Source organism: Cetorhinus maximus, chromosome 17, assembly GCF_964194155.1.
Source record: "Cetorhinus maximus chromosome 17, sCetMax3.hap1.1, whole genome shotgun sequence".
NCBI classification, from domain to species: Eukaryota; Metazoa; Chordata; class Chondrichthyes; order Lamniformes; family Cetorhinidae; genus Cetorhinus; species Cetorhinus maximus.
This window is the reverse complement of record NC_135895.1, coordinates 92,791,534-93,048,513: the sequence shown is the minus strand read 5'-3', so window position 1 is coordinate 93,048,513 and position 256,980 is coordinate 92,791,534. Positions and strand designations below refer to the sequence as shown.

At 41.5% G+C, this 256,980-nt stretch overlaps 3 protein-coding genes and 1 pseudogene across 4 annotated transcripts; 1 reads left to right on the top strand and 3 right to left on the bottom strand.

Annotated features, from left to right (window-relative positions):
- Positions 1-20,610: 20,610 nt before the first annotated feature.
- On the top strand, positions 20,611-108,853 carry prrc2c (proline-rich coiled-coil 2C). Its single transcript, XM_078561586.1, has 35 exons — positions 20,611-20,935; positions 41,482-41,655; positions 42,369-42,543; positions 43,197-43,330; positions 47,412-47,528; positions 55,101-55,345; positions 56,299-56,360; positions 56,982-57,115; positions 57,198-57,288; positions 62,674-62,866; positions 63,580-63,666; positions 63,851-64,553; positions 66,495-66,667; positions 67,330-67,627; positions 68,409-68,619; positions 69,173-71,398; positions 73,697-73,902; positions 74,580-74,734; positions 76,399-76,816; positions 78,330-78,415; positions 85,236-85,475; positions 86,572-86,823; positions 90,168-90,260; positions 95,819-96,005; positions 96,948-97,151; positions 98,042-98,163; positions 99,788-99,924; positions 100,498-100,732; positions 100,846-100,947; positions 101,610-101,720; positions 102,186-102,398; positions 102,607-102,710; positions 104,544-104,667; positions 106,226-106,459; positions 107,457-108,853. Exons 2-35 carry the CDS (start codon positions 41,541-41,543, stop codon positions 107,718-107,720), a joined length of 8,451 nt encoding a protein of 2,816 aa, XP_078417712.1. The 5' UTR covers positions 20,611-20,935; positions 41,482-41,540; the 3' UTR covers positions 107,721-108,853.
- Positions 108,854-109,813: 960 nt separating this feature from the next.
- Positions 109,814-117,447, bottom strand: myoc (myocilin). Its single transcript, XM_078561585.1, has 4 exons — positions 116,992-117,447; positions 115,999-116,055; positions 115,680-115,805; positions 109,814-111,565 (listed from the first exon to the last, which is right to left on the bottom strand). The coding sequence occupies exons 1-4, from the start codon at positions 117,428-117,430 to the stop codon at positions 110,781-110,783; spliced, it is 1,407 nt and encodes a 468-aa protein (XP_078417711.1). The 5' UTR covers positions 117,431-117,447; the 3' UTR covers positions 109,814-110,780.
- Positions 117,448-159,421: 41,974 nt separating this feature from the next.
- On the bottom strand, positions 159,422-237,468 carry vamp4 (vesicle-associated membrane protein 4). 2 transcript variants are annotated; one of them, XM_078561584.1, is made up of 9 exons: positions 237,281-237,437; positions 222,178-222,299; positions 207,760-207,806; positions 206,102-206,152; positions 181,957-182,057; positions 172,141-172,220; positions 164,102-164,153; positions 163,389-163,442; positions 159,422-159,563 (listed from the first exon to the last, which is right to left on the bottom strand). In XM_078561584.1, the coding sequence occupies exons 2-8, from the start codon at positions 222,241-222,243 to the stop codon at positions 163,414-163,416; spliced, it is 426 nt and encodes a 141-aa protein (XP_078417710.1). In that variant the 5' UTR covers positions 222,244-222,299; positions 237,281-237,437; the 3' UTR covers positions 159,422-159,563; positions 163,389-163,413. The 2 variants fall into 2 exon arrangements, with proteins under 2 accessions (XP_078417710.1, XP_078417709.1); XM_078561583.1 differs by lacking the exon at positions 159,422-159,563 and having other exon boundaries at positions 162,452-163,442; positions 237,281-237,468.
- A 19,199-nt stretch (positions 237,469-256,667) lies between these two features.
- The window catches only part of LOC144692702 (large ribosomal subunit protein eL22 pseudogene), a 6,576-nt pseudogene continuing 6,263 nt past the window's right edge, over positions 256,668-256,980 (bottom strand).

The following is a 256,980-nucleotide window of genomic DNA, read 5'->3' as shown; positions in this document are numbered from 1 at the left end:
TTTATTAAAGAGGGATTTATTTATTTAGCCCCTCAAAATTCCGAAAGCACTATACCTTGAGTTTAATTATTTTTGAAGCACTATCATTGTGGTAGCCAATTTGTGCACAGCAAGCTCCCACAAACAGCAATGAAAGAAATGACTAAATTGTATGTAAAGGTATAGATTTTGGTCAGGATACCCAAGCAGAGAACTCTCCTACGAATAGTGCCATGGGATCATAACATGCATGGCTTTCATGTATTTTAAGGCAGATAGGGTTTCAGGTTCATATCCCACCCAAAAATTGACACCTCTGGCAGTGCAGCATTCCCTTAATTCAGAACTGAAGTAACAACCTAGATTATGGGCTTAAGTTTCTGGATGGGGCTTTAAACAAAAAAATAGCCAGAGAGCTATTTCAAGCCACATACAGGTACGGTCTCAAGGATAGCTAATTAGCATTTTACTTATAAACATTGAAACAAGAAGCAGGAGTAGGCCATTCGGCCCTTCGAGCCTGATCTGCCATTCAATATGATCATGGCTGATCCTCTATCTCAACGGCATAGTCAACTTTCTCTCCATACCCCTTGATGCCCCTAGTATCCAAAAATTTATCAATTTCTTTCTTGAATGTACTCAGTGACCCGGCCTCTGTAGCCTTCTGTGGTAGAGAATTCCACAGGTTGACCACCCTCTGAGTGAAGAAATTTTTCCTCATCTCAATCCTAAATGGCCTGCCCCGAATTCTGAGACTGTGGCCCCTGGTTCTAGACTTCCCAACCAAGGGAACATCCTCCCTGCATCCAGTCTGTCTATCCCTGTTAGAATTTTATGTTTCAATCAGATCCCCTCTCATTCTTCTAAACTCCAGTGGATACAGGCCCAGTCAAACCAATCTCTCCTCGTACGACAGTCCTGCCATCCCTGGTATCGGCCTACTTTGCTGCACTACCTCTATAGTAAGTGTATCCTTTCTTAGGTGTGGGGACCAAAACTGCATGCAATACTCCAGGTGTGGTCTCACCAAGGCCCTGTATAACTGCAGTAAGACGTCCCAACTTCAGAACTGAAATCCTCTTGCAATGAAGGCCATCTGGATACAAGGCCCATGTGATTCCCGTTGCCATGGAAATGGATTTTGAGAGGGGAAGAGACCATAGTAACTCATTGTAGTATCAGCTTACAGGGTTTTCTCAGGTATCATTGAACCCAACCAGATGCAGGTCAGTCTGCAAGAATCTGAGAGACAGAGAGAGAGAAGGGAGATAGGCAGCCAGTAGAGAAAATGTTGTTTTTATTATTCACCATGCAGAATGGGGGTGGGAGCTCGCATTCAGATTGAACAGAACAAGTTCTTGAGGATTTAAATGAAGCTTGAATATTCACCTAACTTTGTCTAGAGAGATGAATCTCCAGGTTAACATTCACCATGAAATGCAGTTCAGGGATTAGAAGTTACTCAGCTCAGAAAGGAAACAGGCCAGCTGGAGTGCAGAATAGCATTGGCTGGTTCCAGGAGAATAGAGTGTCCAATTAAGGGACAGAATAAAGTATATAATGATTTTCGGTCATTTTAAAAGTTGCATGGGAGAAACTTTTCTGTAGCTTAGAGTAGTGTCGCTTTTAGTTTTTGTTACAATAAAAGTCTTAAAACTTAAATCTTGCTGTGTGATCTTTCCAGTCAGTCACTGGAAATTCAAATATCATTTTACAAGTCATCGGTCTCCACTCGGAGCGTAACAAAACCCACATCTGCATTTCCTTCATCAACCTTCACTGTTACTTAATCAAAAAATTCAATTGTGTTAATCAAACATGATCTGCCTTTTGCAAATAGGCGCCAGCTCTCTTTAATTCAAAACTCTCCCAAGTGCCTATTAATTCTTTCCCTAATTGTTGTTTCTCAAACATTACCCACTATAAATGTAAAACCGACTGGCCAGTAGTTACTGGGAATGTCCTGTCATGACTGAACAGCATTCCTTTCTGGAATTCACGCCTGCCAGTCGAAGCTTGTCCGAAAACACAAAGCCAATGGACTCTTTTTTTTTAAAAATTCATTTATGGGATGTGGGCATCACTGGCTAGGCCAACATTTATTGTCCATCCCTAATTGCCCTTGAGAAGGCGGTGGTGAACTGCCATCTTGAACTGCTGCCATCCCTGTGGTGTAGGTACACCCACAGTGCTGTTAGGGAAGGAGCTCCAGGATTTTGGCCCAGTGACAGTGAAGGAATGGCAATATATTTCCAAGTCAGGATGGTGAGTGGCTTAGAGGGGAACTTCCGGGTGGTGGTGTTCCTATGTATCTGCTGTCCTTGCCCTTCTAGATGGTGATGGTCATGATTTTGGAAGATGCTGCCTAAGGATCCTTGGCGAGTTTCTGCAGTGCATCTTGCAGATGGTATACACTGCTGCCACTGTTCATCGGTGGTGGAGGGAGCGAATATTTGTGGAAGGGGTGCCAATTAAGCAGATTGCTTTGTCCTGGATGGTGTCAAGCTTGTGTTGTTGGAGCTGCGCTCATCCAGGCAAATGGGGAGTATTCCGTTACACTCCTGACTTGTGCATTGTAGATAGTGGACAGGCTTTGAGGAGTCAGGAGGTGAGGATTCATCACAGGATCCCTTCTGACCTGCTTTTGTAGCCACAGTATTTATGTAGCTAGTCCAGTTCAGTTTCTGGTCAATGGTAACCCCCAGGATGTTGATGGTGGGGGATTCAGCAATGGTGATGACATCAAATGCCAAGGGGAGATGGTTGGATTCTCTCTTGTTGGAGATGGTCATTGCCTGGTACTTGTATGGTGTGAATGTTACCTGCCACTTGTCAGCGCAAGGCTGGATATTGTCCAGGTCTTGCTGCATTTGGACATGGACTGCTTCAGTATCTGAGGAGTTGCAAATAGTGCTGAACATTGTGCAATCATCAGCAAACATCCCCACTTCTGACCTTGTGTTGGAAGGAAGGTCATTGATGAAGCAGCTGAAGATGGTTGGGCCTAGGACACTATCCTGAGGAACTCCTGAATTGATGTCCTGGAACTGAGATGATTGACTTCCAACAACCACAGTCATCTTCTTTTGTGCTTGCTATGATTCCAACCAGTGGAGACTTTTCCCCCTGATTCGCATTGATTCTAGTTTTACTAAGGTTCCCTAATGCTACAGTTGCTGCCTTGATGTTAAGAGCAGTTACTCTCACCTCACCTCATCTCACCTCTGGAGTTCAGCTCTTTTGTCCATGTTTGAACCTAGAATCTATGAGTGGGATTTTCCAGTCTCGCCTGCAGCAGGACCAGAAATTCCAGCTCAAAGTGAACGGACATTCGGCTGATCTCCAAATTTTCTTGTCCTCTCTGCACAACCCCCGCAACTGAAGGGACCAGAAAATCCTGGCCTATGTCTCCAGGTTTGCAATGTAACAAAGGAAATCTGACGAGACCAGTTATCCACAAGTTCAATGTGAAAGACCACCATTTACCTTCTATTGAATATTAATGGCCATTCACCATGTGACTGAAACTGGTTCTCTAAACCAGAAATCCTTTATCCCAAAACTCAGAAGAAACCTGGGGTCAGTCTGCAGAATAACATCAGCAAGACAACTGCTGCAGAGAAGGGCTGTGCCACCTTTGTCTTTTAAGAACCGAGAGCCTTGATAGTCTTTTTAAAAAGCCTCTCGCCCTGTTTCCAAAGCTCCGAGTTCAACTATCAAGAAATTGGACCTCCTGATACAATGGCCACGAGTGCCTCTCCATGTGACCTGCTGAACATCTTCTTCTCTTTGAAGGAACCCTGCATTTAATCCAGATATATGATCCCAGCTATCTTTATTTGTCTGAAATACAAGTCAAATGGGGAAAAAGCTTCCTCCTTCACTGGGCTCTCGAAGGCACATGAACTGTTAACTATTCCTTTGGTTTAATACTTGGTGCACTACCCTCTTTAATTCTATCTTTCTTGAGTGTGTGGCATGTGACTGACGTAGCGTTTAGATCCTACGGGATGAGTGTGTGAATAAATAATCCTATGTTTAAACCCACAAAATTCTGCTACTGGTACCTTTCTAAACTGACCACACACTAATGGGGGTTTCGAAACACACACATCTTGTCCTCTCTGCACAACCCCTGCAACTGGAGGGACCAGAAAATCCTGGCCTATGTCTCCAGGTTTGCAATGTAACAAAAGAAATCTGAAGGAAAAAGGAAACACCAAAATAAACTGCATTGATTATTGTTAGAAGGGAAGGGAATTGGTGGGGTCAGTTTATTTCTCATCACCTGTCGGTAAGAGCCTTTACACCCATTTTTGTTCAGATGAAAAAGGCAGTTTTTGTGATGTTCTGGATATGTAGTTAAAATTGTCACATTTGCTACTTTCCAATCCTCTGTCAAGTAACTCGTATCTAAGGAAGAATGGATGAATTATGATAAGCCCTTCTGCTATCTCCACCCCACCACCTTTGGTAATCTTGGATGCAAGTCATCCGGACAAGGTGACCAACCCACTGTAGGCATATCCAGCCTTTTTAGTATACCCTGCCCATCAATTTTCACCTCTAAATCTATACTTTGCTCTTCCTCAATATAGGGAGGCACTCTGCCATCTACTTAAGTGGTTGCTGCTTGATCAGAAGTTTGCCTTGGCTCCTTGCATCACAGAAACCAATAAATGGCAAGTCTGCCTCATTTGGGCCATGCAAGAGTCAATAGCTTGAGGCCTTGCAAGACCCGACACAATAACAGTTCTAACTTAAGTGCAGCAGATTTGTTTAAAAACTGGAGTAATTTATTCACCCAAATGAAACTGGAGTGTTTGGTTACCAACTCTAGTTGGATGCAGTTCTGGAGGTTTCATCACCCAACCGCCCCACCCAGTCAAACAGCTCTTTTTGCTTTTCTCTACTACTTTTGATTATCATTTAATTATTGGCTAATGAAAGTGTTTGAAGAAAATGCAAAATATACCTTTTTTTAAATGCCTTTTATTTTTCTCCCGAGGTTACTTATGGCAGGGTGCGAGAAATTAATTTTTAATTCCTGGGGATGCCAGGAAAATCTTGGAGGGTTGGCAACCCTGCTAGGATGCTGTTTTTGGTAAATATTCATGATGAAGCAATGTCTGATGAAGAAGAAACTCCCCCAAAACATCATGCCCTGGTCAATCCATTGATGATTTGGCCGACTGGACTTGGAATTTATTAGGGAGCAGGTTAGTACCACTGTTCTGTCTGTGACGGTGTTCAGGAAAGAAATTTCAGGGCTCATGTTTTATCAGAGGTATGTTTTTACTGTAGTCTTTTTGGAATCAGATTTGAAGCATCCTCTTAGTATTTAGACATTCGAGTGGGAATTTTCAGTGTTTAGAAATGTGTATTTTGATGTGTTAATATTATAAAAAAAGCATTGTATGAAAATAACACAGGCTTTGGGTATAATTGTGTCTCAGCTGCATTGTGCTGTGACATGTACGATACTATAATTTTTTCAGGCAGATTAGGCTTTATGATAAGTAGTTTTTCCTAACTGGTGTTATTTTCAGTGAAGATTTGTCAATGGCATACAAATATTCCAATTTTTCATTTGTAACCAGACTTCCTTATTCAACTCCATTTTTAAAAAAGGACATTCACGGGCAACCAGTCCACTTCAGCTCAATGGATGAGATACTGTAGGCCTACTTCTCAAGATTTAATATTTTTGTTTTCAAATGCTACAATAATGATGCTTGACCAAGTTACACATGCAGTACATACATACCTGCCTTCCAACTGGATGACTCCAGGCTTAAGCATGAAGGTTGACCATGGGCCAATGCTACTTGTTTCTTGCTGCTTGTCCAGGATACCAGGAACAGCAGACCTTGACATGGTTCTACATTCAACAACAACCTGTAGTGAAATAGCACTGTTAATACAGTGAAACATTCCAAAGCCCTTCACAGGAACCTAATCAAACAAATTTGACATTGACCCACATAAGGAAATTGGTGTTAAAGCAATGGTTAGCAATGTAGATTTTAAGGAAGGTCTTAAAGGAGGTAAGAGAGGTAGAGGCAGAAGTTTAGGGAGGGAATTTCAGAACACAGTTGCCAAGGGTGGAGTGATTAAAATCAGGGTTGCTCAAGAGGCTAGAATTAGAGTGCAGATATCTGAGGGTTGTAGGGCTGGAGGAGATTAGAGGTAGGGAGGACCTGGCCATGGCGGAATATAACAATCAAGGTGTTGTTTAACCAGGAGCCAATGTAGGTCAGCAAGGGGTGAGTTAAGATACTGGCAGGAGAGTTTTCAATGGGTTCAGAGGGCAGAATGTGGGAAGCCAGTCAGGAATGTGCTGGAATAGTCACGTGTAGAGTTAGGAATGGCTTGAATGAGTGTTTCAGCAGAAGATGAACAGAGGCAGGGAGTCGAGTTAAGCAGTGTTAGAGATGAAAATGGCAGTCTTAGTGATGGTGCAGATATGTGGTCAGAAGCTCATCTTGAGGTCAAATATCACACCAAGGTTCCAAACAGTCTGGTTCAGCTTCAGACAATTACAAGGGAGAGGGATGGAGCTGATAGCTAGGGAACATAGTTTGTAGCTGGGGCTAAAGACAATAGGTGAGATTTTTACCCGTTAAAAACCTATCCACTTGCATAGAGTTAAAATCTGATCCAATCTTCAATCCTCCCAATATCTAAATGGAGAAAATTTGTGCTCAACTAGTACTTGATGTCAAACAAACAGTCTGATCATTTTGGAGACAGTGGAGGGGTCAAGAAAGGTAGCAGTGAGTGTCTTCAGCTTACATGTGGAACCTGACGCCATGATTTTGGATGATGTTGTTGAGGGGCAGCATGCACAGCTATCCCTCATTTACCATTACTAATGTGTTCCTAAAAAAACATTTGCTGAACAAAAATCATTCTCCCATAAGAAAACATGTAATAAGGGTGGGTTATATTCCAACCTATAATTTTTACATTAAAACCTATTGGCTGCCTTGAACCGAACTGATCGAAAAATTATTTTACTAATTTACTAACTCTTTCTAGTTGCCCCTGCCTGCTGTTTCCCTCCTTCCTTCCCCTAACCCCTCCTTACTTCCCATTTGCCACTTCCCTCCCGCCCTCCTCTGACCCTTCTGCTCGCTGCTATGTGACCCCTCCCTCTGCTGCACACTCCCTCTCACTCGTAGTCACTCCCCTGAGCCCCTGCTCACAGCTAGGGCTCGGGAAAGGGTCAGCGAGTAGGAAGCAAAAAGGTTTCCAGAGAGGGAAGCGGAGAGGGGGGAGGAGCAGGAGGATCATGGGAGGTGCCATGAAGGTGAGTCGGAGAGGGATGTTGTGAGCAGGCGGGTCAGTGAGGGAAGTGGCCAGCAAAAGAGTCAGTGAGGGAAGTGGCGAGCAGGAGGATCGTAGAGGGAAGAATTGTGACCACAGCAGATGTTAATTGCTGTGCAAACCAAATCCCTGAGGGGAAACTTGGCTTATGGGCCATACCATTTTTTTTGTGTGTATTCTGAAAATGAAAAGAAAATGTACTGATCTCAGCAGCAAGAAGTCCAGGAACATTTTTGGGATTTTAAAAATTAACAGTAAAAGTTTTATTTTTTTATTAAAAAATAAAGGAAAACTTAAGCACAGAAGATTACAGTTACACAGTTAAAATTAGTCTTACAAAACATTCCCCCAAAAAGATTCTCTACTTGGTCAAACCCACAAGTAAACACCTCCCAGCCAACACTCCCTTATAGATGTTTAACTATAAAAATCCAGTATTATTACCCAAGACAAACTGCTGTAGCTTTAACAGAGGCATTCCACTCTACTGTCGAAATCCAAAACTTCAGAACAAAACTGTTTTTTTGCAGCCCAAGGCTTTTCTGGCTCGACTGTTTGGCTGATTCAAACTGCATGTTCTCCCAGCTGTTTCCAGGAGATATTCCTCACAGCCAATAGCCCACAACTACAGCTAACAGCTCACAGCCAACAGCTCCCTTAAACTTTCCATAGTAACTCTAAAATATCTTTTACCCCCTTTCATCACATGTTCCATTGTTCTCACACCTCTGAAACTCAAATATTTCCAACTATAAAGTCTTTCATGTTTCTATTTTGTCTCTGCTTTCGGGTCAGTAAAATGTAATATACCCTCTTCTATTTACCTATGGAACTCTTGCAAGGTGCAAACATGTTTCTTGCTACCTCTGACTTCCTTTTGATATTCAAATGAACTCTCAACTTATCTAAAAATGCAAATGTTAGATCCAATCTATTCAAACGTAATGCCTCTATCCTTTCATGTTTTAACCCCCGCACCCCCCACATGTCTAATTTTTAACTTGAATGGTTGCAATAATAAACTCCACCAAAACAGTCTGGCATTTGTTTCGAAGCTTCTTCAGAAACTTCAAAGGGTTGTGGTTAATATATATAACTGTTTGCAACATACATTTCAAAATGCTGCAAAGCTAACACCAAACTTAGTCTCTTTCTCTATAGTTGAATATTTCTTCTGATATACATTCAACTTCCGTGAGAAATATCCTATCATCTTCCCAATTCCAAGTTCATCATCTTGTGGGTGTTGGTGCTGTGTTGTTACATCACTGGTGTCAATAGCCAACTTAAACTGCTTTGTATAATCAGGTGTAGTAGTTAGTACAGTTTTCAAACTGTTGAATACATTCTGACACTCCTGTGTCCATTGGAATTTTCTTTTTTTTTAATAATCCACTTAGTGGAGCGACTACGCTGCTGAAATTTGGCACGAATTTCCAATAAAATCCACTCATGCCTAGAAATCTCAAAACTTTACATTCCGTTGTAGGCACTGGGAATTCCACAATAGCTTTTACTTTTGCAAATCGTGGGGCCACTTGCCCATGTCCAACAGTGTGGCCTAAATATGTAACTTGCGCTATAGCAAATTCACTTTTAGCCAAGTATACAACTAAATTGGCTTCCCGTAGTTGACCAAACAGTTCCTTTAAATGTTGACATTTTGTTCCTCCCACGTTTAACTGAATACTACTCAGTCATCAATATAAACAGCACAAATGCTCAGTCCCTCAGTCACTTTGTTAGTCTTTGAAATGTTGCTGGTGAATTTTTCATACCAAAGGGCATTACTTTGCATTGATATAGACTATCGGGGGTCACAAAAGCTGATAGCTCTTTTGCCCTTTCTGATAAGGATACTTGCCAATCTCCTCACAGCCAGTCAATTTTTGTGCTAAATGATGACTGTCCCACTTTCTTGATACAATCCTCCAATCAAGGAGTAGGATATGAATCTGCCTTTGTTACTACATTCACTTTTCGGTAAGCAATACATGGGGCAGAATTTTGCCATCGGCGAGCAGGAGGCGGGGCCCGCTCACCAACACGTAAAATGACGCGGGATGACATCGGGCGGAACCCCCAACGTCATCCCGCCCCATTTAAATTTTCAGGAAGGCAGGGGCGCAGCAAAATCAGCTGCGGGCCCGCCAACCTGTCAATGGCCAATTGAGGCCATTGACAGGATCATTTAAACAATTAAAGGACCTGCCCGTCCAACCTTAAAGTTGGCGGGCAGGCCAGGAGCCCCAGCAGCAAATAGAGAAAACATGAAACCTCATCCAGCGGCGGGATGAGGTTTCATGCAGGGTTTTAAAAATGTTAATAAAGTTATTCTGTAAATTATGAACATGTCCCATCTCATGTGACATTGTCACATGAGGGGGACACGTTAGGGAATTTTTAATTTTTAATAGTTTTAAAAGTCGAAGCAATCTCCCTGAGGCAGCACTTAGCCTCAGGGAGATGTACATTCTTTCGTGCGCATGCGCCTCTCGCTTTTAGAGAATTCCCCCCACCCCGTACAGGATGCGCATAGCACTTCCCGCCGGACATCACGCTGGGCAGGCCTTAATTGGCCCACACACGTAAAATGGTGGCGCGGCCCACTTCACTGGCAGGGATTGGCTCCCCGCCCGTCGGAGATTGGGTTGGGCCCGACAGGCAGAAAATTCTGATAGTCTTTGTGATCCACTGGGCTTCAGCACCATTACAATGGGTGAACTCCAATTACTGCGACTGGGCTCTATGGTGTAATTTTGAAGCATAAATTCAATTTCTTTCCACACGTGAGCTAATTTTACTGGATTTAATCTATGTGGATGTTGCCTTATTGAATTTTGAATTCCCCACATCAACATCATGTATAGCTAAATCTGTTTTCCCCAATTTATTTCCACAAATTGCTTTGTGTGACTGCAATAGCTCTTTTAAATCACTCCTACACTTTCCTGGAAGGTAACCTAACACCACATTTAGATTCTTAGTACTTCCTCTTTGTCCAATTTAATCAGAGGAAGGTCAATTTCAGAATCCTGACTTTCTATCCCTGTTTCCTTACTTACAGCTACCAGTACCACCACCTGTTTATCCTCTGTCAAAGTATTTATTGAGCATATTTGCATGGCACACTCGCTGACTGTTCCTTCTATCCAGGGTATTCACTACACAGTTTACCTCACTTGGTCTCTTTTCGATCTGGTAAGGCCCACTAAACCTTGCCTTCAATGGTTTTCCTGACACTGGCAACAATACTAACACTTTTCCCCAGCCTTTGCCCTTTTATCTGCCTTTGCCTTCATCACTTGTTGAGATATCTTTAAATGTTTCCTAGATAGCTCACATTCCTTACTTAATCTTTCTCTGAATTTTGTCACATAATCTAGGAGAGTAGTTTCAGAATTTTGACTCAGTAATTTCCCCTCCTGAATCAGTTTGAGTGGTCCATTTACTTCATGATCATAATTAACTCGAAAGGACTGAATCCTGTTGACTCATTAGAGACATCACTAATAGCAAACAACAAGAATGGAATCCCGCGATCACAATCATGTGGATAGTCTTGACTGTATGCTCTAATCATAGTCTTTAAAGTCTGATGCCACCTTTCTAAGGCAGCTTGTGATTCAGGATGATAGGCTGACGACCTAAATTGCTTTTTTCCTAGGCTGTTCATTACGACTTTAAACAGCTGTGACATGAAATTCGAACCCTGATCCAACTCTATAACTTTTGGTAATCTATATCTTGTAAAGAATTTGGATAACTCCTCCACAATCATCTTTGCTATAATTTTCCTGAAAGGTATTGCTCCTGCAAATCTCATGGACACATCCATGATTGTCAGTAAACACTGATTCTCACTTTTAGTCTTAGGGAGGGGTCTTACACAATCAATCAGGACCCTGTTAAAAGGTTCAACAAATGCTGGAATTCGAATTAAGGGTGCAGGTTTAATTACTCCTCAAGGTTTTCTCATCACCTGACATGTATAACATGTTTGACAGAAATCGACTACATCTATATGTAGTCCAGGCCAATAGAAATGTTTTTGTATCTTGGGTTGAGGTTTCCTAATTCCCAAATGTGTAGCCATTGGAATTTCATGAGCCACTCTCAAAATTTCATTCCAGTACCCAAATAGTGCGCCAAGTCGTGATACCACCCCCCAACTTTTCATCTGCCAGAACATGAGGCGGTCTCCATTTCCTCATTAACACATTGTTCTCAATGAAATAACACTCTGAAATGTATTCTGCTTCTCTTTCAGAATAAGCTGTCTGGTATAATTGCTTCAAGTCTGGATCCTGCTGCTGTAACTCCACTAACTTCAATGAACTAAACACCTCAGCCTCATCCTTGCTAATCTTCTCCTCCCAAGTAATGTTTTCAAAAATTGATCAAGCCAATTGAATTTCAGTATCCTCCCTTGTCACTCAGATTCTTCCTCTTCCTGTTTGAACTTGTGTATCTGGGACCTTGTCACCACACCAATCTGGAAAAAATCCAGGATGCTCTTTCTGTAAAACCTCTGTGCCTCAACAGGCTGCTCTACTACAGTAGGCATAGTCAATATCTGTGATCCAGCTATATCATTCCCAAGAATAAACTGAATCCCTGCAATGGACAATTTCTCTACTACCCCAACAATCACCTCTCCTGTTTTCAAATCACATTTTAAATTTACCTTATACAATAAAATGGATTTGACTCCTCCATGAATTTGCCCGATTAATACCCTCTCCAGCAATAACCCTCTGGACAACAGATGGCAATGTGCCACAACATTAAGGATTGGTTAGCCCCCCCACCATGCCCCTTAACATTTTGACATCCTTTCCTGCTCTTCTCTGTGAACATGGATATACTTTTCCTTCACATATAAAATCTTTAAACATCTCTGTAACGTGCCCTTGAGAACTCCTTTGAGTAGTTAGTGAACACTTTCCCACTTCTTTAGCTACCACTGATTCTTCCTGCTCCACCTATACAAAAGCCACTGGTTTATCTTGTACCCAAATCTCAGAGCCCACTGTATTCTTACTTGCAAAATTCTTCTGACTTCCCATCACTCCAATTGGTCTCCCGTTTGACCTCCAACAATTTGATCTTGTATATCCAGCCTTTTTACAATGGTAACATATCAGTTTCCTTCCTTCAACTCTACTTTCCACCTTTCCATCTTTAATAGACTGGCATCCTTCAACTTGATCCTTATTACTAACACTTTTGCCGTCACTAAGTTTTCAAAATCTCCAATTTCTTTGCTGATTTCCGTATGACCCTTTCCCTACACTCAACTGTTTGTTAACAACTTCAGATCATGAACTCTCTCCTCCATCCTCACCCCCTTTTTGATCCCCTTTTTTCTAATAATTATTATATATTTTTTAATATTGTTTTCTTTTCCCACCTATTTCCATTATTATTTTTAAAATTTATTTCCATCCATTGTTTTATCTCCACCTTTTAGCCTATTTTGATCCCTTCCCCCCCACCCCACCCCAACTAGGTCCATCTGTCACTTGCTCATCCTGCTTTCTACCCTTAATGTCCCCATTAGCACATTCCTTAGCTAATATCACCACCATCATCACCCCTTTGTCCTTTTGTCTTTGACATGTTTGGCAATCTCTCCTTTGCCTCCACCTATCACTGGCCCTCTATCTAGCTCCACCTGTCCCACACCCCCTTAAACAGCTTATTTCACCACATTTCTATTTCTCTTTAGTTCTGATGAAGAGTCATACGGACTCGAAACGTTAACTCTGTATTCCTCTCCGCAGATGCTGTCAGACCTGCTGAATTTTTCTAGCGATTTTTGTTTTTGTTTCAGATTTCCAGCATCCACAGTATTTTGCTTTTAACTCCCTTATAGATGTTTGATATTAAACATCCAGTAATATTACCCAAGGCAAAACTGCTGTAGCTTTAATAGAGACATACCACATGACCTCTTAAACTCTCTCCCACTCTACTGTGGAAATCCAAAACTTCAGAACAAAACTGTTTTTGAAGACCAAGACTTTTGCGGCTTGACTGCATGGCTGATTAAAACTATATCTTCTCCCAGCTGTTTCCAGGAGATATTCCTCATGCAGCCAATAGCCCACAACTACAGCTAACAGCTCATAGCCAACAACTCCCTTAAGCTTTCCATAGTAACTCTAAAACACCTTTCTCCCTGCTTTCATTTCATGTTCCATTGTTCTCACAACCATTTGAAACTCAAATCCTTCTGAATATAAAATCTTTCATGCTTCGGTTTTCTGTGCTTTTGGGCCAATAAAATGTAATATCCCCTCTTCTATTTACCTATGGAACTCCTGCAAGTCGCAAACATGTTTCTTGGCACTTCTGATTTCCCTTTGATATTTGAAAATACTCTTAGCTTATCTAAAAATGCAGATGTTAGATCCAACCCATTCACTAGTACCTCAAACCTAATGCCTCTATCATCCAGCATCCGCAGTAGTTTTTTGTTTTTGCCTCTATCCTTTCATGTTTTAAACCCCCCAAGACAACCTGTCTTCTTGTAACCTTCCCCAGCTTAATTAAGTCATTTACACACACAGACAATGGCATTCTTCACGGAGAAACACAATATTCCCCCCAAATATTAAAAAATAACATCCATTCTCACAGAAACGGCGGGCAGGGGGCTTAGGAGAGGGAAGTGATGGGCAGGAGATAATTAGTGGGTGGGGAGAGATGGTGAGCTGAGTGGCCGTTCTTTTTTTAAGAAAAGAATGTGTATGTGCAGTAACTGTGCTAAAACAAAAATGGAGGCAGCACTATTTGAGAAACTTTTCTTAATTTACAAACCATGCTGAAACGAAAACATGCCATTAAAATACAGTTTAAATGGGCATACCTGTACATGAGAATTAGGAGATGGCCAACAATAGATCCTTGGGGAGCATCAAGGGCAACCCGACGGATAAGAATGGAACCAGGTGAGTACACTACCACCCAGCTGGACAACAGTGGAGAGGTGTTGGAAGAGGATGGTGTGATCAGACAGATCAAGAAGGATGAGGAGAGGTAAATTATTTTTGTTTCAGTCATATGGGATGTCATTTGCGGCCTTGGTGAGAACCGTTTTGATACTGTGGCGGGAGTGTAACCTGATTGGAGAGATTCAAACATAAGAATTACAAGAAAATTGTGCACAGATTTGGGAACAACTGCACATTTAAGGCCTTTGTAGAAGAAAGGAAGGTTGGAGATGGGGCTGTAATTTGCAAGGACGGAGAGGTCTATGGTTAGTTTTTTGAGGAGAGAGGGCGATAACAGCAGATTTAAAGAGGGGCCAGACAGAACCTGAGGTGAGAAAACCATTAACAATATCAGCTAATATGGAAGACAAAGGAAACTTGATAAAGAACAAATCGTACTTTTAGGGATGGCGAGTGAGTATCAGTGACTTCTATGTTTTCTCAGTCAAATGATATTAATGTAGAATCACAACTATAGCACTGTAAATAGCACATACACAATTTGACTACTTTTTATTCTTTACAAATACAAAAAATAATTAAATAAATTAGTTTAAAAGTTTGTACTTGTTTACACTGCTGAAAAGCTTGACACTATTTCAGTTATATTCCGCCTTCCAGTATGTTCTCCCAGTTATACACTATCTTAACAATTCCATTTCCAATGCAGAGACCTCTGTAATAGTACAGCAGAGACCAGCTGGCTCAGCAGGGAGCAGGGAATTGAACCTGGAGCATTTGGCTTAGTGCTACATCTATCCACTGAATCGTTATTGGGAAAAGGCTGCGTTGGTGCATGGCTCCGCATGCAGTCTAGAACTTCCGTAGGGGACAAACAGGCCACACACAAGCGGCCCCTTGAAGACATGCGCATGTGTGGCCACACAGCAGATTAAAGGGACCACAAAGCACAACAAATGAAGCACATTGGAGGAAACATTGCCGTCAATATACTTTTTTAAAATTGTCAATAGACACTGGACAAATTAGGGGACATAGATGTCCTGGAAAGGTTTACATGCAGTCCATTAGATTGCCCAGTTTAAGAGCCCTTAGTTACCAGGACAGGTTTAGAGAGTTGTGGTTTTTTACTTCAGAAAAGCATGAGCTTAGATTAGGCCTTCAGAATAACAAAACCCGTGGTAATTAAAACAGGAAATGCTGGAAAAGCTCAGCAGGTCTGACAGCATCTATGGAAAGAGAAACGGAGTTAACGTTTCGAGTCCATATGACCCTTCTGACACTTCAGTTCCGAAGAAGAGTCATATAGACTTGAAACGTTAACCCTGTTTTTCTCTCTCACAGATGCTGCCAAACCTGCTGAGCTTTTCCAGCATTTTCAGCTTTTATTTCGAATTTCCAGCATCCACAGTATTTTGCTTTTAGTTTAATAAAGCCTGTGGAGTCAGTTAATAGGATATTTGAGCGAAATGGGTTAGACAGTACTGGGGATACATGCACATAAGTGACAAATACACAGAACTGGGTTAGCCACTAAAAAGGACTTTTTGCAGAGAGGCACCAACCTCCGGGAGAAGTTGCTGGCAGTAGCAATGTTTAAGTAATCAGAAAGGATCTAAATGAGTTCTAGATGAGAGTAGTAGGTGGATTATTGGGGACCCAGTCACCAGAGTCTTCTGGAGCTTGGATTTGGAGGTCCTACAGGAAGTTCCAATATTTTTTATTCTTGAATTGGCATTTTGTTTTCAATTTTTTTTAGGTCTCTCCTAGAGGTGTGGCTTCTTTTTTTTTGAGGGGAAGGTGAGGAAAGGTGGCGGTGGAAGTGTGCAGAAGTTGCACCGTGCTGGGGATGGAACAGGTTCAATGGACTGGCTGATCATTTCCTGTCCTCTTCCATATGCATGTTTGCAATGAATACTTGGTAAACAAAAGATGCTCAATATCGCCTTCTTAAATTAAAAGTGGCTGAATGCATAACTCATAAATTACGGTTAATAAATCATACCCAATTTCAGAAACTGATAGAAAAATGTGTTTCATTGTCAGTCTTTAAGCATTCTGTAATTGAACTGCTGCGTTAGGTGATTTTAAAAAAAGACACATTTCTATTTATTTTGGCAGAGATTTTCCATTCTGCACAAGTGTGAGGGGTGTCAATATAGTTAGAGGTCCAAGATTTTAAAAAGGTGATTGTTGCATTAGTGGAGTTGGACTACAAAATCATTTACGTGGGAGGGAACTGGAAGAGGAAATCTATCAACAGATCAGGAATACAAATATGATTAACGACATTATTGCTATGGGAGATTGTAATTACTCATTCATTGAAGCAGGAGAAAGTAATAGGAAAGAAAAGGAATGGGATTCCTAAAATGTGTGCAGGACTTCACATAGGCCTACAAAGGGAGGAAAAATGCTAGATCTAGCTATGTGATGGAACAGATCAGGTAGATCAGTTAAGTGTGGATGAGTGGCATGGGGCAGAATTTTCCATTTGGCCCGGCAGGCAGAGCAGGCACGGGCCCGATTGCCGCCCTCGTTCGGGTCCGCACCGCCATTTTACGCGGGCGGGCCAATTAAGGCCCGCCCAGTGTATTTCCCAACTCCCATGGAGAGAGGGAGTGTGCAGGCAGTGGCGGGCGTGTACAGACCACCGGGTCCAATGGCGACCCGGCAGTCTGTTTAAAAGAAGAAACAAAAACAAAAACAGAAATACCTGGAAAAACTCAGCAGGTCTGGCAGCATCGGCGGAGAAGAGCAAAGTTGACGTTTCGAGTCCTCATGACCCTTCAACAGAACTAAGTAGAAATAGGAAAGGGGTGAAATATAAGCTGGTTTAAGGGGGGGGGGGGGGGGGGAAGAAGGGGGGGTGGGAGGGTTGTTGGGACAAGCAAGCAGTGATAGGAGGAGATAACCAAAAGATGTCAGACAAAAGAACAAAGAGGTGTTAAAGGTGGTGATATTATCTAAAAGAATGTGCTAATTAAGAATGGATAGCAGGACAAGCAAGGTAGCTCTAGTGGGGTGGGGTGAAATAAGCGATGGGTGGAATACATTTAAAAATAATGGAAATAGGTGGGAAAAGAAAAATCTATATAAATTAATGGAAAAAACAAAAGGGAGGGGGAAGAAACGGAAAGGGGGTGGGGATGGAGGAGGGAGTTCAAGATCTAAAGTTGTTGAACTCAAAATTCAGTCCGGAAGGCTGTAAAATGCCTAGTCGGAAGATGAGGTGCTGTTCCTCCAGTTTGCATTGAGCTTCACTGGAACAATGCAGCAAGCCAAGGACAGACATGTGGGCAAGAGAGCAGGGTGGAGTGTTAAAATGGCAAGCGACAGGGAGGTCTGGGTAATGCTTGCAGACAGACCGGGAAGCTCAACTGCACATTCATGGAGTGGAAGCCCCTCCTGTTGACGAAGGCACCGGCCTCACTTGCTGGTGCCTTGATGGCCACATGTGTACAGTCTATTGCACCCTGGATGCGGGGGAAGCCAGCAATGGCCGCGAAGTCTCTGGCTCGCTGTGTCTGCCTTGCCTGGTCCCAATGGAAGCGGATGAAGGTCAATGCCCGTCTGAACAGAGCGTCTGTGACCTGCTTGACACAAGTGTGGACAGCTGATTGGGAGACACTGCAAAGATCACCCACTGACCCCTGGAAGGAGCCAGAGGCATAGAAGTTGAGGGCAACTGTGACCTTCAGAGCCACTGGCATGGCGATCTCAGGCCCAATCATCTGACTATGGTTGACTATCTCCCTTGAGAGATGGAGCCTCCTTCGGCATTGCACCTCAGACATACTGAGGTAACTGCTTTGCCACCTGTATACCCTGGCTGCAAGATAGTGGTGTCTTCTGCGGCCCTTCTGTTTTCGACTGCCTCTTGGCCCTGCGCCCCTTTTGCCTGCTCCTGTATTCCCAAAAGTGGCTACCCTGGAGGCTGAATGTGTACTCCTGGCCACCTCCCCATTCTCGCCCTCCCTCCCTCCTCACAGGAGCTGCCTCCAGTGGACAGATCTGCTCCCATACCCAGGCTAAGGGAAGGCTTCTTGAAACCTGCAGGCCCGGAAAAGATTCCTAACTGCAGAGTGCTGACCTGAAGGTTAAGAGTCCAGAAAAAGCAGCTGGGATGCGTTCTGAAGTACTGCAGATCACACAGGCAAGTTTGAAAAACTTTCAACAATAAATACTTCACAGAGCAGATTCACGACCCCACTGAGCCCTCTCATCCCACCCGTGGATGAGGTTAATACAAATGTCTCCTGCCTGTCTGCCTGGTGCGCCCATGCATTGACCCGAAGATCGCACGGGTGCCGAAAAATCGGTGTCAATTGAACACTAAAGGGCCTTAAGCAGCCCATTAATTAATGGCGGGCGCACGTCGGAATTCATTGCACGCCCGCCCAGCGAAATATCACGATGGCGTGTGATGATGTTGGGACGCTCGCCCGACGTCACCGCGCGCCATTTTACGTGCGGACTTGGTGAACCCACCCACCCCCCCCCCCGCACTTCAAACAGAAAATTCTGCCCATGGTGTCTATATTATGGTGATATTTATGTTCCAAATGTAAAGATAAAAAGGTAATCCAAAGGACACCAGGCTGGCAATGTGGTTGACTTTAGAAAGATGAGTAAGCTGGCTGAGATGAGGTAGAGAGAGCAATTGGCACGCAGGACTGTGGTAGGATATTTGAGCAAAAAGATAGTTTACAAGGTTGAAGAGTAAATACCTGTGTTGTGGTACAACACTAGGGGAAGCATTTCTTGCACATGTCCAGCTACAGTCGCAGTGAGTCAAGTCTGTGACTTCATTATTTGCAACTAGACAGACATCTTAAATTAAGTTTTGAGATGAAAACTGAAACCTGGTATTCGGACGAAACTTAAAACTTAAAACTTAAAAATGTTAGGATTGACTGTTCCCCAAAATGTTTTGTTCATTTATCAGTCAATATTAATAAAATTCTCATCAGAAATACATCAGGGTATTGCTTGTGTAATAGGACTTTTTGCAGATGCTATTATAAAAGCCAGAAATAGAATTGACATTTCAGGTCGAATACCTTTCATTAGAAAGGTTCTTTTATTTAACGCTAACTCCTGCCGCCAACTAGAAAGGCACAGAAATATTATAAAAATTTTATTTTTAAAAAATTGATAGATTCTTTGGTAAATAAATAATGATCAGTATTAAGTAAAAAAAGAATCACCCTATGTGGGGTTCAAGACCATTTCTCTGGGCTTAAGAGCCCCGTTAACTACCAACTGACCTATTCAGGAACTGTTATCATAACGCCTTTCCAACAGTCAGAAGACTGTTACCTAAACCTGCAATAACTATTTCCGCTTTGTATATCTGTAATCAATTGCAAATTCAAGAAGTTTATCCCCAATAATATAGCAGAAATCTGAATTGAGATTAGATACTCTGCAGCCACACACGTGCCTCTAAATGCCACCAAATGGAAGGGTGTCAGCATCAGTTGCGCATGCACTGGTCGACATAGTGCGGGCTGAATGTGCATGTATTTCTGGTGCCTTCCTAGTTGGCGGCAGGAGTTAGTGTTAAATAAAAGAACCTTTCTAATGAAAGGTATTCGACCTGAAATGTCAATTCCATTTCTGGCTCCACAGACGTTCCCCGAGTATTTGCAGCATTTTCTGTTTTCATTTCAGATTTCTGGCAACTGCGGTATTTATTTTTGATTACAAAGCGTCTCCTTTTTAAAGGGGCACAAACAATAAAGTTCAAATTGTAAATTACAAAAGGAAACTACAAAATTAATCATACTATAATATTATTTCATTGCAGCATACAAAATTCCGACGGTAGAATGCAGGAAAGATGTTTCCCCCATGGCAGGGGCATCTACAACTAGGGGACACAGCCTCCAAATAAGGGGTAGGCCATGGAGGACTGAGATGAGGAGGAATTTCTTCACTTGGAAGGTGGTGAGTTTTTGGAATTCTCTACTCCAGAGGACTGGGGAGGTTCAGTCATTATGTATGTGCAAGACAGAGTTCGACAGATTTCTAGACATTAAGGTTATCAAGGGAGATGGGGATAGTGCAGTAAAATGGCGTTGAAGGAGATCAGCCATGATCCAATTGAATGACAGAGGAGACTCGAAGGTCCGAATGGCCTCCTCCTGCTCCTATTGTTCTCAGTGGAACCAAACCACCAGAGAGAAAGCCCTCCACGATCACACTTCAATTTAACAACATTTACCCTCACTTCTCCAAAGCACAACAGGATGCAATGACGTCCATCGTGAGCCGTCGGACGTGGTTAAGCAGAACAGCGGCTACGTCAGTGCGCAGGCCGCCGGGGGGGGGGGGGGGAGGCAGCGCGCTGACGTCAGCGCGCCGACGTCAGCGCGCCGGCGTGCGTACGCAGGCCAGCAGCGCGCTGACGATAGTGCGCCGGCCGCTGGCGGGCGGCCATCTTTGCGAGTCGAAGCAGCGACTGATGCGAGGGAAGTAAGGGGGGGGGAGAAATTGAAGAAGCGAGAGAAACTGACTGACAGCTTCTTCATCGTCGGACCGGCTCTCCAAAGCACCGGCCCCGAACCACATCCGCCGCCTTTACCGACACATTTCCCACCGCGTCTTATCTTCTGAGGGAATTGGGAGAAACAGAAAGCGGAGAAACAGCGGACGCCGAGGTAAGGCGGCGAATGCGGCCCGGGCCCTGGGCCACCGCCTGACAACCCCGGGGGGGGGGTGGGGGGGGGTGCGCTGGCGGCTTTCCCCGCGCCCCCGCTCTGAGACTGCGGGCATTCCCTCCCCCCCCCACCGGGTGGGTTGCCGGGATGCCCCCCCCCCCCTCCCCTCCCCTCCTTTCCATTGTGTCTGCCCGGGTTGACCATCCGCGGCCGTGGTTTCTGGTGGCAAAGGCCGGCGGTTGCCGCACTGCAGCTTTGTCTCCCAGGCTTCCTCAGCCCGCAGCAGCAGCCGGCCCCCTCAAACTCGACGCCGAGGCCTACTCCGCTTGGCGTGGGATGTGCCGCCTTGGTTTGACAATGCGTGTGTTTTCTATCGTGCGCTCAATTTCCAGCAGCAACAAAAGCGTCGGGGTGTTAAATCCAAAAGGGCATTTCAGGTTACATAATCTTTGTGTGAGAGAGAGAGAGAGAAAGGAGGAAAGATCGGGGGGTTTTTTTTGTGTGTCTCTCCACCCCCCCCCATTGCAGCAATGCAGCAGAGTTTTGGATTGATTTTTAGAAATGAGCTTTATAATACATATTTGGATGGAAGATCTTAGTTGTAGTTTGGTAAGCCGCTTAGTTTTAACGCTCCCGTCTTTTTGAGGATGCCTTTGTCCCCGAGGAAAGGCAGAGTTACGGAAGAGGAAGCGTGATTATGTTGGGGCCTTCTCAGCAGGATGCAGCATGCATATGGATATTTTACTGTTCGTTGGGTGACCGAGATATGCTGCATACATAGCTGGACGAACCAGAGCCTACGACTTCGTTTTTTTTTAAGGGCTCTTTCTTAGTTGACATTAATGTGCAATTTTACACCGATCGTTGCTGTAAATTGTTTTAGAGCCGAGCTTTTTAAAGTATTCTTTCCAGTAATTATCCTCTGAATCAGAAAAGTATTAAAAAAAACCTGCTTGTGCGAATGGATATACTAAACATTTTAAATCATGAATTTTGAAGGAAAGCTCTGAACTTTTGATGCTTTGACGCGGCCATTAAAAAATCTCCAATGTTGTTCACAATATGTTGGCTTCAGAACTTTTATTTTGTAAAGCTTTGCACATTTCTACTACTTCAATGGATAAGGTAATGAGCTATGCCGATCTCCAGTATCTGTGCTTAAAAAGATTGTTATTTAAATTCTCCCGGGCTAAGCAAGGGGAAAATAGTCCAGAAGGATCATCTTATTGTCCAGTTACTGTTCCTCAGAAGAGTGGGTAAATGGACATTGGCTGAGTGCAGAATCGGAATCCATTGTGATGTTTTCTTTTAGTTGAAGGGCCTTGCTGTCTGCGCACACAATTGAAGGAGGAAGCTATTCACCACATCGCCTTTGGTGGCTCCTTGGGGCCATCAACTCTTCCACTTTTCTGCTTCTTGCCTATAGTATTTAATATCTTTCAAGGGTCTAATTTTTCCTTTCATACCACGGTTTCATTTTTGTTATATTCTTTCATGGGATGTAGGCATCACTGGCAAAGCCAGTATTTGTTGCCCACCTTTAATTACCTTTCAACTGAGTGGCTTGTTGGGCCATTTCAGAGGGCAGTTAAGAGTCAGCCACATTGCTGTGGGTCTGGAGTCACATATAGACCAGACCAGAAGTAGGGCAGATTTCCTTCCCTAGAGGACATTAGTGAACCAGATAGGTTTTTATGACAATCACTGATAGTTGTAATGCTCACCATTACTGAGACTAGCTTTATATTCCAGATTTGTTAATTCCACCAGTTGCCATGTTGGGATTTGAATCGCCGTCCCCAGAGCATTAGCCTGGGCTTCTGGATTTCTAATCCAGTCACATTACCACGATGCCACCATCTCCCCATTTGTGATGCAAACATAAGAAATAGGAGCAGAAGTAGGCCATTCAGTCCCTCGAGCTTCCTCCACCATTCAATAAGATCATGGCTGACCTGTTTGTGTTTTGAGTTCTACAATCCCATCTACCCCCGATACCCTTTGGTTCCCTTGCCTAACAGGAATCTATCTACATCTGCCTTAAAAATATGCAGAGACCCCATCTCCACCGCCTTCTGAGGCAGGGAGCTCCAAAGTCTCACAACCCTCTTGAGAGAAAACATTTCTAAAACTAATTCTAAAACAATGAAAAAGCATTCTATATCATAATATACCTGGAGAAATCCATAACATCTGACTTTTTCTTTTAGAACAAATCTTGTACATGTGCTGACTGCAGAAATATTATAATTTTACACACTTAAAATCATAGAATGATACCGAAGGGTCCCTTTTAAGAGAGCTAACCCCTGCTCTTTCCTTCTAGCCTTGCAAAATTTTTCCCTTCAGACATTTATTTAATTCCCTTTTGAAAGCTATGTTGGTTCTATTCGATTTTTTGCCCTTGTCTCCAGTAAACACAATTTTAGTTTTGAAAATGTATCACATTCTAGTATTGTTCTAGTGATTCTTATGTTGCATCCTTAGAATCATTCCCAGCTTCCTTTCTATAGTGAGTTGCCCAAAACTACAGCCTAGGCAATGTGTTCGTTGTCACTTTCTTGCTCTTCTGCTTGCTATTGAATATATTGATCCCAAGTCTCTTTTGCATGTTTTATTGCCATCTGAACTTGTTTTAAAGATTATATCTATGTCCCGAGCTCTCTTTTGCTCCATGTATTTTGGTTCTGTTCCTTTTCCATTAATTTGCATTTTCCTGACATCTGTCCATGTTTCTAAGTAACAGCTCAATTATTTTTGCATTGTTCTTTTAGTCACGCCTTTGGTATCACTAGCAAATTTGATATTCTCGATGTCCAAGCCCTTATGGAGGGCAGCCTCAGCACCAGCACCGCCATGGAGGACGCCACTGGCTTCACCTACTCAATTAGAGAAATATCAATTTACTTCAACATTGACTATAACCATCCCTCTGTCAATACTGGCACTTTGCGTTTAATACTGTGGGAATTATTCTTAGCAGTAACACTCTTCAGTCGCACTTTAGTAGATGCTTTTTGGATGATCATGTGCCATATTCATTTTGACCACAGGAACAGGCATTAACTATTCAGCCCATTAAGCTTGTTCAACCATTCAATGTGAGCATAGATGATCTGTTGTCCCACATCTCTGATACTTTTGCCTTTCAAAACCATATTGATCACAGTCTCCAAAATTTCAATTCACCCAGAGTCAATATCTTTGAGAGATTCGTTCCAGAATTCCACACCTTTGCCATACAATGATACATCACAGAAAGAGGCCATATCTATTGTATTGTTCTAGTGATTCCTATGTTGCATTCTTACAATCATTCCCAGTTTCCTTTCTATAATGAGTTGCCCAAAACTACAGCCTAGGCAATGTGTTCATCATCACTTTCTTGCTCTTCTGCTTGCTATTGAATATATTAATCTCAAATTTCTTTTGCACTTTTTATTGCCATTCGAACTTGTTTTAAAGATTACATCTATGTCCCGAGAACTCTTTTACTCCATATATTTCATCATTTCTATTTGAAAGAGCTATCTGTTCCCTGCTCTTTTCCCATAGCCTTGCACATTTTTCCCACATCAAGTATTTAACATATTCAATTCTCCCGTGAAAGTAATTATCCAATCTGTTTCCACCACTCTTTCAGACTGTGCATTAAGATTATCTTTAACTCGCTACATTTATTTAAAAGAAAATTATCTCCCCTCTGCTTCTTTGCCAATTATGTCAAATCTGTGCTCTCTAGTCACCAACCTTCTACTATTGGTAGCAATTTCTCGTTATTTGTTCTATCAAAGCCCTTCATGATTGTGAACACTGAGGTTAAATCTCACTTTAAGCTTCCCTGCTCTAGGGAGAGCAATTCCAGCTTCTCTAGTCTTTCCACACAACTGAAGTACCTCATCCCTTGTACCGTTCTAGTAAGTCTCCCCGAACTTGCTCCAAGGCCTTGGCATCTGAAAGTATGCATTACCCCAGCTGAGACCTGACCAGTGACTTTACAAAGATTTAACATAACTCCATGCTGTTGTGTACTCTATGCTTCTGTTTATATAACCGCAGGTACCATATGCTTTTTTTAAACACTATTATGTGCATAAGTGCTTCCTGATTCCGTGTCTAAATTACCTAACTCCAAATTGAAGATTCGGCCCCCTTGTTCTGGATTCCCCTGCCAAACATTTTATCATTTGATGCTTTTAAGCAGCTCAATTAGATCAACCTCTGTTTTCTAAACTGAAAAAAAAATGCATATTTGCGGAACCTGTCCTTATTTTAACCCTGGAATTTGCACGGTATCCCCTCCAAAGGATATTTCCTGTGATTCACTGCCCAAAGCAGGGCACCACTCCAGATGGAGCCCTAAGGTCCTGTGCAGTTGAAGCATCCGTCCTTTGGAATTTTCACTCTCCCTCATTCTTCTTTCATGGACACGCACCCCTGGATAAACCCATGAGGGAGTAAGGAATAGAAGGTTATATGGATAGGGTTAGGTAAGCTGGAAGGAGACTCAAGAAGCATGAACTCAACTGTAAGTCCAACAACATTCCATTAGCCTTTTTGAGTTTTTTAATACCTGTGTGCATGCAATTTTAATGATTTACGTACATAGACACATTAATCCTTAGCTGCTCAACAGCTCATAGTCTCTCACCCTCCAATTTGTCTTTTCATAATTTCTAAGTCTCTTAATGTGGATTTATCATTGTCCCCTTTTGTTGTGCAATTCTAGTTTCCAGAGAATATCAGAAAGTTATGGTTAGTAACTCAACAACAATTTGTATTTATATAGCACGTTTAACGTAGCAAAATGTCCCAAGGTGCTAGTGCTATTATCAAGGCACAGAAGAGCTATCAGGACAGATTACTGAAGCCCTTCTCAAAGGCTTTGTTGAAGCAGCATCATAAAGGAAGAAAGGGAGGTGGAGAGGTTTAGGGAGAGAATTCCAGAGCTTGAGACCTAAGGAGCAGAAAGCAGAACTACCACTGGAGAAATGATCAAAATTGGGGACCCACAAGATGCCAGATTTGGAGTAGCGTAGAGATCTTGAAAGCTCGTAGGGCTGGAGTAGGTTACAGAGATAAAGAGGGATGAGGCCATGGAGGAATTTGAAAACAAGGATGCGAAGTTTTAAACTGAGAGGCTTTATGTACATTAACAAGCACAGGGGTGATGGGTGAATGGAACTTGATTCAAGTTAAGATAAAGGAAGTGATTTTTGGATGAGTTTAAGTTTCTGAAGGCTGGGAGGTGAAAGGCCAGCCAGGACAACATTGGAGTACTGTGGACAAATCTAGAGGTAACAGAAAGGTGGGGATGAGGGTTTCCATGGCAGTTGAGCTGTGGCAGAAGCAGAGATGGGTACTGTTATTGAAGTGAAAGGAGGCACTTTTGGTGATGGCGTGCATGTGCGGCCGCAAGCTCTTGGGGGTCAAATATAGCAACAAAGTTGCAATCAGTTTGGCCCAGCCTCGGACAATTGCTGGGGAGGGATGGAGTCAGTAGCTAGTGAACAAAGTTTGTGGTAGGACCAAATACAATGGTCTCAGGCCCCTAATATTTTGGAGGACATTCCTACTCTACCAATATTGGATAAAGTATGATAAATAACAGGCAGTGTAAGAAAGGTAGCGGTGGACATCACATTTCACATGTATGTTTTTGAGTAATGTCAAGACTGAGCAAGAAGATAAGTAAGAGGGGCCATGAACAGATTCTTGGGGATCTTCAATGGTATATGTGCAGGAGTGGGAAGAGAAGCCATTGCAGGAGACTCTCTGGCTACGATTGGATTGGTAAGAATGGAAGCAGGTGAGTACAGTTCCACCAAGCTGGAGGATGGTGTGCTCATCCATGTTAACATTGGAGACAGGTTGAGAAGAATGAGAAAGGGTAGTTTGCTACAGTCATAATCATGTAGAATGTCTTTTCTGACTTTGATAGGAGCCATTTCAGTACTTGGCAGAGACGGAAACCTGATTGTAGAATGATTGAATGAAATTGTGGGAAAGATGGACATATGTTTGGAAGGCAACAATATGTTCTAGGACTTTGGTAAGGGAAGAGAGGCTTTTTGCAAGGACAGAGGGATCGAGGGTGTTTATTTTTTGAAACGAGGTGATGACAGCAGATTTGCAGGGGTGGGAGACAGTATTTGAGGAGAGAGAAAACCATTAACATCTGATGGGCCTGGAAGGAAAGCTGGGTGGTCAGCAGTTCAATGAGATTATGGTCAAGGGAGCCAAGAGGTAGGTCTTGGACAATATGAGTTCAGAGAGCAGCATGGGAGATGAGAGAGAATCTAGAGAAAGGTGCAAAATCACGGCTCAGGCAAGCCATTGGTTATCTTTGCATTTCAGAATGATCCTGGGAATATTGAGCAGTTTTGGCAAACAGTGGCATGACCCAATAGCACTTTGTGGTTTAACCAGACCTGGCATAGAATGGGTAAGCCATGTCTCCTCCATAGATTTTCAAGTCTGCATCCTTTGGACTTGAGGGAGTGGAAATGAGGGCCTTACCCAGGGAATGACAAGGTGAGAGTGTGTAATGGCCTAAATGAAGACAGGGGTGTCAATGGTGAGGATGTGATTGAGCAAATCGGTAGCTGCAGCAGTGTTGTGATGAATGGAGTGGTGCAGGTCAGGAGGTGGGTGGTGGCAAAACCTACACAGTTGGGAAATTAAAACTTCAGTTGTAAGTGTCTTGGGGGAAGCTTTTACCAGGGAGGCTCCAAAAGAAATTAGGATTGAAGGGGGATAAAAGGAAGTGGTCAAAGATATCCTTGTATGTAATTGACACGATGTGTGTCATGAGGCCTTGTGAGATGAAAATGAGTAACTGAGTTTAAATGGAGGGAGCAATTTAAAGAGGATAAGGGGGATGTGAATTTAGGAGAGAAGAGAGCATAATGAGTTGTGGCGGAGGTTGAAACCACCAGAGGATGAAAAGTTGCTTAGTGCAGAGGCTGAGGGATTAATGAAGGTATCTCTGTGAGAAATATGGCGTGATACTTGGGTGGGCAGCAGACAAGCAAGGATTCAAAATGAGAGGTGGTGCAACAAGGTGAGATGTTCAAAGGAAGGGAAGTTGCTGGTTCATTAGGAGGCCAGGGAGCTACTTTACCAAACCCCCACTCTGGCTGCCATTGTTCCCACCGTCAAACTGAGAATAAAGTTTGATACCAAGTTTGAGAATTGTCTTTTTGATTTTAAAAGCCTTTTAAGTTGTGGGAATGTAGATTGATTTTCCCAGCAATCACTGCTGGTTAATCAAAAGCTGCAGCTGCTCTGGCTGCCATTACTCCACCACTGATAAGATGAGGCCCTTGGTGATTTGCCAATGAGACATCCTGGGCCTGTGGAACCATCCCTTCGACTGTCTCTACTGCCTAGCCTTTTACATGAAGACTGGCATTATTAATACACCAGGCAGCCACCAGCGCCACCACCAGAAGCATCCCTCGGAAATCACTGCCAGTAAATCTAAAAGTTGGAGCTCCAGCCAGCAATGCTCCGAATGTCAAACTCTCCTAATTTATCACTCTCCTTCATTGGTGCTTTTGTGCAAAGCATCTAAGCCTCATCAACTTTTAAGTACGCCAAGCCTTTTAAATGTTTTCTATTGTACTTTGTGCAGTCCTCTGGCATACTGTTGGAGCTTCTTTCACTTATCTTGTGAATACAGTGAACCTTTTGAGCCTTTTTACCATTGTTTTCTTTGTTGTGTAGCAGCTCTAGCTCTTGTTAACCCTTAAGTCAGCCATTGTGTCAATTTATATTTCTGTAGTTCTATCTTTGCTTTTCTTTGGCTATTTCTCCTGGAATTCTTCTGTATTACCCATATAACCTTATTATGCGCCCTAGTGCTTGGATTTATTCTCCGTCTAATGCAGTACGCTAGCTCTTAATGGACCAACTTCAATCCTAGTTGAGATGTTTTTAGTGTGTACTCTATCCATTTCTCAGTATTTCTCATTGCTCACCTGTATTATCTGTTGCTTCGCTTTCACTTCTGTTAACTTTGCTTTCTTCCACTTCAGCAGTTTTGTTTTTAATTTTTATTATAAACATATACTAATTGTTATGCCTACTGACCTCTGAAGTGTTTTACTTTCCGGTTGCTTATTTGCCCTGGTTTGTTCATAAAATCTAAAAAGAGCAGTTTTTTGCAGTTGCTCATTCACCCCTGAGCTATCTAGATCTTTTGTCTAAAAACTTTCTATTTCCTGTCTTGTTTACTAGTCATGTGATCTACTGGTTTGATTTTGTTCTGTATTCCAGTTTCACTATTTCACTTGCTTCACTGGATTGTTGCTTATTAATTTTGGCAACAAATAGGCCATATAAATTCCAAGTCCCAGTTTATCTCCTTCTCATTGGCTGGCACAGTGATGTCAGTAGCCGCTCTGAATTTTTAGTGTGCAGGAGTACAGCTAGAGTTTAAACAGATAAAAACTTCAGTTTATTATAGCTTGCATTTATATAATGCCTTTAAAGCAGAAAATATTGCATGGTACTTTACCCAGAGAGTTAAAACAGGTAATATTGGGATAGTTAGGAGAGGTGACCAACAGTGGTTAAGAAGGCTTTTTAAAGGTGGTGAGTGAAGTGGTGAGGCGGTGACTTAGAGAGGGAACTCCAAAATCTAATACAGGGGTGACTGAAAGATCTGACTGGGGTGAAGGGAGTGTAGGATGTACAAAAGACCAGAGTTGGAGGTCTGAAGAGTGCAAGAGTTTGTACCAATAGTGTGATGGGGACCATGAAGGGATTTGGAGAAGGCAATTACAATGTTAAATTTTAATGTGTTGGGCCAGTTGGGAACCAGTGTAAAGATGGGGTTAAAAACAAAAAACTACTGCGGATGCTGGAAATCCAAAACAAAAACAGAATTACCTGGAAAAACTCAGCAGGTCTGGCAGCATCGGCGGAGAAGAAAAGAGTTGACGTTTCAACTCGAAACGTCAACTCTTTTCTTCTCCGCCGATGCTGCCAGACCTGCTGAGTTTTTCCAGGTAATTCTGTTTTTGTGTAAAGATGGGATGTTGGGTGACCTGGACTTAGTCCAGAACAAGAGACAAATCATAGTTTTGGGCAAGTTGGAGCTTGTGGGAAATCTGAGGCCAGTAAGGAGAATATTGGAGAAATTAAGCTTTGAGGTGTCAAAACATAGTTGGAGCTTTTAGTGCTCTTGGAGTAGAGGGACATTGTGTTGTGGAGATGGAAGTGCCAAACTTAACTTTGGATCAAACAGGACACCCAAGATCTTGTACAGTCTGCTGCAGCTTAAGGAAGTACTTGGGGAGTGAGATCGAGTCAGTCACAAAGGAATGAAGCTTATGGAAAAAGAAAGCTATGGCAGAATACTGCTATGGGCAGTTTCTACTTGTCCAGCAAAGAATACCCTGTTAGGGCATCAGCTTATAGTGGTAAAACAAAAACAGAATTACCTGGAAAAGCTCAGCAGGTCTGGCAGCATCAGCGGAGAAGAAAAGAGTTGACGTTTCGAGTCCTCATGACACTTCAGCAGAACTGAGTAAAGTTAGGAGAGGGGTGAAATATAAGCTGGTTTAAGGTTTTTGGTTGGGGGGGGGGGTGCGAAGAGAAGTTTGGGGTGGGCGGGGGGTGGGGGTTGGTTGTAGGGACAAGCAAGCAGTTATAGAGCAGATAATCAAAAGATGTCACAGACAAAAGGACAAAGAGGTGTTGAAGGTGGTGATATTAGCTAAGAAAATGTGCTAAGAATGGATGGCAGGACACTCAAGGTACAGCTCTAGTGGGGGTGGGGTGGAAAGACTGACAGGGTATTACAGTTATAGATTTTAAAATAATGGAAATAGGTGGGAAAAGAAAAATCTATATAAATTATTGGAAAAAACAAAAGGGAGGGGGAAGAAACGGAAAGTGGGTGGGGATGGGGGAGGGAGTTTAAGATCTAAAGTTGTTGAATTCAATATTCAGTCCGGAAGACTGTAAAGTGCCTAGTCGGAAGATGAGGTGCTGTTCCTCCAGTTTGCGTTGGGCTTCACTGGAACAATGCAGCAAGCCAAGGACAGACATGTGGGCAAGAGAGCAGGGTGGAGTGTTAAAATGGCAAGCGACAGGGAGGTTTGGGTCTTTCTTGCGGACAGACCGCAGGTGTTCTGCAAAGCGGTCGCCCAGTTTGCGTTTGGTCTCTCCAATGTAGAGGAGACCGCATTGGGAGCAACGAATGCAGTAGACTAAGGGGAAATGCAAGTGAAATGCTGCTTCACTTGAAAGGAGTGTTTGGGCCCTTGGACAGTGAGGAGAGAGGAAGTGAAGGGGCAGGTGTTTCACCTTCTGCGGTTGCATGGGAAGGTGCCGTGGGAGTTGGTTGAGGTGTAGGGGGTGATGGAGGAGTGGACCAGGGTGTCCCGGAGGGAATGTTCCCTGCGGAAAGCTGTTGGGGAGGGTGAAGGGAAGATGTGTTTGGTGGTGGCATCATGCTGGAGTTGGCGGAAATGGCGGAGGATGATCCTTTGGATGCGGAGGCTGGTGGGGTGATAAGTGAGGACAAGGGGGACCCTATCATGTTTCTGGGAAGGAGGAGAAGTCGTGAGGGCGGATGCGCGAGAGATGGGCCGGACATGGTTGAGGGCCCTGTCAACGACCGTGGGCGGAAAACCTGGGTTAAGGAAGAAGGAGGACATGTCAGAGGAACTGTTTTTGAAGGTAGCATCATCAGAACAGATGCGACAGAGGCGAAGGAACTGAGAGAATGGGATGGAGTCCTTACAGAAAGTGGGGTGTGAGGAGCTGTAGTCGAGGTAGCTGTGGGAGTCGGTAGGCTTGTAATGGATATTGGTGGACAGTCTATCACCAGAAATTGAGACAGAGAGGTCAAAGAAGGGAAGGGAAGTGTCAGAGATGGACCATGTGAAAATGATGGAGGGGTGGAGATTGGAAGCAAAATTAATAAATTTTTCCAGGTCCCGACGAGAGCATGAAGCAGCACCGAAGTAATCATCGATGTACCGGAGAAAGAGTTGTGGGAGGGGGCCGGAGTAGGAGTGGAACAAGGAATGTTCCACATACCCCATAAAGAGACAGGCATAGCTGGGGCCCATGCGGGTACCCATAGCCACACCTTTTATTTGGAGGAAGTGAGAGGAGTTAAAGGAGAAATTGTTCAGTGTGAGAACAAGTTCAGCCAGACGGATGAGAGTAGTGGTGGATGGGGATTGTTCAGGCCTCTGTTCAAGGAAGAAGCTAAGGGCCCTCAGACCATCCTGGTGGGGGATGGAGGTGTAGAGGGATTGGACGTCCATGGTGAAGAAGCGGTTGGGGCCAGGGAACTGGAAATTGTTGATGTGACGTAAGGTGTCAGAGGAATCACGGATGTAGGTGGGAAGGGACTGGACAAGGGGAGAGAGAAGGGAGTCAAGATAACGAGAAATGAGTTCCGTGGGGCAGGAACAGGCTGACACGATCGGTCTGCCGGGACAGTTCTGTTTGTGGATTTTGGGTAGGAGGTAGAAGCGGGCCGTCCGAGGTTGGGCGACTATCAGGTTGGAAGCTGTGGGAGGAAGATCTCCAGAGGAGATGAGGTCAGTGACAGTCCTGGAAACAATGGCTTGATGTTCAGTGGTGGGGTCATGGTCCAGGAAGAGGTAGGAAGAAGTGTCTGCGAGTTGACGCTCAGCCTCCGCGAGGTAGAGGTCAGTGCGCCAGACAACAACAGCACCACCCTTGTCAGCGGGTTTGATGACAGTGTTGGGGTTGGACCTGAGAGAACGGAGTGCAATAAGTTCAGAGAGAGACAGATTAGAATGGGTGAGAGGAGCAGAGAAATTGAGAAATTGAATTCAACAACTTAAACTCCCTCTCCCATCCCCACCCCCTTTCCGTTTCTTCCCCCTCCCTTTTGTTTTTCCCAATAATTTATATAGATTTTTCTTTTCCCACCTATTTCCATTATTTTTAAATCTATAACTGTAATACCCTGTCAGTCTTTCCACCCCACCCCCACTAGAGCTGTACCTTGAGTGTCCTGCCATCCATTCTTAATTAGCACATTTTCTTAGATAATATCACCACCTTCAACACCTCTTTGTCCTTTTGTCTGTGACATCTTTTGATTATCTGCTCCTATCACTGCTTGCTTGTCCCTACAACCACCCCCCCACCCCCATCTTAAACCAGCTTATATTTCACCCCTCTCCTAACTTTACTCAGTTCTGCTGAAGTGTCATGAGGACTCGAAACGTCAACTCTTTTCTTCTCCGCCGATGCTGCCAGACCTGCTGAGCTTTTCCAAGTAATTCTGTTTTTGTTTTGGATTTCCAGCATCCGCAGTAGTTTTTTGTTTTTAGCTTATAGTGGTAGCTGGAGTTAATTAGGAAGAATACCTACTAACATTGACTCATACATCCTTCTAGGTTCCAGTAATGAAATTGGCTGTTCTTCAGATCTGCCTGCTTCCTGCATTTGATTGCCTATTGCCATGCATAACAAGTGGCTACATTTCAAAAGTAATTAATTTGCTGTGAAGCAGTGTTCCTTTTAAAACTTTGCTGTTCTGTGCATTCGTTTTTTTTTCAGTGTGCAGTCCCTTTAATTTTTTTTGCACAGCTGTGCACATTCAGTGTTTACATGGAACAAGGCTGGCTCAGTACCTTTCAGGCTGCTGCAGGTTGTATGCACTTCGGTACATCCTGAGGGCATGAAAGTAACTATGAAAATTCATGCCTGCTCTTTTCTGCCTTAGGGATTTGACTCTGTTCCAATTAATTATTCCATGTCAGTGGAGTCAACTTAGAGTCTTGACACTTCTTATTTCCTTCCCTCGCTCTCCCAGCACCCTCCAAACTCCCTAATTTGAGCCAGAACTAGCCAGGAAGCAAGTACCAAAAATTTCCCACAAGTGCTAAGGTGTGTGATAAGAATGTGCCATTAAATTAGTGCATTGTTTGCATCTTTGTGACTACATCATGAACACAGTTCACTGCATGATCTGATGATTTCAGCAGTTTGGGATCTAGAGCTTTGACAATAGCTAGATTTTCCCTCTGTAATCTGTCCATGGTGTATGATGTGACCCTGAATGTGTGAATGTGTTGTTATCTACACCTTACAGGTAATGTCTGTTATGCTCCAGAAAGCCAGGTGGTGAAGAATAAATTTGAGCCAGTCTTATACACTTTTATAAGCATTTATTTACAGGGAAACACATGACAAACATTTGCCTCATTTCTTCCTATTTATAGGAGCACAAGTGAATCTCCAATTAATAACTGCAACCTGGAAATAATTTAATACAATTATCAATCCTTCCAGTAGCAGTCATCCCAATACTTGAATTTCCACATCAGCTCTATGATGCACATCGGCCTTAGCTTAATTGAAGGCCCTAAGCAGGACGCGCCAGCCTCCTTGTTGACCTGTAGTTTCTAGGAAATGATTTACGTTAATTATAAAAAGAGCTTTTTAAAATTATATACAGCAGCACAAAACTCCCTGTTTCTATAAATCATAAATTATCAATTCTGCCCCACGCACTTCTATATAGAATTATGCCAGTCCCATGCAGGTAGTATTAATGTGCACACCTTATTCTGCAGATTAGAGAGAAAGTTCATGCACGTAATAATTTACCTGATAGGAATTTTAATTAAATAAAACTTTTTCTCATAGGGTTTTTAATGTTTTAAAACCCAAAGAAAATCAGTGGTCAGTGAAAAACCATTGTTAAAATCTTTTTGTTCTTAATTTTGTTATAGCTTCAAAATTTTTCATTAAATCTGAGCAATTTGGAATATTATTGAAGCAAAAAGCTCAAAAACATTCTAGATTAGATCATTTTGCAGTTGCTGGTGATGTCAAGCAATAAAATTGCACACCAATGTTTTCCAAAACCTTTTAGATCAATACCCTGGCATGTAATGATACAGAACTCTAGTTTCTTCAAGTAAATTTTTGCATTAAAATGCGGATGGGCAGAAAGCCAAAATAAGTGCTACTTACCTCTACTATCAATAGTGTGAGGATGTATCAAGACCTCAAGTATTTTGTTCTAAATCCTAGTCCAGAGGTCAGTGACCTTTTTTTTACCTGAAGAGCCTTTTTAAAAAAAACGTAGAAAAGAAAACTATTGGGAGCTGTAAGATAAAAATTTGGCATTTCTAAACCATATACCTGGCAAATTATCAAGTCCCTGCTAAATGCATATTTTACATATCATATAAAATACATGTATTGAATTTATGCATAATAGAAAACAAACAAAATTATCTCTGAATTAATGTTTTCTGACTTTTTAAACTATAATTTTGTCGGTAAAGTTATCTTTAAAACAAACATTAACTTACATAGAATTAAGACAAAATTTTCAGCTATTTATTCTTGTGATTAATAGTGCATTCAGAACAATTTATCATCACAGCTATATTAAAAACAGTAAGACCTGTTCCTCAAATCAAAGGCGTTATCAGTTATCATGGTGTAGCTATACTGCTCAAACAGGTTTATTTAAATGTTTTTTGTTAAAATTATTTGAAATCTTGAACTGCAGCATGATTAGCATTTACCCCCAAAATAAAAACACAGCTATTACTTTTATTGACTTGAATTTTTTAGGCTTTTTCCATGTTAATGCGGTCCAACTGGAAAAGCTTTGGAACCACAAATAAGATATTAAAGAGTCACAGTTTACAGACCTATGTCCCAGTCATTTAAATGTTCCTCGTGCAAGGTCTTTTTCTGGACTGCCCCCTCTTCCGTGTAGAATGGGGAAGACAGTCTAAAATTGAATTATGTTTCTCCCCCATTAACATAAACCTTTTGTTGTTTACAGCTGCTCTGACCCATGGTGTTGCACTTCAAATGCTGCAAAGGTTTTTGCAAGAAACACTTTAATATTTTTCTAATATCATGTCTAATATTGGAGTCTGTTGTTTTTCTCAACTCTGATTGATTTCACGGATATTCTAGTTTCTAATTGAACTAGGGTTGTATTCCCTGAACTTCAGAAACTTAAGTATTTGATGTTTTCAAGATATTAAGGGGAACTGATGGAGTAGACAATTATTTCCAGTGGTTTCCCCCTAGTTCTAAACTCCATTTAGTCTAAAAAATTAAAGCCAGACCTTTTAGGAGTGGAGTTAAAACACTTCTATGTGCAAAGGGTGCTAAAAGTTTGGAATTCTCTTCTAAAACCGAGATTAATAGATTTTTGTTGACCTAGGGTATTAAGGGATATGGTTCAAAGATTAGGTTATAAAGTTGGGATTGGGATACAGATCAGCCATAATCTCGTTGAAAGCGTTATAATCACATGAGTGAAATGACCCCCTTCTCTCTGCCCCACCCCCTCCCCCATTCTCCCTCTCCAGATCTGACTATAACCGGGTTTTTCTCTTGTGAATTTAGCGAGGATGTGCTTTCCCAATGCTGCAGGAGTCCCACTATTCATGCTTTCAGATTGTAAAGAATTAGTCAGACGGGCTTTCTTAGGTTAAACAAAGATCAAGATAGGTTTATTGAATCTATATACCGAATTTAAAAAACTAGATAAATCGCAATCACACACATTCACCTGGGCCCACACACACACTAGTACAGCTGCAGAATAAGAGGATAGCTTAAGGGTTTTTACGGATCATGAAGAAGATAAAACAAAGGAATACACGACTAGCTGGCCTCGCTGTGGTGATTCCACCTTGTGGTCGTTTTGTTCTGTTACCTTCCTGGGTGTAGATTTCCCTTCTCAGGATGATGACTTTGCAAATCCAGGCACGTTACTTCTGAGAGAGAGAGAGGGCAAACAGCTTCAGGAACCTGTTTCAGTACTGCATTGTCTTGATCTTTCTCCTGCTTGATCCAATCCTCCCTTAAAATTCCCTGATGACTGTATATTCCAGAGAAATTCTATTAGTCCATGTCTGCTGCAGTTATTGTTTTAGAGCAGGTAATTGCATTTCAATGTCTCATCTCAGAAATGTCTGAAATGTTTAGGATACTGTTAAAGCCAGTAGCAGTTGGGGCCTTTCAAGCTCCTCATGGGGTCTAGTGTCTTTTTATTCCCCCATCCCACTTGGTGGAATGCAGAATGTATATTGTAGCTTCTTGGGCAGTTCCCATTGCCTTCAGAGGTGTCAGTTTTTTTAAAATCCAGCCAGAGAAAAGAAAAATTAGAAACTGTCTTAAAAAAGAAGCACACCCTCATAACAAAATCCAGCACAGCCTTGTAACAAAATCCAGAACAAATTAAAAGGGCTAAATGGCCAAATCCTTTTCCTCACTGAATAGATACACCGAGGAAAGAAAAGTGTTGCTAAATATAAATTGAATCAGCATGACATTAAAATGGAAGTACTGACAGTTGTCAAAAGTTGGCAGTTGGCCAAGAAACTCAAAACTAATGTATACGTATCATTGAAGTCCACTGAGATGCATGAAAGTATTGTTTCAGGATGCAGTTGCTATGTGAGGTTTTTTTGAGCATGAATGATTAAATAGATGTAACAGTGTGTGGTAAGTGACATCAGGATATGGAAGTTTTCTTCAAACTACATAATATCTTTGTACTTGGTATCTAAAAGATATTCTGAAGCAGAGTAACAGATAAAGATGGAGGATTTATTTTGTCATAGGCAAAGCAGTAGCCAGCAGCTGGGTGTACTTCTAAAGAATTATCCTTTAAAGCAAAACAAGCCTGTATGGTTTTCTGTCATTCTGAAGGATAGTACTTTGTTGACTTATAAACTTACTCAGTAAAAATTAATATTTTGATAGTCTCTTCTAGTAGATTAAAGGTAATTTATATGTCAGAAATTGTGTTCCCAAATATCTCATCAGCTAATTACTGCTTAAGTTGTATTTTAAGATATTTTCTCAAAACTTCAATTTAACAGATGCAGATATACAAAATGTGTAGGTACGCAAAATGTCACAGTTTAAAACTGATAACTGCCTACCTTTGATATTAACAAGATGTCTGATTTTTGGAGAAGCACTATTGGCTTAGTATATAGCAATCCATAGTCAATATATCTGCTGGATAGGAAGCTTCTACTGTAAGCAGTGAGTTCCTTCATAATGCACGGACTGAGGGGACCTAAATTGTCAGATTTCTGCTTGCCTGAAAATATTTTTGTGTGTGGGGTAATAAAAAGGTAGAAGACTGTAGTGATTTTTAGGAAGAGCAAAAAAGGGGCATGCTTCATACAGAGCTCCATACCAAGCTAGCCACATTGCATCCATTGTCAAAATACCATAGATATATTGGTCAGGGTTTTGCAGTCAGCTATGGAGCTTGTCACTGACCTCAAAGAAAGCTGTCCACAAAAACCTAACAATCTCTGGTGTGAATTTCACCTTTCCTGAAACTAAGTTGCATCTGGTGCCAAGTCAAGAGGATTTTCAGGCAAGAAGAATAGTGATGTTATCAAGCGTGGTCGGTGGCAATTTACATTGATGTGTTCTCTCACAGCAAACCAGGAAGTAAAATACACATTATCCTTCACTGTTTATAACTGTCACAAAGAGAAAAATAAATGATTGTGACATGCACATTAGAAACTGAGATAGCATAAACTCTTTTTAAAATATTGAACTTGGAATTTTTATCAGCTTGGAAAAGTTTGGCATTCCAAAAATAAGCCTTCCAGTGCCAGAGAGGTTATTCAACTGTAATTATGACTTAGCGTGTCATTAAAAGCCTAGTTACACCTCACTAACGTGATTGATTGCAGCCTGCAAAGATTTCAGCAGCGCACCCTATGAAGAAGCATTGAATTGCTGATAGCAACTTCAGGTTTTCAGCATTTAGCCATGCATGTGTGGACGCCAGAATCTGCTGTCAGTTTCCGTGGAGTAATGATGGTGAACAATGACAGTTTCACCACAAGTACGACTACAATGCCTGAACCCTTTTGATACACATTCTATTTCACTTGTTATGTAAACCGTTTCTAGCAATTTCTGAAGCTGTTAGGTTTTAATACTCATTGAGGTTCTTCATAATATCGTTGTGCTAACTTGCCATGCTGCCAACATTAATCTGGATACAGCGAAAACCTCAGCATTTCATGGCTGCTTTGTGAAACATGCTCTTGAGTAATAATTTGAATAGTAGCACCAACTGCATTACATTCCATCCATTTAGGTCCAATGAAATACTTTATGGAGTAATCTAGGTAATGGCATTTATGATTGCTGTAGCCACTACTGTGAAATGTTAGGGCACAGCATGGAGAACAAATAGTGTGTGTAACACATTGGGAAGCAGCAACATCCTACCACAATTTTTTTTGACAAATGTTGAGGAGGATTGCTACGTAAAATAGAATTTTGGTAGTTTCAATGGAATCCCTTGTAAAGACAAGTTCGTAACGTAACAATAGCACCAACTTATATTTATATAGCACTTTTAATGGAATGAAACCTCTCAAGGTGGTGCTTAGTATCGTTCTAAATCAAAATGTGACAGCCAGATAAGAGATATTAGGTCAGGTGACCAAAAGCTTGGTCAAAGATGTAAGTTTTTAAGAAGTGTTTTAAAGGAAAAAAGCAAGGTAGAGAAGTGTAGGGAGGGAATTCCAGAGCTTGGGGTCTAGACAACTGAAGGCATGGCCACCAACTGTGGAGCAGTTATGATTGGAAATGCACAAGGGGCCAGATTTAGAGGCACACAGATATCTTGGAGGGTTGTGGGCTTGGAAATGCTTTCATATATTAACATTAAAACAGTGTACTTTATTATTTCAGTAACACATTCAAGAACACCCCAGCTGTACTGTGGTATCATTGAAGTTGTATTTGAATATATGAAGTAATCTACCATTCAGTTTTGTCAAGCAGATTTGCCAAATACAGTTGTGCCAGGCAGCCAAATTGTATAAGGCGATTGTACCTGAAGCCAGAACATATGGCCAAGATCTGCAGTTTGAGAATTAGCCTGTTGAGTCACATGAAGACCCGTGATAGAAACTCACATCTGAGTAGACGTTATCCTCAAATGGAGGGACAGTGCCGCTGCCGACCTGAAGCCATCTTTTTTTATAGACTAGATTGGCCGCAGCATATTTGATATACATGAAGGCTTTTTTATTTCTGTCGGTTTGCTTCAGTCACTTATATTCCTGTACTTATTTCATATCAGGTACATCTCCATAGTTTGAAGCCACTGTTCAATATCTCCTCTTTAAGACTTTTCCTGTCAGTCTAGTCTGAGTTGGCCAACTCTTCTTCCATCACAGCTGACTCCAATTAAACATCTGCCTGTGATTTATAGCTGGTACCAATGAATAATGATTTAAAAAAAACTTTGGTCTCTCTTTCTTAACTGACAATGCCTGCTAACAGAGATGATTGTGTGGAAGAGGAAAGATTTTACTGTTTCAAAAATATGAAACTGCTTGAATTTCCAAATAGCTATTAGAGAAGGGACTGTTTCTTAAATGATCTGGCTGGTTCCACATGCGTTAATTTATTCTGCTGGCATTCCAAGGTTTTTTACTGCAATTTTTGAATTTGTTAATCAGTTCTCCACTCCCCCGCTCCACCCCTTTTATTCTTAATCCCAACCCAAATCACAGCCCCCACCACCAAGTCTCTTTCTAAAGGCAGTGAATCATGCAGCTGTCGTTGTCTAGGAGCCAGCAGCTCTCTGTGGTGTTCACCCAAGTCGCCATGTGTGAGCATAATTGTGTGTGTGTCATTCTCAGTGGTGCAGATGCTTCCGCTGAGTATATGTTTCCACTTCGAATCTTTATTTGGAACCTCCTAGTGAAATACACATGTAGCAGTTTGGTGAAGACAGGATTGAACTTGGCTATGATACATCCTGAGCGGCTGTTTGGTGAGGATAGGATTGAACTTGGCTATGATACATCCTGAGTGGAATAACCTGACATGTGGTGCCAAGGTGCACACATGCAGAATAGCTTTTTGGGTTTGGGAGTCTGGAACTGTATCACAGCAAGAAGTAGACTCTTGCAAGATAAGTGGGATTTAGAAAAAGTTGACAGAAAACCTTACTAATGAACCAATACTTCTGTATCCATCCAAATTATTGCAAAATTTGCTGTTTGTTCTTGATATAGTCAAACAAAAGGCAACTAACGCCTTAAGTGCTGCAAAACTCTTTTTATTCAAATGTATCAATACCTGGCCAAATCTGAGTTGTCAGCCTTTTTCCAAGTATGCTATATGTGGAACTATGTGTCCATTCTTTTATTTTCTGTGCTGAGATAAAAATCGCTTCCTCAGAAATGAAGACAACCCTCAATTCTTGTACCTCTATTCCACTCCCACAGGCTAACACAAAAGCCTGTTCTAGTATACGCTTTGTAGAGAATTTCTTGCAACATGTTTATTGCCCTTGCAGAGTCACTCTAAATAGCAGCTCCTTAATAAATGGCCTCCCTAGATGAATAATTAAAGCAGTTCATTTGGTTTAACTGCTGATGCTGGAACTGAGGCAACCTATGTGTTGACTGGAGTAATCTTTCTGATTTGTAGCTAGGCTTGTGTCAAATGTAATTTCCTGTTAAATCTGAAAAGAAACTGACTTGTGTGCCTTGCAGGAGGTAGCTGGTTCTGAGGGTGATCCAGGCCGTGCCAGACTCAATGAATTTCCATTGAAATGTCCGAGAGGTCAGGCCAGAGCACAAAGGCAAAGGATGGGAAAACTAAGTATGCAACACTCAACCTGTTTAACACGTACAAGGGGAAGTCGATAGAGACTCAGAAAAATTCAGGTGAGCCTATTCTAGTTTGTGTATGCAGTTTTATTTGTATCAACATTTTTGCCCCCTTTCCCTATGCTTTTCCTTGAGCTGTTGAAAAGACAAATTGACGAGCTGCTCCCCTGCTGCTTAGTGCTGCTCTTCAACAGGACCTCGGGACTATATTGATTCACCCTTTCATTTTTCCTGTGGAGGATTTTTCTTCCTGGTTCTTCTGGTGCTACAGTGGAAATCGAGAAAATACGCACCAAGATCTGAAATCTTATCTTCCTGTTGCTGGAATTAGCACATTGCAGCAGCAGTGGCTTGTGCTGCCCAAACCAATTTTTATAATTGGTAACTTAAGGCTGTTCATATAATTTTTTGAAAATTGAAAAGTAACAAAGCACTGGACTACTATTCAACTTTTAGGAATTTTAAAATTTTTATGCTTGACATAAAAGAATTATAAATTTTTGCAGGGCCTGACTTATGTTCAGGTGGTACTAAAAAGAAGCATCAATTAACATTCTTGCAGTCAAATAGTACCGAGTAGAAACCTGCACCCAGATTAATAGTAATTTAGTTACGATGCTAAGAGAAATTCTGAGGAGGAAGTTGTGTTATATTAGATACCTGGTTGCAAATGTGAAGGAAGTCAGTAGTGCAAAATAAAGTGCTACATGCTTTGAATCTTTGAACAGTTGTGCTGTTGTCCCAAGCTATTATTCGGTCATTATCCACAGTTGCGGCACGCCATGGATTGCAGAGCCTGGGAAAAGTGGCCAGCTCACGACGCATACCACCGCCAGCCAATCTTCCGAGCCTCAAAGCAGAGAACAAGGGAAATGATCCCAATGTGAATATCATACCAAAGGATGGATCAGGATGGGTCACCAAATCTGAACAGCAAGAGGAGAGGTACAGACTTCAGTGAAGCTGTCTTCATAGAATCCTATTGCGCACAGTACACAAACTAGAAATTAATGAGCATATGTTTTTCATTCTAGCTTGCAAAGTATGTTAGGCTATTTATTATCAACAAAACGTTAACTTTATTGTGCTACATATTATAAATGCAGGTGTGTACGCAGCCAAGGATACTGATAATTGGTGTAGCATTCTTTAGGATGGGCCATTGTCACCTGCAGAGGGTATATCACTGACATCCACTATTTTCTTCCCCTTGGGATAAGTTGGCGGGAATGATAAGACATTTTTGAGAAAAACTTTGAATAATATTTTATTGGGTACAGTAATCAAGCATTCAGATGATGCCATTATTTCAGGATTTTTGCAATCTAGAAATATGAACCTAGATATTTTAAGAATAAAACAGTTGAGCATTTTCATTTATTTACAACTGATACCATAGACATTTTAAATTTGCCGTTCTTAGCTTTAGATGTGACTTAAGGAAAATGGCATATTTGGCCAAAGCTATTATAGTAATTGTCAAAATTAGTGTAATTTCTGTTAAATATTTGTCAAGAGCTTGGTGGAATAGACTTGAGACTTCCCTCCTATTATCTCTTTTACATAAGAGAACTAATAATAAAAAATTGTGATTTCAGTAACAGTACCACTGAAGCCCAAGTACAAGAACCACAGCAGCCCAGTTCAGAACCCCCAGCTCCAAGCATACCGGAGGTACCTGTTGTGAAATCCTGGGCCCAGACCAATAACAAGCACACTGGACAAGGAGATGGTAAGCATCTGCAACCTGAAATGAGCCAATTGCTGACTTTGGTTCATGTATATTACGCTTATTGATTAATGTGTACGGTACTTGTTGAGTAATATTAAGAGCTTGATGAATGAGCATTTGTGTTGAACTTTCAAAGTATTTGCAATGCTACAATATTGTTATTTGTGATGTAGGGGTTGGCAGGAGGCAACATCTTTCTCTCCTGCCCCCACCTAACTGATCGATCCATTCTTGGGTACAGGCCTCTACCTGTAATATTCTTCAGTCAGCCACTGAGAAATGTACAGCAACAGCTGGTGTCAGCTCTTCAAGTTTTCCTTTTTTGCCCCTCTTACACCCCTGTGAAAGGCCTCTGATCTCCACTGCTGAGTGGGACATCCTACATGGATCACCCCATTAACCCTTCATCGGCCTATGCCACTTATGTCTTTTCACCCTTGTAATAATTGGCCTCCCGTTGCTCGCAGATAAAGTGCAATTTTTTTCCCCTGACTGACGCTCTTCATGTTTCATACTAATCTTTCAACCAGCTTTATGTTTTACCATTCCACATTAGTCTCTTGCTTCTGAAAAGGATGACGTAGTGTCTTTTGCAGAACTTGTCTACTAATTAAAGTTACTTGCTTTTAATTAGGTTTAGAAACTGATCAATTGTGGGAGCTTGCTGTATGCAAATTGGCTGCTGAGTTTCCTACATTATAACAATGACTGCATTTCAAAAGCACTTGATTCACTGTAAAGCACTTTTCGGCACCCTGAGGTCATGAAATGAACTTTATAAATGCAAATATAAATGTAATGTTGCACAGCTCTCTTGAAGTTTTTCCAACCTTGAATCCAGCTTCAACCCTATCAACAGCATGAGGACCACCTTTAAAGTTGCTTTTAGCATCCTCGTTGACTACCACTACAACTAAAGAAGACTTCTCTTGCTTAGTTCCATTCTTACCTTTGCTCAGTGAGGTATCCTCCAGCAATAGCTTCTCATCCCGCCTTAATTCGTGTGTTAATCTCTGGAAAGATAGGATCCATCGTGCCTCGCGATTATCTGCAGCTACACTGGGTTCCAGAGGACCAGCTTCTGCAAGTGTAAGCAGGCGGTCCAGTAGTACTCCAGCAAGGATCTTTCTTGCAGTGGAAAGTGGAGCTATGCTGTGGTTTCAGAGCACCCCAAGGCATGACAGATTCCATCTTTACCATTCAGCAGATCCAAGAGAAATGCCGCAAGTAAAACCAAGCCCTCTATATAGCCTTAAACAATCTGACAATGGCCTTCAACTCAGTCAACCGGGAAGCTCTCTGGAAGATCCCGGGCTGCATTGACTATCCACAGAAATACGTTGAGGTTACGGCTTCTCCATGACAAAATTACTGCCACCATTCTCTGCAGTGGACTGGAGTCTGATGCCTTTTCCATCAAAACTGGTGTCAAAAAAGAATATGTGCTTGCTGCCACCCTTTTTTCCATCTCCCCAGTGTCCATTCCCGACATAGTTAAGGGCGCCATCCCCACTGGGATCCAAATTGACTACAGGTTCAACGGGAAGCTTTCAACCTCCAAAGTCTGAAAACGAAGACCGAATTCTTGCACACAACTACAACAGAACTCCAGTATGCGGGTGGCTGTGTTATTCTGGCGCATACAGGTGGTGACCTACAGGCCACCCTTGACCTGTTCGAGGAAACTTAACGAATCCAGGTCTGCATCTGAATGCCAATATACAAAGGTTGTCCTCTAACCAAAACGGGGACTTGCACTAAATTCCCCCAGTATCACTGCTGCAGGTCACCACCTGAAGGCAGTCAACCTCTTCTGCTCTGTCGGTAGCCATGTGCCCCGGTCAGCAACCATAAACTTGGAGATAATGCCAAGGATCCAGCGCACGAGCTCATCCTTTGCTCAGACAAGTTTTCACTAACCATCACCCGCGAATGGACAGAAAACTCGCAACCTACAAGACAGTTGTCCTTCCGACATTCCTCTATGGCTGTGAAACCTGGGTGACATATTGCCAACACCTGAGAAAGCTCGGGATATACCATCAGCGGAAGATCCTGTGTGTTACCTGGATGGGTCACTGTACGAACACAAGCAACCTCCAGGAAGCAGAAGTCCTGATCATAGACACAGTCATTTTCATGGGGCAATTGCACTGGACTGGCAACTGCATCAAAATGCCAAACATTTGCCTTCTGAAGTGCACGCTCAAAGATCACAGGGCAGCCAGCAGAAATGTTTCAAAGATACCCTGAAAGCCTACTTGAAGAAGATTGGCTTTGACCTCAACGGCTGGGAAGTGTATGTACTGGACAGCCCACAATGGAGAGCACTGCTTCACCAAGGTGTTGTAGCTGGTTTTGAAGCTGGGTGGATCATGAAGGCCAGAGATGCAAGACTAAGAAGGTAGCTCGAGAAGGCTTGTGAAGCCTCATCGACCATGGACTGACCAACTGATTGACAGATAACTGACTGTCCATGTGGATTTTGGATTCTTTTACCTTCTTAATGTTGTTTCTCTCTTAGCCTTTTACTTTCCCTTTTCCACCTCCTTCGTCTTGCACTGACTTCACCCCTCATCATGCAACCTGTCTCTCTTTCCCTCGCTCTCTCTACTCTAGCACTCCATGGCAAGTGTTTTCTTTGCTCCAAGGGGCCACATTATTATTCATCTCTGGAAAACTCATATTCATTCTTTAGCAGCTCTCCAGTTATTTCACATGCTGCAATTGACGGTTACCAGCTAGCATGGGATCAGTTTCCATGTATGTGTTGACCAGACCTAATTTTTATCTGACCAGCATCACCCCCAATTCCATGACTCTCTTATCTAGTAGACTCCTGATCTGATATTGGAAGAAATAGAATCACATTTTTTCAGGTCCTGGCATAGACTGATATATCCTTACTCTTGGTTCCACCATCTCCCTGACTGTTCACTTTAGCTAGGCCAAACAGTCTGTAATTTCAATATCCTGTTCAGTCCAGAGCAGAGTATCAAACTCTATACCCTTGCTCCACAATTAGCCTGCCTTTGCCCACCTGGCCCATGTTGCAGCTGAAATCCGTATTCGTGCAATTGTTACCAAGACTTTCTTTCCAATGCCCTCCTCACTGGCCTCCAAAGCTCCACTGACAAACTTCAGATAATACAGAATTTCCCTGCCTTTATCCTTTCCCTCTCCAGTCACTATATCCTTGCTAATCTCTGCTGCTCCCTGTCTTCCAAAGCGCCATATTTAAATTTCTTATATACTGTAACCGCTTCATTCTGGAAATCTATTGTTCAGAAACACAAGTTCCCTGGAAATCTTTTCAGCAGACTGAAACAGTTCAGGACATTATTTTGCTACAATACTTTGGGAGCAGAAACATGGAAGATAGAGCATTTGAATAAGTAAAATATTTTTTATTACTGCTTTATAATGTTTTATCATTGTTTTATGTTTCAGGTAAATATTCTTATCTGTGGTGTTTTCTGGTTCACACACTTCTGGTTAGGCATTCTTCTATGATCCAGGAAACTCCCAAATCTAGAAATGACTTGGTCTCAAGTATTCTGAACTCGAGAGGTTACAGTTTACACTTGTTTGCAAATCCTTTATGGCCTCATACCACATGACTTTGTAAATCAGCTTCTACCCTTGATTCTACCCAGTTACCATTAATCCTCCTAACACCGGGTTTCTTTGCATCCCCTCCCCAGCCTAACTTCTCACTAACTCAGAGCATTCAGCCACCTGAGCCCTGTTGTCAAGAAGTGCCTCCCAACTATCTTTCCTATGTTACTCCTCACCACATACTTAAAAGCTTCCTCTAAACTTATCATTTTTTGACTCCTCTCTCAACCTGCCTGTCTCTTCAGTAGCCATGCCTTCCTATACCAAGTGCCTTGGGACATTTTGCTATATTAAAGGCAGTATGAAAATATAGAATGTTGTGAATAAGGGTTCACTGAAAGAAATTTTGCTGTACTTGTTTTTTGAGCTTACCTATTGGATCATGGAAATTGGAGAAAGCGTATGCAGAAAAATGTGTCCACAGTTCCTTATTCTGTGATTTTTTTTTTATATATTAATTCAGGAACCCAATGCTTAAACACTCACTTTCAACATGAGTTCCCCAGCCTGCAGGCAGCTGGAGATCAAAAGGAGTTGCCAGATGAGGCTTATGGACCTGGACCTAGCTTGCGTCCACAAAGTAGGTTTTTCATTTGCATCTTTTTAAACTACATTGCCATTTCTTAAGTCTCTCATTTGCAGCTTCCCATCATTACACAGCTGCTTTCAGACAGTTGGAGCAGCATAATCTTATGTGCCATAATACCCTGTGCCAGTTATCAATTTTTACTGCTCTAAAATAGGTGGGGTCCCTAAATTTAGGCAGGGTTTGTCTTACTGGGATTTTTCCTGCGCTAGAGTTCCTACAGCTGTTGGCCGACTACACAGTAATCTTTGTTATTTGGCACTGTACCAACCATAATACTTTATTGACTGGAATTTCTGATATCCCCAAATACAAATCGTCACTTTACCAACTGGAAACCATTCAGAAGTTAACCGGAACCCAAAGATTTTGCAGCGCTGTTGGGTCAACTCAGTACGGCTAGCCAAGCTTTCCGGCAGAGGTACTGGAAATCCGTTTTGTTAGTAACTACCATTATAATTTGTGCGTTTGGTATTGTGTTGTGCATTATCATGAATTATACACCCCATCCTGCCATTATGGCATCCAATAAATCCATTGGTATATGTAACTCCCCATTAACTGACATTTTTGATGAACTGGCACCACCCATTCCTATGGATAACAAAAATTTTACTGTATGTCAAACTATTAAAACTTGGGTAAATTTTTAAACTGAGGTTAGACCAAAATGAAAGTGCAATGTAGTAGTGAGAACAAAAGAACAAGAGTATGTCATTCAACCTCTCAAATCTATTCTGCCATTCAACTGGGTCATCAGAACTGTGCTATAACTACATTTACCTGCCTTTGATCCATATTATTTGATACCCTTGCCTAAATGGTTTATTGCCAGGAGACTGGAGTACAAGAACAAGGAAGTCTTGCTACAATTGTATAGGGGTTTGGTGAGACCTCACCTGAAATACTGTGTGCAGTTGTGGTCCCTATATTGAAGGAAGAAGGCCTTGGAGGCAGTAAGGTGAAGGTTCACTAGCTTGGTTCCTGGGATAAGAAAGTTGTCCTATAATGAGAGGCTGAGTAAATTGGGCCTTAATCCTGTGGAGTTCAGAAGAATGAGAGATGATCATATTGAAATATACATGATTCTGAAGGTTCTCGGTAGGGTAGATACTGAGAGATTGTTTCTCCTGGCTGGGAAATCTAGAGCACGTGGGCACAATCTCAGGATGAGAGGTTGATCGTTTAGGACTGAGGTGAGAAATCTTCACTCAAGAGGGTTATGAATCCTTGGAATTCCCTACCCAAGAGGGTTGCGGATGTTCCATCATTAAGCATTTTCAAGGCTAAGTTAGATTTTTGATCTTTCAAGGAATCAAGATTTGAGGAGTGGACAGGAAAGTGGAGTGAAGCAGAAGATCAGCCATAATAGTATTGAATGGTGGAGCAAGCTCAAGGGATCATATGGTGCACTCCTACTTTTTATGTTATGTTCCAATAAAATTTGTTAATTTCAGTCTTGGAAATTTCAATTGACCCAGCATCCATAGCCTAATGGCAGAGAGAGTTCCAGATTTCTACAATCCCTTGTGTAGAAAAAATGCTTCCTTGTTTTACTCCTGAATGCCTAGTTCTACTTATAAGATTGTGTTCCCTTGTTCTTATTTCCCCCACCAGAGGAAATTGATTATTTATGTAATCTTGGCGTTCTTGCACTCATTTCTCCCTATCTAATCATTTTTTATTTTAAACACCAACTTCTAAATTGAAAGATGTGTAAGCAAGTAGAGGAGCTCTGCACCAGACTGTTAGGCCTTAGACTTAAGCCAGGAAGGACTGAGGAAATGCTGATTTGCAGTAAGTTTGGTTAGATTTGGGAATGAATAGGTATACTTTGCAAAGTGACTTCCAGTGCCAGGTCTGTACCAAATAAAGATTTTTGAGTTGAAGAATTGTTGATTAACAGAATAATGCCACCTGGTGGCCCAAAGTCTAAACTGTGTTAACAAAGCAATTTTCCATTTTGAATGTTATGTTAGAAATACATAGTAACTACAGCACAGAAACAGGCCATTCTGCCAAACTTGTCTATGCTGGTGTTTAAGCTCCACACGAGCCTCCTCCCACACTACTTTATCTCACCTTAACACCGTATCCTTTGATTCCATTCTACCTCATGAAGATTGTAGTAGCTCTGAGATTCAGAGGGATCTGGGTGTCCTAATGCATGAATCACAAAAGGTTAGTATGCAGGTACAGCAGGTAATTAGGAAAGCTAATGGGAATGTTATCATTTATTGCGAGGAGAATTGAATACAAAAGGAAGTTTATGCTCCAGTTGTACAGGGCATTGGTGAGACCACACCTGGAGTATTGTGTACAGTACTGACCTCCTTATTTAAAGAAAGATGTAAATGCATTAGAAGCAGTTCAGAGAAGGTTTCTAATACTGTGAATGGGCAGGTTGTCTTATGAGGAAAGGCTGGACGGAGTAGGCTTGTATCCGCTGGAATTTAGATGGGTAGGAGGCGACTTAATTAAAGCCTTTAAGATCCTGAGGGGTCTTGACAGGGTGGATGTGGAGAGGATGTTTCCTCTTGTGGGAGAATCTAGAACTAGGAGCCACTGTTTAAAAATAAGGGGTTGCTCGTTTAAGACAGAGATGAGGAGCAATTTTTTCTCTGAGGGTTGAGAGTCTTTGGAACTTCCTGAAAAGGCGATGGAAGCAGAGTTTTTGAATACTTTTAAGGCAGAGCTGGATCGATCTTGATTAGCAAAGGGGTGAAAGGTTATTGGGTAGGCAGGAATGTGGGTTTGAGGTTACATTCAGATCAGCCATGATCTTATGAATGGCGGGGCAGGCTTGAGGGGCTGAGTGGCCTACTCCTGCTCCTAATTCATATGCTCGTATGTAGGTTCTCCTCATGATCAGTATTAGGACCATTGTTTTTCTTATTTTATATAAACTACATGGACTTCGGTCCAGGGCACATAATTTTTACATTTGCAAATGATACAAAACTTAGCAACTTGAATAGAATGGGCCTGTATTCTCTGGAGGTTGGAATACTGAGGTGTGATCTTATTGAAACATAGAAAATTCAGAAAGGGGACCCGACAGTATAGATGATGAGAAGCTGTTTCCCCTTATTGGAGAGAATAGAACTAGGGGTTGTGGCCTCAGGAAAAGGGGTTGGCAATGTGGACCTGAGATGAGATATTTCTGCACTCAGTGTTGCGAATCTTTGAAATTCTCTACCTCAGAGGTTTGAGGATGAGCAGTCAGTGAGTATATTCAAGACTGAGATTGATAGATTTTTGAGCACCAAAGGAATTGAGGGATATGGGGTTAGGGTGGAAAAATGGAGTTGAGAGTCAGCTATGATATTAAATGATAGAGTAGGTTTGGGGGCCATATACTACTCCTGTTTCTTATTTTGTTCTGTCTTGTGTAGTAATAGGATAGTGACAGGCTTCAGTTGGATAGAGACAGACTGGTGATATGGACAGACCCTTGACATACAGTTAATATGAATAAATGGAAATTGATGCACTTTTGAAAAGGCAGTAAAATCTAAATGGTATTATTTTACAGGAGGGTGAAGGCAGTGGAAGAGAAGAGGGACCTGGGTACATATTCAAAGTGACAGGGCAAGTTAATAAAGTGATTAAGAAAGTATATGGGATACTTAGCTTTGTAAATAGGAACATTAAATGCAAAAACAAAGTCATGCTAAACCTTAAATTTCTGGTGAGGTCTCAGCTGGAGTAATGTAAAGAAGTCTGGGCAGCATACTTCAGGAAAGACGGCAAGATCTTGGAAAGGGTAGAGAGGAGGTTTACCAGCATTATACCAGAGAAAAGGGGCTTCAGTTATGTGGAGAAATTAGAGAAGATAGATTGATCTCAACACACAGGTTCATAGGAGGGGTTTTGATGAGAAGTTGGGAGAAACTGCTTCTTCTGGAAAGTAGGCTGGTAATCAGATGGTAGATTTAAGATAGCTGGCAAAAGATCTGAAGTGAGTTTTTTTGAGGGTTGAGATCTGGAAAACACGACCTGAAAGGGTGGTGTTATTCCATAGGAACTTTCAAAAGGCAGTTGGACATGTACTTGAACAATTATAATTTGCTGGGCTATGGGACTAAATTGGACAACTTTTTCAAAGACGCAAGCACAACAGGCTGATCAACTGATACTTAGCTACCCTTAAATGTATCTTTGCTATACGCCTCAACTGCTCCCTGTGGCAGCAAGTTTCACATTCTACTTACTATCCTACTAAAGATGTTTTCTCTGAATTTCCTAATGGATTTATTAGTGACTGTCTTATATCTATAAGCCTTAGCTTTGAGCTGCCCTCACATCCCCATTTTCTACAATTGGAAACATCTCCACATCTACCCTATCAAATTTCTTCATAATTTTAAAGAACCATTAGGTCACTCCTCAACCTTCTCTTTAGAGAAAAGAGCCCTGGCCTATTTAGTTCTTGCCTTGATAAGTGCCACAGAACACATTGCCTATAGCTACATAATACTGACCCTTGAAAGTGGTTCATTAGCTATAAAGTGCATTGGGAGATACCTCATGATTGAATTAAGATGCCATGTAAATTTAAGTATGTTTCTTAATGCATTATACCTTAAATGTGTAGGGTAGCACATTAGAACTGCAGAAAATGTGGCATCCTTTTCAGGAAAAGTTAACTGTAATGATTTGCAGAAATATTGATTGCTAAAGGTTGTGCAGAAAAACTACACAACTACAGTACCTAAAAAGACAACGTGTAAACCTGCTTCAAACTGAGCCAGGGCTTTAGAGATCTTGATGCATTCTGAAGGGAATTAATGTTTGCACTAGGACCATAAGTGATTGTTTGAGGTGCCTTGATGCAAAGCCCACACATTGTGGCCAGATATAGCCAAACACCCCTGGACCATAGTGAATAGCCACCTGATCAAAGACCTGGTCATTGGAAACTTGATGATTAAAACTTCCCTGGTGCAGTTCTTCACTGAAAGCATTACCAGGAATTACAAATCTACTGAGTGGCAAGAGAACAAAAAAAACTTCTCACTTAAATTATGGGCGCATTCTCACTGGAGAAGAGATGGCTGAGAAGTGAGATGATCACAGTCTTTAGAAGTTTAACAGGACTCGCTAATGTAGGCCATAATGAGCTATTTGTCCGGAAGAGTAGAACCAAAGATCATAGCCTGTGCAAATGTGTAAATTTAAAACAAATCTGCAGCAACATTATTTTTAAAAACGAGTTATCAATCTGGCTCCATAGTGAAGTGGTGATACAAGATAGTATTGATTAATTCAAATCAGATACATTATGACGGTCTTTGACCCGGACAAAGTTAACCAGATTAAACAAATTGTAAAACCTTTGGGCCTATCACAGATGTTATTCCAGGGTCCGGGATTGCACAATCCAATACAGATTTTATAAAGCATAATGGAGTGCAAAACCAAGGTACAACCTTTTAACCAAGGTCATGAAAAAGGTGTACAAATTACACAAAATGAAAAAAGGGTTTTGCAGAGATTGAAAGAAAGTGAATTAACCAGTAGTAAAATTCTCTCTCGGTTACAGGAAAGATGGGACTGTAAGAGCTCACGCTAGCTCACTTTAAATCTTAAATTTCGCATGCAGTTGGTTTTGTTACAGGTTAAACCTTATGGCTTTGCCAAGGCGGTATTTAATGGTGAAATGTAACGGGTGGGGGAGGGGGGGCTGGGGGTGTGGGGTGGGAATGAAGGTTACCTGTACTGTGTAACCGGTTAAAATGTTTACAGTGTTAAAATTTGTTGTAAGTGACAAATAAACAGGGGAGATACTAGTTTATACAGACCACGACCCACAGGTGTGCCAAGTTCAAAACCAAGAACCAAAGCCTGTTTGGGTAGATTTTGATGCTACAGCCATTTACACTAAAAAAAAATGTTCTTGTTTCTAACCGAAACAATGTGATTGCGGATGCCCAGCGAGAGTTTGAAGAACAAGATACAGTTTCATTGTTACCTGTATAACATGTAATATGCTATCTGTTAATGTGTATATAAGAACTTGCTGTATCTTGCACATTGTTGTAAAGACAACTTGACTATGGTAAAACTTTCTTTATCTCTAGTAGGGAAGTATGATGACCTTTGACACGAAAGCAGTAACAGGAAAAGTAATTACTTTAAAATGTTTGGGGATTCTAAGTATTCATATCACTTGTAAAGGGATCATTTATAATTTATGGATAATAAATACTAGCCCATGTGATCTGGCTACCCTTGACCTGGAAGCTGTACCAACCAGAAGGAAGTTAAAAGACAGAGGCCATGTGGCAGACAGAAACAGAAGATTGGGAAGAACTGAAGAGAGGAGATGATCAGCAAGTAAAGTTGGAGAGCTGGATTCCTGAGCAGTCAGACAGCACATTTAGGACAGCTGCCGTAGTTTCTTTCATTTCTGAGTGATTGAATGTCCAGAATTAGCCATACTGTGTTACAGTAAAAGCGGTTCTGGTAGATTCAAGCTATCACGACCGACAGGAACTGAGAGTTGATGAAGTTCTGGAAAGAAATGCGCTAGTGTGTAGAAGGTTGCATGGATGGAGTCCCATTTATGTCAAAGCTTATTTCCTGCAGAGAATCGGCAAAGTCCTTGAAGGATAAGGACTAGAGTACTACCTTAGGAAGATCCGAGCTTGAAAAAACATTGTGGCTGGGATTGGTGCCATACGGGTGGAGTGGACTGCCTAGAAAACCCTTGAGAATAGTCTTTGTTGTATCTGCTATTCCATGTGTAATTTGTAGTTCATATCGACCATGATTTGCCTATCAATTTATTTTTAATTTACATTGATTCTGATTCGTGATAAAATAAAAGTTACGAAAAGTGAAATCTTGTTTGGTAATTTCTTCATTTGGGTGTCATTTGGTACATTTGGTTCTTCTGGTTTACAGATCTCCACGGGGATCGTAACAAAATTTCTTTCTGAAAATAACATTTTGGGATGTTGCATATGAGTAACTTTGCGACTTGACATGGTAAATGCAGCATACTGGAAAAATGGATGACCTTGCCAAACCTTTCTATCATTGGGATTTTCCTCATCTCATGTCTGGATCTTTCATATATTAATTGATAAGAGATTGATCGCCACAGTTAATTGCCAATTCCATTATTGCATCATGCAACTACCAAGATGGTAGAAGATGAACTGTATGGACCTTGGTCATTTTCTTCCCTTATTGAGCAACTCTTGCATTCTTAAATGAGAAATGGTTTTGAAGGGGGTTGAATAACAAGTATTTGCATTTAATCTTTTAGATTGAGGCATAAAAATATTGAAAATAACTAAATATTAGTCAGACAAAAAAGCAATTTACTTGCATCAAGTTTCCAAAAGAGTGCAGGTCAATACAGAAGTAAATTTTGTAGCTAAGGCCTGCAGTGTCAGCAAAGTGTAACATTACTACCTTGTTATGTTTCAGTAAATTCACGGCTACAGCAATTACATTTAGAATTGCATATTCAGTAAGGATCAGGTACTGGTTCTGAGTGACCCAACAGGAAAGCATTTAATATATAAATATGTTCATTTTTGTTGAACACTACAGATGTTGCTTGTTGGCGAGATGGTGGCGGGAAAACTCTTCCCATTATGCCTGGTGGATCCCTGGATCAAGATGGGAAGCCTTGTACTTTAGAAGATGGAGGGACTGTCACACCAGAACTGAGTGACAGCCACAAAAGTCTTGATAAGCGGGATGGACGGGAAAAACCATCATTGCCACTCACTAAGATAAATGGACAGCTGATTATTCCACCTGCACCACAATTTAGAGGAATAATGCCACCTTATGTAAGTATTAATCTTTTGCTTCTGGAAAGATGGTGTACAAGAATAAAAGAAAATAGAGTAAACTTGCATTTATATAACACCTTTCACATCCTTAAAATGTTTTAAAGCTCTTTTGATGTGCTTGCAATTCCTGTGCCATGTGGGAACTTCAGGATGTTTCATGTGACCTGGAAAACCACATGCACGGGAAGCACCTCCAGCTGCTCAAACTTGAGCGAAAAGTAATACCAGGAATGAGGGACTTCAATTATGAGTAGGAAGTGCAGAAGCTGGGATTGCTTTGCTTAGAGCAGAGAGGGTCAAGAGGAGATTTGATGGAGGTGTTCAATTTCGTGAAAGGTTTTGAGAGAGTTAATAAGGAGAAACTGGCTCCGGTGACAGAAGAAGCAGTAGCGAGGTGCTGATTTTTTTAAAAACAGCAGATCAGCTGTCTTTTCTGAGACTATTCGAAGCTGATGCAGACCGTGAACATCTTCATAATTTTGCCTTCACTGTTACTTGAAACGAACCCATATCAAGTGTGTATTTAGACGTCTAGGCCAGAAGCTCTGGAATTCCCTCTCTCAACCTCTCCGCCCCTCTCTCTCCTCTTTTAAGATGCTGCTTAAAACCAACTTCTTTGCCAAGCTCTTGGTCCCCACACTAATGTAGTTTCCAGTTCAGTTTTTGTCTGATTGCAATCCTCTGAAGTATCTTGAGACATTTTACCAAGTTCAAGACACTACATAAATGCAACTCGTTCTTGAAATCCATACTTAAAGCTGTGCGCTACTCAGCAAGTACACTTAAAGCAATAAGGTCCCAATTTATAAAGGTAAGCGCAAGTGAATGCCATAGGAATTTAAAATTCAAATGAAACAATTTGAAGAGAAAAGTAATTTTCCTATCTAACCTATTAATTTATATATCAAACCAGTGGATCAGTTATGTGCCTTTTCTCTGACAATTTTCAGATGTCTCACTCATCTAAAGTGCAGTTTCCACATCGGCTACCATATCCAGCACCACCTACCAAGTAAGTATACTATGAGTTCTGAACATTAACACTCAAGTGACGTATACCACAGATTATTTGGATGCCTGCCATAGCTTGCAACGCAAGTTGTTTCATGCTTCCACGGATTGATGCATGTTTTCGTTTGTCTTCAAAAATCGCTTTTAAGTCAATTAATTTAGTGCAGACAACTTTATTGTCTCTCTGTACATATCTGAAATAAAACACTATTGGAATTGAAGTTCTGATGTGTGTTTTTAATTTGTAAAAAGTGCCCTCACAAAAATGGCATCCAGTTGAAATTAAGTTTGAATAAGTGTCTACTTTTAGTGGATGCCACCTTATCTCCAGGTTGTACACAACTGAATACCATATAAGCCTTTATGTTGGGCCCTTGACAAATGCTTAACTTTTTCTTTCTTGCTTATTTTGTATTTGAAACATTTCTACACCTTTTGTTCTCTCTTCCCCCGCCCCCCTCACTTTATGCTTTTGAGTTTTCATTTCTGTGTTCTGTCTTTATGGCTGAGATTGCGATGATACTCCTAAATGCTTTGCCTCCCTAATCAATTTTTTTTTCCCAACTAGTCTGTATTTTCTACTAATGTTTTCTTTCTCCTAATCCTTTCCAATACTGGTTAGGAACCAAAGTGGTTCCTTGAGGCAACAGCATTCTCAATGGTGTCAAGACCTTCAAGACCGACCTTCCATTATTAGCGCAAATGAATTGAAGGAGCTCGATAACCTGGACACAGAAACTGATGACGGCTGGGCAGGTAAAATAGAAAAATGTTAAGAGTCCAATTTTCAACAAAAACTCAAATGGAGGCATTCAATTGAATGTTTCTTGCATTTCAGGAGCACAGTCTGAGGTGGATTATACAGAGAAACTAAATTTTAGTGATGAGGATGAGGGAGCATCCATGCAAAAAGATGATGATGAAAGCTGGTATGGTTTAATTTTTAAGTGATGTGTTGTCTAATCTTCAAAGCTATAAAATCTGTTGGCTCGACATTGACTTGTATTATATTAAGAGTTAGAGCATTTTTTAATAAGTTGTCCCCTGTTCCTGGTATGTCTAATTGTGCAGTCATTGACTTCCAAAGTTCTGGTCCTTGACTAATGTTTAAATTTGAATACTTTTGCAGACATTTTCCTGGTTTTGAAAGTACTAGGTTGGTCACCACTAGCAAAAATTCAGCCCCACTGTAGACGCGTGCAGGCCTACCTGTCAGTTAATTACATTTCAGGCTTTCTTTCAACATTTTACTTGTGTAAATATCTAGATGACTGTTTCAAAACCAGTGTATTTTTTTTGTTGCCTTTGCCTTAACATAGTTCAGTTCCAACAGTTAACACCAATCGAGGTGTATCACTTACTTGAAATTTCACCTCTACTAATAGAACATTGATGGAGGGTGGTAGGTGGTAGTCAGGGTTCCTTGTCCATGTTTGACCTGATTCCACAAGATTTCATGGGATCTAGAGTCAATACTGAGGACTCCCAGGGCCTGACCCTCCTTACTGTATATCGCTCTGTCACTTTGCGCAGGTCTCCTACCCATGGGACAGGGCATACGCTTATAAGACAACACCCGTTTTCAGCCCCAAAAATCATGTTTTTGCATATACTTGGCATATAAGCCGACCCTCCCTTTTCAGCCATGACATGCTATACTCGCATTAGTAGTCGGCCTCAATTTTTTCCCCCCACAATTGGATGTTTTGACATAACTAGGTGGGAGGGATCAAACAGGTGATACAGGCAATATTGCGTAGATGTGTGGGAGTTTCAGACACACCCAACAGTGATCAGACCCCGCATGGTGAGCAACAAAGGCAGTGACCACCCACACCACGGTTGGCAGTTCACTTTTATACTCGACGTATAAGTCGACCCCTGTTTTTGGAGGTTTTTTTTTTGAGGCTTCAAAAGTCAACTTATATGCTAACATCCATGGGTTCCCAGGAATGGTGATAGAGGAGTCTCAAACGCTGTCTGCAAGCTAAGACTTGGGGGTTATTAATATATCAGGCTACTATGTGACTAGTTTGTGGGGCAGCTCTTTCAGTTTTGGAACAGGTCCCCAGATGTTTCTGAGAAGGATGTTCGTAGAAGTTTTTTGTGCTGAGGAAGGTTTGGAGCAGAGCTCCCCGGGGGTCAGTGTTTGGGACCCTTGATTTTCCTGATATATGTTAATGACCTAGACCTTGGTAGGCAAGGCACAATTTCAAAGTTTGCGGAAGACATGAAGCTCGGAAGCATTGTGAACTGTGAGAAGGATAGTGTAGAACTTCAAAGGGACATGGACAACTTGGTGTAATGGGTGGACAGGTGGCAGATGAAGTTCAATGTAAAGAAATGTGAAGCGATTCATTTTGGTAGGAAGAACATGGAGAGACATTGTAAAGTAAAGAGTGCAACTCTTAAGGTGCAGGAGCAGAGGGACCTGGGTGTACATGTGCATAAGTCATTGAAGGTGGCAGGACAGGCTATTAGACCAGGTTCCGGAAAGTGGGATTAAAAATGAGCGGCTAGCTTTTTTCTCTTTTTATGGCCAGTGCGGACACGATGGCTGAATCGCCTTTCTGTGCCGTAACTTTTCTATGGCTCTATGGAGAGAGCAGTTAATAAAACATACAGTACACTGGGCTTTATTAATAGGGGCATGGAGTTCAAGAACAAGGAGGTTATGTTGAATTTGTATAAGTCACAAGTTTGGCCTCAGCTAGAGGGCACTGTACTTTAGAAAGGATGTGAAGACATTAGGGTGGGCTCCAGGGATGAGGAACTTCAGCTATGAAGATAGATTGGCGTCTTCAGGACTGTTTTCCTTAGCGAAAAGAAAGCTGAGAGGAGATTTGATAGAGGTATTCAAAATCATGAGGTGTCTGGACAGGGTAGATAGGAAGAAATTGTTCCCATTCGTGAAAGGATTGAGAGGGTACAGATTTAAAGTAATTAGTAAAAGGAGCAAAAGTTATAGGAGAAACTTTTCTATGCAGCTAATGGTTAGGGTTTGGAATGCTCTGCCTGAGGCAGTTCCAATTGAAGCTTTCAAAAGAGAGTTAAACTGTTAACCCTGCACATTCTCCCTTTTCAGCTGCGGGTAGTAGGCAGGGGAATGGTACTAGGTGAGTTGCTCATTCAGAGAGCTGGTCCAGACATAACAGGACAAATGGCCTCCTTCTGCACTGTAACAATTCTGTGATTCTGTGGGATATTTGCAGGGTCAACTGAACCAAGCGTACCCTTGTTTAGGTCAATGCCAGGTCATCTATCCAGTTTTTTGATTTTTCAGTTGCGTTTGATACAGCTGACTGGCGTGCAAGGCCATTTCAGAGGGCCATGAAGCAGTTAACATTATTGTCGGCTGGAGTCACATGTAGCCAGATCAGTTTAAATAAAGCAAGTTCTTTTCTCTGAAGGACATTAGTGAACCAGGTGGATTTTTACGACAATCCAGTAGTTTCATGATCGTTAATGGGTCTAGCTTTTTATTCCAGATTTATTCATTGATTGAATTTAAATTCCCCCAGCTACCATGATGGGATTTGAACTTGTGTCTCCAGAGCATTATATCACGATCCTCATGGAGGCCAGTAACTTTTTTTTAAAAGATGAATTTTCCAATGACTTACAGAAATTACTAAAGGACAAGATTTCACACTTAAGACTTCTATTGTAACAAACAAACTAAAATCAACCTGTTCCAGGTGTGAAATTTTTCACTTCGATTTCAATAGGTTTCTATTTGAGTTTCTTTCCCCTTGGCAACCAGATCACATGGGCCTCTCTTGAAGCAGAGGTGTTAAGTATGACCTCACCATCCCCCTTTCCAGAACCTTCTGTTTCACCTTAAAGGAGACATTTTAAAACATAACGTCTTGTGAAATCCAGCATTCATAACAGTTGGGGCCTCTGGATTACTATTCCAGTAACATTACCGCCAAGCTATCATTCCTCATTCCCTATTCAGCCCATCAATTTCCTTCTTAACCTGTTTAAACTTTTCCTCAATCTCCTGGGATTTTTGTTCTGTTCTGGTTCTACTTTGAAGTTGTGAGGGTATCTTATCTTTAATATTTAAACCCATAAATTATTGTTGGCAGTATTAGCAGATAACTTAGGGCATTCTTCTATCTTCAATTTTAACAAGGATGTTAACAGATATATTGAGCATTTATTGCTGATACTGCCAACAATAATTTCAGGGTTTTAATACTTTATGCATTTAAACACCACCTTTTCTAAACTGTAAAGCTTAACCTTCTCCATTCAATTTTCCCTTTTTGCTTGAAGTCCATCTTCCTGCTTTTTTGTGTATCCTTTCTAAAGTGAGAATGCATTTTGTGATGTGATTCTATCTTGTATTTTTGTGGTGTGTAATTTATTTAGTGAGCTCATGTGAAACCTTGTCTAAAGGTTTCTGAAAGTCTAAATCTGAAAGGCTACATCATAAAGAATAGCACTTTTTTTCTGTAACATCCTCTATAGTTGAGATTTGTTGGTCAGGATTATCTCCTAAACCCGTGCAAACTGTTTCTTAATCCATTTGCTGTATAAGTACATTCAATTTTAACTGTTATTGATCTTCAAGAGGATTTGGGCAGGCTAAGTGATTGGGCTAAAAGATGGCAGATGGAATATAATGTGAGTGTGAAGTTATTCACTTTGGTAGAAAAAACAAAGGTCGAATATTTCTTAAATGGTGAGAGGTTGGGAAGTGCGGGTGTTCAGGGGACCTTGGTGTCCTTGTTCATGAGTCACTAAAAGTTAGTATGGCAGGTGCAGCAAACAATTAGGAAGGCAAATGGTACGTTGATCTTCATCTCAAGGGGATTTGAGTACAGAAATAAAGATGTCTTGCTGCAGTTGTATAGGGCTTTAGGGAGATCTCACCTGGAGTACTGTGTACAGTTTTGGTCCCCTTAGCTAAGAAGCGGTATACTTGCCACAGAGGAAGTGCAACGGAGGTTCACCAGATTAATCCCTGGGACGGTGGGATTGTTTTATGAAGAGAGATTGGGGCTAGTGAATCTGTATTCCCTAGAATTTCGAAGAATGAGGGGTGACCTCATTGAATCTTACAGAATTCTTACAGGGCATGACAGGGTGGATTTAGATAAACTGATGAGCCTAAAACCAGGGGATATAATCTCAGGATAAGAGGTGGGCCGTTTAAGACTGAGATGAGGAACTTCTTCACTGATGGTGGCAAATCTTTGGAACTCTCTACCCCAGAAGGCTGTGGAAGCTCAATCATTGAACACGTTCAAAACAGAAATCGATAGATTTCTGGAGACCAATGACATCAAGGAATATGGAGATAGCGTGGGAAAATGGTGTTAAGGTAGATGAATAGCCATGGTCTGATTAAACAGGCTTGACAGGCTGAATGGCTTACTCCTGTTCCTATGCTTCTATGTCTGTGAGCTCATAGTTGCCTAGGCTGGTTTTGCTGCCTTTAAAAAACACAACTGCTACTTTTGTCTTTTCTAGCCCTGTGGAACCAATGCTGATTGCCTGATAATCAGTAATCTCATCCCAGCACACCAGACAGTATCTTGTATTACCATGAAGATTTGTTTGTCTCACATCCTATGCGCTCTCAAGTTATGCTGCCATTGACTTCAAAACCATTCATAATACTGGTTACACAACAGAAATTGGATAACGGGTTAATACTCTGAAGAAAAATTTGCTATAAAATAATTTCATATACCTCGACTATTTTATCTTTAATTTCTTAGCTTAAATGCTTATAAAAACATGCTACCCTTCATAGTTCTCTACCGTCTTACTTCCCATATATATGTATGTATTACTTGCTTTTTAAACCTCACTTTTACATTGGCATCACTACTTATCCTTAGCATCATTGTCTTGCATGTTACCCATCATCCCTAGTTCAAGTGAAATGTTAATTTGTCTCATATCAATCTTGTATTTTATTATCTCCAACTGTTGATCTGTAGTTTGACATCATCTCCGCACCCCCCCCCCCCACACCTATTATTTTTTCCAACCAGTTAATCTGCGTTGGACCTCATTTATCCCACTGGAATTGGCTAATTTTCAGTTCAGCATTTTATTTTGGAATTATTTTTCCTTTATTTTCAATGAGGAATGATAGAGCTTCATAGGGGTGCACTCCTTTACATTCAAAATTTGTCTTGGTTTAAAATCAATATGCTGTTACCAATATTTGGAATTGAACAGAAGTACAATTGGAGGGGAATGTATGGATATGAAATAGCCACATGACTTTAGTTTGTTGGGATGTCTTGTTTTGGAGAGTGCTGAAATTCACTGTTTCAATTTCTTTTGAGTGGTGACAGGGGTGAGCAAATCGGTAAAGCTGAACGCCTTGGATCAAAAACTTCAGAGAGTTCTGATGGCCAAAAAGAAATCAATGAGTGTCCCAGCAATAAAGGTTCATCAGATGAGAGTGCAGCATTGCAGGCAGCTCCGCAGTCACCAAACAAGAGCTCTTCCGCCAGAGGCCTACAGACTGATCGTCAGGTAGGCTCTCAGTTTTGATCTCATTGACAGTGACACTTTTTTGGTATGTTAACAATAGAACCCTCTTTAGAAAGTAAAACTTGATTTATATAGTGCCTTTCACAACTTCATGAAATCCCTTACAGCTAAGTACACTTCATTGGACATGACATTGCTGAAGTAGCCAAGCGCTGATGGTCAATGATAGAACGTGCCCCCACTTATAAAATTAGTCCAACAATTTTGACTTTGTTGCTTTAGTTATTTTGTCAATCTCCATTATCACTTCATATCACTCTTCAGCGTGATGAATGGAACTTCTACTGTAAAATCTAAGGAGAGTGCTATTATGAATCTAAAGGAAATTTATTTTCCTCTTTGAATGTGGCCTCCCCAAAGGTCCTCTGAATTTGGACTGTAACTTATACTCTAACCACAAGGCAGGGCTAAGGACATTTTAGTGAATGAGAATATATCCCGAATTTTCCCTTTAAATAAATTGGAGGGTTTATGGAAAAAATGTAACTGGCATGCATAATCCCACGTGTAATTGTTTAATATCTAATGCAAATACCCCAATCTTAGTCCTAAAAATCATTGCAATTCTGGTAAAACATCTGATCTAGTGCTTCCTTTCAGCTATGTATAAATACTTGGGAGTTGACCAGGTTTAATTGCAATTGTTTTGGTGTGTAAAATTTAGAATAAAAGGCTGATATCTGTTTACACTTTAGGATTTGGGACGGACATCAGTGCAACCTGTGGCACGTGAATTGCGTGGACTAGGAAGTGTTTCTGTTAATCAGAAACCAGCTTCCCAGGTAATTTAAACATCAAAAAAATCAGTTCAGGAAAGAGTAATGAGGTGTTTATTAAAATCAAGTTAATGCTATGTCATGCCTTTATTTAGTATAGCAAGATCTTTTGGTAATTAGGTCAATTTTAGATACTTGGTTAATAACTTAATTGACCAATTCTTCATTTTCCTTTTCAATAAAATCACAGCACCCACCTCCAAATCGTCAGATTGCACCTGGAAAATATGCTACTACCAAACCTTTATTACCAAGTGAAGGTGATGAAGCTTGGAGACAAAGAAGGAAACCATCAATGTCTGATGTTTCAGCAGCTGTTGAAAGAGCTAGAAAACGGCGTGAGGAAGAAGAGCGACGCATGGAGGAGCAACGTTTGGCAGCCTGCGCAGAAAAGCTGAAGAAACTTGATGAAAAGTATGGAACTCAGTCAAAAGAGAGAAAGGAAAAAGCAAAAGAGAAGGAAAAGGCAAAGGGAAACGAGAGAGAAAACATCAAGGAAATAGAGAAGGAAAATGCAAAGGGAAATGAGAATGAAAAAGCAAAGGAGAAAGAAAATGAGAATGAAAAAGAAAAGAAAGAAACTGAGAAAGAACAGGAGAAGGAACAAGAACAGGAAAATGTGAAGGAACAGCCAGAGGAAATGGAAAAAGAACAGGAGAAGGAGAAAGAAGAGGAGAAACAACAAGAACAAGAAGAGGAGAAGGAGAAAGAACAAGAAAAGGAAACTGGGGAAGAGCTAGAACAGGAGCAAAAACAAGAACTGGAAAAGGAGAAGGAAAATGAAAACGAAAATGAGCAGGAGGTGGAAAAGAGCGAGGAAGAACCACCGAGCGAGTCTGATGATTTCAAAGACCAAAAAGCAGAAGATAAGAACAGTATTAAATCTGATGCAGGTATTTCATTTATAAAAAAAAAAATCATTTTGTGGATTATTCTCTGCAGAGGGTTTGGATTCTAACTTCAGGTTTTATTTCAGCCATGTTTCAACTTTAGTAGTTCACTGCCAGCTATGATCAGGAATATGATATATAGGAGTAGTACAAAGCTTAGCTGTACTCCAAATTTAAAAGTAGGGAATAAGTTTTAAAACAATTTCAATTTAACAACAAAGCATAAATCACTCTTGTAGTTTGAGAACTATTTTACTTTTATATGTAATGCATACAGATTTTTTTCCCCAGAACTCATTTAAATGTTTTCAGAATTCTGTGTAGATTATGTATTTGATCCAGTAAGATAATTATGTATTTGATCCAGTAAGAAATTTTATTTCCTGTATTTACAGACACAAACGTTGGTATATTTAGTATCCCGATAGTTAGACATATGCTGCTGGGGTTGTGCATTGAAGAGATCAAGACAATTTATTGACTTTCTGAGGAAAGTAAGCAGTTCATTATCAGGGGAATTTGAGGTTCTTTTGAGATGTGTTGGGTTTAATCGTTATCCATTTCCAAAAATGTAGCTGGAATTGTTATTTTTCTTATATCCCTTTCCCTTCCATCTCTTTTACTTGGAGGTTTGCGGAGTTCTTTGTTTAGGTATGGACAGGATGAAAGTGTGTTGTGTAGTGGGGCCATATATTTAATTTAATTGGGATATATCTTGCATGTGAGACCTAATGTTTCTGCAATTGAAAGGAAACTTTGTGGTCTGCTGCTAGACCAACACCAGTGCCCCTGGCACCTGGCTACCAAGAGTAGCATCTCCAGTTTGCTTTTTGTCCTGCAGGGAGGTCCTACATCCTTTCTCTTCATTGTAAATCTGGTCAGAGATGCCCTTGTCCACTTTGTAATGGTGAATGCTAATGAGCTGATGTTTAGTATCACTGCACCTCTTGGTTATGATGGGCTGAATGCTTTGGCAGCTTTCCTTAGCTGCTTCTTGAGAACCTGTCAAGCATGGATCTGTAGAGGTTTTACAGCATAGCCCGGTATTTGAGTCAGAATGCTCGTTACCACTGTGATTTTCTGACCTGGCATGTTTGCTGTATATTTTTTGTGCTGATCCTGCTACATGTTGAAGCTGTGATGCTTTATTTTATTTTCCTGTTCGTTTCCTGTGTTTTTGTTCCCAGTTGACTTCTGGACTTGTGTTCTCCATTTGCGTAGCAGTGAACGGCCAAGATTGTTGCATTCCTCCAATTCAGGCCTCTTGCACATCCCAGATTTTAATCACTTCAGCATTGGTGCTCCACCATGCTTTCAGCTGCCTAGGCCCTAAGCTCTGGAATTCCCTTCCTAAACACCCCTGCCTCCCTACCTCTCTTCCTTTAAGACACTTGTTAAAATGTACCTATTTAATCAAACTTTGAGACACCTGTTCTAATATCCTTCTATGTGACTTAGTGTCAAGTTTTGTTCCATGATATTCCTGTGAAGCACCTTGGACATTTCATAATATTAAAGTCATTACATATGTTACACTATACAACAGTTCTATACTTAGCTGCAGTATTTTAACAATTACTTTACAGGCTGTCCATAGTTGTTTACCTGAGCAGGTGTATTCTATAGAGGAGTTTCATGCTTTGCATTTTGTATAAAGTGTGTCTCCTTTTGTCTATACAAGAATAGTATGCACTTAAAATGAAGACAGCAAAACGAGTGCTTGTTCTTAAAAAAGGATTGGTTTTGGCCTCTTGAGTAGAACAGAGTACGGTGTTCTAATCACCATCTGCTAGTTGGAATTTACTTCATTCTATTTGCAGTTTCAAAGTTAATCCGTACTTAGTATCTATTCATCATATAAAGATAGTTAGCTTTGTTATATCCAGGCATGGTATTATTACTATGCAGAAAATGAGCAACAACCTTGAATTTCTATATTGACAGATGATGCTTCTCAGCCTGTCATTCAACTGGACAGTACTTTCAACGAGAAGGAGGTTACTCAAACACCAAATGACATTGATGGTGATTTGGGGTCCCAAACACGGCCTGCTGTTCCCACAGGTTACTCAAAGCAGTTTCAGAAGTCATTGCCACCTCGATTCCAGCGACAACAGGTAGGAAATAGGCCAGCACCTTGGGCTAAGAGGTTGCTGAATTGGTTCAAAGGTGGACCCATGCAGCAGACAACATTGATGTAATTTTTTTAAAAAGTCTTAACACAGTTAATCAGCACCTGTTAAATCAAGGGACTTGCGAGTGCCATGTATTAGCATAATGGCCTTTTGATTTAGAACCAGAGTTTGAATCTAGCACAAACCAAAACTGTTGGTTGTAAGGCTCTTGAAGCTTCCTTGCAAGTAAGTCTCAATTTGTCTTTGAATTCTGGGGTCTGAACTCAATTCCAAGTTATTGATTATTGATTTAGTAACTATTTTATGCTAGAGTCTATGACATAAAGTTATGCTGGTTCATCATGAAATAGACAATTTGATTTGCCCAATAAGGGTGCCTAATCTGTGAAGCGGAAAACTCGCACTAATGCTGTAGGAGATCCATTTTTGAGTTTGGGCTGGGTAAATGATGCATTACTCTGGCTGTGCTGCACCTGAACTTGGAGGTTTTTGATTCAAACACCAAAAAAAAATGGAGAATATTGTACACCTCTTAATTTTAATATATTTATAAATAGTGCTGTCTGCTGCAACTAAAACACTTCTAATGCATTGTAACCATCTATACATTGAAATCTTTTGTTAATTAAGTTTGTTCTTTTTAGGAACAGATGATGAAGCAACACCAATGGCAGCAGCAGCCCCCAGGCGTTCATCAGCAACAAACGCAACCCCAAACTCCAGCCCAGCCTCAAACCCAAGCCCAGGCCCAGCCTCAGCCTTCTGGAACACCGGTGCCTCCACCACAGCACAGGCCCTTATACCAGACTCCCCTAGCCCCACCTCATCACCAGCACTTGGCTTCCATGGGATTCGATCCACGTTGGATTATGATGCAGTCCTACATGGATCCACGTATGATGTCTGGAAGACCACCAATGGACATGACACAGATGCACCCTGGTTGGTAAATTAGAAGTAGCTTTTTTTGATGAGATACTTTTATCTTGAACTTTACTGTGGCCATAGTTTACTCTTTTAGTGCACCTGCTGCTGCAGCGAACCATGCTGGAAAAATGAGCGTGTGGACTTGAAGCAAACAAGATTAAGCTTCGCTTAATGCACAACGTCCGTGATTTAAGTGTTGAGCCGGTAATTTAACACTAACTGTATAGAACCAGTAAGTGGTTACAGCACAGAAGGAAATCATTCAGCCCATCGTGTCTGTGCCGGCTCAGCAAGAGTAACTCAACTAGTCCCGCTCCCGTATCTTTTTGTTGTGGCCCTGCATTTTTTTTTCAGATAATTAAAGTCATTAGCAGAAAAATGTTATATAAGAGTTAACCAATCAGTCACAAACTCACCATTTTCAAGAGAACTGAGTTTTCTAGTGCTGAAGATGCCCATTAAGGTATGTTGTGCATCAGTACTTCAGTATCAAAGTTTTACGGTTTTGAAGACGAATGCAGGTATCTCACATTCAACGTGAAGCATCTGCAGGCTACAGAATGTTAATTTAAGACTTTCAGAATAAGGCTTGATTGATGTTTAATAAGATTAAATTAATGTTTTTCATGTCATAAGTATTGTTTTTTAAAATCTGTTTTTACTTCCATTTTGCTCAAAAAATCTTTATTCTAACCTTTAGGGGGATCCTAAAGGTTTATCAGTACCCTTTTCACACATCAAGCTACTGCTGCGGAAATCTGTTTGAAAATCATTTCTTCTGTCTTGTGCCTAATAGGTATGATGCCAACAAAACTAATGAGAAGAGATCAGATGGATAATTCTGGTTCAGGGTCTGAATCATTTGACCATCTGTCACGACCAGCCAGGGATCATACTATTCAGTCCACAGAGCCTCGAATGGTGTGGAACTCAGAACCTTATCCTCATACAGAACCACAGCAAGCTACTACCCCTCCAGTAATAGTGGAAGAATCCAAAGATTCAAGGTGGGTTTTGTGGCATGACTCCTGTAAAGATCAGATTTGAAGAGTTATTTTGTTTCAAAAACTCCTGATCCTTACAAGTCTGGGTTCATTCTCTGGCCTGTGCTAAATTTTATTCATCTTAGCCAGACTCACAATAAAGTTGTTATTATTTGATCTAGTGCTTTCTCAGGATAGGAAATGTGGAGAGAGGAAGATAAAAATCTGTCTGGCTATTGGCTCCTAATTGTTGTTCTGCTGGATATTTTGTGTCGATACCGGATGAATACAAGATGGGGTTCAGTTGTGATTCGCTGTCATATTCAGATAGCTTGCCAGTGCTCTGTAGGCTCACTTGCTGAGCAAGGGCCATGCAGACCAGTCAGGGTGTAGCAGGAAGCCTGCATTATTGAAATCATGAGTTGGTTATGTGCTGAGAAATTGAGGCAATGCTTCAGTGACAGATGTAATTGCTGACCTTGTGGTGAAGGGTTACGGTGAACATATGTGTTCCACTGTTCTGACATATGTTGGCACTCCTAAACACTGATGTTTAATTGTTTTGTTATATCTATAGGTCTGAGGTGACTATTGAACAAGAGAGAAAGACATCTGGTTACTCAACAGAAAAGAGACAATTATCACCACATTTGAATCTATTGAACCAGGAACTTTTCAGGGACAAGACAGATGAAGAAAAGGGAAAGTTTACAAGCAAATCACTGGAAGATATTCAGCCTGTTCACACAGACAAAGTGGCTGACACTGCGAACTTGGAATCTGTGGATTCGACTATGACACGCAGCTCACAGGAGGAACCTGTATTACAGGCAGAAACTCGAACAGTCTTAAAGAGAAGTCTATCCCATGGGTCAAACCATTCGCTGAAGTTGGAGGATCAGAAGGGTGATTCTCTCCCAGTTGTGATTAAAATGCAAAATCGGTCTATTGAAACAAAAGATCAGCAAGACAAACCAGAAGAAAAATCAAAAAAAGAAAATAAACCATTTGAGGGAATGAAGAATGAAAAGCAATTTAGAAGAGAGTCCAGGTATGATACACGTTGGGGTCCTAGACCAGGATCTAGTAGGAGAGATGAAGGCTACATGAGGCCAGTGCGACGTTCTGGCCCAATCAAAAAGCCTGTGCTAAGAGATATGAAAGAAGAACGTGAACAAAGAAAGGAAAAAGAGGAACGTCATTCCATTCCAATCAAAGGTAATAAAGTTGCAAAAACTGAAAAGAAAGAACCATCTCAGTCAATTAAAATCATCCACAAACCCGAATCTGAAAAGTCTCTTCCTGACAGTTCTGCGCCAATAGTTAAAAAGGCAGGCCAGGATGTAAAGCCATTAATAGATAAAAGTGAGACACACCCACCAGTCACGGGAGTTAGCAAAACTATGAGCAATCAAGCTACTTCAGTCCCAGCACCAAAAGATGAGAAGCAAGAGAAACCGCATGTTAAGAATCAGATCTCAGATAGGCAGCGTATTGATAACAGGTTTCCTGTCAGGCGGGATCCTGGTTTAACCCCACGTAACTATCGGAAAGAAGTTAGGGAGCAACGTGACTGGTTTCCTGACCAGGGATATAGGGGAAGAGGCCGTGGAGAATTTTATTCTCGAGGGCGCAGCTTTAGAGGCTCCTATAATGGCCGCGGACGTGGAGGACGAGGCCGCAGCAGAGAGTACCCTCGTTACCGGGAGCCAAGGCAGAGGCCAGAGCATGTGACAAGTGTACCTTCATTTAGGCAAAGGGAAGAAAGCGAAACTCGAAGTGAAAGCTCTGATTTTGAAGAGATTCCTAAACGCCGCAGACAACATGGCTCTGAAACAGATTCTGACACTGAAGCTCATGAAAGTGCAAGTGATACAATTTCTGACAAAGAAAATCCAGCTAAAGGGAAACGCCTGAAGAAAGAAGGTCGCCCAGAGACTAAACCCATTCAAAAGTCCTTTAGATCTGAAAGTAACTTTAAAGTTGATAACAGGTCATCTGAAAAGCCACCCTTAAAAGAGGATGACAAGCCGAAACCTGGATTTCTTCCCAGAGGTGAACCCTCAAGACGTGGAAGGGGAGGAATGTTTAGAGGAGGTGGTAGGGGTGCTGGAGGCCGTGGTGGTTCAAGATCTGCACCACTGAGGAAGCCAGGGCCTTCTAATTCAGTGTGGCCTCCAAGGTTAGAGACTTCCAGAAGAGATGATGGGGACACGAAAAAGCTGGACCATTTTGAAACGCTTCCTTTTGATAGGAGACATGTTAAATCAGAGCGTAAATTTGACCATAGCAGGGAACAACTTCGTAAGCAAAGACCCACACGGCCACCAAGACAAGACAAACCACCAAGATTCAGGCGTTTGAGAGAAAGAGAAGCTGCAGCTAAAGTGAATGAAACTGTTGCAACTGTAGTGACAAATGCAACCCCCAGTAGTAGTGTGCAGGAGCACTCACATTCCCTAGATGTGGCTGGGAGCAAGTCTCCAGATTTATCCAATCAGAACTCTTCAGATCAGGCCAACGAAGAATGGGAGACTGCTTCTGAAAGCAGTGACTTCAACGAGAGGCGTGAAAGAGATGAAAAGAAAATGGTGGATGTCAACTTGCAGGCTTCAACAAAGTCTGGAGAAAGTGGTCTCCTTCCGAAGAGGGATGCTGCAAAGAGAAGTTTCTCTAGCCAGCGTCCGGGTGCAGATCGACAGAATCGTAGAAGCAACAGTGGAACAAGCAAGCTGAACAGAAATTATTCTGGGAGTAAGAACGAAAGACGCAGTGGACTGTCATCAAAGCCTGGTAGAAGGGGGTAGGTGAAAAGGCATTTTTCCCTATTGGTAGTTCTAAGGGTATTTCTTTAACTGGATAGACTGTGCCATACTTGGCATTTCCATTTCAATTTTTGAACAATCTGTTCAAACCATTTGATTAGCAAGGCAGAGTTTTGGGTGGTTTCTGACAGCTTGAAGTACTTAAACCACAATTCATATTTAATTTGAAATCTGACTAGCGATGTTTTTCAAAGTACTTAACGAGCAAACAATCATAATCTGCCTAAATTAACTACTTGTTTACCAAAAATATGGACTATGCTTTAACCAGTGAAAATTGGTAACGAGCTGTTTCTTTTCCTTTTAAGATTGCCAAAGTTAGCAACAATTATTTTGTAGCAATATCGATGCAGAGAGACTGTCCATCTTTCTCCCTCATACTCACTGAGCTGCTCATTTTTTCCTTGCACTTTACGTTTTCATCACTGTCAGGAATTGCAGCATGTTCCTCAAGCAAAATTAAATATGCAGATTATTTGGGGTGGGGGGGGGAAATTGGATGATGTGGTTTTAAATGCACAAAAGTGATTTCTTTAAGCAGTATTGGCTCTATATGAGACAAATATGCATGTTCACCATCCAATTCCAAGTGTGTGGGCAGCAACAGCTGCTTACATTTATGTAGAGCCTTAAGCATAGAACATTTCAGAGTTTGAGGCATTATCAAAACGGCGGATACTAGGCCAAGGAAGGATATATATATTAGGAGAGGGTGATAAAAGAGGTGCATTTTGAGGAGGAGAATGCAGTGGGGTTTAGCAGGGAAATCTGTGTGAAGCCTTAGGTAGCTGAAGGCATGGCATGAATGGTGGGTTGAAGGGAGGATGTCTAAGAGGCCAAAGAGGAATAGAGAGTTTAGGCATGGAACTTGCAGTTGGAGGCAGTTATAGAGATGTGGAGGAGCCAGGCCATGAATAAGAGGGTTAAAATTTTTCAATCTGAGGTGTTGGGGATGAGGAGCCAATGCACATCAATGAGGGCAGAATTTGATGAATAGTCAGGACTGGGTATTAGGATGCAGGCAGTGGAGTTTTTGAGCTTAAAGCTATGGGAAGTGTGGGATGGAAGCTTGGCCTGGAGAGCATTGGAGTAATGAGAGTCTGGAAGTGAAGACTCTTTCAATGGAAAGATTGGCTGAGAGTGATGTTCATTAAATAGGAATAGTATGCTTGTGAGTTTGGAGTGGAGTAGGAGGAGCTTTTCTCTGCTTTCTTTGGTGCATCAGTTGAAGGTGATTATTATTGGTACCTAGTGACTAAATTGAGAAGTGCTCCATTCTTCCGCACAGATATCCCCTTGAGCTCAAAATCCTGCTTTTATTAAAAAGTGCACATTAAGGTAGCATTCAGTATGTTTGTCCAGTAAATACTGCTCCAGATGTTACAGCAACACTGTCACAGGTGTGCTTCTCCAATATTTATAATATCCTCTGTGACCTTAGTGGTTCCTTCATATAGCTTCTGGTTTTTTTTGTGAGAAGAACTTTACTCAAGTTCTTAGAATTTAATGGGTTGGCTTATAATCAAGTTTTGGAGATCAGGTCCTATGAATACTGGATGAAGTGGCAACTGGTAGTATTTACCCAGAAAGAAAGAAGCTCGAATAGGTTTCAGTTATTCCCTCTGGGTCACTCTTGCCCACCTTTTACTTAGCATTTTGCCACTGACAGCATCACTGAAGTCTGCACTTTTATAACTTGGGTGGGGTCTGAAATGAACACTGGATATTTAAGCACTGAAGCACATGGTTTTAGTAGAATCCACTAAGCTTTGCCTTGCATCTAACTTGAACTGGGAGTAGTTAATGCTGACATTTGAGTGCCTAACCTAGGCAAACATTTGATCTCTATCACTAACATCACACTTTTTGTTCAGCGCAAAGTTCATAGAAAGGATTGAGGTTGTTTGGTGGGGAAGAAGGAACATAAGAGCCACCTTTATTTTAGAAAATGGAATTTTTGTGTTTTTAACAGATGTAGCTTTCACAAATCAAAAATGGTAATTTAAGAAGTAATCTAGTAATGGTTTGGCAATCAGGGGCCTTTCTTGAACAGTGGAACTTGCAATACAGGGGGCAGATGTAAAGGATTTGTAGAATTAATTGGTGCATCCTCAGCTTAAGATAATCATGATGTAGAATTGTTTTTGTCCCCGGTGTATTTTTCAGCATGATATATTTTTCCACTCTGTTTTACAGGGTGGGGAGGCATGTATTGCACTGTCTTATCTTTAGGGGATGGCGGTTAGTTTCTTGTTTGTATGGTTTGTGTGATGTAGGCCTTTTGAAGAGAGAACAGCAATGATTGGTATTGATCCCACCAGCAGTAACATGGCTCATCACCCAGGGGAAAGTAGCAACACAGGCACAGCTCCAAAGCCTACTAAAGATGCAACTGGAAAGAAAAGAGAAGAATCCAAATCAGCGAAGAAACCAAAAGAGAAGCCTGATGCTCTGTCACAGTTTGATTTGAATAACTATGCTAGTGAGTACTAATTTGTTGTCAGCATTTAACTCTAGATTATGTTTCAATAGCCTGAATAGAATTCAATTCTGACTTAATTGCTCCTTATTTATGAACAATCTCCTAAATATCTTTTTATAAGTTTAACTCACTGTCTTCATTATAATGGGTTTATTGATCAAGTGAAAGACACATATCTAAGATAATGAGAGTACCCTTTTATCTTCCTTTAAAGGTGACTGCTATCAAATACCCAAATTGGGGAGCCAAATTAAAGATCAGTTGGTGCCATAGTGGGGGTGTGTGGGTTTATAATCTCTCAGATTGCAGAATTTTTAATCTTGGCTGTACCACCATGGAGGAGCATCAGTTTATGGCCAGTGATTTCTCCATAAGGAGGAAACATCGGGGAGTTACCCCTCAGTGACTGGTTTAGAATGAAAAAGTGGTCTGACACGCTACTCACATTTTCCCTGCCTCTGGCTTCGTTACATAATAATATGGTTTGGAGCCTCTCTATTTTTCAGTGCAAATAGATCTCCCTGCTTTTCCTATGTAAAATGTTTTTGTCCTTGTGTGTAACAAATTCTTGCTCCTCAGTTTTGGTGAGCTATCGTTGTTTTATTCTCGCATTCTGGAGAGTAATGTCTGCTGTTGCCAATGTAAGGTTATGTTGCCAATTCCTTTTGTCATTGTAGGTGTGGTGATCATTGATGATCACCCAGAGGTGACGACTGTTGAAGACTCACAGTGCAACACAACTGATGATGGATTTACTGAAGTTGTGTCGAAGAAACAACAGAAACGTCTACAAGATGAAGAGCGCAGAAAAAAGGAGGAGCAAGTTGTACAGGTGACAGACTAAATTAATATTCAGATTTGATGTGAAGAGTATTTACATTTTTGAATACAGAGGGACAAACATTCATGCCATGCAAGTGTCAGGCAATGCGCATTTGCAACAAGAGAAAGTTTAACCATTACTGACATAAAATGGCATTACTACCACTATCAAATCTACCACCATCAACATCCTGGGGTTCATCGATGAGTAGAAACTTAGCTGCATTAGCATGATTGCTATAAGAGCAGGTCAGAAGATGTGTATTCTGTGACAAGTGACTCATATCCTGATTTCCCAAGGTCTGTCCACCATCTACAAAGGCATAAGTCAGGAGCATGATGGAATACTCTACACTTGTCTGGATAAGTGTAGCCACAACAACACTCAAGAAGCTCAACACCATCTAGAATAAAGCAACCTGGTTGATTGGCACCCCACCCACCACTTTAATCATTCACTGCCACCAACACCGGAGCTGCACTCTGTACTATCTACAAGATGCATCTCTGTAGCTTGCCAGGGCTGCTTCAGTATCACCTCCCAAACCCACCTTCTCTACTACTAAGGAGGATGCAGCACCTGACTTGAAATATATTGCCGTTCCTTCATCATTGCTGGGTCACAATCCTGGAACTCCCTACCTAATAGCACTGTGGGTGTACCTACACTACACGCACTGCAGCAGTTCAAGCGGCAGCTTATCACTACCTGGAGCACAATTAGGGATGTGCACTAAATGCTGCCCTCGCCAGCGATACTATCTCCTGAATGAGTTGAGCAATAAGCTATAGTCTTATCTATATGTGGGAATTATGAAATTCACTAGAAATGCTAATTCCCAACTATTTTCTGGTTTGCATTTCTTCCACTCAAAATGCTTTGAAATTTTACATGGCAAGTATCCTGTGTAGATTACAATTTTCACATCTAAGCCATGTAATGAAAATTTTATATTTCCAAGTTACTGTTTAGTGAATTAACAAATGCAGGTGCTTTCTTAAATTAATCCCAGGCCAACTTTGTGGAAGTGTGCCACAGCTTCTTCAAAAATCTTAGCTTTTTGAACAAAACAGTTCATTCCATACATGTCAGTACAGTAATTGGAATATTTACCATTTATAAAAAAAAACTACATCAGATACATAATATTGCTTTGAAGTCTTACTAAATTGCACTCCAAAGTAATACCCTGCAGAATCCATTGGTATCAACAGTGCTGTGAACTATTTTGCAGGATTCAGTAGTGATTTTTCTAAATCATAGTGAAATATAAAATGGAAACTACAACTGCTGAAACCATTTTCATGAAGTATTATATTTTAAAACCAAACTTAGTATCAGTAAAATAAGTAAAATTCCATAATTCTATGCATGAACATTGGATAGCTAGTTATTCAGCGTGCAATGTAGAAACTTATAATCTAGTATCATGTATTGAATGTTAAATCAAAAATTCTGCATGCTCAAATATAGCACTGAAAGATTGATCTGAAATTGGCTCTGTCCATTATATAACATTTTGCTTAAAGATTTATAATTCTGTGCACTGATAGAATGGTTTTCTCAGCTACATGCTGATGTTTTAATAGTTCGTACGCAGTTCCATTGATGGAATTTTTACATGTATGCAAGTTGATAATTGTTATTTATAATACATTTGGTTGTTCTTGCAGAACTGGAACAAAAAGAATGTGAATGAGAAGGGGAGAGGCCAGAATTCGAAGCTGCCTCCACGATTTGCAAAAAAGCAGCAACAGGCAGCCCAGCAAACTCAAGTGCAGACACCAACTTCAGTCCAGTCGCAAGTTCAACCCCAGCAACAGGCTGGGACTCTGACTACTGCTACAGTTCCAACTCAAGATCCAGCACAAATTCCAGTCGCTGCCCCAACAGCACCTCCAGCTGAGACTCCCATTACAGCTCAAGAGCAATCCAAGGTGCAAGGAGGAAACTGTGCATCAGGAAATAACACAGAGTGTTCAGTTTCAGGCAAGGCAGTGGCTCCTTCACCGACACAAAGCACACCAGAAGCAGAGCTGTGGGACAACAAAATGAGCTCATCTGCTGTCCTTTCTGATATCACCACAAAATGTTAGTATGAACGACGTTTTCTTTATGCTATTCATTATTTTGTTTCTTGCCTTTTTTTTGTGTGTATTTTTGCATGTGCCACTTAGAGTTGCAGGAGGCTCTTTGTTTTGTTGGCTTTCTCAAAAAGATGTTGTTATGACCTCATTTTCTTGCCCTTTCTCCATATCCCTTAATTTATATTGTTCAAATATTTATCCCGGGGAGATGGCGGCATAGTGGTAATGTCGTTGGACTACTAATCCCGAGGCCCAGGCTAATGCTCTGGGGACGGGTTCAAATCCCACCATGGCAGCTGGTGGAATTTAAATTTAATTAATAAATCTAGAAAGCTAGCCTAGATGAAAGCTATCATCAATTGTATTAAAAACTCATCTGATTCACTAATGCCCTTTAGGGAAAGAAATCTGCCATCCTTACCTGGTCTGGCCTACACGTGACTCCAGACCCACAGCAATGTGGTTGACTCTTAACTGCCCTCTGAAATGACCTAGCAAGGTTAGTTCAAGGGAAATTAGCGGTGGGCAACAAATGCTGGCCTTACCAGCAATGCTCACATCCCATGAAAGAATAAAGGAAAAAAATCCGCTTTCTTTCAGTAAGCCTTTATAGGTTGTGCTTCCAATATTTGTTTCTTTGCGCAAGAAAATCTCTCCTAACCCTGCCCCTTTTGCTTCTTTTAGTCTTAAATTTATGCCTTCTAGTTACTGGCTCAGTTACCATTGGAATTAGTTCTTCCTATTAAAAGTTCTCAGTGGACTAGGTTATGTCCATTGAGGTAAAGGCTGGTCTAGATTCCTTTCTGTATCCTGACTGGCTTCCTAAGGTGAAAACCTGCCTCCCAGTTAGTTATGGTAGGGTTAGACTGACAAGCCTCTGAGTCACAATTGGCTCATGCTTCATCTGTGTCTGACATTCGTTTGCTTTTGTATTCAACAATTATTGTTGTGCTTTTTGCAAATATATATATATGCAATGTCATTAATTATCCTATGTGATTACAGGCTGTAAAAGTTCATCTGCAACCACTTGCAAAAACTTATTCTGCACTCAACTCGCATTGAATCTCCCACGTGCTTTTTTTGAACAAAGATTCCTTTCATAAAAATATTAGACAGAAGTCTCTGCCATTACTTAATGATGGCTAATGCTAGAAATTGATTCAACAGTTAGAATTTCAGTTTATTTTTGTAAATATGATTAAAGTCACTGGAATCCCAATAGCTCTAGAGGTGCACATCTTCCCCTCATCACAATATTTGGGTTTGCATCCCAAGGATTTATTTATCATTTAAGCTTGACTGCATACATTGGAGCAAATTCAAACAACAGTTAGCGAGGCTGCGGAACTGCTTACCTGGAAAGGGTGCTGCAACTTGAAGAAAAAAACAATTTCAAGTCTGTTAATGCATTTACAACTGAAGAAAAGAAAATTGTGAAAAAACTTTTCTTTAGGAAAATGAAAAAAGATATAGAGTACAATGGAAAATCACTAATTCCGCTTTTCTTTTTGTAGTGGGACCCATTAGTCCTCCACAGCCTCCACCTGTCAGTGCTTGGAATAAGCCCTTGACTTCTTTTGGATCTTCCCCAACACCTGAGGCAAGTGTAATTATTTGCAGAGTGATAAGTTGGATTTTTTTTTAAATGCCACTCTTGGTGCTTCAGCGATCCGAGTTGAATTGCATCACTTCTGAACAAGCAGCACCTCATTTTTACTAAAGCAAAATACTTCCAATTCTGGAAATCTGAAATAAAACAGCAAATGCTGGAAATATTCGTCAGGCAACATCCATAGAGAAACAGTTAAAGGGGGTGGTGAGGGAGTACAGGGGGACGAGAAGTACAATAGGAAAGGTCTGTGAAGAGATTAAGTGGGATAATGGTGCAAGGCAAAAGGAAAGGGTACAGTGATACAATGGACCTGGAAGAGGTGTAAGTAGGAATGGCAGAATTATCCCAAACAGCAGCTGATCAAAAAGTGGGTCAAATGGGGTTAACTCACTGTTGAACTCAGTGTCTGGAAGGCCTTAAGGTGCATAAGGTTCTGTTCAGTGCAAGGCAAAAGGAGATGGTAATGTGACAAGATAGGTCTAGAGGAGGTGTAAATAGTAATAGCAGAACCATCACAAACACCTGCCCTTTCACCACCTCCTTTCTCACCATCCAGATCCCAAACATTCCTTCCAAGAGAAACAGTGACTCACTTGTACTTTTTTCAATTTATACACTGTGTTCGCTGCTTATGATAGGTTTCCTCTACATTGCGAAGGCCAAATGCAGATTGGGTGACAGCTTTGCAGAATGTCTCTATTCAGTCCGCCAGCGTGATTCCCATTTGGTGGTCACCTGTCATTTTAATTTTCTGATTCACTCCCACCTCTCTGTTCTTGGCCTTCTACACTGTTCCAGTGAAGCTCAACATAAGCTTGAGGAACAGAATCTTATGCACCTTACAGCCTTCCAGACACACAGATTTCAACAGTTACAGTTAACCCCATTTGACCCATTTTTTGATAGCTGCTGTTTGGGATAATTCTGTCATTCCTATTTACACCTCTTCCAGATCATCTTTTCACTGTACCATTTCCTTTTGCCTTGCACCATTGTCCCATTCAATCTCTTTGGCAGACCTTTCCTTTTGTTCTTCTCGTCCCTCCATGCTTAAATCATGTTATGTCGTGAACTTTTTCCAGTTCTGACTGAAGGCCATTGACCTCCAACATTAACTGCTTTACACTCCGGATGCTGGCTAACCTACTGAGTATTTCCAGCATTTTCTGTTTTTATTCCTCACTTTAACTGCCTGGTTTAAACTGCAGTTCACCTGGTTAGAAGCGAGCACCATTTCTCTGGTTGCACTCGTGAACAGAGCTCTTCTCTCTGCACTTAAAATTTAAACGTTTAACAAACATAAGTGAAAGTAACTGCATCAACATTTTAATCAACTCCGCATGTCCCAAACTTATTCGAGCATTTAACGCGATATTGGATTTATATTCCATGCTACACTGAATCAATGGAAAGCTGCTTGCACAGGGATCTTATACCACTTGTCAACAAAGTCAGATGAAATCCTCTGAAATTACAGTCTAAGCACCTCCACTAATTTAGATTTGGTGGAGTTTATTCTCTTGTAAGAATTGAAGTGAAGTAAAAATGAGGTTTCTGTCAATTGTCTCCCTGTGGTTGAGATGAGATCTTCAAAACGCCCGAATTCTTTGACGTATGTTGATTCTGAGACTCTGCAGTTTTTAAAAAAACTATCTTTCCACAAAAAGGATTTGGGGAATTAAGTTATTTTAAATCTGTTGAAAAGCATAGTGTATGACTGCAAGTTAAAATTCTGGCCCATAACTTGCATGCAGTGGCAGTCAGAGGCTGGTCGCTACTCCACTTCTAGTTTTTTTACCTTGAAACCCAGCCTCTCCTTTCTCGCCTGACCTTCTGACTCAGAATCACAGTGCAGAAGAGGCCCTTCAGCCCCTCGAGTCTGCACCAACACGTGAGAAACACCTGACCTACCTACGTGCCTACCTAATCCCATTTACCAGCACTTGGCCCATAACCTTGAATATTATGACGTGCCAAGTGCTTATCCAGGTACTTTTTAAAGGATGTGAGGCAACCCGCCTCCACCACCCTCCCAGGCAGCACATTCCAGACCATCACCACCCTCTGGGTAAAAAAATTTTTCCTCATATCCCCCTAAACCTCTTGCCCCTCACCTTGAACTTATGCCCCCTTGTGACTGACCCTTCAACTAAGGGGAACAGCTGCTCCCTATCCACCCTGTCCATGCCCCTCATAATCTTGTACACCTCGATCAGGTCGCCTCTCAGTGCTGAAATCCATATAAACTACATCAACTGCACTACCCTCATCTACACACCTGGTCACCTCCTCAAAAAATTCAATCAAATTTGTTAGGCAAGACCTCCCTCTGACAAAGCCATGCTGACTATACCTGATCAAACATTGTCTCTCCAAGTGGAGATAGATACTCTCCTTCAGAAATTTCTCCAGTAGTTCCCCTACCACTGACGTGAGACTCACTGGCCTGTTGTTCCCTTGCTTATCTCTACAACCCTTCTTAAATAGCGGAACCACATCAGCTGTTTTCTCCAGTCCTCTGGCACCTCCCCTGTGGCCAGAGAGGAATTAAAAACTTGGGGGTCAGAGCCCCTGCGATCTCCTCCCTCAGCAGTCTGGGAGGACCTGGAGATTTGTCCACTTTTAAGCCTGCCAACACCTCCAATACCTTGTCACTCCCGATATCAATTTGCTTAAGAACCTTATAGTCCCTCTTCCAGAGCTCAATACCTTCATCCTCATTCTCTTGGGTGAAGACGGATGTGAAGTATTCATTCAACACTCTAGCGATGTCCTCTGGCTCCACCCATAGATTGCCCCCTTGGTCCCTTATGGGCCCTACTCTTTCCCTGGTTATCCTCTTCCCATTGATATACATAGAATATCTTGGGATTTTCCCTACTTTTACCAGCCAGAGCTTTCTCATATCCCCTCTTTGCTCTCCTAATTGCTTTCTTAAGCTCCACCCTGCACTGTCTGTACTCCACTAATGCCTATGCTGATTTGCTTCCGGGTGAGAACTGTGTAATTGCAGTTTGTAAGATAAGTGAGTAGAATTGATGAGGGTGGGGGTGGTGGGTCGCTTGGTCAGGGGGACATTCGGGTTGTCAGTGGGGGTTGGGGATTGAGTGGTCAGTGGTGTGGTCTGGGGGGGATGGGGTGTGAGGGATAGGTAGGGGGTGAGGAGTGCTGCACAGTGTGGGGGTGGGTGGGTTTGGGAGATCATTACCAATGTTACCCAGAAGTTAGAATTGGTTTTAATTCTTGTCATTTTTTCTGGGTAACTATTGCTGTAAGACAGTCAGAACCATCCAAAGTTTACAATTTAAATCGTACTTTTGGATGGTTCCCATTACAGGGCAATTGCACAATGGAATTTTGAACTTCTAGGGCAATTGACGTGCAATCCTTACCTTGGGACTTCTGGTGGGGGGCGGAACAACTCCCCAGTTAAATACATACATCTTTAACGGGTCAGTGGAGTAGCTAACATGCAGTTAAGGTGTTAGCTTTAATGCTTTCTCATCAACTGTAAATAAGCAATTCAGTAACGTCATTAAGGGGAGGCGGTGGCATAATGGTATTGTCACTGGACTAGTACTCCAGATACCCAGGGTAATGCTCTGGGAACCTAGGTTTGAATTCCACCACAGCAGATGGTGAAATTTGAATTCAATAAAAAAATCATGAAACCATTATCGATTGTCAAAAAAACCCATCTGGTTCACTAATGTCCTTTAGGGAAGGAAATCTGCCGTCCTTACCTGGTTTGGACTACATGTGACCCCAGACCCACAGCAATGTGGTTGACTCTTGAATGCTCTCTGAAATGGCCTAGCAAGCCACTCAGTTCTCAAGGACAATTAGGGATGGGCAATGAATGCTGGCCCAGCCAGCAACATCCACATCCCATGAACAAGTTTAAAAAATCGCTATAATTGATAACCAGCTCGCACTAATTTTCTTGGAAGATTTTTGGTTTCTTTCTGATTGAACAGGCAGGAATTAAGCAGAATGGGAGACATTTGTGATGTAGTCAAATGTTTGCAACAGTGAAGGTGCTGGGACAGAAAGGTCCAAAAAAGGGAGGCTAAATAAATCCAAATTTGGAAAAGTTGGTCTGTTTAGGTCAAGCACATAGCCCACTAAAGTAGCATAACATGTTCATTATTTTTGTCATGAGCATTGAAATGATTGAACTACACGAATCTTATTGTGTACATTTGGCATTGTGATTTGAACCAAATGTCACTTCCTAGTTAAAAGCAAAATACTGCGGATGCTGGAAATCTGAAACAAAAACAAAAATAGCTGGAAAAACTCAGCAGGTCTGACAGCATCTGCGGAGAGGAACACAGTTAACGTTTCGAGTCCATATGACTCTTCATCAGAACTAAGGAAAAATAGAAATGAGATGAAATATAAGCTGGTTGAGGGGGGTGGGACAGGTAGAGCTGGATAGAGGGCCAGTGATAGGTGGAGGCAAAGAAGAGATTGCCAAAGATGTCATAGACAAAAGGACAAGGGGGTGTTGATGGTGGTGATATTAGCTAAGGAATGTGCTAATGGTGACATTAAGGGTAGAAAGCAGGATGAGAAAGTGACAGATGGCCCTAGTGGGGATGGGGTGGGGGGGAAGGGATCGAAATAGGCTAAAAGGTGGAGATAAAACAATGGATGGAAATAAATTTAATAATAGAAATAGGTGGGAAAAGAAAAAAATATTTTAAAAATATATTTTAAAAATTATAAATTGGGAGCAGCGAATGCAGTAGACTAAATTGAGGGAAGTGCAAGTGAAGCGCTGCTTCACTTGAAAGGAGTGTTTGGGCCCTTGGACGGTGAGGAGGGGGGAAGTAATGGGGCAGGTGTTGCACCTTCTACAGGTGCATGGGAAGGTGCCGTGGGAGGGGGTTGAGGTGTAGGGGGTGATGGAGGAGTGGACCAGGGTGTCCCGGAGGGAACAGTCCCTACAGAATGCCGATGGAGGGGTGAAGGCTGCTCCCAATGCGGTCTCCTCTACATTGGAGAGACCAAACGCAGACTGGGTGACCGCTTTGCGGAATACCTTCGGTCTGTCCACAAGCATGACCCAAACCCCCCTGTCGCTTGCCATTTCAACACACCACCCTGCTCTCATGCCCACATGTCCGTCCTTGGCCTGCTGCAATGCTCCAGTGAAGCTCAACGCAAACTGGAGAAACAGCACCTCATCTTCCATGTAGGCACTTTACAGCCATCCGGACTTAACATTGAGTTCAGCAACTTCAGATCATGAACTCTCTCCTCCATCCCTACCCCCTTTCCGATCCCCCCTTTTCCAATAATTTATCATTTTTAAAATATTTTTTTTCTTTTCCCACCTATTTCTATTATTTTTAAATGTATTTCCATCCATTGTTTTATCTCCACCTTTTAGCCTATTTCAATCCCTCCCCCCACCCCATCCCCACTAGGGCTATCTGTCACTTTCTCATCCTGCTTTTCACCCTTAATGTCACCATTAGTACATTCCTTAGCTAATATCACCACCATCATCACCCCTTTGTCCTTTTGTCTATGACATCTTTGGCAATCTCTTTGCCTCCACCTATCACTGGCCCTCTATCCAGCTCTACCTGTCCCACCCCCCTCAACCAGCTTATATTTCATCTCATTTCTATTTTTCCTTAGTTCTGATGAAGAGTCATATGGACTCGAAACATTAACTGTGTTCCTCTCCACAGATTTTGTCAAACCTGCTGAGTTTTTCCAGCTATTTTTGTTTCCATCACTTCATAGTGTCTGCTTAATCCACTATCAGAAAGATTGGAGAGAAGCACATGCAAAAGTCACATATCTGGTTCAATTCACATAGGGACCACCAGGTTCTAGCTTCATATAGTTAGTGCAGACAACTGTTGGATTCAGGAGTATGTTCCAAACAAGCCTGGCTTTCCACCCCATATATACATGCACTCTTTTCAGAAGGGATCACAGGTAGTGATGAAAAGTAGGATCCCCAGTGGGTACTCTCTTCTAATCTCATCTTCCCTTGCTACAAGCCCATAGGACAATTACACCACCTGGCTGAAAGCAAGGGTCAATTGCTGGTCTGTAAAGCTCAGTACCACACACAAAGGTGCACTCTTAACTGCACTAAGACATTGAGACTGTTTTATGGCATGTTACACATGCTTGCTCTGCCATTTACCAACCTTGGAACATTGTGTTAAAGTGGGAGATCATGCCATTCTCTAGCATTGAGTCCTAACCCTTTAAAAGGACAGCAAAAAGTTTCTGAATTGAGCCATTTCTTACTAATTCACATGAATACCCATTCTAAATCTGGTTTGAGGCATTTCATTTTCACACTCTGGTAAATATTGTATCTCTGAAGATGACGATCCTTTCTTGTTTGTGCTAGAGCACATTCAAATATCCGAGAAACATTACCAAAACTTACTTTTTGAAGGGTGAAAAAGTTGTTTCAAAATATTGATTTTTGTTTCTTGTGTTGTATTTGTTTGCACTCAGCCAAAGTTAGCAAAGCCAAGGATTTTCTCAATCTATTTTTACTCTAACATTTTTTCCTCCTGGGTTTTACTTGGTGAGCTTCAAGTTAGAGAAAATAAATCAGTTACTTGCTTTGTTCTGGTCTTTAACTGGAATAAGAAATTAAATACTTGCTCTTTAAGAACTTGTGCCATATACCTAAATTTGGATCAGTGAAAGGGTTGCAGGTTTTAATATTCATCACTGTGATTTAGCATGTTGATCAGGAATTGCTGGTGAATGCAGTTCTTCAATATAATTGCATTAATAATGCTTTCCATTCTCTTTCTTGTAGGGAACAGCTTCTAGTCAGGAGGGTGGAATTGAGCTTGCCATTGATTCAGGTCAGTTGGCTGCACCAAAAAGTAGCACCACCGCCAGCACCACCACAACAGCCACAACCACCACCACTACTGCTGCAGCTGCCGCAGAGTGTGAAGTGACCCTAACGGAAAAAGCAGCTGAGAATAAGTTACTAGAGCCAAAAGAACAGAGACAGAAGCAGCCTCGTGCAGGTCCAATCAAAGCACAAAAGGTAAACCACTTTCCTTATAATTTGCTGGGGAAATTATGGTGAGTTAAAGCACATGCTTTTATTGGTCTCTAAATTGGCCCCAATTTATGGTGAGGACGACTTGCCCCATGATTTGGTGAATTGCTGAACGATTTGTGTCACTCCGTTGTTAGCTTCATGAAAACAGGAACTCAACATCAACCTCCCTGTGAGTTTCAAGAAATTGCTACATTTGCACCTTAATTACCAATTTAACGCACCACAGGAAGTTAGAGCCGCTACTTAGCAGTCCAAGTACATTTTTAATGCAAAGGTTTATGTTCCTGCAATGTTACTCAGCCTCTCTAGCCCAGAAAGAGAACAATTGAAACTGGAGTCTCATTCCTGCAGTAGTATTAAATTCATTTTTAAAATTACTTTTTTCTTGTAATTAAATTTTTTTCTCTCCCTCCCTTTCTTTCTCTGTGTCTAATTAACTCTAATTCACACTGCCTCCATAATTCCTATGTTTCTTTCTCAGTCCTTGAGTCTCATTGATTAAGGAGATAGGATTGTTGGTTCCGCTGTTCACCAAGGTCCCAGACACCCATTATCAGCTCTCATCCAATATTGCACAGCAGAAATTTCTTTTGAGCTGAAGGGTGAGAAAAAAATGTCTAACTAGAGTGGCATACTGCGAGGTGCCCCAGTTCAGCAAATTCTGGGCCAACAAGTATATATTATACAGTCGGTAGTTTGGCTTGTAGCCAAAATATTGTACTACCCTGAGATTGTGCCGCAGAAAAATAATTTACAGGTTCCTTCCATCCTACCAAACAGTGTGCACAAACTCAATGGAATCATGTTATCCAATAGGTGGTATAGACTAACAAAATAGTGCATACCCAGGTTTAAGTATAACTGCCTGATTGTATAAGAGGCCACTCGGGATTTGTCATGTTCATTTGCAAGTCCTTACTGCTGGTTGTTGAATTTGCTGGAACTTGATGGGAAGAAAAATAACTTGAGTTTACACACCTTATTCCAAACTTTTATTTATGACTTGATGACTTGTAACAGACCAGTCATATTTACAGCTGTTTAAGTGACCGCTCCTGATTCTGCATCCTATTCCTAGCTCCCAGATTTGAGCCCGGTGGATAACAAAGAACATAAACCCGGTCCCATTGGTAAGGAGCGCTCAATGAAAAACAGGAAAGCCAAAGACGTACAGCAAACAGAAACAGAAGGAAAAGACGAACCTCCAGCTGCTACCGTCGGGAGCCCAGAGCCTGCAGTAACACAGGAGCCTAAGGTGGTAACTGAATTGAGCACGGAAGCAAAGACTATGATCTCTGTGCCAACACCAGAATTTGAGGAAAATTCAAAGGTAATTTAAAAAATAATTTATGATTTGATCATTAATAACATGCATTACCTGGGTATCTAACTCAGCACAACCATTATCCATATGTGCCAAAATACTCTTAATTTTATTATGCAATAAAACCTGTTTATTAATGGAGCTGGCTTTTTAGACCAAAGGCAGGATTTCAGTTATTTAACATTTTTAAATTACCAATTCCTCCCATTTCATTTCTGCAGATATTTAACTAGTTATGCAGAATCAAAACTTTTCTAGCTATCTTGTGCATTCACTTATGTGTATGTGTGAGATGAATGGTTGCCATTTGGAAAATGGCAGGTTTGATTTCAGCACTCTGAGTTAACTGACCTCCACCCAAGATGCTTGTAGGGGTACTATAGATAGTTTGCCTTAAGAATCTTTGGATTAAGGAAGGAAATATCCCCTTATCACTATCCAGTGAAAGCTATTAAAACTAATAGTTATTAGCTATTAGAACTAGGGGACACAGTTTAAATATAAGTGATCTCCCATTTAAGACAGATAAGAACATTTTTTCTGAGGGTCATGATTCTTTGGGACTCTATTGCCCAGAGAGCAGTGGAGGCAGGGTCAGTGAAATTTTTGAGGTAGATAGATGCTTGACTAGCAAGGGCGCAAAGGTTATCAGGAGTAGGTGGAATGTGTTGAGGCCATAATCAGATCAGCCATGATCTTATTGAATGGTGGAGCAGGCTCGCGAGGCCAAATCACCTACTCTTGCTCCTAATTCGTATGCTTGTATTAGAAATGCATGTTTATAGATGTTACTTCAGGGCGTGATGTTTTCGTAGTCATAGAGGCCTACAGCACAGAAAAAGGCCCTTCGATCCATCGAGTCTGCGCCAGCCAAACAAGTACTTAACTATTCTGATCCCTTTTTCCAGCACTAGGCCCATAGCCTTATGTGCCATGGCATCGCAAGTGCACATCCAAATACTTCTTAAATGTTAGGAGGGTTTCTGCCTCTACCACCCTTTCAGACAGTGAGTTCCAGATTCCCACCACCCTCTGGGTGAAAATGTTTTCCTCACATCCCCTCTATACCTCCTGCCCCTTAGCTTAAATCTATGCCCCCTGGTTATTGATCCCTCCACCAAGGGGAAAAGTTCCTTCCTGTCTACCCTATCTATGCCCCTCATAATTTTATACACCTCAATCATGTTCCCCCTCAATCTCTTCTGCTCCAGGGAAAATAACCCCAGTCTATCCAATCTCTCCTCATAACTAAAACTCTCCAGCCCAGGCAACATCCTGGTAAATCTCCTCTGCACTCTCTCTAGTGCAATCTCATCCTTCCTAAAATGCGGATTCCATTGTGATTTTTCCAACATGATCTTGTAGCCTGGTAACATTCACTGTCAACAGCCACTGTCACAAATAAATATAGCAACACATCAGCAATGATTTAACACCTTGGCATGGGAAGAAGAGAATATTGGTAAGAAGGAATGTTGGGGATGCAACTTATTTATTGTGCATTTTTTTAAACATTAAGTCAGTTACATCTGTGGTTGATGACTGACTTATTGTCAAGTGCCACTGCGATTGCCTGATCAGAATGTTGACTTGCCCACTGAAGTTTCTGAGATGGGAACTAGACAACAACAACTCTAGATGAAAAAAATATGCAAATAACAGGCAGTAACACTGACATCAGAAGTCTTGTTTTATTGTAAAAGTTCCTTCTCCAGTCAGAATAAATCACCAGCTTTTCTGCATTATGGAGAATTTTAATTTGCCAGCCCTATTGAAGTAAAAATGGAGATTGATTTTCAAGCAAATTTAAATTCTAAAGTTACAAATTACTAACTTAGGTGTTTTTGTAAAACACAACTACAGGTATCCAAAAGGAAATGCACATGTGAATGAAAGTAGAGATAAATCAAGAAATTATGTAAAGGAGTAGCCGATATATCATTGAGCAATTAAATTACATCTTAGCCCCTAGCTTGCAGTTGATTTTTGATTGTTTTATTCCAATGCAAGCTGTAATCTGCACTTGAGATGGTTAATACAATGGAACAGAGTCTGTACTTTAACAGTAAAATTAGAAAGTCTGCTTGTAGGCTTTAGTCATGTGACTGATTTTTTTAATAAGCAAAATTCTGTAAGTATACATAATCTTGGTCTGTTTGTCACATGAGTTGCCATTTGTACAGCTGCAGTTCCCCCAAATGATTGGCCCCTTGAATGGGCTTCTAAAATACTGTAAATAATGAAACCCTTAATTAAGTCTCACTATTGCAACCTGATTTTAGTTTTAGATGGAAACTAATTTCTGCCGTAGTTCAGGGATGTCTGGACTTCCAGTTGTAAACCAAGTGTTCCTTAGAACTCAGGAGCTTTCTTTTTCGTGCCTGTAATTCTTATTTATTTTTTCTGTTTATTATATGCCCAGAGGTTTGGAAAGTGCTATAACCTAATTTATGGATAAATCTGTACGCTCGGCATCAGACGCTATCAGCAACATGAAATGCATTGGTTGTCCAACCCTAATTGCCCTCAAGAAGGTGGTGCTGAGCTATTTTCTAGAACCACTGCAGCCCACGCGGTGTAGGTACATCCATAGCGCTGTTAAGAAGGGAGCTCCTGTTTTTTGACCCAGCAACAGTGAAGGAACAATGATATATTTCCAAGTCAGGATGGTATGTGGCTTGAAGGGGAATTTGCAGGTAGCGGTGTTCCTGTGCATCTTCCACCCTTGTCCTCGAGGTGGTAGAGGTTGCAGGTTTGGAAGGTGCTCTGGAAGGAGATTTGGTGAGTTGCTGCAGTGCATCTCGTGGATGGTACACACTGCTGTCAGTGTGTATCACTGACGGAGGGAGTGAATGTTTAAGTTGGTTGATGGTGTGCCGATCAAGTGGGCTCTTTTGTCCTGGATGGTGTTTAGATTCTTGAGTGCTGTTGGAGCTGCACTCATCCAGGCAAGTGGAGCATTCCATCACACTCTTGACGTTGTGCCTTGTAGATGGTGGACAGGCTTTGGGGAGTCAGGAGGTGAGTTAGTTGCCACAGAATTTCAACCTGCTCTTCTAACCACAGTTTTTATGTGGCTGGCCTGGTTAAGTTTCTGGGCAATGGTGCCCCCACTACCCCCCACCCAGACTGATGCAGGAGCTCCATGGTATGTAGCCCAAAAAGATGAGATTAGATATCCTGGCTCTAACGAAAGTAAAATAAAGTGGATTTCTAAAATGGAAGTAATTTGATTTTAACAAAAATGTTGAACAGTCCAAATGATGTTAGTACATTTGGTGTAGTCATTCTTTGTGATATCAAATGTACCACATGTTAAAATTCTGAATATGTGCGAATTTCAATTTTAGGAATCCTTGACTGATTACACAGCGCCTTCCTCATCACTGTCAGATTCTGTGTCATCTGGCAGTAGCAAAATAGAGGATTCCCTGGTCAGCAATGTAAGTAAGCCAATAGAGAGTACATTTTTATTTTCTTGGGCATCTTGATGTGCAGTTTCACTTCACAAATGTTTATGATCTACTGAACATTGCCTGAGTAATGGGCTTTAAGCTGAAACCTGAAAGTGTCATTTGGGTAATCTCGTCACCAGGTTAAATATATCATGGCTGTATACGTTTTAAAATGGGAGTGACAGAAATGTTTATACACACTAGTAATGGCTACTTGTATTTGCCATAATCTTAAATTTGAAATGTTGACTTAAGTTTTACTTATTTGAACTAAAGCACCCTAAATGCATTTTAAATATTCCCACTCCCTAAGCACTTTTCAGAAACTTGCTATATATAAAGCTCTCCAGAATTTTGAGTCATTAGAAATTAATCCTGAAGCCTGCATTGTTTAGTAACACCACAATCCTCTCGTGTAAATGGGGAAAAGGATAATAATTGTAGTAATATGTTAAATGTAATTGTTAGTTTGGGTTTTTCTGAACATTTTTGGATACTGCAGTTTTTCTAGTTCTAGTGAGAGTGTGATGTGTGTTGCCTGCATTTCAGGTGCCCCTGCCCCACACCCTTCCCATCCCCAGGAGGGAGACTCTACAACAGAGCTCCAGCCTGACACCAGTCTCTCCCGCCACTGTCGACTTCACCCTCAAGGTATGTACTTGATCCCTCTAGGGGTATTTTGATGTGCAGGGAGAGCTGGGTGTGATGCATTTTATACATCGTTTTACCCTACATTTTACCTTCCATCACCCTGCTACCTGAATATCCCTTGTCCATTAAACTTGTCATGGTCTGTAATAGTGGCTACTCCTTAATATTTCTACTTATCTGATGTATGCTTTATGGCTGAAGAATAGAAATATACATGGCAATTGCACTTTATCCAAAGTAAAGATACTTTGTGTACCTACAGTGCCAGGAGTACTCCAAGCTGCTATTGCAATTTAAACAATTTAAACTGCTATTGCAAGTGTTGTACAGTCATCTACGAAGTCCTTTGTAAGTTGCTTCTGTGTTGTCAACAATTTCCTCGTAAGGTGCACTGCTTGTTGAACGCCTCTGTTGGGCAGCTATATTTGTTGTCTTTTAATTATTTTTCTCAAGAATACCAGGTGACATTAAGTGTCTTGGCTATCAGTGCCCCAGCAGTTGGTGAGAATTAATCCCCTTGATTTCAATCCAGGTAATGACTTTGGATCCTACAAAGTTCCAAGATGATTGGAACTGGGATCTGAGAATGAGGTGAAATGTAAAAGGAACATAATATATACATAAATTCAAATTATTATTGTCCTTTTTCACTAATTGAAGTATGAGAAATTAATGATGGAAAATATTGAAGTGTACGTGCTCTCAGTACATTCTCCCAGGCTTTTGTAGCTTTCCTAAAGCCTGGTGTCCACAACTGTGTACACTACTCCAACTGGGACCTACTTGCCAGTGATTTGCAAAGATTTATCATGACTTCTTTGTTTTTGTATTCAGTGTCCCTGTTTAGAAAGCAAAGTACCCTATGTTTTCTTAACTGCCATATCAACTTGCATTGTTACATCAAAGATTTGCGAATATGTACCCCCAGTTCCATCAGAATTACTGCCTTTTAGATTATGCTGCCTCTGCCATTTTCCCCCCAAAGTGCAACACTTCCTACTTAGCTACCTTAAATCGCATTGCCCATTTCACCAGTCTGTCCTTCTGAAGTCTGTTGCTATCCTGCTCACTATTTGCTATGTTCAAAATTGTGTTCCCTATTCCCAAGTCCATAACAAGCAAAACAATGGTCCTAATACTAACATAGTAGTACTTTAATATTGCAGGATTGTTGGTGCTATGGGATCTTTCACATTTACATTTTTCACACATTCCATACTAAGGTGATGGTTAGAAGAATGGAGAATTCAGGCAGGGTTTAAGGCTGCAGGAGGGTACAGAAATGGGGAAGGATAATGCCATTGCTGGATTTAAGCTTAAAACTGAGAATTTTAATTTTGAAGTTTTGGGGGACTGGGAGCCAGTGAGACAACAGGTGATGGGTGAATGAAACTTGGTGCGGAATAAGATGCAGGCAACTAGCTGCGAGTGAGTTGAAGTTTAGGAAGGTGGCAGATGTGAGGCAAGCCAGGAGAGCATTCATATAATCAAGTTAGAAGGTGACAGAGATGAATGTTTCAGCCGTATTCGGGCTGAGGTGAGGGTGAGTATCGATACAGAAGTGCAAGTAGGCAATCTTTGATGAAGAGGATATGGCGTCAGAAACTCAGCTTTGTATCAAATAGAACGGCATGATTACAAACAGTCTGATTTGACCTGATATAGTTTTACGGATGCAGATTTTGGCTTCAGTCGTTTTGTTTAGCTAGAGGAAATTGTAGCTCATCCAAGACAATACTTTGGACAAGTAAGCTAGTGACATAGAGGCAGTGGAGCAGTTGAGAAAAATGGTAGGGGTTTAGACCTGGGTGTCATTAGCATACATGTGGAAGCTGAAGAATGTTTTCTGTTGAGTAATATGGAGGAGGCAATAATGGATTTTTGGAGAACTCCAGAAGTACTGTTGTGCAGGTGATGGAGAAATTGCAGAATATGTTCTAGGTTAGCGTGGACCCTTGCAAGGACAGTCTCACTGACCTGGACAATGGAGAGGCATTCAACAAGCACGATGGGTGATTATGTCAAGTACTAGAAAGGATGAGGGGGATTAATTCACTGGTAGAGTGACAATGGATGTCATTTGTGATCTAAGGTTGTTTTGGTGCTGATTGGAGAAAGAGAAGCTGAGTTGTTTTAATTATAGGCATGCACTTGGGAAATTATGGTACTTCTAATTATTTTGGAGAGTAAAAGGAGACTGGTGATAGGGCAATAGTTTTCAAGGACAAAGGGGCCATTGGAGGCCAGAAGGGGTAATGACTGTTTTGGAAAGGGAGGGGGACAACAATTGAGTGAGAGTCATTTAAAATGCCAGCCAGCAATTAGGTAGGAAGGGAAGTTCAGTTCAGTGGGAATAGAGTTAAGGAGTCAGGAGATGAAAATTGTGGACAATGAGCCTGGATAGGGAAGAGAACTATACTAATGTCGTAGTTATACAGAAAAATGTGAAGTGTTTTGTTCTGAACCTGTTCTCAATCTAACTTATTCTACAGCCTTACATATCCATTAATTCTCCTACTTTTAAAAGGGCTGCCTTTTTAGAGGGCAATAGGACTAAGGGAAGAATTGCTGATGGTCCTGATATAATCCTGTGTTTTTCTAATTTGACTGAAAAGCCTTTCACTTATTTGTTCTTGGGGTGTGAGTGATAAGTTGTATTGCCCTACACTAGATGGCTCAAGGATTGGTGTGGAGTCATATGTAGGCCAAACAGGATAGAGATGGTAGTGTCATTTCCCTGAAAGCAATTAGTAAACCAGTTGAGTTTTTATAACAATTTAACCAATATGGTTGTTTCATGCACCAGCTTACACATTACCAAATTTATTGAGTTCAGTTTCACAATTTGTCATGCTGAGCTCTCAGACTTTAGATTGCTAACCAGTTCCATAAATATTGTTATCCTGCACTTTGACACTGAGTATTGCAAAATGGCATGACAAATGGAGGTAAGACAGCAATAATAGACCAGAGTGTAGGATAAAGTTAACAATATAGTACATCATAAAACTTCAGCAATGATTCAAGTTTGTTGCAAGTCTCAAATTTGTGTGCCTTCACTCACTGTAGAGATATCTGCAGTCTGAAGAATGAAATGTTAATCATTTCTGTACATTCCTCCTCATTTGCTTAAAACCCACATAGAAATGAATAAGCCTTCACCCAAATGAGAAGCATGATCTTTTACATTTCATAGCTGCACATAATCTTACCCAGCAGGCATTTCAATTAATATGTTCACAATTTGAATATTTCATTTCCGTTTGTTATACTTCCAGTTTTATACCAGGAACCAGTTTTGCCCACTCCGAGTTCAATATTGTTCTTAAATCATGCAGTTAATGATTCGGTATTTGCAGCTTGTTTTTGTTTTTGTAATCCTCTGATCTCAGCCAAGGAAGTAAAATGGCACTACATTTGGCTGAAATTCCTCAGGTTTCAGGAAGGATAAAGTCAACCAAAGTCATTTTACTACATAGTGACTCATACTATAAGAACAAGTGGATAATGGGTGTGGACAAAATCAGGAGATGCTGTGGTGTGCTCCACTGCCAGTCAGCCTGCCAGCACTCGCTGCAGCATATGTGTTTAATAACCATGTATGCGAGGTACTAAGATGGCAACTGTTAGCCCTACATAAGAAGCCACAGCCTTTATGAAGAGAAAAAGTAGAGCATAAACAAGCCTATGCATTTTGTGGATCCTCACTCTTTCGTTTGCAGTTGTTGGCACCCAGTACTTATTGCAATTTTTTTAATATTAAATCCTCTCATCAAGTTGTGACACCCATCAGTACCAGCAACTAAACTTAATGACTGCAAAAAGCTGCCACCGTGCCTTTCCAGTCTTGGTGCACGTGAACAGTTATTGTGTTGACATCTTGCATGGCATAGCTTTTTTTTTTGCTCAGCTAATTCTAGGCTTTCAGAGTACTAACCAAGAATGACTGGAATGTTGGATAATCCTGAAAGAAGGTGAAATGTCATTGGACTTCTGTGCCCTGTTTGCAAATTCTGTCTCCATAATGAAAGCAAAGACTGAGCTACCACAGGAATGTACCAACTAAGATGTGCTTTGCATTGACTCAGGCCAGATAGAAAAGTGGTTGTATTTCTTGTGTACAAAGCCAACTCCAATTAAGTAAGTGTCCCATGATGTTGGGTGGGGTGTGTGAATGAAGGTGATCTGTTCAATTTTGTAGAGATTGAATTACATTAGGAGAATGGAAAGACCTTACTGAAAAGGTAGGTGATAACATTTTATCTGATTTGACTTCCTAGATCACACTTTAGAAAGTGCAACAAGTTCTATTTTGGGAATTTTGAGACAAAATGTTTGGATATTTAAGCCTTTTGCTTACCAAAATGTTTTTTAAAACTACGGTGATTTAACTTGCAAAGTTGTATGATTTAATGGAATGCAAGAATCTATGGATTGATGGAATGCAAGCACTTATGATGCTACACATTTTAACTTATTTTGAAAATTGCAGTGTTTTTTATGTAGGTTATAGCACTGTAGATTAACATTGTTCCCCAGCGTTTACTCAGTTAACTGCTGTTTCATGTTGCTCTGCGATACTTAGAAAATTAGATTAAAAGTCAGGAAGAAATTATGATCAAGCTTTTGAATGTTGAGAAAATTCGTTTTTGTTGCAAGTTGGTATACAAGATATGCTATTTTGTTGTATTGCATCTCAATACCTGTATATCATTCCCCTATTTACTTCAAACGTAAATCATTTTGTCTAGTCTTTTGTATTTATGAATTGTGGTTATGATTTGGGATGCTAAATGTTAAAGTGAGATTGTGGAAGTTAAATTAAAACTTCCTAAGTAAGAGGAAAGCTCAGTTTGAACACATGGCAAAAAAAAAAAACACTTTTTCTCTTTAAGATGGAATGTGCACGAAAGGCTTGGGAGAATTCGCCAACAGTAGGAGAAAAAAGCTCTCCAGTGACCTCTACAGCATCACCAATCAACAGTGGTAATGGAGGAGGCAGTAACACTTACAATTCCTTCTCCAGTGCTTCCATGCCTCCTATTCCAGTAGCCTCAGTCACACCCACTACATCCTTGACAGGTAACTACACTTTGTAGTTGCTGCTTTGTATAGCATTTCATGGCTGTTTTTTATTACATTTAGTGATATGCTAATTGTTCCCATTTCATAAGTTGATTTAGTTTTATTTGAATGAAGATTTATGTCAAACTGCAAATGGATTAGATTGAGATTGAATTTAAGTATTCAGCCTTAGTAAATCCAATAAATTTACTATTGGAATAATTTGTTGGGAGTTGGCAACGTTATCGATCCACTAAACCCAACACAAAAACAGCTCTACTCTATGCTGATGGTTCCCCAGCAGTTACATTTTCAAATCATTTACATCTCCTGAAAGAAAAAGAAAAATACAATAACTGCTTAGATTGAAATTAAGGATTTTTCATTTTTTATAATACATTTTCAATTAGTAAACCCAGAAATAATTTCACACTAATTATTAGTTTATGTTTTGAAAATGCCTAGAATCTAGTTATTGCAGGTATAACTGGACAAAACAGATTTGTATATTACATAACAAAAACAAAAATACCTGGAAAAACTCAGCAGGTCTGGCAGCATCTGCGGAGAGGAACACAGTTAACGTTTCGAGTCCGTATGACCCTTCAACAGAACTAAGTAAAAATAGAAAAGATTCACCTCTTTTCTATTTTTACTTAGTTCTGTTGAAGGGTCATTCGGACTCGAAACGTTAACTGTGTTCCTCTCCGCAGATGCTGCCAGACCTGCTGAGTTTTTCCAGGCATTTTTGTTTTTGTTGTGGATTTCCCACATCCGCAGTTTTTTTGCTTTTATCTTTGTATATTACATGATATCTTTGTATATTACATGATTACATGATGCTTCCTTTCTTGGCATATGCTTGCATAAATGTAGTTAATTGCTAAAATGTGCATCCAAATGGATTAGATTGAGATCGTATGAGCTAAGCGATGTAATTTTTTTTTTTGTTCTCACCAGGAACAGGGACATATACTACCTCCTCGCTGAGTACAAAAGCAACCACCACCTCCGATCCACCCAATATTTGTAAAGTAAAACCTCAGCAACTGCAAAACAGTAACATGGCCCCTGCAAGCCATTTCTCGCAGCTAGGCTGTGTAACATCACTCATCCCCCCGCAACAACAAAGTCCACAGGTGTATGTCTCCCAATCTGCAGCAGGTATGCTATGGAAAATCTGGTCAGCAGAATCTGAAGCTACTAAAGACTGCTTGGCACCGATTAAGTTTTTTAAACAGCAGATGAATTTCAGTTGAAGAGCAGTTGTCTCCTACCTGCACTATTGATCTGTGGTGTTCACTGGAAAATGCAGTATATTTCAACATAAATACGGTGATGGGGTAAATCTAACCGATCCAAAATCATAACCAAAAACTCAGGGGCCTTTGTAGCTTGCTGAGAATCCATGTTCTTTGTGTTTATTTAAATTCCTTTGATAGGAATACCAATTTAAGGCCATTGACATGGTCTCCTGGTTTATGAAATGCACTGTATAGTTCCTTCAGCTGTGCATGCTTGTTTTATATGAATTTGGGCCTGAGAAATTTAATCTGAATGCATAAAGCTTTGTGGTTTATTTCACTTAAAACAATTATTTACCTTGGCATGTTACAACATTGAAGGTTAATAAAGTACAGACAAGTATGTGCAGAGCTGAGGAGAATAATTTTAATGCTAATATATTATATATCGCTTAAAATTTCTTCCATTGAAATTTGTTTAACTTTTACTTTACATATAGATGAAACAAAAGGTAATTTAGTTATTTGCTTATTAAATTGGACACTGCAGTTTATATTATGTTACAGTCTAACATGAAAGGTGCTACTGGGAAAGTTGAAGCCTTTAAGTCTTCTCCAAATTCACAGCCTAGAGCAATATGCTTGTTTTCATTAAGCATTAATATCTTGTCTTGACAGCTCCAGACATTGTTTTTTTAGCATGAGTTTAGTTTGTCATATTTTGAAAATGCAGTCAATGATTGTATTTAACTATATAAAAAAAAAAATTCAGTACGTGTGAAGAATAAAACATTTTGATCTGGTTCATAGGGCCTGCAGGACAGATCCCAACCTTCTATATGGATACCAGCCATTTGTTCAGTGCACAGCATCCCCGCTTGGCTCCCCCATCTCTGGCACAGCAACAAGGCTTCCAGACAGGCCCTTCACAAGTAGGACATCCTTCTTCCTTTCAGAACCTGAGTGTTTGTAAGATTTTTTGGGGATAATACATTTGGGTAGGATATTAAATTTCTTTTCTGCCAAAGAAAACCTACACGAGGGTACTTTGTAAACTGGGAATAGCCAGTTTTTTATTCCTTCAATCCGGTTGAAAGGTTTGTGCTTCAAGGCCATTCTAATTGCAACTTTACCTAGTCTCGAAGTGATTAGATAGCAAAGTTGTAGAGATGCTGCTTTATGATTCTCAAATTGCTGGTGGGCCACCACCTTCCTGGGTAAATCACTGAAGTAGTGTTTATGATATCTTCGAGTTAATTTGCACAGCAATTGGCTCACTCCTGTGTGACTTCCCAGGGAAAATATCCAGGCTCGGGCTGACAAGTGGCAAGTAACATTCGCACCACACAGGTGCCAGGCAATGACCATCTCCAACACGAGAGAATCTAACCATTGCCCCTTGACATTCAATAGCATTACCATCATTGAATCCCCCACTATCAACGTCCTGGGGGTTACCATTGACCAGAAACTGAACTGAACTAGCCATATAAATACTGTGGCTGCAAAAACAGGTCAGAGGCTAGGAACCCTGCGACAAGTAACTCACCTGACTCCCCAGAGCCTGTCCACTATCTACAAGGCACAAGTCAGGAGTGTGATAGAAATACTCCCCATTTGCCTAGATGAGTGCAGCTCCCATAACACTCAAGAAGCTTGACACCGTCCAGGACAAACCAGCCCGCTTGATTGGCACCACATCCACAAAAATTCATTGCCTCTGCCACCGACGCACAGTAGCAGCAGTGTGTACCATCTACAAGATGCATTGCAGGAACAAGACTCCTTAGAAAGCACTTTCCAAACCCACAACCACTGCCATCTAGAGGGACAAGGGCAGCAGATAGATGGGAACACCACCACCTTGAAGTTCTCTCGAAGTCACTCACCATCCTGACCTGGAACTATATCGCCGTTCCTTTACTGTCACTGGGTCAAAATCCTGGAACTCCCTAACAGCACTGTGGGTGCACCTACACCGCATGGACTGCAGTGGTTCAAGAAGGCAGCTCACCACCATCTTTTCGAGGGCAACTAGGAATGGGCAATTAAATGTTGGTCCAGCCAGCGAAGCCCACATCCCGTGAATGAATAAAAAAAAAGTAATATCGTGTTCATAAATTTCTACTGACATTTGAATTTTTCATATGCCTACAGAATCCTATATTCTAGTGCATTTCTGTGAACTCCATTTGACAATCTGAAAGTGACATTGAAAAGTTCTCTGCACGATCAATTTAAGTTTCCCCAAGAACCATTTTGAACATGTATGCAATAAAATCGCAACATTTAAGTACATACTTGAGTGATGACTATATTAAAGCCCCATCACTAGGCATATCATGTTGGAGCCAGGGAACCTGCTCACCACTTCCCTCTTCCAGAAGGATAGTCACTGTTGAGTACACAATACTGTTGTTGGGGGAGACTGCTGTAACAGTGGGCAACACAAGTTGTGGATTATTTATTGCAATTGTGTACTACATGCAGAAAATTTTGTGTTGAGAGAATGTGATGTTTGTTGAACTAATTGCTTTCCTATGTTTTTTTCACTAGCCAACTGCAGTTCAACAGATCTCAATTCCTATATATGCACCAATTCCGGGTCAGCCACAGGCTCAGCTGAGCTTAGGAGGGGGCCCTTCTGTCTCACAGGCCCAAGAAATGTTCAACACATCCTTGCAACCTTTTAGGTAAAGCTGCTCCCTACATTTTTTAATCTGTTAATGTATTAAGGTAGGCACACTTTCAACTTTCTGTTTCTCTTTGTTATTAAGAGCAGTAGTTCCTCTTGATGGGTACAAATCCTGACAGAGAGGCCTAATACAAGCCCAGTTGGATATCTAAGTTTTCAGAGCAGTAATGGGCCCCACTGATCAACAGAGAGAGTACCAATTCCAACACTTGAATCAACCTCTTTGTTGATTTGCATAGTTAATGCTACTATTTAAACTTGCATAATAACTCATTACTATTTCTGTTGAAGTTTTCTGTTCTAGATACTTTAATATCTGCTATGGTCTGTGCTGTGCTTAGTTTTTTTTATTTTTTTCCCCCACAAGGTTTACTTTGTAAATCATCAGAAATATTGTGATTTAATTCCTGTTTTACAGACCTTGGACTCCTTTCCAAAAATTTCTAATGTTTTTAATACATTGAATTTGAAGATTATTTAGGAAATAACTTGAAAATGTCATTAAAGGTATCCTCTTGCATTTCTCTGTAGCAACATTGTTAACTTTCTGCTACATTGCTTCATCCTACAGGACCCAACAGGCTTTCATGCAAAACAACCTCTCTCAGCCATCCCCTGTAGTTCTATCGGGTACAGCTTTACACAACTTTTCTGCAGTTCAAGCCCAAGACCTAGCTAAGGCTCAATCTGGCCTAGCATTTCAACAGACTTCCAATGCACAACCCATTCCTATTCTTTATGAGCATTCATTAAATCAGGCGTCAGGTCTTGCTGGTTCTCAACTTATTGATACCCATCTGATACAGGTATGTACAAATAATTTATCGTAATTAAGGTTAATAAGGGCATTATTGTTTGCATTGAAACTTTTTCAGTCTGCATTTATGATCAAAAGTGTTGCATGGGTCTGCTTTTAAAGGGGAACTCTAATCAGTGGCATGTGCAGGGTCTGAGAACAGGAGAAGCCGAGGCAGGCAACTACAATATATGCTACCATACCTTTCAACATTATCATAGGAAAGTAAGTACCCCCTCTAAAGAAATATTTTAAAAAGAAAACAACATGTACATTTTCTGCATTGCTAGTAATTAGTTTAATCAGAGAACTTTTTAAAATCATGTAATTTGATTTTCATGTCTTTTGTTTTAATCCTATATGAAAATATAGAATAATAAAGTAAATTAGGCTAAATATAATCTCTGGGGGCAGGGTTGCCACCATTTTTGCACGCTTATGACTCTACTCTACTCAAAAATTATGCATTCCAATACGTTATTCACCAATACAGGCACTTATCCTGCTTCTCCTAGTACATGCTTCTTTACATTTGAGTTATTCAGCTTGTAACAATACTGCTTTTTGCTACAAGGATTATTATATTTGTTTGGTTCTTATAGCTCAACGTGGCCAGATTTCCCAGAAAAAACGCATTTTGACCTTCATTTACTGGTCAATCTGGCTACTGTTGAGTCACAAATGTTACCTAATTTGCATAGTAATACAAGCTGAATTTCTCTGGGACACAGGATTGTGGTGGTGAGTAGCCTATCAGAAGTTTTCCAGTTTTTAAATAGAGTAGAGTTCCCTCTAAACTACTTATTCTTAAAATATGTGCCATTTAAAGTAGTTATTCCTTCTACCAATGTACTTAACATTAACTTGAATGACATGTTTCTGTGTAGGCGAGGCCGGGTCTTACTCAGCCATCCAACCTCTACACAGGTCAGGTTCAACAACCTGGCCAAAGTAACTACTACAGTACAGCACAGTCACCCAATGCGGCTCTTCAACAGGTAAAAAGCTTCAGGTGTCTTTGTGTTTGAAATATCAGAATATTTTAAAAGGAGGCTATGTTTAAAGTGCTAACTTTGAGTTGCATCCTCTTCAACATCCTATGTACTCCCCATATGTTCTGGTAATCTGTTTGACTAGCCCTTCCCTCATTTTTCTAGTAATGTATTTTCTCCTCATCACGGGTCCTGTCCACCTCCCTCAGCTGAGAGGATTGGTTGGAGACTAGCTGCCATGTTCATGATGTTACCCATCATGTTCTATAGTTGACTGATGCGATACTCTAGTGGAACCACAGAACTGCTCTTCTGAATTTCCACCCTTCATTTGGAAAGTGTCTGAGCTAAAGATATGTTGCTAGCTTTTCTATTGTAGCCATTTATGTAAAACATTAGATTGGTGTAATGATGTTTGGGACTGTCAAAGCATTTGAAGAACCAGTGCTAACTATGTTCAATCTTTCGCAGGTGACTTTACCCCTTCCAGGTTCACAGCTTTCCTTACCTAACTTTGGATCTGCAGGACAACCCTTGATTGCTTTACCCCAATCCCTACAACCTCTACACAATCCAGCACAGGCACAGCCTCACAACCTGAGTAGGCCAGCACAGATCAACCAACCCTTTAGGGGTCTAATTGCAACAGGAGCACAGGCTGGCATGATTCCTACAGCAGGCAAGGTAAGGATATGAGAGGGTTGATCAGCAAATAAATTGAAATTGCTCTTTTTTGTCAAATTTGATTGATCTAATAAAATGTGCTTCATTTGTAAATGTTCAGGAGTTTAGTTAACATTAATTTTATAAAGCACTTTTGTAAATATTAAGATTGCTTGCAATAGCTGTAGTTAGGATATGTGAATAAAAGTGAAATATTTGCTTATTTCAGATGCCTGAGATGGATCTAAAACCTTATGGATGTAGTGTAGATGTAAAACCAGGTACACCGCCAATCAGTGTACGAAGTATCACACCAACCTCCAGTCCATTCAGGTAAATTCTGGACAATTGAGAGACAATTATTGACACCACAAGGTTCAGCGTGTACATTGAGAACATCCAACTCTACCTCGCCACCACCTCTGTTGACCCTTCCATTACCTCTTTTGTCAGACTGCTATCCCACAAACCAAACACCATGCGGTCCACGTCACAAACTCCGTTCTCTTACTCCTGATTCCATTCCACACCTTAAGACACTTCTCAGGCTGAACCAGACTGCTCATATCCTTGTCCTCCTACTTGATCCTGAGCTGAGCTTCCAACTCCATATCCTCTCTATTGCAAATACTGCCTACATCCACCTCCTCAATACTATGTATCACTGCTCCTGCCTCAGCCGAACTGCTCCTGAAACCCTCATCCATACTTTTATTTCCTCCAACTCAATTATTCCCGGCTGACCGCTCATCTTCCACCCTCTACAGACTTGAGCTCATCCAAAGTACTGTAGCCTGTATTCTAGCCTGCACCATGTCCAATCTAAAATTCTGGTCCTTATTCAAGTCCCTCCATGGCTTTGCCCCTCACTTCCTCATAACCGCCTCACCTCTACAGCCCTTTAAGCACATTGTGTTTCTTCAGCTCTGACTATTGCTCAACCCCCACTTCCTTCATCTCACTATTGCTGGCTGTGCCTTCAGCCAGTTAAGAACATAATAAATAGGAACAGGAGTAGACCATTCGGCCCCTCGAGCCTGCTCCAGCATTCAATAAGATCATGGCTGATGATCTTGTATTTTGATTTCCACTTTGCCAACTAGCCCCAATAAACTTAGATTCCCTTGCCTAGCAAGAATCTATCTACCTCTGCCTTAAAAATATTCAGTGACCCCGCTTCCACCACCTTCTGAGGCAGAGAGTTCCAAAGTTGCACAGCTCTCAGAAAAAATTTCTTCTCGTCTCTGTCCTAAAATGGCGGCCCTTAATTTTAAAACAATGCCCCCTAGTTCTGGATTCACCCACAAGAGGAAACATCCTTTCAATGTCCACCTTGTCGAGGCTGTTCAGGATCTTGTACACTCCAATCGAATCACCCCTCACTCTTCTAAACTCCAGTGAAACAAGCCCAGTCTGTCCAACCTTTCCTCATAAGACAGCCCACTCATTCCAGGTACAATCTAGTAAACCTCCTTTGAACCACCTCCAATGCATTTACATCCTTCCTTAAATAAGGAGACCAAAACTGCACACTGTATTTGAGGTGCGGTCTCACCTGTGTAACTGAAGCATTACATCCTTAGCTAGGCCCTAATTTCTGGAATTCCCAGCTTAAGTTACTCTGTGTCTCCACCTCTCCACTTTTAAGGTTTTCATTGTCTCTTTAATTAAGCTGTTAGCCACTTGACCTGACCCTCTTACTTAGCTTGGTGTCAATTTTGTCACCTTACGCTCCTGTGAAACGCTTTGAGATGTTTCCCCTCATTAGAGGTGCTATATTAATACAAATTGTGTTGCTGGCACTTGATGAGAATTGCGATAGGCCTGCATGTGATATTCCTGATGATCTGTTTGCTTGTTGAGGCTAGTTGTTTAGCCTACCAGGGAGTCACCATCATCCATGCAACTTTACCACACGCACGATAATTCGCTGGGATGTATTAGATACATGGTACTTTTTAAAATGTCAGAGATATGGCAGACATATGGCATTAACCTGCATTTTATTCGATTTTGAAAAAAAGCAATACTGTGTAAGGGATTGTATCCTTTAATCATCTGTTAAATGATATACGTTGTACCTCACTTTATCATATAACTGCAGACAAGGACAAACTTATTTTTGTGAATTTGCATTGCATTTTGTGATTGCTTTTTCATTTTTAGAGCCAGTTCTACAAGTCCAAACAGCCAATCCAGCAAGATAAACAATATGGTCTATCAGAAACAATTTTCCTCTGCAGCAGGGGTTCGGATTGCACAGCCATTCCCAGCACAATTCCCACCACAGGTGTGTATTTAAAGCTCAAACCAAAGGCCCTTTGGTGCTAATACCTTAGTAACGTTTTCCTTTTGGGTTACATGTTTTCAGATAACAGCAATATCTCAGCATTTCTGAAGCGCATGCGAAAGCTTTTAATCTTAAATTACTGTTGATTCTCAAAATGTTTCATAAAGAATGCCTTTTTCTCCTTTTTCCACTCCTCCTCCACAAGAAAAAAGATTCTTGGAGTTAACTTTCTAATTACTGAAAGTAACAAGGTTAAAAGCTTCCAGAGGGCCCACAAAGCGACTGCCTGCCCAGGGTAGAGTTTTAAACCGTTTTAGTTTGCACCCTATGCTACTAAACGTTCGACTTCCTTACTCTTCTTATTCCCTCTTTCTATGACTTATTTTATCTGTAATTTTGTAGCTTTCTAACAATTTTATAATTTTCTATTGATGTTTTGTAACATTTTATCCTTTAAAAGCCAAAAGCTGCAGCTTTATTTACTTGGAGCAAACTGTGCTTTTGATGATTGAAAACTGGCTTCAAAGAAAAAACACTGGATATTGTCATTGTAGCACTGTAAACACATCCTATAATGTCTATTGTACAAATATACATTAAACAAGGAGGACAAGGATATGAGTAGACAATCTTCAATAGCATACCCAGATGAATAAACTTGTTTGAAGCATGGTAGGAGTTAACGCTGTTCCTTCCATTTCTGTTTTCTGAACTGTCTCGAAACGTTAAAGCCAACCTAATACAATGTGACCTTTCATTTTTTTCATGTTTGTGAAGTTGCATTTAATGCTTATGCTGATTTAGTTTCAGGAACAAAGTGAGAGCACTGTAATCAAACAGCTGTGATTGGTTGAAAACATTTGTATCTTTAAATTCTAAAGAGTCTTCAGTGTTGACAGGAATGTGTCTTCATTATCATTCTAACTCACTTACCATAACACCAATTTTTTTTAATGCTTAATTTACCTAAAACTTTCCACTCAAGGTTTTACTACTATAATGAGATTGGATTGTTAATATGACATTTATACTCAGACTCTCAAGTCATCAGGTTAGTTATTTGGTTAACTATAATTGGAAGTGTAATTTGTGTCTCTTTTCCTGACTGAAGCTGAAAGATGTGCATATAAACAGCTCTTGTGTATCTTACCTATGTGCCGATTCTTGGTGTGTTTATCTGAATGGTAAATGTTACTAGGCTGTTTGATTGAGGGGAGCATCTCAATTTGGAACCCAGTTCAATGATCATTTAACATCCACAGACAGAAACTTTACAATAAGAGTCACTGGGCGATGTTCAGGAACAAAGAACCAGGCTGACTGCCGTCTCTTCTCCTGACCTTTACCAATTGGAACATTGACCATTACTGCATTAGTGCTAACATATCCATTCTCAAACCTAAATTAAATGCATCTGATAGAATCCTGTTTTGCCTTCAACCTTTGTATTTTATGTAGCTTCCACTTGTTTTGAAATGACACTGCTGATTATAATGCAGGCACCACACATTGCGGACGTAAGAAGGGAATTACATTCCATTCTAATTGTTTTCACCAGATGCTTTCCCAACCTAACCTGGTCCCTCCATTGGTAAGACCTCATGGAAATACTTTTTCAGCTCCTGTTCAGAGGCCTCCAATGCCCCTGGCAAATCAGATGCAACCTCAAATGACCACAGGTATCATCTGCCATACTCGTCCTCAGCATGCACCAAGGGTTCCTTCAGGACCTACACAGGGGATCCGTGGAAACCAGGCCCAAGCTGCAATGATGGCTGAACAGGATTTGAAGGTTAGCAGTTACGTAGTAAAAATAATTGAATAAATTAGCTCTGAAGAGGAGTCATGTGGACTTGAAATTGTAACTCTGTTTCTGTCTCCACAGATGCTGTCATACCTGCTGAGTTTTACCAGCACTTTCTGTTTTTATTAAATAAATTATGTCTGTTTAAAAACCTGGATACCAAATGAAACTGTGGTCTTAACCAGAACATGAAATGTGGACAGTTGAGATTCTGCATAGAAATTTATGTGCATTGCTTTTATCGTGGCCTATTTCTTGTTAATTAATTGATCTGGAGCATTAAAGAATGCCGCTCAATGGTAGCAGCTATATTGTAATCAACTTTTTCCTGCCACAGTTCTTAAAGTTCTGACTTTCAACTCATACTGGAAGTGTGAATTACCATTGGCACTGGGGAATAACGAAAGAGAGTTATATTTTTCTGCCAATAATATTTCATTCATAATAGTCCATCTGTTAATTTTCCAATACAAAAAGAATAAATGTATTGCAACCTCCAAAATGAAAATAGGATGTGATATAAATTAATTACAGATTTAGCCTGCCCTCTAGTTCACTTGCAAGTACAGAACTGATACCCATCGATCCCCCAGTTGTTAGAACTTGAAAACTTAAAAGCATATCAAATCTGTAGCAACTTTACAATATAAACATGTTGGAAGCCCACTATGAATTTCACAGGTATTTGAATTTTCACAGCAATGTTGTTTTGTTGGGAATTTATATTCATGCATACATTAAGGTCAGAGGTTTAAGCATTCCAAAGTTTACACGTTTGTTTATGTATACTATAGAGGGTAGTGTCAAAACCTGCTCCAAAGAAGCTATTTTAGATTGGTTTCCAGCGCACCTTGAAAGAGAGACAATTTTTGTGAATGTTTTTCAGCTCTTTGCCACATTACTGGATTTGCTTTTAGTTTGTGTCTCCAGTTCTTGTCCAAAAGATTCATCAAAATACTCATTTGATTCCCCCTTTATGTTTAAGGCTAAGCAGCGTGCTGAGGTACTTCAGTCCACACACAAGTTCTTCTCTGACCAGCAGCAACAGCAAATCAAACAGCCAATGAGCAAAGCTCACAAAAATGACAGCAATGGTAGTAAACCGACTGAGAGCGGAACAGGCGTTACAAGCACTAGAGATGAAAAGGTGGAAGAAAAACCCAATTCAAGTCAGGCTCCCATGTCAAAACCCGTTCGAACTGGACCAATCAAACCTCAGGCAGTTAAAACAGAAGAAACGAAATCCTAAATTGCTGATAGAACAGAGTAGATGTTCTAAACATCCTTGGGGTGTAATGAGAGCTCTTCTCTGTGAGATAAGAGCAGAAAAATAGAGCTCAAAACATGAAATTTCTTTTATAACAAAGAAGTGAGATGTGAAGTAGTTAAGTGAAAGCTGAACTATCTTGAAATATGCAGAATCAGATAGATCATTATTTTGAGCAACAGTAAAGCCCAGATGTGTAAACTAATCCTATGATGAACATTAGTGTTGACTTTTGAATCTTGAAAATTTGAAAAGGCAATGTCTGACTTGTGTGGCATTTCTTTTCCTTGAGATAATCACTGAAATTAGGTAAGATTGGCCAGGCCGGTGAATGGAGGCTGACCAGTTTTACACTTTTTAAGACAATTTAATAATCCTCTTGTTAAAATGTATCATTTAAATTTTTTTGTAAACTTAATTACAGTAAAGACTACAGTGATTCACCTGTGACTGAGTTAAGCTCCCTTTTTGAGCCTATTAAATTCCAATTGTGTTTATGCATATACCATTTTAATCACAAGTCTAATATTGCCTTTTTTGATTGTATGCTAGTATTGTAGTTGTAGGATGTACTGTATTATACTATGTGAATGTAAGATATCTTGTCTATCTGCTTATGATCAATCATTAATTAGTGACTGTGCTAGCAACACAGCTGTTTTTATTACAGAAAACTTACCCAGGTTTGATACAAATAAGACACTGATGAAGGTACAAAACAATAGAAGATTGCTGTTATTGGTATTCTGAAACCTTGGCACAAAGCGTGAGCTAAAAGATTGATTTATTGATGTGTATATTTTTGTCACATGGCTGGGGTGGCACTGGGAAAGCTACACTGCTGAAAAGGCTGCTTATCAGTAAAGTGTTTGGCAGTCAATTTTATTTGCTTACTTTGAAAATTCAGCTGTGATGTCTGACTTTTGAGATTTGTATTCCACCTGTACTGTGTATTCGTTTGGCATTGTACAGAAGTTAACAGCCATATTGGTATAGAAATATTATACTTTAATTTTTTCATTTGTACAGGGTTAACGCACTATTAAATATGTACGATCTTATTTACGATTAATTTGGTTTGGTTACCTAACTAATAAAAATATGCTCTGAAATTTTTTCAGATTCTTTTACGTTGTTTTAATAGTAGCAATTTCCTTTCCTCCATTTTGAATTAGTGTACATTTCATAATGTTTCCAGGTGCAGTATGTTTTGTATTATCAAAACCTTCATGTTGGATAGAGAAACACTGACTTGGATTAGGACCATGAATTTGCACTTCTCTCCTTTGCTTCCTTTTCCCTGACTCATTTCAGATGTTACTTTTTCTAGAAGCAAATGAACAGTGTTTGAAACTTCACGACCAAGGTGACAGGTAATTGCCTGGCTGTGTATTGTGAGGTTACATAGGATAGGATATACCACACAAACAGGCCATTTGGCCCAACCAACCAGTGCTAGTGTTCGTGCTCCACTCGAGCCTCCTCCCATCTTTTCTCATCTAAATCTACAATCATCATCACCTGTACTCTTCTCCCACAAATACTTGTCTAGATTCCCATTAAATGCATCTATACTATTTGCCTCAGCTACTCCTTGTGGCAGCCAATTTCCCCCTCTCCCACCACTCCCTGGGTGAAGAAGTTTCTTCTGAATTCCCTATTGGATTTCTTGGTGACTATCTTCCCCACAAAAGGCAATATTCTCTCTCTGTCCATTCTTATAAATATATTTTTATCATTTTAAAGATCTTGGAGGTCACCCTTTTTTTCCAAGGCTGTCAATTCTTTCCTGAAATATACATATACTCTCGCATTTCTGATATTATCCTTGTAAATCTTCTCATCACCCTCTCCAGTGCCTCTAATACCGTTCTATAATATGACAACCCCAAGACTCTTAAGTGTAGTCTAATTAAGGTTCAACACAGGTTTAGCCATAACTTTCCTACTTTTCAATTCTGATGGCCCCTGTTGAAGACTCTAATTTTAACACTCCATATGCCCACAGCCTAAGTGGCTTCTATAAACAATGCTGATATTAGTTATAATTTTATGGGAAAGGAACAGATGTAAAGGTCTATACCAACTTCAACTTTTATTTTACAACAGTAAAAGAAAATCCAGTACTGGTACTTTTGAAAGCTGCGCATGCATTAGATACTGGGTGCAGAGATCCAGCCCAGTTAAATTGTGGCTGCATGCTTTCCTTTTGGTAAATAAATGCATTCAATTCTTAACTCAGTCCAACCATACCCAGTCCAGCTTGAAACACTGATAAGTGATTCGAGTGCACATTCTTTTTGTGTCTCAATGTATGTATTAAGGATCTTGCTTTTTCGCATGTCTAATCAAAACAGTATGATTTCTTTTTTGAGTAATTCTCTTCACGTAAGTTTTTTTAAATTTACCAACGAGATGTAGCACTTTCTAAATGTATATTTACATGCCTTGCTTTTTAAATCCAGAGGTGACTGAAGTAGTAAGGAGTATGAAAAGATTTTAACTTTCAAAAGTACAGTCTGATTCTTGGAGATCATTTTTGTATATGCTCACTTACAGGAAAAATCAGACCATTTGAGCTGGACCCAAGTTTTTTTTAAGCAAGTATTGATTTCCAATCGGCTGAGCCAATTATGGATTCCTTCCACATTTTTCCCCACTAACTTCTAATTTTTGACAGTAAAGAAAGTAACCTGGTTGGGATTGAACTGCATCTGTGGCCTAACTAAAATCCTACTCTCAGCTGTACCGAATGCTGTCAGATTGGTTTATAGTGAGACTGCAGTCAAGATTTTTTTGTTTTTTGCATGCACAATCTGACCAGTTATAGATTTCCAAGAATTATTTTTAATCAATCTGTATCATGGTTGTTCAAATATTTAATAATGTTTAATTATTTTAACATTTGTTTCACTCCTAAATGATGAAGGTGGTCTTTTCTGCTCTGGAATTAGTGCTCAAATTACTGCTGTGCTATAACTAGCCACTAACTACATACATTTTTTTAAGAGAAAATAACAATCAAAGATATTCTTGAGGCCTTCATATTTTGGAAAGCCTAATGTCATACATGACCAAGTTATAATTGTCCCAAGCCAGGATTTTCTTTTCTGCTGGGTTGTAATCAGTCATGCTGTTGTATTGGTAGCGGTTCTCAAATGGGATGTTCAGCACCTTGCTGCTGTTTGTGTTGGTGTTGTAAGCAAAATTGATGATGGCGTTGCGATTGGAATAACTGTTCAGCGTATAGAGAATCCCGCAGATCATGAAAGTATTAGCAACTGATCTTCTGCGTATAGTCGTCGTCCAGGTTTGCTGTATTTCCAGGCTGTTTGGATCCAATTTGGAGATCACAATGGCTCCGTGAGCTTGATTGGTGCTGTAGGTTACCCAAAGCCCCAGCTCATCTACAGCAAAATCTATGTCTGTATAGCCACCCCAGGAGTATGGGTAGACTCCTCGGAAGCCTGCACTGGGCAAGTCCTTTCGAACTAAAATGGCCCCTGTTTTAATTTCATATCGCAACAAGGTCCTTGACCTGCGTTTCTGGTAATATAAGGATCCTCTGTAAATGACACTCCCTGTGCTTTCTACTGGTTCTTGTAACAAATAAACTTTATTGGGATAGCCCCTCATGAACTGATCTAGGTCACTGTACTCGTATAGCTCTCGAATGTCAGTGCCAACTGCGTTGATTCTCCAGATTGTCTCCCTGGTGTGAGGCGTCACAGGCTCGGGATCTTTCATCCAAACTCCGTACTTGCCTGCAATGTTGTCTGCTTTTTGGAATGTAGCTGGATCTCCTACCCACTCCAGCATTCCACAACCTGCCAGGGCAAGATTAAGAAACAAATCCATTCAGGTGCTGCATTTAACTGTTAGTCATACTACACAAGCAGGGACTTATTTCCCATGTCAGTTAACTGATTCTGAGCATTACCTGCCCCCTCTCTTCTCTCCCCCCCCACCCCCGGTGCAATACATGTAACTAGAGGGTGGCTTGGCCTTTTCCCTCTGTGCAGTAATCCAGAACAAGGAGACATAATCTAGAACTAGGCCATTCATGGGTGAAAAAGCTGTGGATGTTGGGTCAATTGAAGATTACAAGTCAGATCAACAGATTTTCATTGAGTTGGGTTATCAAAGAATATGGATCAAAGGTGGATAAGTGGGAGTTGAGGTACGGATCAGAAATTATCTAATGGAAACAGCAGAACAGGCTCAGGGTTGAATGATCTATGCCTGTTCCTTAGAACATAAAATAAGAAATAGCAGGAGTAGGCCATTCGGCCCCTCAAGGCTGCCCCGCCATTCAATAAGATCATAGCTGATCTGCTCTAGGCCTCAACTTCTCTTTCGTGCCAGCTCCTCATAGCCCTCAACTCCCCGATATTTCATAAATCTATCTATCTCCTCTTTAAATACTTTTGGTGATCTAGCCTCCACAACTCTCTGGGGTAGAGAATTCCAGATATTCATTACCCTCAAAGGAGTTCTTTTGCATCTCAGTTTTAAATGAGTGTCCTCTTATTCTGTAACTATGCCCCCTAGTTTGAGATTCCCCCACTAATAATCTCAACATCTACCCTGTCAAGCTCCCTCAGAATCAGTTTTAATAAGATCACTCCTCTAAACTCTAATGAATAAAGTCCTAACCTGTTTAGCCATTCTTGATAAGTCAACCCCTTCATCCCAGGAATCAGCCCAGTGAATCTCTTTTGAACTGCCTCCAATACCAGTATATCCTTTCTTAAATACGGGGACCAAAACTGTTCACAGTACTCCAGGTACAGCCTCGCCAACACCCTGTAACAAGACTTCCCTATTTTTAAACTCCAACCCCCTAGCAATACAGGCCAAAATTCCATTTGCCTTAATTACTTGCTGCACCTGCATGCTAACTTTTTGTGTTTCATGCACAAGAACACTCAGATCCCTCTGTGCTGCACTTTTTAGAGTCAGTCTCTCCATTCAAATCATGTTTGTCTTTTTATTCTTCCGACCAAAATGCATGACCTCACACTTTCCTATATTAAACTCCATCTGCTTAGTTTTTGCCATTCACTCAACTTATGTATATTTCTTTGCAGATTCCTTATGTCCTTGTCACAACATGCCCTCCTATTTTTGTATCGTCAGCAAATTTGGACATATTACACTCGGACCCCTCCTCCAAGTCATTAACATTAACAAGTCATTAAATAATTGAGGCCCTAGGACTGATCCTTGTGGCACTCCACTATTTACATATTTCCAATCTGTAGTAGACCAATTAATCCTGACTCCCTGCCTTGTGTGTGTTAACTAATTCTCAATCCATGCTAACACATTTCCCCCAATACCATGAGTTCTTATCTTGTACAATAACCTTTTATGTGGCACCTTATCGAATGCCTTTTGGAAATCCAAATACACTATATCTACCAGTTCCCCTTTATCAACCCTGCTTGTTATATCCTCAAAGAACTCTAGCAAATTTGTCAAACATGATTTCCCTTTCACAAAACCATGTTGACTCTGATTGCATTAAACTTTTCTAAGCATTTCTTCCTTAATAATGGACTCTAGCATTTTCCCCAACTACAGATGTTAGGCTGACTGGCCTATAGTTTCCTGATTTTTATCTCCCTCCCTTCTTGAACAGGGGCATCATTTTAGTGGTTTTCCAATCCTCAGGGACCCTCCCAGAATCCAGTGAGTTCTGGAATATTTTGACCAATGCCTTCACTATCTCTGCAGCCACTTCCTTTAAAACCCTTAGGTGCAGGCCACCAGGTCCTGGTGACTTGTCTGCCTTTAGTTGCATTAGCTTGTCAAATACTTCCTCCCATTAGCTCCTTGTTTATCTGATATCTTTGGGATGTTTATAGTGTCTTCCACCATGAAGACTGATGCAAAATATTGGTTTAAATTATCTGCTATTTCCCTGTTCCCCATTATCAGTCCTCCAGTCGCATCCTCTAAGGGTCCCGCACTCACTTTAGCCACTCTTTTTATATACCCGTAGAAGCTCTTGCTATTTGCTTTTATATTTCTTGCCAATTTACTTTCATAATCAATTTTCTCCCTCTTTATTAGCTTTTTAGTCATCCACTGCTGGTTCCTAAAAAATTCCCAATCCTCTGGCCTACCACTAGTTTTCACCACTTTGTATGACTTAGCTTTTGATTGGATACTCTCCTTGCATGGGTGGTTCAACCTTCTCATCAAGTCCTTTTTGACCGGGACAAATTTTTGCTGAACATTATGAAATATCTGCTTAAATGGCTGCCATTGCTCATCCCCGACCTTCCCCTTAGCCTATTTTCCCAACCCGTTTTAGACAACACTTTCTTCATACCTCTGTAATTGCCCTTATTTAAGTTGAGGACACTGGTTTGAGACCTGAGTTGCTTGCCCTCAAACTGAATTTGAAATTCTACCATGTTGTGACTGCTGCCCCCTAGAGGATCTTTAACTATGATATCTCTTATTAATCCCACTTCTTTACACATTACTAGATCTAAAATAGCTTGTTCTTGGGTAGGTTCTGCAACATATTGTTCTAAGAAACAATCTCTGATGCACTCTACAAATTCGTCTTCCATGTTACCCCTGTCAATCTGATTTGTCCAGTCAATATGCAGATTAAAATCACCCATGACAATTGTAGCATCCTCCTTATATGCCTCCATTATTTGCCTATAGTGAGGCAACTCTTCGGGGGCCTATAGATGACTTCCACCCGTGACTTCTTCCCCTTGCTATTCCTTATTTCCACCCAAACTGATTCCACGTCACGATCTATTGTACCTATATCATTACTCACCACCGCACTGATATCTTCCTTTATTAACAAAGCTACCCCACCTCTTCCTTTTTGCCTATTTTTTCTGGAATGTTGAGTATCCTTGAATATTGAGTTCCCAGTCTTGGTCACCCTGCAACCACATCACCATAATAGCTATCAAGTCAGATTTATTTCTATTGGTTTGTAATTTGACAAAGAGGGTATTGTCCAAAATTTACAGCAGCCTTACGGAGACTTTTTTTTAATGGAGAACTTTGCAAAGTGGAATTCTTGGACTTGTTCTTTAAATTTAGAAAGTGCTGTTATTTTGGAATAACGAATCATAACTCGTTCCTGGGAATTTTTGTGAATTGTCCCAAGGGTAACAGTAATATGATATGAATCAATCTCAATATAAGTCAGGATCTATATGATTTGGACAAGTTTTAATCAGCACTGAGGGATTGGTAAATTGAGATTTTGTCTCCGATTTGACTGGGATTTTAAGCTGGTTTTTCACATCTACCAGGAGTTTACATATCTTTAGCTGGGTGAGGAGTGTCTGTGTTATGATGCACGAGGCATCAGCCATGTTGGACAGCCCTGAATGGGCAAGAGAGTTTTTGTTCCTGTCAATCATTTTTGGATGTTTCTAATCCCTTTGATTTGGTTGCAAGGTACCAAAATACATCAAGTCTAATTTTATGTTCCCTAAATTTGATCTGAGTATGTAAAGCTGTATGACGAAGCTGCCTGAAAACTAAGAACTATTGGTACCTTTCCATTCAATAATAACTTCACTAAGGCTGAATGGGCTGCTGCTTTTTTTTAAGCCCTGGATTTCCTGCCTCTACCTCTCACTCCTTTATTTAAGTCGCCCCTTTAAAACCAAGCTTTTGATCACCTCGACTATTTTTTTTGTGGTTCCGTCTCCTGTGAAGCACTTGGGAACATTTATTGAATTAAATATATAAAATACAAGTTGAAGCTAAAAGTCAATGGTGCCCTTTCCCCACCTGCTGGTCGCTTGACTACATTGCGCCTTTTGACATCAGACAACATTGAGTCCTAAGGAAATAAATCACCTCGCCCACCTGCCTGTATCCTGGGGTTTCTGTTGCAAACGGTCGAGCAGAAGAACTTTTAAACGCATACATTTCATTTGCAGATACCTGAAATCTGCGGTGTTGTGGTCGAGAGGCCAGAATCGTTCCGCTGTTTCAGTCTGGGAGCTGGGATCTCTGTGATCTCCGATTTCAGCTCTTGGTACCCAGGATTTTCGAAGCTCCAGTTAGACGCTGGGGATCGAAAACATTATTCTGGACTTTATAAATAATAAATCGCCCCCAAAAAAGGCGTCGAAATTTAATATCGCGTGCGACCTTTAAAATTCTTTTCTCCAAAACAATTTTACTCGTAAATAAAAGGTTCCATCTTCCAGGAGAAATAATGGGGAAACTTTTTTTTAAAAATCCTTGGAACGGGACTCACCTCCTCGGTCAGGCTGCGTTTTCTGTCGAGATGGTGTACTGGAGAAACCCTGTTTCCCTGAAAGACAAAATCTAAACAGCTTGTTTCAGAGAATAAATGTCCCTCTCTCGGTTCCTATTGATTCTGTCATATTTAAAAACAAATCAAAATTATGAGAATCAAATGGACGGCTGGACAAACTCTGCACTGTTTACAAATACTGCTTTTAGAATTGACACTTGTGCAATTTTTGAAGGGCTGGAAACCTGCTTTTCCCGGTAACTTTCCTCCCCAGCTAGCAGGTCGATTCCATGTGCATTTACAGCGAGGCTTCAACTTCAGACTCTGGTAGTTTTTAAAAAAATTATTCATCACTCCCATGTAGTTGCAAAACAGTTAGTGTTAAATATAAATAAACGAACCGTGTTCTTAATTACATTATTGATGTGTTTGTTGAAAATCCAAGGAATCTCTGGGATAAACTTATTTAGTTTAAACCTCTGCTCATTGCAGATAGGTCGAGAGCGCGGATTTAAAACTACAGACTGGTCCTGGAGCAGAGAGGATGAGAACATTCCTGGAGTCTGATCCTGGAGCAGAGAGGATGAGAACATTCCTGGAGTCTGATCCCGGATCAGAGAGGGTGCGAGACCTGCTGGGATCGGCTGTCCCAATGCCTGGGGTTGGCCCATGGCTGGTTTAGGAAGTGCTGACTGATGCCCACACACACACACCCCCCAGCCCCCGGGCACGTTTTAAACCTCCCCAGTCCCGATGCTCCGGCTCAGTTTAAAGCTTTATCTCCCAGGAGGGGAATTCTCCCTAAAAATCCGAGCTGTGGATCCACAGGGGAGCTGGGAGCCAGACCCTGTGTGGCAGCAACGGGCAGAAGGGCCTGTTGGAAGCAGCTGGAGCAGAATGGACAAGCCCTCACTCCATTGATAACAACAACCCCCCCCTCTCTCACCCCCACCCTAAACCCCCGGGGGGGCTGGGGTCGCTTTCTCCCCCCACCTTGATGGGAGTCCTGCGGAGTGTCTGGGACGGTGGGACACTGTTTGGCCCGGAGGTGAATGTTCTCCTGCTTCACGCTCTCCAGCCACCTCAGTAACTGCAGCTTCTCCAGCTGCAGCCTCCTGACCTCCTCCCGGTGCTTGGCCGACGGGCTGAGGGGGCTTTGGGCTCCCGCCTCCCGCTGGGACTTGGTCTCCAGGAGGCGCAGCCTGTCGCCCAGGGACTCCAGCTCTCTCTGCTGGGCGGCCCTCTCCCTCTGCAGCTCCCGGACAGCGGCCAGAACCTCCCCGGGCTCCGAGCAACTGGCCTGGTCCGGGCTGGGCACGGTGAAGGAGTAGATGCATCGGCCGTCCCGGCTCGGACTGCGGGAGAAAGTCGGCGGCGACTGGCCAGAGGCTCCCAGGAGGAAGGCGAGGGTGAGCAGGGAGCTGGAGATCATTGCGGCTGCTGGTCCCGGGCAGCTCAGTGTGTTTGAAGCTGAGTTAGTGGGAGTCGGGCTATTTATAAAGCGTTTCCGGAGAGGCGGGTACTGTCCCATCAACCTGACACAGGCCGGCCGGCCGGCTCCACACCTCCCACATCTGGGGCTTTCATTCATCACCCCGGGGATTAAAGGGGCCAAACTGGTGGGGGCGGGGGGGGGGAGGGGAGGTGGAAAGACCAGGAAAGTTGGGAGTAAGTGCAGTGGGAGCTAGCACAATGGGCCGAATGGCCTTTAAAAGTGCTCTCTCATTCTACATTCTGGGATCAGTTCTCAGGGGGGTGGGTGTGGGGATGTGTGGGAGAGGGGGGTTGTGTGGAGGAGGGTGTGTTTGGGGATGTGTGGGTGTGTAGGGAGGTGGGGGTGTATAAGGGGGGTGTGTAGGTGGGTATGGGGGTTTGTGTGGAGGAGGGTGTGGGTGGTTGTGTGGGTGGGGGGGGCGGTGGGGGTGTGTAGGGGGGCTGTAGGTGGGTGTGGGGGGTTGTGTGGAGGAGGGTGTGGGTGTGTTTGTGAGGCTGTGTGGGTGGGGGGGTTGTGGGGGTGTGTGTGTTTGGGGATGTGTGGGTGTGTAGGGGGGTGGGGGTGTATGGGGGTGGGGTTGGGGTGTGTGTAGGGGGGTAGGGGTGTTTGTGGGGTGGGGTGTGTGTGTGGGGGTGTGTGGGGTGGGGGTGGGTGTGGGGAGGGGGTTGTGTTGAGTGAGGGAGCCGGCACCTTCTAGCAGGTTTCGATATGGAAAGGTCAACTTGGTCACCCTTTAAATCCAATAAATAACCCCTTCAGCTGAAGAAATTCCCGAAGTGCGTCAGCCTGGCACTTTCCCTCTGTTTCTCTCTCTCTCGGTAGATGCTGCCCAACCTACTGAGTGTTTCCAGCATTTCCTCTTCTAATGACAAATGATTGTTAATTGTCCAGATAGAAGGCACAATATTAAATCGAGGATCACATTACAGTCACACGCTTTAAGATCAGTTCCCTGTCTCTAGATGGGACCCATCGCTTCAACTGTTCATCCTGGCCACCAATATGCGATTATTTGATGATTTGTAAGTGTTTCTCTTACAGGAGCTGACGCATCTCACGGTTGAGCAGCTGGACAGGAGTTGGGGCGGGGGTGGGTGGGGTGGTAGTAGGGCTGCTCCACGAGAGCCGCTTTAAGTCAAACCCCAGCGTGTGCAGTGAGCAGGGGACCGGAGACTTAATTCCTGTTGCAAAAACTGTCCAAAGTGCCTTGGTCCTTGTGGGCGCGTGTAATGGGGATGAGCCAGTTAAAGGGCTCGTTTGGGATGCTCCAAAATCCCAGCATTTTGGAGTCAGTGCAATCCTGCAGACTAGGGGGGGAATCCGAACACCCAGATCCCGCCAGGGTCTCCAATGAAGCAGACAGACCCGGGCTTGTTACTCAGTGTGGGTGGGTGGTCAAACCCCCTCAAGCCCCAGCAGAAGTTAAATAACCGCCTTGAGATAAGCTGATCCCTGCAGCGCTGTGTGCGGAATGCCTACACCATTAGCTTGCTATGACCGGGTGAACGTATGGAGCTGAAACTTTAGCTGGGTCTCTGCTTTTTTTAAAAAAAAAAGTTCAGCGCTGCCGCCTGACAAGCAAATGAACCGAGAGATCCACATTCAGTAAAAGCAAAATACTGCCAGACCTGCTGAGCTTTTCCAGCATTTTCTGTCTTTAATCCGCATTATGTCCCTTTGGCCTGATCTGAAGTGTACATCCCGCCCCCACCACCAGGGTGGGGACACATCCGACCCACCGCCTTTTACCAGGAAATATAGACACAGGTTGGTAAGAGCCAAGGCTTAGTGCACAGTTGAGGCGTCGGCCGGGTCTCAGTGGTCCCTCACTTGCTCTGAGTCTGAAGGTTGTGGACTCAAGTCCCTCTTCAGAGACTTGAGAACATTATGGACGCTGACCCTCCAGTACCACACTGGGAGGATGCTGCACCACCCGAGTTACCCATTCAGAGGAACCATTAAACTGAGGCCTCAACTACTCACTCAGGTGGATGTGAAAGATCTCACAGCTCCATTTGAAAAGATGCAGGGCAGTTCTCCCCAGTGTTCCGGCCGATGTTTATTCCTCAACCATTATACGAATATGTGAAATAGGAGACGTCGGCCATTCGGCCCCTCGAGCCTGCTCCGCCATTCAATAAGATCACGGTTGATCTGTTTGTGTTTTGAGTTCTACATTCCCACCTAACCCCGACAACCTTTGATTCCCTTGCCTAACAACAATCTATCTACCTCTGCCCTCAAAATATTCAATGGCCCTGCCTCCGCTGCCTTCTGAGGCAGAGAATTCCAAAGTTGCACAACCCTCTGAGAGAAAAAAATTCTCCTCATCTCTGTCCTATAAGGGCGACGCCTAATTTTAAAACGGTGCTCCCTAGTTCTGCATTCACCCACAAGAGGAAACATCCTTTCAACATCCACCTTGTCAAGGCCGCTCAGGAGCTTCTATACATACTTCAATCAAGTCACCCCTCATTCTTCTAAACTCCAGTGGAAACAAGCCCAGCCTGTCCAACCTATCCTCATAAGACAACCTGTTCATTCCAGATGTCAATCTAATAAACTTCCTCTGAACCATCTCCAACACACTTACATCCTTCCTTAAATAAGGAGACCAAAACTGCACACAGTATTCGAGATGTGGCCTCACCAATGCCCTGTATAACAGAAGCACAATGTCCTTCCTTTTATGTTTAATTCTTTTCATAATAAAGAACAACATTCTTACATAAATTATATTTATATAAAGCCTTTTATAAAAGTTATATAAATACAAATGTTTTCATTTCTTTGCTACAATTTTCTTTATTCGCTCATGGGATGTGGGCATCATTGACTCAACCAGCATTCATTGCCCATCCCTAATTGACCTTGAGAAGGTGGTGGTGAGCTGCCTTCTTGAACTACAGCAGTTCCTGTAGTGTAGATACACCTCCAGTGCTGTTAGGGAGGGAGTTCCAGGATTTTGACCCAGCAACAGTGAAGGAACGGCGATATATTTCCAAGTCAGGATGGTGAGTGGCTTGGAGGGGAACTTCCAGGTGGTGGTGTTCCCATGTGTCTGCTGCCTTTGTCCTTCTAGATGGTAGTGGGTTTGGATGGTGCTGTCTAAGGAGGCTTGGTGAGTTCCTGCAGTGCATGTTATAGATGGTACACACTGCTGCCACTGGGCACTGGTGGTGGAAGGAGTGAAAGTTAGTGGATGTGGTGCCAATCAAGTGGGCTGCTTTGTCCTCGATGGTGTCAAGCTTCTTGAGTGTTGTGGGAGCTGCACTCACCCAGGCAAGTGGAGAGTATTCCATCACACTCCTAACTTGTGCATTGTAGATGGTGAACAGGCTTTGGGGAGTCAGGAAGTGCCACAGGATTCCTAGCCTCTGACATGTTCTTGTAGCCACAGTATTTACATGGCAAGTCCAGTTCAGTTTCTGGTCAATGGTAACCCCCAGGATGTTGATAGTGGGGGATTCAGTGATGGTAATGCCATTGAATGACAAGGGGCGATGGTTAGATTTTCTCTTGTTGGAGATGGTCATTTTCTGGCACTTGTGTGGTGCGAATGTTACTTGCCACTTGTCAGCCCAAGCCTGGATATGGCCCAGGTCTTGCTGCATTTGGACATGGACTGCTTCAGTATCGGAGGAGTCACGAATGGTCCTGAACATTGTGCAATCATCAGCGAACATCCCCACTTCTGATCTTATAATGGAAGGAAGATCATTGATGAAGCAGCTGAAGATGGCTGGGCCTAGGACACTACCCTGAGGAACTAACATGACTATTGCCAATATTTTAGGTACTTCCTCTTTAATTTTATCCTATACGATACCGCTATGCTAGACTGGCATCATCCTCCTCTTTAGTGGACACCAATGCAAAGTATTCATTTACTGCCTCAGCCATGCCCACTGCCTGCACAAACATATTTCCTTTTCTGTCCCTAATTCCCCCACTCTTCCTTTGACCACCTTTTTTCTATTTAGCTCCTAACTGCCTAAAGAACAGTATTAAAGTCACTGCTGCTCATGCAGCCATTATAGGGAACTGACAGGTTAGTTGGAGCTGAAAGCAAAGAATCCCAGCTTGGTCTGAGTCAATCCTGATCCCCGGGATGTCAGGAATGTCCAAGCTGAATGAATGTCTGGGGAGAGGGCTGGAGACAAAAGCAAGGGAGTATCGGGTATGTCAGAGGCTTCAACTTTGATGCTGCCAGACCTGCTGAGTTTTTCCAGGTAATTCTGTTTTTGTTTTGGATTTCCAACATCCGCAGTAGCTTTTTGTTTTTATAGCTTCAACTTTCCTGCTGTACAGTCCAGGGTCATATGATTCATTGTAACACCTATTCGAGGCCAATGCTTTGTTATTTCACTGCTACCATTCCCACTCTCTCTGCCTTTGGTTCCAAGACATCTTTGTAATTTTATCTCCCCGACCTTCCTGTTTTGCTCCACATGACCCTCCCTCCTATTTCAACACCATAAAACCTATCATATTTCTGCCTCTCTTCAGTTTGGAAGAAGAGTCATATTGGACTCGAAACGTTAACTCGGTTTCTCTCTCCACAGATGTGCCAGACCTGCTGAGCTTTAACAGCACTTCTGTTCTTATTATTATCTTCCCTTCTCTTTATTTCTCTTTCTGTACCTCAGTTGACACTGATTTCACCTTCCTTCTCACTCCTTTGTTTATTTCTTAATTTTATAATCTCATTGGTTGAGGAAACACAGTTTGGCCCGTCATTCGTCAGCAGTCCATTCTCCTTGCCATGCTATTATCACCTTGCACTTGCAGCAACTTTGTGGGCAAAAAAAATTGTTCAAACTCAAAACGTGCACAAACAAGTCTAATTCATGGGAAGGCTCAAGGTATCCCATTCAACCTAAACTTGGGTCATCAAAATGAATGTTTCCATCATTTCATACGACCTGTGTGAATGTAATCAACACATCTGAGAAATGGCTTTTCTCTTCCTGCTGCTACTTTGGGAGACCCCAAAGATTTATCCTTAGCCTCCTCTTCCTCATTTACAGGCTGACTTCAGTGACAACATGTGCAGACTTGGGGCCAACTCCCAAGTGTACCCTGATGATATCTAGGCTGTATCTCTGTGACTGCTCGTCTGACATATCACCATACAATGAATGAGTAGCAGAATAAAGGTCAGCGTTGTCTGAAAGCAAAATAGCAGAATATGGCAGGGAGGATAAACTGGATCAAGAGAGTGAAAGAATGAAAGTAAAATCTCCAACAATTCACTGCCTAAAAGAATGAGATTCTACACTTTTACTTATCCACTTTTTAAGTAAGAAAGCCTGATTGGCAGTCATTAACAACTATAACATCATTAAAAGGGTATTTACTGCTATCAATGACTAAACTTAGCTCTCTGTGGCAAATTTAATTGGCAATTAATGTACAAATGCTGCAATTCATGCAAATCCCATGGAGATTAAAGATGAGATGCTGTTTCAGGAAACAATGCTCTGATGTAAAATCGTCAACCTCAAATGTTAGCTCTGTTTCTCTCTCCACAGATGCTCCCAGATCCACTAAATATTTCCAGCTTTCTCTGTTTTTATTATGGCATAGCTTCCTCACTTCTATTAATATGGCCCAGGATACCAAATGCATCTTAACAGCCTTCTCAACGTGCCACCTTCAAAGATTTGTGCATAAACATCCCCAGGGCTGTCTGCTCTTGCATCCTCTTTCAAAGTGTACCCTTTAGTTTATGTCGCCTCTCTTGATTCTACCTACCAAAATGCATCATTTCACACTTCTCTGCATTAACATCTGCCATGTCCACCCACTTCATCCTTCTGAAATCTGTTATCCTCTTCAATGTTCACTACATTTCCAAGTTTTGTGTAATCTGCAAACTTTGAAACTCTACCCAAGTTCAGGTCATCGATACATACCAAAAAGAGCAGCGCTCCATAATACTGACCCCTGGGGAACACCTCTAGTCTGAAAGTAACTGTTCACCACTACTCCCTGATTTCCATCCCTTAGCCAACTTTTTAATCATGCAGATAATATCCTTTTAATCCCATGGGCTTTATTTTTTCTTAACAAGCCTATAGTGTTTTACTCCATCAAATGCCCTTTCAAAATCCATATACACAGCAACCACTCATCAACTCCCTCTGTTACTTCATCAAAGAACTCAATTAAGTTATTCCAACACAATTTTCCTTTGCCAAATCTCTGCTGGCTTCCAGTTCAGTATCCCATACATTCCCAAGTGCCAATTAATTTTTTCCTGATTTATTTTCTCTCAGACTTTCCCCACCACCAACACTGGCTGACTGGGTATATTCCTCTCCTCTTTTGAAAAGGGGTGTAGCGTTTCAAGTCTTCCAGTCCTACAGCACAGCCCCCATTATCTAAGGGAATTGTGATCAAAGCCATTATGACTTTACGACTACTGGCGAAAACCAATTTCCCGCCCCCAAATCTTTATCTCTGTCTATTTCCCCCACGCCTCACCATACCCCAGAACAGTCACTGGCCCGAGTTAGCTCCAGGTAGACTCACACTTTTATCATCATATGGTATAAAATTGTGATCTTATATCATAGGACAGAATCAGAGAGCGCAGGAGGAGGCTATTCACCCCACCGCACCATACTAGCTCTTTGAGAAAGCTACCCAAATAGCTCAACTCCCTTGCTCTTTCCCCATAGCCTTGCCAATAATCCCTCTTCAAATATTTATCCAATTCCTTTTTGAATGTTACTATTGAATCTGCTTCCATCACCTTTTCAAGCAGTGCATTTCTAGATTGTAACAACTCGCTGAGTAAAGAAATTGTCCTCCTCTCTGTTCTGATTCTTTTCCAATACTTTCCATGTATATGTTTATATATTTTAGTGCATATTTAATCATTTTTATCCAGATTTATAGAAGCCCTGTCCAGATTTTAAGAGGACCATAAATGTTTGGAAAACTGTATTTTAATGGGATTAAGCCTTGCAAAGTTTGGAAAACCATTTAACGTTTTATTGAACAGACCCCTGGCCGTGACACTTCTAAGATACAAAAGACCGTTCATTTCAAACAAGCATTGCTTTGTGAGGCACCAGAGCTGGAACATTGCCCCATGAATCCCCACAGAGGGAGACTCAGCCGAGATTTCAGATTTTTCAGAGACCTCAGCACAAAGTCCAACCTGATTATCCAGTGCAGTACTGAAGGAATGCCACGCTGTTAAAGGTAACATTAATCTGAGACCTGGCCTATCCCCTTGGATAGACGTAAAAGACTACATGGCATTCTTTTGAAGAAGGGCAAGGGTGCTTCTTCCTGCTGTCCTAGTCGATATTTACCCCTCACTAAAACAGATGATCACTTTGCTGTTTGTGTGATCTATGTGCAAATTGGCTGCCAGGATTCCTACATTCAAACTGATAGCATTTCAAAAGTACGTCATTGGCAATAAAGTGTCTTTGGGGATGGCCTGAGGCACTATATAAATGCACTTTTTTTTCCCTTATCATGGTTTCTTGTGACAATAATTCTTAAAGAAAATGATAGTATTCTACTAGATATTAGTAATCAGAAGGTTTCAAAGTTACATGGGTGGTGTTTTAGAAGTTTTAGTGTTGGGGTTTAGTGTTTGCAAAGAACAGTTTGTTAATAAAAGGTGACACATGATATCATGTGAAATAAGCTTATCATGTAAAGAAGAAAAGGCACCACGCTATGCTGTTTTTCTCTCAGGTTCGTGGAAATGTCAGTAAGCCCCTCATTAAATCAATTTTATACCCAAATCCAACAACACTGAAGAAGCTCGATACCATCCAGGACAAAGCAGCCCTCTTGATTGGCACCCCATCCACAAACATTCATTCCCTCCACCACTGATGCACAGTAGCAGCAGTGTGTACTACCTACAAGATGCACTGCAGAAACTCACCAAGCCTCCTCAGACAGCACCTTCCAAACCCACGACCACTACCATCTAGAAGGACAAGGGCGGCAGATACATGGAAACACCATCACCTGGAAGTTCCCCTCCACTCACCACCCTGACTTTGAACTATATCGTCATTCCTTCACTGTCACTGGGTCAAAATCCTGGAATTCCCTCTCTAACAGCACTGTGGGTATACCAACATCACATGGATTGCAACGGTTCAAGAAAGCAGCTCACCACTACCTTCTCAAGGACAATTAGGAATAGGCAATAAATGCTGGTCCAGCCAGCGATGCCCACATCCTATGAACGAATAAAAAAGTTTATGTTATTGTAAATTAACCCAGTGACTTAGAGATGATTCCACCTGTGAGGGAATCCAAAATTATCATCCAATTCTACAGGATAGTCCCAAACAAATCCAATAATGAATTCAGAAGAAATGTCTTCACCCAGAGTGTGGTTAGAACGTGGAACTCACTGCCAAAAAGAGTAGATGTAGCAGTTGGCACAGAAGCATTTAAGGGGGAGGAAGAATGGAATAGAAGGATATGCTGGTAGGGTGATGAAGTAGAATGAAGGAAGCTTGTGTGGAGGATAAGCACTGGCATTGACCAGTTGGACCAAATAGCTGTGTTGTACACCCTAGGTCTGCACAAAGGAGGTATTTGTTAGTGGCCCAAAACTGGTGTGATATCCACAGTGCGCCAGTCGTACCTACCCCAAGATGGGAGTCAAGAGGCCCTTATTGTTCTCAGGTTCTCTTGGGTGCCTAACAGGCAACTCTACTCCAACTTGTTGATTCGTTACCTTGCAAAACTGTCCAGTCTCTGCATAGAGTGGGCCAGTAAAGGACCAATTATTGGAGAAATGTAACCTACAGGCAGGGTGGGGGCAGGAGGTGGGCGTGAAGGAGCCAACGCCAGGCCAGAAGAGCATAAATTCTCCCCCTGGCCCCACAAAAGACCTTCAAGCAAAGATAAAATTTCTGAACAGCCACCAGTGGTCGGCTCTGAAAGGTCTTCTCAATGCATGGAGGAAGTGGCAGGAGCATACATTTTGCATTCACCAAGCAGATTTCAATGACAATTGTAACTTGGGGGTTCTACAACTGGTTTAGGTCCTCCATTTGCATATTTTTTTATTCGATCAAGGAATGTGAGCATCACTGGCTAGGCCAGCCAATCCCCAATTGCCCTTGAGAAGGTGGTGGTGAGCTGCCTTCTTGAACCGCTGCAGTTCCTGTGGTGTAGGTACGACCACAGTGCTGTTAGGGAGGGAATTCCAGGATTTTGACCCAGCGACAGTGAAGGAACGACGATATATTTCCAAGTCAGGATGGTGAGTGGCTTGGAGAAGAATTTCCAGATGGTGGTGTTCCCATGTACTAGCTGCCATTGTCCTTCTAAATGGTAGTGGTCGTGGGTTTGGAAGGTGCTGTCTGAGGAGGCTTGGTGAGTTCCTGCAGTGCATCTTGTAGATGGTACACACTGCTACTACTGTGCGTCAGTGGTGGAGGGATTGAATGTTTGTGGATGTGGTGCCAATCAAGTGGACTGCTTTGTCCTGGATGGTGTCAAGCTTCTTCAGTGTTCTTGCAGTTGCACTCATCCAGGGGGAGTATGCCATCACACTCCTGACTTGTGCCTTTCAGAAGATGAACAGGCCTTGGGGAGTCAGGAGGTGAGTTACTCGCCACAGGACTCCTAGCCTCTGACCTGTTCTTGCAGCCACAGTTGTTTCTATCAACGGTATCCCCCAGGATGTTGATAGTGGGGGATTCGGGGATGGTAATGCCATTGAATGTCAAGAGGTGATGGTTAGATTCTCTCTTGTTGGACGTGGTCACTGCCTGGCACATGTGTGGCATGAACGTTACTTGCCACTTGTCAGCCCAAGCCTGGATATTGTCCAGGTCTTGCTGCATTTGGACATGGACTGCTTCAGTATCTGAGGAGTCACAAATGCTGCTGAAAATTGTACAATCATCAGCGAACATCCCCACTTCTGACCTTATGTTGGAAGGAAGATCATTGATGAAGCAGCTGAAGATGGCTGGGCCTAGGACACTACCCTGAGGAACACCTGCAGTGATGTCCAGCAACTGAGATAATTGACCTCCAACAACCACAATCATCTTCCTTTGTGCTAGGTAAGACTCCAACCAGCGGAGAGTTTTCCACCTGATTCCCATTAACTCTAGTTTTGCGAGGGCTCCTTGATGCCACACTTGGTCAAATGCTGCCTTGATGTCAAGGCAGTCACCCTCATCTCACCTTAGGAGTTCGGCTCTTTTGTCCATGTTTGAACCAAGGCTGTAATGAGATCAGGATCTGAGTGGCCCTGGCGGAACCCAAACTGGGCGTCAGTGAGCAGGTTATTGCTAAACAAGTGCCGCTTGATAGCACTGTTGATGACTCCTTCCATTATTTTACTGATGATCGAGAGTAGACTGATGGGACGGCAATTGGCCGGGTTGTATTTGTCCAGCTTTTTGTGTACAGGACATACCCGGGCAATTTTCCACATTGCCAGGTAGATGCCAGTGTTGGCTCTACTGGAACAACTTGGCTAGGGGTGCAGCAAGTTCTGGAGCATAAGTTTTCAGTACTATTGCTGGAATATTGTCAGGGCCCATAGCCTTTGCAGTATCCAGTGCCTTCAGGCATTTCTTGATATCATGTGGAGTGAATCGAATTGGCTGAAGACTGGCATCTGTAATGCTGGGGTCCTCAGGAGGAGGCTGAGATGGGTCTTCGCTCGGCACTTCTGGCTGAAGGTTGTATCAAATGCTTCAGCCTCATCTTTTGCACTGCTGTGCCCGGCTCTCCCATATTGAGGAGGGGGATATTTGTGGAGCCTCCTCCTCCAGTGAGTTGTTTAATTGTCCACAATCATTCACAACTGAATGTGGCAGGACTGCAGAGCTTAGATCTGACCCATTGGTTGTGAAATATCTTAGCTCTGTCTACTTATGCTGTTTGGCACGCAACTAGTCCTGTGCTGTAACTTCACCAGGTTGACATCTCATTTTTAGGAATGCCTGGTGCTGCTCCTGGCATGCCCTCCTGCACTCTTCATTGAACCAAGGTTGATCCCCTGGCTTGGTGGTAATTTTAGAGTGGGGGAAATGCCGGGCCCTGAGGTTACAGATTGTGTTTGAGTACAATTCTGCTGCTGCTGACCCACAGCACCTCATGGATGCCCAGTCTTGAGTTGCTAGATCTGTTCAAAATATATCCCATTTAGCACGCTGGTAGCGCCACACAACACAATGGAGGGTATCCTCAATGTGAGGACAGGACTTCCTCTCCACAAGGACCATGCGGAGGTCACTCCTAACAATATCATTATGGACAGACGCATCTGCAAGTAGGTGAGAGTGAGATCAAGTCTATTTTTCCCTCACCACCTGCCGCAGACCCAGTCTAGCAGCTATGTCCTTTAGGACTCTGCCAGCTTGGTCTGTGGTGATGCTACCAAGCCACTCTTGGCAATGACAGTGAAGTCCCCCACCCAGAGTCAATTCTGTGCCATTGCCATCCTCAGTGCTTCTCAGCATGGAAGAGCACTGATTCATCAGCTGGGGGCAGGTGGTGGTGGTACATGGTAATCAGCAGGAGGTTTCCTTGCCCTGATCCCTTGGGAGTTCACGGGGTCCAGAGCCAATGTTGAGGACTCCCAGGGCAACTCCCTCACTGTCCTGCCACCTCTGCGGGGGGGTTGTGATGGTGGTGAGTAGGACATGATCTGTAAGGTATGTTTCCATGAGTATGACTTTATCAGGTTGTTGCTTGACTAGTCTATGTGACAATTCTCCCAATTTGGCACAAGCCCCCATATGTTAGTCAGGCAGACTTTGCAGGGCTAGGTTTGCCCATGGTTGTTTCCAGTGCCTAGGTTGATCGGTCCAGTTTCATTCCTTTTAGGCTTTTCAGCAGTTTGATACAACTGAGTGGCTTGCTAGACCATTTCAGAGGTCTGGAGTCCCTTCCCTAAAGTAGATGTGTTTTTACATATTTTGTAAAAAGTTTTTACAACTTTTAATTCCAAATTTTTATTGAATTTAAATTCCACTATCCACCATGGTGGGATTTGAACTCTGGTCCCCAGAGCATTATCCTGGGTCTCTAGATTACTAAGCCAGTGACAATACCACTACACCACCATCTCCCCAGCTTTTTAAAAAAGCCTCACATTTAGAGAGCTGCCTGACACTATTGAATCTGCTGGACAAATGAGTGATATGTTCCCCGCCAGATATTTCTCTGCAAGTCACTCACTTGGCAAGAATCGGGCGGTGCAGCAGTTGAAAATCGCTGCAAAATTTGCACCATTGTTGTTCTAGATCACAGACAAAAACAGAAAATTGCATTCTGAAGCTTTATTATTCAATGAGAAGCAGGATATTGGGGAGTAATATTTTTCATTAATTGCCTTGTTCTCCATTTTATGATTTCTCAGGACGTGGTACTCACTTTGCCACTAGAGTGAGATGCAGCTTTTTGATGGTCCATTGTTTTACATTGCCTATGCAAGTTCAAATCCCACCATGGCAACCTGAAAATTTTAATTCAGCTAAAAATGTCTGGAAATAAATACTTGCTTAAAGTTCAAAGCAAAATACTGCAGATACTACCATTAGGCACTTTACAGCCTTCCGGACTTAACATTGAGTTCAACAACTTCAGACCATGAGCTCTCTCCTCCATCTTTATCACTTCTTAATCCAGTTTTTAAAAATGTATTTATTCTTTTTAATTTTTTTAACCTTTTCCCCCAAGCACCCCCTCATCCCACCTTGGCCACCACACAGGGCCATCTGTCACTTGTTTTTATGTTTTGCTTTCACAGAGCAGTGACCCTTATTCTATTAACACATTCTGCTATCTGACCTTTATGCCACTATCAGCACCTTCTTTAGTCTTTAACTTTAACTCTACCAGTAACACACCCCTTGTCCTGTGTCCATGACATCTTTGTCAATCTCTATTGAGCTTCCACCGATCCCTGACCTTCTATTTTCCTCCACCTGCTCCACCCCCTCTTACAGAGTATAAAATCGATCACATTTCTACTTCTCTTTAGCTCTGAAGAAATAATCAGACTCGAAACGGTAACTGTTTCGCTCTCCACAGATGCTCCCAGGCCTGTTGCGTTTTGCCAGCATTTTCTGTATACTTGCTTAAAGCTGTTAATTGTCTACTTGGGTCCTCTATAGCTACGTCTTAATTATTTCTATGGAACTTTACAAAATTTAGGAGGTTTCAGTAAAAAAAATGCTTTCGGTTTAATATATCCCCACCGCCCCCCAAGTCAAACATATCTCTTCCTCAAGTTTTATCTTCAGTGAGTAATTTTTTTCCCCAAAGTAATTTTCTAAGAATGCATAGGCATTTACATATAATATATGGTGTGAAACAACTCAATTGTGTCTTCATTCTGTCTCTGGGTGCTTTCATTTGTGATACACTATTTCCAATTTTCTTCACCAAATGAATTTGGAGTGCAGGCATTTGGTAAAAGTTAGCAATGCATGGAATGCATCCCGCGTTGTGCACAGGGCCTTTTCATTGTGAAAAATGTACTTCGTCTGGTTATAGGTATATGGAATCATTTCATTGCCTTTCAGCAAGTGTGTTCACATCTAGGATATTAAAGCTATTCATTTATAAGAGTGTTGATTGCATTCTTTTATTGTTTTGTTGTAAAGTTTAACAGCCACTCTTTGCACTAATAATGTGAGATTCTGCAGATGGGGAAGCCAAGAAAAAACAGGTATTTATTTATGTTCAATGTCTTGTTGGATAAAATAGAAATTATCTACTATATTAAGTGCACTACAGTGGCAAACAATTACCGTGTTAAAAAGGTCATATTTGGAATAGTTTAGCTACCTGTACCTTCATTCATCCATACACCAGTCAAGTTTACATTTATAGTCCTGGACAATATCCAGGCTTGGGTTGACAAGTGGCAAGTAAGATTCACGCCACACAAGTGCCAAGCAATGACCACCTCCAATAAGAGAGAATCTAACCATCGCCCCTTGACATTCAGTGGCATTACCATCACTGAATCCCCCACTATCAACATCTTGGAGGTAACCATTGACCAGAAACTGAACTTGACCAGCCATATAAATACTTTGTCTACAATAGCAAGTCAGAGGCTAGGAATTATGTGGAGAGTAACTCACCTCCTGACTCCCCAAAGCCTGTCCACCATCTACAAGGCACAAGTCAGGAGTGTGATGGAATACTTCCCACTTGCCTGGATGAGTGCAGCTCCCACAGCACTCAAGAAGCTTGACACCATCCAGGTGTCAAATGCAACTCACTTGACTGGCACCCCATCCACAAACATTCACACCCTCCACCACTGACACATAGTAGCAGCAGTGTGAACCATCTACAAGATGCACTGCAAGAATTCACCAAGGCTCCTTAGACAGCACCTTCCAAACCCATGACCACTACCATCTAGAACGACAAGGGCAGCAGGTAGATGGGAACACCACCACCTGGAAGTTGTCCTCCAAGTCACTCACCACCCTGACTTGGAAGTATATCACCGTTCCTTCACTGTTGCTGGGTCAAAATCCTGGAATTCCCTCCCTAAGAGCACTGTGGGTGTATCTACACCACATGGACTGCAGCGGTTCAAGAAGGCAGTTCACCACCACCTTCTCAAGGACAATTGGGGATGGGCCATAAACGCTGGCCTAGCCAGCAACGCCTGCATCCCATGAATGAATAAAAAAACTTCGTGTCCCTTGTGGCCCATACATAATCTTTAATAATTAGTGTCCATCAATCTCAGTCTTACTGCTGATGATGAATAATTCAAAGGTTGCTAGTAATATTTGACACTAGCTCCTCATATTTACTTGTTCATTCTTTTGGTCACTGTTAACCACCGATTACAATGGATTGTGTCACTTTACATGACATAGAATTTACAGCACAAAACCAGACCTTTCTCCCAACTTGTTTATGCAAAATATGAGCCTCCTCCTTGTCCTCTTCATCCAACCCTATCAACACATTCTTTTTGTTCCTTCCTCCCTCATGTAGCTTTCTATCTTTCCATTAAACACATTCATGCTATTCACCTCAACTACTCCCTTCAACTTTCTCTTTTGTTTGCTTTTTCACCTTCTGTTTTTTTAAAGCTATTGCTGTTCATTTGAAAAATCTTAAAAAGAGCTGTTTTAAAGTCACAATTAAGGCATAGAATTATAACTATAGATGAGCAGGGAATGAGATGCACACTGTCATCATTAAATATTTTCAAATACGAATGACAGGATAATACATATCAACGAGCAGTAATTTTAATTATAGACTTGGAGGAGAGCTGTATCTGTAAATAGTTTACTCGCTAACATAGCCTTCAGTTTGGACCTTTCCATAATTGAGTTCAAAAATTTCATTTTATACCATATGTGATTGTTATTTCCAAGAAATTTGCATATTACATGAAAATGTCTGGAAGATCCAATTCTGAAACTGAATGTGCCAGGAACACCAGCACTGATTAGCCAAGTGACGGAAAATTGGCTGCACAGAACTTTGGCTTGTTCCTTTCCCAGGGCATAGAGATTGCCGATTTTCACCAAGGTTGTGTGGGTTTCTATTCAACCTAAGGCTTCCATTTTTCCAATTTTTTTTTGGAGAATTAAAGGGTGGGATTTGCATTTGTGAAGTGTTGACATCTGTAATTTAATTTGCCGCAGTCACTACTTGGAAGATGGACAACGTTCACATCTGTCCTAATCAAACACAAATATTTAATTCAGTGTAGTACTGAGAGACTGCTGCACTATTGAAGGTGTCAGTTTTTGGAGAGACGTTAAACCAAGGCCTCTTCTGACCTCTTGGATGGATGTAAAAGATCCCATGGCAAATGTCGCAGAGCAGTAAGGGAGTGTCCTGGACAACATTAACCCCACAAACAGCAATACTACAACAGATTACCTGGACATTATCATATTGCTGTTTGTGGGACCTTGCTGTGTGCAGATTGGCTGTAGTTTTTCCTACACTGCAACAGTGTTAAGCACGGTTAAGCGCTTTGGAGCATCCTGTGGTTGTGAAAGGCATCATATAAATGCAAGTTATTTCTTTCTTTAACTGTAAATTGCTGCATCCTCCATTGAGAAGATGGGTATCCTGCTGGGTCTAACATTCTCACTGTTTCTTCACTCAAAAACCTATATCTTCAGCTACCTAAACATGCCAGAAAACACCTCCCTTCACTGTTTTTGGGAGGCAGCTACAAAATTGATCCATCTCATCGAACACGACCTACAGGAAAACTTCACAGAGACAGCATGATGTTGACTGTTATTAAGGTGACCATTGCTTTGAACAGGAAGAGTTACAATGTTGTTCGCTGCCCATGTCTCAGCTACCATGGTGACCAATCTATTCACCTGCCAGTCTTGTTCCACCTTAACCTACATTACAACATTGGCACTCCTTCACTGGATGTAAAGTGCTGTGGGATGACCTGAGATCATGGAAGTTCCTATAAACGCAAGTTCTTTATGTGCTGAATGCCTTCTACAATCTAACCTAGTAGCTCATCCAGAAGTGTGGTAGCTGATGGCCAATTGTCAGTACAGATGTGTTTGGATGGAGATGATCCAGCACCCCTTTGTTTTAGACCCGAGGTATCCTTGTTGCTCCTGGCCCCAAAATCTGATGGTTTGCAGGTTGGCTGGTCCCACTGGGAGGAAGTGACACACAGGCTGGAAACAAGGTGGAATTTACCTTCTGGGTTCCCTTCCTCATGGGTGCATACAAACTGAGGATGGAGGTTAAATGTTGGCAGAGTAACACACTTCTTCAAACAGAACTCAGCCTAAGTGCTTTGCAAATCCTCTCAGTGAAGCTGTACCAGTTCAAGGGTGTGCTCTTGCTGCGAATCATCATTAAGCTGTAGACTAAAAGTTGGCGAATTGTAATGATTTCCACCTTGGCAATCTTCCTGAACCCAGGAAATGTCTTTACCATCTGTTCCCACGACCAGCGGGTAAGCAAGACTTTTCCCCAGCTCTAGCCAGCTATTCCATACAATGGACCTAAGCAAACTCCTGCAACTCTAAAAAAAGGAATCCTCCTTTGTGGCACCTTCAGGTTTAAGATCTCCAGCGAATCATTCTGAAAAGGATCAGAACACTCTTCCGACTCTATTACTTCCATCTTCAACTGCCATAGCAGGCGATAATTTGATCATTGAGTAGCTTTACTTTAACTGTGAGGAACAACCATTTCAGACTTATTCATCTGAAAGACATGCCATATAATAACAGTGTGATTCCTGCACATTACCCAATTTCATTTAGGGAATGTCGGGTCATTGATTCTGTCCAACTTGTGCCCATTGTATTCCAGTCACACCAGTGCGGCAAAAACCAGCCTTCATATCACTTATTAGCTACTTCAATGGCTGGCAAATGCATTCGATGTGGAATGTACAAAACCGGAATATTTGCTGTGACTAGAAGGACACTGTCAGGGTGTGTCCTGCATTCAGCCATTCCGGGCATGGGTCCAAATGGCCTTACAATCCCAGCCAGGCGTGAACCAGGTTGGACCTGCCCAGAATTGCTGCATCCTGCACTAGACAAGTTGTTGGAGACCTTTTCCAACAGCCCACATGATATAGACACTTCTCGTGTATATGGACAAACACACACACGCACACATACACACACCCTCTCTCAAGTTGGTCAAAATGAGCAACCCCCTTCTAGAGCCCACAAAGGGAAACAACAAATTCCTCTAGGTAGGCAAACCCTGAGCCAACCAAACTCACCCATGGTCTTCAAGTTATGCTGAACTCCAAGCAGGGTAACTTTGAGTGTGCATACAAACAACCAGAAATATGCCATGCCTTCTCCTGTGTAGACTGTATAGTGACTTCACAAAATGTATGCATTTCCTTAAAGAATTAAAAAGGAAAGTTTAAGCCTACCTCTCCTCATAACCAATTTATTGTAACTTGCACAAAATCCTTCAGGCAATAAAACATTGCAGGGAGTTAGGTTTCCTGCATTTCACCTTTGGGATCTACGCTCAGTTTCAGTATCATCGATGGTATGAGAAAGTCCAATCCTATGTAAAGTCTTGAGCCATCTTACTTACTCTGTGTAGGATGTGCACACAGCACAAAACTGGGACTAAATTGACACACTGGATGGTTGGGGTGCAATTCTGGATTTAGTCTTAGGAAATGAAGCTGGGCAAGTGGATGCAGTAGCAGTGGGGAACCATATTGGAGGTAACGACCATAATACAGTTAGATTTAGCATCATTATGGAAAAGAACAAAGATAGGACAGGAGTGAAATTTCTAAATTTGGGGAAGACAAATTTTACAAAGTTGAGAGGTGAGCTGGTGAGAGTGGACTGGATACAACTATTAGAAGGGAAAACAGTGGCAAGTCAGTGGGAGGCGTTCAAAAGCGAGATTCTACAGGCACAGTGTAGACATGTCTCCACAAAGAAAAATTGTGGCACTGCCAAATCAAGAGCCCTCTGGTTATCCAGAAGCATACAGGCCAAGATAAAGCAGAAAAAGAAAGCCTATGACAGTCACAAGTTACTTAATAGTGTAGAAAGCTTAGAGGAGTATAGAAAGTACAGGGGTGAAATAAAAATGGAAATTATGAAAGCAAAGAGAGGATACGAAAAGATATTGGCAGGTAAAAATCAAAGAAAACCCAAAGATATTTTACCAGTACATTAAGAGCAAGAGAATAACTAAGGAAAGGGTAGGGCCCATCAGAGATGTACATGGTAACTTGTGCTCTGATGCTGAAGATGTGGGCAGGGTTCTCAATGAGTACTTTGCCCCTGCCTTCACTAAGGAAAGGGATGATGCAGACATTCTAGTTAAAGAGGAGGAGTTCAAAATATTAGATACAATAAGCATTGTGAGAGAGGAAGTACTGGAGCGACTGACATCCTTGAAGGTGGACATGTCAACAGGGCTGGATGTATCCCAGGCTGTTAAATGAAGCCAGGGAGGAAATAGTGGATGCTCTGAGGATAATTTTCCAATCCTCACTAGATACAGACGAAGTACCAGAGGGTTGAAGGTCTGCAAATGTTGTACCATTATTTAAAAAGGGTGCAAGGGATAGGCCATAAAATTATAGACTGGTCAGTCTGACGTCAGTGGTGGGCAAATTCTTGGAATCAATTCTGAGAGACAGGGTAAACTTTCACTTAGAAAGGCATGGATTAATCAGGGATAGTCAGCATGGTTTTGTTAGGGGAAGATTGTGTCTTACTAACTTAATAAAATTTTTTGAAGTAACAAGGAGGATTTATGAGGGTAGTACAGTGGATATTGTCTACGTGGATTTTAGTAAGGTACTTGATAAGGTCCCACATGGCAGACTGGTCAGAAAAGTGAGATCCCATGGGATACAGGGGAAGGTAGCAAATTGGATCCAAAATTGCCTTAGCGACAAGAAACAAAGGGTAATGGTTGATGGATGTTTTTGCGAATGGAAAACGGTTTCCAGTGGTGTTGCACAGGGCTGGCTCAGTGTTGGGGCCCTTGCTGTTTGTTGTATATTAATGATTTGGACATAAAATGTGGGAGGCATGATTGGGAAATTTGCAGATAACACAAAAATTGGCCGTGTAGTTGATAATGAAGAGGATAGCTGTCGACTCCAGAAAGATATCAATTGAGTGGGCAGAAAAGTGGCAAATGACATTCAGTCCAGAAAGTGTGATGTAATGCATTTGGGGAGGGCAAAGAAAGCATGGGAATACTCAATAAACGGGAGGATATTGAGAGGGATAGAGGAAGTGAGAGGCTTTGGAGTGCATGTCCACAGGCGCTTGAAGGTGCCAGGACAGGTGGATAAGGTGGTAAAGAAAGCATATGGAATGCTTTCCTTTATTGGATGAAGTATTGAATACAAACACAGATGTAATGATGGAACCTAGTTAGGCCACAGCTGGAATTTTGTGTACAGTCCTGTCACCACATTACAGGGAGGACATAATTGCTCTGGAGAGAGTACAGAGGAGATTTACAAAATTGCTGCCAGGGCTTGAAAATTGCAATTATGAGGAAAGATTGAATAGGCTGGGGTTGTTTTCCTTAGAACAGGGGAGGCTGAGGGGTGACCTAATTGAGGTGTACAAAATGATGAGGGGCCTAGATAGTGTAGGCAGGAAATACTTGTTTCCCCTAGCTGAGGGATCAATTACCAGGGGGCATAGATTTAAGGTGATTGGTAGAAGAATTAGCGGGACATGCAGAAAAACTTTTTCACCCAGAGGGTGGTGGGTGTCTGGAATTCACTGTCTAAATTGGTGGTTGAGGCTGAAATGCTCAACTCATTTAAAAGATACTTGGATCTGCTTCTGAAGCGCTGTAACCTGCAAGGCTATGGACCAGGTACTGGAAAGTGGGATTAAAATAATTAATCGTTTTCTGACCAGCACAGACATGATGGGCTGAATGGCCTCTTTCTGCACTGTAACCTTTCTATGGTTCTATGGGTAGAAATCAGAAAGCTAAGTTAAAAGGTATAGCAGAAAATGTTCATCTGAGATTGGGGCACAGCAGAATGGTCTTTACTCTAATCAACAAACTATGAGTTAATCTTTGTAACATATTTTGTTTACCCCACTTGTTAAAGTTAACAAGTCCAGGCCACTTTTCCAAGTACATGCTGCCAGCAAACCACAGACAGCATGCCTACTTTATAATGTATTATGCAGTGGGCCTAAGATTTCTCCCTTGCAGTGGGTAGTGTGTACTTGGAAAATTGACCCTGTGGTACAACAGAACACTTTTATAAAGCCCCATGAGAATCCCTTCCTCAGAGAGAACAAAAGTAAGAGGGAAGATCAAATATGCAGCACTCTCAATACCAGTCTTAAAATTAGAATTTTTACTGCCTACCTCAGGCGTTTCAGGTTCTGATCCTAAATTGACTTTGTTTTGATGAGGAGGTGGCACAGGCCACAGCAGGCCCTGAGGAGAAACTAACTCAAAGGATGGTGAGGAATGAGCATTAAAGTAACTCCACAGGCATTTTCTACATAACAACGCCAGCTCATAAAACACAATGTCATAAAACACAGATATGACTGGCCAATATTTCAATGGCATTGACTGTATCTAACAAAGTTATCAAGGTGGTGGTAAGTTCCCCTCATCCAATTTTGGTGCCTTTGATGTCAATTCAGAGCTGGTTATGCTCTAACTTGACTCCTAACATGTTCAAATAGGATTTTTCAATTATATTGTTTCCCGAAGAAAGCTACTGTAGTTTGCAAAAACCATTGTTATTTATTTACAGCTCTATGTACATCTCAGTAACTCTACATGAGATTGGACTTATCCTTCCCTCCAGATCTCTGTTATCTGGTGTCATTACATGTGCTTCTGATGTTAACCCTTTACATCTCCCCCAAGCCTTTATCCCAATGATATACATCCTCCTACATCTCCCACCCAAAATCCCAGACTTCACAGGGTTAGTCTTGGAGGTGCCTTGACCAATCTCCCTGACATTGTTCCAATTTCTTTCTGAGGTTGAGGATATTCTGAATTGTCTCTTCATTCAATATGAGTGTCCCTCTCCTGGATGGTTGTTGATCTTTGCCTTGTTTCTTGTTCCTTATCTTCTTCCGGGTCTGAAGAGTAAGCCTAAGTTTCTATTGGCTTCTTTTCCAAGGATATCAAAGCATTTTGGTTTCTTTTTATTTTTCCCTGGTCCATCTCAATCTTATAAGATCTCAGTTGTGGAGCTCTTTCTATTATTATGCCTTCTTTCTGTTGGTCTCGTATCCACACTCTCTCCCTGGACTGCAGCAATTTTAAGTCTTGTGCTCTGTGCCTCAAATTGAAGTTACAAGCCTGTTTCTTTCTCTGTTGCTCCTCGTGCTTTTTAACTCTCTCATGACCATTTGCAGTAATATTAGGTTCTAATTTCTGGTGCAGAGCTAAAAGTTGCTTTCTCAGTCATCTTCCCGATTACAACTCTAATGGTGAGATCTCCTTTTGTAGTGGTGAGCTTCATTCTCTTTTTTTGTTCAAGGGGTGTGGGCATCTCTGGCAAAGCCAGAATTTATTGCCCATTCCTAAGTCCTTGAGAAGGTGGAGGTGAGCTGCCTTCTTGAACTGCTGCAGTCCATGTGGTGTAGGTACACCCACAGTGCTGTAACTAAGAAAGGCTAAGTTGACATCTTCATTCTTTATCATCGATTACCTGATTGCTCAAGCTTCCCTTTCAGCTTCGCCATTCACCTGAGGATATCTAGATGAGCTAGTAGCGTGCATAAAACCATATTCCTTCACAAAGTTGTGGAATAATTCATTAGCAAACTGTGGACCATTGTCTGACACTACAATGTCCAGGATGCCATGTGTTGCAAAGTTTCCCTTCAGTAATGCTCTGTGATACTTCAGTGATCCACGCCTTCTCCATGATGCTGTGCAATCTATTCACTTCAATCCATCTGGAGTCGTAATGAAAGATAATTAAAACATATAAATTAGGAGCAGGAGAAGGCCACTCAGCCCCTCGAGCCTGCTCTGCCATTCAATAAGATCATGGCTGATCTGAATATAACCTCAACCCCGCTTCACCTTTAAACTCAAATAAATCCATTCCCAGACCCCATGGCCTCAATGGAAAAGTGGAGGATGCCAGTGGTTCACTCTGCTGTTGGCTATTCACTGCACATGTAATACAATTCAAGATTAGTTCTTCTGTACAACTAATGCCTGGCCACCAGACTGACAGTTGGGCCCTTGCTCGGCATTTTGCTATCCCCAAGTGACATTGATGAATATTTTGAAGAAGAATTTCAAGTTGAAGTGTTTTAGGGATGACTAGTCTGTCGTTAAAAAATAAGAAATGATCAATGATTGTGAGATGCTTTCTCTATTCAAAGTACTGGTGTGGTTCTGGGTTGTTAGGGGTATAATCAGGCCATCCTTTCTGGCAGTATTCCATTATTTGGATACATTTATGATCCTGCTGTTCTGTTTGTTTCATCTCCTGTAATCTCTTTTCAGTAACTGGTAAGTGTTTGATAATGAGTGAAGTGTATGCTTCCACTTCCTCAATGAAATTCAAATCTTCCATGTTGGTCCCTTCCACTGGTATTCTTGATAGTGCATCTGCTATTGTCTGGTACTTCCCTTGAACATACTCAGTTACTGAATCATACCTCATTAGTCTCAGTCTAAAGCATTGAATCCTAGGCGGCATCTTTGTAATCTCCTTTAGGTTAAGAAGAGTGGCCAAAGGCTTGTGGCCAGTTCAAATTTAAACTGCAACCCCATCACATAATCTGAGAACTTCTCACATGCCCATGTCACTGCTAATGCTTCTTTTTCAATTGTTGTATACTTTTTATGTGTCTGTGAGTGACCTTTGAGATGTAATAAGCTGGTCTTCTTTTACCATTTTTTGAACTTGAAACAAAACTGCACCCAGACCTGTAGATGATGTGTCCACTGCTACATTTGTTGGCAATTCTGGATCGTAGTGTGTTAGACATTCAGGTGAAATTAGAAGATTTTTGATCTTGTCAAAAGCATTTTTCTGATCCACAATCCAGCACCACTGCCGGCTTTGTCTCAACTGCTGTCTTAATCGTTCATTGATTTCTGCTAAATTTGGTAGGAATTTGCCACTTCCATTCCTAGGAATCTTTGCAACTCTGTGATGTTCCTAAGCTATGGGAACTCTCTAATCACCTCTGTTTTCAGTGGGTCGGCTGTTATCCTGAAGCTTGCACGATGTGCCCTAGGAATTTAATCATTGGCTTTGCAAATTCACATTTATCATTCGATATCAAACCTGCTTCCTGCGGAACTTTTGAAGACACCTCTCTCACTCTATGGTCATGTTCTTCCCTTGAGGAACCGTGTATGTCACCCATTATGGCATATTACTCCTTCCATGTCTTCTAGGTTCCGAGACATTGTTCTCTGGAATATTTCTGGAGCAAAAGCAACTCTGAATGGTAACCTATTAAAGTAATAATCACCAAATAGCATTATGAAAGTGGTCAGCAGTCTGGATTCTTTGTCCAGAGGCAACTACCAAAAACCACTGCTTGCATCTAATTTGATGAATAGGATACTTTTTTATTCATTTATGGGATGTGGGCCTCAGAATTTATTGCCCATCCCTAGTTACCCTTGAGAAGGTAGTGGTGAGCTGCCTCCTTGAACTGCTGCAGCCATGTGTTGTAGGTGCATCCACAGTGTTGTTACTTCATCACATACGACTGGAACACCTTTGCCGGTGTCTAATTTAAACTCTGTGTGCCCATCCACTTCTAGTTTAATGCTCCAGTAATTATTTTCTGTTTCTTTCACTTCCCCTAGGAATGTTGGCTTTTTGGATTTTTCTGTGGCTCTTCCACTTGTATCTGGTACGGCCTTGCTATTTTTCCTTTCTTTTTGTAGGCTGTGTTTTAGAGCGGCAGACAATTTGAAAATGTCCTGACTTCGCACACTTGTGGCACTCTGCTCCCCCTGTTGGGCATTCTTGCCACTTATGCAGGTATTTCCCGCCACAGTGAGAGCATTTCAAGATGGTGATTGGCACACCTTTCCCTGATTTCACGGGGAATTCTCTTTCTTGTTCAACATATTGAATGGCCTCACTCATTCATTTCCAAGGGACATCACTTTTGCCATGAACAACCAATCTATTTTGCTTTCTGCACGTGGTCTGTCGCACAATTTGTACTGCCTTAATGACATTTAAATCATTTACAAGAGATCTAATAGAGCTTCATCTAAGACCCCAATTACTATGCAATCATGAATCAATTATTTGCTCAATATTCCAGTCACATTTTTCTGTTAGCCTATATAGGTCTTTGATGAATGACCATTCTGTTTTTAACAAGCTGTCAGTAACTCGCCAGGGTCAACAAGGTGAGTGCCCTGTGGGGAAGTGCGTCTTCAGTGAAAATGACAGGCTGGGAAGGCTTTGATCTGTGGAACCGAAGAGCTCCAGCCATGGCCAGGTGAAAGGCTGGTACTTATCACTTCTTCTGAGAGTCTGTTCTTGCTGCTTGACAGGTGATTGCCAACTTCTTGGAAGTCAGTTCATTTATCTTGTACTTCATTCATCTTAATGTGCACTTCCCAGCCGTATTGAAGGCTGATAGCAGGGGAGAAACTAATGCAGTTCCACCTTGCACATCTGTTGAGGAACAAGAGAGACAGCACTACAAACACCAGCAGCAGAAGCAACACTGAGAGAAGCATCAGCTGCCACCTCCTCAACTGCACGGTGTTCAACAAGGAAGAGGGGATGGACACAGAGATCCAGCTCCAAGGAGGCGAGACCCCCAAACAGGCAGAGGGGCAGCTTTCTTGACATGTCTGAACACAGTGCCTCAGCAGGTTCATACTCTCAGGACTGACAGCTTGAAACAAGACTCCTTCCCAGTAGACCTAGTGGCATGCATTGCCAGTGACTGTCAAGGTATCTGTCACTAGAGGGCTACCCCTCCACCACCTCCACTGCACCGCCCTGCCACCGCCGCTGCCCCCCCTGCTGCCCCCCTCTGTTGCCCCCCATCCACCCCTATCCCCCCCTGCCGCCGCCGCTGCCCCAACTGCTGCCGCTGCCCCATCCCACCAACATCCCACCCATCTCCTCCTCCCCCACGCCCCCCACCTCCCCACCTAACCCGCCACTGTTGATCAAACAGGTTGCACTCTGTAGGGTGGCTAGGGAAATATCCAATGGAAAGAAATTGGAGGAGCTTGAACAAAAAGCTTTCAAAGAAGGAACAAATTCAGAATGGAAACGAGATTGGGATGGGGGTGCGATGGGGCGGATAAAGGTTTACAACTACAAATTGAACCAAATCTGTGGCACAGACAGATCCCAATTGAGCAGTTGCTTGTTTCTTTTTTAAGCTCCTTATTTTCTTTTAAATCTCATCAGATTGTATTTATTTCTTATTTAACTTTTAAAAGATTTTTATTGACAAAAAAACAGGTGGCCAAGCTCAGAGAACGGATTTGACACCACATTAACTAAGGATTGTCATCCTTACGGCCTCCAAGCACGGGGGCCTTTGTAGGTTAAATACCATCCCTGTTGGTCGCTGACCATTTACAAGAAAATGTTATGATATCTAACTAACCACTGATAGCCGCCGGGTGCAAAACTTCACAGAATCAGCTGTCTCATCAAACATCAAAATGCTGCTCAAAGAAAGGCCCACAAACACAACAGGATCTGTACCTTTTTGTTTGTGAGTTTTCCCTCTGTGTTACTGGTCTGTTCCAATTCCCTGCAGGTGTTCTGGGGAAAGGCAGCTTGGTTTATCTCTCAGTCAGCAATTTGCTGAATTAATGTGTAGCGCTCTCTCCAATTCTCTCTCTCAATTGTGTAGTGCTCTCACTCCCTCCCTCTTCCTCTGCTTGGAGGTGTCAGCTGTGGCTCAGTTCATAGCACCCTCGCCTTTGAATCAGAGGGTTGTGGGTTCATGTCCCACTCCTGGAAACCAAGAACTGTGATTGTACTCGAAAGAGTTGCAATCTGTGACTGTTGATAACTCAAAAGAGTTTCCTCCCTCTGCTGTTGTGTAGGTCTCTCTCTAATTCTATTGCTGAGTAGCTGTCTATCATGTAGTGCTCCATAAATCAGTATCTATTGTTAATTGTGGAAATTATGGTTAAGTATATATAGGTGGAGGGCATCAATTGGATGATTACTTGAGCACATATAAAGAGCCACTTACTGGCACTGGTGCAGGAGTAGAGTTAAACACTTGTAATGTTTCAATCTATGAATAAATTGAAAACCAAGTAAAGATTGGCTTATGGTAACCAACTGGCTGCCAGGATCTTAAGAGCTATTTCTTTCTCTCTTGTCTGTTGATGTATGGCTGACTGTCTGTCTGTTGATGTGTATCTTTCTCTCTGTTGATTTGTATTTTCCTCTTTGCCTCTCTCAGTGTGTGACTCTCCAAAGATTTCATCAAGTGTTTAAAGTTATTGAGCATAGATTGACCTGACTGCTTGGTTTAATCATACTGGCAGTTTTGAATGCAAGGTATAATAAGATGATTATATTTAGGGATGTCTCTTTAATTCAAGGTAAAATGGGGGTACTCAAGAAAGATGTGGCCTGTTTCAGATTCTGCCTGACAACAAGTTGATTACCATGGGGACTAGGGGGGCAGGGAAGGTGAAACTCACCAAAAGCAAGGTACAAACAGTTCACACCTGAAACAAAGAAAGAGCAGCTGAGCGAATTGTAGACAGACTTTCTGTCTCAGGGTTTTTTTTTGACCAAGAGAGAGGTATCTCAGAAAGATAAAGGATGCAGCTGGTGTGGTCAGCAGAGAGAAGTGTCGCGCCTTTCTGTAGACTACCAGGCAGAATGTGGGAGGGCAGAGGGTCTCTGGTCGAAGAGGTGCATCCTGTGGCAATTGAAAGACTCCTGAAGATTCGTCCTGCCATAGCCATGGGAAGGAATTGCTGGAAGTAGGCCTCACTGCCGGTGGTTGGTTCAGGACTTGTTTGGAAACTGAGAGAAGCACCTTTTGATCATCACTAGGCATGACAACTCAGCAAAACAGGGAGAAGCGAACCCATTGAAAGCTAGGAATGATGTTGGACTAATTCCTGTAAAAGCTGCAATTCTGCGGTGAGTGGGCAGTGAAGTATAATTGTGACATGGGTTTTCAATCATGTTAAAAAGTTAATGAGTTATATTTTCTGTAGTTTAGAGTATAGTTGCCTATTACGTAATGCTTAGTTGATGTTGCGTTTATTTTGTTACAGGAGAAGTCTTAAAACTTGAAATCTTGTTGTGCAATTCCTTTAAGTAAGTCCCTGGGATTCAAATATCATTTTAAAATTTATCAGCCCCCAAGAGGCTGGTAACATGGCTCCGTTTTCTATAAGGACAAACAGCATGCAACTTTCTTCAGGGTCACAGTATCAACACATCAGATAAACTTTCTCAACAATTCATCGGTCAGAGTGGGTGGCCAAGATCTTTCAAAAATGTTCAAAACTTCCCTGTATCGTTTTAATTGACGTTCGTTGATTAAAGTTATGATTTGCGAGGAGCGCATTTGATTAATGTATAGCTGAGGGCAGACGCATGTCCATCATGATGGATTTATGGTGGCATGTGCTGAAATTTCTGGCCCAACGAATGTGAAACTTCTCCATCTTCTAAAGAATAAAACATGTTCAGCTGATGGATGCTGGAGTTATTAAGCTTTTCTAGGGTAACTATTGAAAGCTCTTGGTTAGAAAAAGACCAGCTTTGTTATGAAGCTAAGCTTTTGATCAGTTTGCTGGATGCCATGAATTTCAATGTCAGAAGTTGGGCTCTTGTGACTCAAAGCAACATTTATGAACCTGTTTCTTTACCTTTCATTTATGGTAGATAAAGGAGACTTTGATGGAGCTCAAATAAATTGAAGGCATCCCTGAGCTGCAGTGAATTGGGAAGTGACTTCAGTAGAGAGGACGGATCCCTGTGGATGCTCCAGCGAGCAGGACTGATCCCTATGGATGTTCCTCCATCTGTCTATATTGCAACTGATGACACTTTGATCACTCAATTCGATTTAAAGTGAGTCAAAATGGAATTAAATAATGAAATTATGAGGATTCTGCAAAATCATACAGCACAGAAGGAGGGCATTTGGCCCTTCGTGTCCATGCTGGCTCTCTGCAATAACAACTCACCTAGTCCCACTCACTTGCCTTTTCCCCACAGACCTGCCAATATTTTCTCTCTAGATAATTATCCAAATCTGTTTTGGAGGCTGCGATTGAATCTGCCTCCACCACACACTTTCTCTCTCCCTCTCTCAGGCAGTGTATTCCACATCCTAACCAGAACTTTGAAGGTGACAGTTTGCTCCTAATACTCTGATACTAACAGCTGTCTCAAGATGCTCTCTGATGTTCAACTTTATATGTGGTGCTCATCAAGACATTTGTTTGACTCGAAAACGCTGGCAGAAACTGAAGTAGTAAAATATTGCATTGTTTCCCCTTATGCTTGATTTGCAAATGCCTTGTAAACAGTCTGAAAGCGTTTGCAAATGTTTATGAGGATAATTCCTCCATAATTATAGTATGTATAATGTTGCAATGTTCTCTGATGTGGTTCGATATTATATGCAACACTTGACAAACCACTTGTTTGACTCAAAAATGTTGGCCAGTCTGGAGAAAATTGAAGAAGTAAAGTATTGAATTTTTTTTTCGTTATCCATGAGATTGTAAATGTTTTGTCAACAGCCTGGAAGTGTTTGCAAATAATTATGCGGATAATTCCTCTAATGTTACAACTTTGACTGGTCTGATAGAGTATAAAATCAGACAGACTTGACTGTAACCTATTCGCAGTTCTCATGTTGTTGAGGAGTGTTTTTACCAAATGGCCTCCAGCAGTACAAAAGAAACACAGGAAAGTCAGGTACTAATCATTCAATGTTTACAGAGAATCTGTTTTCAAAGAGAAATGGACCTCATGGTGACTGATGTTGTGAAAAACAAGAAGTGTTTGCAGCATTGACCTCCTGTGAAATGAGCCTTTCATAGGTCATGTTCAGGCTGCCACAATTCCCCAGTGCCCAATGCTAGAATCAGCACGTTGGCAAACAAACTTGCTGCCAGATTACTGCAAGACCGTGACTTAAAACAGAACCACAAAACAGCATGAGGGATAATAACATGTTCAGACCCAGAGCAAAGCCTCATTCTACACCTCAGACTTGTAAGGCAATTATAGCACAACGGCATGTGGTCATGGTTAAGTGGGTTTTTTTTAATGGTTTTATTCAAAACAGCAATGTGATCACCAAAAGAATGCAGGCATGTTTAGAACATCCCTCCTGTTATGAAGTGGCTCATTTTTAATAAAGCAACAGCTTTTTAATGTACTATACTGATGAATAACCAGTTGAGTCATTATAAATTTTTATGGTTCCTACACAAACAAAATGCTAAACATGATTCAGGTTATGTGATACACATGTCACTCTGTAAAGATTCATGGCTGATGCCATGAAGCTACTGCTAAAGCAAACAGGGTTCTAGGTTGGTTTCACGACAAAGCAAAGAGTATAATTTTGCCCTGGTAAGAGCATGGTTAGGTCTCAATAGAGTACTGTGTCATGGTGGGCATACTGAGGCTTTGGAAAGAACACTGAGATGCACTGCAGGATTAAAACACCTTAGATATCCAGATAGGCACACAAGGTGTGTGTCTGTATAATGTAGAGCAGTGTAGACTTGTCATGGTGGTGGGAGGAGGAAATGGGATGGGACAGTTTAGGGAAAGGACTTGATTATGCTTCCATACACCTATTATTTCAACTGCATTGGGTGGGGAGGACCAAGGTCGTTCTTACAAGTTATGTAAGGGCAGTACGAGGTTGGGTATTAGGCAGTTCTATCTTCCCAGAGATTATTGGACCTGCTGACCAGGTTTGCCCACTTGTGTGGTGAAACCTGATTCTCTGAATTTCTTCAAGAGAGAGAGATAGCTGAGCCTGCTACTGGTTAGGGTGGAAATCCATGTGTAAAGAGGTAGGTACCTGTCCGAATGGTAATGCCTAAAGGATTGCAGCAAGATGGCCTGTTGGTCTGTCATTTTTGTAGCAGTACACCGTAATAGACCAAATTACCGGAAATGTGAAATTATCTTCATTCTATGAACTATAAAAAGGGTTAAACACATAAAACTCAATTGGCAGTATATTATAGAACCTTTAATTTGCACCAGGAGTAATGTTGTTCTGACAATTATATTACTTAATAAAAGCTTGTAAAAAGACTGAAAATGTCATTTCCACAATTTTTTTCTGAAATTTTTCAATAAATCACAATTACTGGGAGTTGGGTTTCCTGCATCTGTGTATGTGCACGCGTGTGTGTTTGGGTTGGGGCAATGTTGCAGGAGAACAACACTGAATTTGGCAGGGAAGCCCTTCATATTCAACTAGTCCCTGGCACTCACTAGCTTCACTCATGAAGGATGACAACTCAAGTGAGGTATGCAGGGATTTTGCTGACTGTGGAACTATCTCAACATAGTTCAAAAGGAGAAAGGATCAATTGCAAAAGTGTACACTATTTCATCAATCATTTTTAGACTTTAACTATAATGATATTATTAAGAATAGGAAGGATTATGAAAGACAAAGTCCACAGAATCATGGCTATCATTTATAAAACTGTTATGAACAGACTGAGCAAGTATTGGGAAGCATCCTGTTAGCAGCTGAAATGAGTTCACTCTTTGCAATTCATTGTTAAGATTATACCTAGAATATTGGATGCAAATTTGGGCAGCTTACCTTCAAAAGGAAATTGATTCAAAGGGCAACAGCAGAAAACTCAAAGCACCAAATTACAAAGACTTCTATTAAATGCGTTCTTTGGATAAGAGATCATTGACAAGCACTGTGATTCAGGTCATTAAATAGATGAGCGGCTTGGATAAGATGATTATGAGCAAGTTGTTCCATGTAGACTAATTACAGGGCTAAAGGTAAAAAGCTTCAAGTGAGATTTGAGATGAGAGGAAATAGATTAAAACTAATTGACAGAGACCACTTAATGTTTCGACCAACTGCTTTAAAAATGAGTAATAGCTGGCTTAAAGGAAACAAAAGATTTGAATGTTGTTTGCTGCCATTAAAATAGAAAGAAATCATTATTACAATAGGAACAAATTAAAAAATTACTTGGCAGAGGGAAAAAATACTTTAAAATACATTGGGCCTGCATAATGGGCATTGGCGATTTAAAATTACAAACCCAAAGGGTGAGCAAGCTATGCAAATCAATTCAATAGATTATCAATCTATAAATGACAAAATTCAATTTTGAACAGAATAGCTTCTAATTTAAGACTTGTTTTCGTATTCCTCGTTTTTCTGCCTTCTCCTGGAGGTATTAAGTACTTGCTGATGTTGGGATTCCAGGTTGCAAGTTGCTCTCAATGCCTTGCCTGAGCACGGATTCTTCAGCCGTGTCAGCAGGCTCCTCATTTGTGTGGATTGATCAACCACCTACTCCCACCCCAACCAACCCCCTACAACAACCGTTAATTGTCACACACACACAGGCACATACGCTTCCAACGGTGGTTCCTGAATAGCATTTTGCAGCAGGAGCCTGAGTGAATGTTTCCCTCTAATGCAGAGACGTCACGAAAAATCATAGCATGTCTTAACCACTGCATCTTAAATTACCATCATCACATAGTGGGGATCACAAGGTTGCATAGCCTCAATTCCTTTAACCAGCTAACCCATTGGATAAGCTTTTATTTAAAACACAAGCAACATTTTGGCTTTACTTGGTGAGGCTTAACATTTAAGAATCACTATACTGTGATATTGGCACATGGCTATTAGTGAATTCAGTGTGGAACACAGAGAAAGCACAATGTCATTTAGCCTCTCCAATCTGTTCTGCCATTCAGTTGGATCATGACTGATCCATGCCTAAACTCCATTTATTTATCTTTGCTCCATGTCCCTTGGCACTCTTGCTTAAAAAAAATGATTTGCCTTGAAAATCTCAATTAGCCCAGCATCCACAATCTTTTGGGGAAGAAAGTTCCAAATGTTGATTAACCTTTGTGTGAAGAAGTGCTTCATGATTTCACTCCTGACTTGCCTGGTTCTAATTGTAAGATTATTCCCCCTATTTATGGTGGATGTTGTTTGGTATATCTGTATCATAGCCCAGAGGAGGTCTTGTGGCGTAGTGGGTAGCACCCCTAGCTCCGGGTTCAAATCCCACTTGTGGACTTGATGACCATGGAAGGTGCGTTCATAATTTGGCCAAACATGTTGATTATCAGCCTGTAAATCCTTCCAATACGCCTGATGACAGGCAGTAGGAGCAGGAGAGTTTCCTGGTCAGCCAACTGCAGCAAACCACTGCAGTGCTTTGCCAAGCACAATCATGGACCAGTCCAATGGAAGTCCATGTTTGCCATTTTAGGGCATGGTACCTGAAGGAAGAGCATCATTTGCCAGCAGAAATAGCTGCAAAATCTTATAATATTTTCATTTTCGATGCAGGTAACTTATAAGAAACATGCATTGTTGCCAAAACTGCATCATTGTAGTTGGTCAGGGGGATGTGTGGTTAGAATGGTTGCTATCATTTGCTACTAACCAAATGGATCAGAGCTGCTTTTTAATGGTTATATGTTAGAGAGGAAAAGGAAAAGATTCATACCTTTCACAACCTCAGAACATCTCAATGTGCTTAATAACCAATTAAGTACATTTAAAGTATAGGCTGTAGGAAACACACCAGCCAATTTACACACAGCAAGATCCTGCAAACAGTAATGAGGTACATGAATTGTTAATTTGTTTTTTTTTCGCAATGTTAACTGAGCGATAAGTATTGCCAAGGACACCAGGAGAACTCCTCTGCTCTTCTTTGAATAGTGCTGTCCACCTGAGAGGGGAGAAAATGGGGTAGGCAACATGGTTTACCTGCTCATCTGAAATACAGCACCTTTGACAGTCCAGTGATCCCTCAATACTGCAATGAAGTGTTAGCCCACATTATATGCTCAAGTTTCTATTTCGGTAATGATGCATGCACATGTCTAGCACAATTATAAGACATAATTGTAATAGTTTCCAGAAATAATTAACTGAAATCATGTGTGATTTAAAGAGAATTAAGCAGTCGTTTAGCCTGAGAATTTTCTTTTAAAAGGCTTATCAGACTATCAAAGTAAAGCACCTGCTGTGCAGATCAAGCAGATTACATCCCAAATGCACTTTAAGTATTGTGTTAACAATGTGTTATTTCAATCATGCAGTGATAATTGCAGTGGCAAAAGTGTATAAGTTAGGTCAGTACTGGGCAAGATATTAGACAGTCACTACGTTAACACTGCCAACATCTTATTGAAGGTAATTCGATGTCAATACAGCTCCAACATACCAACAGGATGGAAACGTGTTCTCTCTCAAGTAACAGCATAACATGGCTGGAAGGGCAAGAAAGCAAAACAGAGATACAGCATAACATGGCTGGAAGGGCAAGAAAGCAAAACAGAGATACAGAAATTATGAATCATGCTAAGGAATGTATTGATAAAACACATGGTAATTCGCTTGACAGTTCGTGTAGATTAAAGTTCAAAGTGTGGACAATGTAACTATAGCTACACAATAATAGCTCTGATATAAAAGTTCATTGGGTCTCATTAGTCTGTTATCTTTCAACAGATCAAGCCCACAGACTTGCCACCTTGCTAAATATTTTCTCTCCAGAAACACACTTAATTTCTTCCTGAATCCATTTACATGGCACACTAACATAACTTTGCCTTGTAGCTAGCTATTAGAACAGCCTTGCACTAGATTTAGTCTAGATATGTAGCTATAAAAGGAAGTTATTTTTGAACATATTCAGAATTAACATGTCTTTATAGCTGAATTCAGAAACCAGTAATTTCAGAGCATCTCCATTCTGAATACAAAGATGATCTTAAGATAAAAGCAAAAAAACTGCGGATGCTGGAAATCCAAAACAAAAAAAAACCTGAAAAAACTCAGCAGGTCTGACAGCATCTGCGGAGAGGAACAGTTAACGTTTCGAGTCTGTATGACTCTTCAACAGAACTTTTTCCTTAGTTCTGTTGAAGAGTCATACGGACTCAAAACGTTAACTGTGTTCCTCTCCGCAGATGCTGTCAGACCTGCTGAGTTTTTCCAGGTATTTTTTTTTTTGACAAATATGATCTTGTTGGGTAAGTGCAACTGAGCATTCTTTCAGGACAAAGGAAACAATGATAAGGATTAATTAAAGTAGAGCTAGAGGTAACTATCACAATATTATGAGTCAAATGATTTTGCACAGGCAAAAATTATATTGAGGAAACATAATTGTAAAAAATATCAGTTAGCATTACATGTGGTTCACCACCACCTTCTCAAGGCCAATTAGGGATGACCCAGTGATGCCCGCATCCCATGAACAAATAAAACAAAATATACACAGGTGGCACAGTAAAGTACTAGTTTACCGTCCAGTCTTTGTGATCTAGGAAGCTTCTTATTTACGAAAAATAGCATTACAATTTCTGTACTTTTTTTTAGTTTTTGGAAGCACAGAAAGAAATAATACACAAGGTGATGATTAAACCTACACAGTGTGATTTCCACAATATTAGAGGGAGGGGTGGGGAGGATGGGAAGCCCTCCAACCACCAATTGAAAATACGCTCACGAAGCATTACAGAATTAGTATTTCTCTTTCGGAAAAGCGGTGACGCCAGAGGACAATGCAGAGCAACTCACCGTTAGTCATGGGAGAAGTCTACCTCGCCAGGTGCATCCCACTTATGTGCAGTTGTAAAAGTGAAGGTTCTAATTTCTTGCTGGCGGGGAACTTAATTCCGGTGAGGTGGTCTTTCAGTTGTACATCGGGAAGCTTGGCCCGCCTTTAAAGGCCTGAGAACTTAATTGCAAAACTTCATCTCATCACCGCTGCTGGTGGGACTAAAAGATTCCGCCATAGTTCTCATTGGGGTTCCCTATTCTAACAGAACTTTTAACTATTACCACAATCCTGCTGCTAACCTCCTCAGCCACCTTGACTGCCACACCTGTTTTGTTTCAAAAGCAGGCGTTTTCCTTCTGCCTGATGAGAACAATGTTACTCTGCGGACCTTTGTAGTCCATAGCATGACCTCTAGGGATACCGCAGTGAACTTTCCCTACTGAGGTCTCTTTAAACAGAGATCCTTTAACTGCCAGGTGAGGGCCACAATCACAAATGCCCGTTCCAACTGTGGGATGCCAATGTCATGGCTGCATTGAATATCCATGAGGGAAGTCCTGTCCAGCAAATTCTGGGTTCATGACCCGCCCCCATTTAAAAAATTATCTCATTATTAAATTCTGTACCTGGCTTAAAAACTTACATCCAATTTGTCCAAATCTTTCATAATAATTAAACACTATCCTATCCTCCTCAGGTTTCTCTTTCCAAGAGAGAAAAGACCCAGGTTAGTCAACTGCTCCTCACACGTGATTCTCTTAAGTTTCAGGGCAACTGTGTATTCTTTTCTCTTTAACCCCTCTAGTAACTGAACATCCTTTTCAAAATGCTCCTTTTGGCTATTTGTTGTTTGGTCTTTGCTGGGCCATCAGAAAGACCGCCACATAGATAGGAGGCATTTCATTTTGGGAACTCACTCAAATTGAATTGATTGCAGAATTATCATTAACTGCAGTCATGCATGGTCCCAAATTGTCCTTGCAAATTGGATTTAGAGGAAAATAATATTTATTAATCCAATTTGTTTTAATAGCACAAACATATTGAACCTTAATGAAAACTGAAACATGATAACATTGATAATCAAAGTAATGTAATTGAGTTACTATAAATGAAGTGAGATTTGATAAAGAGAAAACAGTTTAGGAATTGCCTATTTGAAGGAAAAGTTGGGAAGAAAAAGTTCTACCACAGCAACAATAAAACAACCGAGAAACAAGATATATTTCTTGGATAATTGAAAGAACGTGAGCCTTTCATGACCTCAGGACACCACAGATTGCTTCACACAAAAGGAGGTGGTTATGGATATTGGCAGGGACAAGGCCATGGAAGGAGTTGAAAACAAGGATGAAAATTTTCAAGCTGTCGCTTATCCGGGAGTCAATGTAGGTCAGTGAGCAGGGAGTGATGGGTGAACGGGACTTGGTAAAAGTCGGGATATGGCCAGAAGTTTGGATGACCTAGTGGGTAGGATGAAGGAGATCAGGCAGGAGTGCCTTGGAAAAGTCAAGTCTAAAGGTTAACAATGGCTTTGATGAGATTTTCAGCAGGAGGTGAGCTAAGGCAGGGTGGAGTTGGGCCATGTTGTGGTGGTGGAAATAGTTGGTCTTGGTGATGCAACGAATATCTGATCAGAAGCTAACCACGGGGTCAAATATGCCACCAAGGTTGAAAATAAATAGCCTGGTTCAGCTTCAGACAGTGCCAGGACAGGGATGGAGTTGATGGCTAGGGAATGAAGTTTGCAGCAGGAAGCAAAGGCAATGGCTTTGGTTTTATCATTCTCAATATTTAGTTGGAGGAAATTTCTGCTCACCCAGTACCATGGCGGAGAAGCAGTCTGTCAATTTGGAGATAACAGAGGGGTCAAGAGAAGTGGTGGTGAGGTAGAGCTGGGTGTTGTCAACATACACGTGGAGGCAGACAATTTTTTCAGATGATGTGGTTGAGGGACAGCATGTAAATGAGATAAGAAGGGACTGTAGATAGATCATTTGGGGTCACCAGAAATAGTATTGAAGTGTTAAGAGAAACCATTGCAGGGGATTCTTTGGCTATGACTGGAAGAATGGAACTAGGTGAGTGCAGTTCCACTCAGCTGAACGACAGTGGAGAGGCTTTGGAGGAGGATCATGTGGTCAACCATGTGAAAGACTGCAGAAAGGGCAAGAAGATTGAGGAGAGAAAGTTTTCCATTGTTACTATCACATATTAAAGTCATGAGTAACATCCTAAAGAGCCGTTTTGTTACTGTAGCTGAGGCGAAAACCTGATTGGAGGGATTCAAACAGGGAGTTCAGGGAAAAACAGGAACAGTTTAGGAGGCTGCAGCCAATGTGTGCAGAGACAAGGGATAAGCATTGTCCAGAACACCATGGAGAACTCCACTGCTCCTTGAAATTGTGCCACAAGAACTTAGGTCCACCTGAAAAAGCAGACTGGGTCTCAGTTTTGGTGTCTCATTAAAAGATGGCACCTTTGACAGTGCAGCACTCCCTCAGTACTGTTTTCTGTTTTCAGAAACAAGTTGTCTCAATATATTTCAGCATTAAAATAGTGTGATCTAGACATATTGAGTCTGCTGCAATAATTATTGTGTGGAGTCTTGTTTCACACTAATTATAAGCACATTGACAGGAATTGTATTACCTAAAGAAATGCATGCATCTACTTCCTTAGACACGAGATATATAGAAATTACAGTTCTCATTTTATCCAATTCTCCAGTTTATAGGAATTATTGAAAACAATGAGTTATTAAGTAAAAAAGGCGCAATTCCTGAACATATTCTGCTTGCTTGCAGAGGACAACATAAGTATGAGGAACAATAGCTCCCTGGGCATTTTCTATGGCAATACCCTAATCAGAGATGACTGGCCAACCAATCAGCACCTTTCTGCCATGCAATAGAAATTGTTCCTTCCTTTGGAATTGGTATTCTTGTGTTGATCCTGATGAGTGCAAGACGAAAAGCTTCAACAGCATGTCTCTTTTTCAGCAATACTCAAATTCTGTACTACCAAGCAACCATAAATTACTTCCTTAAAAACAATTTTTAAAAATTAATTAAATTAATTAAAACAGTTAATTTAGTCAATGTGAAGTAATCAGCAAAGTACATTAAGTACAAAGGATCTCAACGGCTTTGCATTTTGGTTAAAACAGGTTATTTTACATGTCAGTCATGGTAATGGCTACATTTGGAATCTTGTATACAATCTTGAACAACCTATTTCTGAAAGATCATGGTTACGTTGGGGAAGATCGAGAAGAGAACATAAAGGGCAGTTTCTCAATCATTACCAGGTTATGAAGAGAGACCCACAGAATTAAACTTGCTTTCATTGCAGAAATGGGGGCCAAGAAGGAAAATTATCAAGGTCTTTAAAAATCTTATAAGTTTATATGACTGGATGAAGAGTTCTGTCCCCACTACAAAATATTAAATACACTAGAGGTTTCCAGAAAAACCACTTAATGCTTTATAAATGGATTAACTCCACATGTTGGATCAATAGTGGTTAACCACAATACTGAAGAAAATAAGGAGTTCAGGCTACATACTGATAATCAAAATAATTATGGAACAAAATAGTTCCGGTGTTAGTGGGAGCATGGAAATGCCATAATGGAAATAAAACTGTCCAGAATGGAATAATATAAATTGTAAAGTTGGAATGACAATTTGAAGTCCTTCCTCCATAAATGCAAAGGATTAGGGAAAAACCTTCACGTGCTTTAACTTCTTGGAACTTTATTTAACTCCCTCGATTAAATAAACTAGGCAAAGTATATGATACTGTAGTACAAACTGAATGCAGCTTTTGGGACCTAAGCTTTTCTCATTCTGTAACTTATTTTTAAATATAAGCCAGGAAATGAAGAGACAATTTTTCATTGTTATCCATTAATCTGAGGACCAGAACCTACTGGATTGAAATATTGAATGTCAATCAGATAAGTGCTTCATGCTCTCGTCTGGACCTGGAAAAATTTATTAATTTTGCTTCCAATTTTCACCCTTCCATCATTTTCACATGATCCATCTCTGACACTTCCCTTCCTTGACCTCTCTGTCTCAATTTCTGGTGATAGACTGTCCACCAATATCCATTACAAGCCTACCGACTTCCACAGCTACCTCGACTACAGCTCCTCACACCCCGCTTCCTGTAAGGACTCCATCCCATTCTCTCAGTTCCTTTGTCTCCGTCACATCTGTTCTGATGATGCCACTTTCAAAAACAGTTCATCTGACATGTCTTCCTTCTTCCTTAACCGAGGTTTTCCACCTATGGTGTTGACAGGGCCCTCAACTGTGTCCGGCCCATCTCCCACGCATCCGCCCTCACACCTTCCTATCCCTCCCAGAACCATGATAGGGTCCCCCTTGTCCTCACTTATCACCCCACCAGCCTCCGCATTCAAAGGATCATCCTCCGCCATTTCTGCCAACTCCAGCATGATGCCACCACCAAATACATCTTCCCTTCACCACCCCTAGCGACATTCCGCTGGGATCGTTCCCTCCGTGACACCCTGGTCCACTCCTCCATCACCCCCTACACCTCAACCCCCTCCCATGGCACCTTCCCATGCAACCGCAGAAGGTGCAACACCTGTCCCTTTACTTCCCCTCTCCTCACCGTCCAAGGGCCCAAACACTCCTTTCAAGTGAAGCAGCACTTCACTTGCACTTCCCTCAATTTAGTCTACTGCATTCGTCGCTCCCAATGCGGTTTCCTCTACATTGGAGAGACCAAACGCAGACTGGGTGACCGCTTTGCAGAACACCTTCGGTCTGTCTGCAAGCATGACTCAGACCTCCCTGTCGCTTACCATTTCAACACACCATCCTGCTCTCATGCCCACATGTTCGTCCTTGGCCTGCTGCATTGTTCCAGTGAAGCTCAACGCAAACTGGAGGAACAGCACCTCATCTTCCGACTAGGCACTTTACAGCCTTCCGGACTGAATATTGAGTTCAACAATTTTAGATCATGAACTCTCTCCTCCATCCCCACCCACTTTCCGATCCCCCTCTTTTTTTTCCAATAATTTATATAGATTTTTCTTTTCCCACCTATTTCCATTATTTTTAAATGTATTTCCATCCATTTTTTTATCTCTACCTTTTAGCCTATTTCGAACCCTGCCCTTCACCCCACCCACCCCCACTAGGGCTATCTGTACCTTGCTTGTCCTGCTTTCTACCCTTAATTAGCACATTCCTTAGATAATATCACCACCTTCAACACCTCTTTGTCCTTTTGTCTATGACATCTTTTGGTTATCTCCACCTATCGCTGGCCCTCTATCCAGCTCTACCCCCCTTAAACCAGCTTATATTTCACCTCTTTTCTATTTTTATTTAGTTCTGTTGAAGAGTCATACGGACTCGAAACATTAACTGTGTTCCTCTCCACAGATGCTGCCATACCTGCTGAGTTTTTCCAGGTATTTATATTTTTATTAAGTGATTTTAATAAGTTGATTTACTGGAATTTTACCATGAAACTAAAGGAGAAAAAACTTTACAGAGAGCATTAAGCTTGGGATATATATTTTCTTACGCTTACAGAATGTATGTGTGTTTCCTTTTTAAGAAATAATAGGGGTAAGTGATAGCGAACAATTTTTTATTTTCACAGTTCAGTACAGCTTTCAAAGGAATCAAAACATTCAAATCACGTTATATTGCAACAAAAGTTAAAAAAATAAACAGGCAATAAAAGGATTTAACATTTTACTTGGAAATTAGGTCAATACTCAGTAGTTTCCCTCATGGCTCAGGGCATGCTGTCAAATTGTCCTTGCATTCACCCAGACATATTATATATAAGCGAAAGGTAATCTGCACAACGAAATCATAATGGCTAAAAAAAACGATTACACTAAAACACAGTTACAACACAAAACAAAATTTGACAAATAAAGTTCCCTAAATATTTAAGTCTTTTCACAATGCGTCTTAAAAAGATCTTGGTTTCTTCACACTTGCCACCACGTCACTGGTGACCACAGATGGAACGTTCACGTCATGGTCCCCATCAGGTTTTGTGTAACCTCTGAATCCTTCTACAACGCTACACCCATCTTCCTGCCACCCAGATTCCCAGAGCCTGTGTGGAATAGCAGCGAGGGAAGGTGTAGCAATAAGACCATCACATCACTTCTAATTAAAGTGGAAGATACAAAACAAAATCTTGTACCCTGACAATTCCACTAAAACATCAACAGCCTGCACTATAGATTTTATAAGCAGGTCAGTGCTCACTGTGATCCAGTCAGATGCCAACCACAGGTGGACAGGAAGCAGAGAGATGGGCAATAGGGAAGGCAATACAACAAAGGGGAGAAGGAAAAACATTGTACAAAAATGATCCAAGCCAACTAATAAACTATCTTGTTGTATCATGTACAAAATGGCATCAGTAAAGTCTTGTGAGCATGGCAACTATCAGATTCATGGTGCTGCCGATGCATAGAGTGGCGGGGTGGGGTTGGGGGTGGGGGGGGGGGGGGGGGGGAGAAGGCTGTACAAACATACAGTTGTAGACATGTTGCAGACTGAAGGTTCAAATACTGTACAAAGGGGAAAAAAGTAATCATATTTAGAATTCCTCATTATGTGGATAATTTTAATTGGGTCAATATTGAATTCCAAAGGGTACAAATTAAATTGCACTGAGAGAAAGGAGTTACCCTTGAATATGATTACGAAGGAAACCCATTTCAGTTTGGGTTTTCTCTAGGTCAATGGTCGATCTCAACAGGACTTCAATAGATCTGCAGACCATCAATCTATGACTGTGGGGAAAAACAGAGAAAAACTGTATAAACACTAAAGTTCTTATAATATGCTCCATTACAACCTTTTGAAGCCTGTTGATAAAGTGACAATGGAGTAACTAACAGTTAGAAATAAATTGCTTATGTGTGCTGTTTCTCCTTCTTTATTAAATATTCCATAAAGGCTTTATACAAAGTTTAATACAATAAATTTTTGCTAACTTTACAGCATGAAGCAGAAATGCATTTTTAATGTGTACTCAATGAAAATGTAAAATTACAAAAGGGCAATATTCCTTTAAAGAAAAAAATCTATTGTTTTGTATATTTTAGCAGATCAATAACCCCTAGTCTCTCTCTCAAATTTTAAAATATACACATTAATGATTTGAGGCCAGAGTTATCAGCTTATTATTTGTCACAGGTATAACTAATGTACAGGTCATGCTCTTTACTCAAGTCTGCTTTAAACCATATTGTAAGTAAAAAACCTTTTGTATGCCAGTATGTTTTACAGGTGTCATGGATCAAATGTGCATCCCAGACAAATAGAAAAAACATTTCTACACTAAAGAGGATGACATTGTAGACTTAGTATTTTCACTTATCTGAATGCTCCTATTCATATTGTTAAGGGACATCACCTGATCATTCTTGATGCCTACTCTAATCATCAGTCGAAATGGATGCTGTTAAATTGAGTTACATTGAGCGCTATAATTTTTCAGCACTTGTGATCAGTCCAAGCTGGTTGTACTGACCACTCTTCAGTGCTGACCATTAGTTCAGTCAGGATTCAGTTACCACAAGATGATAATGCTGAACTGGCCGTATCCTTCGTGGATCTCCATGAAAACTGTCAACAAAAATCAGGCACATTTCTCAAGAGGTGGATCGGTAAAGGATTAAAATTGGGTTCAAAAAGAGATTCATCAACACTGCTATTAGCAACCATTGCTGTAAATCGGGAGGCTCTTGCCTCGCAAGGAGCAATCAAAGTGCAGTCTTGAAATAATATTTTGTGGGAAGCATGGCTTCATCGTGTCTGAAACTGACATGCAATTGCCTCACCTACATTAAGTATCACATTTGCAGATTAACACCAAAATGCTTCTAAGCAAATACAACTTACAAAATTAAAATGGAGAACATATTTCTTTTTAAAAGAAACATCTTTTCCACAACTCCCAATTGCTCCACTGTCATCACCGAACTTGGTCTTCAATCCAAAATGAATAGGGACAGGGAGGATTTCACGACTGCTCTGGGGAACTTAAGCAATTATTTGCTTGATCGATCATTATGGACAGAATTATACGGCCCCGCTGAGACAGGGAAAGAGCCGTGAAATGCGGTGAGTAGTTCAAAAGACCATTGACTTTGGCGGGACTAGAAAATCTCACCAGCGGGAGGGGCTGCAAAATTCCGCCCTATGTGTGGATTCCATTTTATACTCAACACACACCGCTATGTTATTTTGTAGTATACAATAATCACGCTACAATCTCACATCTTAAATGACAATTAGTTTAAGTAACTGCAGTTCTGATTTCCTTCCAATGGTCCCTGACATTAGTGACCATCACTTTTTACTCAACATACCTAATAGGTCAAAAATGTTAACAGTGCCCTTGAAACAAAGTACAGAACCATTTTCTCAAACTGTGCTGAACTGTATTCTTTTTGTATTCTGTTTTAGCACACAAACAAACCTCCCATTCACAAATTACATTTGTAAGCATTCAAGTTTCACAATCTTGTATTTTACTTGGCTACTTTCCAGAATACTTGATTTTCTTGGTTACAAACTTCCTCTGTTCTTCCAACTTTTACACTTCTTTTGACCTACATTTGAAGGCCCTGCAATGCCTCAACCTGTAATTGGTTCAACTTGGAAATTAAGGTAGCAAAGAATACTCGGGACTGCTGATTCATCTGTATTAAAAGTCTGACTAACAGGCATTATAATCAAATGCAGGAAACTCCATTTAAGCCTGAGTTATTTAAAAAGAAAATTTGTTGAAATCATGAAAAGTTTGATACCGGGAAATCTTATGTCATCGGTCATCATATGGCTGGTCTGGGGTCTGGTGCATTTTTGTTATTTATTTGCTATTCTACCTGCACCGTTAAGGCCATTTCTGTAAACAGCCAACAAGGTAATGCACCTATTTATAATTCGCCGAGATCAATTCGTACACAGTTGTAATTTCATGTAAATTTCAGGCTCTGGATCAATGACTGGTTTTCTAACATTTTTAAAAAAGAATTCAGCATCTCTCACAAGGGTGTGTGACAGGCTGCAATAGATGCAACACTGATATAGTTTTCCTGTGCAGGCCTAACTTAGGAAGATTTTCCTGAACTTCAAATTGCTATGCTGACACTTTTAAAAAATGGCTGCTAAGCCAAGAAATAATGAAGAGTTGAAGTCTTTTCAGCCGAAATGGGCATGTAATTGGCTGTGCTACTCCATTTTACATCCCATTGCACTGCACCCAGCAGCACGGTATCTGGAGGATTTCTCAGCCACGGTTATGCCCTCCTCAGCTAGGGGAAAGCAGAGCTGTCCTTAGGTGCATTCAGTTGGTTTAGCTCGCCAATACCGATGTCAAAATTGAGTCAGCTGTTTTCTAGCATTAGAAATTTAAAAGCAGCACAGCCAATTGTTAGTGCATTTTCATAATGTTAGGTTTTACGATCTTAAAAAGAGTTAACGGAACAGATGTAGTCACACTGATCTGTGGCAAGGACTGTGAGAGAAGGCTTGTTACAGATAATTTCACTCATGATGGCAAAAGCAAAAAAGAAAACATGCCCCACCAAACTGGGGTACAAGTGAAGCTAGTCACCAAACACTGTGCAAGTGACAATCTGGCTGATCTGTCAGGCATTGTGTTTTTTTAAACAAAAAAAAACGAATTGTAACATTTTTGAGTATAAAGAAGGGCTTAAATAATATCCAGAGTAAAAGAGCACACAAAGTAAAACACAACAGTTTGACACAGTCAGAAAATGGTTGCATATAATTTATTGTAGACCAGCCCATAAAATCTCTTAATAGATATAGTCTATGACCAAATAGATTCTGCTCAGAAATGGGGAACTGTTTGAAAAACCACTGACCCTTGTTTCTGTGTAGAATCCACTCAATCCTCTTTTAGTTCACCATATACTTTAACTGCTTCACTAATGGCTTAGTGGATTATTGTACCACCTGGTTTAGTACTGAACCACCCAAGTCAGGGAAGGCCCCAGGTTCAATCCAGGATGATATTAGGTTAGCCAGAATAGGAGATTGGGTACAACAATTAGCCTCAGTACCCACAGGGCTATGGGGAGGGAAAAAAACTAACCAGGATTCACACTCATGACCCTTCTCCAGTGATTCTGCTGGAAGAACCACATATGTGCTCAGGATTTGGCTTTGTTGTGAGGTGACAATATTTACCCACTGATTCAACTCACACACAAAGACTTGAGCAAGGGCCTCGGGGAGAGGGTCTGTATCTGTGGAACCATACTCCAAATATGAACCAGTATCCTTGAGAGAAAACTAGGGGTAAAAGTTGTTGAAAGTGCATTTGGTCTCCCAGTAATAGTGAAGGGCAAAAAAAATTTTCATGGCAATTATGCAATACACCTAAAAAGGAAATAGATTATCTTCCTGTAGACAGCAGCTATATAATGTATTGGTCCCCTATTCCAGAAGGGTACTCATTGCAATGAGTGCCCATAAATAGTTTTCTTCTGTGAAAGACAGAAACATACTTCCTATTTACAATAACTGAGATATTTTGCACATATCTCCAGTAGGTTCTAGAGGCTGAGGCAGTAACTTTCCTGCGTTGATGCTGGACATGTCTTGTCATCAGGAACGATTCTTCAAAATTACAGGTACTGCAAGGATATGGAAAATCACTTGTTAACAAAAATGTTTTTATTTGTTGTTTGGAAAAGCATGCGTAGCACCACATAAATAATAAATAAAACACCAAGTTAAAGAAGCTTGCTGACAACTATCCTATTCCCTAAAGCAAAAGTTAACTACCAATAAATATGGACAGTGGCTCCTTACAACTATTAGCAAAACAATGAGAAAAACATAATTTAAAAGAATCCATTCTGATATTACTTTCAATGTTCTCTGAAAATAAATTGAGCTTTAATAGTTCTCCACAGAATTAATTTTATCTTGCCTATTTAAATCTTTCCTCACTTTGCCTTCCTCCATAGTTTGTAGATTTTTAATTTTAGACTTGTCATTGTTAAACGTTTCTTATTCTTAATAATAATGCTTTAAAAAAATTACATATATTAGATACTAAAAGTAATGCGGTAAAGGGGCACATCTATAAAGATAGTCATTGAAGAAGATCTACACGTGATGCACACTGCAATGAAAGCTGCTTATTAAGAAGATTTGGAAATAAACAATATGGTCTTCCTTGACTTATACACACAGAATAGTACGGCTGAAGAGGAATTCCAACTGGAACATGATAGTCAGTACAGAATTTGAGAGGCTGTATTTATTTTAAGATGAGAAGGATACTTACTGATGATGACTAACAAGACAATTACAACGACCACTGATATGATGACCTTCATCTGAAAGGAAAAAGTTAACAAAGTCAAAAAATAGTACATTGTTAAACAGTGATTATCTGTAAATACATGTTTTCTTTGTGCAGTTAAAAAAATGCATATTGAGCTATGGTCTTAAGTCCATTTTCCATTGTTGTTTCCTTTGAGCATCAGATTTTGAGTGTATGTATATATATATAATATATATATTTTTCTTTTCCCACCTACTTCCATTATTTTTAAGTGTATTTCCATCCATTGTTTTATCTCTACCTGTTAGCCTATTTCGATTCCTGCCCCCCACCCCACCCCCACTAGGACTATCTGTACCTTCCTCGTCTTGCTTTCTACCCTTAATTAGCACATTCCTTTAGATAATATCACCACCTTCAACACCTCTTTTGTCCTTCTGTCTGTGACATCTTTTGGTTATCTCCACCTATCACTGGCCCTCTATCCAGCTCTTCTTGTCTCCCCAGCTCTTCTTGTCTCCCCCCCACCCAATATTTCACCTCTCTTCTATTTTTACTTAGTTCTGTTGAAGGGTCATTCAGACTCGAAACGTTAACTGTGCTCCTATCCGCAGATGCTGCCAGACCTGCTGAGTTTTTCCAGGTATTTTTGTTTTTGTTTTGGATTTCCAGCATCCGCAGTTTTTTGCTTTTCTCTTAATGTTTAGTTATACTTAGGGTTTAGGAAACAGTGTGTTATATAAGTAACCCACTCAACATCAAACTGAGAATGGAAGCATTTGACACGCCTTTAAACAGATATATCTACCTATACAGTAAGAGAAGTGCCTTTCTATCAAAAATAACAACATAAATAGGTGTCTTTTTTTTACTGAACCTCGTGCATCTCTCTTGCATCGCTCTTATACTATCCTTGCTAGTAAAAGAACTACATTTAAATAGTGTCTTTCATGACCTCAGGATGTTCTAAAGTGCTTTAAATCTATCAAGTACTTTTAAAGTGTAGCAACTGTTGTAGCGTAGAAAATATGGCAACAATTTGTGCACAGCAAGCTCCCGCAACAGCAATGTGATGTCGGTTAAGGGATAAATATTGGCCAGGACTCCATTGCTTTTCTTTGAAAAAGGACTGTGGGATCTTTCACATCAAAATGCGGGGGCTAATGGGGCCCCAGTTTTAAGAGGGGAACTCTGATAATGCTGCACTCCCTCAATATTACAGTGGAGTGTCAGCCTAGATTTTCTAGTTCCTGAAGTGTAATACTGGGTCCACTTGTGTAGCAATGTATGTGCAGGGTGCTCAAATTTTAATAAAGACCTTTTACATCTTAAAACAAGTAGTAAATTAAACAAAAAAAAATTGTATCTGAATTTATAAAACTTCTCTGTGAAATTCTGTGTGGTGATGCAAATGCTTATGGAGCAATATTGAACCAAGAGGTTCCTTAAAGTATATCCACATCACTGGCATCTGTGTCTTTAGATGACAATGGAAGGGATCTGTACATACATTTAAAAAATATAAGTTTACATTTAAATGAAAATTAAATACATGAAGCCAGCCCATCGCAAGTAATAAATTATAAAGCTACCTCATCCTTTAAATCCGGGTTAATTAAAACTGAAGTATCTATGCATATTAGAAATAGCCCTGCAGAGATCTTTAGGGACTCTTATTCCTCCCAAGACACACTGTTATTATTTAGACACCCATTCAAATTAAACTCTGTGTTACATACCAGTGGCTGCATTAGAATACATAACTCCCAAATAACTAATGCTTCAAAACATTTCAACACAAATTTCCAAGAAGTTATTATACCACAATCTTAAGATAAATGAAACAACAGAAACAAGGAGATGCGATAAGTTAGAACTATTTTAGGACCAAATACAAGCGTCAAAAATAAATCACCATTATGAAGTTTTAGACAGCTTGTTTCAAGATTGTAAAATAAATCCTTTTGTGTCTTCATGATTTATTGATCCTGGTGCCAGAATTCTGCACAATATAATGAAAGGCATCTCTCTAAAGGTGAAGGAAGGGTCAGTTATCTACCAGTGAAATGCCACAGGCAATAGTCTTACACATTTGACAAATCTCTGTAATCCAAAGGGTGGTGGACAGCAATTATAAATAGGACGAAAATATTTTCCATTCAATCATACTTCAAAATCTGATTTTACAGTGAACCAACGAGTTTATCTGTGACAAACTGTTAGAAACTCCATGTCATAGATCTTGACTGAGCATGATTAGACCATAGAAGCTAAGAAAACCTCTCTCCCTCAGTAGCTATAGAAAAACTGGTCAAAGACTTAGGCGGTCATGTCATAGATGCAATAAAATCATTCTTTAGAATTTTAGACTTCTATTAGCCAGAAGAAAAAACTTGACCACCTTCGGATTTGGTTTTCAGTTAACTGCAGTTTGTTTGGTGTGATTATCACCTGCAAAATGAATATTGTGACCAATGGGGAAATGGACAAAATAAAGGGGGATAAAAAGAATAAAACAGATAGATGGGATCAAACAGAAATATAGAAGAAGTAAGGTTAAAATAAACAGGATGTGGGGGGGAAGAAGAGGGAATGGGAAAAATTAGGTAGGACAAGGCAAGAGTTAACATTTTGGTCTTAATTTAGCAGGCATATATAGAGCTGGTAAGACAATAATAAAACTATTCCAGACATTTAAGTAGCTTAACATTGCTATAATATTAATATTTGTTTGTTTTAAGTATGTAAGGTGAAGGCTTTCAAAATGGCTAACTCAGGAAGACTGCAATTTCTACTGACTTTCCAGGACTCTACAGGTAAAAGGCATTGTATATTTGTTCAGCAATATTATGCACTCACTTCCAGTATAAATTAATTTTGTACACCAAATGTGGTTTTGTACACCACTGTCTACTAGAAGTAGCACCAAGTTATACATGGGAAATTTAGGGTAAAAATGCATTTGAACTACAAGGCTGTATCCACATTGACATTTCTGTTCAGAACAGGATTGTACAGAAATAAATGGAGGAAGCTATTGCTTTAAAGAACAAACTGTAAAGCTGTGCAATGTTTCACTACAATCACAACAAATAAGTTGCATTTATTTAGCTCCTTCAGTTTAGAAAGCATTCCAATGTGAGGGAAGGTGGGGTACAGGCACAGAGAAATCTGTAAACAAGGGTGAAGATGATTTAGAATTTAACACTTTTGAGTAACTGAACCAAAGGAACTGGGAAGGTAAGAAGTGATGAGCAAGCAGGACTTAGTTCAGGATGTAGAATTGAAATAGGTGCAGGGTAAATCTTGGGGTGGGTCCCAGCAAGGTCTAAATTTTAGGAGGAGGAATAAGGTGGCTACTTAGTTATTGGAAAATAATGCACTAAATTGGTAGAGAACAATGTCCACTCTCATTTTTTGTGTGGTTGCAACCTGTTCACTTAGGTGTGCAGTGCCTTTAATTTTTTTGTGCGGCTGCGCGCACACACACACACACACACACACATCGTATCTTAAAGGCAATGACTTGTGAGCAGCCTGTGCACGACTTTCAAGATTACAGCTTGAAGGGAACATTAATAGAGAAGCAAAGAAATCTGGGAATCCAGATACATAAATCATTAAAAGTAGTAAAATAGGTTGATACGACCATAAAGAATGCGAACAAAGTATTGTGGTTCATTTCGAGAGGAACAGAATACCAAAGCAGCAAAGTCATGTTAAATTTATAAAGGACTATGGCTAGACCCCACACTTGGAGAGCTAAGCACAGCTCTAGTCTTCATGGTACAAAAGGGGCACTGGAAAAAATACAGAAAAGATTTACAGTAATTACCAGGATGCATTATAAAGAAAGACTGAGCAGATTGGAACTATTTTCTCTGGAAAATAGCCTGAGAGGACATATGATAGAGGCCTTTAAAATCATGGAGTATTTCATTAGGATGGATTTAGATAAACTGTTTCCATCTCGGTTGAGTCGAGAACAAGGAAACATAAATAAACGATAGCCATCACCAGATCCCAAAAAGATTGTAGGAGCAATTTGTTCACACAGAGTGGTGAGAATGTGGAAGTCACTAAAACATGGAGTCGTTGAAGCAAATTACATTAACACATTTAATATGAGGCCTGATACATACACAATGGAGAAGGAAATAGAAGGATATGAAAGCTAGTTGGCAAAAGCTAATTTAAGTGGGAGGAAGCTCATGTCAAAAAGAAAAACTTACATTTATATAGTGTCCCATGACATCCCAAAGTGCTTTACAGCCAATTACATACTTTTGAAGCATAGTCATTGTAATGTTGGAAATGTGGCAGCCAATTTGCACGCAGCAAGCTCCCACAGCAAAATGATAATGACCAGGCAATCTGTTTTTAGTGATGTGGATTGAAAGATAAATATTGGCCAGGAATAACTCATCTCTTCTTTTTCAGAATAGTGTCATGAGATATTCCATGTCTACTTGGAAGTTGCATATTGACCCTCAGTTTAATGTCTCATCTGAAAGACGGCACCTCTAACTGTGTAGAACTCCTTCCAATACTGCACTGAATTGTCAGTCTAGAGTTTTGTGCTCAAGACTCTAAAATGGGACTTGAAGCTACAAACGTTTGATTCAGAGGCAAGAGTGATGCCAACTTACAGAAAAGTCAGGCAAGTATAAACATTGGTATAGATCAGCTGGGCTGAATGGCCCATTTCTGTGATGTAGATTCTACACAATTTAACCCATGGAGCTGTTCACAGTATAACTTTGAGATAGTAGGTAAGAATACCCACACTGTAAATATACAGGACACTTACACTTTATTAAAGGAGCTCCCTTTCACTTTTGAAAGCTGCCTTGTACCTAGAGTCTAAACATGGTCTAGAAAATAGATCATATTAATATTCTTTTCATTTTCTACATTTGAGAAAGTATCTGAGTCACACAAAATTTCAATGATGATGGTTCTTTCAGCAGCTATACAAAATTAATGGACTGTACTTACAGTCCCTTACATTTAATTCAGAAAAACAATTTAGTCCTATTAAGGAACAAAAGGTACTGTAGTATTTTAAAAGCAAGCTCTGAAGAGGAGTCATTTGGACTCGAAACATTAACTCTGTTTTTCTCTCTCCACAGATGCTGCCAGACCTGCTGAGTATTACCAGCATTTTCTGATTTTATTACTGCAGTGTTTTTACATTTTATCTTTGTATTCCTATCCTCTCTGCAAATTAAACACAAAGATCAAATTCTTCTAAGGCCATCAATATTGTGCAACCCTTCTGAATATCGGCAGGGTCATTGACAACTCAACACAATTATTCTATTTGTCATCTTGTCCACAATGAAATTATTGAGTTCTGTTTATTTTTTTTGAATGAACAAACTCAAACCTTCAAAAATTTACATCAGTTTCCAAACAGGCTTAAGTGTGGCATTTTTAAAAGGGCATTTTTAAAAAATGTCTGGAAACACTATCTTTCATGCGGCATCACAAATGTCAGTCAAAATCTATAAATTCTTCACAGGGTAAACCAGGCACATTTTACAGTGACTGCTGTAGGATTATAGCCCTGTAGCTATACTGCTGTTCAAATAATTCTGAGCATTCAGATTTGTTTTATGTGCACTTCACAAGTAGATATTGTCCTCTACCATCCATACTTACTTCCAAAGCCTTTAATTAAAGGTTATTTATGATGGGCCAGTAACGGTATATAACAGTGGGGTCAGTTTTAGGTTAAGAGCTCCATAATAGTCTTCTTGAGCAAGAGTACATTTATCTGGTTAAGTCAGTTCTGAAGCAAACCTTACATGTAAACTCTATTTAGTGTCAGAAGTCATCCTGCCATCCATTTTACCACAAACTTTTGTCATAATTTAATTATTCCAACGTATTATTTCTTGTAAGCATATGCAAGTGATATCTACTGAAAAACACATTTCATGGTGACCTCAGCATTTACAAACACAGTACAAAGACAACTTATTCCAGGGACTTTCACTCAACTTTGTCGTGATGTACCTTGATGAGGGGGCCATTCCTCAAACAAGGGGTCAGTCAGTGAATGTTGACAGGCAATGCAACTGCAACGGGCATCAAAGCTGTGCTTTATCCTTTCCTAACCCAGCCTAATGGCTGGAAATGCACCACGAGCAAAGGCCACTGGATAGTGATCAGAAACAGGAAATTTTCTGAACTGAATATTCTCTGCCTAACTTGTAACTTTTTTTTTGAAAGCAACAAAATAATATCCATTTGTACAGGCTTTTATATCCTCAAAACGGCCCCAAAGCACTTTACAGCCAAGTACTTTTGAAACTGTAGTTACTATTGTAATGTGGGATTCAATTTGCAAAAAGCAAAAAGCAAGATGATAACTGAGCAAATACTGTGTTGTTTTTGTGATGATGGTGGAGGGATAAATGTCCAGGACATCAGGAAGAACTCCCCACCTCTTATTCGAATAGTGCTATGGCATCTTTTACATCCACTCGAGAGATTTGATGTCTTAGCTGAAAAGCAGCACCTCAGACATTGCAGCACTCCCTCCGTACTGCACTGAAGTTCCTCCTTGGATTATGTGCTCAGGTTGCAACTTTATGGCCTACTGATTGAAAGACAAGTGTGCTACCCATTGAGCCAAGGCTAGCACACAAAAATGCTAAAAAAAACATTGATCTTAAAATGGGCTTATATGATTTTCATTTTTTAGATGAGGCAAATATTTTGTTACCAAGAAGGTTCCACATTGGAGCAACTTCAGATAAGTTTTCCTTATAGGTACATATTAAACGGTAACTTGATAGTGCTTTTAAATGCTACATATGCTGGTATTTATTTATCCTGATAACTTAATATGTATACGCTTCTTTAAATATAACATTATGGAATTTTTCAAGTTTCAGAATTATTGGGCAGAATTTTGCCGTCGGCGAGCAGGGGGCGGGGCCTGCTTGCCGACATGTAAAATGACGCAGGACGACGTTGGGCGGAATCCCCGACGTCATTCCCGCCCCATTTAAATTTTCAGGAAGGCGGGCCTGCAGCAAAATCAGCTGCGGGCCCGCCGACCTGTCAATGGCCAATTGAGGACATTGACAGGATCAATTAAACAATTAAAGGTTGGTGGGCAGACCAGGAGCCCCGGCAGCAAATAGGTAAAACATGAAGCCTCATCCACCGGCGGGATGAGGTTTCATGCAGGGTTTTAAACACTTTAATAAAGTTATTATGTAAATTATGAACATGTCCCATCTCATGTGACATTGTCACATGAGGGGGACATGTTAAGGAATTTTTAAAAAAAATATATACTTTTAAAAGTGTCAGCGATCTCCCTGAGGCAGCGCTTAGCCTCAGGGAGATGTGTGCTCTTTCGTGCACATGCGTGAAAGAACGCACTCTCGCTTTTGGGGAATCCCCCTGCCCGCACAAGAAGCGCATAGCGCTTCCCGCCGGACGTCACGCTGGGCAGGCCTTAATTGGCCTGCCCATGTAAAATGGCGGTGGGGCCCGCTTCTCCAGCAGGGATCGGCTCCCCGCCCGCCGGAGATTAGGTCGGGCCCACCCGCCCGACAGGCAGGCAGAAAATTCTACACATTATTTAAGAGAAATGGACATGCTGAAACATGGCTAAGAACAAGGACAAGGAAAGTAATGACAGTATTCTACCAATAGCAATGGGATTGGTTTTTAATGCTGATTGCAAATCAAAACAGCATTGACATGGTTTCATTAGTTCAATGACATTACATTCTGCAGCATTGTTTTAGATTTAGAGCTTGCCTTCTTGCAGCTACTCTGGCTGCACTGTTTCACTTAGAACTATACTGACTCAAACATTTATCAACACACCTGGGCATGCAACATCAGGATCCTTGGGTCAATAGGCTCTATTAATTATTGGGTGAGACAGAGTCCTCCTTTCAGGTGAGCCCTGTGGCCAAGGAGTCATTATCCTGGTCTTCTTGACATTCGTACTTAGCAATTATCTCCAGTCCAGTCACTTTCAACATCTGTGCACTTTCTAAATCACTCACCTTACACTCTCGCCACCACATCTGACGCCGTAACTGCTTTGCTCTGTTGCTGAAAACTGTGGCATTGTCGGATAAACTTTCTGCAAAAAGAATGAAACAGGCCCAAGACAGAATGTTTAAACACATATAAAAAAGTACAGGAGCCTGCAAAATCAGTTTAAATCTGATCAATTACTCAAATCTGACTACCAAACTATTGAATGTCACAATGATGCCCAGGACCCAAGAAAGCCCTTTCAGTGGTATTGGAGGCTAGGTTATGTGCAGCTCGGGTACCATTTTGCAGTAAGCTGTGAGCATTTTCCTCCTGCTTTGTTCAAAATTGAAATGCATTTATTTCAAAGTACCGTGCTGTTAACTAAAATGACATAAAAAGATTAAAAGTGAAAAGCCATAAGAAAACCACTGTCTGGATAAGGAGGACCCCACCCTCCTGAATTGTTGATTTATCCAATCCCCTCTATGTCCTCTCAATAAAAAAGAAAATATTTTCTCAACTTTTTAGTTATAGAGCATAAAACAGGTAGGGAAAAGCCTCAAGGAAGAGCTGCGTAATTGTAATAACATTGAGTTGACACAGTGTGGCAGGGATATGCGCTCTACTGAGTGCCCTCTTCATTTGTTGTTCATGCAGCTCTCTGATATTGGCTGCCAACACTTTCGTTCACCCCTCCAAAGAAACCATTATAAACTCAACTTACATTATTATACAGATTTTAAAAATTATTTATTCTTTCACTGGCTCACTGGCAAGGTTAGCATTGATTGCCCAACACTAATTGCCCTCAAGGAGGTGGTGGTGAGCCGCCTTCTTAAACCGCTGCTGTCCTTATGGTGTAAGTACATTGACAGTGCTGTTAGGGAGGGAGTTCCAGGATTTTGATCCAGCGACAGTGAAGGAACGGCGAAAAAATTCCAAGTCAGGATGGCGTGTGGCTTGGAAGGGAACTTGCAGGTGACGGTGTTCCCATGCATCCTTATCCTTCTAGATAGTAGAGGTTGCAGGTTTGGAAGGTGCTGTTGAAACAGCCTTGGTGAGTTGCTGCAGTACACCTTGTAGATGGTACACACTGCTGCCAATGTGCATTGGTAGTGGAGGGAGTGAATGTTTAAGATGGTAGATGGGATGCCAATCATCCTGTCTTTGATATTGTTGAGTTCTTGAATGTTGTGGGAAATGCACTCGTGCAGGAAAATGGAGGCCATTCCATCACACTCCTGACTTGTGCCTTGTAGATGGTGGACAGGCCTTGGGGAATCAGGAGCTGAGTTACATGCTGCTGAATTCCAAGCGTCTGACCTGCTCTCGTAGCCACAGTATTTATATGGCTAGGAACATTAGACAGATTAGGACTCCCCTCCACAGCTCAGCTGACTGGGAATGAACAAGCCAAATAGAACTGGAAGGCCAAGGTTCATCCCCCAGGCTGCATTACCTGTTGTCAGTCAGGGTGGCAATGGAAATACAATTGGCTTCAGGACTCTGGGTCAGAGAGTGAATATTGGCCACATGCCCTTCTCTCCCTTGACAGCGAACCTTGTTGGAAATATGTATGTCAAGTGTTGGAATGAGAACGTGTCAGGACTGGCTGCGATAACCCTGTAAGTTGAATGGCTTGCATCAATATAGTAGCTTTAACATAGAAAAACATCCTAAGGCATTTCACACTGAGTGTAATCAAAGAAGACTGACAATGAGCCACCTGAGACAGGTGAGGCCAAAGATCCTTTTAAGGAGAGTCTTATAGATGGAAAGGTTGAGAGGTAAAGAGGGATAGGGATGAAATTCCAGAACTTAAGACCTAGGCAGCTAAAGACAGCCATCAACGATGAACTGCTTCAAATCGGGGATGCGCAGGGCAAAAACTAGTTGTCTAAGCTCATATGAAGAATGGACACGCAGGCAAAATATTGGATACCCACTAGCACTAAGTCTGTAGCCCAGCAATAAATGGCATTAGCAGTTCTCTAATGCAAGTAAAAAGTGCTTGAAATTACCCAGAGGCAGGTAACAGAACACAAACCGATATATCCGGGTTCAGTACTTGCCGCCAATGGGTTGCAGAGAGGCAAGGAAATGCTGCCAATGTTCCGCAGCAGCACTAGTTGGACACAATGCTCCACAGTGTATGTCCACACAATGGGAAGGAAACTGATGGTAATGTACTTGCACATTTTAAAATGAGTTGATCCCCATACCAATCGTGAAGAGCACCTGATGTCAGCTGTCTCGCTAGACTCAAACCCACTCTCATCAGTTATCTCACGACAAACAACCATTTTTAGAGGGAGATAGGCACAGTCTTGTTGGGGTGGAAGTGGCTCCAGAGATGGCATGCCTGACGATGGAGGTTTGGAACCATCATCTAAAATCTGTGTACAGTCAGTAATCCATTATCTGAGCCAGTCAGGGGCGTAGTAGTCTGTGCACACCTCATGACTAACCAGCCAGCCCCACTCAACAAAGGAACCTTGAAGGTTAAGACCTTTCATTGGAATCTGGGACTGCTCCAGATAACTCCTCAAGCCAATACTACTGGGTAAAGGTGAACTGGTCTGGAAAAGCAGCAGGAAATCTACTATTGTTCACTAATGTCCTTTAAGAAAGGCAATCTTCTGTCCTTACATGGTCTGGTCTACGTGTGACTCCAGGCCCACAGCAATGTGGTTGACTCTTAAATGCCTTCTGAACAAGGGCAATTAGGGATGGGCAATAAATGCTGGCCTAGCCAGCGATGCCCAATAAAAAAATACAACCTTAAATGATTAAACTTAATTTACAAATACTTAGGACGGGTCCCTTAATCTCAGCCCTGCTAATCTGTACCTAAACTTTGAGCCTGCAGGAATACATGAACACAACTTACCCAAGTCTAAAGTGTGCACTTAATATCAGGCAAGGAGAGATTGTACTTAAATGGATTTCAAAATAGCTTCATTTTGAGATCCTTAAACATGGTGCTGGGTTTCCACGTCTCAAACATACGAACATATGAAATAGGAGAAGTAGGCCATTCGGCCCCTCGAGCCTAATCCGCCATTCAGTAAGGTCATGGCTGATCTGTTTGTGTTTCAAGTTCCACATTCCCATCTACCCCCGATAACCTTTGATTCCCTTGCCTAACAAGAATCTATCTACCTCTGTCTCAGACACTACGCAGACTGAAAAAGAACCTCAGAGCGGCAACATGGAAAGAAGTAAAGGTTTTGATGACATGGGTCCTAATAGAATCAGATAAAGATAAGGACAAAAGGGCACACAGACAATAAGCCAGTTGTGGCAAATACATATTTATAAAAAAAGCACATTTCTTCCCCAATTTTTCCTAAAATTGTCACTTGTCATCTTTGCACGTTTTCTCAGTTGGGAGGTTGGGATGATCTGAGCTGCAGATTTCTCCAATGACTGCTGTCAATGTTGGTCTATGGTTAGTTATTTTGGTAGTAAGGTGAGGCACAAGGCAGCCTATCAGTCTAGTTGAGAACTGCCCAAGTTTATTACAGGCAAACAATTCATTTTGACTCAAACCAACAATCTTCCAAAACAAGTTTGCATGCTCAGTAGCCTAGTAGATCTTGTAACTGGCAATGCTCGGGCAGATCTCATAGAGACTAATGGCAGCATAGGCTCCAGACTACTGTGAATTGAATTCTGCAATGCAAAGGAAACCAGCAAACCTGGATTGGAAACCTATTTTAAGTAGTTTTGTTGAGGGAAACGTTAACTGATTTCTTCTCCGCCGATGCTGCCAGACCTGTTGAGTTTTTCCAGGTAATTCTGTTTTTGTTTTGGATTTCCAGCATCCGCAGTAGCTTTTAGCTTTTTGTTTTTAATTTTGTTGAGGGACTGTCTGAACAGCTCCCTAAATTAATATTCCTGGATAAATTCTGGCATTGTGATTGATTAATTAATACAAGTTCTTTATATAAGGTTTACATTTTACCTTCCCTAACACACACTTAAGTAAAGTGAACACTTCTTTAAAAACAATGTGCTTAGGATAAATTCAACCACTGTGCAGATCTTCTAAGTGTATCTAGTGGATCACTCATGCTCAAATATCCCATGCCGTGATTAGCGACTGCTGTGACAAACCAATTATGTGAAAATAGATATGTTTTGACTGTCTGAAGCAAAGAGGTAGTTATACTCAACAGTTCAAGAAAATAGCATTTAGTAGATCAACTGCCATCACAACTTCAACAGGTTTCCCTTCCCAGGCGACACAAATCAAAACTGTCTTGTTCAGAATATACACCTAAAATTTGTAGTGAAGTAATTCAATGTGTTCAAAACCTGCAGAGTTTATAGCAACTTTTATCTTTTCTCTTTCAGATGAAACAAGAAGGATTGTCTCTCTGTATATTTTCTCATCCTCAAAACATTGATCAAATCTCATCCAAAAATTTAGGATTTTCTCCATTTACTGCTGTGGATTTACAATTAATTTTAAAATGACTAGACCATAAGACATAGGAGAAGTAGGCCATTTGGCCCATCGAGTCTGCTCCACCATTCAATGAGATCATGGCTGATCTGATATCCTCAACTCCACTTTCCTGCCTTTTCCCCATAACCCTTGATTCCATCACTGATTAAAAATCTGTCTGTCTCAGCCTTGAATATACTTAACGACCCAGCCTCTACAGCCCTCTGTGGTAAAGAATTCCACAGATTCGCTACCCTCTGAGAGAAGAAATTCCTCCTCATCTTGGTCTTAAATAGTCAACCCCTTACTCTGAGATTATGCCCTCTGGTCCTAGACTCTCCAACAAGGGGAAACAACCTCTCAGCATCTACCCTGTCAAGTCCCCTAAGACCTTATATGTTTCAATAAGGTCGCCTCTCATTCTTCTAAACTCCAATGAGCACAGAACACTCCAACCTACTCAACCTCTCCTCATAAGAAAATCCCTCCATACCCAGGATCAACCTAGTGAACTTTCACTGGGCTGTCTCAATGCCAGTATATCTTTCCTTAGATAAGGGGCCAAAACTGTTCACAGTATTCTAGGTGTGGTCTAACTAGTGCCTTGTACAGTTTTAGCAAGACTTTCCTATTTTCATACTCCATTCCCTTTGAAATAAAGGCCAACATTCCATTTGCTTTCCCTATTACCTGCTAAACTTGTATGTTAGCTTTTTGGGATTCATGCATAGGACTCCCAAATCCCTCTGTGCTGTAGCTTTCTGCAGTCTTTCTCCATTTAAATAATATTCAGCTCCTCTATTCTTCCTGCCAAAGTGCATAACTTCACATTTTCCCACATTATATTCTATCTGCCAAGTTCATGCCCACTCACTTAACCTGTCTATATCCCTCTGTAGACTCTTTGTGTCATCCTCACCACTTGTGATCCCACCTATTTTTGTGTCATCTGCAAACTTGGCGATAGTACATTCACTTCCCTCATCTAAGTCATTAATATATATTGTAAATAATTGAGGCCCCAGCACTGATCCTGTGGCACTCCACTAGTTACAGGTTGCCATCCCAAAAATGCCCCCCTTATCCCAACTCTGTGTCTTCTATTAGTTAGCCAATCCTCTATCCATGCTAATATACTACCCCCAACACCATGGGCTCTTATCAGAAGCCTTTTCCTGATGTTATTACAATAACCTAGTAAACACCATCTAACATGGCTTTCAAAGAAGGGAAGGCTGACAAATTTCTTTATTTGAGGAAGTGACAACACAACTAGACTGGGGTGAAACCCTGTGATGTGCTGTATTTAAGAATTCCAAAAGACACCTGAACAGTTCCACATGAAAGGTAACCACAAGCAAGATCAAAGCTGAATAGCTTCTGGGTGGATGTTGGGAATGAATAAGAAAGTGGCTCATGGGTAGGAAAGCAATGGGCTTTTGTTACAGAAGTAATGTTGGGTGGCGGGTTGCTGACAAGCTATGAATGGGCCCAGGGCTCAGTTTTGGAGCACCGCTTTTTCAGAAACTTGATGCAAATTAGTTGAATTCGCAAGTAACACTAATCAAGCTCAGAAATGCAGAATTACCAAAATTGTTCCAGGACTAAAAGAGTTAAATTATGAGGACAAATTCATAAAATAGCATCATAAATGGTCACATCACAGAAGGAGGCCATTCAGTCCATTGAGTCTGTACTCTCTGCAAGAGCAATTTAGCTAATTTCACTCCCCAGCTTTTTCCCTATAGAGCTACTATTTTCCCTTCAGGTGCTTATTCAATTCCCTTTTGAAAGCTACAATCCAATCTCCCTTTACGACCTTTTCAAACAGTGCATTCCAAATTGTAATCACTTGCAGTGTAAAATAGTTTTCCATCATATTGCTTTTGGCTCTTTTGCCAATCACTTTAAATGTGTCCTCTGGCTGTCGACCCTTCTGCCAGGGGGAGCAGTTTCTCTCCATCTCTCTAGATCCCTCATGGTTTTGAGCACTTAAGTCAAATCTCCTCTTAGCCTTCTCTTCTCTAAGAACGACCTCAGCTTCTCCAATCTATTCGCATAAAATGAAGTCCCTCATCTCTGAAACCATTCTCATAATTCTTTTCTGCACCCTCTCTGGAGCCTTCACATCTCTCCGAAAGTGCGGTTCCCAGAATTGGACACAATCCTTCAGTTGAGGCTGAACCAGGAGATAGAAAAGATGTGTAAGAAAGGCAATGTTACAGTGATCATGGGGGATTTCAATATGCAGGTAGACTGGGAAAATCAGGTTGGTAGTGGATCCCAAGAAAAGGGATTTGTAGAATGTCTACGAGGTGGCTTTTTGGAGCAGCTTGTGGTGGAGCCCACTAGGGAACAGGCAATTCTAGATTTAGTGATGTGTAATGAGGCAGATTTGATAAGGGAGCTTAAGGTGAAGGAACCTTTAGGAGGAAGTAACCATAATATGATAGAATTTACCCTGCAATTTGAGAGGAAAAAGCTGGAATCAGATGTAACGGTATTATAGTTGAATAAAGGCAACTACAGAGGCATGAGGGAGGAGCTGGCCAGAACTGACTGGGAGATGAGCCTAGCAGGAAAGGCAGTGGAACAGAAATGGCAGGAGTTTCTGGGAGTAATTTGGGAGACACAGCAAAAATTCATTCCTAGGAAGAAGAAGCATACTAAAGGGAGGACGAAGCAACCATGGCTGACAAGGGAAGTCAGGGACAGCATAAAAGCTGAAGAGAAAGCATACAATGCGGCGAAGAGCAGTGGGAAACCAGGGGATTGGGAAGCCTACAAAGACCAACAGAGGACAACTAAAAAAGAAATAAGGAGGGAGAAGATTAAATATGAGGGTAAACTAGCCAGTAATATAAAAGAAGATTGCAAGAGTTTTTTTAGATATATAAAGGGTAAGAGAGAGGCAAAAGTGGACATTGGGCCGCTGGAAAATGGCGCTGGAGAAGTAGTAGTGGGGAACAAAGAAATGGCGGAGGAACTGAATAGGTACTTTGCATCAGTCTTCACAGTGGAAGACAAGAGTGACATCTCCAAAGTTCAAGAGAGTCGCGGGGCAGAGGTGAGTATGGTGGCTATTACCAAGGAGAAGGTGCTAGGAAAACTGAAAGGTCTGAAGGTGGATAAATCACCTGGACCAGATGGATTACACCCCAGAGTTCTGAAGGAGATAGCTGAAGAGATAGTGGAGGCGTTAGTGGTGATCTTTCAGGAATCACTGGAGTCAGGGAGGGTCCCAGAGGACTGGAAAATCGCTAATGTAACCCCCCGTTTAAGAAGGGAGTGAGGCAAAAGACAGGAAATTACAGGCCGATTAGCCTGACCTCGGTCGTTGGTAAGATTTTAGAGTCCATTACTAAGGATGAGATTTCAGAATACTTGGAAGTGCATGGTAAAATCGGGCAAAGTCAGCATGGCTTCATCAAGGGGAGGTCATGCCTGACAAATCTGTTAGAATTCTTTGAGGAGGTAATGAGTAGGTTAAACAAAGGAGAGCCAATTGATGTTATCTACTTGGACTTCCAGAAGGCCTTTGACAAGGTGCCACACAGGAGGCTGCTCAGTAAGATAAGAGCCCATGGTGTTAGAGGCAAGGTACTAGCATGGAAAGAAGATTGGCTGTCTGGCAGGAGGCAGAGAATGGGGATAAGGGGGTCCTTCTCAGGATGGCGGCCGGTGACTAGTGGAGTTCCGCAAGGGTCAGTGTTGGGACCACAACTTTTCACTTTATACATTAATGATCTAGATGATGGAACTGAGGGAATCCTGGCTAAGTTTGCAGATGATACAAAGATAGGTGAAGGGACAGGTAGTATTGAGGAGGCGGGGAGGCTGCAGAAGGATTTGGACAGGTTAGGAGAATGAGCAAAGAAGTGGCAGATGGAATACAACGTGGGGAAGTGTGAGGTCATGCACTTTGGTAGGAAGAATAGAGGCATAGACTATTTTCTAAATGGAGAGAGAATTCAAAAGTCTGGAGTGCAAAGGGACTTGGGAGTCCTAGTCCAGGATTCTCTTAAGGTTAACTTGCAGGTTGAGTCGGTAGTTAGGAAGACAAATGCAATGTTGGCATTTATTTCGAGAGGACTAGAATATAAAAGCAGGGATGTGCTGCTGAGGCTTTATAAGGCTCTGGTTAGACCACATTTAGAATATTGTGAGCAATTTTGGGCCCCGTATCTCAGGAAGGATGTGCTGGCCCTGGAGAGGGTCCAGAGGAGGTTCACGAGAATGATCCCAGGAATGAGAGGCTTAACATATGAGGAACGTTTGAGGACTCTGGGTCTATACTCGATGGAGTTTAGAAGGATGAGGGGGGTCTGATTGAAACTTACAGAATACTGAAAGGCCTGGATAGAGTGGACGTGGGGAAGATGTTTCCATTAGTAGGAGAGACTAGGACCCGAGGGCACAGCCTCAGAGTAAAGGGAAGACCTTTTAGAACAGAGATGAGGAGAAACTTCTTTAGCCAGAGAGTGGTGAATCTATGGAATTCATTGCCACAGAAGGCTGTGGAGGCCAGGTCATTGAGTGTATTTAAGACTGAGATAGATAGGTTCTTGATTGGTAAGGGGATCAAAGGTTACGGGGAGAAGGCGGGAGAATGGGGTTGAGAAACTTATCAGCCATGATTGAATGGCGGAGCAGATTCGATGGGCCGAATGGCCTAATTTCTGCTCCTATGTCTTATGTCTTTTTTATATATATAAAGGTTCATCATAACTTCCTTGCTTTCGCACTCTATGCCTCTATTTATAAAGCTTAAAATCCTGTATACCTTTTGAACTGTTTTCTTAACTTGTCTTGCCACTTTCAACAGTAATGGAAATCTGGAACTCTTCTCCCAAAAAGGCTGTAGGTACTAGGGATCAATTAAAACTTTCAAGACCGAGTTCAACAAATTTTTGTTAGTTAAGGGTTTCTAGGATTATGGCTCAAAGGTAGGTAAATAAAGTTGAAGTACACATCAGCCATGATTTAATTAATTGGTCAAACAGGCTTGAGGAACTGAAAGGCCGATTCATATTCCTATATGTGATGCATTTTCTTAGATATATATCCCAGATTCACCTGCCATTTGTGTTCCAATCCAACTTAGACCCATGTGTCGAAAGTATATTTTGTTTGTTGGCTGCAAGGGCCTAGGCAGTTTCAATTCAGCTGTAGAAGGCACAGACCTCCCTGTACAATACTGCACCTAATTTGGTACAAAGGTAACAAGTCCAACAGGCAAAGAGTATCACATCAGCACAGTTGAGGGAATTACTTCAAGAAGTCAAGACCAAGGCACTTTGGTAGAGTCGAGCAGATTAATGATTAATATATTTAAGATACAACAATGTCAATGTCAATGTAAATAAATCAAGGAAATACCCCTCACCAGATTTGTCTTGTAGCTCATCAAGTCGTTCCCCTCGTTCAATCACTCGAGTGATGTTCTCCTGCATCACATCAATAACTTCATCTACTTGATTCTGGACACTGACAAAATAAGAAAAAAAAAAGTTAACTCTCAATTTGACTCTAAAGCTTCTTAAAATTTCCCTATGTTAGAAATACCGTTCCTTTCCAACCCCCATGCCCCCACCTATGACCAGAAAAGTATTGAAAGTCATGCAAGGATATAAAGCCTAGATTTCCTGATTAGGCTAGGAATTAATTACCTACACACTAAATAAGAATAACATTTTACAAAACAAAATAACTTATAAACTTGCAATATGGCAAATGTTCAAATTTACATTTCATATTATATTACTTAACAAGATTAACTTTAATGGAGGTGCAAAACAGCAGTATATTGTAAGGTATTATTTTGCTACGCCATTATTAGCTCGTTGGCTACTCACTGGCACTGTATGACATCACAAGCTACTCATTACAGTAATGGTTAGTTAAAATGTTTCCGAGCTGAATCTAGCAAACAAATATTTCTTAGGGAGGGGAACAAAGAAGTGACACCAACAAATATGCATTGTATTGTAAGTGGACTTTCAGATAACTTTCAATAATAAAGCTGATCTCAAGAAACTGGTGGCTACAGTGAATCCTCATTGGATAAAGAAGGAAAATGTAAACAATGAATTGGCTAGATCAGCTTGACTAACTTTATGTTGAAGGCAACAATACCAGACAGTGTCTTGTCCAATGGCCATACTCTTGACTGGAGCAGAAATTGCTGGAATGGCACATCTCTCAACAAGCAGCATGAATTGGACTTTTTCTCTCACTCTTTAAATCGCGTTATATTTTGTGTTGCATTTTGCTGGAAACGTGAACTGGTAATAGACCAGGAATGTCGAAGGAATACCTGAGACCTCATGAAAGTCATAATTAATGGTTTCTCTCTTCAAACAAAGAAAAGGATAAAGAGACAGCAAATAATGGAAAACAAAATGCGGTGAGTTAGATACAGGAAAAGAAATAAAGGGAGGGAAAGAGTGGATCAGGAGAGAGAGAGAAAGAGAAGAAAACAGAAAGGAAAAGAAATGCAGCATTTTTAAAAAAGAGGCTATTATAATCTAGTTGTGTTTGTTCTTAATTGGCCACCTCTAGGAAGATCTGCCAGACCCTGACAGCCAGTGTGGGGTCAGGACCTGGAAAAGGTCCCGCCCCTTGATTATTTTTAAAGTGCACAAGATTCACCCACAGTTCACTTTGTGGGCCTCCAAAGTGGAGTGGCACATCAGGCTCAAATGACATCATCCTTATGACATGAACTACCAGTCCTAAATGGCAGAGACGGAATTAATTTACTTTAACTGTGCAGATCCAGCAATTTCATGACAAAATTTATGATTTCAATGTATCCAGTGGTACGGGTAGCATAGTCGTCATGTTACTTGACTAATGATCTGGAGGTGTAAGTTCAAACCCCGCCATGGCAGCTGGGGAATTTAACTTCAATTAATTAAATATAAATTTAGAATAAGAAGCTAGCATCCGTAATGGCAGCAATTATTGTAAAACCCTATTTGGTTCGCTAATGAATTTTTGGGAAAGAAATCTGCCGTTCTTACTGGGTCTGACCCACGTGTGACTCCAAACCCATGGCAATGTGCTTTACTCTTAATTGCCCTCTAAAATGACCTAGCAAACCACTCAGTTGTATCAAATCATTATAAGAAACAGTAAGTATATAACCGGACATGACAAAGGTGCACCCAGTACGGTCACCCCTGCAACCTCCACCTCACTGACGTCTGGGAACTTGCATCAAAGTTGAGAGAGCTGTCTCACAGGCTGGTCATGCAACAGACTGACAGTTATACTCCCAGAATATATCCATTCATTAAACGTCACAAACTTCTCCAACCCTGGTTGTGTCATGTTCCTCCAGCAAGCCAGGACCACAAGAGGCAGCAGCACAATACCATACTGCCATAAGGGATTACCCCTGGGAGTCCTCATGGTGTCACATCAAATAAGGGCAAGGAAGCTCCTGCTGATTTCCTCCTATCACCTGACATCATTCAATTTATGAATCTTTCCTGCTTGACCTACCTGCACTTGGTAAATAGTGCACTGGAGTCAGTCCCCATTGTCCCACAACACAACTTTGCATTGCCAAATGTAAGGATTACGACCTCTATTAATACCATAGGGAGAAACTAGCTATCTAGTGTATATGCAGCAAGCAGTGTTCAGAACAGAAAGCAACTGTTTATGGTTTTCTAATGGTTTTAAGGTGATTGGCAAAAGAAGAATTGGTGACATGAGGAAAACCTTTTTACACAGCGAGTGGTTAGGAATTCACTGATTCAATTGTGACTTTCAAAAGAAAATTGGAGAATTATCTGAAGAGAAAAAAGGTTGCAGAGCTCCATAAAAAAGGGAGAAGAATGGGACCAAATGAGTTGCTCTTGCAGAGAGCCAGCACAAACAAGCCCAGCCAAATGGCTTCCTTCTGTGCTGTAACCATTCTATGATTCTATGTACTCCTCCATGCTGAACATCCCTCTGAAGAAGCACCATGGGTAGCAAGGGCACAGAATGCATCCTGTACATGCCTGTAACAAGGTTGCACCTAAACAGAGCCGGGACCAATATCCTCAAGGAGCAGTTTGCTAGTGCTGTTGGAGACCACACCTGGAGTATTGTGTGCAGTTTTGGTCTCCTTACCTCAGAAAGGATATACTTGCCATAAAGGGAGTGCAGCGAAGGTTCACCAGACTGAGTCCTGAGATGGCAGGATTGTTATACGAGGAGAGATTGGGCCGACTAGGCCTGTATTTACTGGAGTTTAGAAGAACAAGAGGGGATCTCATTGAAAGGTATAAAATTCTGACAGGGATGGCAGACTGGATGCAGGAATGATGTTTCTTCTAGCTGGGGCGGTCTAGAACAAGGGATCACAGTTTCAGGATACAGGATAGACCATTTAGCACAGAGATGAAGAGAAACTTCTTCACTCAGTGAGTGGTGAACCTATGGAATTCTCTACCACAGAAGGCTGTGGAGGCCAAGTCACTGAATATATTTAAGAAGGAACTAGATAGATTTCTGGGCTCTCAAGGCATGAAGGGGTATGGGGAGAGAGTGGGAGTGTGGCATTGAGATATAGGATCAGCCATGACGGTATTGAATGGAGGAGCAGGCTCGAAGGACCGAATGACCCACTCCTGCTCCTATTTTCTATGTTTCTATGAGAGGGTTTAAACCAACTTGGGAGAGCGATAGGAACCAGATGTAGCATTAGAAAGGAAAAACAAAAAGGAAGAAAGCTGAGATGCTGAAAAATGGTCAAGAGATACTCTAAAGATTGGCTGTAATTAAATTGATAAGTCACCAGGACCGGTTGGGATGCATCGTGGGATGCTGAGGGAATTAAGGGTGGAAATTGTGGAGGTATGGGCCATAATCTTCCAATCCTCATTAGATACAGGGGTGGTGCCAGTGGATTGGAGAATTTCAGATGTTTTACCCTTTTTCAAAAGAGGGTACAAGGATAAACCCAGCAACTACAGGCCAGTCACTTGGCCAACTGTGGATTAATTAAGGAAAGTCAACATTAAGGCAAATGGTGTTTACTAACTTGATTGAATTTTTTGATGAGACAACAGAAAGGGTTGATCAAGGTAGTGCCGATGATGCTGTGTACATGGACTTCCAAAAGGAGTTGGAGAGAGTGCCACATAACAGGTTTGTCAGCAAAGTTGAAGCCCATGGAATAAAAGGCACAGTGGCAGCATGGATATAAAGTTGGCTGAATGACGAGAACAGAATAGTGGAGAGCAGTTGTTTTTCAGACTTGAGGATGGTATACACTGTAGTTTCCCGAGGGGTCAGTATGAGGATCATTGCTTTTCTTGATCTATATTAACGACCTAGGCTTGGGTCTACAGGGTACAACTTCAAAATCTGCAGATGACACAAAACTTGGAAGTATTGTGAACTGTGAGGAGGATACTAATAGATTTTAAGAGGATACAGAAAGGCTGGTGGAATGGATGGTGAAATTTAATAGACATGTGTCAAGTAATACATTTTGATAGGAAGAACAAGGAAAGGCAGTATGAAATAAAGGGTACAATTCTAAAGGGTGTGCAGGAACAGAAGGCCTGGGAGTATATGCACACAAATCGATGGAGGCGTCTTGGCAAGCTGAGAAAGTGGTTAAAAAGACATACAGGATCCTGGGCTTCATAAATAGAGGCATAGCATGCAAAGCAAAGAAGTTATGATCAACCTTTACAAAACTGGTTTGATCTTAACTGGAGTACTGTGTTCAATTCTGGACACCACACTTTAGGAAGAACGTGAAGGCTTTGGAGAGGGTGCAAAAATGATTTACAAGAATGGTTCCAGGGATGAGGGACTTCAGTCAGGTAGATAGGTTGGAAAAGCTGGGATTGTTCTCCATGGAGAAAAGAAGGTTAAGAGGAGATTTGATGGAGATGTTCAAAATCACAAGGAGTCTAGACAGAGTAGATAGAAAGAAGTTGTTCCCATTGGCAAAAGGGTCAAAAACTTAGTGGACATCAATTTAAGGTGTTTGGCAGCAAAACCAATAGTGACGAGAGGAAAACTTTTTTAATGCAGCGAGTGGCTGAGACCTGGAATCCACTGCCTGAGTGTTGGGTGGAGGCAAATACAATCTTGACTTTAAAAAGTGAACTGGAGAAACATCTGAAGAGAAAAAAAATTGCAGCACCACAGGGATTGGGCATGGGACTAGAGGAGCTACTCTTGCAGGGGGCCAGCATGAACATAACGAGTGGAATGGCCCCTTCTGTGCTGTAAGGATTCTATAGTGCTGAAGGTTTGTGTTCCAGACTAGCCACATCTCTAACCAAACTGTGCCAGTACAGCTACTATACTGGTATTTACCCAACAAGTGTAAAATTGCCCAGTTATGTTCGCAAACAGCAGAATAAATCCAATCTGGCCAACAAAACCACCCCATCAGCCTATTCTCAATCATCAGCAAAGGGATGAAAGGTGACATTGACAGTGCAATCAATCAGCACCTACTCGCCAATGCTCAGTTTGAATTCTGCCAGGGCCATTTTAGCTTCAAACCTCATCACCATCTTGGTCCAAACGTGGGCAAAGGAGCTGAATTACAGAGGTGAGGTGAGAGTGACTTGCCTTTAGATCAAGGCAACATTTGACCAAGCGTGATGTCAAGGTGCCCTGTGTTATGATCAAGTGACGGGAGGTCGAATTGCTCCGCTCTTTGTCCTCTCCTCATTTGACCGCAACAAGTTTTTGGGTTGAAAACGATAGTAAGCACTTAGTAGGCACTTAATTGTTTACATGCTGTGATCATAAAAGAACCAATAGGACAGGTATTCTTGAGTTTAACAAAGAGGTTAGCTCTATTATACTTAAACCAAATATAATAAAATTTGCACACACACTTAAAGTTCACACACACAAATACAGATTATAGAGTGGGGAAGGGTAGGTTGGCCAACTTAAGAGTCTGTAAAAATAGTAAAAGAATATACAGTCTGTATTTTTGTGACTCGGCTGGCTTCAGGCTGAATTCAATGGTCTCAATGCTTCTGATTTAAAGATTTGGATGACTGAGTTGGCTGTTCTTCAGGAGGCAGTAGTACTGGATTAGATTGTTTTAAGAAATCTCTTTCTGCACCAAGGCATCCCTGGATAATCACAGTCAGCAAACGGCTTGAAGCTCACCAGGTGGGTTGGAGAAGACAGGAGGCAGGAGGGACCCCACTTTTAGGTCTTCTCCCCAAGCTGCTTGCTCTCAATTCTGCTGAGAAATCATGTACTTTAAACATAAAAGAGTTTGGCTTGTCATGTGATCTTCCTTTTCCAACTGCCAGTTGAATTAAAAAAAGACATTGTCCAAGTATTCCAAAGGTGACTTGATTAGCTTATGTCTAGTAGCTAACTAAGCCAGGGTCCTGTTGTTCAAGTGATTAGGCTTAATGGCTCTTCTCCAACAGTTGAATACCTCACGTGCTTGCCAGAGATGCCTTGCTAATGAGACAGGTGGTGCGAGTCCTTTACACTCCCCTGAAGTCATTGTCTTTGATGGGTTTTGCAGACAGATTGACTCCACTCCAATGAATTGGAATGTGGAATGTATAGTAATGCAAATTGGAACTAACCATCTTTTGGGCTTTGAGTTCAAATCACTTTAGCCTCTGTTTTTAAAAAGTCTGCTTTCTTTTTAAAATTTCATTCAAGTTTCCAGCCGGTGGATTAGAGATCATTATTTGGCACATCTTCATGATGCTTGATAAAAACTGAAGTCAGTGGGAATTGGGGAAAAGCGCTTCACTGGTTGGAGTCATGTCTAGCACAAAAGAAGATAGTTGTCTTTTTTGGAAGTTAATCATCTCAGCCCCATAAACATCACTGCAGGAGATCCTCAGGACAATGTCGTAGGCCCAGCTGCTTCATCAAGACCTTCCCTCTCACATAAGGTCAGAAATGGGAGATAGTATTAGATTCACTGATGATAGTATTAGATTCAGTTCCATTTGCAACTTCTCAGACTATGAAGCAGTCCATGCCCATATGAACACAAAATCATAAGAAATAGGAGCAGGAGCTGGTCAATTGGCCCCTCAAGCCTGTTCCGCCATTCAATAAGATCATGGCTGATCATGGTAAGATCAACCCTACTTTCCTGTTTGCCCCAGCGCCAATGCTGCCCATCCCCTGCATAATCCTAGACTCCCTTGTTCATCAAAAATCTGTCTAACCCAGCCTTAAATATATTCAATGACCACTGGTCTCTGGGAAAGAGAATTCCAAAGAAATTCCTCTTCATCCCCATCTTAAATTAGAGGCCCCTTATTCTGAAACTATGTTCCTTAGTTTGCGATTCCCCCACGAGGGCAAACATCCTCTTAGCATCTACCCTGTCAAACCCCCTTAGAATCATATATGTTTTAATATCATCTCTCTTTTTTCTAAGCTCCAATGTGTATAGGCCCAACCTGCTCAACCTTTCCACATAAAACAACCTCTTCAACCTAGGAATCAATCTAGTGAACCTTGCTGCACTGTCTTCAGTGTAAGTATATCTCTCCTTAAATAAGGAGAACAAAACTGCATGCAGTGCTCTAGGTGTGGTCTCACTAATGCCCTGTACAGTTATAGCAAGACTTTCCTAATTTTATACTCCATCCCCCTTGCAATAAAAGCCAAAATTCCAGTTGCCATCCCAATTATTTGCTGTACCTGCATGCTAACTTTTTGTGATTCATATATGAGGGCACCCATGTCCCTCTGTATTGCAGCATTCTGTAGTCTCTCTCCATTTAAATAATTTCTGTTTTTCTGGTCCTCCTACCAAGCTGATAACCTCATATTTTCCCACATTATGCTCCATCTGATAAACTTTTCCCCCACTCACTTAACCTATCTATATTCCTTTTCACTTTCCGTGTCCTCCTTACAACTTGCTTTCCCACCTATCTTTGCATCATCAGCAAATCTGGCTACAATAAACTCGGTCTCTTAATCCAAGTCATTATTATAGATTGTAAATAGTTGATAGCCCAGCACTGATCACTGTGGCACCACACTAATTACAGTTTGCCAACCTGAAAATGACCTACTTATCTTAACTCTGCTTCCTGTTAGTTGGCTAGACTTCCACGCAACGTTCAATGGCATGACCATCGCCGAGTACCCCCACCATCAACATCCCGGGGGTCCTCACTTACCAGAAACTTAACTGGACCAGCCACATGTATACTGTGACTACAAGAGTAGGTCAGTGACTGAAAATTCTGCAGTGAATAACTCACCTCCTGACTGCCCAAAGTCTTTACACCCTTTTTAAGGCACAAGACAGGAGTATTCTCTACTTTCATGGATGAATGCTGCTCCAACAACACTTAGGAAGCTCAACATCATTCAGGAGAAAAGTCTGAGCATAAAATGGATTATAAGAAAAACAGATCTTTCTAAACAAACAAATAAAATTCAGAAACATAACAACCATATGAATGAAAAGCCAATGGAACATTGAGCACTATAATGAATGTCAGAGTTAGAGGTATACATCATTATATAAAGATAGACAACTAGGGAAGCAGCCAGTGAGATTTCTAGCCATTAAGCGCATCCTTGCATTTCAAGGCAATTATTGCCGACTATGTATTTGATTGCACGTTCAGGGAGATGAGATCGATAGTTAACAGCACATTAATGAGATCGCAAATGTTTGTTTTTGGTAACCAAGGTTATGAAAACAGTGGAAAAAGGGTCAAAGGAGGCCAAAGCTAATTCCAAGTTTGCGATCACTCACCTATGAAGAGTCAAATCTGTTCTCAAATGGAAAAAAAATTAAGGATACACATGCTCCCAAGTTTTAAAAAACATAGATATGAGAATCAACAGGGTAGCTGTAGATGAATTTTGCATGCAATTAATAAACGAAGAATCAAGGTAAAGTTGATTTATGCAGTAACTTGTTCACTTTTAAAGTTGTTAGCTTATGGAACAGAGTGCCATGTAGCACAATGAATGTAGACTCAGTTGAAGCACTCAAGAAAGGAAATGGAAATATTTCAAATTCAGCATGGGGTAGGGGCTTGACGCCAGAGCAGAAGGGAGCTGAAAATGATCCAGTGGGTGAAACAACAAGGCACCTAAATCAACAGGGCCAGCTCAATGGTCTTTTCTTATTCCTACATTCTTATTTTAGCAAGTCAGCTAACATTTCATTTGAATCAATGAAGCTTATATGGTGAAAATCTAAATGGTTCTTTAATTGCCGACAATCAAGACTTATCGACTTCCAGTCAATTTAATTTGATTCCGTGCTTCAGCAGGTATGAAAGATGTAAAGTAAAATACCCACTATTCTACTAAATTAATTTCTGCTCTCAAAGTCCTTTTATAGTTTCTCTTTCATTCTCCATTCGCAAGTTTTTAATGTAATTTCTTAACATTAAAGAAATCATTTAGCATCTAGAGACAGGGTGGTGCAGCGAGCTAGAATGATGTTTATTCACCTTTGGCACCTGGATTTGCATCCAGCCAGACTAATGGCTGGAAGGCCTTAAATTAACTTGGAAAGTCTCAACACAGTCCTAGAAGGCAGTGCAAAACTGAACGTAATTCATCGCTTACTGAAAACTGATGAGCTTTTTGGGATTGTGTGTTAAGGAAGTGTATATGGAGCTTTACTCTACATCTAAACCATGCTATTTTTGACCAGCAAGTGTTTGATATGATTATACAAATTGAAAAACTGTTCAGTTCCCTAAAGTTCCCTAGATAAGCGTATGTTCACTTCAAAAGCAATTAATCGTGGCAGTACTTTGAGATGTTTTGATGTGATAAGACAGTTTTGTAAGTGTTAAGAGATAACCTTCAACCAAAGTAATTAAAATTGTATCCCAACAAGTCTTCCACTGAAGTTTCTGCAGGAGAATCCCTGCAGAAAATGACCCATTAAAGTCCCTAACAAGTCAAGAGGCTATGTATTTGTAAAAATTCACAATGGACAAACACTGAAGTTTACTTAATAATGCACTAAAACCATCTCCCCACAACCGCCTCCACACCTCCATCTATACTTGTAAATTTGATCAATTGTACTACAGCATTTTTAAATTTGCAAGCCTGATGAAACAAGCTGTAACTGGAAATCTGATCGCCCTTATACATTGTCATGTTAGGAGGCTGGTGAATGAAGCAATGACTGATTCCTCCAGCTGAAAACTGAACCGTACCCATATGAGTACAAAATAAATTTGGTGGTGATAATGAATCTGATCTAATTTGGATTGTAATTCTGGTCTAGATTTTGCTGGAGAGGAGCATCTTTTGACGTGTCCAGTTTGTTTGGCTTTTTCCGTCATCCTTCAGCTTGAAAATTAATTGTGACCGTAAAAAAAACACAGCAAGGGAAAAGGGGCATCTGGATCCCAATGAATGATGGAATGATGAAACCATCAGTCTACCTCCTTACTCAATGGGATTTCAGCAGAAGGACAAAAGAGAATTAGGTGAACTAGAGTCAGAATGAGTGCAGAAAGGGAAATCAAGGAAGCGCAAAGAAAGGTTGATTAATAGAGAGCAAAAGGCAAAAAATAAAAAAATTAAAAATCGCCAATCAGCAGAAATGAGATTCCAGTTTCAATTGTTCCCTTTCTGAGCTGGACAAGTTAAGTGGCATTGCAGGGACACAGATCATTAAAAGGATCCTTATGCTGTTAAATCCTAGCTCAAACATTCCGCAGCCTGTTTAATTGTCAATGCGCAAATGAAGCAATTTCTTGAAACTTGCAGGGAGGTTGAGAGGGAGCTGCCATTACCTCGATGCTAACCAGTACAGTGACGCAAATTGTTCAGCAATTTGCAACATTTTACTGCTGTAAATTGCTAAATGATTCACACACTAATGATGGAGAGCATGTTAAACTCGCAATTATTTTGCCAGTAAATCCTCATTGTAGAGAAAAAGGATCAAATTGGTGCTGTAAAATTATCAAGAACTAAAATTTCTGTTCTAAATAGTTAACAGGAATGTTGAAAAAAATGCAATGCTTGCAGACAGCTGTATTTCAAAGGATAGTAAAGCAGACCTTTACCCAGACACAGTTATTAAAAAACCTAGACGATTGAAGGCATGATGATACAATGCCAAGTATATTTTCCATATGGTAAAAATTTTAAAACTTTAAATGATAGGAGGGCAAATTTGTGAAAGTCTACCAAAAAACCCAAGATGCAACTGAATAACCCATATTCTTCAGTTGTGATGGAATGTCATCGACCTGAAATGTTAACTGTTCGTGTCTCCACAGGTGCTGCCTGTTCTGCTGAGTGTTTTCAGCATTTTCTGCTGCCATTTCAGATTTCCAGCATCTTTTGTTTTTATATTCTTGATATAGTTCACTTTTTGTTCTATTCATTTGAACTCCAATAGCATCCTGTACTATACTTTGATTTTTCAAGACTAAAATGCATGATTGGGAACATAAAAATTTTCCCCCATTAAGTTCAGCTTTTCTTTTAAAGGCAAAAGAAGGTTCATATTTGTTGTGACAAAATATTGTCTTGTTTCACACTTCTAAAAAAATATCTATACAATAGAAAATTAGCACGTTATAATTCAAATTAATAAAATGTATTAGTACTTAGCATTATGTATGTAAACAGCAACAAAATTCTCCCAGCAACTGTTTTCAACAGCCCCATAATCAATTCATCCCCACATAAAAACCAAGGAGTTTTTTTTCCAAGCTTCACTAGCCAGGAAGCAGTGAAGAATGCAATTATTTTAATGGCTATCACAGGGCTATAATGAGTCAGCATTTTATAATGCACAGATACTGCCTGGAGAACAGGCTTATAAAAAAAGGGGAGCTTTCCACCCGAGACTCCAAACGTATTTTGAAAGGTCACTGTTGCAGTCTTTAGTAAATACTCACTCAATGAGCCAGAAAGACAACAGTTTATCTCAGTGCCCAAAAGCTGCAGTCAATACAGAGAACAGGTTTTATATGGTCTACGTACAGCTATTCATTTCCTACTTCTTAGGCAGTCCCTTGGGATCGAGGATGACTTGCTTCCACTTCAGTTTGATGGGTTCTGAGAGGACTGAAGTCCAATGTGCAATCTGCAGACTCTGGCACTTGCAGGACAGCTGGTGCTTGGAGAGTCGAGTAGATGAGCTGTTGGGAGGTTTGTGCGCTCTCTCCGATGCCTCAACTCCGCCTCTGCATGTTCCCAATGAAGTCTCTCGTTGTGTTCAATGCCTTCCTAAATGAATCTTGCCATTTTGGTCAAAACCCAGGGACTCCCATGAATCAGTGGGGATGTTTGACGTCTTCAGGGATGCTTTGAGGACATCCCTAGAGCATTTCCATTGTCCTCCTGGGAATCTCCTGCAATGACTGAGTTCTGAGTGGAGTAGTTGCTTCGGGTGTCTGCTGTCAAGCATACAAGTGACATTGTAAAAGCAAAATACTGCGGATGCTGGAGATCTGAAATAAAAACAAAGTGTTGGAAAAACTCAGGTCTGGCAGCATCCGTGGACAAAGAAACAGAGTTAACGTTTTGAGTCCAATATGACACTTCTTTGGAACTGAAGTTCTGAAGAAGAGACATATTTCACTCGAAACGTTAACTCTGTTTCTCCGTTCACAGATACTGCCAGACCCAAGTTTTTCCAGCACTTCCTGTTTTTATACACAGACGACATATCCTGCCTAATGGAGCTGTTTCTGAGTGATTAGCGCCTCGATGTTGGGCATGTCGACTTGGGAGAGGAAGCTGTTGTTGGACCGCTTATCTTGCCATTGGAGTTTGAGGCAGCATTGGTGGCACTTTCCAGTGCTTTGAGATACCTGTTGTAGGCTGTCCAAGTCTCTGAAACATATAGGAGTGCGGGGATCACTGCTGCCCAGTAAACCATGACCTTAGTCCCAGGTTTGAGATCCTGGTCCTCAAATGCTCATTTTCTCAGTCAGTTGAAGGCTAAGCAGGCACATCAGAGGCAATGATGAATTTCATCCTCTGTTAACCTTCGCCAAAAGGAGGCTCCCAAGATATGGAAAATGATCTACATTTTCCAGGATCTTGCCGTTGATCTTAATCAGTGGCAGGGGAGGTATTGTGCTATGGGAACTGTCTGGGAGAGGATCTTAGTTTTCCGGATCTTCAGTAAAAGGCCCATTTCCTCACATGTTTCAGAGGAGATGACAATGACCTGGAGCTCAGCTTCTGAGTGAGCATGCACACAAGTGTTATCTACATACCGAAGTTAAAGTGATTTGGGTTTTAAAGGCAGCGTACGTTGAACAGTTTCCCATCTATTCTGTAGATTATCTTCACGCCTGTTGGCAGTTTGCTGGAGGTGAGGTGAGTATCGTAGTGAGGTGACACAGCCCTGCTTGACCCTAGTCTTCACTGAGGTAGAATTTGTGATTGTTCCATTGGTGAAGATCACGGCTTGCATGTCATTGTGGAGTAGGTAGTGAAAGGCGACAAATTTCTGAGGGGAGCCAAATTTGAGGAGGATACTCCTTAAGTCTTCACAGTGGACAAAGCCAAAGGCTTTCATGAGGCTGAAAAAGACCATGTACAGCAGTTGAATGCTGTTTCTTGCAATTTTCTTGGATTGCAACATCAATGGCAACGTCAAATTACGAGATACCAAAAAAAAAACTGGTCCTGAGCAAATAAATCCAACAAGTCATCGTTTTCCCCCACCACTCAGAGGTAGACTGGTTTCTTATTGTGCTATTGTTCCAGACACTGACAGCCTCACTTAATTCAAGTAGTCATCTTATATGTTTGAGTCTAAACAGTGAATGTTGGTATGTTGTTCAATCCACAGGACATCACAGCTGAACTTAAAACTGTTCTCGCCTTATAATTATACAGTGCATGCATACATTCCAGTGGTGATCCCTCAGTAGTTATCAAGAGTGGAAATATTCCCTTCCTAGTCCAGATTCCAACTCCCTGCTGACCCTACATTTCCATGTGTCCAAATGGCTATGTAGAACAACAAAAAAGGCAATAATTCATTAGAGGCCTTTTAATTTGTGAAATCTGGGGACCATCGTGATCCAGCTTTTAGGTATCAGCCTTCTCTTTAGATTGAAACTGTCATTGGTTAAAGCTCCACTTTAGAGACATAATGTAGGCTGACATTTCAGGGCAGTACCAAGGGTTTCAGATGAGAAGTTAAACTGAGGTCCTGTCTGCTCTCTCAAGTGAACAAAATAGATGTCAAGGCACTATCTGAAGAGTTGAGCAGTTCTCCTGCTGTGGTGAACAAGATTTATCCCTTAACTATCATTAAAATAGTTAATTTTGTAATTTAACAAATTGGTGTGAGAGAGATTTTGCTGTACATAAATTGGCTGCTCTGTTTCCCAACACTACAACAATGATGACAATTCAGAAGTACCTAATTGACTGAGAAGTGCTTTGGGATGCCTTGAAAGGCACTATATAATGACAAGTTTGTTCTTATGGTTTATATTCTGATCCTGTCCTTACCAGATGTCCACATAGCACACTTTCCAGCTAGGATACCTACTATAATCAAGAAAGTGAACTAGAATTATAGAATGATACAGCCACTTGGTTCATCGTGCCTGCGCTTTGAAATAGCTATCCAATTGGACCCATTCCCTGCAAATTTTTCCTTTTCAGGTTTATATCCAATTCCAGAAGACAACTTGCTGTGACAAAATAAAATTCTCATCTCTCTTTGGTTCTTTTGATAATTATATTAAATTAATGTACCAACCCTCCTTCCATTAGAAACTCTATCTGAATTTTACTTTGTAAACCCAGAAATGCTAAGGCTAACTGTAGCACCCTACTGCAACACTGGCTGAGCTTAGCAAAGATGAGGGATCAAACTTGTGCTCCTTCCAGTATCACACCACATAATACAATTATCCAGTGAACTATCACAAGTGAAGTTAAGTTTCAAATCATAAATGCAAAATAACATTGGAAGTAAGACTGTAACAGATTCTGGCAGAATGCATTAAATTGTTAGATTGGTAATTTTACATAGGTAGGTCTGCAATTTCATCTCATTTTATCTGACTATTAAGATAGTTTAGAATGAGAATTGAATAATTCGCATGGATTTGTTTTTCATGAAATGGAGTCTGAAAGTATGTGTCTGTTATACGGTGCACAATAACATTACCCTGGTATCACAAGTTATAATCAAGAAAACATTTGAAATCTACATTTGTTGAAGCTGATGTTGGATAGCACTGCGTCATGTACTATTTGCCTGTGTGCAACCTTCTAATTGGTGGCACAGAGTGGTAAATATCAAGATTGGCAAGTCTGTAACGGTGTAAACTTGTCTTACTGGATATCACAAACCACAAGAAATATACTCAGTTTTGCATGCCAACAAAGTGTTCTGTTTGATAAAGCTCAAAAGAAGTTTTCTTCATATGTATCACACCAGCTGATTCTCTTGCTTAATCCTCAGATTTAAATTATTTTCTCAAACTAACAAGTTACAGGACATGGATCTCTTGGTCTCACCAATTATCTGGATGTTTATTTATGACAATAAGATTTTTAAGCAGCCCAAAAAAATAATTAGAGTTTATTATTACCATACTTTCATTGAAAATGGAAGAGCTAACTGCAGATCAATGCTAAAAAGTGTGGAGTATGAAAATTATCAGGGATTCAACATCCTCTTCCTTCCTATATAACCTATTTGCCCATCTATCATTAGATACAGAGAGCAGGAACAAGCAAGCAAAGAACACAAATTTAGATCAGTGATTTTAGGAGGTGAAAAACATATTAAGAGAAAAAAGATATATAATTTTGCTTGATACAGTGGCAGGACATTTTTCGCAGTCATATTTTGCTGCAGAAAGGAATTTAGTGACACCTGCCATTAGTTAGACTTGCCCATATACCCTTCATTGAAAATAGTCTTGTCCACAAAGTTTCAGAAAGTGCAAGCAGATAACAACATAGTGAGGGAAACAGGGTATCTGGAATCTGAGGGAACAGTGCCAAAAAAAGGGTGTTTCCTTAATCAAAGCGATTTAGAATTGGGAAATAAATAGCAGAAGGTCTGAGAAGAAGGGTGAATTAAAGGGGAATTCAATGTCAAATCAGGTAGACAAAGAGAAATAAAAAGGGGAAGAGGGTTGAAATACAAGAAACAGTAAAGGAAAGGAAGAATTATTTTACAGGTCACTTTTTAAATCAGCACAAAAAAATTAAAGCCCAAAGAAATGAGACTCCATACTTGTAACTGATCATTTTCTGTGTCAATGAGGCTGTTTGGCAGAAATTAACAATCGTTTGCAAGCCTTAAACATCTGTGGCAGATTTGGTTCATATCTATCATGCAAATTCAGCAAACTTCATGACATTCAATGCATGTCAATGGTGAGACAGGCAGCAAAATGAAGTTTTGAAGCAAGAAAGATGTTGGAGAGATGCAAACTAGACAGTAACTTTTAGATATTCACACAAGATTGCTGCACCATTTATACATAAATGACTGAGAGTGCAATTAGCCTCACCATTATTTTGGTAGCAAAACCTGGCCCATTATTCGTTCAGTCATTGCAAACATTGGCCAAAACCTGATACTAAATTACCTCAATGCAATGGTATTTTGAACTAGGGTTGGGATTTATGGATTAGAGAAATGGAACACATTATCTACAAAAAAAAATGAAAGGGCAAGCCAGCAAAACTAGATTTCTAGCTGTTAATGATTATTTCTATATGAATACTTCTGTGGCCAAAATATACATCTAAAATACGGGAACGTGACTTGAAAAGAATGGGGAGATGTCTAAGGTCTGTGACTTATTAGACACAGACAGCTGCAGTTTTGAGAAGGCGAGTTGAGCCTTCAGAACGAGTACAAGACTGAATGTGAGTGTGTGGTTCATATCACTGCCCCTACTGTCCCCAGGTTTCACATAAAATATTTTCAATCATGTTATATTGGGGTTAGATTTTGGGGTTGAGAGATTTTATTTGACGTAGCCATTTACTCACGATTCGGGAATCTTCTCAATCCTACAGTTCTCTCTCCCACTTTAAAACTTAACTAGCTGGATCTATTTGAGAATGTGATCATAAGGCTCTGGAAAAACATTTTGTATTTTAAAAAAGGCAGAAAGGGTATTTAAATGAGGATCATAATTTAAATGAGGATCAAATATAATTTATTGTGACACACAGCCTTGGTTTCTGTTGCTTGTGCAAGTGAGGAAGATTAGAGATTAAAGAAGGACAATAGACTTCCCATTAAAGACTCAAACAAACACTATTTGCAGTGTCGAGTTTAGCATATTTTCAATACATAAAGGAAACCATAATTTCAATCCAGTATTAATCAAGTTGGAATGATGGCTCATTAATCGCTGGATATTAATTATATAGGAAACTGGGGGAAAAAAAATCAATGTCTGGCACTTTTTTAAATAGTCAGGATTTATGACGTGCCAATAGTCACATTTAATGGCAGAAAGATTGTGATGCCTTAATTTATTTTGGAATATTTATGCATCTCTGAAAATAAGATCCTGCCTTGAATCATTTTTCTTTCACACATGAAAAAGACATTGAAGGGTAAATTAAACTGAAATCTTTAGAATAAGAAAAAAAATCAACATAAATAAAATATTTCCTCTTTTGTAAATGTGTTGGAAAATGTCAAGATTTCAGTTGACCCACAGAAAGAAGCAGCTTTATGATGCTGCAGGAAGATTAAAGTCAAACAGGTACAACAGTGCTGGAAGAGCAGGCTAGTGCTCCCCGGTATCCTTCTCCTTCTTCTTGGACGGTCCCTCAGGATCGAGGATGACTCGCTTCCATTCCAGTCTGGTGGGTTCTGAGATTGTTGATAAGTCCAGTGCGTGATCTGTAGACACTGCCACATATAGGGCAGGCGTTGCTTGAAGGGTGGGTATTTGGAGGTTTGTACTCTCTGATGCCTCGGCTTGGCCTCAATGAAGTCTCTCAATATGTCTAGTGCCTTCCCAAATAAACCTTTGGCAGTTTGGTCAGTCACAAGCCAGGGACTCGCATAAACTGACGGGGATGTTTGATCTTATCAGGGATGCTTTGAGGGCATCCTGAAAGTGTTTCCATTGTCCTCCTGGGTGTCTCCTGTCACAACCAAGTTCAAAATAGAACAATTGCTTTGGGAGCCTGGTGTCAGGCATACAAGTGACATGTCCCACCCAGCAGAGCTGGATTAGCGCCTCTATGCTGAGTATGTTGGCTTGGGAGAGGATGCGACTCTTGGTCCACCTTTTTAGTCATCGGATTTGGCGGAAGTTGCAAAGACACCACGTATGGTACTTCTCCAGTGCTTTGAGGCATTTGCTGTTAGTTGTCCAAGTCTCTGATGCATATAGGGGTGTGGGAATCACAGCTGCTGGGTAACCCATGACCTTGGTCTCAGGTTTGAGATTCTGACCCTCAAATACGCTTTTCCTCAGTCAACCGAAGGCAGAGCTAGCACACTGCATTCATCATCTACATCTGCTTTTGTCAAGAGAAGGCTCCAAAGGTACGTAAAATAGTTCATATTTTCCAGAATCTTGCCATTGATCATAAATTGATGAGGTGGGAGTGGGTGGCAGGTTGCTGTGGGAGCTGTGCGGAAGCCAACATTAGTTTTCTGTGTGTTTAGTGACAGGCCCATTTTCTCTGGCGCTTCAGAGGCGTTGACCTGGAACTCAGTTTCTGAGTGAGAGCACAGTGCCATCTGCATACTGAAGTTTAATGACTGAGGCTGGAATAATTCTAGTTTTGAACTGAAGGCAGTGTAGGCTGAACAGTTTTCTGTCTGTTCTGCAAATTATCTCCACGCCTGTGGGTAATTTGCTAGACATGAAGTGTAATATTGCAGCAAAGAAAACGGATGAGAGGGTTGGAGCGATGTTACAACTTTGTTTGGCCCCAGTCTTCACTGAAATAGGACCTGTGCTGGCTCCGTTGATGAGGATCACATCTTGCCTGAGATTGTGGAGCAGGTGAAGGATGGTGACAAATTTCTGAGGGGTGCCAAATTTGAGGGGAATATGCCATAAGCCTTCATGGCTGACAGAATCAAAGGCTTTCCTGAGGTCATAAAAGGCTGAGTACAGCAGTTGGTGCTGTTCCTTGTATTTTTCTTGGGCTTGCTGCACAGTGAAGGTCATGTCTGTGGTGCCACTCGATGGATGAAAACCGCAATGCTCTTGAAGGAGCACTTCGGCCACTGGGAGGTGGCAATTAGTTACCGCTTGTTTACCTTCTTGAATATAGTCACAACCACAGCGTCCCTGAGATTACCCAGCAGGCACCCCTCTTCCCAAATGAGGGATATGAGGTTGTGCAATGGTGCCAGGAGCGTTTCTCCACCGTGTTTCAGAATTTTGGCAAGGATTCAACCTGCTGCAGAGGCCTTGCTGTTTTTCAGCTGTTGAATGGCTTTTTCAACTTTGCTGTGCACCAGGGTAGCACCAGGACTAAGCCAGACAGGGTATTGAGGGATGAAGTTGAGGATGTTCAATTTGAAGACAGAATCTTGGTTGAGGAGTTTTTCAAAATGTTCTCTCCAGTGTGCAATGATCACCTTGTCCTTGATAAGCTCCCCTCCATGCTTGGTTGTCAGCGGGGTGGACTCTTGAGTGCTTGAGCCATAAATTATCTTGACAGCGCCGAAGAAAGCTGGCATGTCGTTGATGTTGTGTGTTGTTGGATCTCCCGTGCTTTTCCTATATTTGCCTCATCTCCGTTTTAAATGGGTGACCCCTTATTTTAAAACAGTGAACCCTAGTTCTGGATTCTCCCACAAGGGGAAACATGCTCTCCACATCCACCCTGTCATCTAAGTGTTTATGCCAGCACTGTTGCCTTAAAAAATAACAGAGAGCATTATGAATAGAAAATACCCAACTGTTAGCACCAAAATTCCTAAATGGAACCCAGTATTTGATGTAGAAAGAACATTTAAGAATCTAAACAGAGCATTTTTTTTAAGTTACTCGGTTGACAAGTTAGTATAAGCTAACCAACAAGATGTACAATTAGGTCTACAAAAAATAACTATTCTTGTTCCAATACAGCCATGAAGGAAGGATATTAACCAAATATAATTAGCTTAGAATTTCAGTAGTTATTTAATTCAGTGCATTTTTAATCTAGTGAATCTGTCAGCTAACTGGACAACTATTTCCTTGACACTTGCTTCCAAAACAAAAATCTTAAGAATGTGGTTCTTACTTCAGAGATGATCATTCCCTTTTTAATGAATCGGAAAAAAATAATGTGCCAAATGTTGCATTGCGGAGTGAGCTCAATGTCTCAATTCTCACATTACCATTCTCCCCATCTCAGGTGGTCCATTTCAGAAAATAGCAAAGTAGAACACAGACATCTTTGGGACAGTAAGCCAGGACTACTTTTTCCACATATATTCCATTACAGAGCAGGATTGAACAGATCACCTCCCTAGTCATTAGCCAAAAAGATTATGCATGAATACAGGCTGGATATCTTGAAGGGAGAATTGAGGGAAAAGGGGCAATAAAAATATAAAACGCTGGAAATTCACAGCAGCCACTCAGCATCTAAAGACAAAATACAATTTAACATTTACAGCAAGACCTTTCTTAGTGAACTGGAAATAGTAACTTTAGTTTCAGGGTTCATATACTGTGAACTTTCCTGCTTTAATTTCTGATTTCCATAACTCACAGCTTCTTCTCTTTATCTTGAAGATATTTATGTTTCAGGTTGATTTGGTTGTACTCTTAACTCTGGGTCAGAGAGCTCTGATCATCCCTTACCAGAGTTTGAGTTTATAATCTGGGTTGGCACAGTACAGTGCTTACAAGAGTTTCCCACTGACAGAATTGTTATCCTTTGGACCAAATACTAAACCCACATGCTAGCTGCCTGCCCCATTGGATCAGACTGATGTTAAGGAACTTATGATTACATTCAAAGAAAGGGGGTTCTCTGGGTATCCACTGGAGTTTAGGGGAGTATGAGGTGACTTGATTGAAACATGTAAGATCCTGAAGGGTTTTGACAGGGTGGATGTGGAGAGGATGTTTCTTCTTGTGGGAGAGTCTAGAACTGGGGGTCACTGTTTAAAAATAAGGAGTCGCTCATTTAAGACAGAGATGAGGAGAAATTTTTACTGAGGGTTGAGAGTCTTTGGAACTCTCTTCCTCAAAAGGCAGTGGAAGCAGAGTCTTTTGAATATTTTTAAGGCAGAGCTAGATAGATTTTTGATTAACAAGGGGGTGAAAGTTATCAGTGGTAGGCAGGAATATGGAGTGGAGGTTACAAATCAGATCAGACATGATCTTATTGAATGGCGGAGCAGGTTCAAGGAGCTGAGTGGCCTACTCCTGCTCCTAATTCATATTTCATATGTCTCCAAGCCAACATCCAATATTCAACTCAACGAAATCAATATCATGAAATAAAACAGATTAACTGATGGCTCATTTCAGTGTTCCTTGTGGAACATGGTTGGTCAAAATGGATTCTACATTTGCTCACAGTCACTACACATCAAAATCAAGTCACTGTATGAATGTCTGAATGTGATAAAAATATAAATATGTGCCTTATCACATCAAGGGGGAGAAAGAGAGAGAGAGAAAACATAAGAGTATAAGAAATAGGAGCTGGAGTAGGTCTTTTGGCCCTTCATGCCTGCTCTGCCATTCAATAAGATATGGCTTATCTTCTACCTCAACTCCACCTTCCGGTACTGTCCCCTGTTCCTTAATTTTCTTGGTAAATCTATCAATCCCTGTCTTGAGCATACTCAATGACTGAGCATTCACAGCTCTCTAGGATACAGCATTCCAAAGATTCACAACCCTTCAATTGAAGAAATTTCTTATATTAAAGCTAAATGGCAGACCTGAAATTTTATCTTTGCAACATAGGAAATTTATGGAAGGAAAGAATTGATGTGTTTTTTCCTGGAGTACAGGATTTTCTAATTTTACAGAAAGTATGCATCATTTAATAAAATTGTGGGAAGTAGCAATGACAGAATGAAAGTAAAAGTGGAACCAGTTAAAAGACATTAGAAGTACATGTATGGTTAATTTAATTTTCAGTATTTTATCAATCAGCTCAAGAAAATCAGAGATTTTGGCTTAATCTGTTGAGTATGGCAGGGTTCAAGCCAATGTATTATTTTGCCATTTCTATTCAGGCAGCAAGGGATGCTGCTTCATAGAAGTCATCTTTACATATTTTACCACAGAGGAAGTAGGTTTATTTCCACACCAATTATAAGAGTATAAATTGCCCTTCAGATGGCATTTTAGAGACTCAGTGAGTGTGTCAGCATTTACTAACACAATTTAGTCTGGACTACATTTGCTGTGCACCAGTTCTGTTTTTCCCAGAGTTTGACTTCGAATAGAATGGTTACAACACAGAAAGAGGTCATTTAGCCAGCTGTGTTTGTGCTAGCTCTCTGCAAGAGAAACTCACCTAGTCCCATACACCCATCTTTTTCCTGGAGCCCTGCAAATCTTTTCTCTTTAGACACTCTTCAGATTCTCATGTCGGGAATACCAAGAATTCAATGTGGGTTAACAGCTCATTGTACAATGCCAAATAACAAGCCTAAACCTAGATGTAAGAGTAGCACCTCCTAATGTTTCAGTGAGAATTCCATTTCTTACACTAGCCACTGTTATAGGTTCAGACCATTAATTTAATGATAAAGTTTGGCCAGACTCTGTGCTGGGGTCTGATGATCATGCTGCTGTGTTAAAACTGGCTAAACTAATTTCATTCTTACTGCTGTTGCAAATTTGATTCTGTTAATCTAGGCTTGATTCACTTCTGGTCCCTATATTTGAAAACAGTGTGTCTTAAATCCCGGTATTACATGCTGCAGTGGTGTCCTTTTAAATTTTACATTTAATGCAATTTACTACTATATACTGGGTACAAATCTCACATTACCTGATCTTGGGATCTGCTTAGATTTATGACAGAGTATAATGAACATTATATAGCTACAACAAACAAAAAGGTTAACATTTTAGAGTACTGCACTGAACAGTATACTATCTGTACATTTTTCTTCATTTCTTAATCCATGATGGCTTTTAAAAAATGGTTTTGTAGGAAAGTAGGGAATATATACTTTGCCATGCTTTCTTCAGGCTTATGTTAGTCAACTTGGTTAGACAAGCATTTAAAATAGAAATTTTACTAGCAATTTACCAAGGAGATCAGTCATGAAAAGTAAAATATTTACTTGATCCAAACTTTCAAATGCAAATAAAACTAATGTCTAAGCAAGTTGTTAAAAGAGTTACACAATTCCTTCTTTAAAAAATATATAGGTCTTTTAAGACAAACAGCTTATAAGAAATCAGTGCATTACAGGGTATAAACTGTATTTTAATCAAATTCAATAGCTTGTAACTTGTTAGCCTGAGATAAAGAAAAAAAGGAAAGAAAAGGAAAAAGAAAAAGCTTTAGTGGTCCCAATGAACATCTTAACAGTTTTGTTCCTGAATAAGATCAAGGAGGTCATTACAACCATTAATAGGAAGACAATCTGCAATCAGTACTTCTATAGTTGTACTGCTACATTTTGATGAACATCATTTGTTATGCAATTATGGCTATTCTTAACTAATTACAAAACAGATACACTGTTGGTACTAGTGTGGACGGACAAGATAGATTTACATAGCTCACTTGCAAATCAGTCAATTCAACATCTGGGTATACAGGAGGTATTTTATCCCCTTGTCTTTCCTCATTATCCCTGTAAACTGCATATCAATTTCTAATAGCATTAAAAGAAAACAAATTACCTGGTCATTATCGCATTATTGTTTGTGGGACTAAACTGTGCAAATTGGTTGGCAGGTTTCCTATATTACAAGCATGATTACACTTCAAAAAGTATTTTGGGTCATCTAAGATCATGAAAAGTGCTATATAAATGCAAGTTCTTCTTTTATCTCTAATCTTCCCTAGCCCAAAAAACAAATTGCGAGATGATGAATTTATGATACCCATTTATCATTTAAATTACTGTCTCAAAATTCAGTGGCAGCCTTAATGAAGGCTTTTGTTTGCTTGAGAAGAAAAGTAGCCAAATTGATCATGATTTATGATCTATTTTAGCAGGATTTATTTCATTACAAGGTGCCTGGTTCCAGAATCACTGAGGTTAGGCCAATGGTCTTCTCCTGTCCAAAACATTGTGTTTTTAAAGTAAATGAAATGGGTTTGGAAACTTTGTCTCATTACCTTTGCACCCTTACAACTAAGTACTGTAGCAATTTTTTTAAATACCAAAGTAAACAAACATTATTTTTTTACAATATTTTTTTCACATTGCATTCTATTAACATTCCACATTACTCTATTTGACAAGTCAGGCAACTATGGATATTGCCATAGATGTCAGCTAGCCTGAGTCTGCTGCCTTACATTCTTCTCATTATTCATAATTAGAAAAAGAAACACATTTTTTCATAACTGCAAGTTTAGTTCAAGGTTACAAAAAACAGATCAGTAGGATTTCAAAAATGATCATATTGGACACATACTGTTGGATCTTGTCATTCTTCGGTCCAAATTTTGGTGCAGTAGGTCCTCTTCTGTAGGGAAAACATAATCAGAAATGCTGAAGCTGGATAGGCATACAAATAAATCTGAAAACATTGCATATTGTATAGGTAATCGAACTTCATTCTTCCTATCCCTTCATGATCCATGTTACACATAGCATCTTCTATTCAACATTGATACCCAGCTAGAAGAGTAGCAGACTCCTCATGGGCTCCAAAGCTATGTTTTATTATATTTGTTCATGGATGTGGGTGTTCCCGGTTAGGCCAGCATTTATTGCCCATCCCTAATTGCCCTTGAGAAGGTGGTGGTGAGCTGCCTTTTCAAACGTTGCAGTCCATGTGGTGCACGTACAACGACAGTCCTGTTAGGAAGGTAGTTCTAGGATTTTAACCAAACGTCAGTGAAGGAACAGTGATATAGTTTCAAGTCAGGATGGTGAGTGGCTTGGAGGAGAAATTGCAGGTGGTGGTGTTCCCACGCATTTGCTGCCCGTATCCTTCTAGATGATAGAGGTCATGGGTTTGGAAGGTGCTATTGAAGCCTTGGTGAGTTGCTGCAGTGCATCTTGTAGATGGTACACACTGCTGCCATCAGTGGTGGACAGAGTGAATGTTGAAGGTAGCGGATGGGGTGCTAATTCAGCGGGCTGCTCTGTCCTGGATGGTATCCAGCTTAAGTGCTGTTGGGGCTGCACTCATTCAGGCAAGTGGAGAGTATTCCATCACACTCCTGACTTGTGCCTTGTAGATGGTGGACAGGCTTTGGGGTGTCAGGTGGTGAATAACTTTTTGCAGAATTCCTAGCCTCTGACCTGCTCTTGTAGCCACAGTATTTTTATGGCTGGTCCAGTTCAGTTTCCAGTCAATGGTAGCCCCCAGGATGTTGATAGTGGGGGATTCAGCGATGGCAATGTCATTGAATGTAAAGCGGAGATAGTTGGATTCTCTCTTGTTGGGGATGGTCATTGCCTGGTACTTGTGTGGCATGAATGTTATTTGCCACTTATCAGCTCAAGCTTGGATATTGTCCAGGTTTTGCTGGAAAGGGTTGTTCTTTAACACCATTGCCTCACCAGTGGATAAAGCTTAATTAGAAAATCAGGAACTTTTTCTATCAGCAAATTCAACAAAAACATTGATTTAAACTTTGTATGCGATCTCAAGGCTCCATAGTTTGTCTTCAAGCAACCATAAAGGCAGAAGTTTAGACAGCCCTGCAGCAGCATGTGATCCTACATGTTTTCAGCAAAATTCCCCAAGAACAGCTTTTTCAAAAAGTAGAAATACAGCACATAAATGCACTGCAGAAAGTTAACCAGAATTATCCTGGATCACAAAATCCAAGTCTGCACTCCTGTTACTGACAACAAATACAAGAGGAGATTCAAAGATAGTTAAATAATTTTAATTATAAATTTAAAAATACCAGTACAATTAGCTCTAAAGTTTATTGTGGAAAAGAGTCAAAGTCAATTTTAGAGATTCAAGATGGGCCTGAAAACTCATTATGGTAATCTCAGCAGAATGAGCTGCTTTGCCGGTCCTTGCGAGATTGCAAAGACCAGGGTTAACTGCATCATGGAATTGAAACCTGTTGAGTGGTAGAAGATATAGTGATGGAAGCACATACTCACAGGAAAAAATCTTCCTCTTCATCAGAATCGTCTTCCAACAGGTTCCGCTGCAACACAGATAAAAGAAAGGGTGAGGTTTGTTATATAAGGGTCAGGAGGCTACTTTTGGAAGTTACTCCATCGCATGTCCTAAACCCTGTTAAACTCTACACCAGCTTGAAGACAACTGTTTAGACATGACTGGTTCATTTATCTTTATTTTTAAATTTGCACCTAATCTCATATACCCACATTCACGGCCAAAGTGGTTGCTTGATACTAGAAAGTAAATCATGCAGAACATGACGACTCTGGATCACAGCATTTATGTCCTTGCTTCAATAACTAATAATGTTCAGAATACAAAATTAATTCAGATTCGAAAGATACATGGCCTAGTATTTTCTGAAGATGGGTACCTCAGGCCCGGACCTGTTAATCAGACTTGTCCGTGCACCTTTCAGTTTAAATTTTGGAAGTGCACGCAGTTAACAGTGGAGGAATGGAAACAGGACATCTGGAATTTGGTGAAGAACAGGAGAAATACGGTCTCCTTAACCAATCAAATTAAAGGATTGAGAAAGAAACAGGGGAAGGATGGAGAAGAAGGATAAATTAATCTAGGCGTAATCCCTAGAATCTCACGTTCTGCAGGATCCTTATTGCCCATAGAGGAGATGACATCTACCACAACAGTGCATGATGGAACCAAATCCACATGCCAGGAGTGAAAGGGCACAGTGCTATTCCACTGCACACCAAATTAGATAATGAGAAGCAGATCTAAAATGTAAATGAACAAGAAAACGAGATATTGAAACTGGCAGGCCTGAATTTTCGCCTCAATATGGGAGCAAAACAGAGTCAGGCGAGCATGTGATTTCATCTGCTATCTAGTATGCCAGCTTGCTGATACCATCTTGAACCTGGGTCATTTTCCTGGATTGGGAGTGGACGCGCCACCCGCCTACAAGCAGAGGGTAGCCTATTAAGGTAAGTAAAAGGCTAATTAAAGCCAATTCCAGTCGGCCTGCAGGACCCCCTGTAACACTGGGAACAGGCTAGCTGCCTGTTGGTAATCCTGGTGCCTCCAGGGGCCAGTGCTTCAGGCAGCCTTTGGGGCCCTCCCTGCTACACGAGCACAGCTACAACCACAAGTCACCCTGTGGATGGGAGCCCCGTCCACAATGGTGGCACAGTAGCTGTGGCCATAATTCAATATTTTTAGAAGTTGGCTCCTGGAGGCCTTCCAGCTTCAAGAGCTCGTCCGTAGAGCACGCTTTACAGCAACTAATTAGCCGATTCTGGCAAAATCACTGCCAGGTACCTGCTTCTGACACAGCGGGACCACCATTTGCCGCCGACGCCCGACCCAAAACTTTATCATTGTTTCAGTGACATTTTGTGATTTTAAAAGATTATTGGAAACTTTAATAAAGTAATTTTACAGCAAAGATATTACAGCACATCATTTCCACAAAATTGATAAAATACACTGGCAGCTGAGGCGATGCAGAGGGGCCATCAACAGTGCTATCAAGCTGCACTTGTTTAGCAACAACCTGCTCACTGATGCCCAGTTTGGGGTCCGCCAGGGTCACTCAGCTCCTGACCTCATTGCAGCCTTGGTTCATGGACAAAAACGCCAGAGGTGAGGTGAGGGCTATAAAGCAGAGGCGGTGGCGTAGTGGCAAGGGTGGGGGAGGGGTGGTGGCGTGTTGCAAGGTGAGGCGGCAGCAGTGTAACGGCAGGGGGAGGCGGTGGTGTAACGGCAGGGGGAGGGGGCGGTGTAACGGCAGGGGGAGGGGGCGGTGTAACGGCAGGGGGAGGGGGCGGTGTAACGGCAGGGGGAGGGGGCGGTGTAATGGCAGGGGGAGGCGGTGGTGTAACGGCAGGGGGAGGCGGTGGTGTAACGGCAGGGGGAGGCGGCGGTGTAACGGCAGGGGGAGGCGGTGGTGTAACGGCAGGGGGAGGCGGCGGTGTAACGGCAGGGGGAGGCGGCGGTGTAACGGCAGGGGGAGGGGGCGGTATAACGGCAGGGGGAGGCGGCGGTGTAACGGCAGGGGGAGGGGGCGGTGTAACGGCAGGGGGAGGGGGCGGTGTAACGGCAGGGGGAGGGGGCGGTGTAACGGCAGGGGGAGGCGGCGGTGTAATGGCAGGGGGAGGCGGCGGTGTAACGGCAGGGAGAGGGGGCGGTGTAATGGCAGGGGGAGGCGGCGGTGTAATGGCAGGGGGAGGCGGCGGTGTAACGGCAGGGGGAGGCGGCGGTGTAACGGCAGGGGGAGGCGGCGGTGTAACGGCAGGGGGAGGGGGCGGTGTAACGGCAGGGAGAGGGGGCGGTGTAACGGCAGGGAGAGGGGGTGGTGTAACGGCAGGGGGAGGTGGCGGTGTAACGGCAGGGGGAGGTGGTGGTGTAATGGCAGGGGGAGGTGGTAGTGTAACGGCAGGGGGAGGGGGCGGTGTAACGGCAGGGGGAGGTGGCGGTGTAACGGCAGGGGGAGGTGGTGGTGTAATGGCAGGGGGAGGTGGTAGTGTAACGGCAGGGGGAGGGGGCGGTGTAACGGCAGGGGGAGGTGGTGGTGTAACGGCAGGGGGAGGTGGCGGTGTAACGGCAGGGGGAGGTGGTGGTGTAATGGCAGGGGGAGGTGGTAGTGTAACGGCAGGGGGAGGGGGCGGTGTAACGGCAGGGGGAGGTGGTGGTGTAATGGCAGGGGGAGGTGGTAGTGTAACGGCAGGGGGAGGGGGCGGTGTAACGGCAGGGGGAGGTGGCGGTGTAACGGCAGGGGGAGGTGGTGGTGTAATGGCAGGGGGAGGTGGTAGTGTAACGGCAGGGGGAGGGGGCGGTGTAACGGCAGGGGGAGGGGGCGGTGTAACGGCAGGGGGAGGTGGTAGCGTAGTGGTATTGTCACTGGCCTGGTAATCCAGAGACCCAGGATAATGCCGTGCGGATGCAGGTTCAAATCCCACCATGGCAGATGGCGGAATTTGAATTCAATAAAAATCTGGAATTTAAAGTCTCATGGTGACCATAAAACCATTGTCAATTGTCGTAAAAACCTATCTGGCTCACTAATGTTCTTTAGGAAAGGATATCTGCCATCCTCGCCTGGCCTGACCTACACGCGATTCCAGGTCTGCAGTAATGTGGCTGACTCTTAAATGACCAGTTGGTATCAAACCACTATAAAGTCAATAAAAAGGAATTAAATCGGACGGACCACACAGTATCAACCTAGGCACCGGAAAAAACAACAGCAAATCCAGCCCTGTCGACCCTGCAAAGTCCTCCTCACTAACATCTGAAGCTGTCTCACAGGCTAGTCAAGCAACCTGACATAGTCATCCTCACGGAATCATACCTTACAGATAACGTCCCAGACCCCACCATCACCACCCCTGGGTGTATGCTGCCCCACCGGCAGGACGGACCTAGGAGAAGTGGCGGCGCAGTGGTATACAGTCAGGAGGGAGTTGCCCTGGGAGTCCTCAACAAGTCTCATGGCATCAGGTCAAACATGGGCAAGGAAACCTTCTGCTGATTACCACATACCGCCCCACCCCCCTCAACCAAGCACTCCTCCATGTTAAACACCACTTGGAGGAAGCACTGTGGGTGGCAAGAATGCCGAATGTACTCTGGGTGGGTACTTCAACGTCCATCACCAAGAGTGGCTTGGTAGCACCACCACAGACAGAACTGGCTGAGTCCAAAAGGACATAGCTGCTAGACTAGGTCTGCGGCAGATAGTGAAGGAACCAAGAGGGAAAAACATACTTGACTTCATCCTTACCAACCTGCCTGCTGCAGATGCATCTGTCCATGACAATATCGCTAGGAGTGACCACCGCACAGTCCTTGAGAAGACAAAGTCCCATCTTCACATTGAGGTTACCCTCCATCGTGTTGTGTGGCACTACTACTGTGCTAAATGGGATAGATTTCGAACAGATCTAGCAACTCAAGACTAGGCATCCATGAGGCGCTGTGGGCCATCAGCAGCAGCAAAATTGCACTCAACCACAATCTGTAACCTCATGGCCCGGCATATCCCCCACTCCACAATTACCATCAAGCCAGGGGATCAACCCTGGGTTCAATGAAGAGTGCAGGAGGGCATGCCAAGATCAGCGCCAGCCTACCTAAAAATGAAGTGCCAACCTGGTGAAGCTACAACACAGGATTACTCGTGTGCCAAACAGCATAAGCAGCAAGTGATAGAAAGAGCTAAATGATTCCACAACCAACAAATCAGATCTAATCTCTGCAGTCCTGCCACATCCAGTCATGAATAGTGGTGGACAATTAAACAGCTCACTGGAGGAGGCGGCTCCACAAATATCCCCATCTTGAATGATGTAGGAGCCCAGCACATCAGTGGAAAAGATAAGGCTGAAGCATTTGCGAAAAGCTTCAAACAAAAGTGCCAAGTTGATGATTCATGTCGGCCTCCTCCGGAGTCCCCAGCATCAAAGATGCCAACCTTCAGCCAATTTGATTCACTCCACGTGATACCAAGAAATGGCTCAAGGGACTGGATACTTCAAAAGCTATGGGCCCTGGAAATATTCTGGCAATAGTACTAAAGACTTGTGCTCCAGAATTTGCCCCAACCCTAGCCAAGCTATTCCATTGTAGCTGCAACACTGGCATCTACCCGGAAAATTGCCCAAGTATGTCCTGTACACAAAAAGCAGTACAAATCCAACCTAGCCAATCACCACCCCATTAGTCTACTCTCCATCATCAGTAAAGTGATGGAAGGGGTCATCAACAGTGCTATCAAGCGGCACTCGTTTAGCAATAACCTGCTCTCTGACGCTCAGTTTGGGTTCTACCAGGGTCAGTCAGCTTCTGACCTCATTACAGCCTTGGTTCAAACATGGACAAAAACACTGAACTCCAGAAGTGATGTCATGTCTCACTGGGGATACTGCGCTGTAATATCGAGCCTCAATGTTCCCCGAGCTGTGACAAATGCGAAAAGTTTGATCAGACCACCAGATTGCCCCAATTCTACCTAACTAGTAAATTTAGGTTGATAGAATACAAGCACCAAGTTTGTAAACTTAATAAGTAAATAACTGTTTATTGAGCAAATTGTCTTTAGGTAATGGCAAACGAAAGAAATATGAACTGCTAACTCCTAACTCTATAACTTAAACTCTACCCCTTCTTAAACAAACAAACACACAGACACACACACAAAACATGGATCTTAAGGGTGACTTAAAACAGTTCAAAAAGCACCAATCCGGAGTATAGGATTAGATGGGCTAATTTTGATTGATGTCTTCTAAATTCCTTGCAGTTTGTTGTTGATGACACAAGGTGGTCTCCCAGCACTTTCAGTCTGTGGTTCACTGGTTGAAAAACTTGCTTTTCAATATCTTAACTGGTGATTTTTCCCCTCTTGACAGGGGTTTTCAGAGAAAGCAGGTTACAGAGATGTGAGGAATAGCCAGCTGGCTACTATGGCAGAATTACCAGAATCTTATAAACACAGGAGCGAGAGGTTTTAGGTCTTCCCTCTTTGCAGGCTAGGAGCTGTACTGTCTGCACTGTTACCATACAAAATCCCTGGTCACCTGGTCAGGAGCCAATTAAAATGCTGTCATTGGACAGTTACCATCAGTGCTGGGCTCCGCTCCGCTCCGGCACCATCATGTTCTTTTATGGCATACTCTGTTCCTGGATAACAACATTGTAGATATTCTTCATCCTATTCCAGTGAACATATCTTTCAACTGCAGCCATGGTAGTTTTTAAAGCCACAATCCAAAAATAAAAATAGGTTCCTTCCAGTGAGGTGAGAGTGACTGCCCTTGACATTAAGGCCGCATTTGACCAAGTGTGGCATCAAGGAGCCCTAGAAAAACTGGAGTCAATGGGAATCGAGGGAAAACTCTCCACTGATTGGAGTCATACCTAGCACAAAGGAAGATGGTTGTGGTTGTTGGAGGCCAATCATCTCAGTTCCAGGACATCACTGCAGGAGTTCTTCAGGGTAGTGTCCTAGGCCCAACCATCTTCAGCTGTTTCATCAATGACCTTCCTTCCATCATAAGGTCAGAAGTAGGGATGTTCGCTGACGATTGCACAATGTTCAGCACCATTTGTGATTCCTCAGATGCTGAAGCAGTCCATATCCAAATGAAGCAAGACCAGGGCTAACAAGTGGCAAGTAACATTCGTTCCAAACAATGACCATCTCCAACAAGAGAGAATTTAACCATTGCCCCATGACATTCAATGGCATTACCATCGCTGAATCCCCTACAATCAACATCCTGGGGGTTACCATTGACCAGAAACTGAACTCGATTAGCCAAATAAATAATGTGGCTACAAGAGCAGGTCAGAGGCAAGTAGCTCACCTCCTGACTCCCCAAAACCTGTCAACCATGTACAAGGTGGAAGTCAGTGTGATTGAATACTCTCCACTTGCCTGGATGAGTGCAGCTCCAACAACACTCAAGAAACTTGACACCATCCAGGGCAAAGCTGTCCGCTTGATTGAAACCCCTTCCACAAACATTCACTCCCTCCACCACTGACACACAGTAGCAGCAGTGTGTACCATGTACAAGATGCACTGCAGAAACTCATCAAGGCTCCTTAGGCAGCACCTTCCAAACTCTCAGCCACTGCCATCTAGAAGGACAAGGGCAGCAGATACATGGGAACACCACCACCTGGAAGTTTGCCTCTAAGTCACTCACCATCCTGACTTGGAAATATATCGCCGTTCCTTCATTGTCGCTAAGTCAAAATCCTGGAACTCTCTCCCTAACAGCACTGTGAGTATACCTATACCATAGGGACTGTAGCAGTTCAAGAAGGCAGCTCACCACCACCCTCTCAAGGGCAATTAGGGGTGGGCAATAAATGCTGGCCTAGCCTGCGACACCCACATCCTGTAAATGAATTCAAGAAAGAGCTGGTCAGAGACTAGGAATCCCACGGCGAGTAACTCACTCCCTGACTCCCCAAAGCCTGTTCACCATCTACAAGGCACAAGTCAGGACTGTGATGGAATACTCTCCACTTGCCTGGATGAGTGCAGCTCCAACAACACTCAAGAAGCTTGACACCATCCAGGGCAAAGCAGTCCGCTTGACTGGCATCCCATCCATTCACTACCTCCACCACCCACGCACAGTGGCAGCAGTGTGTACTATGTACAAAATGCGCTGCAATGAAAGCTTTGCTTTAAAAATATGGACATGTCCTGTGCTTGGCATTGGTGTGTGGTGGGGGACGCACTCACTAAGGCTCATTAGACAGCATCTTCCAAACCCACGACCACAAGCATCTAGAAGGACAAGGGCAGCAGATGCACGGGAACACCATCACCTGGAAGTTCACCTCCAAGCCACTCACATCCTAACTTGGAAATATATCGCCGTTGCTTCACTGTCGCTGGTTCAAAATCCTGGAACTCCCTTTCCTCTCAACACTGTGGGTGTACCTACACCACGTGGACTGCAACAATTCAAAGAGGCAGCTACCACCACCTTCTCAAGGGCAATTAGAGGTGGGCCTAGCCAGCAATACCCACATCCCACGAATGAAAAAAAAATTACCTCAAATAAAGTCTGCTTTTCAAATAGTACTGACATGAGCACAGTAAATCATTCTGCCCAAGGATATGTAACATTAATTAGTCATGGATTCATATCCTGTCACATAAGATAGCTTCAAATTTAACAGCAACTCATGCTGCTACTCTACTTTTGAGAATGACATTATTCCTGGGGCTGAGAACTTTCCAGTATTTATTTTTATGCACGCACACACATCTCCCCTCTATCCTTGTGCACAGGAACTACTAGACAAGAAAAACCATGGATCATCCATAATAAAAACAGAAAATTCCATTCATCTTTATCAATTAGTGAAACAGACTCAGACATGAGGCGAGGAAGCCCCCAGTGGTGGAGGGTTTTGTAAACCATATGACCATCCTCCCAAGAGTGTTACACCTTATCATGCCTCAAGTTACTCATACACAATATCCCAAAACGTTATTTCCTGAAACAAACACATCTAATTTGCAACTAAATGAATCAATATACCATCTTTCCAGGGAGCCTACTCTATAGATTTGTCACTAACTCACTGAAATAATGAGCTGAATGGCACAGGGGCTCAAGGAGCCAGGATTGGAGGCTGAGGGGAGGAGACACATCAGAAACATGGCAGCAGGCTGATTAGCCATTGGAATGAAAGGCTGCACCCTCGTTTGTCACTACTCCTGAGGTGGGTTTTGCCCTCCATCCCAAATGGTGCTACCAGCTTTGGGCCTCTTTATTTGATGGCTCCCATGTAGACAACCGAGGGCATTTCCATGTTTAGGCTCCCTTATGTGCATCTGCCTGTCTCAGCAGCGCCTGCCTCCACTGTGAGCCCTCTGATCCGGCCATCAGCCTCAAGAAACCCACCCACTGCCCTTAATAGGACAGCGAGCGGAGAAGCAGTAAACTGGCAGACAAAATATGCCTGGAATTTTTCTAGTCTGCAATCTAAAGTACAGTAAACATGCATTTAGGTAAAATTACATAGTCCTTGTGTAGGACTATACAGGATAATACATGTCTGCGTGGGAGATGGTTGCAAAACCATCAAATTCAATCAAGCACGTCTAATGACATCATGAACCATTACAGCAAAACTCAAATGGTTTGCATATTTTAGCAACATGACAAGAGTGAAATTATTTGCAACTCTTTGACTGATATTTGTTGTTTAATTGGGATTTATTAAATTTAAACATTATCTTGATACAATAAAAGAGCAATGTATAGAAAACACAGAAGCGGGGTGGGGGATGAAATCACAAGTGAAGACTATATAAGGTGCTTTAACTCCAAATGAAAATGCCTGATTAGCAGATACTGCAGCTTGATTGGGCAGTAAAGTGATAGTTTGGTTTTCTCCTCCTCACTGTCTTGCTACTCAAGTTATGAAAAGGAAGTAAACGCAGGTCAGATACTTCCCAATGTAAATGAAAATAAATTCAATCACCCATCTTTTTCCTTGCTGCTTATTTCCAAAAAAATGTATCTGATCAGAGATGACAAGCTCTAAAATTACAAATTTTCTGAAATTAACTGATCAACACTAATTGCATTTGATTTTGCTTTTGATTATCTTTTCTCTAGTGGGGGGTGGAGGGGGTGAAATCTGTCTTTGCCAAACACATTGAGCACTTGAATAAGATTTTTGCATTCCATACAGCTATTCCAGGTGAGGGCCCTTGTAAAACCTTAGATGCATAACAGATTGCAAAAAATGAATTGTATGCGGTTTCACTAATTGGTCAGCAGGGGGAGTGTTTTCAACAGCTACACAGACCATTACATAAGTTCACCATTTTTAGATCGTTGCATGAAGCAAAAAATATCTTGGGGTTAATGCAAAATGTACATTTATTTTTCAGAATAACTTTATGACTACGAGAATTTTTTAAAAAAGATCTGCCAGAGGTAATTCTATGGTAGCAGACCTGTTTAACATATCCTTAATAGTTCAGGTGCAATGGATGCTGAGGTAAACAGATCAGGAAATTTTGATCCTCATTTTATGTAAATCTCAGCTAGGGAACTCCAACTGACCTCAGTATCTACCATCAGGCTTGAGGAGGGGTTGCTACCGGTCATTTTCCAGTGACCCTTGTTGAGTGAAGGGACTGCTATTACATGGGAAACACAGCAGACATTCTGCTCCAGTAATGCCACAAAAACAGAAATGAGCTGAAAGGCAGTGGCAAAGCCATGATGTAACTGAAGACAGCATAGCATGACAAACGCCTCTGTTATTTCTGTTGTGACATCATAAAGTCATTAAGCTGTGCGGGCAACCGACAGCATATTAAAAACCTAAATAGGGGAGAACTACGCTGTCATTTAAAAACAGCCAAAGATTAGTTTTAAAATAGCACACTCAAAACATATTGTCCAACAAGACAAAAAGGTCGAAAGCAGCCCTTTGAAGAGACATGAGTATCTTTGTATTACTAGAGGCAAACCCAGTCAGCCAGGCCATTCAAAAGAGAGTCATTTATGTGAAACCATCCAAACAGTGATAAGCTGTCATTGTTTGTACCTTTGCACATATAGATTGTGAACAGTGTTGACATCATTCATGTAGATTACTTGTCTCAGATTGGAAAAAATTCCTGCATTTGAAGATCAAAGAGTTTTATGCATTTAAAATTATGCTCCTTCTATCAGCAGATTTTTTTTCCCCCTCACTTGCTGGGAATGGAGCAAGGTTTGTAATGGTCTGTGTTTATTTGTGCTGCAATGCTAAGGGGGGCATTTCCTGCACATGCAGTGTCAGTGTCAACTGCTGCATTAAAACGAACAAGTTGGCTTGACACAGACTAAAAATACTCTGCAGTCCTTAACCAACTGCAAGTTCTTGTATTCATTTTATCTATCATTTATCAACTGTTCCCTCTATAAAACATGCTTTTAACGTTTCAGTGAATGATGCAGAGATATAATCAGGAAATTTCAGTAAATGAGATTCCCAACTTTCAATGAACTCAGAGACTGTGGAGAATTGTCATTTTTTTGGTAAAAGTCAATAAAGAAGTATTTTGAATAAAATACTTAATGTATTATCTCATGTAGGATTCAAAATGTCCCTGGAATTAAGAGTCCAATTATTATCCAGCTGAGCTACCCGGGCTGTGAGGGGTTCCCTGAACAATGCCTTAACATGCTGCGGAAAAAAATAGCATTTCAATAAACTCATTTATTTTGTTTTATTTTCATAGTCTGATTTATTATGGATTGTGGCAAGTTAATTGGTGTGTGTGTGTATGTGTGTGTGTTTGTTTGGGGGGGCAGAGTTTGATCCCGCTTTAGATGCAGCCATTTTTCTACCTTGATATCATTGCAGAGCTTTAATAATACATCCACTGCCAATCACAGCATCAGCACTCATTCAATGGTGATGTAAATAGGCAGCTTTACAAAACCAGATTTCACATAGTCATTCCGAGACAGAAAAATTCCACCCTGCTGCCGCCATCAAGAACAGCTGCGCATGTGCCAGCAGCCGCAACGTGGGTGGGGTGTGCGTGCAAAACTGTTCCTGCTGTACTTCTAGTCGGCAGCAGGAGTTACAATGCTGGTAATACAACTCAATAGGTTATTCTTCCAAGGGCTATATTCAGAGAAATAAAACTGTTATTATTTCCTTCTAATAAGGTAGCTTGTCAGCCAAAGGTTTGTAAAGGATCTCAACTGATTTGGTATGTGTGTTTAACTCTTTGTAAACACACTCAAGTCTGCTCTATTTAAATTTGTTCTGTTTTCCTTACATTACTGTTCCTGTAAATAAATCTATTTATGAATAAACCCATGTAATGATTGACATTTTTATTGTTCACTATCTAATGTAGTATGGAGGTCTTGTGGTAGCGTCCCTACCTCTGGGACAGAAGCTCAGGCAAACAATGGCCAGAAGTTCAAGTCCCACTTCAGGATTTGATAGCCATGGAAGGTGCATTCATATTGTGGTCAAACAGGTTGATTATCAGCCTGTAATTCCTTGCAATAAGCCTGATGGCAGATGGCAAGAGCAGGAGAGTTTCCCGGTCAGCCATACTGCAGGAGGCAAGTCACTGCATGTTGCTAAGCATAACCGTGTACCAATCCAATGGAAGTCCATGGTCACCAATGCCCTCTTAGGGCATGGAATCTGGAGGAGGAGGATCCAATGTAACAGGGAGACATTCTATCCAGTAATGATAAGAAAATTCATGATTCACCTGCAGCACAATATTCAAGGTTACTGAGTGCATAAGATCACATTTCTATTCACAAGTGAACCTTTTACATTGGATGATAGTAAAAGGTGTCTGGAATGAAACCAACAAAAGGGTTTCTGCAGCCAAAGTATTTTTTTAATTCTTTACTGTTGTCAATAAATATGGATTTAATTTTTAAATACAAAAATCTGACAGAAGATATTAATGGATGACCATTTTAGCCTGAGGAAGGAACAGACTGAACTTAAAGTTTCGCCAATATAGATCACCAACACACATAAATCAGCATTTCAAAATTTACAAGGCAATAAATAATCTACCAATTAACAACAAGGTCAAGGCATTTTGGAGAGATACAACTTATAAAATCAATTCAGAAACTATAGTGCCTGTTCTTGTTACACTACAATAATATTTCCGAATCAAATTAAAAGTACATTAAAATTAGCAACCAAGCTCAATAAACAATGCTGACTCAGTCAGGGCTACATCTACATGGGCACTAGTCATCCTCTGTCACCCTGTCTTACCCTCTCTCTCTCCAATATCCTCCAGCCACTACATTTTCTCCTTAAATTTCTTTGTCCAGCCTGATGTTCAGCCTGTCCTCCTTCCCTCTCTTTATGGGTGACAAACCACCTTAGTTCTACTCTCTATAGGTCCTTCCCTAAAATCTTCTGTCTCACCGTGTTCAATATCCTTACGATCTATCTTTTCAATCAAGTTTTTGGTCACATCTTAATCACTGCCTTTCAGATCCGTCTATATTTCCCTTACGTTGTGAAGCGTATTGTTACAACTCCGTCTCCGCCCACACCGAACAGCGCACCACTGGAAGCAGTCAGCAAATTCTTGGATTTACGGTGACAGACAACCTGCCTCTTGACGAAAAGCTAAGCACACACATTAGAAAGACAGTCACTAACTTTGACTGACTAACAAAACGGGCATGGAAAAACAACAAACTATCCTGCAGGGCCAAGATGCTTATTTACAAGGCCCGTATCCTCAGCACATTGCTGTATGGTGGCAAAGCCTGGGCAACTCACACCTACCAAGTACAAAGGCTCAATAGCTTCTATCTCCAGTGTCTATGACACATCCTTAGCATCATATGGAAAGGCGTAGTCACCAATGAAACGGTACTTTCTAGGACAAACGTGCTAAACATGTTAACACTATCCAAACAAGGCGGTTTCGCTGGGTTGGGCATGGGCACAGGATGGAAGATTGCCAAATCCCGAAAGGCATGCTAGAGAGGAAGTAGTCTATGCCAAGAAACCAGCAGAGTGCACAAAACTCCAATTCAAGGATTGTCAAAAGAGACATGAAAGCCCTTAACATCAATCACAACAAATGGGAAACTAGCTGGCAAGCGATGCAAATGACAACTCCAGTTGTGAGCAGAAGTTCACCACCACCACGACATGTGGCTTTCGAAACTCCAAAGCAGATGCCAACTCTGCAAACAAGATATCAGCAGAGATCATCCCACACCCCTGGCAAGGGACAATTTTACGTGTGGCATTGTGACAGATTTTGCCTTTCCAGAATCGGCATGTTCAGCCATCAAAAGAAGTGCAGCAGATGATCTCATCTGGCATCACGGCTTGGAGGTTGGATTCCCATCATCCCTTGCAGATGGAAAGACACCAACCAAAACCTTTGTGAAACATTCCTTTACATTAAAAAAGTCTTTTGTAAATGTAAGGTTCCGTCATCGTTGCCTTTTTATGCATCATAGCCTAGACATTAACCACTTGCAGGTTATTCAAACACAGAGACCCTACAGTCAAGCCTGTTCCAATCTCATCGAACATCCACACTTTCCAGAAGATCTATGTAAAATGCTAACAGTCTCCAAATCATGGATGGTGAAATTTGGTAACTTTCAAAATATTATTGACATCACCACATGGGCTCAAGTGAGGAATTAATCATGCCTTTAATAATTAGTGCATAATGAGTGCATTGCAGAAAGTGGTCAGAAGTAACGGGAAAGCTTTGATCAATACAATGGCATGTCAGCTGTTGAGGCTCAGCAAAATCACAAATCTGAACTGTCACTCAGGTGCTACTGTGCACAATTCAACTTCTGCAGAGTCAATCGGGACAAAAGTCCCTTTTTAAAATGGAGACTGCAAAGTGTTAGTGTCTGTTGACTCTTCCATGATACAATTTTTTTTACATGTGGTCGTCGCTGCCTAGGCCAGCATCTATTGCCCATCCCTAATTGCCCTTGTTTCAGGGGGCATTTTAAGAGTCAACCACATTGTGTGGGCCTGGAATCACATGTAGGCCAGACGAGGTAAGGACTACAGGTTTCCTTCCCTAAAGGACATTAGTGAATCAGATGGGTTTTTACAGCAACCAGCAATGGTTTCATGGTCATCGTCAGACTTTTTAATTCCAGATTTTTAATGAATTCAAATTTCACCATCTACCGTGGCAGAATTCGAACCCGGCTCCCAAGGGCATTACTCTGGGTCTCTGGAATATTAGTCAGTGACAATACCACTCTGTCACCACCTCCCCTTAATGCAGGATTCCAGAGGGTGGAATACAAAACAATCCTATTCAAAACACCCCAAATAGTTTGTTTATAACATTGCTTAATCTGCTATTTACAGCACTAATAGTAAAAAGTTTTACTCACCCTTTCACTTCTTATGGAACCTGTCACGTCGTCATCATTTAAATGTCGCTTAAATTTAGGCGGCATGATTATTGCCTGATGGAATTTGATCGCTTCGGTCTGAAGCACAACAAATGTTCAACCTAGGACATATAAAAGAGTAATGTTAATGGCATGTACTAGAACCGGGAGTAAGCCATTCAGACTGAAGCACTCCAGGACCAAATGCAGCGAGACCTGGACAATATCTAGGCTTAGGCTGACAAATGGCAAGTAACATTCATGCCACACAAGTGTCAGGCAATAGCCATCTCCAACAAGAGAGAATCTAACCATCACCCCATGACATTCAATGGCATTACCATCACTGAATCGCCCCACTGTCAACATCCTGGTGGTTACCATTGACCAGAAACTGAACTGGACCAGCCATATAACTACTGTGGCTACAAGAGCAAGTCAGAGGTTAGGAATCCTGTGGCGAGTAACTCACCTCCTAACTTCCCAAAGCCTGTCCACCATCTACGAGGCACAATTCAGGAATGTGGTGGAATACTCTCCATTTGCCTGGATGAATGAGTGCCAATACAACAAAACTCAAGCTACTTGACACCATCCAGGGCAAAGCAGCCCACTTGGTTGGCACCCCATCCACAAACATTCACGCCCTCCACCACCGACGCACAATGGCAGCCGTGTATACCATCTACAAAGATGTACTGCAGGAACTCACCAAGCATCCTTAGACAGCACCTTCCAAACCCACGACCACTACCATCTAGAAGGACAAGGGCAGCAGATACATGGGAACACCACCAGTTCCTTTCTAAGCCACTCACCATCCTGACTTGGAACTATATCATCATTCTTTCACTGTTGCTGGGTCAAAATCCTGGAACTCCCTTCCTAACAGCACTGTGGGTGTACCTACACACATGGACTGCAGTAGATCAAGAAGGCAGCTCACCACCACCTTCTCAAGGGCAATTAGGGATGGGCAAGAAAGGCTGCCTAGCCAGCAATGCCCACATCCCATGAATGAATTAAAAAAAGGCCTTGGGTCTGCTCCACCATTCAATTACATTGTGACTGACCTGCACCTTAATTCTATTCCCCCCCGTTTACTCCATATCCCTTGATATCCTTACCTTAAAAATGTCTACATTCAACTGAATACAAGGCAAATTTATGCAACCTGCCCTCGTAATGTATCCCCTCAAAGGCTAATATATTCCTCCTGACATGTGGTGCCCAGAATTGAGCACATCGCACTCCAAATGGGGCTTGATCAATGTTGTGTGCACCATACTCTCAACCTTATTTATTAATATTGTTTGTTGCTGCTTAATACTGTGAAACAGGAAAACAGGTGAAGGAAAGAAAGTATTGCAGCTACTGGCACAGTGAATTTTTTTAATAACTGAACTTGAGACCCAGCTTTGAAATTGTTTTTGTGTGCAAGTTCTAAACACAAAATATATGGTTCTAATTTAGCATCATCAATGGAAGCTCAGCAGAGCAGGAACAATCTTTTACAAGCAAGATTGCAACATAGGTTTTCCACAATTTACTTGAGCTCTTCATAAGTCCACAAAACACCACCATATAAAAATGAAACCTTAAATCAAAGAGGTTCTGTTGTATGCACTGGCCCTACAAATAAATAGTTAAAAATATTTGGATCGATTAATAGCGATTATGCATTTGAAAAGAATCAGATGGCCCTTTACTGCATTTATAGTATCATTCAGAAAGGTGCATCATACGTCTGCTAAAATTTTTTAAGGATAAATGCTAAATACGCCAATTTTGTGAAAGTTATAGAAGGGAGCAAAATCCTTTATCAATATGATGGAATTATATTCCATATCACACAACACAATCCTGCTAACCTTCTCCCTTCCCAGCCAGAAGGCCTAGTTTTATGGTGAAATTCTGAAGAAATAATGTGGTGGTAAAGAAAGTTTTCTGGTTACCAGAGCAAATCCCTTCACAGGAGATCTTGCAAATTGAAAAGTCTGCAAACTAAAACATAGTTTCTTTTCAATAGAGGGATTTCGCATGGAGATAGGGACATAGGAACACAGAAAATAGGAGCAGGAGTAAGCCATTCAGCCCCTCGAGCCTGCTCTGTCATTCAATTAGGTCACAGCTGATCTTCCAGCTCAATGCCATTTTCCTCGCTGCCTTGATGTCTTCACTATCTATACATCTATCAATCACTGTCTTGAACAAACTCAAATACTGAGCCTCCATAGCCCTCTGGGGTAGAGAATTCTAAAGATTTACCACCCTGAGTGAGAAATTCCTCCTCATCTCAGTCCTAAATGCCCTACCCCTTATTCTGAAACTGTGTCCACTGGCTCTAGGTACCCCAGCCAGGGGAAACATCCTGCATCTACCTTGTCAAGCCCTGTAGGAGTTTTGTATGTTTCAATGAGGTCACCTCTCATTCTTCTAAACGCTAAAGAATACAGGCCCAGTCTCCCCTCATAAGACAATCCCACTATCCCAAGATATCCTTCCCACTTAATCTTGCTTCATCTTCCCTAGCTGGAGTGTAGAAATGCACAGGGCATTGCAGTCTACCTGGTCAGTTCTAAAAAACAGATTCCTCTATTGCTAAATGTAATGTTAATATCTGTCATTAAACAGTTGCTGCATTTGATGAGATGTGGCCTTCTCTAAATATAGATGAATTCTTGATTTTTTGTCTCGTAAACAAAATTTCAGTTTGAGAATTGACATGGTTCACGTTGATCCCTATTCTTGAGCCTAATAGTCCAGGCTACTTAGAAGTAATAAACTGATCAGATATGCCACTTGGAATTCAGATCTTTTGAGTTAATCGATGTTCAACACAAATTATCACTAAAGTTAGAAAATGAACCAGCTGACCAAGACAATTGGAAAGGTCAGAATACCACTAATGTTTCTATGCAAAGTGAAATAGCTTTATTTGAGCAGAAACAAGACTTAAACAGAAGAACAGCATATCTAGAAAATTTGATTGATAGAATTCTGTCAAAGAAATCAGCCAAGTGGACAGAAACAGAATTAATACAATGATGGATAGCAAACTGCTGACAAAATGCTTTTATCCAAAAGAACTTAAAAATGGTATTTAGTTCCAAACTTTGCCCATAGGGTGGAATGTAACCAAGCAAAAGATCAATTAACTCATTTAAAAATGCCTACTTAGGCTAGCATTTGACTGCAATTTATTTAACAAAACATTATATCTAGAACTAAAGAACTTTATGTAGTGCCTCTCACTTGCCTCCTCAAGGCATTCCTAAGCATTCATTGCCAATAAAAGCTTTTCGAAATGTAACCATGTTTCATAGGCAAATGCAACAATTTCCCCACAAGGTCTCATAATGAATTAAATGACTAGAAAACATTTTTTTGCCTTATTGAAGAATGAATGTTGGCCAAAGCAAAGGAGAAACATCCTTCTCTTCTGCAAATAGGCGGACAGGGGCCTTGGTTTGACATCTCATCTGAAAGACAACGCATCCATATATGTAGCACTCCCTTTGCACTGGACTGGAATGTCAGTCTAGATTATCTACCCTAGTCCTGGAGTGGGGCTGGAACCCATAACCTTCAGACTCAGGAGCAGTGAGCATTACCACTGGGCTGGTGGTGGCATACAGCACAGATAGGTCATTCAGCCATCATGTCTGTGTCAGTTCTTTAAAAAAGATCACTTTACACAATTTTTTTATGTGGCCAATCGGGTGTTTCATTAATAATTCCACTTGCCCAAAGGTTTTTTTTTTAGTGAATCCAAGCATTATCATTACTTGAGTGAGGTACTTTTATCAAAATAACGACTCCAAAAAAGTTACCTTCTGGATCTGCTGTGTCCCCTCAGCCACTGTACTGCTCACAAATTCAGCAATTCAGGCTGAAAAGTGGTCATTATCTTTCTGACTTTTCACACTCCAATTTGTCCTCTCCACTCAATCTTTGCCATTGATAACTCCAGGAGTCCTGATTAGTAAGTGGAGGGAAGGTCCAAGCAGGGGAAATTTTATTCTCTGTCTTATTTGCCTGCCCAAAAGTTACAGTACTTTCAATACTTCATTTGTACAAAAATGAGAAATCCTTTGTGAAAAATGAGCCTTACAGTTGAATGAAAGGACCATTAACAGAAATCCACCAAGCTATTAGACAAGAGCATCATGCAACACAGAGAAAGGTGTGTCACAGACCATTTTTAGAGCGTACTGCTTTCTGAGTTTTATCACCATGGGAAAATGATTGTAGAATCCAAGGGGGTAACTTTACACTAACTCACTGGTTGGGAATCCTATGGGCCTGGTGGAACACTGGTTTGACACTCTGCACAATATCATTCTGTCTTGACTTCAATGGACAGCAAAACCGAACGGGGTGTAAAAGCAGCATTACACTTGTTTCCACCAGTGTCCCGACAAACAAATTAGGTTAAAATTGTCTCCAAATCTTAGTCAGGCTGAATCAGTTAAGCCTGAAAAGCAGGGAAACATTATTCTCATGTCTTGGTACAGTTTTTCCCAGAGGATAGGAGCTTAAGGAAAGCCTTATTTTTCGCCTTATGTTTCGAGGGTGTGGGATGAGGGGGTATTTAACAGGAAAATCAATGCCATACTGAAATGAGGACAGTAGTTTGCTTGGACAGATGTCAGCCTTGTGTAAACTCAATAACCATATTAATTCAGTGAGCAAGCAGTTTGAGAGATCATTGAAGATGGTTGATGAGAAGAAACCAGCTCCCAGGAAGGGAGCCAAGAAAGCCTTAAAGAAACCGGCTGCAAAGGGCGGGAAGAAGCGGCGAAGGCCGAGGAAGGAGAGTTACTCCGTCTACATCTACAAAGCGATGAAACAGGTTGACGCTGACATCGGAATCTCCTCCAAGGCCATGAGCATTATGAGCTCATTCATCAACTATATTTTCGAGTACATCACGGGTGAGGCTTCCCGCTTGGCCCATTACAACAAGTGCAGCAACATCAGCTCCCGGGAAATCCAGGCGGCTGTGCGCCTTCTGCTGCCCGGGGAACTGGCCAAGCACGCCGTGTTGTAAGGGACAAAGGTGGTGACCAAGTACACCAGCTCCAAGTGAGACTCCACAATGGACTGAAAAACACATTCTTGTGCAAACTCTTCACATATTATTTTCCTTTTGAATCTTAAACATCTGAACATTATTCAAATGTAAAAAATTATGTTACAATATCTGATGAAATCCAACTTACTGCAATTTCAGATTAATGATAGATTTTCTGAACCAAGAGTCATTGGAATCCATGAATATTGTAACTATCTTTGACCAATACTTTATAAGTACCTCACAACTATTATTTCAATCTTTAAAACAAAACTGCAGTTTTACAAGTAGCAGTTTGAAGTAGTCATGTAGGCCATAAGGAGGTATAGTAACTGAAGCCTGCAATGCATAAGGTACCATCTATTACTGATGCTACAAAAAGTTGTACAAAGGATTGAACAATTTAAAAACAGTCTTACAGTTGGAATAATATTGAGTTGATCACATCTTGGGGCATGGAAATATTCCATCTTTGTGGAAGACGGTGGCGTAGTGGAATGTCATTGGACTAGTAATCCTGAGGCCCAGGATAGTGCTCGGGGGACATGACTTCAAATCCCACCACCACGGCAGCTCGTGGAACTTAAATTCAATTAATAAACCTGGAATATAAAGCTAGTTCAATGTTGATCATGAAAATATCAAAGATTGTTGTAAAAACCCATCTGGTTCACTCATGTCCTTTAGGGAAGGAAATCTGCCGTTCTTACCTGGTCTGGCCTACATGTGAAACCAGACCCACAGCAATGTGGTTGACTCTTAACTGTTCTCTGAAATGGTCTAGTAAGCCACTCAGTTCTCAAGGGCAACTAGGGATGGGCAACAAATGCTGGCCTTGCCAGCGACGTACACCTCCCATGAAAGAATGAAGAAAAACAACAAGTAGCAAAGTTCAGATGCAGATCAAAGTTCTCTATGCTGTAGGCTAACAAGATGCCTCAGTCCCAACTTTAGAAGCACACCCTTTACTGTGCCAGTTCAACAGTTTCCTTTGCAACATGAGACATCCTATGATCTCAAGTGAGAATGTCAATTAGTGTCAAATTAAGGGCAAGTCCACTTGCTAATTAATTTCATATTAGAACCTATAGAGCTGGCATACAGAGGTTTTCATTACTGATCTGACCCTTACAACCAGAAGACGAAGGTAACTTTCATCCTATGGGCTGGACTGGATCCAGGAGCTAAAGCCATTGTCTGAAATCAATGCACCATTCAGTGCAGATTCCATTTTTAAAATCTCATTTAATCCTTCTAAAGCACATGGGATGCCATACCATTAAAGTCCACAGAACGTATGCTGTCTGAAAATGTAATCAACAACTTAAAAATACTAAAAAGATCCAGATGGTTAGAATGATGCTGCAAAAATATTTTTGGTTTTGATTTTACAAAGCGAGTAGCTATGATGTGGAAGGCACTGCCTGAAAGGATGGCGGAAACAGATTCAACAGTAACTTTCAAAAGTGAATTAGACACACACTTAAAAGGAAAATTTTGCAGGGGTACGGGGAATGAGCAGAACTAATTGGATAGCTGGAGTGATAAGCCACAAAATATCATTTTTGTGCTGCATGATTTTATAATTCTACCTTAACAACTACAAGTTTGACTAGTTTCCTGGTTACCACATTCTAACACTAAAGCCAAATTTTACCATACTTAATACAAGATCAGGATCCACTATTCCTTCGTTATCTTTGATATCATAGCTCTCAATTTTTGTTGTCTCCTCCCCACCCCTTCCTGAATCTCCAGTATGATCCAAGGTCATATAAATTGTACCTTCTGAATGCCAGCCATATCCTTTCTACAGCAGGTTATACAGGGGATTGAGTTCAAGATGTAATGATGCAAATGGATAAGGACTGATGAGGCCACAGTTAGAGTACTGTGTGGTGTTCTGGCCACAGCATTATAGAAGGACACTAAAGCCACAGACAGTGTACAATCACCAAGATGATGCCAAGACTGGGAAACAACAGTTTGAGAAAAGTTGTGAAATACTTGGATGATTTCCACTGAAGCTGGGAAAGCTAGGAGGAGATTTAATAAAGGCTTTTCAAATTACAAAGTGTGTTCTGACAGAGTGAATGGTGAGACACCATTTCCTCTGGTTGGTGTATCTGTAATAAGAGTAGTTTGTTTAAAATGGAGTGAGGAGAGAAGTGAGGAGAAATTTCTTTACAGCGTATGGCTGGAGCATGGAATGCTTTGCTACATGGTGTAGTTGAGGTGGACACCATTCACCTTTTAAGTAATAAATTGGATAAATATTAGAAGGTGAGGAAGATACAAGGCTATGGGGAAGAAAACAGGACAGTCGGATTAGTTCTGCATTGCTCTAAACAGCTGGCACAGACTCAGTGAGCTGAATATCCCAGAATATCCTCTTTCTGTGTTGTACACCATTGTGGCACAACCAGTACCTCATACAGATCACTGAAACACTGAATTATATAAGCCTTATTTAAGGCCTAATGCAAATGGCAAGACTTAAAGCAGGCTTTATCTGCACACTTAGAAACAGATGTGTAGCTTAGCCCGATAGATTTTCCGGAGCTTCTGAATACTTTTTTGTTCCCTTTACCAATCATAAAACACCGCAGCCAACTGGGAACTGCATTTGCTACAAAACTGCAAACTACTCCAATCTGTTGTCAAATGTTGGTGGCGAGCCCATGTCCATATTATTAATTCATATATAATGCAGTTAACCTGGAGCATGCCACCAGTTACATTGACCAATCAGGTTTCAGTTACCAAGCAAAGAGGAAAAAAACTCAGAAAATTTTCAGTTGAAAGATTTTCAGAGGGCATTTTGAGTGATTTGTGGGGAAAGCCCACCCAATGGCCGGATTGTGCAAAATGGCTTGCTATCATATTTAACAGATGATACAAGTAAAGGGTTTCACACAAGCAGTACAGTTAGAGATGGATATATTAAAGGTGGGAATTCTCAATAGCAGGTGAAACAGACATGCTGACTTTGGTAATATAAAGATGTGGAGTGCTTTGTTATTTTGAGTTGCCTGCTCTATTAGTTCTGGGAGGTTTTTAATTTTGTGCTATAGTGTCAGTTTTGGGGGAGGAAATTGGGGTGTTTGGCCTTGCTATTTTTACCCGCAGGTTTAGGCCCTTACTCATTACGTACACACACTGGGATGCTGGATCAACTTGGGGAGTTTTGTCAGCACCATATCCTGTATCTGTTTCTGATAGAGCTGCTGTTGAGTGCAATGTATGTTTGGACCATTTTGCCCACGTTAGAAACATTGTCATTTAGCACTCATTACTATTACTAACTATTGCAGGTATCTTCTAGGGCTTAGGGCACCAGTATTGGAATTCCTCTAATCGGTTTGAACATATACTTTTTGTTCTATGGAAGGTAACTCTCACTGAATTATATCTACTGGTAGGGTCGTGAAACCCACAGGTATGGATGTTATCTACTTGGACTTCCAGAAGGCCTTTGACAAGGTGCCACACAGGAGGCTGCTCAGTAAGATAAGAGCCCATGGTGTTAGAGGCAACGTACTAGCATAGATAGAAGATTGGCTGTCTGGCAGGAGGCAGAGAGTGGGGATAAGGGGGTCCTTCTCAGGATGGCGGCCGGTGACTAGTGGAGTTCCGCAAGGGTCAGTGTTGGGACCACAACTTTTCACTTTATACATTAATGATCTAGATGATGGAACTGAGGGCATCCTGGCTAAGTTTGCAGATGATACAAAGATAGGTGGAGGGACAGGTAGTATTGAGGAGGCGGGGAGGCTGCAGAAGGATTTGGACAGGTTAGGAGAATGGGCAAAGAAGTGGCAGATGGAATACAACGTGGGCAAGTGTGAGGTCATGCACTTTGGTAGGAAGAATAGAGGCATAGACTATTTTCTAAATGGGGAGAGAATTCAGAAATCTGGAGTGCAAAGGGACTTGGGAGTCCTAGTCCAGGATTCTCTTAAGGTTAACTTGCAGGTTGAGTCGGTAGTTAGGAAGGCAAATGCAATGTTGGCATTTATTTCGAGACGACTAGAATATAAAAGCAGGGATGTGCTGCTGAGGCTTTATAAGGCTCTGGTCAGACCACATTTAGAACATTGTGAGCAATTTTGGGCCCCATATCTCAGGAAGGATGTTCTGGCCCTGGAGAGGGTCCAGAGGAGGTTCACGAGAACGATCCCAGGAATGAAAGGCTTAACATATGAGGAACGTTTGAGGACTCTGGGTCTATACTCGAAGTTTAGAAGGATATGGGGGGATCTGATTGAAACTTACAGAATACTGAAAGGCCTGAATAGAGTGGACGTGGGGAAGATGTTTCCATTAGTAGGAGAGACTAGGACCCGAAGGCACAGCCTCTGAGTAAAGGGAAGACCTTTTAGAACAGAGATGAGGAGAAACTTTAGCCAGAGAGTGGTGAATCTATGGAATTCATTGTCACAGAAGGCTGTGGAGGCCAGGTCATTGAGTGTATTTAAGACCGAGATAGATAGGTTCTTGATTGGTAAGGGGATCAAAGGTTACGGGGAGAAGGCGGGAGAATGGGGTTGAGAAACCTATCAGCCATGATTGAATGGCGGAGCAGACTCGATGGGCCGAATGGCCTAATTTCTGCTCCTATGTCTTATGGTCTTATGATGATACAGATAGTAAATGAATTAATGGAGGATTGCTGCTCCATCTACAAACTTCCCTTTACACCACTAGTACTACATTTCCTGGTTTGAAGAATACAAAAGGTTATAATTTCATTATATAGCTCTCATATGTTAATTATGCCGTACATACATGGTTCAGATGGCACATTAGTGTGGGAATGAGATGCTTTCAAAGGAAAAGAATACAATGGTCAACTTTTAACAAAATAGAAAAAGTGCCAATGGAAAAAAAATGCAGAAGAGGATGGAAACAGTGTTAGAGTAAAATAATTAGGAAAATACTGGAAACTAAAGAAATTATTTCACTTCAAATCAGGACTATTTTCTTAGATTTAACATGTTTTCAGAGCCCTGAAAATGCGGTAATCATGGTCTTTTAGTCCTCAAGGCTTGTTTTTTTAGCAGCTTATTTGGAGACGGATATTTGTTCAGGGGATGTGGGAATTGCTGGTAAGGTCAGCATTTATTACCCATATTCAACTGCCTTTGACATGATGATGTTGAGCCTCCTTCTTGAAATGCTGCAGTCCTCATGTAGGTTCACCCATAGTGCTATAGCAATGAAGAAAAAACAGTAATATAGCTCATAGTCCAAATGGTATGAAACTTGTAGATGCTAACTCTCCTATGCACCTGCTGCCTCTGTCCTTCTAGATGGAGGTGGTTGTGGGTTTGAGAGGTGCTGTTAAACAACCTTAGCAAATTACTATAGCGCATCTTACAGATGGTTTACACTGTTTGCCATGGTGCGCCAGTGGTGGAGGAGTGAATGTTTAATGTGGTAGATGGGATACTGAACAAATGGGTTGCTTTGTCCTGGATGGTAACAAGCTTCTTGAGTGTTGTTGGAGTTGCACTCATCCAGGCAAGTAGAGAGTACTCCATCATATTCCTGACTTGTGCCTTGTAGATGGTGGACAATCTTTGGGAAGTCAGGAGGAGGTGAGTTACTCATCGCAGAATTCCCAGCCTCTGATCCTGCTCTTGTGGCCACTATATTTTTATGGCTGGTCCAATTAAGTTTTTGGTCAATGGTAGCCCCCAGGATGTTTATTATGGGGATTCAGCATTGGTAATGCCATTGGATGTCAAAGGAGAGCTGGTTAGATTCTCTTGTTGGAGATGGTCATTGTCTGGCACGTGTGGTACAAATTTTACTTGTCATTTATCAGCATAAGCCTGAATGTTATCCAAATCTTGCTGCATGCAGGCATTTCCTGCTTCAGTATCTGAGAAGCTGCAAATAGTACTGAACACTGTGCAATCATCAATGAATGTCCCACTACTGACATTATGATGGAGGGAAAGTCACTGATGAAGCAGCTGAAGATAGTTGGGCCTCAACACTACCCTGAGGAACTCCTGCAGCGATGTTTTGGAAGCTGAGATGATTGGCCTCCATCAACCACAACATCTTTCTTTGTGCTAGGTATAACTCAGCCAGTGAAGTGTTTTCTTTGATTCTCACTGACTTCAATTTTACTAAGGTTGTTTGTTGCCACATTCGTATCAAGGCAGGCACTCTCACCTCATCTCTGGAATTCAGCTCTTCTGTCTATGATTGGATCAACGTTGTGATGAGATTTGGAGACAAGAGGTCCTGGTGGAAATCAAACCGAACTCTGATGAGCAGATTATTTGTCGGCGGATGTCACTTGATAGCACTGTTGTTGACACCTTCCATCATTGTGCCGATGATTGAGGGTAGGCTAATGGAGCAGTAATTGTCCGGATTGGATCGGTCCTGCTTTTTGTGGACAAGACATACCTGGGGAATTTGCTACTTTGTCAGGTAGATGCTAGTGTTGCAGCTGTACTAGAACAGCTTGGCTTGAGGCACATCTAGTTCTGGAGCACAAATCTTCAGCACTCCAGCTGAAGTGTTGTCAGGGCCCATACCTTTTTTGCTCATCTGTTTCTTGATATCGCGTGGAGCGAATCAAATTGACTGCAAACTGGCTTCTGTGATGGTGGTGATCTCAAGAGTGAGCAGAGACATTTCATCCACTTGGCACTTCTGGCTGAGGATGGTTGCAAATACTTCAGCCTTGTCTTTTCACCAGCCTTGACAACAGGAAGGAGATGTCCTTGGAGCCTCTTCCTCTTCTTAGCTGTTTATTTATCCACCACCATTCATGACTAGATATGGCAGGACTGCAGAGCTTTTATCTTGTGTGTTGACAGTGGGATCATTTTGTTGCATCTACAGCATGCTGCACGTAGTCCTGTGTTGTAGCTTCACCAGGTTGGCACCCCATTTTCAGTATGCATAATGCTGCTTCTGAGCTGCTCATCTACACTCCTGATTGAGCAAGTGCTGATCCAACACGATGATAATGTGATAATGATAGAGAGTGAGGGATATGCCAGGTCAAATTGTGGTAGAACACAAATCTGCTGATGATGACCCGCAGCGCCTCAAGGATGTCCAGTTCTGAGCTACTAGATCTGTTTGGATCCATCCCATTTACCATGGTGGTAGTGCCTCACAATGCGAAGGAGGGTATCCTCTGGTTGAATGCAGGACTTTGTCTCTAACAAGGACTGTGGATTGGCCACTCCTACTGATAAGGTCATGAGCAGGTGCATCTGCGACAGATGAGTACACTTCAAAAGTATTTCATTAGCTGTACAGCAATTTGGCATGTCCGGAGGTCTTGAACGCAGTATATAAAAGCGAATCTTTCTTTCTTTCTTTAATTTCTCATTGTTTGGAACGGGATCCAACTTAATTCAGACCTTATAGCTCTTCAGCTGTGATACAAACTGCGTCAAAATGAGTGATGCCCAACAAGCAATTGTGAATGATTGGTGCCTGTAGCACAACCGTCTCGGTGCTGCAGGGATAGTCACTTGTCATATCATGATTCTGTAGTCCACAGGTTCTTTACATTTTCAACACTTGCACTACTTTATTGCACTGATCCATTATTGAACCTTATCAATATTTATTCAATATTTATTATTCACTGGGCACACTTAATGGGCCGAGTGACAACTGTGGTAATTCAGGTGATACTTTTCAAATCTTCAAGTTTTAAATTCCAAATAAAATTGCAGTTATATTATAGATAGTGTAAAGTCAAAGCAATACCAGACTACCTCTTGCTGATGATCTCTCACACCCACTTCCCAAACCCGTAACTAGTGTGACTTGTTATTCTGCACATTTTGCATTGTTATAAAGCAGAATCTGCTTTGTAATAATACATAAACACCATAGCGTAATTGACCTGAACATTTACTACATTAGGTTCACTTCCATCAACAGCTGTTAAAACTACGCAGATCACAAAATCCTAGCTTCAATCCTTAGTCTGAGTTAAGTCAAATGACCTAACTTGCAATAGCAATTAGGCTAACATCTGGTTTCAGTGTCCGTGGACTTGTGGGACAGGGTGGGATACAACCTGCCAGCGGACCTACAATGGATTCAGTAACTCCTGCTAGGAATTGCATGCACATGGAGGTCAGGTGAAACAGAATTAGACTCAGCTATGTTGTCCTCCACAGTCAACCTGCTTGCCAACCTTCACTGACCAGGCTCAAGAATAGTCACTCAGAAACCATATTCCAATTATTGTCAGCACCTTCAGGACAAAAATTGGCAAAACTAAAATCTCCCTCTTTCAAAAAATCCCATGGCACTATTTCAAAGAGGTGCAGATTTCTGCCTGTTTCCTTACCAATACATATCCTTCAACAAACATCACTAAAACAGATTATCTGGTCACTATGTTTATGGGACCATGCTGCGCACAAATTGACTGCTGCATTTCCTACATTACAACAGTGATTATACTTCAAAATATTTCATTGACTGTAAAGCACCCTGGGACATCCTGGCATAGTGAACAACTTGCATTTATATAGCACCATTATTTGTAATAAAACATTCTAAGGCACTTCACAGGGACATTATCAAGCAAAGTTTAATATTGAGCAAGATAATGAGACATTAGGGCAAATGTTCAGAAGTTTGGTCAAAGAGGTAGCTTTTAAGAAGCGTCTTAAAGAAAGAAAGTGAGGTAAAGGTGGGGGGGAAGGTTCAGGGAGGGAATTCCAGAGCTCAGAGCTGAAGCGATTGAAGGCTTGGATGCCAATGCTGGAGTGATTAAAACTGGGCATGCAAGACGCCAGGATTGGAGGAACACAGGTATCATGGCAGTGTTGTTAGGCTGAAGGAAGGGACAGAGAAATAGGGGGGGGGCAAGGCCATGGTGGATTTGAAAACAAAGATGAGAATTTTATAATCAAGGCTTTGTCAGGTTGGGAACCAGTGTAGGTCAGAGAGCACAGCAGTGATGGTGAATGTGACTTGATGCAACTTAGGACACAGGAATGCAAAGTTTTGGATAGCTTTAAGTTTATGGAGGGTGGAAGATGCAAGGCCACAGGAGCGCATTGGAGTTTTAGAGGCATGGATGAGGGTTTCCACAGCAGATGAGCTGAGATGGGGCAAAGTTGGGTGATGTTACAGAGGTGGAAATAGGCAATCTCAGTGATGGGATGGATGTGATCAGAATCTCATCTTGGCACCAAGTACGACAACAAGGTTGCAAACAGTTTGATTAAACCTCAGACAGTTGCCAGGGAGAGGGATGGCTAGAAAACAGTGCTTGTGACTGGAAATGAAGACAGTAGCTTCAGTCTTCCAGATACTTGGAAGAAATTTCCACTCTTCCAGTACTGAATGTTGGCGAGGGACTCCAATAATTTAGAGACAGTGGACAGGTTGAAGGAGGTGGGGGGGAGGTGCCATCAGCACCAATGTGAAAACTAAAACTGTGCTTTCAGAAGGTGTAGCCGAGGGGCATGTTGGAGATAGGAGGGGGTCAAGGATAGATCCTTGGGGGACACCAGAGGTAATGGTGTAGGAGCAGGAAGCGAAGCCATTGTGAAAGGTGCTATATAAAAGCAGGTTCTCCACATGACAGTCCACACTGTTCAAATATTTACTGTAATATATGGACGTGGTTCATTCAGTGGGTGTCGTCGAAGCCCAAAGTGCTGAACAGTGATGCCCAGTGACTCTGATCCCCATTTTAGAAATGTCAGTGTAAATTATTGTGAATCCTACAACAAACTCTATGCCTGCCTGGTCCAGTAACACAGGATAACGGCGATGCGGATGTGACCGCTGGGGCGGGGGGGGGGGGGGGGGATGGAGAGATCTCTGTGCTCCCGGAAGTGTCTCTGTACCCCCCAGGGGGGGGTGGAGAGGTCTCTGTGGGGGGGGGGGGGGGGTGTAAGTCCCTGTGTGCCTCCCCCTACCGGGGTGGAGAGAAGCCGGGTTGTTATGTACAAGATGGACCTCCTCCTCCTCCCGTTGTTTACACACGGATTCCCCGCCCAGATCCAGCCTTACCTTCCGCCGCCTTCGCTCTGCCCAAACCTCAGTCGAGGCGCAGCCCTGCCGGCCGGTAAGGGGGCTTTCCTATCCCCTTCCCTCCCGGGCTGTGGTATCTCAGCCGAACGGGGGTGGGGGGGTGGTGTTTCTTCCGGTTCCTCCCTCCTACTGCCCCGATCCTCTTCACTCGGCCTCAGGCTGCAGGAAGCGAGAGCGGCCTCAGCTCGCGAGAACTGAACAGAGCCCGCCCCGTCTCCATGGTAACCGGAGAGCGCGAGAGAGAGAGAGAGAGAGACTGGGGAATAGGAAGACAGGTGAGAGGAGACTGGAATGGGAAAGGGTGACTGGGAATTGGGAAAGGGGAATGTGGAAAGAGAGATGAGAATGGGAATTTGGAGATGGGATGGGGGTCAGTGAGAAGCAGGTGGGGGGAGAGTGAGATGGAGACTGTGGGCCTTGCTGTATGTGTAAACACAAGATATAAGGGAGAGAAAATAACAACCAAAAAAAGAAAAATGATCAGCCAATGTTATTTATTTACTTGTTCGATAAATTGATTTACCACTTCAATTTTAAATCACGGTCTACATTAGCATCATTCTGTCACTTCTTGGTGAGAAGGAGAAATGTGTGGCAGCTTGGGGGTAGAACCAGTAGCTCAAGAAATCATAGGAACATGGAATGATACGCACAGAAGTCTAAGGAAGGAGTTCTGCTCTTTATCCTGGTCAAGCTTATCTGATAAAAACAAAAAACTACTGCGGATGCTGGAAATCCAAAACAAAAACAGAATTACCTGGAAAAACTCAGCAGGTCTGGCAGCATCGGCGGAGGAGAAAAGAGTTGACGTTTCGAGTCCTCATGACCCTTCAACATGATATCTGGGCAAGAGTAAACAGTCATAAGGACGTACGGAGGTCTTGCCAATGTGAATCAGAGAGTAATAGCATAATAAAAGAATTAAAATGTCCCAAAAATGGAACATAGGGACATGATTAAGCTATTCAGCCCCTTGGGCCTGTTCCATGATGTGCTGATGATAGCGGCTCTGCCATGCACCTGCTGCCTGTCCTATGTAGTAGAGGTTGTGGTTTGGAGGAGCTGCAAAAGAAACCTTAGCAAGTTGCTGTAGCGCATCTTAGAGATGGTTTAGAGATGTTTGCCATGGTGCGTCAGTGGTAGAGGCAGTGAATGTTTAACATGGTGGATAGTATACTGATCAAGTGGGCTGCTTTGTCCTGGATGATGTTCTTGAGTGTTGTTGGAGCTGCACCCATCCAGGCAAATAGAGAGTACTCCATCACACTCCTGACTTGAACCTTGTAGATAGTAGACAGTCTTTGGGAAGTCAAGAGATGAGTTACTCGGCATAGAATTCCCAACCTTTAACTTGGTCTTGTAGCCACAGTATTTATATGGCTGATCCAACTAAGTTTCTGGTCAATGGTAACCTCTAGGATCATGATGGTGGGAGATTCAGCAATAGTAACGCCATTGGATGTCAAGGGGTGGTGGTAAGATTCTCTCTTGTCAGAGATGGCCATTGCCTGGCATGGGTGGCACAAATATTATTTGCCATTTATCAGCACAATCTTGAATGTTATTCAGACCTTGCAGCATACAGACATTTGCTGCTTCAGTATCTGAGAATGGTACTGAACATTATGCAATCATCAGTGGATGTCCCATTCATAGGGACCTGATTAGGCTATTCAGCCCCTTGAGCATGAGTTGAGCTATTCATTAAGATAATGGTCCATCTGTACCTTAATTCCATCTGCCCACCTTTATTTCATAACCCTTAAAACCATTTCCTAACATTTGCAGTTTCAAAACCTTTAATTAGCCTCAGCTGCTTTTTGGGGGAGAGAGTTCTCAATTTCCACAAACAATTCTGCCTCTTGACATCACCCCTAAATCTAGCTCTAAGGTTATGACCCCGTTCTAGATTCCCCCACCGAATAAACTATTTTCTATCTACTCTATCAAATTCTCTAATAATCATTAACACTTTGATTAGTTTATCCCTTAATTTTCTAAACTCAAGGAAATACTAGCCTGATCCATGCATAAGTCCTCATAACTTAACCCCTTTAGCCCTTTCTTTCCCATCTGTTTCTCTTACCAATACCTCAAGGCCATGCTCCAACTGCAGCTGAGCAGGGCAGGAATTTGCTGTTTAAACCAGTGGCTCTGAAACACCTTGGTCCATAGGCCACTTAGGTGGAGCAAAAGACCCTGCGGGCCACCTAATGGCCCTACTCCACCTGCTTTCGCTTGCCACCGCAAAAAAACCTATCAGAGATAGTGGGAACTTATGGAAACTATAAATATTTTGCTACTAAACATAGTAAATTTATGATTTTTATTAAATATTATAAGGAAATTATTAATTCATGCCAGAAAAAAGATATTATAAACATAAATATGACAAATGAACTTGTTTATTTGAAATATTCTAATAAGTTATAAAACAATCACAGTAAACTTCTTCTGAGAAACTAATACTACATCTTTATTAATCAAACAAACTCAAATAAACCTTGCTTATAAAACTGCATTGTTGTATTTCAAGTTTATGACGATTTGTGCCACTGCGAGTGGTGGGGGTGGGGGGGGAGAGAGTTCTGCTCTGTTCTCTCAGCTGTGCTTTTGCACGTCAGGTTTGGACCAGCCTGTGGACCACCTGGAGGACCCTTGAAAACCACTCCACTTTGAGAGCCACTGTGCTCAACTGTTATGAGAACTGCTCTTTGCTGGCCACCAGACGGTGTCAGAGAGGCCCAGTGAAGACTCCTTCTTGTTTAATCCTGCCTCTTCTCTAGATAGGTCATTCAGCTGGCTCCTCTGTACAGCAAGAATGTTGAGTGAAAAATGGACCAGAACCCCACCACCCCAAGTTCTAGTAAAGACGTTTCAGTGTGCTGATTTTTAAAGCAGTACTGTCTTTGTTATGGGGACAGTGGATAGCTGTTTGGGAAATCAATGTTTTTGCAATGCAGTACAAATTTCAAAACAGAAAAGGGTTTTCTAAATATTTTTCATTAACAAGTGTAATAATTTTAATTGTGAAATATTATTGTATCACAATCAACATTAATCTTTTTCAACATCCTCACATTTCAGTGAAATCAAAAGGAGAAGGCCCTGTGTTTGTTATTCACAGATTGATCCTTCTGTTCAAGCAATTATCCCTTTGTTGCAATAGCATTTGACATGAAAATAACTTCATACAAAAATATGATCAGCAGATGGCTGTTTGTAATGAATTTCTCCACTTCGGAGGTTTCATTTGACATCTGGGAAATTCTGCATTTTGTCTGATACATAGAGAAAGTTGCCAAAGTCCCCACCAAATTGCAATACAGTATGTTGTATTAGCAACATACTGCCTTCATCAGTTAACCAGAATTTGAAACAGGAATAGTACAAACAGGAATATATTTCCATCCCCTACAAAATGATCATCAATGATTTTGCTAATTAACTATAGATCACGCTAACACAAGTGGATACACATAAAATGTAGTTCGCTCTGTTTGTGGACAATTTACTTCTTGTGTAATGGTTACTTCCAACCTGCAAATTATGCAAAATGTTTAATAATCCATTTAAAACCTTGTAAAACTTGAAATGAACCACAAATGGATTAACCTGTTATTTCATATGTGAGCCTTCATCCAAACTCAGTTCATACCCAAAACATTAATCTGTCTTTCTCTTTCAGAGTTTGAATGCCTAGAGAAGTATTTTCAGCATTTTCTGCTTTTATTTTCCAGTTTTTATTTAGCAGTTAATTTTTACCTCTACTAATAATATATTTCTTTCTATGGCATTATTTTCTACTATTGATAAAATGAGGTTCACTTGGTGTCTGGTGTCCATGTACCACAGAACATCTGGATAGCTCCCAGACTTTGTTAGCCTGCCATTAAGCCATGGGGCTAATTTTAACATTGGGTGATAGTGTAAAATGGACGACACAGAATTGGTGATCATTGTACAATACATTTGATTGCATTGATTTCAATAGAGAGGAATATCGGATGTACAGAAGATGGCAATTTCAATATTGCCTAATTTACACCACCTTCCAAATTTAAAATTACTCCCAATGTGTGAACACATCTCCCTCCCTACAGGGAGTGTATGGTCTCCACTCACTGCCTTCGCCAACTTTGCAGTGCAGATTGGGAACTCAGCAAAACTAGGAATAAAATTACCACTCTGTGGTTACGTGTTGGTACTCAAATGCACTCAACATCATAAGCTTTATGTCAGGGCTGGGGAATGTACAGCCCGTGGGCTGGGTCTGGCCTGTTGCTCAATTCCATCTGGCCTGCAGCAAGATTTCTAAAATTAAAATTAGCTCAGATGTCTGAATTCAGTACTAGATCTTTCTAATGACTTTGTTTTTTTTGTTGCCTCAGACGCTATTTTTAGTGAGATCTGTACAAACTCATCATGACAGTATGGCTGCTCGTTTGTCTCTGTAACTGACCACAAAGGTGCGTGAAAACAATTAAATTCCGGCTGAACTTTCGGACAGTGTTAGACTTTTGGGCTGGGAAATGTGCCATCTAATTTAAACAAAAAGGATGACACCAGGAATGCTGAGAAACATTATCTTTGACTATGGTTGCTCTTTTGTGGGAAGAGCTCAAATCAGCAGATTACAAGTTGACAATGTGGTTTTATCTATTAAAGCTCCAACCACATGATTTTTAAGTGAGTGTGGCCCACAACTGATTTTGTCTATGTGTGATATCCTGTGATAAGAAAAATGTTCCCCACCTCTGCTTTATGTAAAACACAGTCTAATTACAAACTCTCATTGTCAACATCAAACCATGCATCACATTTTTTTTAAATCAACCCATTTTTAAGTTTAAATGATTTAAATTATGGAACTGTAAGCTGTAACTACTCAATTATTTTAAAACCAAAATATAGGCTGTTTATTCTTAACTTCATCCAGCTACATTGGGAAGACTGCAACCATTATCTTCAGCTCTCGGTGCAAATGCCATACATTCAAAATTGTCTGCATCCCCTACCCTGTTCAACCCCAAATTGAGCTTCCATGCTACGGCCTCTCCATCACAAAGACCACCAAATTCCACCTCCATAATGTCACCCATCTGTTGCCACTAACTAAACTAATCTGCTGCTGTAACCCTTATCCGTGTCTTTGTCACTTGCAGATTATTCTGATGCTTTCCTGGCTGGCCTCCTATTCTCCACAATCCACAAATTTCAGCTACCCATATGTTATCCGGCAGCAGGTGCCACTGGTTCATCAACCACGCTGACACTGGCTACATTTATGTCCCCCAACACCTTAAGTTTAAAATTCTCATCCTTGTGTTTAAAGGCCTCCATGGCCTTGCCTCTCCCTATCTCTGTCTCTTCCTATAGGCCTACGCCATAACATAAACCCTTTGTTCCAGTAACTCTGGCCTTTTGTTCACCCACCACCTCTTTTCCTCAGTAATGGCAGCTACTTTCAGCCATCTAAGTGTTACTCTCTGGAATACGCTTCCTAAACCTTTTTAATCTCCCTCACTTCCTTCCGTATTCCCCATAAAGCCCATGTCTTTGTCTAAGTTTTTGCCCACCACTATATTTTTTTCTTCTCTGGGTTGGTTTTGTTGCGTGATGCATATTCAGGGCAAGATTTTCACTACTTGAGGCTGGTAGCTCAAGTTGGGAAATTTCTTGTGTAATGGTTACTTCCAACCTGCAAATTATGCAAAATGTTTAATAATCCATTTAAAATCATGTAAAACTTGAAATGAACCATAAATTGATTAACCTGGTATTTCATATGTGAGCCCGCTGAGGTGGGATGGTTAGAAGGCCTGCTTTAGTTTCCTAAGATTTCATCCCAGTTTCGTTAAAGGCTGTTGGCCCTGACCTCTCACACCGTCACCCACCCCATACCCCCCTGCATGCTGCCTCATATTCCAATGCCACCTCCATGCCACTTCACACACCCCTGTCCCCATGACATCTCATACCCAAATGCCACCTCCATAGCCACTCACCCTGTATCCATTGGGCAGACCTCAAGAGCTATATGGAGATGAAAAGTATTAATCTTCTAACAATCTAATAAAGCTCTCACTTATACACACTTGATACAGAAAAAAACACTCTAATTTATGAAATCCAATCAAAGATTTTAAATCCCCTCTAGTGGACAATCTGTTATAAAACAAACTTATATTCAGTAACTACATCAAAGACATATAATCCTTTAATGGCCTCTTAAAATTGGCAATCAAAATATGAACTCAGACCTCCTGTTGAAATAAGTGGTTTTCAACCTTTTGAAACTCAGCCAAGCATTCATAATGGGTTCAGCTGTAAGAACAGGCCGTGAGAAATGTCAGTAATTAAGTCTATTGAAACTGCAGGGACTGACAGTATTTTATTTCCTCATTGCTACGCCAGATGACCTGTCGATCAATGCACTTCTGCAATATGTGTTATTTTCCTCTAACTGACAGCTGCAGACTTTTTTTTAAAGAGCTGGGGATTTAAGTAATTTCAGATCATGACAGTTAAACAGACCTTATCCACCTTTCAAAAGCGTTTATGTCTCCTCCATAAATTTGTGACTCCTACGCTGTGGTTTAAGGCCCTTGGAACAATGAAAATGCGATCTGGTTAAATTCAGCAATATGTTCAAATGGTCCAGCGGATTCATGTTTGGCACCTGCGTGATTCATGCTCCACTCCCTTTCCCCAACCTGCAAAAATTGTATTAACTGGAAATGGGAATGAGACTTCTGAATCCATGTCCCACCTGCCATTTTTAAAGGTCCCTATGTCTGTGAAGCATTTGGGATAGTTTTCTATATTAAAGACTCTAATAAGCTGTTGTGAAACCTTTAGCAAATTTTGAATTATCTTTTGAAATAAGACAATGCGTATAGGAGTAGGCCATTCAGCTCCTCCAGCCTGTTCTGCCATTCAGTTAGACCATTGATACCTGTATCTTACTTCCATCTATCTGCTTTGGTTCCATAATGCTTAATACTAACAAAATTCTATCAATCTCAGTTTTGAAATTTCAATTGACTGCCAGATTCAACTGATTTTTGGGGAGTTCCAGATTTCAACTACCCTTTCTGCAAAGAAGTGTTCCCTGACATCACCTTAGAATAGTCTTAACTTTAATTTTATGTTTATGTCCCCTGTTCTGGACCCGACCACCATACTAGACTCTAATCTATCAAATCCTTTAGTATCATAAACATTTCAATTAAATCATCTCTTAATCTCTTATATTCAGAGGAATACAAGCCTAAACAATGTAACCTGACCTCATAATTTTAACCTTTCAGTCCAAGTATATTTCTGGAAAATCTCTGCTGTACCCACTCCAAGGCTCATATATCCTTCCTGAGGTGTGGTGCCCTGAGCTGGATGCAGTAGTCCAGATGGGATCTAACTAGAGCTTTGTACACTTGTATCATAACTTTCATCCCTTTGTACTCCAGTGCATTGGAGGTAAAGGCCAATATTCCATTAATATGTTCATTCCCATATGTGGGTGGGTGGATGGGAGGGTAGTTGAGGTCGTGAGTGGGTGGGGTGCTAATCGGAGGTGGGGGGGCTCTCGTGAGAGGTCTGGAGCTGGAGGGTATTCGGGAGAGGGGGGGTGTGGAAGGTACTGGGGGGTGGGTGGTGGTAATGGTGGGGAGGGTAGTCATGGGGATCCCATGGCGGGGGGATTGGGGCTAGTTGAGGGGTGGGGAGGGTAGTCAGGGTGGGGGGGCTCCCTTGGGGGGTTGAGAAGGTAGTCAGGGGGTGGGAGCTGGGGTGGTGGTGGGGGGGGTCCCGTGGTGGGGTCCCAGGAGTTAAACGTTGTTTTAACTCTTCTAACTTTTCCTAGGTAACTATTCCTGTAAGACAGTCAGAACTATCCGAAGACAATGATTTAAATCGGAGTATTGGATGGTTGCTGTGCAAAGCAATTAGCCAATGGAAGTTTCAGCTTCCCGGGCAATTGTAGTACAATCCTCACATGGGGACTTCTGGTGGGGTGGGGGAGTCCCCCATTACATCTTTGGGGTACCCCCAGGTAAGACCCCAGAGATCAGAAGCGCACAATTCTGGTCGCCATATTATGAAAAGGATATAGAGACACTCGAAAAGGTTTACACAAAAGTTAGTGGAACTGAGAGTTTATAACTATCGGGAAAGACTGAACTGGCTGGGGCTCTTTGCTCTCACAAAGAGAAGACTGTGAGGTGACCTTATAGAGGTCTTTAAAATTGTGGAAGACTTCAGAGAGAGATGTAGAGAAAATATTTCTACTTGTGAGGAAGTCCAAAATACGGTTCATATGTATAAGGTAGTCACCAATAAACCCAATGGGAAATTTAAGAGAAACTTCATCCAGAAAATGGTGAGAATGTGAAACTCACTATCACATGGTGTGGCTGAGGTTATTAGCATAGAAGTATTAAAGATGAAGCTGGATAAACACGAGGGAGAAAGAAATAGAAGGATGTGCTGATAATGAGATGAAGAGGGGTATAGACCAATTGGACAGAATAGCTTGTTTCAGTGTTGCAAATTCCAATCATAAGCCCTGGCTTAGGAAACTATTTATAATAACAATAATGGAAATAAATAATTAATCTCACTTTTGAGTTTTAAATTATGTGTTTATAATGCTTTCTTTTCACCTTTAGTGCCTGTGGTTGACTCCAACCCAAATAGACAGAAGGAAATTCTCCTCTTCCAGACTATGGGTGAAATTATGTTGAACCATCTCAACCAAAATTCCAGTGGATGCATGGTGTAATGGGTAAATGCATTTCATGGTGCATATTAGACCTTTCAAAGTAGCTTCTACTACATAATAACTAATCACTGTTAGACCAGAAGCTCTGATAGGTCCAATGTGTGCTTCGAGAAATCAGTGGGGATTCAAACTTCTGTGCCTAGATCATTCCATATTTCACCTTGACTGGCCATGTGAGGCTGAAACAGTGGTTCTAACTCTTGACCAGCCTGTGCTCCTCACATGCATCAGATAACGCCAGCTCACCTCCCCTGCCCTCAGGGGATATACATAATATATTACTGTCTTTGACAGAGTGCAACATAGACCAATCAAGCATATCTTGTGGCCTGGAATCTGAGGAGACGTAAAGCAAGTTGAAGTTGCTGGACGAGTAATGGAGCCTTTGAAGTGACCTAATAGAAGTTTTTGGACAAAATGAAGTAATTGGTGAAGTTGATCCAGGAGAATGATTCAACCTGATGGAGGTTTCAAAAGGTAGATGATCAAATTTTAAAATTGGAATATTGGAAGTGGAAAATTCAAATTGAATTTTTTTGCATGAAGGATAATATTCACATAGGGCCTGAATTTAAACCTGTGTAAGTGAATGGGTTTTAAATAGGTTCAAATCAGGCCTCACTCAATGGCCGGGGTTTTTTGGTCCCGCCAGTGGTGGGTATCGTCGCAGGCGGGATGGGAAAATTTGGAGAATGGTCAAATTGACTTTTGGCTGCTCTCCAAATTTTCCTGTGCCACCTGTGATGATGCCTGCTGCTGGTGGGACCAGAAAATCGGCCCATGGTCATTGGCAAGAGACTTGAACTATTTTTGAGGGTCAGGCTTCATTTCTACTTGATCGGCAAGCTGTCAGCAATAAGTCATCGCTAACATGTTGTTGGCTGATCACAGAATCACAGAATTGTTACGGTGTAAAAGGAGGCCATTTGGCCCATGGTGTCTGCACCGGCTCTCTGAGCATTTTAACTTAGTGCAAATTTCCTGCCTTTTCCCCGTAACCTGCACATTGTTTCTATCTAAATAGTCATCCGATGCCTTCTTGAACGCCTCAATTGAACCTGCCTCCACCACATTTCCAGGCAGTGCATTCCAAACCCTAACTATTCACTGTGTGAAAAAGTTTTTTCTCACCTCGCATTTGCTTCTTTTGCTAAACACTTTAAAACTGTTACCTCTGGTTCTCGATCCGTTTACATGTGGGGACAGTTTCTCCCTATCTACTCTGCCCAGACCCCTCATGATTTTGAAAACTTCTATCAAGTCTCCTCTTACCCTTCTCCTCTCCAAGGAAAACAGTCCCAACTTCTCCAATCTTTCCACATAACTGAAGTGTCTCATCCCTGGACCCATTCTCGTAAACTTCTTCTGTACTCTCTCCAATGCATTCATATCCTTCCTATAGTGTGGTGCCCAGAACTGTACACAATACTCCAGCTGTGTCTTATATAAGTTCATCATAACCTCCCTGCTCCTGTACTCTTTGCCCCTATTAATGAAGCCTAGAATACTGTATGCTTTAGAAACAACTCTCTCTACCTGTCCTGTCACATTTAATGACTTATGTACAAGTACACCCAGGTCTCTCTTCTCCTGCACACCCTTTAGAATAGTACCCTTTATTTTATACTGTTTCTCCATGTTCTTTGCACCATATCCTTTGTATCAACTCACACTTCTCTGCATTGAACTTCATCTGCCACCTATCTGGCCATTCGACCAATGTGCCAATGTTCTTTTGAAGTTCTACACTGTCCTCCACACAGTTTACAATTCTCCCAATTTTTGTGTTGTCCACAAACTTTGAAATTGTCCCCTGCATGCTGAGATCTAGATCATTTATACATTTCAGGAAATGCAAGGGTCCTAATACCGACACCACTACAAACCTTCTTCCAGCCTAAAAAATACCCATTAACCATTACTGTCTGATTCCTACCCCATAGCCAATTTTGTATCCACGTTGCTACTGATCTATAACTTTCCTCACAAGTCTGTTGTGTGGCACTGTATCGAGCGCCTTTTGGAAGTCCATATACACTACATCAATGGCTTTGCCCTCATCAACCATCTCTGTTACCTCTTCAAAAAATTCGGCAAGTTAGTTAGACATGATTTTCTTTTAACAAATCCATGCTGACGCTTCCGAATCAATCCACATTTTTCCATGTGGACTATTAATTCTATCCCGAATAATTGTTTCTAGAAGTTTCCCCACCACCGAAGTTAAACTGACTGGTCTGTAATTGCAGGGCAGATTTTTACAACCTTTTTTGAACAAGGGCATAATGTTTGCAATTCTCCAGTCCTCCGGCACCTCCCACAAATCCAGTGAACATTGAAAGGTTATTGCCAGTGCCTCTGCAATTTCCACTCTCACTTCCTTCAATATTCTTGGATGCATCTCATCTGGTCCCGGTGCCTTATCAACTTTAAGTACTGACAGCTTATCCATTACCTCCTCCTTATCAATTTTAAACCCTTCTAGTGACTGAGTTTCCTCCTCTGTCATCATAGCCTGAGCAGCATCTGCCTCGTAGGTAAAGACAGATTCAAAGTATTCAATAAACACCTCAGCCATGCTTCAAGCCTCTATGTGTAAATCCCCTTTTTGGTCCCTAATCGATCCTACTCCTCCTTTTACCACCCTTTTACTATTGTGTGCTTATAGAATACTTTGGGATTTTCTTTTATGTTAGCTGCCGGCCTTTTTTCATAATCCCTCCTTGCTTCTCGTATTTGCTTTTTCACATCCTTTCTGAACCTTCTGTATTCAGTTTGGTTCTCAATTGTATTTGCTACCTGACACCTGTTGTAAGCACACCTTTTCATCTTTAACTTAATTTCTATCTCCTTTGTCATCCAGGGAGCTCTGGATTTGTTTGTCCTACCATTCCCTTTTGAGGAATTCTCCTCTTTGAAGGTAGTCCATTGTTCAGCTACTGTTTTTCCGCCAACCTTTGGTTCCAGTCTATCCAGCCCAGCCCCTTATTCAAAAAGAGAGGGAGACAAAAAAACAGGTAATTATAGGCCAGTTAGCTAAACATCTGTTATTGGGAAAATGTTGGAGTCTATTATATAGGATGTAATAGCAGAGCATTTAGAAATGCATAATCTAATCAAGCAGAGTCAGCATAGCTTCATGAAGGGGAAATCATGCCTGACAAATTTATTAGAATTCTTTGAGGAGGTAACAAGCAGGATAGATAAAGGGGAACCAGTAGATGTAATATATTTGGATTTCCAAAAGGCGTTCGATAAGGTACCACACATAAGGCTACTTAATAAGAGCCCATGGTGTTAGGGGTAGTATTTCAGAGGACTGGCTAACTAATGGAAGACAGAGAGTTGGGATAAGGGGGGGGCCATTTGCAGGATGACAGTGTGTAACTAGTGGAGTGCCACAGGGATCAGTGCTGGGGCCACAATTATTTACAACATATATTAATGATTTGGATGAGGGAAGTGATTGTACTATTGCCAAGTTTGCAGATGACACAAAAATAGGTGGGAAGGCAAGTGGTGAGGATGACACAAAGTGTCTACAGAGGGATATAGACAGGTTAAGTGAAAAACGTGGCAGATGGAATATAATGTGGGAAAGTGTGAGATTATGCACTTTGGCAGGAAGAATAGAGGAGCTGAATATTATTTAAATGGAGAACGACTGAAGAAAGCTGCAGCACGGAGGGATTTGGGGGTCCTCGCGCATGAATCCCAAAAAGCTAGCATATAAGTTCAGCAGGTAATAGGTGAGACAAATGGAATGTTAGCCTTTATTTAAATGGAAATGGAGTATAAAAATAGAGAAGTCTTGCTAAAACTATACAAGACACTAGTTAGACCACACCTAGAACACTGTGAACAGTTTTGGTCCCCTTATCTAAGGAAAGATATACTGGCATTGGAGGCAGTCCAGAGAAGCTTCACTAGGTTGATCCCGGGTATGGAGGGATTCTCTTATGAGGAGAGGTTGAGTTGGTTAGGCCTGTACTCATTGGGGTTTAAAAGAATGAGAGGCAACGCTATTGAAACATATAAGATTCTTAGGGGGCTTGACAGGGTAGATGCTGAGGGGTTGTTTCTCCTTGTAGGAGAGTGTAGGACCAGAGGGCATAATCTAGAGTAAGGGGGTGCCCAATTAAAACAGAGATGAGGAGGAATTTCTTCTCTCAGAGGGTCGTCAATCTGTGGAATTCTTTACTGCAGAGGGCTGTAGAGGCTGGATCGTTAAGTATATTTTAGGATAAGATAGATGGATTTTTAATCAGTAAGGGAATCAAGGGTTATGGAGGAAAGGCAGGAAAGTGGAGTATTATCAGATCAGCCATGATCTCATTGAATGGCAGAGCAGACCCGATGGGCCGAATGGCCTATTTCTGCTCCTACGTCTTATGGTCTCTGTTCTTGCCCCATTGAAGTCTGCTCTCCGCCAGTTGATTATTTTTACTCTGGATCGACCAATATCATTTTCCACCATCATGCTAAACCTTATGATACAATGACCACTGTCCCCTAAATGTTCCCCCACTGTCACTTGATCTACTTGGCCCACCTCATTCCCAAAAACCAGGTCTAGCAGTGCCTCCTTTCTTATTGGACTGGACACATACTGCTGTAGAAAATTCTCCTGAACACAATCTAGGAACGCTTGTCCTTCATAGGGGAGGCAGTGGCATATTGATATTGTCACTGGACTGGTATTCCAGAGACCACCATAATTCTCTGGGAACCTGGGTTTGAATCCCACCATGGCAGATGGCGAAATTTGAATTCAATAAAAATCTGGAATTAAAAGTCTGATGATGACCACGAGCCCATTGTCGATTGTTGTAAAATCCCACCTGGTTCACTGATGTCCTTTAGGGAAGGAAATCTGCTGCCCTTATCTGATCTGGCCTACATGTGACTCCAGACCCATAGTAATGTGGTTGACTCTTAATTATCCTCTGTACAAGGGCAATTAGGGATGGGCAATAAATGCTGGCCCAGCCGGTGACGCTCACATCTCAGGAACAAATTAAAAACTTTCTGCCCCTTACATTACCACTATCCCAGCATTTATAAGGGTAATTAAAGTCCCCCATTATAACTACTCTATGATGTTTACACCTCTCTAATTTCCTTGCAGATTTGTTCCTCTATATCCTTCCCACTAGCTTCTCCCACTCTTCCATTGATTACTACAGATCATGTGATCTTTCCTAACAAGTATTATTCTTAAAGGTACATTACACACGAAATAAAACCATAATTACTACATTCCTCCTCCTTTAACTCAGCCATACATATTACATTTACAAGTACATATTTTTCAAGACAACATAATCTTTATACTGGGTAAGGAATTTACAAGTTCAGTCTTTCAGGTAGTTTCCTGATAAATGTGTAACGTTGCAGCTCCACAACTTCAAATTCTTTGTCAGGAACCTCCTTTTCCAGAGCTGCCTGAATATCAGGTGCTTCGGTGGGCACTTGCAGTTCTGTATCCTCAACTCTTACAGGAACATCAGACAGCATGTCCTGGAATGTTTATCCTCAACAGGAAATGCAGACATGGTCATGGTCACTGGTAGAATCAAATCTTAGTAAATTGTCTCTCTCTTCCTTAAACGGTCCACATGTTTATGGATAATCTGGCCTTCCACCTCCACGTGGTAAAATAGAGGTCCAGTCACTGCACTTAATTCACCCGGTAACCACTTTGGTCCTTCCCCGAAGTTTTTCATGTATACTGGCTCTTCCAGTAAATTTTCTCTTAAGACTATGCCAGTCGTGTCTAGCTTTCTGGCTTCCCTGACTCCTTTCCACCTTCCCCAAAATTTGGCATTATTAAGCTTAATCTCATCTTGAGACAGCGTTTCAATAATAACTCCATAGTTGTGTCACCTGTTGTTTTGTGAGGGGTAGTCCTGTAATGAAAAAGAAAGCATGCTAGCTTGGTTGCCAAGGAATCACCATTTAGCTTTTTCCTGCCTTTGAACATTTGAACCGCACTTTTGGCCAATCTGTTTGAGGAAGGCTGGTATGGTGCAGTTTTTACATGAGTGATACCTTTGAGGTTGACAAATCGTTGAAACTCAGCACTTGTAAATACTGTGACATTATTGGAAACAACTACTTCTGGTAGTCCGTGAATGGCAAAACTCTAATGTAGTTTCTCAATTGTAGCGCCCAGTGTTGGTGACATCAACTCATATACGTCCAACCATTTTGAATAGGCATTGACAATGAGCAGAAACATTGTTTCCAGGAAAGGTCCTACGTATTCAATGTGTAACCACACCCAGGGTCTATCTGGCTACTCCCATGGGTGTAATGGAGCTGTTGCTGGCAACTTTTGCAGTTGCTGACATTGCCCACAATGCTTTACCATACTCTCTATTTCGCCATCCATCCCTGGCCACCATAGATAGCTGTGCGCTGTGACCTTCATTCGGGAAATTCCAAGATGGGAACTGTGTAGTTCAACTAAAAGTGGCTCCCTTCCCTTTGGAGGAACCATCGCTCGTGCACCCCACAATAGGATGCCATCCTGGTTGTTTATTTCATGCCTTCTGCTAAGTACGGTTTCATTTAATCAGATATGGGCTCCTGTGACCAAATTTTAGCACTTGTTCTCGTACTTGAGATGGGACTGGGTCCCAACTTGTCTCTGATCTGTCGAGCACACACCGGTGAGGAATCTAAGAAATTTAACAGTAAAAACCAGTTCCTATGGAACTGAGACATGCTCATCATTTTCTTGTAAAGGCAAATGACTAAGGGCATCGGCATTTGCAATTTGATCGCCAGGCCTATGTACTAAAGCATATTCGTATGCTGCCAGAATTAAGGCCCTAATCGTACTTCTGTATCTTCTTTCTACGTGCCGCCTTCTTTCCAGCGTAAACTTTAATCTCGCCCTTCTTTTTGACTTCACTAATGGCCAGACTTCTCTCAGATGCAAGCTGAACTTGTCTGAGCTCAGTGGCTGAGTCTCCCAAAATGTCATTATCTGCCTGCTTCTTGGAAAATTCTGCGACTTTTGCTTCCAAAGCCTCTTTGGCTCCACTTAGCTGATTCTTCAGCTCTTCCATCTCTTTTCTGTATTTGTTTGCTGCTTTCTGGAAATTTGAACATTGTTGTGTCTTCTCTGCCAACTCGTTCTTCAGTCTGTTCAGAGAAGTGCTGAATTCTTTCTGTTTCTCTTCATACTTTTCCAGAGGTACAAACTTTGACTTGAGGGAATCTTATAGTGTGTGAAGGCCTTTCAGCAGGTTTTCTTTTTCCCTACAAAGGTTGCTCACCTCGTCTCAAACTCTATCATCAAGAAGGGTCTCTTTGAGTTTCTTCTGTTGTTCTTCCAGGTTTTGGCTTAAAACAGCCTACATTTCTTCAGGTTGTTGAGTCCTTACATACTTCTTTTCCAAAACAGGAGCACGTCCAGCATCCTTTTGGAATCTCAGTGGCCAATCAAGGTTGATTTCCCTTAGCCAAATTCGCCCTACAAGGCTTGGTCCTCTGCCTCTCAATACCAACACTGGTAGCTTTGCCAATTGGCTTCCATAAGGGACAGTTACTCTGCTTATGCCTGTTACTTGAATGTCTTCACCCGTATATGTTTTTAACTTGGTAGCTGTTTGTTCAAAATTTAATTGATATTCACCATTATTCAAATATCTGAAGGTATGTTCCCCAATTACTGTAGTGGAAGCTCCTGTGTCCACTTCCATTCTAACAGGTTTGCCATTTACTTTCATTGTGACAAATATTGGTTCTGTCCTTCCAACTTTCAGATTGAACAATGAGTAAATGTCTGAATTTGTTGTTTCAGGCTCTTCTACATTGTAGATTTCATTGGGCTTCTTCTTTTGTTTACAAGCCTGCTTGAATCTTTCCTTGCACTGTCTCATCATATGTCCATTTCTGTGACAATAATAGCATTCAATTTTTTTAAACTGCCAGTCGCTAAAAGAATGATTGTTTCCGCCTCTATTAATATTATTCTTCGATTTTGCTGCTAAGTTACTTTTCTTTATTCTTTGGCTAACAGGGGTTGTTTCTGCTTCTCAGCAGAGCCTTGGTTTTGTGCGCCATTTTTGCTTGAGGTTTCCTGCCCGATGTGGAGGACGGTGCCATTTTGCGCATCCTGTATTGCTTGTGATTCTCTTACTGTGTTTTCCATGGCCAGTGCTATCTCTAGCACCTTCTTGAAATCTAGATTCACTTCAGACAATAATCTTTTCTGAATAGTGTCCTCTTTCACACCACACACTAAACGATCTCCGAGCATGTTGTTCAGAGTTGTACCAAACTCTCAATGTTATGTTAGCTGCTTCAAATTGACCACGTAGCATGCAATTGTCTCATCCGGGGTTCTATTTCATGAATTAAACCTGAACCTCTGCCTCATGACTGAGGGCCTGGGTTGAAAGTGACCCTTCACGAGGTCCACTAATTCATCAAAATTCTTCGAACCTGGGGCACTTGGTGCTGTCAAACTTCGAATCAAACCATAGGTTTTGCTCCCACATGTACTCGCTCACCTCTTCTCTTTCCCTGTAAGCTTGTTCGCTTGAAAAAAGAACGTGAGGCGTTCTGTGTATTGAGACCAATCGTCTGTGGCTGGTTCAAAAGGATCAATTCTCCCAAATTGTGGCATTTTGAGAGAGGATAACTTCTTTAATTCTAACGGAGCCTGCTACTTACAATCACTGGGAGAGGTATAGTGCCGATTTCTTTTTAACTTGATTTCTTCTGTTCAATCCTGTTTTATCCTCATTGCCAGTTTGTTGTAGGGTGGCCGAGTTGCACTATTAATAATAGAGTTGATCTGCAGACACTTCTTGGGCAGAAACATTAAGGGCTGAATCTTGGCTCAGCGAGCAGGGGCGGGGCCCACTTTTCGAGGCGTAAAATGACGCGGGCTGACGTCGGGCATGAGTCCCGACGTCACTGCGCGTCATTTAGATTTTCAATTTGGCGAGAACACAGCCAAGTTGGCTGTGCGCCCGCCAAACTGCCAAAGGCCTGTTAAGGCCATTAATGAACTAACTAAGCCTATTAAAATTTTTGGAACTTAAACTAATCTCCCTGAGGCAGCTCCATGCCTCAGGGAGATTTCTGCTAGCGCAGGCCCTGACTCAGAGAACCCCCCACCCAGCCCACACAGGGAGCGCTGAGCGTGTCCGTGCCTGCCCCCGCACAACCTTCCCGATGGGGGAAATTTCTACCCTAAGTTTATTTACAATATACTCAGCAGCAACTACACGTGTGCTTTCAATTCCAACTCTATCTCTACACTGACTGTTGAGGTAGTCCGCGCTGCACTCCTATTGGTTACTACAGATCATGTGATCTTTCCTAACATGTATTATTCTTAACTGTACATTACACACTAAATAAAACCATAATTACTACACAAATATTTCAAAATTGTCATTTCAGAAAGTGCAATGGCATTCAAATTTTCTACATAGATCATGTTGCTCTCCGAGGCGCTTCAATACAATTGTGATACATGTAATATTTACTGTACACATTCAATGTTAGTGGTTCCACATCGTTTCCAGCCCCTCAGTGCACTTTGACTGAAAGGCCTTAGACATTGACCATTCCCCATCGCACCTTTGTGGTGGCTGCACAAAGCTTTAATGCGTCCCTCAGCACATATTCCTGGACCTTGGAATGCGCCAGCCTGCAACACGCGGTCATGGACAACTCTTTGCACTGGAAGACTGACAAGTTTTGGGCAGACCAAAGAGCGTCTTCCACCGAGTTGATGATCCTCCAGCTGCAGCGGATATTTGTCTTGGTATGCGTCTGGGGAACAGCCCATAGAGCAGACTCCTGTGTCACGGAGCTGCTCGGGATGAACCGCAACAAAAACCACTACACCTCTCTCCGGATAAAGGCAAAATACTGCGGATTACTGGAAATCTGAAACAAAAACAAAAAATGCTGGAAAAACTCAGCAGGTCTGACAGCATCTGTGGAGAGAAAGACAGAGTTAACGTTTCTAGTCCGTATGACTCTTCTTCAGACCTGCTTTGTAAAGGCACATTCTAGAAGGTGTGTGATTGTCTTTTCCCCACTGCAGCTGTTTCGAGGGCAGTATGCGGTAGCACAGTGACACCGGCCGTGTACAAAGGATCTGACGGGGAGTGCCCTTCTCACCACCAGCCAAGCTAGGTCTTCGTGCTTGTTTGAAAGCAGGTGGCCGAACTTTTGTGATGCCAGAAGAATCACTCATGATCCTCTCAGCCCAACCAGGATCAGTGCCACCATTTCTGGCCATACTTTCAGTAAGGCCAGCTGTGGTTCCATTAAAGATAACAGGTTTGGCCATTCAACATGTGGTACCAATGGACAGAGCATTTGCAGTGCCTGGTCTGCCTAGTGGCACCTAAAATTTGCATTGGGTTTCTACAACTACCGCAGGACCCAGATTCGCATATGATAAATAGGTTCTTGCCTGAAACAGACTGTTTCTTTTCTGTGAAAGTAGTGATTTATTAATAAGTTAATAACTTTTTATATAGATGTTCTCTGAAAACCACACCTCTTTTGTACATGACTCCTAGACACCCAGATGCAAAGCCCCGTTCAATCCTCGATTTCAGACTCCTCTTTATCCTGGCTGATTTGGAAGTAGTGGAGTTCGAAGCTTTCTTTATCGGAGGTGATGACCCGCAGCCAGTCTCACAGATTATTGTTCTTCAGGTACTTTTTGGTCAGGTATTTCAGATATGAAGTTGCTGCAGTTGAGGATCCCACCTTCCACTGGGTTGGAGAGGTTGAGGGTGAACTTCCAGACGGGTTTCTTCTTGCTCTTTAGGAGCACATATGACATCTTCAGTGCCACTCCACCCCTACGGTCCTCTCCACTCTTGCCGCCGGGACCGAAAAGAACAGGCTG

Coding starts and splice junctions, on each gene's coding strand:
- vamp4 (XM_078561583.1), bottom strand. CDS start 222,243: ATGCCGCCTAAATTTAAGCGACATTTAAATGATGACGACGTGACAGGT. Junction 206,153..207,759: donor GAAGAGGAAGATTTTTTCCT/GTGAGTATGTGC, acceptor TTTTCCCTACAG/AAGAGGACCTACTGCACCAA. Junction 163,443..164,101: donor TGTCTTGTTAGTCATCATCA/GTAAGTATCCTT, acceptor ATATCCTTGCAG/TACCTGTAATTTTGAAGAAT.
- myoc (XM_078561585.1), bottom strand. CDS start 117,430: ATGATCTCCAGCTCCCTGCTCACCCTCGCCTTCCTCCTGGGAGCCTCT. Junction 116,056..116,991: donor TCCGCAGGACTCCCATCAAG/GTGGGGGGAGAA, acceptor TTTGTCTTTCAG/GGAAACAGGGTTTCTCCAGT. Junction 111,566..115,679: donor CACAACACCGCAGATTTCAG/GTATCTGCAAAT, acceptor TTGCCCTGGCAG/GTTGTGGAATGCTGGAGTGG.
- prrc2c (XM_078561586.1), top strand. CDS start 41,541: ATGTCCGAGAGGTCAGGCCAGAGCACAAAGGCAAAGGATGGGAAAACT. Junction 55,346..56,298: donor GAGGAATAATGCCACCTTAT/GTAAGTATTAAT, acceptor GACAATTTTCAG/ATGTCTCACTCATCTAAAGT. Junction 74,735..76,398: donor AGGAGGAGCAAGTTGTACAG/GTGACAGACTAA, acceptor TTGTTCTTGCAG/AACTGGAACAAAAAGAATGT.